Source organism: Orcinus orca, chromosome 17 (assembly GCF_937001465.1).
Source record: "Orcinus orca chromosome 17, mOrcOrc1.1, whole genome shotgun sequence".
Lineage (NCBI taxonomy): Eukaryota > Metazoa > Chordata > Mammalia > Artiodactyla > Delphinidae > Orcinus > Orcinus orca.
Window position 1 is genome coordinate 39,155,782 of NC_064575.1, and position 288,358 is coordinate 39,444,139.

The 288,358-nt window shown below is 40.7% G+C and overlaps 5 protein-coding genes, 3 long non-coding RNA genes and 4 pseudogenes across 13 annotated transcripts; 7 read left to right on the plus strand and 5 right to left on the minus strand.

Annotated features, from left to right (window-relative positions):
- Window positions 1-7,736: 7,736 nt before the first annotated feature.
- Window positions 7,737-9,639, plus strand: LOC125961811 (KH domain-containing, RNA-binding, signal transduction-associated protein 3-like; annotated as a pseudogene).
- A 5,200-nt stretch (window positions 9,640-14,839) lies between these two features.
- On the plus strand, window positions 14,840-17,218 carry LOC125961691 (ferritin light chain-like; annotated as a pseudogene).
- Window positions 17,219-20,126: 2,908 nt separating this feature from the next.
- LOC125961839 (uncharacterized) lies at window positions 20,127-28,263 on the minus strand. Of its 3 annotated transcripts, none has more exons than XR_007472911.1 (2): window positions 27,745-28,263; window positions 20,127-23,802 (listed from the first exon to the last, which is right to left on the minus strand). It is a non-coding gene; the product is annotated as an uncharacterized LOC125961839 (long non-coding RNA). The 3 variants fall into 3 exon arrangements; XR_007472909.1 differs by having other exon boundaries at window positions 20,127-23,855; XR_007472910.1 differs by lacking the exon at window positions 27,745-28,263 and adding an exon at window positions 25,551-26,884 and having other exon boundaries at window positions 20,127-23,855.
- Window positions 28,264-28,366: 103 nt separating this feature from the next.
- LOC125961799 (UDP-N-acetylglucosamine--peptide N-acetylglucosaminyltransferase 110 kDa subunit-like) lies at window positions 28,367-32,845 on the minus strand. 2 transcript variants are annotated; one of them, XR_007472801.1, is made up of 2 exons: window positions 29,394-32,845; window positions 28,367-28,659 (listed from the first exon to the last, which is right to left on the minus strand). XR_007472801.1 is itself a non-coding variant. In XM_049700820.1 (1 exon), the coding sequence occupies exon 1, from the start codon at window positions 32,789-32,791 to the stop codon at window positions 29,651-29,653; it is 3,141 nt and encodes a 1,046-aa protein (XP_049556777.1). In that variant the 5' UTR covers window positions 32,792-32,845; the 3' UTR covers window positions 28,993-29,650. The 2 variants fall into 2 exon arrangements, 1 of the variants encoding a protein (XP_049556777.1); XM_049700820.1 differs by lacking the exon at window positions 28,367-28,659 and having other exon boundaries at window positions 28,993-32,845.
- Window positions 32,846-39,335: 6,490 nt separating this feature from the next.
- LOC125961838 (uncharacterized) lies at window positions 39,336-44,302 on the plus strand. The gene is made up of 2 exons (XR_007472908.1): window positions 39,336-42,512; window positions 42,789-44,302. It is a non-coding gene; the product is annotated as an uncharacterized LOC125961838 (long non-coding RNA).
- A 21,793-nt stretch (window positions 44,303-66,095) lies between these two features.
- Window positions 66,096-188,318, minus strand: LOC125961815 (metabotropic glutamate receptor 7-like). The gene is made up of 6 exons (XM_049700839.1): window positions 187,378-188,318; window positions 177,989-178,070; window positions 175,936-176,026; window positions 173,974-174,022; window positions 173,451-173,512; window positions 66,096-66,344 (listed from the first exon to the last, which is right to left on the minus strand). The coding sequence occupies exons 1-2, from the start codon at window positions 188,314-188,316 to the stop codon at window positions 178,035-178,037; spliced, it is 975 nt and encodes a 324-aa protein (XP_049556796.1). The 5' UTR covers window positions 188,317-188,318; the 3' UTR covers window positions 66,096-66,344; window positions 173,451-173,512; window positions 173,974-174,022; window positions 175,936-176,026; window positions 177,989-178,034.
- LOC125961803 (UDP-N-acetylglucosamine--peptide N-acetylglucosaminyltransferase 110 kDa subunit-like) lies at window positions 102,876-107,439 on the plus strand. Its single transcript, XM_049700825.1, has 2 exons — window positions 102,876-106,327; window positions 107,062-107,439. The coding sequence occupies exon 1, from the start codon at window positions 102,930-102,932 to the stop codon at window positions 106,068-106,070; it is 3,141 nt and encodes a 1,046-aa protein (XP_049556782.1). The 5' UTR covers window positions 102,876-102,929; the 3' UTR covers window positions 106,071-106,327; window positions 107,062-107,439.
- On the minus strand, window positions 118,503-120,881 carry LOC125961692 (ferritin light chain-like; annotated as a pseudogene).
- On the minus strand, window positions 126,082-127,960 carry LOC125961812 (KH domain-containing, RNA-binding, signal transduction-associated protein 3-like; annotated as a pseudogene).
- Window positions 188,319-199,509: 11,191 nt separating the features above from the next.
- Window positions 199,510-202,801, plus strand: LOC125961662 (uncharacterized). 3 transcript variants are annotated; one of them, XR_007472638.1, is made up of 2 exons: window positions 199,510-199,726; window positions 200,066-202,801. It is a non-coding gene; the product is annotated as an uncharacterized LOC125961662 (long non-coding RNA). The 3 variants fall into 3 exon arrangements; XR_007472639.1 differs by having other exon boundaries at window positions 200,069-202,801; XR_007472640.1 differs by lacking the exon at window positions 199,510-199,726 and adding an exon at window positions 199,783-199,819 and having other exon boundaries at window positions 200,069-202,801.
- A 39,287-nt stretch (window positions 202,802-242,088) lies between these two features.
- On the plus strand, window positions 242,089-246,313 carry LOC125961693 (DPEP2 neighbor protein-like). The gene is made up of 3 exons (XM_049700494.1): window positions 242,089-242,155; window positions 243,281-243,568; window positions 246,051-246,313. The coding sequence occupies exons 1-3, from the start codon at window positions 242,089-242,091 to the stop codon at window positions 246,311-246,313; spliced, it is 618 nt and encodes a 205-aa protein (XP_049556451.1).
- Window positions 246,314-248,171: 1,858 nt separating this feature from the next.
- LOC125961694 (dipeptidase 2-like) lies at window positions 248,172-252,447 on the plus strand. The gene is given in 10 exon segments (XM_049700495.1): window positions 248,172-248,298; window positions 248,411-248,546; window positions 248,548-248,628; window positions 248,950-249,076; window positions 249,368-249,497; window positions 249,722-249,863; window positions 250,164-250,233; window positions 250,354-250,530; window positions 250,910-251,106; window positions 252,429-252,447. Coding segments are annotated over 10 exon segments (1,206 nt in total).
- Window positions 252,448-288,358: the final 35,911 nt, after the last annotated feature.

Below are 288,358 nucleotides of genomic sequence, written 5' to 3' on the forward strand. Positions count from 1 at the left end.
GCTAACAAAGCCCCAAACCACTTCACAAGAGCGTAGAGAGGTAAAGGTCAGAAATTATTACTGCCAGACCCAGCAGACAATGGCACCTACCGGAAAGAGCACAGGACAGGAAAACCTGGAAGCCTGTGTTCCAGTTTCGGTTATTCCTTTAAGGACTAGTACGATCTGAGTGAACTCAGCCTGCCCTGCTTTTTCCGTTTATAAAAACCTACATCATCCTCTCAGTAGAATGAAATGCCACATCTGAAAAGTTGCAGATCTCTTTAGGAAAGAAAAAAACTCATGCTTTCCAACCAAAATGGAATAATTCAGTCAATGGAGACTTAATAAAAATCTGCCATAAAGCAATTGTTTACTTGAAATCTATCTTTTGTGGTATATTTATTGGGGTAAGAAGTGTAAGCAAATCATAATTAGAGTTACCGATTATTCCAGAAATCAAGGTCATTGAGTTCAGATTCCAACTTTGACCCTGACCCAGGCTTACAGAGATGTAAGATGTCCCAATACCTCATATCCACCATACATGGGAGAAACAAGGTATGCAGACAGATCCTCTTATAAATATCCCATATGTAGTGGTTTTAATACAGGGTCTCAGATTCATTGCCATTCTTCGCATCCAGATGTGGGCATTTTCCCTTGAATTTGGGCAGGCTTTCCATGGCTTCAAACAATAGAGCAGGGGTCAGTAAATTATGGCTGGTGTGCCAAGTCTAGGCCTCTACCAGCTTTTATAAATGAAGCTTTATTGGAACACAGCCATGTTCCTTAGTATATGTATTGTTTGTGTCTGTTTTCACATCACAGCAGCAGAGCTAAGTAGTTGCAAAAGAGACTGTATGGCTTGTAATGCCTAAAATATTGACTGTCTGACACTTTATGGAAAAAGGTCTCCAACGCCTGCAATAGTATATAATGAAAGTGATGCTATGTAACATCTAAGACTAGGTCATAAAAGGTCATGCAGCTTTTGCATGATTCTCGTGGAATGCTTCAACCCTGGACACTCATTCTCTTGGAATACTCTATCTTGAATCCTAACTACCACGTTATGAGAAGTCCAAGCCACCTGGGCAGCCATCTATAGGCACTCCAGTCAACAGTCCTTGTTGGGCCCAGTCTTCAAGGGCCAGACATGTGAATTAAAATTATCTAGATGATTCCAGCCCCAGCCATCTGAATCCTCATGAGCTGAGGTTCCAGACATCAGTCATGGAGTAGAGACAAGCCATCTCCTCTGTGTACTGTTTGAATTGCTGACCCACAGAATCTGGGCACATATTAAAATTTTTGTTTATTTCACCACTAAGTTTGGACTTCTTTATTATGTAGCAATAGATAACTATAGCACTGTGTCTGTACACAGGATATCTACATTTCACAGAGCACAGATTTTTAGATGTGAATGTTGACTGCTCAATTTCTAAGAAGAACGTATACACACACATAGGTACAAAATGTTTATGTATATGTAAATATTAGACCTATATAAACTAATCTATATTATCCATAAAATGAGGTATTTCGGTATTTATTGTGTTCCAAGAACTGATAAATTCTTGCATTGTATGAATTTTCTCTTTAACCCTCATAGCAACTCCCTGAGAGAAGTAATGTTATCTTTATTTTATAGATGAGAAAACTGAGGCAAAAACAGATAACATGCTCAAGAGTACTCAACAAGTAAATTTTAGAGTCAAGATTTGAACCCAAATTCTCAAGTTTTAGATCCCTTACTCATACTCACCAAGCTATATACTGAGGAAGGGGATGAAAGCTGATGCCATTACCTCATGCTCAAGAAGTCAGACAGAAACTTAGCAGGTATGGTTGAAAGAAGACAGGACTTGGAGTCGTAAGTCCAGAGCCTGAGTTATGAGATGAATTCTCCTCTCATCTAGATATAGGTTTGTTTTTAGAAAATGAAGATGATCACTGCATATTTTGATTGTTAATTTCTGTACTTAATGATTACCAAAGAATGGAATTTTACCAGGGAGCTATTTTGCAATGACATAAATGATTGATTCAAAATCAAACCTTTATTATAAATTATTGATTCAAAATCAAATCTTTATTAATTCTCCCTTGCATCAGAAGTCTTTCCCACTCTTCATTTCTTTGAAGCCCTTTCCTGTCTACTCTTGGCCAAAGCTTGAAGCTTAATTTAAAATTTGGAAATAAAATAATGAAATAGTCATAACACAGCAATTCCAGTGCCTACTGAAATGGAAGCTCTAAATAATTTTTCAGATAATTTAGGAAATTAAAAATATTTACATCATAGATGCAAAGACAGAAGTTACTTGTGTAATAAATGGTGAGAGAAAAAGTTTCTGGTCAAGTAGATTTGTTTAAATATGATCACTAATCTGAGTTCTACCCCTGTGCTAAAACCCAGTGACAGGTTTGCATACAGCTTCTAAAGGGATAGTTCAGTGCATTGGGTCAAATTCATGCCATAAAATGTGGTATTAGTAGTAGTACTAGAAGACAGAGTGACTGTCTTCTTTGGGACATAGATGAAGACCCCAAGATAGACAATATCAAGGACAAATTATGTAGAATAAGATATTATCTCAGTCCTTGGAACATGTCATGCAGGATAGAACAAGAAGTAGATTTATTATCAAGTACATGAAGCCAGAGACAGTAAGCAATGAGTGGTAGTTGGTTAAAATAGACAGGTTTTAGAAGTAGAGGCACGGATGTAGAAAACAAACTTAGGGTTACCAGGGGATTGTAGCAGGGAGGCTAAATTGGGAGATTGGGACTGAAATATACACACTACTATACATAAAATAGATAACTAATAAGAACTTGCTCTTCTTATTAGCACAGGGAACTCCACTCAGTACTCTGTAATGGGCTATTTGGAAAAGACTCTAAAAAAAAAAATAAAAGTGGGGCTTCCCTGGTGGCGCAGTGGTTGAGAGTCTGCCTGCTGATGCAGGGAACACGGGTTCGTGCCCTGGTCCGCGAAGATCCCACATGCCGCGGAGCGGCTGGGCCCGTGAGCCATGGCCGCTGAGTCTGCGCGTCTGGAGCCTGTGCTCCACAACGGGAGAGGCCACAACAGTGAGAGGCCCGCGTACCGAAAAAAGAAAAAAAAAAGTGGATATGTGTGTATGTATAAGTGATTCACTGCTGTACACCTGAAACTAACACAACAGTGTACATCAACTACACTCCAATAAAATTTAAAAAAAAGCAACAGGGTTTAAGAACCATAGTCAGGGAGCAGTGTGGATTGGAAAGACCTGGCAAGAAATATTTCTGCATCCTCAGACGGTGCTCCCCAAGCTGGCTATTGCAAGGGTAAGCATTTAAGAGATCTTTGACCTAAGGAGGACATGAGATTAACAATCTATCCCAATGTGCATGAATTATTCTCCTCAGTGCTATCAGAAATCAGATGGCATCCTAGAGCAGGGGTCAGCAGATCTTTTTTGTAAAGGGTCAGATAGTAAATATTTTGGATTTTCTGTACCATACGTCTCCATTGCAACTGCCCATCTGCTGCTGCAGCACAGAAACAGCCATGCACAATACGTTAATGAATGGATGCGGCTGTGTTCAAGCAAAACGTTATGTACAAAACCAGGAGTCAAGCGAGATCTCATCAGTGGGCCAGAGTGTGCGGACGCCAGTTCTGGGTCAGTGTTCACAGCTGAATGAGTCATGAGGCCTTAAGTTCCAGTTCTCATTGTACTACTTTCTACCTGGGTGAACTTGGGTTCATCCTTTTATTTATATGGGCCACTGTATTAGTCAAGGTTCTCCAGAAAAACAGAACCAACAGCATGTGTATACAATGTGCCCATATATACTGATATAGATCTAGATATCGATATTGATACCTAGATCTATATCCATATCTATATAAAGATAGAGAAAGAGAGAGAGATTTTAAACAACTGGTTCACACAATAATAGAGGCTTGGTAAATTCAAAATCTGCAGGTTAGGCTGTCTAGAGACTCTCGGAAGAGCTGCAGTTCAATTTCTGTAAGTCTTCTGGCAGAATTCCTTTTTGCGACAGGGAGGTCAGTCTTTATTAAGAGCTTCACCTGATTGGATGAGGCCCATGCATATTATGGAGGATACTCTGCTTTACTCAAAGTCCACCACAAATTTAATTATGAATTTCATCCAAAAACACCATCACAGGGACTACCCTGGTGGCACAGTGGTTAAGAATCCGCCTGCCAATGCAGGGGACACGGGTTTGAGCCCTGGTCTGGGAAGATCTCACATGCCGTGGAGCAACTAAGCCCATGCACCACAGCTACTGAGCCCGTGCACCTAGCGCCCATGCTCTGCAACAAGAGAAGCCACCGCAATGAGAAGCCCGCACACCCCAACAAAGAGTAGCCCTCGCTTGCTGCAAATAGAGAGAGCCCACGTGCAGCAACGAAGACCCAATGCAGACAAAAATATAAATAAATAAAACATAAAAATTTTAAAAAACACAAAAACACCATCACAGAAATATCCAGAATAATATTTGACCAAATAACTGGGCATGGTGGCCCAGACAAATTGACATGGAAAATTCACCACCTAAGCCATAGTTTTGTCACCTGTTACTGAGAAATATGACTTATCTGAGCTATTTTGATACCCAGAAGATACCTTCTGGAGGTAACACCCTCAGTATTTTACATGGTAGGCAGTAGAGGGAATGAGCCCATTTGCCCAGTCATATGACACCTAAAGGATAAAATTCTGTCTTCTCTCTCCAACCCACAAGGATGAATGCCAAAAATACATCACTTATATCTGCTTTAGCTAACATAGGATAGGTCTGGAACAGACCTATGCTCCCAGTAAGTCTCATGAAATGCTGTTTCATTAAGGAGAGACTTTACTTGCTAAGATTAGAAGCAAAAGAGGGTGGTGGATGAAAAACTGCCCAAGGATATAAGCTCATGCAAGGAAGCAGGAGAGAGAATGGGTATCCGAAGATGTGCGCTCTGAGCCAACACTAATTCCGCAGCATCAGGTTATAATTCAGGGAGCCCAACCGCTGGGGTTTTTTTTCCCCTTCTTCTTTTCCCCCAAAGAGGGACAAGCATACTGACAAAGGAAGAGCATCAGTCACCACAGATAAATTGCTTTTTAGAGGTGATCTCGCAAATGATTTGGCTCAGTGTAGACTATGATTTGGCTCCCCAAACCATAAGCTAGAGCATTTCATTCCAGGTCCCTCCTCAAATATCCATGATAGGTAAAACTTTGGCATCAAGTAGGTCTTGAAATCTCCCCAGGTGATTATAATATGCAACCAGGGCTGAGAATCTGGAGATGTAGAGCAAATTTAAATTGAACTTTAGTTAAACAGTAAAACAAGCTCTGACTCTACTGGCTGGAGCTAGACAAGGGATATGGATTTAGTGGGATGAGAAGATAAAGGACACCAGGGAGTAAATCAAATGCTTTACACCTGTGCTTAGCTAATTGCTACTCAGATAATTCAGACAATCTTACAGCACCTGAACCCTGAAATGCCTTAGTTCTGTTTAAAAAAAAGTAACTCTTCAAGTAACTGAACTCTGAGAATCATGCCAATCATAAAGAAAAAGAAGAAATCTTATTTTTTGAATTAGTTGATTTCATATATACTGTTTCACTTTCATGATATTAACTAGTTATCTTTCTTTCCATTTTATGTTTGAGGAAAGTAAGGCTTTAAAGTCTCAGTAATTTTCTCAAGGTCACTTGTTAAGGGTGTGGTAGGCAGCATAATGGCTCCTAAAAATGCCCTCACCCTAATCCCTAGAACCCAATAATATGTTACCTTACATGGTAAAGAGGACTTTGCAGATATGACTGAAGTTATAGGCCTTGAGATAGAAAGATTATCCTGGATTACCTCATGGAACAAATCTAATTGCATGAGTCCTTAAAAGCAGAAAACCATTCCCAACTGTAGAAAGAGAAAGAGAGAGATGTCCTAATAGAAGCAGAATCAGAGAGATGCAACATTTTGGGGTTTGTAGGTGGAGAAAGGGGACTCTGAGTCAAGGACTACAAGTGACCGCTGGAAGCGGATAAAGTCCAGGGAACAGAAACACCCCTAAGAGCCTCCAGAAAAGAATGTAGCTCTGCCAACACTTTTTTTTCTTTTTTAACCATCTTTATTGGAGTATAATTGCTTTACAATGGCGTGTTAGTTTCTGCTTCATAACAAAGTGAATCAGCTATACATATACATATATCCCCATATCTCCTCCCTCTTGCATCTCCCTCCCACCCTCCCTTCCCTATCCCACACATCTAGGTGGACACAAAGCACAGAGCTGATCTCCCTGTGCTTTGTGGCTGCTTCCCACTAGCTAGCTCTTTTACATTTGGTAGTGTATATATGTCCATGCCACTCTCTCACTTCATCCCAGATTACCCTTCCCCATCCCTGTGTCCTCAAGTCCACTCTCTATGGCTGCGTCTTTATTCCTGCCCTGCCCCTAGGTTCTTCATAACCATTTTTTCTTTTTTTTTTTTGATTCCATATATATGTGTTAGCATATGGTATTTGTTTTTCTCTTTCTGACTTACTTCACTCTGTATGACAGTCTCTAGGTCGATCCACCTCACTACAAATAACTCAATTTCATTTCTTTTTATGGCTGAGTAATATTCCATTGTATATATGTGCCACATCTTTATCCATTCATCTGTCGATCCTGCCAACACTTTTACTCAATTGAGGCCAATGTCAGACTTGTAAGGTAATAAATTTACGTTGCTTTGAGTCACTAAATTTGGGATAATTTGTATGAAAGCAATAAAAAAAAATACAGAGGTCCTACAAGAGCCAGGCTATATATTTATACTTAAGTATTTCTGAAATGAATTTAACCTTGTGATTGACAGCAGCAGCAGCAGCAGCAGCAGCAGCAGCAGCTTCCAAGGGATCCCACCACACACCTGAGGCAAAAGGAGCCTAATACAAAGCAGTGACAGCAGCAGGTCACTGCCCCACACTTGGGGTAGAGGGGGACTTGATCTACTGTAGCAGCAGCATAGCCTGAATGGGAACCCATCCTCCTGTGGCACTAGTCCCATCAACATTAGTCTAATCTGCTAGCATCTGCTGTGCCAACAGGCCCAACATATACAAACCCTCCAACTCAGTAGCATTAAGTGAGCCAGGCTCAGTGTTTCCTGAAACTCATATCCAGTTGCACTGGAAATCCAAGATATCACCTACTGTTATGAAAACATAAACAATAACAGAAGACTGGGAACTTCAGAAAGAAAAGGGGAACAATGGAATGGGTGAAAACAAATGGGGTAAATATAAGAGACTATCATTAGCCTCATGAGTTTCTTAAATTCTGTATGATGGTCAAAGCAAAAATGATGACACCATCTGATGGGGTTCTCAATGTAGAGAAAGGAAATACTACAGAAAATCATACTTTAAAACTGGGGAATATTAAGAGACCTAAATGGAAGTAAAATTTTGAAACTTCACTTGAAGTAATGAAACACTGATTCCAGTAGGCTATGATAAGTTACATATGTATACTGTAATGCCAAAAGCAACCACTAAGAAAACTATACAAACAGTATACACAAATGATTATAAATGAATTAAATTAAAATGGACTTATTAAAAAATGTTTAAGTAGAGCTCGGAGAACGCGGGGCGGCGCGCGGCGTGCGGGTGGCGGCTGAGCTCGGCGCTGGCGCTGGCGCTGGCGCCCGCTGGCGGGGTTCGCCCGGGACTGCCTCAGGCTCGCAGAGTGTGCCGCCGGCCCGGCAAGAGGGCCCGCCTGACTGCGCCGGCCCGTGGCGGGAGCTCGGGGACCGCGTCCGGGAGGCAGTGGCCGCCAGCGCGGGGCAGTCGGCGGCCACCCCCTGGGGACCGGGGCTGCGCGGCCGCTTCCCGCCTCGCGGCGCCGCCAGGCCGACCGCCCGGCTTGGCTCCGCCGCGCCCTGGCCGCGGCGTCCGGCCCGGGTTCCGCGCCGCTAGGGCGCGGGCGGGGTCGGGGGTTGCGTGGCCGGCGCTGCTCGCCCGCCTCGAGTCCGCGTCCAGGGCCCTGGCGGCCGGCGAGCATGGAGGAGAAGTACCTGCTGGAGCTGATGGCGGAGAAGGACTCCCTGGACCCCTCCTTCACGCACGCCCTGCGGCTGGTGAACCAAGAAATAGAAAAGTTTCACAAAGGAGAAAGCAAGGACGAAGAAAAGTACATTGATGTGGTGATTAATAAGAACATGAAGCTGGGACAGAAAGTGTTGATTCCTGTAAAACAGCTCCCTAAGTTCAACTTTGTGGGAAAACTTTTGGGGCCACGTGGCAATTCTCTGAAGCGCTTGCAAGAAGAAACCTTGACAAAAATGTCCATCCTTGGAAAAGGCTCCATGAGAGACAAGGCAAAGGAAGAAGAGTTGAGGAAAAGTGGAGAAGCAAAGTACTTCCACCTCAATGATGATCTCCATGTTCTGATTGAAGTGTTTGCCCCGCCACAGAAGCCTATGCCCGGATAGGACATGCTCTGGAGGAAATCAGAAAGTTCCTCATTCCAGACTATAATGATGAAATCAGGCAAGCACAGCTCCAGGAATTAACATATTTGAATGGTGGTTCGGAAAATGCAGATGTACCAGTTGTTCGAGGGAAACCTACCTTGCGTACAAGAGGTGTACCAACCCCAGCAATAACCAGGGGAAGGGGAGGAGTCGCGGCCCGGCCAGTGGGAGTCGGGGTACCACGAGGGACGCCAACTTCCAGAGGAATCCTTTCCACCCGAGGGCCAGTGAGTCGAGGAAGAGGACTTCTCACTCCCAGAGCAAGAGATGTCCCCCCAACTGGGTACAGACCTCCACCGCCGCCCCCAACACAAGAGACCTATGGAGATTATGACTATGATGATGGATATGGCGCTGCTTATGATGAACAGAGTTATGATTCCTATGATAACAGCTATAGCGCCCCAGCCCAAAGTGGTGCTGATTACTATGATTATGGACACGGACTCAGTGAAGAGACTTATGATTCCTACGGGCAAGAGGAGTGGACAAACTCAAGACACAAGGCACCCTCGGCAAGGACAGCAAAGGGCGTCTACAGAGACCAGCCATACAGCAGATACTGATTGTACTGTCTGATGTTGTGACATAGCCAGTCTCCACCAGTCCTGTATACTGTTCAAAGTAATTGTTTTCTATGAACAATCCCTTTTTAAATAAATCAAAATGCTTAACATCTGAATGGATGGAATTTAAAATTACTTTGTTGAAACATCAACCTGGGCAGAAAAAAAAAAAAGACATGTAAAATTTTGTTATTTCCAGTCTGTATATGAAAAAATAGGTCATCAAAAGGAAAAAAAAAACTTTGATTAACTAGTGTTAAACAAAAAAGATAGGTTTACTAAATATGTTAATCCATCCTTTTAACATAAGCCTCACCTTTCATTTTAAAGGTTTCCATAGAAATTTAGTTATTTTATCTTTCAGCCATATGCTAGTTTTTTTTTTTCTCTTGCCAACATGCGTAAAAAGGGAAGCCAACTACAAGTGCAAATAATGTGGTATTCTTTTGTAACTCAAGTCTTGAAATGTTCTGTAGTGTTAAGCAAAGTCTCCTCTTGCTTGATACTAAATAAACTTTTGAAAGAAAAAAAAATGTTTAAGTAACCCACAAGAAGGAAAAATAAGGGAAACACAGGATTGAGAAACTAAGGTAAAAGACAAAACAAAAAATAACATGGTAGACCAAATCTTTGACATGGCAATAATTACATTAATGGTAAATGATCTAAATAACCAAGTCAAAGACAGAGATTGGAAGAGTAGATTAAAAAATCGCAAGCATGATCCAACTATATACTGTCTATAAGAAGCTTACTTTAAACATCATGATATAGGTAGTTCAAAGTAAAAGGATGAAAATGATATATCATGTGAACATTAATCAGAAAAAGCAGGAATGGCTATATTAATATCAGATAAAGTAGACTTCAGAGCAAAGGAAATTATTAGGGGCAAAGAGGGTCATTACATAAAGATAACAGGAATAATCCACCTAGATGACCTAGTGATACTAAATGTGTGTGCACCAAACAACAGAACTTCAAAATGCATGAAGCAAACACTGAAAAAGGTAAAAGGAGAAAGTTTTAAATCCACAATTATTATTTGAGACTTCAACACAGCAATTTATACAACTACCAGAGAGAAAAATCAGCAAGGATATGGAAGAACTGAAAATATCATCCATCAACAGGATATAACTGACATTTAAAGAACACACTCAGTAAGAGCAGAATACATATTGAAGTGTCCATGGAACATTCACTCATATACCATATACTGGGCGATAAAAAAACATTAGCAGATTTAAAAGAATTAAAATCATAGAGAGTATGTTCTCTAGCCATAATGGAATCAGACTAGAAATCAATAAGAGAAAGACAACAGGAAAATCTTCAATCACATGAAAACTAAACATCACACTTCCAAATAACTCATGGGTAAAAAAGACAGCATCAAGGAAAAAATTTTTAAATGCATAGAATAAAAGAAAATGGAGATATAACAGATCAAAGTTTGCGGAATGAAGTGAAAGCAATGCTGAAAGGGAAGTTTATAGCACTAAATTGGGAAAGAAAATATTTCAAAGCAATAATCTAATTTTCTATATTAAAATAGTAAAAAAGGAAGAGGAAAAAACACTAAACAAGCAGAAAGAAGGAAATAATAAAGATGAAACAGAAATCCATGAAGCTGAAAACAGGAAAATAGGGGGGAAAATCAATGAAACAAAAGGCTGGTTCTTTGAAATAAACAATCTAACCAATAAAGATCTAGAAAGACTGATAAAGATAAACAGAGAGATGGCACAAATCACAGATATCAGAAATGCAACCAGGGATACCATGACATATCCTGCAGGTTAATGAGGGACAAGTTACTATGAACAAGTCTACACTATAAATTCAAAAATGTAGATGAAATGGGCCAATGTTTCTACACCCAAAACTACCAAAACTCAGCCAAGATGAAATAGATAATCTCAATTTTCCTGTAACCATTAGAAACACTGGTTTTTCATTTAAAAACTCCCAAAAGAAATATTCAGGCTTAGATGTTTCACTTTTACCCAAGACTTAAAGAATTAACACCAATTTTACATGATTTGATAAGAAATAGAAGTAGAGGGAACAGTTTCTAATTAATTTTATGAAGCCAGTATTACCTTGATACCAAAACCAGACAGGGATAGTATAGAAAGAAGAAACCTACAGACCAATATTTTTTATGAAATTGGCTGAAAAACCCTCAGCCAAATATTAGCAAATTAAATCCAGAAATATATGAAAAGAATAATATACCATGACCAAGTGGGATTTATTCCAGTTATGCAAAGTTGGTTAAATATTTGAAAATTAAACAGTGTAATCCACCATATCCAATAGATTAAGGGGGAAAAGTCATGTGATCCTATCCATTAATGCAGAGAAAGCATCTGACAAAATCCAATCCCATTCATGATTTTAAAGAAAGAAGAAAAAAAACTCCAAGCAAACTAGGAATAGAAAAGGAACATACTGAAACTCATAAAGATGATCTACAAACAACCTATACCGACATGATATTTAACTGTGAAAGACTGGATGCTTTCTCTGTAAGATCAGAAACAAGGCACCGATATCTGCTCTCACCACTTTTATTAAATATATCACTGGAGGTTCTAGTAAGAAAATAAAGCAAAAATAAATAAATACATAAATTTAAAAGTTAAATTTTTTAAAAGTTTATTTAAAAGATAAAAGGACTATTCCTACTACGTTGCATAGGAAGGAACATATCCTACTGAATGTTGAATAGCAATATATCCTATTATACTGAATAAGGAAAAGTAAAACTGTCTGTATCTGAAGATGAGATGATAATCTAAATGGAGAAAATACCAAGGAATCCACAGAAAGCTTGAGAAATAATATTAGTTTGTAAATGATTTAGAGTACAAGATCACCACAATTTTATCAAATTACATATTAATAACAAATGTGTAGAAGCTTAAATAAAAATATGTGATGCCATTTACAACTGACCTAAATAAATACTTAAATATAAGCCCAATAAGACATTTATAGGACCTCTAGACTGAAAATTACAAAATGCTGATGAAGAAAAATTTTTAAGTCGCAAACAAATAGGGAGACATACCTTGTTCATGGATTAGAAAACACAACCTGATAAAGATGTCAATTCTCCCCAAGTTAAGAGGCTTAACACAATTACTCTTAAAATGCCCTCAAGGTTTTTGTGGATATAGACAAGCTTATTCTAAGATTTATATGGTAAGAAGAGGCTGAAGAATAGCTAAAACAACTTGTAAAGGAAGATGAAAATGGGAGGAATTAATCTACCCAATTTCAAGAGTTTGCAGTAATGATGGAGGGTAGATACATAGATCAATGGAATGGAATAGAGAACCCAGAAATAGACTGACATAAATCCATATAACTTGTTTTTGACAGCAGTGCAAAAGCTATCAAGGAAGAATAGACTTTTCAAAAAATGGTACTGAAACAGTTGGACATCCCTCGACAAAAACAAACAAAAAATGAACCTTAACCTCCACACCTTACACAAAAATTAAATCAAAGTGGATCATAATCTTAAATGTAAAAGCAGGACATTTTTAGAAAAAAAATAGGAGAAAATGTTTGGCATCTAGAACTAGGGGAATAATTCTTAGACTTGACACCAAAAGTATGATCAATAAAGGCAAAAACTGATAAATTGGATCTCATCAAAATGAGTTAAAAATGCTTCATAGAAGTTCCTTTTAAGTGGATGAAAACTCAAATTACACAGTAGGAAAACATATTTGAAAATCCCATATGAGACAAATGACTTGTATCTATAATATACAAAGAACTCTCCAAACAACTTAAAAAAATCCAACTAGAAAATAGGCAGAAGACAGGAACAGACATTTCATGGAAGAGAATATACACACGGCAAAGGAGCACATGAAAAGATGCTCAGCATCATTAGCCATTAGGGAAATGCCAATTAAGACCATAATGAGATGTCAGAGAGTAACTAAAATTAAAGTATAGTGACAATATCAAATGCTGGCAAGTACATAGAAAAATTATATCACATCACTGGTGGGAAAATAGAATGGTTTAGCCACTCTGATCAACAGCTTGACAGTCTCTTTTAATCCTAAAAGTAGATTCACCCTACAACGCAGTAATTGTACTCTTGAGCATTTATCCAAAAGAAACAAAAACTTAATTAAGTTCCCACAGAAACTTACACATAAATGTTCATAGCAGTTTTATTTATAATAGCCCAAAACTGGCAACTACCCAAATGTCTTTCAGTGGATGAATGTTGAAACAAATTGTGATAAAATCTTATGATAGAATACTACCGAGCAACAGAAAGGAACAAATTATTAATATACGCAAAAATTGAAATGAACTTCAAGGGAATGATGCCGAGGGAAAAATTTTGAAAAGCTGATCTCCGAAGATTAAGTAATTCATGATTATGTTTACATATTATTCTTAAAATAACAAAACTGTGGAGATGGAGAACAGATTAGAAGTTGCCACGGGTTAGAGTGGGGGTAGAAGGTACAGCGGGGGAACTCTGTGAGGTTTTTGTGGTTCCAGTACAAATAATACAGCAATCTTGGTTTTAATCCCTAAAGATTTCTAAAAGCAATTCCTAATAAGAGGTGTCCACACATTTAGCAATGGCAGATTAGAGGTATAGCTCCCCAACATAACAACTTCAAAAGAGAACATACTAATTCAATGCATATGTTAATTTCAAAAAAAGGCCAGTCACAATACTTAAATGGTATATATCTTAACTATATTATTCTAAGTATCCAGCTATACCAGATGGACTAGCAAGATTTTCTGTACATTCAACCTTATTTAAGACAGTAAATCTTATAATAAGACAGTTAGAAAAAGAAAAAAAAAACAAACCTCAACTACAGTTGGATATTCTCATAGGAAGATGAGGTGAAAATATGCAGCAGCGGTTCAAAAGCTTAAGCAGTGGCACCTAAATTTGGTTGTGCATTAGAATCATCTGAAGCACTTTTTAAAAACCCTCACACTGACGGTTGGTCATCGTAGACCAATAAAATCATTTTAAATCTCCTCAGACGATGCCAATGTCTAGCCAGACCTGAGAACCAGCGGACTAAGCAGAAGGGGATGTTTCTACAAAGATCTCTTAACAATAAGTCCTTTCACCCAATCAGATTTACCTCCCCGCAAAGGGCTAAAGAACGCTAGTGTTGTCCATACTTGCTTAGCTTTAATTAGCACTTGTGACTCGCCCAAAACCTAGATCATGTTTCCCCTAAATTTCATGTTATTCCCTACGTTTTTCAAACCCAGGGCTAAGGGGTTTGCCAGGATGAGATTTTAAGTGCTCACACAGGGGAAGTCCCTGGCAAACCAGGACAGCGGTCCCTCTACATTGAAATGTAAAGCATCCTAAATAACCCTGCCACTGCTCCCAGATCCTAGTCTGTGCCAACCAGTGGAGAAAAGGCATTCTCCATTACCACCACGGCAAATGCTGCTGTACTTGCGTTGGCTGGTCCCTATCTTTTCCAGGCACCACTCCCCTTCACCTGCTGGTGGACGCTTTGGCCAGCTGACAATGCAGATATTTTCAAACTTTAAGGTGAATAAAAATCATCTGGAGGGCCTGTTATAACAGAGATCACTGAGCCCCACCAGAGTTGCTGATTCCATAGGGCTGGGACAGGGCCCTAAAACTTGAATATCTGACACATTATCAGGGGACGCTGGTAAAACTGGTCATGTTGTTACCGAATGCAGGTTCGTGTGTCTGAAGCACAGTGAGGCCAAACAAACCTAAAGGTTGGAGTCTGGAGCCGAGAAAGGTTTATTGCAGGATCGAGCAAGGAGAGGGGTGGCCCGAGTTCCAAAACACCCTGAAATCTCCAAAGGATTTCAGCAAAGCATGTTTAAAGGCCAGGTGAGGGAGGGACGTCCCAGGGAATGTGATCAGCTCGTGCACAATCCTCTGATTGGTTGATGTGGAGGCCACAGGGCAGGTAACATTATCCATCCTTAGGTGCCAGAAGGTCTGGGGGCTACGTGCTCATGATCATCAAGGAGTTAATTTCTTCCATTGGGTGGTGGTTTTTAGCATCTGAAAACTCAAGAAATATGCCTGAGATACTATTATCTGAGTACTTCAGAGAGGAACTACAGCAGAGGATATGGGGGATGGGTCTGTCCTAGGAAGGCCCCATAGGGTACTGCTTGGTTACAAGGTGACCATACTTTGAGAACCACTGCTCTAGTGGCTTGGAATGTTCAGAAAGTAATGGAAGAATCCCTTCCCAGGTCTAGATTCTAGTATCGCCAGCTATATTGGTGGGGGGAAGGGTAAGTTTTGTCCTTGCTTGGACTTCTGGTTCATTTATATCAAAGCCTATTTGAGGCAGTGCGCTCGGCAGTCCTGCAGTTCTGTCTTTTGCTTCAACAGTGTTTGGAATGAACAGACCCAGGGACGCTCCTTGCTCCAGCCCCCGACCACCCTCCAACCTTTCTTCCTGTCGCAACCTTTGGAATCAGCCACTCAGCTATCCTCAGCCTCCAGGACAGGCCAACACCGTTTTTTGAGCTTAGCTCCTTATCACTGATCAACCACGAGTTCCCAGGTTCGTCAGAATTATTCCATCGAGGTGGAGGCCGCCGTCCACCGCCTGTTCAACATGCATCTGGGGACACTTACCTCTCTCTGAGCTTCTATTTCGACAGCAACGATGGGACTCTGGACAGTGTGGGCCACATTTTTCGCGAACTGGCTGAGGAGAAGTGTGAGGGCGCGCAGCGTCTCTTGAAAATGCAAAACCAGTGCTGTGGCCGCGCCCTCTTCCAGGATGCGCGGAAGCCTTCTCAAGATGAGTGGGGTAAAACCCAGGACGCTGTGGAAGCCGCCATTCTTAGGGAGAAGAGCCTGCACCAGGCACTATCACATCTGCGCGCCCTGGCTTCCGCCCGCGCAGACTCCCACCTCTGTGACTTCCTGGAGAGCCGCTTCCTGGAGGAGCAGGTGAAACTCATCAAGAAGATGGGCGACCACCTGACCAACCTCCGCAGGCTGGCTGGTCCGCAGGCTGTGCTGGGCGAGTATCTCTTTGAAAGGCTCACCCTCGAGCACAAACAGGAGTCTCTGAAGTCCAGCGGCCTCTGAGGAGCCCCTCTGGCATCAGAGCTTCTGCCTGAAGCCCTGCTCTGCAGCTACTAGGCAGCTTTGTAACCGCCCAGGAGCCCTCTCCCAAGCCTTGGACCAAATGGAAACAATAACGCTTTTTGCAGAAGGAAAAAAAAAAAAGCCTATTTGAAACACAAACAGAATGAAGAGGAAAAAAAGAAATATATATATATATATGTATATATATATATATTCATGTTTTTTTTCCTTTTTTTAAAAATTTATTTTACTGAAGTATAGTTGATATACAATGTTGTGTTAGTTTATGCTGTACAACAAAGTGATTCAGTTATACGTATATATAATTTTTCATATTCTTTTCCATTATGGTTAATTACAGGACATTGACTATAGTTCCCTGTACTATACAGTAGGACCTTGTTGTTTATCCATCATATATATAATAGGTTACCTCTGCTAATCCCAAACTCCCAATCCATCACTCCCCCACCTCCCCCTTCCCCTCGGGAACCACAAGTTTGTGTGCTATGTCTGTGAGTCTGTTTCTGTTTCACGGATAAGTTCATTTGTATCATATTCTAGATTCCACATATAAGTGATATCATATGGTATTTGTCTTTCTCCTTCTCACTTACTTCATTTAGTATAATAGTCTCTAGGTCCAGCCATGTTGCTGCAAATGGCATTATTTCATTCTTTTTTATAGCTGAGTAGTATTCCATTTTATATATATCACATCTTCTTTATCCATTCATCTGTGAGTGGACATTTAGGTTGTTTGCATGTCTTGGCTATTATAAATAGTGCTGCTGTGAACATAGGGGTGCATGTATGTTTTCGAATTATAGTTTTGTCCAGATATATGCCCAGGAGTAAGATTGCTGGATCATATGGTAGCTCTACTTTTAGCTTTTTGAGGAACTGCCATAGTGTTTTCCATAGTGGTTGCACCAATTTACATCCCCACCAACAGTGTAGAAGTCAGTCAGAAAGAGAGAGACAAATACCGTATGCTAACACATATATATGGAATTTAAGAAAAAAAAATGTCATGAAGAACCTAGGGGTAAAACAGGAATAAAGACACAGACTTACTAGAGAACGGACTTGAGGATATGGGGAGGGGGAAGGGTAAACTGTGACAAAGCGTGAGAGAGGCATGGACATATATTCATGTTCTTTTAACATATGAATTGCCCCACTTTATCTGTGTGAAATAAGTTTGTTCCCGTTATTGGGCTGCTTCTCAAGCTTTGCTGCTCATTTGAATGACCTAAAGAGCTTTTAAGAAAAACATTGGTGTCTGGGTCCCAGCCCCAGAGATTTTGATTCAGTAGGTCTAGGGAGGAGCCTGGGCACAGGGAGGGCTCAGAGTTCCCCAGGTGATTCTAATGTGCAGCAACTTTGGGAACCACCTCTTGGCTTCAATCCAGCTAGTGAGCAGATATTAAATCTAAGACACATGGGCTAGTGCGTGAGCTCTAGGAAGATTCGTGCCAGGGAAAATGATCGATAGTTGTGTTACTTCTCTGAAATGGACTGAAATTTCCAATTAGCATGAACAGGGGAGGGTGAATGGGTGAATGCAATAAGGTGTATCATTTACGTATTGCCCTATGTGTATGGCTAGAAGCTTTTGCAACTGAGGTCTGCCCTACTTTTCATGCTAATGGTAATGCTTGTCCTCCTAATGCAGCTGTAAACTTTATAAGCCCATAGGTAGACAGCATCACAAAATATTTACCCCTCCCCACTGGCCCACTCTCAAGCTTCTCTCCCCTTCCCCAATACACAAATGTACATCAATGCTCTTGAGACCACTATCAACATATTGACCTTCAATTCTTCTACTTTGCAGCTTCCCTCTTATCAGGAGATGTCAGCATTTAGTGCAAGGACAAATGCTTGCCTCTTGGTGAGTAATGTAGGCAATGCCTCCAAGAGACAAATAGAGCCCTTAGGGAGGGGGAAAAAGTCTTTCAAAAAGGTTGATGCCCAGAGGAGGCATTTTCAGTCATCTCAGCTTAGAGGTCAAATATCCAAAATTAAAAAGGTTAAAAAAAAGAAAAAGAAGAAAGCCAGGAAGAAAAGAAGGAAACAATTTTCTTATCTCATAGTAATAAGGCAGTTTTCCTTAAAAAAAAAAAAGACTTAAGCCATAAATTCTCTTTCCTAATCAAAATGTGCTTTTCCGTCTTTAGACTATTCCTCTTACATCCTGTATTATTCATGACGTTTAATTCTTGAAATAGCACATGGCTGAAAACAGAAGCTAACCTCTTGTCCACTATGAATTAAATCTTCTTTTCCTAGGACCTGTCTACAGTGTACAATTTGGGGTTTGCCAACATAATTATTTTCTCTGAAATAAGTTACAGCATTTTGCCTTTTCAATATATAGTTATACAATATATTGTTAACACAACATAGTTAATATAGTCAATATAGTAAATACAACTATAACACACGTGATATGATGCCACTTTGGTGATTTTCTTCATCCATGTAATTCTGAAATTTGACAGTATAGTTTTCATATTCTAATGAGCTGAGTATTACCTTTGCAAGGATAGAAAAATAAAATAAATTCATAATATTCTTGTGTGGTTTGCCCCTGGGGTGGATTACCATAATGGGGGGATATTTGAGCCTTTCCCCAAGTCATTAAAAAACCTCCAGCGAGCAGCCCCTTGTCCTCTCCAGGGAGTGGGGGGAAAGGATCTTTAATCATAATAATCCTGGGGGGAGAAATCTCAGAAATAAGACCTCTGCTTCTGTGCCTTGTTGTTTTGCAGAATAGCAATGATTGCTTTAGCAGCTTCTATTGCCATGTGTGTACAATAAGTAAATGAACATAAAATTGAATGAACGCATAAAAGAAGGATAAACCCACCCAGCTTAACAAATCCACTCTCTCACCTGCTGTGCCCTGAAACATGAAAGAAAGAATCACGGGATCATAAGGATTAATAAAATAACAGTCTCTGTTAACAACATTGACAGGAGGTATAAGGATAATTTGTCTGATGTGGGACCAACAGCTTAACTGCTTAATCCTTTTTTTTTTTTTTAAGGGCAACTCATTCATTTATTGTTTAAAGATTGCAAGACAACTTCTGAATTTCTGTAGCACAGTTTAAATGTTTTACTTTTTGATAAATCAGAGTATAATAGAAAAAACAATTAGTTTCCAGTAATATCTATATCTCTATTCAGAATTAAGTCTTCCACAGACATGTAACCTGGAAACAAAAGCCTGTTACAATAAGCAAAGCTTCAACAGAGCTGCTACTTTTCGGGCCAGGGAAAGGTTCATCCCTATAGGAGGAGGATGTGCTATGTAAAATGGCTGCAAGGTCACAGCCTTGAGGGCGCTGGAAGTCTATCATCCTATCCCACATTAAGTAGTTTGGTGAACTTCAAACGTCCGTTCATCTGCAACCAAGCTGGCAAACTTTAACTGATATCTCAAGCAGGTAAAAAATAAATTAAAATAAATCCTTACACTGATGTTCCTTGATTCACACTGTTAAACGGTTCATTAACATGTAATTCTGGCTAAGAATTACATTTGAGACTCCTTGCTCAGATTTTGGTTAACAGTACAAATCTTTCAGAAATTCAAGTTCTTATTAATCAATAATTTGTCAGCTAGGCTACATTCAGGCATCAGCTGCAACTACAGAATAGGTGCACTGCCTCAGTGCTTTGGAAAGACATAATCTAGAACACTACTAGCAGACAAAATATCTGTTACTAGACAGCACAGGTGCAGTACAGGAAGACAAAAACATATATTCATGTGTGCCGCGGACCAGCCGGAGAAAGAGGATTTCACCGCCCAGGGTCAGAAGGGAAGGGGTAAGGAACTGAAGTGGCACCGACGAATGGGGTCAGAAGGACCAAGACAACTGATGGTTGCAAGGCAAATTTTATTGCTCTACAGTTGCAGATTATCTAGACTAGAAAAAGGAAGGTTGCCAGATGGTGGTTTACATTATCTACAGACTGTCTCGGCTCAAGGTTAACTTCCCTGGGAGGAAACCCATAAACCCAGAATCATCAAAAATAACCTGCATGTGCAGGGGGAAGACAGCTTTGCTTGTCTCATTTTACATTCTTTCTGATCTCTGGGCCCTCGTGATTTATCTCCCATGGAATGGAACAAGGAGGGGAACAAGTAGGGACAGTCCCTTCGAGCAGCGGCGGCATGCCTAGCATGTCCTTACCTGCTCTCAAGGCTGACTGCTTCCCACAGGTCCCCCTTTTTTATTTTTTAACTTTTGCTGCAAAGTAATTCCATGAAGTTTAGTGCCGAGAGTAGTGTACTATTGCATGAGGATACGAAACAGACATGAGAAGATTATTATCAATAATAGGCAAATTATGGCCAGGGTAATAAATCCTGACAACCTTCCAGTAATCCAAGACTGAGGGTTTAACCACTTTAAATGATCCAGTAAAGTTTGAATTACATCTTCTGGCGAAACATCATCAAGATGTGTATTTTGTATATCCTGAATTTCAGCATTTAATTTCTTAAGATCAAGACTAATATTATTATCTGACCAAACACTCAGCAGATGCATTTTTACTTTTTCCCATTCCCAAATAGTCACTGTACTTTTAAGGAGTAACACACATCCATGTATACTTTGCATGACAAGCTAGACGCATCCTCAATTTTAATGCTGCCATCTGATCTCCAATCCCCAAAATTGCGTTTTTAAATTCATCTAACTTGTTACTAATCTGTAAATCTATGTGACTTTGTAAAGATAAAGCAAGACTGGTATGTTGAGATAACTGATTAGCAAAGTGAGCATGATGAATACTCTGTGAAAGAGCAAGACCGGCAGTAGCCGCGGCAGCAGACAGAGCAGCCGAGGCAAGTAAACTTACTATTAGCCACCCAAGAAAGCGTCTCCTTCTCTGCAAGGCTTTAGAGAGTTCCACCCATGCCTGTACTCCAGTATCTTCATACCAAGGTTCTCTCAGATGTACAGGCACCATAACATACATGGGTTGCTTTAGTATAAGCACAGATTGCGATCCTGCAGAAGGGAACATACAACTGCTAAAAATACAATTAACACAGCTAATATTATATCCTCCTTTGGAAGAATTACCAATGTTAATAGAACCAAACAAAAGTGTATATGGAGGAGCAACACAAGTTATAACAGGTGTATTGGAATAAGTTAGAGCTAGTTTCCATATATCCCAGTTCTTCTGAAATGTGATAAACCTATCTATGATGGGAAAAGAAGAGATAAGAACTGACACCTTGGTATAATCTATAGTACACCATATTTGGTTATTATTCCAAGATGCATTGCAACGTTCAAAAGTGGATCCAGGAAAGTTAACGGTCATAAGGGGAGGCAATTGATTTTTTGATTTTCTGTTAAGCATAGTAACCTTATGTCCAGCTATAAGTATCCCTTGTCCTCCAAGTAAACGCTTCATACAGAAATAATTTCCTGAATCTTCACCTGTAACCTTGGCTATAGTAATAGCGGAATCCCTAAGTGGTGAGGCGTATGAGATTTGACCTCTAATATTAATAGCTTGCCCATTTTATACCAAATGACGGTATCCTTAAGATCCTCTCGTCGCTGGTAGCCTGGCATGTAAGAGTAATGTTGGTTCCTGTAAAACGAAGGATGCCTGGAGAGCCTGACAAACTAATTGATTGATCCGTTCCCTCATAAACATCTGTATGCTCATAACTAATAGCCTTTACACATCCAGTTTCCAGATTCAATGGGCTAAGACAGACAGGATGGGTACTAAACCAGTTAGTATAATTTACAGACATATTGATTTGTTTTATATTCCCAATAAGAGGCCCATAAACACTTATCATTGTAAAATACAGGAAACTCTGCTTCAGACCAAGATATGGGTTGTAATAGTGGAGGATCAGGTACATAGGCCCAGTAAGTTGCTGCATTAACAGAGGGAACACATGAAATGGTTGCCAACATAGCCAAAAATAAAGTTACAGGTGTAACAGGATTATTCTGTTGTTTCACTGACTCTTGAGCTCGTGAAACCAGTTGTTTAATTTGTCCCCAAGTTGGAACATCACTCCTTTGAGTCGTCCTGGCAAGTGGTCTCCTCTTCTTCTTCTTTTTGTCAATCAACACTGTCAAATTTTCGGGAGAGGTGCAGAGCTTCTTCATCTTCTGAACTAGGTGAGCTGTGGCGAGCCATCTATTTGCTTGACTAAGCACTCAGGAAGCCAGCGAGGTCCAGGCGCTGATCTGGGAAAGATACACACGTGACCACGTCCCCAAATCAACACAGGATCAGGACCACGCCAAGTGCTGGTTAACGGATCTTTCCAGAGGACCTCCGGAGATTGAGAGGCCAATCTTGGCTCAGCCACCAACCTTCCCCCTGCAGAGCAGCCAAATTTGTCAACAGTGAGAACATTTAAAATAAACAGAGCATGATTTATAAGGTTATGTGGCGTTGTTCTATACAATTCCCCCCTGTTTATTTTTTCAATAGTTAGCTTTAAAGATCTATTTGCACGTTCTATAATACCTTGTCCTTGAGGGTTATATGGAATGCCTGTAATATGGGTAATTTTGTAATGAATTACAAAATGTTGCAAAAGCAGCGGGCCCATTATCTGTTTTAATAATTTTGGGAAGGTTCATGAAAGCAAAACAGTGTAATAAATGAGTGATAACATGTTTAGTAGCTTCTCCGGTCTGTGCTGTAGCACAGAGGAAACCAGAATAAGTATCGATAGTGACATGAACAAACTGTAATTTCCCAAAAGACGGGATATGAGTAACATCCATTTGCCATAAATGTCTAGGTAATAATCCACGAGGATTAACAACATAATGTGGAACAGGAAGGTGAGGTAAGCATTGTGCGCATTGCTTAACAATTTGTGGGGCGGCTTCACCAGTAAGGGAAAATTGTGTGTGTAATGTAGCCGCTGACTGACGGTGTAAAGCGTGCAACTGCTGTGCTGCTTGTGAAGCAGTTTGATCATAACTTACCATAATATGAGGGTGTCCAGGACATGGACCATGAGTATCAAGAGTATGAAGATAATGAATGCAGTATATTAGCCATTCTTGACAGCATGACGAACGGAAAGGAGGAGTACGGTAAATTGGGACATGTCCTGCTTTAGGGAAAAGAGATTGAGGAGGAGGAGTAACTTCAACTCTATTCTTGGGAGGAAAATGTACAGGATAAAGATCACGTTTAGATCGAGTTAAAACATCTGCAGTCGCATTAAGTTTAGTCAATGGACCAGGCAAGTTAGAATGAGCACGGATATACAGACCTGCAACAGGACCATCATGGGAACGAATAAGCTGTTGAAGCAAACGAAAAGAGGATGATAATTCAGGGTCATTAGTATGTCCTATGCTCGCAGTCTCTAGAAGAAATCACAAGCTAATAAGATATTTACTATCAGAAAACAAATTAAAAGATATAGAAGGCAAATGTTTAAAAGACATAATGACAGCATACAGTTCAACACGTTGAGCTGAAGTCAAGGAAGTTTCTTTAATGAGGTTTGTTCCGTCGTCAATGATTACAGTAGCCACTCCTGAAGAAGAACCATCCGTAAAAACCAAAGGTACATGAGGAACAGGCTGTTGCCTAATTATAGAAGGAAAGATATGAGTTAAGTTTGCTGAATTGGATCAATTTATCAGCAGGGTAATGGCATTCCAAGGTACCTGAAAATCCTGCAAGAGCAAGACCCCATTCATTACTATGTTGAAAAAGCCAATTTTGTGGACTAACTGAATAAGGGATAATAATTTGAGAAGGTTCTATACTTATAGGTTGTAAGCATCTAGTTCTACCTTGCATTATTAAATTACTAATAAGGTCATAATAAGGGTTAATAACTTTAGAGGGTGTAGTTTTCATATGAATCTATTCAATAATTCCAACAGTTTGCCATAAGACGGCAGTAGGCACATGAGGAGTTGGACAAATTATTAAGAAAATTGGAAGGTGAGTATGAATTCTAGTTAATTGTGTAGAACTGATAGATCTATTGACTATTTGTAAAGCTTGAAATCCTTCTGGAGTCATAGAGCGTGAAGAAGAAGGATCTGAGTCACCTTTAAGAACATCAAACAAAGGCTGTAATTGAGCAGTAGTAAGTTTTAAGGAAGGCCTTAGCCAATTAATATCGCCAAGTAATTTTTGAAAAGCATTTAATGTTTTTAAATTATCAACTCAAATTTGCAGTTTTTGAGGCCTAATAGTAGTGTTATCAATATATTTTCCCAAATATAAAAATGGAGATTGTCTTTGAATTTTTTTTGAGGCAATGACCAAGGCAAATGATGGTAAGGACTGTTGTAAAAATTGAAAAGCAGTCTCTAATAAAGAAATATTATCAGTGGCTAAAAGTATATCATCCATATAATGTATGAGATATAACGATGGAAACCTTTTTCTCACAGGAGTCAAGGCCTGAGCCACATATTTTTGGCATAATGTAGGACTATTTGCCATGCCCTGAGGCAATACTTTCCACTGAAATCTCCTCATGGGTTCCTTAAAATTTAAGGCAGGCAAGCTAAAAGCAAAATGTTTTCTATCTTCAGGAAACAAAGGAATAGTGAAAAAACAATCTTTTAAATCTATAACTAAAAGATGATAATTGTGTGGTATGGCTGTTGGAGAGGGTAGGCCTGGTTGAAGAGCTCCCATTATTAGCATAGTTTTATTAACAGCTCTTAGATCCTGTAATAACCTATATTTTCCAGATTTTTTCTTGATAATAAAAATAGGAGTATTCCAAGGACTACTGGAAATTTCTAAATGCCCTAATTGTTCCAGTACTAATTGTTCTGCAGCTTCTCATTTCTCCTTTGTGAGGGGCCATTGGTCCACCCATACAGGGTCATCAGTCAGCCAAGTAATTGGATCAGCAGTGAGTGGAGGAGAATCCAAGGCCCCTAAGAAAAACCCAAACCTTGTCTATCATATTTTATTTTCACATCAATAGGATAGACAGTTCCTTGTTGATTTGTTCCCAGCGCTTTTGTGGGAAGAAATCCTTGATCCAACATCATATTAGAGACTTGAGAGTTTGGACTATAAAGTAATACTCCCATTTCTTTTAATATATCTCGGCCCCAGAGGTTTAAAGGCAGCCCAGGCAAAACATAAGGCTGGAAGTATCCTGAATGGCCCTCACTATCTTGCCATAAAAAAAACTGACTACTTTGCATAGGAGAAGAACTTTGTCTGTAATAGTAGGACTAATGGGCTAACGTTTAGGCCAGTGTATCTGCGTCATAACAGAGACATCAGCTCCAGTGTCTAACAAACCTGAAAAAACCTTTCCATTAATGGTTCATTTCATTTCTGGACGTTCTTTCCCTATCTTCTGAATCCAGTAGGCAGCATTAGACGATCCAAAAGCCTTTGTTTCTCTCTTTTGATGTTGTAAACTTTGTCCATGAGGTACAAAGGGCAAAAGTAGCAATTGTCCAATTTGATCACCAGGAGAAATAGTTATTATATTTTTAATAGTTTGTGCCATGACTTTTATTTCTCCTTCGTAGTCAGAAACCATGACTCCTGGCATAACAGTTAAACCTTTCATGGTGACACTACTTCTTCCCAATAATAGTCCCATCAAACCCTTGGGTAAAGGTCCACAGATGCCTGCAGAGAGGGCCTGAGGACCCATTTCAGGAGTTAATACATATCGGGCGGAGGTACTGAGCTCCAGTCCTGCGCTTCCTGGTGTTGCTCTGGAGAGCGAGGATATCGTATGTTTTTGTTTTTGGTTAATGTCTGATTGATAATTTGAGGAGGATACACAGACATTACCCTTATTATTTGTTGGGGCCGGGGAAGGCCCCGGGAGGAGTTTCCCGACAGTGGTGGCCCATCCTTGTGGGCCACTGAGCAAGAATCTGTGCCCAATGTTTTCCCCTATTGCATTTAGGGCATAAACCAGGGATTTTCTGACCATCTGGAGGTTTCTGAGTAGGGAAGGAAGGACTAGGGTTAGAATTAAAAGATCTACATTCTCTAGCAAAATGACCTGCCTTTCCGCATTTAAAACAAGTCTTTGTTTTCTTTTGATTGTTTTTAAACCCCACTTTAGTTAATGCTGCAGCCACAGCAGCACCCTGTATATAAGTAGGCCCAATGTCTGCACAAAGGTGAATATAATCCTCCAATGTTCCCCGTTTTCTCCAAGGTCGAATCGCAGCCTGACACGCATTATTAGCATTTTCAAAAGCAAGTTGCTTAACTACAATCATACCAGTGAGTCCGTCCACAATGAGTCTCCCCACCGCCTGTGACAACCTATCTACAAAATCAGCATATGGTTCATCAGGTCCCCGTCTAATTGTTGAAAGATCCTCAGTTTTGTGTGTAGAAGGTCATTTCCTCCAGGCTTGTAATGCCAAATGATTTATTTGAGGACAAGCAACAAAGGGATAAGTTAATTGATCTTGTAAAGAAAGATATTGTCCTTCCCCAATCAGCATATGATAATCAACTGGAATATTATGGGCAGCATTCTTTTCTGCTTGTTCAGCAGCCCGTTCATAAAAATCAAACTTCCATATTAAATAATCTCCACCATTTAAACAAGCTCGTGCAATAGACTTCCAATCAGCGGGGGGAAGAGCTTCTCCTGTCAACCATAGCAGTAGTAAAAGGAGCAGTGGGCCCATATTGAGCACAGGCGGATTTTCAATCTTTCAAAACTTTCAAAGGGAGAGCCTGATGCTCCCTAGTAGCTTGTTGAGGATTATTAGGATCAGGTCTTTCTATGACGGGACAACAGAAAATAGGATCTTCTCCTCGTTTTATTGCTCCTTGTACAGCGCGCTGCAAGGGACTCAGCATTTTTACAGATGTGGATTTTTGAGGAAGACAGTCCTTATTAACCTGCAGCTTTTTCACTGACTTCTCTATCACAGCCATTAGAAAATCATCCTCAGGATATTTCTCTCTTTTATGTTTACAAGCCTCATCTGTTAAGTCAAAATGTTCCTCTTCATCTAAAATATTTAAATTAATTAGCTCTTTCGGTTTAGGAAGTGGCGACACAGTAGCTGATAATACAGTCTCTCCTTCTGTCAGAGGCTTATGTTTTTCTGACTTTACATTCAAATCAACACTATCATGAGAAGAATCTAAACATATTTTTTATCAGATTCCACAAACTATATGTAACAACAGGAGTATGAGTAGGCCCTCGAGACTTGTAATAATTTTTTAATCTTCTCCAACTTTCTGCCAGATTTCTATGTCAACAGAGCCGCCATCAGGAAACCAGGGAGATACACCATGGATATGCTGTAAAAATTCAGTCAACTGTGAGGTAGAAACTTTATTACCCCGAGCTTTAAGCATCGAAAGTAAAACCTGAGCAAATAATTCATACATCTTTGAGCCCTTTTGCCCCATCTTATTTTACTTCTGACTATTGCCTTATGCCTCTATTAGTTCCACTTTTACTGGTGGCCACACATATTTTGCATAAGGGTTCTCTTACCTGCACTTTCTTTTTCTTTTAATTGCCTTCACGCTTCAGGTCCCTGTTCGAGTGCCACTTGCCGCGGACCAGCCGGAGAAAGAGGATCTCACCGCCCAGGGTCGGAAGGGAAGGGGTAAGGAACTGAAGTAGCACCGACGGATGGGGTCAGAAGGACCAAGACAACTGATGGCTGCAAGGCAAATTTTATTATGCTACAGTTGCAGATTATCTAGACTAGAAATCGGAAGGTTGCCAGATGGTGGTTTACATTATCTACAGACTGTCTCGGCTCAAGGTTAACTTCCCTGGGAGGAAACCCATAAACCCAGAAGCATCAAAAATAACATGCATGTGCAGGGGGGAGACAGCTTTGCTTGTCTCATTTTACATTCTTTCTGACCTCTGGGCCCTGGTGATTTATCTCCCATGGAATGGAACAAGGAGGGGAACAAGTAGGGACAGTCCCTTCGAGCAGCGGCCGCATGCCTGGCATGTCCTTACCTGCCCTCAAGGCTGACTGCTTCCCACACGTATGTTGCCTTGTCTAAGCCTCAAGCCCTCGATCCTTTGTTGAAATACAATAATTTCATTCCTATGGTTTTCAATACCAAAAACTCAACCTCCAGGAGGGCTAAAGTCTAATTTGTACTCCAAACCGAGTAGCAGTGCAGTTCGCTACTACTGAGACTGAATCCATAAAGACTTCAAGACCACGTCCAGAAGACAAGTTATTATATATAATACCCTAGAAGGTCTGAAACATAATTATCATATACATAGCTGGTCCTTCAGAGCTTTTTACCTATAACATGTTTTTTGATGAAAGTTATTTAATGTACTGGAGATAACTGTGACTTACTGATCAAATATTTGAATACTTATACTTACCTGGGATTTCATTTCTGCTGAAAGAAAAAGGAAGAACAGGACTCACTAAAACAAACAAACAAACATTAGAAATGAAAGTAAAAATCTTAACACACACTATCACTTTTGGAAGCAGCATAGAGGGGCAGCCAACGGTAAAACACTGGTGAAACAGGTCAAAACTCTAGGCCAAAAATCCATTATTATTATCATCAGTGACAGTACCACAACTGTGCCCTTCAGAATTAATAATCGCTCCTAAGAATCTTCATTTGGCACCAGATGATGCGGTTAAGAGAAACACTCTGGGAGGTTTTGAATCAGACTTGGTTTTTTGTTAGCCAAGTTACAGGAGAATTTTTAAAGTGGGGGGAAGGGAAGAAGGAAACGGACCAGGAAAAGAATTTAAGCCATCATCTATAAACCAACAAAGCACTGATAGTTCCAAACATTATGTCAGACACTAAAATGACTGATATAGGCTCAAGTGGTTTATAAAACCTATAAAAAGACTACACCAGCAAAGTCCCCATTTATCTGTAGAGTTCAGAAACTAAAACAAGGAATATTTTAGCTTAAAAGCTTATCTCAAGAGAATCATACACACTTCACATGAATACAAATACCCAAAACCAAACATTTTTAAAAGCTCCAATACCCAAAATATAAAGAAAAATATTAATTCAGAAGACTCGATCAATCCATGATAATCACAAAACGGCTGGGCAATCTCTATCTCCCCTCCACACTAACCATCCATCCCATGGAAGACCAAGGGAGATCAGACCTTCCAGACTTACCTTCCAGACCTTCCAGACACCTGGCTGCTGCAAAATTCTATGGAGACTCCTTGTGGAACAGCAGTTTCCCATCTCTTGTGTCTCTCCCTATCGTGATCATGATCATGCAGGAAGCAAGTCTGGCTGTGCTATTTCTTATCATTGACTGTCACCCATCTGCAGCATGGTATTGTACAGATAAGGAAAAAGTAGTTCCCTTTCCCCCAGAAGGTTGAGGCTCAGGTACAGGGTAATTCTCCTGTGCACACAGTCATTATTTAGGCCGACTCAGTGACTTCAACAGGCTTAATCATGTGATCAGGTTTGTTGCCAGCTGCGTAATGCTCCCACATCTGTAGATAGAGCCGCTCTAGGTCCATTGTGTATTGTTTGGTGTTGAACAGAGGGCTAGATGTTCTCTGCTTCCAGACTTTGCCACGAATTTTCTTCAGGTATTCTAGATCAGTTCCCAGTTTCACAGCTATGTCTTCATATTCTTGTCTATTTTGAGCAATAAGCTCAAGACAGCCTAAACAAGTGAGCTGGGAAGCTGCAACTCGGGAAGCAAGAGTCTCTCCTGGCATAGTCACCACGGGTGTCCCTGACCAAAGGACATCCATCCCTGTGGTGTGTCCATTACAGAGTGGAGTGTCCAAGCAGACATCAGCCAGCTGGCCTCTCCGAACATGTTCCTCTTTAGGAGCAACAGGTGAAAAAATGATACGCTTCTGGGGAAGGCCCATATTTTGTGCATACTGTTGAATATTAGGTTCTCCTACTGCTGGAAAACGCAACAGCCACAGTACACTATTGGGAACACGCTTCAGAATATTTGCCCACATCTGCAAAGTAGATGGGTCAATTTTATATAACTGATTGAAGTTACAGTACACAATGGCATCTTCCGGTAACCCGTACTGAGAACGTGTGGTTACAATAATGGTACGGGGAACCTCCTCTCCAGTGGCAGCCTTAATGTTGATCTGGGTAGTTGCCAGTCCATTGCTAAGACTGAATCCATTAATTGTTACCTGAATTTGTCCTCTGTTAATCATTTCAATAACTGCCTCTGCAATAGTATTCATAGGAATGACAGGCATATTAAGAGCCGTATTACTGCTGTCTGCGTTGTCTCCTCCATCAGGACATTTCATCTTGACAATCTGCACATCTGGGAGACTATCAAGAAATGCTTTGAGGTCGATGCCATTCAGCACAATCCGATTGTCATAAATGTGCCCATTGGACTTAAAATCGATGACTGCCTTCTTCTTCAGGTGAGGGAACATATTAGCATGATCACCAATAAAGAAAGTATGGGGCATATAAGCCAGTTTCTCAGAATACTGCTCAGCAACTTCAGCAGGTGAAGTTTCCTGATCAGTGATGATATAATCCATGAAAAGCACGCCACTGGTCCCAGGGTAGCCCAGCCACATTGCCTGAATAGGAGCTGGCCTGAGAGCAAAGAGTTCATTTCGAGCACCCCTGGTATAACCATTCATATTTACAAGGATGTGTATACCATCTTGATGGATGCGATCAGCTGCTTTCCCATTGCATGGAATCTGAGAAAGATCAATGAAATGATGGGCTTCTGCCATCACCTTCGCTCGGAAGTTTGTGCCATCATCTGGGCTCAGGGCATAACAGAATACCTCAAATTTATCAGGATTGTGCATGCCTGGAATAGACTGCATAAGATGAGAAGTAGGATGATTCCCAAAGTCAGAACTCACGTATCCTACACGCAGTCGACCATCACTGAGCTTCAAGTCTTTTGGATGTTCGTACGGTGGTTTATGAAGGACACTGACCTCATCCAAGCAGAGGTTCCCATGGCTCTCAGCAATAGCCTTCCTGAAGCCATGAGAAAGAGGATAGAGCATACTATGATGAGGCTGCACAGAAGGCAACCTATTCTTCTCCAGCTGGTCAGCCACAATGCTGACCAACTTCTTCATTCGCTCATCATAGTCTGTCCAATCACAGACAATCTGCAGGCAATGAGCCAAATCACAATAAGCGTCAGGAAAATCAGGTTCAAGCTTCAGAGCAGTGCGATAAGAAGCAATTGCTTCTGGAATATTCCCTGAATACTTGTGGATGGAAGCCAGATTGCTGTGGGCATCCGCAAGTGCAGGGTTAATCTGAATGGCACGAGTATAACACTGCAAGGCTCCCTGAACATCCTGCATCTCCTTTAGAGTGTTTCCCATGTTACAATAGGCATCAGCAAAGGTAGGACTGATTCGAACAGCCTCCTTATAATGCATCAGAGCTTCCTGCAGTTTTCCCTGCTGCTGCAATACACTTGCTAAATTTGAATGGGCAACAGCAAACTCTGGGAAGACTTCTAATGCTTTACAATACAAGCGAACTGCCTCTTCAATGTTTCCCTGGTCTCCTTTGATATTGGCTAGGTTATTCAGAGAGTCTGCATGGGTGGGACACAGCCGCAGAGCTGTATTATAACACTCTTCTGCTTCGGCAACACTGCCCTTCTCTTCCAGAGCGTTGGCTAGGTTGCAGTAAGCATCAGGGAAATGTGGTTGCAATTCAATAGCTCGCCTGCAGGTGTCTATTGCCAGATCTATCAGGCCTTGCTCATAGTATACACAAGCCAGGTTGGCATGTACCACTGCATGATTTGGGCTCAAGCTTAGGGCACAAAGGTAAGCTGCCACAGCTCTGTCAAAAATCCGTGCCTCTTTCAAGACATTTCCTAAATTGATATAAGCATCCAGAAAATTGGGGTCAAGGGTGACAGCCTTTTCAAAGTGATGAATTGCAAGCCAAATCTCCCCTTGTGCATTGAAAACACAGCCAAGATTACTCCAAGCTACTGCAAAGTTCGGTTGCATCTCCATTGCTTTCAAATAACATGCCTTGGCTCCTTCCAAGCGACCCAGGGCTTTGAGCAGGTTCCCCAGGTCACTGCGAACACAGTACAAATCAGGATTGCACTGAAGAGCAGAGACGTAAGCTTGTACTGCCCCTTCCATGTCGCCTGCTGCTACCAAAGCGGCTGCCAGGTTAATATAACCATCGATGAAATCTGGTTTGAGATGCAATGCATGCCGGTAATGCTCAATTGCTTCCTGCAACTGCCCTCTTTCCTTGTACACATTCCCCAAATTCGAATAGGCTTCTGCCAGAAGAGGGTTCTGTTTAATTGCCAGAGTACTAAAGTGGGCAGATCTGTCCAGCCTTCGACACTGGAAGTGTAGAGATGAAAGTAATAAAAGTACTCCAGTATTGTCTGGCTCTTGTCTCCACAGCTGCATGCAGTGTCTCTCAGCTGCCTCAAAATCTCCTGCCTGATACTCTCGATGTGCCAACTCAGCTAACCCTTGGAAGGAAAGCATACGTTTCGTTGGTTCTGTGCTGTCGGCCACGTTGCCCACAGAAGACGCCATCTGGAGCTTCTGGAGAGAGTGAGAAAAGGGGGTAATTGAGTCCCGCTGCCGCCACTACTGGCAAGAATATTTCTAGAGGTAGCAAGTACGAGGGCAGCAGCCGTACCACTGCTTTGACAGGCTTAAGCGGCGGCGACAGTTACAGGCACCGAACCTTAGGAACTCTGGTTGGTCGTCTAACTCTCACGCTCTTGAAATCTTAATTCTTAACCCTGCCCTCTTCCACCATTTTTCTCCTAATCAGGGAATAAAAATTACCTATACACTTGCCTTAGAAGAAATCAAAAGTCAGTAGTCCAAACACTTTTCAAAATTTTGATTTCTGCCCAGTTGGAAAGGAAATACATGATTGACTTTACTTCATCATTCATATAGTCAATGTGGAAAACATTAGGGCCGTGAATTTCAATACAGTAAGATCAGAAAATTTTAAATTGGCCTTCCCAAACCACTAATAAGTAACCGATGTTGTATATAATGCTAAAATCTTAGAGACTGAGTTTGATATTTTAAAAGTTCTGAAAGGATTAGCTAATTTCTCCTCATCATATTTCTCATGCCTCAAACCTGAGTATTACATTTTTAAAAATAAATTTATTTATCTTTATTTATTTATTTTTATTTTGGCTGCGTTGGGTCTTCAATGCTGCGTGCAGACTTTCTCTAGTTGCGGCGAGCGGGGGCTACTCTTTGTTGCGGTGCCTGGGCTTCTCATCACAGCAGCTTCTATTGTTGTTCCACAACTCTATGGGTTCCTTTTTAGGTCCTATGAAGAACCCTAGAAATTAGTTCATGGAATTATAAGTTTTTGCAAAATTGTCAAAAGTGAGATATTTTAACTTCCATCAGGTAAGACCAGCGTCTCTTTCTTTGCCAATTTTCCTTCTATCATATTCCGTTATGTTGGATCATATTGGAATGGCCACAGGCTTTTTTGAAATCTGGCTAAGGAGATTTTCTTTTTTCTGTGGTACGCGGGCCTCTCACTGTTGTGGCCTCTCCCGTTGTGGAGCACAGGCTCTGGACGCACAGGCTCAGCGGCCATGGCTCACGGGCCTAGCCGCTCCGCGGCACGTGGGATCTTCCCGGACCGGGACACGAACCCGTGTCCCCTGCGTCGGCAGGTGGACTCTCAACCACTGCGCCACCAGGGAAGCCCTAAGGAGATGTTTTAAGTGAGGCTATTATGTGATTTTCAGACACCGCCATATGTAATTGACTATATACTATCCCATTACAGGAATAACTTCCAGTACTCATACTGACTACTCTACTGACTTAACCTAGCACAAGACACAGAAGCATAAGGACAAAAACCACCTTACAATATAGCCATGTCTTGCACTTCACAGCTCTCAAAGCATGTGCGTTTGAAGAAGAAAAAAAGAACTGAAAAGTACAAAACCAGAAGCTATTCTGTGGAAAATTATTTCAATCATCAGGCATGTGAAAGATAAGTCAAAGATTCAGTTCTCATCAATGCTTAGTCAAAACGGAAATTTTCTTCTGTCAAGGATATACTCCAGGGGCTTCCCTGATGGCGCAGTGGTTAAGAAGCCACCTGCCAATGCAGGGGACAAGGGTTCGATCCCACGGAGCAACTAAGCCGGTGTGCCACAACTACGGAACCTGCGCTCTAGAGCCCGTGAGCCACGACTATTGAGCCTGCAAGCCACAACTACCGAAGCCTCCGTGCCTAGCGCCCGTGCTCTGCAACAAGAGAAGCCACCGCAATGAGAAGCCTGTGCACCGCAACAAAGAGTAGCCCCCAGTCCCTGCAAGTAGAGAAAGCCTGCACACAGCAACGAAGACCCAACACAGCCAAAAATGAATGAATGAATGAATGAATGAATATACTCCATCAACAATGTGTGTAATGGAATGGTGTGAATGAGTATTTTATCAGAATCCCTGTAATGCACAAACCTATAGCAGTACTGAAATCAGTAATGCATTTATAATAGTAAATACTTATGAGGAAGTAATCCATAGAGGTTTTCTCCAAGTTAACAATGAAAATTAATGTGACATTATCAATAATAAATTGTGAAGCTGAAATAAACTTTTCTAAACTATTAATAACTAGAAGCAAATTCTAATCAACCATGTTACAAGAAATCTATGTCTAAAAACTACAAAGTTTATTTCTTAAAATTTTATTTCGAAAATACATAAACTGTCATATGAGGAGGCAGTTAAAGAATATATAGCTAAAAGAGTGGGGGAAAAGCTTTATAGAGACACATCTGGCAGTAGTTCATTTTTAAATGTCATTTTTCTAGATTTTGTGACACCTATAGTATTGATATTTGAAAGCATTTAAAAAATTGTAATTTGAAGATTTGCTACTTCCAGGTAGAATAAAATATTTTGAAGCAAAACAACGTTTCCACTGAGAAAAACAAAAAAAGCCAAATAAAATAGCCAGCATTCAATCAAAAAGTTCTAGACAAACCAAGAGATAGAATCATATGGCTAAAATTCTAAGAAAAGAGCAGATAATACAAAAATATTTATATAAGATATTGTGTATCTTTATCAGGAAAAGTCTTTATCAAGAAAAGACTTTAAAATCATCAGAATTAATATTATATTTTATTTATTTGTATATTATATTTATATAGAGATATTTATATATTTATATAAAGAACTTAAAGATAAAGCCCTAGTTAAGGCAGTGACAATAGCAGTAGCAGTGGGAGTGAAAAGAAATGGTTATATTCAAGCATACTTTGTCAGGAAAAGTCCAAGATCAAATGTCTGACTGCATACATGGGATGGATAGACGGAGTGGGAAAAATCAAAGTTAACTATAGAGGTTCTAGTGAAGATGGGGTTGCCGTCACCCAACCCAAGGGGCTGCGATCATCCCCAAGGTCTAGGAGACTCAAAGGGAAGGTCATGGTCAGAGGCAAAGTTAATTGGTGGGAAAATAAGACTCCCAGTCTCTCCATCTCCTTATACCAGTTTTTTTTTTTAACATCTTTATTGGAGTATAATTGCTTTACAATGGTGTGTTAGTTTCTGCTTTATAACAAAGTAAATCAGTTATACATATGTCCCCATATCTCCTCCCTCTTGCATCTCCCTCTCTCCCACCCTCCCTATCCCACCCCTCTAGGTGGTCACAAAGCACCGAGCGCATCTCCCTGTGCTATGCGGCTGCTTCCCACTAGCTATCTATTCCTTATACCAGTTTTGTTTTTCTGCTCATATACGTAGCAGCATTTCATTCAAGGGGAAAGTCATTGATCTGACTGGTCAAATTAAACAACATAGTTCACGGCACATTTACAATGCTTAGTTCCTCCACAATTTGGAAAGTCACATTCACAATTTCCCTCTTCCTACGCCGTGGAACACATTGGCCATTCCTCCAAAGTTTCCACTCCACAGAGTGGACCAGAGATGACGTGAGCCCAGAACTGAGAGCTTGGCATGAGACGGTGTCAGCCCCACGTAGAGCTCTGGCATAAGTTATAACCCATCGCAGCTCTACAGAGAGCTCTGCATGGAATCCTGGGAGTAAACTCAGCCATAATAATGTGATTCTGTTTTTCATTTGCTTTTCTTCCTTGCTTAACTTTCCCTGGCCACTCTGACAAACAAACTTTCAGGCATTCCTGGGCCACTCACTAACTTTATTCCATTTAATCTCATCCAGATTCCCAAGAAAATTACTAACTATAAGGAGGGATATTTGGAACATGGTGAGTTTTAGATGCCTGAAATATACAGGTCATTGAATCCAGTTAAGTAGCAAATTATCTGGATCTCAAATATGCCAGTAGAATAGCAGACTAAGCTCAATTTAATGTACTCTTACTGGAGACACATGTAAATTCTGGGTCAATTTTGAAAAAGTTAAAAGCACATAGCTGAGATTAAAAGAAAGAAAGGAACACCTGCATGTTTCAGAAAGTAACAGAGAAATTAAATCCAGAGAAAGAAGAGCGGACTGATGTCTGTGGGTTCCGTTCCTTAGTATAGGCCTTATGTAAATAGGGGCTGGAGCAAGAAATCTAACATTACCTTGTGGCCAGGAATTTATAGACTCAGGATGGAACAATATTGAGAAGTTGGTACAGATATCCTACAGAAATTTCATGAGGAACTGCTTAGTCCATTAAGAGGGCCAAGGGCGGTGGTGAGGAAGATTGATATCTCTTGAAAACCTTCAGGTACAGAAAACAGCAACACCTCTGAAAAGTAGGCCTCTCCTTTCCAGCGTTGTGATGGCCAGGTTGTCACTAACCTGTAAGGCCCTGTATGAATCAGAAACTGCAAGGAGAGTAATTCAAAGAAAAACAGATGCAGGATGGGTGTGGCAATAAATCCTAGGACCCTATCAGAAACAAAATTAAAACCACTCTAAAGGGAAATTTTAACAAACCAGGGCAGATAGTATCCTAACCAGAACAGAATAATAATTCTGAGGAAGTTACTTTAGTTATTTAAGTAATATTCAATGCATTTCCATGGCCAGGCCCTTTTGAAGAATTCTAAAACATATACAAACAATTCGTTTACATCTTCTATATCCCACCATCCAGAGCAAAATTCACTTAAGTACTGTACTGGTGGAAATTGGGCAGCACTATGGAGACAATAAAAAGGTGTTTACCATCAAAAAACGTCAAGGTAAGAAAGATAATGTCTAATTTTTAATTATCCTGTGGTTTACTGAAATCTTTTGGAAACCCAAAATAGAGAAAACCTAGGAGGCAATGAAGACTTAAATCTTTAGAGATTTATCAACTCATCTATAAAAGCTTTATTAATCTCTTCTTTTAATACCATTCCTGAGAGGTATAAATGTGTCCAGTGATAGGGTTGAAGAAGCCTGAGAGAATTTCAATTGTTTACTATTCTTGGTCAGCTATTAAGACCTTTCAGGAGCATCTTGATTTTCATGGCATCATCCAACAAAAAGCAGGATATTTTACAGAAAGTCCTGGTCCACTTTTTGGCTTGCTTTTGTGTTTATGTTTTTGGTTTTCTCACACTGGGCGGTACATTAGGCTACCTATTGCACACTCCCTCATTCATGCATGCATTCATTCAAACAATATTTACTGAGTTGAGATATTTAATTAACACCCAATAAATGATGTTTAGATGAATGAATGCGCTTTTTATCAAAGTAAGTGTAAGTACTGAGAAAAATTACAGAATGTATGATCCCAGCCCCACAAAAGCGTATAATTGTGTTGAGGATATAACATATGCTGGTGAAATAACTAATATATCATATTGGACAGTTTCTAAGTTCAAAAATGAGTTTTTGTAAATAATCAGAGCCTAAGGAGGACAAAGAAGGGACAGTTCATTATGGGTTGAATCTATCAATAAATGTACATTTCAGATGAGATTTGAGATTGACCTTAAAGAAAGAAGAGGACTTAGATATATGAACAGAGAACAAAAAAGGCATGGTGATAGCATGTGCATAGATAGTGTGGCCAATATTTATGTTCTTCATTAAAGACAGTCAGAGATAACCCAAATGTAACTGTTTCCATGGGTCCATTCTCAGTACCCAAACAAAACGGCAAATCCTATCTTAGTAAAACTAATGAAAAACACAGTCTTTAACGAAGACATTGTGAAGGAAAGGGGGAGAGAAAGGCTTGCGTCCCACACCACACAACAAAACTTATTTAATTATTTGTTTCATTTTCTCCCTCTGAAAATTTCCTCTCCCCCTCTCTGTACATCTCTCTTCTCCCACATCTGGCCACACTCTACCAGCCACCTTTCCAGATCTTTCCAGAACTCTCCATCCTAGTTTCATTATGCCACAAGTTGAACATCTCACAGGTCTCCAGGATGCATCCTCATCACTTATTCCACAAAGACAAACAAAGGACACTTCTCAGGATCAAGTTTCTTGGAAGGAAGAGGTCATGAGGAGTGATTATAAATAACGTAAGGTGGAGAGCAGTGACTTAAAATACCATTTTTCCTCTTAGAATGTGAATACAGGGAACTTTGGGAAACTAGAAAATCTAGAAAGGATTCATTGATAATTGTTTATTTTCAATGAATAAAATAAAATGTAATAATACGGCTAAACTGTGACAGATTAACTTTTTCAAAAGTTGCTTTCACACACCTTCACTATTGGGATGTTTGATAAACACATCTTTCTTCTTTATTTGCAGATACTGGCACCAAACTTTCAAACAATAAGAACCTTCCCATAAGTCCCTTGCCAGGCAAGATTAAGGTATAACAATCCAAACAGATTTTTGAAGAAGATAACTGGTTGAAAGCACAGGAAAAGAGCTGGGTTGCTCTTTTTCAACGGTCACATGATGAGTAATGTGGGAATTGGTTTACAAAGTCTCTCTCCATGAGGGGCTAAGGTTAAGATTAGAACTTCTGAGGCCAGAAGAGCAAAATAACTACAACAACACACATATTTTCAAGAGCCGCCCTTTGGATGTGAGGGATTGATTTTTCCCACGCTTTTTTCAGCAACCCAACTGGTGTCTTTATTAAATGACCTAAGGGAATACAGTGTGGCCAAGAAGGTTTAGATTTCCTTAGCCGCAAGTCAGATATTCTCAAGTGACTGTCCACTCAAATTAAAAAGAGAGATTTACAAGAGGAAACTGGATACAACTGAGTGTACTTTTATTTCAACCCTTTATCTGAATGCTTTGTTTTGATTTCAGTTCTCCACTGAAGTTGCCTACATTAATATATTTTTAAGAACATTTCCTTAAGTTGAAGTATTCATTCAGTATATTCATTTACTATAATTGAGAAAAGCCAAATGACTTAGGCAAATTCATTTCTATATTGCCACAGCAGTGTATTGTGAACTAAATGACACCTGGCAGTTCTTTACTCAGATACTAACTCAATTAGAAGGCAGAACAAGGATACCTACCCATTGAGGGAAGGAAAGGTCACTTAGCCTCTGTAGCTGTCTTAGGTCTCTTATTATCACAGTAACAAACTGAAGACTAAAAACCATACGATCATCTCAATAGATGCAGAAAAAGCTTTTGAAAAAATTCAATATCCATTCATGGTAAAAACTCTCCAGAAAGTGGGCATACAGGGAACATACCTCAACATAATAAAGGCCATATATGACAAGCCCATAGCTATCATACTCAATGGTGAAAAGCTGAAAGCATTTCCCCTAAGATCAGGAATAAGACAAGGATGCCCACTCTCACCACTTTTATTGAACAGAGTTTTGGAAGTCCTAGCCACAGCAATCAGACAAGAAAAAATAAATAAATAAAAGGACTCCAAAATGGAAAGGCAAAAGTAAAACTGTCACTGTTTGCAGATGGCATGATACATAGAAAATCTGAAAGACACCATCAAAAAAACTATTCGAGCTCAAACATGAACTTGGTAAATTTGAAGGATACAATAGATTTCTATATATAAATTTTGTATTTCTATACACTCACAGTGAACTATCAGAAAGAGAAATTAAGGAAACAATCCCATTTACAATCGCATAAAAAAGAATAAAATACATAAGAATAAACCTGCCTAAGGAGGTAAAAGACCTGTACCCAGGAAACTATATGACACTCATAAAAGAAAGGAAAGATGACACAAACAGCTGGAAAGATATACCATGGTCACGGAGTGGAAGAATTAATATTGTTAAAATGACCATCATACCCAAGGACATCTACGCATTCAATGCAGTCTGTATCAACATATCAAGGGCATTTTCCACAGACCTAGAACAAATAATTTTAAAGTTTGTATGGAAACACAAAAGATCCTGAATAGCTAAAACAGTCTTGAGAAAGAAGAACACAACTGGAGGAATCATGCTCCCTGGCTTCAGACTGTGCTACAAACCTACAGTAATCAAAACAGTATGGTACCGGCACAAAAACATCCATCACTGGAACAGAATAGAGAGCCCAGAAAGAAACCCATGCACTTATGGTCAATGAATCTATGACAAAGGAGGCAAGAATATGCAATGGAGAAAAGTCTGGGCTTCCTTAGGGATGGTTTCATCAATTAATTTGTTTTCTTAAATGGACCATACTTTTCCATGTCTTTGTATACCTTGTGAGTTTTTTGGTTGAACATTTGGCTTTCAAATATTATAATGTGGTGTCTATGGAAATCAGATTCTCCCACTTTCCCAGGGTTTTCTGGGCTTTGGATTGTTGAAGGCTGTAGTAGTCTGTTTGTTTAGGGGCCTTTCCAAACTAGTTTTGCAATGAGTGTACTCCTTATCGTATGTAGGCACTGAAGTCTCTGTTCCTTTAGTTCATGTTTAGCTAATGTTTTGACAGAGATGTCCTTGAATTCCCACACCTAAGACAAACAAAAACAAATATACACAAGCACATCCACATGCACACTCAAAACCACACACCTCTCCCCATTGTGCAGATTGCTGGATCACTCCTTCAACATTTAGCTGACCTGCACTGAGGTCAGGGCTCAGCCCATGGTAAAAGCTTAGAGACTCCTCTGGTGTTTTCAGAACATGCATCTTATCTTGAGTATGCATGTGGCTTTCTTAATTTCTCTGGACACATACTTTTTGTATGTTCTAAGTTCCCAAAGAATCTCCCCCAACTTTTGCTCCTGCATCTTATGTGGTCTATTGTATTTCAATGCACAGTCTTCTGCCCCAGCCATCTCTGCTTTGTTAGTTCACCTTGCACTTTTTTTGAGCAATGACCGCTGCTTTTCCAGACTGTGTTCCAGGTTAGCTAAGACAGAGATAAGCATCTTGTGTCAGTCCTTCAGGTAGCTCCCAGACAGGTTAGAACAGATACACATAATAATCCGAGAGTATGGTCTCTTCTGCTCTCTCCTGAAGCAGGATTGAGGGCCCCATACTAGGAATGGTCTGCTGCTACTTTAAGACTATCACTGCATTAAGACCCCACCACTTTAAGACCATCACTACACTAAGAGTAGATGGGGCAAGGGCAAGTAAAAATGCCACAAAGCTTTCCTGCCATTTTCAAATTGCCTCTTCCCTGGTTCAGTATGTGTTTGCTTGCTGTAAATCTTTGCCTGATTTCAGGACTAAGAGAAACTCAAGGAACGCCACAACAAGAAACAGTATAATCAAACTCTCAGATGCCAAAAGACAGAGAAAGAATCTTTACTCCCAAAGGAGAAAGAAAAAACAAATTTGTTACAAAGCAGGGATCCTCAAAAAGGTTCATAGCTAATTTCCTATCTGAAACCACGGAAGCAAGAGGCCAGACATATTTAAAGTGCTGAGAGAAAAAAACTGTCCACCAAGAATTCTATATTTGGCCAAACTGGTTTCAAAACTTAGGGAGAAATTAACACATTCCCAGATGAACAAAGGCTGAGGGCGTTTGTTTTACAACTTCCTAACACTGCCCTAGGACAAATGCTAAATTGAACCTTCAGGTTGAAATGAAAGGACACTAGACAGCAACTCGAAGCTGTATAAAGAAATAGAAATCTCCAGTAAAGATAAATACATGGGCAGATACTAAAGCCAGTATTGTGCTACTGGCTTGTAACTCTACTTTTTATTTCTTACATGATTGAAAAAACAAATGCATAAAATAATCATAAATCCATGTTATTGGGCTCACAAAGTATAAAGGTGTAATTTGTGACAACAATAATGTAAGGAGGAGGAATGGAACTGTAGAGGAACAGAGTTTCTGTGTGCTATTGAAGTTGGTTTCAATTCAAATGATATTGGTTGAACTTTAGAAGGGTAAATGTAATCTTCTTGATAACCACAAAGAAAATATCAATAGACTATATGCAAAAAGAAATGAAAAAGGAATCAAGAGTTCACTACAACAAAATCGGCTAAGCACAGAAGAAGTCAGTAATGGAGTAAATGAGGGGCAAAAAATGCATAAGACATACAGAAAACAACCAGGAAACAGAATTAAGTTCTTCCTCATCAGTAAGTTTTGAAAAAGTGGATTAAGCTCTCCAATAAAAAGATAAATATTGGCAGAGTGGACCTTAAAAACATCCATAATCCAAGTATATGCTGTCCGCAAAAAACTCACTTGATTTCAAGAGACACAAGTTGGTTGAAAGTTAAAGCACAGAATAAAATATCCCATGCAAATAGTAACAAAAAGAAAGAAAGAGAGAGAGAGAAAAAGGAAGGAAGGAAGGAAGGAAGGAAGGAAGGAAGATAGATCTGGGATGGCTACGTTAATATCACACAAAATAAACTTTAAATCAAAAACTATCACAAGAGGAAAAGGAGGCCACTATATGTTGATAACAAGTTCAATCTATCAAGGAGATATAACAACTATAAACATATATGTACCAAACATCCCCCAAATATGTGAAGCAGACATTGACAGAATTGAAGGAAGAAATAGATAGTTCTAAAATAATAGTTGGAGATCAATACCTTGCTTTCAATAATGGATAACACATCTAGACAGATCAGTAGAGAGGTAGGGGGACTGAATAACACATTTAACCAACTAAACCTAACAGCCATATATAGATCACTCCACTCAACAACAGCAGAATACACATTTTTCTCAAGTACACATGGAACATTCTCCAGGAAAGACCATATGTTACGCCACAATACAAGTACCAATACATTTTTAAGAAACTGAAATCATACAAAGTATCTTCTTTAGCCACAGTGAAAGGAAGGTAGAAATCAATAACAGAACCATTGGTAGCCATTTCCCATCATGCCTGCCACACATGATATAAAGCAATGAAGGGGAAAACATAATTGACCATTTAGAAAAGTGGGAAAGAGGACATACCATTGACACAGAGTGTGTGCTGTTTCCCGTTCTCAGGGATAGAAATAAATTAGCATCATTTATTCATTAGTGTGTTAATTTCTTGGTCAATCATTGCGCAGCCAGTGTTTCTGCCTGATGGGAAGATTTCCTATACTCAGTGTTGAGTGGAGACAACCTTGAAAGGGACATTTAAAAGGATTATACTGTGATGGGCTTAGCAGTACCCTTCCTCCTATGCCAGTATTTAGGCTGGGGTATTTCCATGCAGTGTGTACAATCGTAGGCCCCAGGTCACCAGAATTTAGTTGGATTCGTTTTGTTAATACATTCCCTCAGTACTTTGTCTTTTATTTCACTGTTGCATTTACTTCATTCTTTATTATCACTGCGAAACAACTTTGTTTCCTGTTCAGATGCCAAAAAGTGGATATCAATACCTCCTGAGTTTTACACATCACAGATCTGTTTTACATATCAGAGACAGAGACAGCAACTATTTCCAATGACTTTGAGACATGCTTTGAACATGTGATTAACATGTGGAGTGTTGAAATGTGTGTCGAGCTCATTACACTTGCTCTAAAAGGTTTCAAACTGCAAAGATTTAAAAATCTTTATCTTTGAATAGTTTTCCTGTGCTGTCCCTTTGTGTCAGACTGTTAATGTGCAGTCTGGCACCTTTAAATAATGTGGCTTTGTAACCAATTATTTACATGTTGTTTTATCCACAGAGAATCTTTTTTTTAAAAAAATAAATTTATTTATTTTTGGCTGTGTTGGGTCTTTGTTGCTGCACATGGGCTTTCTCTAGTTGGGGCGAGTGGGGGCTACTCTACATTGTGGTGTGCGGGCTCCTCATTGCTGTGGCTTCTCTCGTTGCGGAGCACGGGCTCTAGGCACTGGGGTTTCAGTAGTTGTGGCACGCGGGCTTCAGTAGTTGTGGCTCATTGGCCCTAGAGCACAGGCTCAGTAGTTGTGGCGCACGGGCTTAGTTGCTCCGCGGCATGTGGGATATTCCCAGACCAGGGCCCGAACCCATGTCCCCTGCACTGGCAGGAGGATTCCCAACCACTGTGCCACCAGGGAAGTCCCCACACAGAGAATCTTAAGGTCAAAACATACAACTCGATTAACTACACGTCCTCCTGTTCACATTTCCCTCATCTTTTCTTCATCTTCTGTCTATGTTTCCTTGGCCCTGTTTATATTAAGTGCTTTTGCCATTATATTTGATTGTCTGTATTCAGGTGAGTTACCACAATGCTTTATGAGACATGGTAGGATATAAATGCATTTAAGTTATATATATATATATATGTGTGTGTATATATATATATGTGTGTGGGTGTATATATATATATATATATGTAGTTTGCTTGAGTGCAGTGTTTTTTGTTTTCTGTACTGAATTCATTAGCATGGGTCGGTATAAAATTTAGCATAGGTCAATATGTAATTTGTAAACTAATAAGGTCTTAAAAGTGAGGAATTAAGTCTTTTAAATTTAATTATTTATTGTAAAGAGCAGAATAGCATACATAAACAGGTGCCTAAGGAAAATTTGTATTCTAATATGGAACTCTCACGAACACTTTTTTTTTCTTCTAATGGTATGATAGTAGGCCATTTGATTATTTCTATTTTTATGGCTTTAACTTTAGAACAATGAAATATTCGTAAATTTTAAAAAAGTATTTTTCTTTATTTGATGCGGGTGGGATACTGGAGAAATGAAAGGTCAAACACCTATCGAGGAATCCATACTTGTCTATATATTGTGTACTTTTATTTCAAGAACTGATTTAAAATTCCTAAAAGGATGCTATAATAAGTTATTATGCCATTTTACAGACTGAATTAAGTCAATTTCAGGGAGGTATGAAACTTGCCTAAGGCTATCCAGCTACCAAGCAGTAGAAGTGAGAATTAAATACAGGTATACCTATCGCCAAAGTTTCTGTTCATCACTTTACATCATCCACTTTTAATAGCCAATGCTTTCCTGCTTACAAATATGACTGAGGTTGCCAGACAGTCAACATTCCTTTTTAATCAGATAGAAAAATTACTGTTGACTCTCTAAAGACATATTCCTTTTCCATTAAGTGACTTTAGTTGTTCAAATGATACTTCCAGACAGTAGTAATCATACAGTTGGGGACTAAGAACAGAACTCGGGGATGTGTCTAGCAGTCAGTAAAGACCAACTGGGCTCACTGATGATATTTACGGTCATTTCCTCTAGACTAACATAATCTTATTAATAAGACCCTAATAATTCACAGCAGTGCCCTTGCCTGATTGTTTGTTCTTCTCCCTCTATCACTCTCTCTTTCCCCATATTATTATTATTTTTGGCAATTTTTGGTGAATTAAATTCAGGGATTAGTACTCAGGAGTACTCGTCACAAAAGCAGAGAATCTTAGCTCACACCAAAGGAAGAAAAGAGAGAAAAAGTATAAATTATATGAATACACACACATACACACATGTGCCAACTATATGCTGCACTTCTCCAAAATCTATACGGTATCTGCACATTTACTGTATATTAGCAGTAAGACCAGAAATGAGCGTAACGCTCTGTTTACAAGGCAGAGAAAAGAGACCCAAATATGGAAATTACTAGCAATGAGAATGGGGAAGAAAGACTACAACAAGGAATGTAGATGATATTTTTGTTTCCTAGCTATGATGCCAAATATTGAACTTTCAACTTGAGACAAGGAGGCCATAAAAAGTTGTATGAGTTTCCTAGAGCTGCCATGACAAAGTACCAGAGACTGAGGAGGTTAAACAACAGAAATTTACTCACTCACAGGTCTAGAGGCTAGAAATCTGAGATAAGGTGTCAGCAGGATTGATTTCTTCTCAAGTATCCCTTCTTGGTTTGTAGATGCCATGTTTTCCTTTTGTCTTCACATGGTCTTCTCTCTGTGCATGTCTGTGTCCTAATATTTTCTTTTTATAAGGACACCAGTCATAGTGGATTAGAGCCCACCCATTTGACCTCATTTGACCTCAGTTACCTACTTAAGGGCCTTATCTCCAAATACAGTCATATTACCAGGTATTGGGGGTTAAGACTTCCACATATTAACTTGAGCAGGACACAATTCAGCTGATAATAGAAGATAAGAGTAATTTAAGCAAGTAAGTAACTATTGTTTACAGTGAGTTGCTTAAGGATATGAATTTACTCAAGAAAACGAAGAAGAAATTACATAACACTGTACGTTATATAAAGATATTAAATTAATCATCATAACATCCTGTGAGATGGGCATTAAATTAGACTAAGCAAGATGAAGCAACTTATCCAGAATTGTATAGTTGGTACTTTCCAGAATTTAAACCAGGTATTTTCCCAGTTCCACTCTACGTTATATATTCATTTCATTAGTTGAAATGAATTTTGAGTCTTCATTTTGCTTAGTTTCTGAAGTTACATGGGGATAGAATGGAGTTGGATCTTTTCAGTGACATTCACACATGGGGAAGGAAATTGAGTCCAGAAGCTTCAGCAATGTTTCCATGGAGAACACTAACAACAGAACCAGAAACACCGTTATCCTTTTGGTTCAGTGATCTTTCCTGAAGCACTACAAGAATCAATCTTAAGAAGCCCAGTGCTTTCCAAACTTTCACCAATGGGCTCTGTAGGGTCCTCTAACAGTATCTAAGAGACTAACTAGTTTCACATCCCAAGCCACTTAAGACAAGGAGTTCTGATTGTTCTCTGTGAGGAAATCAAGTGACAATCATAGCTGGTGATTTAGGATAGTTTCTTCAGGGCCCAGGCAAAACCTAATACACAGTAATAATCATTGTTAACTGCATCTTTGACAAGGATTAATCAGGTATCAAAGAGGTCTATAAATTGGGAGAAATTATGATCAAAGAGAAACACAGACCACAGATATTTAATTAATGCTCAATTATTTATGAGTTTAACTTTGGTTAACCTAATTTTCCTTCTTCTAGACAATTTCCAATTCGTCTCCACAAAGAGACCAGAATAAGCACCTTCCAATACAAGATTTATTGTGTTGCTTTAATTTAAAGCATACAGTGACTTCTACATTCACTCCACCAAGTTTTGCCAGGAGAGAAAAGGAGACGTTATAGTTTGTCTTGAATTAGATATGCCACCATACTTGACTTAGCTCATCCTACTGGAAGCACTTTGAGGGCAGATTCTACAGTCTTGTCTTACATCCTCTACGGAATCAAGCCAAGGGAATCACACACAGTTACAGCTGGAAAAACATTTGTTCTGGGTTAATACTTTTAGCCTTTACCACCAAGACTTTATCACCAAGACCTACCTTTACAGTCTCTAAACAGGAGACCTTCTTGCCTTCCCTTTTCATATTGACTAGGAAGGTAAAGGGAAGAACTGAGAAGTACCCAAAGTCAGCTAGCAGCCAGCACAGATAAATCGTCTGTGGAGATATTGTTTCTTTCAAAAGATATAAACATAAGAGGAAGTCCTAGTGTTTGAAGCAACTGTGCATAATAAAATTGCATGAAAACCTAGAAATCCAGATGCAGATCAGTAACATATTGGTTAAATAAGCTGTTATGTTCATGCAATGGACACGTGTACATACATTAAGAAGAACGAGATACTCTTTTCTATGAGATTCTCTTTTCACTGAACTCATCAGTGCTGCAAACACAATGTTACATAATACTTTTTCTTTAACATTATATCAGGCATCCTCATCTTGTCCTGCATTTATTGCCAGTGTTACTAAAGTCTATCACTTACCTCTTTCTCTTTTAGACATATAATTTCTTCTTACTTTGGAAGCATTCATCAATCCCTATTTTACTCTTTCTTTTAAATTACAAATGAATATTGAATTTTATAAAATATCTTTTGGGGGATATTTCAAGTGATTGTATACTTTTGCTCTCCTTTGACCTTGTTATATGGTAAATTATATTTTGTTATTTTATATTATGCTATTTATTATATATTGTATTATGTTTACTAATGACATTTATTATATTATAATTACATTATTTTTAAGGTAGCATTTTGTTTTAGATAGACAAAACAACCAGTGAGATAGGAAGCATCTTAAAATTAGATGCGAGAGCATAAGGGAATTGAGATTAAAATAAAATTCACGTTTTGGATCAGCAGCAAAAATTATTCAACAAAAGTGGGAAAATATGGCTATCATAGAATTACTAAATTCTAGATACAGCAACTAGTTAAAAGTGAAAAAATAATGAAAGTGTAAAAGTATCAGAAACCTGGGAGACTTGAAATAAATTATTCATGAAGAATACCTTTCTAAGATACAAAGAAAAAAGGATACATTTAATTATATAAGAATTAAAATTTTCCTCATGGCAAAATGCACTACAAAGGTCAGAAAACAAGCAAAAGAAATTGGGAAATATATTTAGACATGGATATGCCTTCTTTACAACTTTTGAGAGAAGCACATGTTTCTTTTTCCTTTAACCTGTTATGTGGGTATTAATCTATAATGTAAGTGCATGGTTCCTTTCCTTTAACCTGTAATGTGAGATTTAATCTATATGGTAAGTGCATGGTTCCTTTCCTTTCATCTGTAATGTGAGCGTCAACATGGGGCACTGTTTCCAAGCACAGACTTTGGATGTTCCTGTACTGGTCCCGTCACTGACCATCCACAAAAACCTACAAATGTTGCTTTACTTTCCTGGGGATTAGAGTCTTAGCTAAGAAATGGAAGCAAAATAGAACTTTCCCCCAGGGATGATAGAAGGTTTAAAGGAGTAAATATGTAAGTGACTTGGCACAGTGCCTAGTACAAGAGAGATCAATATAAGTACTTACCAATTTTTTAAAGAGACACATGAAAGAAATAAAATGTGGTGATTTCAATCTATTGATATATATTCTTGACATTAAACTACATTGGATGACCTAACTTGCTCGTGCTTTTTCTTACTCTAGTGAACTTGGGTAGCTAATATCATAGTTTAAAATTTTTCCTTTTATATTTACAAGTAAATTTGACCTGTAAATTTCTTTTTCCTTACAGTCCTAATCTATTTTCAGTATTAGGATTATATAGACTTCATAAGATGAATAAAGGAGCATTCTTCCTTTGCTACTCCCTAGAAGTTTTTCTTTGTTAATATTGATGTTATCTGTTTAACAGAAGTTGGATAGAATTCACCTCCCAAATGATCTGGCCGGGTCTGGTATTTTCTCGGTGAAAGCTTGTAAACTATTGACTTAATTCCTTTACTGGTGCAAGAACTCCAGCTACAAATTTCCTCTTGTGTCAGTTTTGGTAAACTTTAGGAGCTAGGAAATTGTCCACTTTACAGAAATGTTCAAATTTACTGGCATTTCATATATTCTCTGTTTGTACTCTCTGCTATAACATTGTCCTGATTCTTTCTGTATATTGTTTACTTACGTTTTTGTTTTGCTTAATCAAAGTCTGTTTTTTTAAATCTTTTCAAAGAATATTCTTTTGACTTACTTACTAAATCACCTCAATTTTATACTTTTTTCTGTTTTATTAAGTTCTGCTCATATCTTTATTGTCTATTTTTCTATGTTCTCAGGGTTTATTGTTTTACTCTTCTGATGTCAATTAAAACACTTGGTTATTAATTTTAATAAATCTTTTTACTTATAAACAGTTGAACTTTTTGAAGGTTCCAGCTTAGTTGTACGTATCTAAGGGTCAGCTCCTCCTCACAGTTGCTGGCCTAAGGCTTAGCTCACCCTATAGCAATGTATATACTGACATTTTTTCCCCTCGACTTTCTGTGTTTTGCTACTTCTCACTTCTCTTTGCAGAGAAGCCCTTTGAAATACCCTTAACTTATTTTACAGCCAATAAGTCTTTAAAATACTGTGTATTTTTTAAGATAAATCAACTTATATAATTAGGCAGGAAATCTGATCTGCCATATTTTTAAAAACAGCATAATTTCACTCTTCTCCACGATTAATCTGCTGTATTACACGACCTTCGAGTTTTTAGCTTTATCAATGACATGTACTTTAAAAATGTTTGAAAGATCCTACCCAGTCTTTTAAAACATCCTCGCTCCTTGTTTCAGTTCTAGTTTTATGTATATTTTCTGCCTGGCACCTGATTATTCCAACATCTGATGGATGGCCTTGGGAATCTAATTCTGGTATTGATTGTTTTTGCTGATTCTCTCCACTTGTAGCTGATTTCTTCATTATTGTGTAAATTTAGATCATGAGCTCACGTTTAGCTAAACTTTATCTGTGGGAACGCTATAGGCCTGTGTTGAAGGTCTACCTCTCCAGAAAGGGTTTAGTTTTGTGTTTGGAATACCACCGATTTGGGAGCATTTTAAGTTAATTTCTTAGCTTCTGTTTGCAAGACCGCAAATAAATTTGCAACCCAAACACTGTGAACACAGATCTGCGGTTCAGAATTCTCAAGATTTCCTACCTGTTTCCTACCCAGAGCAGAGGCCAAGAGAATTTGCTCTTAGTCTCCCTTTGCCAGCAGATATTTTTTTCTCCTGGCACACCCTTTCATTACAGGTGAAGCCAGGGATAGGTAGGTTTAGTTCTAACTTCCCATCTAGTAGGGATGGAGTCTTACCTCCTGCCTCCCATGTGGTCATGGCCATTTAAAAACAAGTCTCTATACCAGGTGTGTCATTCAACTACGGCCTGTATTCCAAATCCAGACAGCTGCCTATTTTTTATGGCCTATGAGCTATGAATAATTTTCACGTTTTAACTGGTAACATTTTAAATGGTTACCTAAGTACCTAAATAATATCCTCAATTTTGCCTCTTTGGTCTACAAAGCCTAAAATATTTGCCATTTGGCTCCATAAAAACAGGATTTCCAGCTTCTGTTCTAAGCTATCAAGATCTTCAATGCACTCTTAATAGAGCTATAACTCTCACACATGTACCACCCTTCCTTCATGGGTCCTGGAAATTTCGACTGCACACTTCCAAAATCAACCACGCACTTAAAAATAAGTTGTGTACATTTAACCTAGCATACCTAACCCTTTTCTTTTAGGAGAGTTTTTCAAGTAATCTTGCCCACCGTATTCTTCAGAACTTCATTAATAATGGCAAAAAACTGGGCTTACCTGGTGGCGCAGTGGTTGAGAGTCCGCCTGCTGATGCAGGGGACACGGGTTCGTGCCCCGGTCTGGGAAGGTCCCACATGCCGTGGAGCGGCTGGGCCCGTGAGCCATGGCCGCTGAGCCTGTGCGTCCGGAGCCTGTGCTCCGCAACGGGAGAGGCCACGACAGTGAGAGGACTACGTACCAAAAAAACAAACAAAAAACAAAAAACGGCAAAAAATTAAAACAACTTAACATTCAACAAAAATGGGAAATGTTCATAACAATTACAGAAGCACATACAGTAGAAAACTATAAACTGTTATTGAAAGAGTGAGACATAACCTTTTATTCTTAGAGAACTATGTTTATTTAGGTCCCTTTTGTTTAAATAAGTGTATTTCTGTGTATGTATGTATACAGTCATGTATTTATATACACATACATTATTTGTATGATATATTTATATAAACATATGAAATACATACCTATACACATACCTTTGATTTATATTTGTATACATACACAGGAATATAATTATATATTATATATTTATATACATTGAACTGAAAACTGGTAGTATACATATATATCGTGTATAAACGTGTGTCTACGTGCATGTGTAGAAAAGCAGGTTGAGAGATATGGAAGCATGAGTTAGACAGGGTTCAAGATTTTAAAAGTAGTTATGTGTAGGTAGTGAGGTTAAGGCCCATTTGATTGAAAATATTGCATATTTTTACATCAATTGTTATGATGACCAGATTCCTTTGTAAATAAAATTATAAATAGCTATACATACTCGTATGTGTAATGTATAGCTAAAAGATATATAGTTTTATATATGTATTATATTTATATTATATAATACAATTATACTAATACATTATATATTGTGTTATACAGAATATATTAACTATAGTGTATTATATCAGATGATAATAATTATATATTATGATATAATTGTTTTATAATCAATATTATAGGATATATCATATTAATATTATGCACATATTAACCATAGAAATACATTTCATTACTCATATATTTTGTATATAATATATGCTAGGCAAAAATATATATTAATATAATACATAATTGTTATACATTAATATAAATATTAGTATATTACATTTATACATCAATATAATATTTAATATTGGTATATTTATATTATTTTTAATATATACATAGCTAATGCTCTTTAAAGCCATCTGCTACAAGTAGAATAAGACCAGGAGTATGGCCAAAGCAAATTGTAAAAATATTAGATTACTTATATTCATTTATATGTCATTTTCCTGGAATCTGCATCTGGCTATTAGAGAGGACACACAGCAAAAACAACAAAAAGTGCCCAGGACATAGGATCCTTTATTCATTGGAACCTCAAAGGAAACACAGTGCTATTCAGTCCCCCTTCAAAGAACCAAGAGCAAACCTTGAAGCACCCAGTAAAAGCCAATTCAAACAAAAAAGCTTTTCCACTTAAACTGGAAAATGTTAAGTTCCCAAGAGACCCCCTACATCAACCACTGAAGCTCATTTGGCAGTAAAAACAATAATGTTCACCGAACAACAAGAAACGCAAAACAATAGGTGTTTTACCAAAAACACAAAAAAGCAGCTAATTAGTGTCTTTCCCGTTTGAGAGAAGGGGGTGGGAAGTGGGCAGAAGACCTGATAGGAAAGATAAAAAGAAAAGGAAAAGGAAAATAACAGTTTCCAGTTTGACACTCAAGCTGTCTTCTGCATCCATTTCGTCAAGACCACCAAGTCAATGTGGAGGCTTTTTCCTCCTTCCCTTTTCTTTTCATGAGACCCACCACAACCAGCACTGCAGATTCCATCGAATTAAGGAATGCTGTTGCCTACATGTGTGAATGAGCTGTGAGTAAAGTACTGAAGTAGAGGACACCTAAAGTGAAACGATTTCATGAATGTCCACGTGGCTGAGCAGCAAGTTAACCTTTCACAGATGTGCTAAAGAAGAAGAGTTGGGTTTTATTTTACTTACTTTTCCCTGGACTGTGTTGAATGACTATCATCGACAAGTTCAGGCTACTTTTTGCTGAGGATCAATGCACTGGGAGAGCTGAGAGAACACTGAACAGTAGAGCTGTCTTTTTCTTGACCAGTTCACCTTAGTTTCCCAAACTCTAAGTCTTTCCCTAATTCTTTCTCCTTTTTATTGTAGTAAAATGAACATAACACAAAATTCACCATTTTGATCATTTTACAATTCACTGTACCATTCAGTGGAATTTACTACTGTCACAATGTTGTGCAACTATCACCACTGTCCAACCACAAAACATTTTCATCACCCCAAGAGGAAACATACACCCATTTTGAGGAGTCATTCCCTATTTCCCTCTCTTCCAAACCCCTGGAAACCACTAATGTATAATATTTTCCGTGTGTATGGATTTGCCACTGCTGGACATTTCATATAAATGGAACCATACAATATAGAGCCTTTCGCGCCTGACTTCTTTCACCTAGTTGCATCCATGATGTAGCATGTGTCAGTAATCCATTCACTTCTATGGCTGAATTCCCTGATCCTGTTTTCTTCATACTGTTTGAATACAAAATTTAAAATAAGTTGAGAGTGAAGCTCTGTTTTAAGGGCACATCTACGAGGCCAATTCTTTTAAAAAAGGTGAAAAGGGAGATATTGTTGTGAAATGATAATCGTTGAGAAGCCTCAGCCAATTTGATAATGAAAAGTTTGGGAAATGTTGCAAAAAATTATCTGCTTTATATTAAAAGCCTCTTAAGCAAGGATTCAGGAGATTGTCTTTTTCTTGCAGGTAACTTAAATGAGTCAGAAGGAAATAACTGCGCTTTAAAACAGATTTTGAAAGGATTCTATTTATTCTTAATAGACGAATGGGAGTACAAGTAGTTCACATCCAATATGGACTCCCTGTCCAAACACTGTTTATCGTTTTAGCCACCACTATCGAATTATATTTCTTGAGAGTAAGGCAGCTCCATTCCTGCATGTTACTTTTTTTTCCTGCATATTACTTTTTAAAATTCATCTATCAAATTCATCAATCCATTGATACAGTATAAACAAGAGATGTTCGTGTTTCAGTGCAGTTCAAATATCAGGTATAAAGAACCACCAGCAAGAAAAAGAATCCTATATCTCTTGCCAGAATGTGGTCAGCTCTGGGGTGCTTTGCTAGCTGAAACACACTTTCATTGTTAAGAGGATAGAGGCTGTTTAAGAGGGATGAGAGCCAAAAAATGTTAACTACGTGTATGTGTTAAGAACAGTGCTAGGTTATCTCATATTCTACATCAGCCAAGGCTCACCATTTTACATATGTGAAAAGCGAAGTTAAAAGTGTTTTAGTAGGGCTTCCCTGGTGGTGCAGTGGTTAAGAATCTGCCTGCCAGTGCAGGGGACGCGGGTTTGAGCCCTGGTCCGGGAAGCTCCCACATGCCACGGAGCAACTAAGAGCATGTGCCACAACTACTGAGCCTGCACTCTAGAGCCCGTGAACCACAGCTACTGAAGCCCACACACCTAGACCCCATGCTCAGCGACAAAGAGAAGCCACCACAATGAGAAGCCCGCGCACCGTAACAAAGAGTAGCCCCCGCTCACCGCAACGAGAGAAAGCCCGCGCATGGCAAGGAAGAGCCAACGCAGCCAAAAATAAATAAATAAATCTTTTTTTTTTAAAAAAAAGTGTTTTAGTAACTTACTAAAAGGCACGCAATCAGTAAATCTGAGCAAGAATTCAATCCCAAATCTGTCACACTGAAGTTTAAGCTAATACATGAGATTAATAAAAACAGCACTAAATTAAAAGTTCAGAGATATTTTTAATTTCATACTCTTTCACTAACGCTCTTTGGAGATAAATCATTTCTTTTATATGGGCCTTAGTTTTCACAACTATAATAGTTGGAAGCTTGACTAGATGATCTGTATGTAGTCTTCCAATTCTAAAATGTTCTACTCATTTGGATTCCTACAATAATTGCCCTTGCAATACATGCATGCTGCCACCAAGTAGCCGTAGAGACTATTAGTTCCTTTTATATCCCTAGTGGGGAGTGCATTTTGACATCAGACTTACCGGTCAATAGTACAACCTGTTACTATAACTATAAAATAACAAAATAATCTGGTATTATTTCCTGTAAAGCAGAAGCTTTACATTGTCTGTGAATCATATCAGAATCACCTGTAGGTTTGTTTGGTTGTGTTTTAACATCTTTAGTGGAGTATAATTGCTTTACAATGGTGTTTAGTTTCTGCTTTATAACACCTGTAGGTTTTTAAACATAGAGGAAATCCATAACCCACTGAATGAGAATCTTCAGAGACAGGACATGGGCATCTGGATTTTTGGGCTCCCATCATCCGTATATTTTATTTTATTTTATTTTTTGCCTATGTACAATATTTGTCACATCCTCTTGAATCTTTAAATGTTTTTTTGTTTTAAAATTTTAGCATATTCTATAATCTTCACCTACTTTTCATAAGCTGTTATCTGTTATGTTTATTCGATCTTGTGCTTCTCCTGGTTGTCTTCTTTATTTTCTTTTTTTTTGGCGGGGGCGGGGGGGGCCCTGCCTCATGGCTTGCAGGATCTTAGTTCCCTGACCGGGAATTAGACCCCAGGGCCCCAGCAGTGAAAGCGCCAAGTTCTAACCACTGGACCACCAGGGAAGTCCCAAGGCTTCTGTTTTAAATGACTTTTTTCCCACTCTAATTCATTCCTGGGATCAGTTTCATGTTTGAACATTAAGCCAACCTTGCATTACTAGAATAAAGCTACTTTGATTGTGATATATGATTGTTTTACATACCATGGATACAGTTTGTGCTTCTGTTTACACATTTTGCATGCATGTTCAAAAGAGAAACTGGCCTGTGATTCTATTCTTGTAATATTCTTTTTAGTTTTGATCTGAAGCTTATGTTGGCCTTATAAATATTTTGAGCAATATATACTTTTCTGTTTCCTGGAAGATTTTTATGTAAGATTACCAATATTTCTTCCCTAAATATTTGGAACAATTTACTTGGAAAGCCATTTATCCCTGGAAATCATTTTCTGTAAAGGTACTTAATTATACAAACAACTTTTGCAGTAGATATAGGTTTTTGAGATATTTTTTCTTTCTTGGGTTAGTCTTGTTAGCTTGCATTTTTTAAGAATTTGTCATTTTCGATGAATTTTCAAATTTATAAATATAAAATTATCATAATTTTAACAGCTTTATTGGGATGTAATTTACATACCATAATTTCAACACTTTAATGTATACAATTCAGTGGTTCTCAGTGTAACCACTAAAAGACTTGTGTAAGCATCACAACAATCCAATTTTAGATTTCTGTCCCCCCACAAAAAACCCATTACACATTAACAAGCTTTTTTCAATCTCCTCAACCCTCTCAGCCCTAGGCAACCACTCATCTACTTCCTGTCTCTACAGATTTGCTATTCTGGGCATTTCATATAAATGGGACCGTACAATATGTGATCTTTTGTGAGTGGCTGCTTTTACTTTACATAATGCTTTCATGGTTCATCCATGTTGTAACATGGATCAGTAGATCATTCCTTTCTATAGCTGAATGCTATTCTACTGTATGGATATTCCACATTTTGTTTATTCATTTATCCGGTTGTCATTTGAATTATTTCCACCTTTTGTTTTTAGAAATAGGCTTCTATGAACATTCACGTACAAGCTTTTGTGCAGACATAAGTTTTTATTTCTCTTAGGTATATATTTAGTAGTGGAACTGCTGGGTCATAGGGTAACTCTATGTTTAACACTTGCAGGAACTCTCAAGCTGTTTTGTAAAATGGCCGCACCATTTTACACTCCCACCAGCAATGTATGTGGGTTTCAATCTCTTCTCTTACAGCCTAGCATGTCATCTATGCTGGAAAACGTTTCACATGTAGTTGAGCAGGATGAGTATTTTACTGTTTGGTTGAGTGTTCTATAAACATTTATTAGGTCTTGTTAATTCATAGTCTCGTCCAAGTCTTCTATATCGTTGTTGATCTTCTGCCTAACTGTTCTATCCATTATTGACTGTGGAGTACTGAAGCCTCTAACTAATGATGTGCAATTATCTATTTCTTCCTTCAATTCTTCATGGATTTTGGTATTTTCTTCTTCATGTATTTTGGTTTTACTTTATTCAGGGCAAATATGTTAAAGATTTTTGTATCTTCCCTTTCTTTATCATAAAATGTTCCTTTTCATATCTAGTAACCTTTTTGTTTGTTTTAAAGTCTATTTTTTCTGGTATTAGTATAGCCACTTCAGCAATGCTTACAGTTGCTATTTGCATGAGGTATATTTTTTCATCCTTTTACTTTGTACACATTAGACTTTTGAATCCAAGCAGTGTCTCCTATAGAAAACCTTTTTTAATACCCAGTTCGACAATATCTGCCTTTTGATTGTACTGTTTAATTCATTTACATTTAGTTTTTATTATTGATATGGTAGGATTTATTTATGTCTATCATTTTACCTTTGGTTTTCTACATGTCTCATGTTTTTGTTTTTTTGTTATTGTTGTTGTTCCTCCATTTTCCTTTTATAGTAAGTAGATATCTTCTGCTGTAACATGTAATTCCTTTAATGATTTTTAACCACATTGTTTGAGTAATGGCTGCACTAGGGCTTATGGAATACATCTCAGAATCTCTTCAGATTTTTACTAGGTTCATTCCAGATAGAAACAGAAACTGTACTTTTATAGAGCTGTATGCCTTCCCCTCTTTTTTGTTTTTATTACATTTATATATGTTACATACTTAACAACATATTATAATAATTACTTCTCACAAGCTTATTTTCTCAAAGAGCTTAGAGAAGAAAGTTGAGCAAATAAATATTTTTGAGTTTGTCGGGTAATCTATTTACCATTGCTGGTTCTCTTCCTTTCTTCCTGCGGATTCAGCTTATGATCTACTGTCATTTTTATTCTAACACAGCTTTGTTCTCACTGCCTTCGTTGTGCCATATCATCAAATATATGATTTTTTTTATGTTATATAGAGAACAATCCAAATATAGTCATATTGGTTAGGCACTTACTTTTTAAATTTGTTAAGAGAAGAAATTTGAAATTACAGTATCTTTTATAATTCCCTACACAACTGCTCTAGTCAGCATTCTTTGTTTTGTTTTTATGGCTTGAGTTACTGTCTGCTATCATTTGAAGAACTTCCACTAGTATTGCTTGTGAAGCCCGTCTGCTAACAGTGAACTCACTCAGTTTCTGTTTCTGCTTCTGAGTTATGGTGAAGTATTGATGACAAGTTGTGGAGTGGTAGGAAAAACTAAAATGCGATGTGCTGTATGATGTATGTTTCACTGAAGTGTCTTGGTCAAATTCTAATGATTTATGATAGAAATCACATAAAGCAAGCATCACAATTCTCCAGGAATGTTCTGTAGAATGCTAATGTTAATGATGAATATGTGATCCCAAATCTTTCACTTGTATTGACCTTATCTCATTAATTCTTCTCCCAACAATGCCATAACTAGAGTTGAGTTCTAAAGTGTACCTTCCTCTTTTCCAATAGAAATGGTCCCACAATTTCAGAAAGTTCTCAAAGGTGAAAAAGTGCACACGGCGCTTATCACGTTTGCAAATGCCAATGAAAATGCTAAGGTAACACTGTCCAAAAGGCAATATTCTTCTGTGAGGGCACCCAACTTTAAACAAATACACATATTCTAAATACAGCTTAGATCTGTGACATGTTTTGGCCAATGAAGTGTGAGCAGACATGATGGCCTTCAATGAGCAGCAGAGGCCTTAAATGGGCTTGTGCAGTTGGGCTCACCTCTTATGTTTCAGTGAACTTTGTGAGAAGACAGGGCCTGGGAGCTGCGGCCTCACAGTTGGGCTCCAGAGGAACATGTGTGTTACAGACCTCAAACTGACCCAAAACACGGAGCAAAACCAGCCATCTAGAGGTCTAAAAGAGAGCCACTGCAGCTAGCCAATAGGTCCAAGAAAAATAAATTCTTGTTTATGGAACTGAGTTTTGGGTCGATTTGTTCCAAAGCATTATCACAGCAAGAGCTGACTAACACAACATCCTCCAAATCACTGTTATGTAAATGGCTGCCACCATGCCTACAAGTAAGGCAATTGTGTACTCAAATTGTGAGAGTCCTTGAACTCTTGGTGCCTCTCCAACACAATGTACATGGCTAAATTTCCACAAATAAGTTCACTAATATACCACAAAGATCTCCCTAAGCTTTTATTAAATGTAATGCAAACTTCTTTCTTTTCATTTTCTGCTTCTACATAGTTAAAATGCTTTTTATCAATGTAAAATGGCTCTTACCTTTTGGCTTCTGTCGTGAGAGTCTTTTGAACTCTGAAACACTGTAGGATATCACCTATATATGGAATCTAAAACAGACAACAATTGAACGAATATAACAAAAAAGAAGGAGAGTCACCGATATAGAGAACAAACTAATGGTTGCCAGTGCGGAGGGGGAGGAGGGGGCAATACAGGGGTGGGGAAGTGAGAGATGTAAACTACTGGGTGTACGACAGGCTCAAGGATGTATTGTACAACACAGGGAATATAGCCAATATTTTGTAATAACTGTAAATGTAAAGTAACCTTTAAAAAGGATATAAAAATTTTTTTAAAAAGAACTCATACTTAAAATTCGAAACAATTTAAATGTCCATCAACAGGAAAATGCACATATAAATTATCGGACTTCCCTACATGGGAATCCTACGTAGCGAGGAAAGTACACGAACTAGACAGATCTTTACGTGTCAGCATGGATGAACCTAGCAAAGATAACACTAAATAAAGCAAGTAACAAGAGAAAACAAAATAGAATACGATGTGCAGTTTAAGAATACTTAAAATTGTAGCCTACATAGAAAGACATCCATGCCACTGATGGAGACCAAGTTCAGAGGAGTGGTTACCCAGGGTCAGCTGGGGAATTGCTGTGCTTGGGAAAGTGGTCACCCCTGAGACTCTTCAACAGGAATGGTAATGTTTCACTTCACATGCTGGCTGGAGGACGGAGGAGTGTCTGCGGATGTTATAATGTGAGCACGCTGCATGTAAAACCCATTGCTGACCACACCTAGGGGAACTGATGCATGGGAGCTGGTAGTGGGTGGAGGCATCCAGAAGGTGGTGGTAGAAGAGGAACATTGTACACGTAACGCCTAAGGCCTGACCAGAGGACGACCACTGCTCTAGAAACTGGACACAAATCCAACTTCTACGGCCAATCTTAGAAGACAAACTGAGGCATATTTAAAATTTTAACACTTTATGTGCGCAAAAATAGATTCAATTCAGGCACCACAAAGCGGAAGAGGTGAGGAGCACTCCAGCCACAGGAGCTGCAGAGATGTTTATTTTAAAAGGGCAGAAGCAAAGCAAGGAAACGAGTGATTTGCTATGGCTTTAACGCCTAGTTGGTGGTTTGTGACTGGGTGTCCTCAGCGCTGTTCGTCACCCTGAGGCGCTGACAGGCTTAGATTTTGGTTGGTTTAAGTAGGCGGCCGCATCGCTAGAGCCACCGCAGGCTAACGGCCTCCTTGCAGGGTTAATTTACTAACACCAATTGTCTGAGTCCTTCCTCTTACTCAGTCACTTCACTTCCTACGCCTCACCTTCTCTTCTCTAAAGTGGATATTCAGTAGTAAATTCTCTGTGGAGGTGTCAGGACAAAACAAAGTGATTATTAGGAACCACGATCATGTCCTGAATGCACGGAACACGTCACCGTTTGCCAACCACCGTGTCAAGTCAGCAGAAACGACAGAAATTAAGAGCTCTCCGCAGAAATTCACACACCTGTGCACCAGGTAAGGGACCACAGGCAGACGTTCACTCAGCCTTTCCTGCGTCCCTCACGGAGTTCACGCTCTCTCCTGGGCGGAGCGAGCACAGACACTTTGCGGGAGTTTAACTACTTTTAAAATGCACTGATACAACCATGTCTCACTTTTGTTTGGAGCAGTCAGCAAACGCTTTTTGGAAACCCCAAATTCTCCACACCTCCTACCTTTTGCGCTGCCGTAGTCTCGAAGCTGCCGACACCGCTCCTCAGGCCGCGTCGTCAGGGGAGGCGGGTCTGCGTGCTGCTCCTCAAGCCGCGTCGTCATGGGAGGCGGGTCTGCGTGCGGACGCACGGCGAGCGCGCAGAAGTCCTCGAGCCCCGCCCCCACGGGCCCGCCCGGAGGCTTAAGCCGCAACCCCGCGGCTCGGGAGGGCCTTGATGCTCGCGCCAACACCAGGCCGCGCGTGGGCTCCGGAGCGCGGCATGGAGGGCTCGGCCTAGCTGGGGCCCGTGGCCCTATGTCTTCTGGCTGCGACGCCGGTCCTGCGCACGATGCGGGGCCGCAGCTGCCGGGTCGCAGCCGCCGGGCGGCGGGCGCCCGAGGGGCTGGGAGGCGAGCCGGGACCCACAGGCGGGTGTGGGCATCCTGTCTGCAGCCAGCGTCCCCGAGGCCGCGCTCAGGCCATGATCACTCGGTGAAGCTGCGCCCGGACAGCACGGCCGACTCCTTCTCGCGCTCTGAGGACCTGTGCGCGCTGCAGGACTCGGTGCCTCTGCCCTCCGTGCGGGCTTCCCTGAGGGAGGGCCTGCTGGACTTAACGCCGACCGCCTCCGCGGGGTAGACTGGGCGCCACTCCTGAGCACCCTGTGCCCCTGATCTGTATCCAGAGCTTCTTCCAGCCACGGCTTGTCGAGACAGGTTTGTACTTCCCGCTTCCAGGGGCCCTCGTGTGGGCGCTGAGAAGCGGGGTTTTAAATGGTTGAAGGTGGAGGGTGGGCACTAGAACCGGTGCCCAGTGACCGGGTGTACGTGCACTAGACGGGGCGTGCGGCCTAGGACTCCTGCCAGCTCGGTGACCCCGGCCGAGTGCCTTAAGGCTTCAAGGTCTCAGTGTTCTCATCTGTAGCGTGGGCTTAACAGGACCCAGCCTCTGTGGCGGTTACAAGGATGCACTGTGTTAATGCTTCTAGACTCTACAAAGTAGAACACTTAGCACAGTTTGGAGTATCGTTAATTGTTGCACAGATGTTACCTGGTCTGTTGAATGACTTTGCCTGGTACACACCAAAGCGATTAGGAAATGGATATATCCCAGCTTCATTTCCTTTCCATTCAAACGGGGCTCAGGAAAAAAAAAATTTTTTTCAATAGGTGTATCATATATAGTGGGAAGAGCACCGGTGTCAAGGCAGCTTAGGGTTTGAATTCCAGAGCTTATGCTCTCTGTGGCCTGGACAGGTTTCTTTTGCACTACAATCCCCACACTTGTAAAATGACATTAAAAACCACTCTTTCTGTGGGTTCTTAGAATTAATTAAGCAGGTTGTGTGTGTAAAGTATCCTGGCACTTGAATGAGTTGTCAGAACCAAGGGCTGCTGGAGACCATGCTTCTGCCCTAGGTAATCTTCCCTTCTACTGGGCAGCAAGTAAACACAAGCACAGGAGTCAGTGCTCTGGAAGAAGTGAGTTCTGCTGCTACAGAGCACAGAATCTCTTTTTTCTTTGATTTAATTTTTATTCTATATTGGAGGATAGTTGATATACAATATTGTGTTAGTTTCAGGTGTACAGTAAAGTGATTCAGTTATACATATATCCATTCCTTTTCAGATTCTTTTCCCGTACACTTTGTTACAGGATATGGAGTAGAGGTCCCTGTGCTATGCAGTAGGTCCTTGTTGATTATTTTATATATAGTCGTGTGTATATGTTAATGCCAAACTCCTAATGTATCCCTCCCCGCCATCTTTCCCCTTTGCAGAGCACAGAAACTTGGAAGGGCAAGTTCAGGGTAGGATTCTTGGAGGAAGTGCCGTCCTTTCTAAGGATATGTAGCAGCTCCTGGGGTGGCAGGAGAAAGCAGTGTGTGTTGAAGTTTGAGAAATGTAAGAAAATATGGCAAAACTAATGTACAGGACTGGAACTCAGGGTTTGGGAAAGAAATGAGAGTCGATACTGAAAACTTAGTGGGGCCCAACAGAAAGGCGCCTTGTTTGTCCTGTCAGAAGTTTGGATGTTTATCCTGAAGGCTGCGGGAAACACCAAAGAACAGTGAAATGGAATTCTGGTTTAGAGGCTCACTTGGACCTCCATGTGGAAGGCAGTTGATTGGGTGCAGGGTGAATTGTAATCTAAGGGTCCCACTTAAGTTATAAAAGGTGGGACCGGGTTTTGCAGATCTGAGAGAGAATGGGTGAGGCCTGGTGACCAGTTAGAAAAGGGAGGGCAGCAAGCGTGGGTGACAGTTTACAGCTGCATCTTTTTGAGAGATACAGAGCACAGTAGAAAGGGATTGGGGGTGGCAAGAGGATCTTACTTCATCTTCAGTGCTTTAGAGGGGCCTGGTAGACAGGTCTGGGCCCAAGGTACAGATGTGGGCTTTTGGGAGGACAGGTGTTTGATGGCATGGTAGAGACTTAGGTTATCCACAAGAATATCCAAAGAATCATAGGTCTGAGAGTTTTTTTAAGTGGGTATATTTGAGGATGTTTATAAGCTGAGAGAAAGTAGCCAACAGAAGAAGGGTGTAAAGATCTAGGAGAGGAAGTGATTGTTCATTTGTTTTTGAAAAGCTGAACACTCATCGTGTGCCTGGCCCGTTTCTAGGATCTGGGGTTCACACCATCTGTTATCTCTTCCGCAAGGACAGTTCAATTCATCCCCTGGTGAACAGAAGTCAGATTATTCTTTGCATCCCATTCAGGTGTAAGAACTGTTTTGTACCTCTGAAGGGAAGCAAGCTCTATCCTTTGGTCACCTGCTGATGATAATAGCATTGGCTGAGACCTGACCATTTACAACGAAGGCACTTCTGTAGGTAATAAGTTCCAGGAGGGCCCGAACTGAGTATGTCTGTTTCAGCATTTAGCATGGTTTAGCATCTGAGAGGCCGGTACATTATTGGCATATAGTAGACTTAAAAATGAATATTTGTGGATTGTCTGAATGAGTGGATGTGTGTGATTCACATCCTATTTGCAGGTCCTATGCCCTGCAATGGATTTTCAGTGTCAGGTTGTGAAAGTATTTATGACGGGGATTGGCATTGTTCCCTATCTAATGGATAAAGATTACACACGAAAGGACTTCACACTGACATCCCAAAAGCCTCATAGGAATTACTTAACAAAAAATAAAATTGGATTCTGTATAATTTCTAATTTGTAAGCTGGCCAGAACACTGGTATTTCAGTCAGTCCTCTGGTAGTTCCGATGACGTCCCCATGATCACCCAGGCATAATCAGAATGGCTTTAGGATTTGGGAGCCAAAATGTTCCTCAGTATTTACGGCTTTGCTCGTCCATTTAAGAAAATGGACTATTGAAAAAAATAGCTTCAGACACAATATGGCATTTTATGATTTAGCATGAAATCTGAGAAATATAGAGGTTATCGGAAGCCTGCAATGGTAAAGTTCCCTCTGCTATGGAAGTTATTGTCTTTAAACAAAGATTCTACATCACTAATGCTATATATATATTTTTTATGATATTCAGGTTAATTTCCAATTCTAAGGAAGTAATTGGTTGGTTGGTATGAGAGATGGTGTGGCTTCCAAAGGTGAAAAGTATTATTTTGTTGTAATTTCCGGCTACCTAAGGATGGGAGAGGCCCGGGACACTGCAGTCAGTATATTATGTGGAGCAGGTTATATTGTGGTTTATTTATGAACTTTTACATGTTTATTTTCTTCTTTGCGGTATGCGGGCCTCCCACTGTTGCGGCCTCTCCCGTTGAGGAGCACAGGCTCCGGATGCGCAGGCTCAGCGGCCATGGCTCACGGGCCTAGCCACTCCGCGGCATGTGGGATCTTCCCGGACTGGGGCACGAACCCATGTCCCCTGCATAGGCAGGCAGACTCTCAACCACTGCGCCACAAGGGAAGCCCACGTGTTTATTTTCTATGCAAGTTTGTGTGCTCCTTTTTGAGTTTTGGTAGATAAGTGTTTTGTAACTTTGGAATACTTGGAGTTATATACATACATATATATATATATATATTCTAATGTAGTAGTTAAAGCCGTGGAGAGTGTACTAATCTACCTAGGTTCAAATTCTGGCTTTACCCTATGACTTCCCTGTGGCTTCCTCTGCTCACCTATTAAAAAGGAGGATAATAAGACTGCTGTGGTGAGTTACATACTAAGTGCTATTTAAGCATTTGCTATAATGATCATGTATACTCAAAGGCAAGGAACTTGCCCCTTGATCGTCTCTGTATTCCTAGTGCTTTCCTAGTGCATTGTCTTAGGATAGAGATAGCTCAGTATAGTTCTTCTCACTATAAAGTACTGTTACGTTGAAAGTCTTTGCTTGTGTACTAGTAATCTATGACATATCTGCTGAGGACAAGGAAAGGAATAGTTTTAAAACTGCAATGGATAACAAAAGATTGTATGATGTAATGCCTTTATTATGTAATTATAAAACTAACAAATGATCATGGTAGAAAATATGAAAAACTCCTAGACAAAAGAGAGATCAACAAAATTTGGAGTAACTTTCAGAGTGTAGAGTTGTCTGTGAATATTAGTGCTTTCATATTTTCCAGGACTTTCAGTAGACTCTGCTTCTTAAGAGTCTATTCATGATATTTTACTTTAATGATGTTTTCATCATGGGGACACACACACAGAGAAATCTGTCAAAAAAAAAAGGCATGTAAATCACTGATGTTTCAGATAGCCACATGAAATAAAGTGAGAAAGGTCAACAAGCTGAAAGAATGTGGAGTAGCATCTCCTTAATTGATTACATAACTCTGATAATTACCTCTTTGTGGATAAAGTAATTAATGGGGAATCTAATTCAAGAAAAATGTATGAACTTCAAGCCTTCTCAAAGCCAAGTATTTCTTTCCACAAAAGGTTACTTTCCTCGGCCATTCTTCCTTATTACCAGACAGGGAAAGAGTATTGTATGGCAAAGGATCTTCCAGAAGGAGGGTGCTTCCCACACTGATTGTCATAAATGACTTCGGAATTACTGTTGCTGTATTACCAAAATCTTAAACTAGGATATTTTTGACAAATGCGGTTCTTAGTTAATTTTTAGAGCTACAAACTGTCAGATGGCTCTGAAATAACAATTGTCTGGCTATTCTTCAGGGTGATCACAATATGGTAATGACCTTGAGGTATGACTAAAAAGCAGGAAGGTGTGAGTCTTCCTTTGGTGACAGAGTGAAATGCGAGTTGGAGTTGGAGTTGGAAAAGAGGCCCACAACCAAGTGATAGAGAAGGAAATGTGAGGTCATTGGTGAAAAACCAGGTTGAAGTTAAGGTGAAGAGGCATGAGGAAATGGGCAACTGTTCCAGTATTACAAAGATCATCAAGAAGCATATCCATGAATGTGGTTTGTATTGCAATCTGCTGAAAAAGGGACAAATATCCTGGCCTGGCCTTCATGGAGATTATATTTTATTGATTCTGATAATAGATTATTGTTGAAAAGGGCCTCCTATAAATTATAACCATGCAAAGGCAGCAAGATAATTTATTTTTCTTTATGTACGTGTTTCTCATTCCTACTCACTTCTATCTTAGGGGAAGAGAAAATCACACACAAAAAATGTCAAGTCTCAGCTATTCCTTTTCAAAATAAGTTTTTTCCAAATTCCAGTGGAGGCAATAGGTTAACTGTTAAGCTTTGTAAGGCCCAAAAAGCTAGATTTTTACAAAGTGTAGCCAAATTCCATTCCATAAATAATAGCTTTGGAAAGAATATGTGGTGATGCAAAGTTGGAAAAAGCTGGTTTTCCTTCCGTGAATGGCTTCACTGTCTTGGGAGAAGAGGCAGAGAAGAAATCAAAGTAATTAAACATGGGGTGAGTTTTCCTGATAGGGGACTCTAGTGCTTTAAAATAGACTAGATAATCCTAGGGATAATCTGAGGGTAGAACAGACCAATGCCTCATTTCCAATCTGGTACCCTGGGAGAAAACAGTGTATTTCCTTTGAGGTCTTGAGAGGTTTTTCTTCTGCTTTGTTTTGGTTTTGCTTCATTTTGTAATCAACCTTATTAAGGTATCATTTACATACAATAAAATGCAGACATTTTTAGTCAACGGTTCAGTGACTTTTAATTAATGTATACATTTGTTTAACTACCACCCCCATAAAGATAGATAACAATTCTAAAACCCTAGAAAGTTTCCTCCTAGGCTTTTGCAAAAGTATCCCCATCTCCAACCCAAGGCAACCACGGATCTGTTTTTTATCTTTAGAGATGACTTTTGCCCAGTTTACAATTTCATGTAAGTTGAATAATACAGTGGGTGCCCTTCTGATCTGGCTTCACTTGCTCAGCATATGGTTTTTGAGATTCATTCATGTTGGGATGTTTTAAACCAGGACTTTAGCCTGGGTGGCTGATGTTGTCTGAAGGCACCTATAGGTACATCTGAGTCTCTGGCATTGTCACTGTCTGTTCTTGGCTCAGTATTTTCAACTTTACTAAGAAGCACAAGGTTGAAGTAAGGAAGATCATTGTCAGTATAATGGAGGTGAAGTGGGTTCTGTTATATAATATTGTCAGCAAATATTGACCTGCTTGGAATCATTGTGTTGATAATCGACAAAGATTCTCTTCCTCCAAAAGGCTTGATACTATAAAACTTCTAAAGGACGCTGTCCTAGGACCCTTCTTTTAGTTTTCATATTTTGGGAAACATTTCTGGAAAATTCAAATGCTCCCAACCTGAAAGAAGCAATTATTCACCTGAAGGCTAACTCTGCTAAAGTTGAGTTGTCCGACCTTTACATGCTGATAGAACCCAAATAGCCTTGCAAAACAATGCTCTCTTATTGGATATAAGCATATAGATTGTTTAAGGTGGACGTGTGTATGCAGTAAAGTGAAAAAACAAAGAATCTTTGAGTTTCCCTTGCTCTTTTTTTTATTTTTCATTAAGTTTCTATAGCGTATGCTAATAGCTCAGGGAAACCTCAGGTTAGTTTTAGGTCCACTCTTTACGTAAATGTTGAAGTACTCCATACCCACCTTTTTTCTACCTTCCTTCTTTTCTTCCATCTTTCCTTTCTAACTCCTTATAATCCATTATACTTAATCCTGCATTTGCTGAGGTGGAAATTAGTGTAGGAAAATACTGTGAAATTTTGCTGTTCAGAATGCATGTTGACCAAATTCTATATTGAGAAAAGGTCTGAATTTACCCAGAGTAACGCTTTCTCAGAGTCTTTGAATAAATGCCGTAGAAAGTGGGCTATATATAATATCCTGACAGGTATGTAGAACTCATAGCAATTGCCCTAAAGAGCTTACCTAGCGTAGATGCATATGAATGCATTGAATGATTGTTTTATTGGCAGCAGTGCCAACATACACAGTCTGTTTTATTTTATATCATTCTCATTACCTGCTGTTTACTACTGTATACATTGCTAATGGTGTGGTTTCTATGGCTTGTGAATTTCACAGCCAAATAATATGTTATTTATTGCACACTTTAGTGTAGAAGATGGAGACTCCATAACTTTTCATGTGTTCTTTGCCCCTTTAGAATGTATTACACTGAGATCAGGCAAAGTAATAAATTTATTTCAAATGTGCGTGATAGCTAAACATCAATTAGGACTGATGGGCAATATTTCTGCTTCCAGCAACATAACAGTTTTTAAAGACTAAGCCATTGAACGTGGAGTCACTGAACATGGGACTCAGTTCACTGGGATCCTTCTTAGAAAAATAAAGGACAACTTGAATTGGATTTGTGTGGCTTATTCAAGTAGTAACTAATCACCTACATCTTGGTGAACTTAATTTGTCACAGTCGTTTGGTATTTTATTAACTCTCTTCCCCTTCTTCCCCCGACTCTCACGAGAACGGATCATGAGTATCTTAAAACATATTAAGTCATCTTCCATCCCTGTTAATCTAACTACAAAAGCACACTTTCCTGATCCAATGTAACTTACTGTCTTTTAGAGTGGCTGGGGTTTTAATTCTCTACAAAATTAAAACCAGCAAAGAGAAACATTTTCAAGGAGCCACCACATTGTAGCCCTTTAGAAAGAAAACTTTAGAATTAAGGGCAACTATATCATTTTATAGCTAAAGCACCTGAGGCCTAAAGTAGGAAGGTAACCATCAAGGTCAGGGAAGGGGTGGAAGATCAGGTTTCAAGCTGATGAAGAGTCTATAGGGACTCAATCTGAGCAGGTCAAAAACTGAAAGGAGACCACAAATGTTCTGGGAAGGCTGGCATCTGGCCTCAAGTGTGGCATTCCGACAGGGAGTACTAGGTAGACTAGTACACTCTCCACGGCTTTAACTACTACATTAAAAAAAATATATATATATATATATGTATATAACTCCAAGTATTCCAAAGTTACAAAACACTTATCTACCAAAACTCAAAAAGGAGCACACAAACTTGCATAGAAAATAAACACGTGGGCTTCCCTTGTGGCGCAGTGGTTGAGAGTCTGCCTGCCTATGCAGGGAACACGGGTTCGTGCCCCAGTCCGGGAAGATCCCACATGCCGCGGAGTGGCTAGGCCCGTGAGCCATGGCCGCTGAGCCTGCGCATCCGGAGCCTGTGCTCCTCAACGGGAGAGGCCGCAACAGTGAGAGGCCCGCATACCGCAAAGAAGAAAATAAACATGTAAAAGTTCATAAATAAACCACAATATAACCTGCTCCACATAATATACTGACTGCAGTGTCCCGGGCCTCTCCCATCCTTAGGTAGCCAGAAATTACAACAAAATAATACTTTTCACCTTTGGAAGCCACACCATCTCTCATACCAACCAACCAATTACTTCCTTAGAATTGGAAATTAACCTGAATATCATAAAAAATATATATATAGCATTAATGATGTAGAATCTTTGTTTAAAGACAATAACTTCCATAGCAGAGGGAACTTTACCATTGCAGGCTTCCGATAACCTCTATATTTCTCAGATTTCATGCTAAATCATAAAATGCCATATTGTGTCTGAAGCTATTTTTTTCAATAGTCCATTTTCTTAAATGGACGAGCAAAGCCGTAAATACTGAGGAACATTTTGGCTCCCAAATCCTAAAGCCATTCTGATTATGCCTGGGTGATCATGGGGACGTCATCGGAACTACCAGAGGACTGACTGAAATACCAGTGTTCTGGCCAGCTTACAAATTAGAAATTATACAGAATCCAATTTTATTTTTTTGTTAAGTAATTCCTATGAGGCTTTTGGGATGTCAGTGTAAAGTCCTTTCGTGTGTAATCTTTATCCGTTAGATAGGGAACAATGCCAATCCCCGTCATAAATACTTTCACAACCTGACACTGAAAATCCATTGCAGGGCATAGGACCTGCAAATAGGATGTGAATCACACACATCCACTCATTCAGACAATCCACAAATATTCATTTTTAAGTCTACTATATGCCAATAATGTACCGGCCTCTCAGATGCTAAACCATGCTAAATGCTGAAACAGACATACTCAGTTCGGGCCCTCCTGGAACTTATTACCTACAGAAGTGCCTTCGTTGTAAATGGTCAGGTCTCAGCCAATGCTATTATCATCAGCAGGTGACCAAAGGATAGAGCTTGCTTCCCTTCAGAGGTACAAAACAGTTCTTACACCTGAATGGGATGCAAAGAATAATCTGACTTCTGTTCACCAGGGGATGAATTGAACTGTCCTTGCGGAAGAGATAACAGATGGTGTGAACCCCAGATCCTAGAAACGGGCCAGGCACACGATGAGTGTTCAGCTTTTCAAAAACAAATGAACAATCACTTCCTCTCCTAGATCTTTACACCCTTCTTCTGTTGGCTACTTTCTCTCAGCTTATAAACATCCTCAAATATACCCACTTAAAAAAACTCTCAGACCTATGATTCTTTGGATATTCTTGTGGATAACCTAAGTCTCTACCATGCCATCAAACACCTGTCCTCCCAAAAGCCCACATCTGTACCTTGGGCCCAGACCTGTCTACCAGGCCCCTCTAAAGCACTGAAGATGAAGTAAGATCCTCTTGCCACCCCCAATCCCTTTCTACTGTGCTCTGTATCTCTCAAAAAGATGCAGCTGTAAACTGTCACCCACGCTTGCTGCCCTCCCTTTTCTAACTGGTCACCAGGCCTCACCCATTCTCTCTCAGATCTGCAAAACCCGGTCCCACCTTTTATAACTTAAGTGGGACCCTTAGATTACAATTCACCCTGCACCCAATCAACTGCCTTCCACATGGAGGTCCAAGTGAGCCTCTAAACCAGAATTCCATTTCACTGTTCTTTGGTGTTTCCCGCAGCCTTCAGGATAAACATCCAAACTTCTGACAGGACAAACAAGGCGCCTTTCTGTTGGGCCCCACTAAGTTTTCAGTATCGACTCTCATTTCTTTCCCAAACCCTGAGTTCCAGTCCTGTACATTAGTTTTGCCATATTTTCTTACATTTCTCAAACTTCAACACACACTGCTTTCTCCTGCCACCCCAGGAGCTGCTACATATCCTTTAGAAAGGACGGCACTTCCTCCAAGAATCCTACCCTGAACTTGCCCTTCCAAGTTTCTGTGCTCTGCAAAGGGGAAAGATGGCGGGGAGGGATACATTAGGAGTTTGGCATTAACATATACACACGACTATATATAAAATAATCAACAAGGACCTACTGCATAGCACAGGGACCTCTACTCCATATCCTGTAACAAAGTGTACGGGAAAAGAATCTGAAAAGGAATGGATATATGTATAACTGAATCACTTTACTGTACACCTGAAACTAACACAATATTGTATATCAACTATCCTCCAATATAGAATAAAAATTAAATCAAAGAAAAAAGAGATTCTGTGCTCTGTAGCAGCAGAACTCACTTCTTCCAGAGCACTGACTCCTGTGCTTGTGTTTACTTGCTGCCCAGTAGAAGGGAAGATTACCTAGGGCAGAAGCATGGTCTCCAGCAGCCCTTGGTTCTGACAACTCATTCAAGTGCCAGGATACTTTACACACACAACCTGCTTAATTAATTCTAAGAACCCACAGAAAGAGTGGTTTTTAATGTCATTTTACAAGTGTGGGGATTGTAGTGCAAAAGAAACCTGTCCAGGCCACAGAGAGCATAAGCTCTGGAATTCAAACCCTAAGCTGCCTTGACACCGGTGCTCTTCCCACTATATATGATACACCTATTGAAAAAAAATTTTTTTTTCCTGAGCCCCGTTTGAATGGAAAGGAAATGAAGCTGGGATATATCCATTTCCTAATCGCTTTGGTGTGTACCAGGCAAAGTCATTCAACAGACCAGGTAACATCTGTGCAACAATTAACGATACTCCAAACTGCGCTAAGTGTTCTACTTTGTAGAGTCTAGAAGCATTAACACAGTGCATCCTTGTAACCGCCACAGAGGCTGGGTCCTGTTAAGCCCACGCTACAGATGAGAACACTGAGACCTTGAAGCCTTAAGGCACTCGGCCGGGGTCACCGAGCTGGCAGGAGTCCTAGGCCGCACGCCCCGTCTAGTGCACGTACACCCGGTCACTGGGCACCGGTTCTAGTGCCCACCCTCCACCTTCAACCATTTAAAACCCCGCTTCTCAGCGCCCACACGAGGGCCCCTGGAAGCGGGAAGTACAAACCTGTCTCGACAAGCCGTGGCTGGAAGAAGCTCTGGATACAGATCAGGGGCAGAGGGTGCTCAGGAGTGGCGCCCAGCCTACCCCGCGGAGGCGGTCGGCGTTAAGTCCAGCAGGCCCTCCCTCAGGGAAGCCCGCACGGAGGGCAGAGGCACCGAGTCCTGCAGCGCGCACAGGTCCTCAGAGCGCGAGAAGGAGAAGGAGTCGGCCGTGCTGTCCGGGCGCAGCTTCACCGAGTGATCATGGCCTGAGCGCGGCCTCGGGGACGCTGGCTGCAGACAGGATGCCCACACCCGCCTGTGGGTCCCGGCTCGCCTCCCAGCCCCTCGGGCGCCCGCCGCCCGGCGGCTGCGACCCGGCAGCTGCGGCCCCGCATCGTGCGCAGGACCGGCGTCGCAGCCAGAAGACATAGGGCCACGGGCCCCAGCTAGGCCGAGCCCTCCATGCCGCGCTCCGGAGCCCACGCGCGGCCTGGTGTTGGCGCGGGCATCAAGGCCCTCCCGAGCCGCGGGGTTGCGGCTTAAGCCTCCGGGCGGGCCCGTGGGGGCGGGGCTCGAGGACTTCTGCGCGCTCGCCGTGCGTCCGCACGCAGACCCGCCTCCCATGACGACGCGGCTTGAGGAGCAGCACGCAGACCCGCCTCCCCTGACGACGCGGCCTGAGGAGCGGTGTCGGCAGCTTCGAGACTACGGCAGCGCAAAAGGTAGGAGGTGTGGAGAATTTGGGGTTTCCAAAAAGCGTTTGCTGACTGCTCCAAACAAAAGTGAGACATGGTTGTATCAGTGCATTTTAAAAGTAGTTAAACTCCCGCAAAGTGTCTGTGCTCGCTCCGCCCAGGAGAGAGCGTGAACTCCGTGAGGGACGCAGGAAAGGCTGAGTGAACGTCTGCCTGTGGTCCCTTACCTGGTGCACAGGTGTGTGGATTTCTGCGGAGAGCTCTTAATTTCTGTCGTTTCTGCTGACTTGACACGGTGGTTGGCAAACGGTGACGTGTTCCGTGCATTCAGGACATGATCGTGGTTCCTAATAATCACTTTGTTTTGTCCTGACACCTCCACAGAGAATTTACTACTGAATATCCACTTTAGAGAAGAGAAAGTGAGGCGTAGGAAGTGAAGTGACTGAGTAAGAGGAAGGACTCAGACAATTGGTGTTAGTAAATTAACCCTGCAAGGAGGCCGTTAGCCTGCGGTGGCTCTAGCGATGCGGCCGCCTACTTAAACCAACCAAAATCTAAGCCTGTCAGCGCCTCAGGGTGACGAACAGCGCTGAGGACACCCAGTCACAAACCACCAACTAGGCGTTAAAGCCATAGCAAATCACTCGTTTCCTTGCTTTGCTTCTGCCCTTTTAAAATAAACATCTCTGCAGCTCCTGTGGCTGGAGTGCTCCTCACCTCTTCCGCTTTGTGGTGCCTGAATTGAATCTATTTTTGCGCACATAAAGTGTTAAAATTTTAAATATGCCTCAGTTTGTCTTCTAAGATTGGCCGTAGAAGTTGGATTTGTGTCCAGTTTCTAGAGCAGTGGTCGTCCTCTGGTCAGGCCTTAGGCGTTACGTGTACAATGTTCCTCTTCTACCACCACCTTCTGGATGCCTCCACCCACTACCAGCTCCCATGCATCAGTTCCCCTAGGTGTGGTCAGCAATGGGTTTTACATGCAGCGTGCTCACATTATAACATCCGCAGACACTCCTCCGTCCTCCAGCCAGCGTGTGAAGTGAAACATTACCATTCCTGTTGAAGAGTCTCAGGGGTGACCACTTTCCCAAGCACAGCAATTCCCCAGCTGACCCTGGGTAACCACTCCTCTGAACTTGGTCTCCATCAGTGGCATGGATGTCTTTCTATGTAGGCTACAATTTTAAGTATTCTTAAACTGCACATCGTATTCTATTTTGTTTTCTCTTGTTACTTGCCTTATTTAGTGTTATCTTTGCTAGGTTCATCCATGCTGACACGTAAAGATCTGTCTAGTTCGTGTACTTTCCTCGCTACGTAGGATTCCCATGTAGGGAAATCCGATAATTTATATGTGCATTTTCCTGTTGATGGACATTTAAATTGTTTCGAATTTTAAGTATGAGTTCTTTTTAAAAAAATTTTTATATCCTTTTTAAAGGTTACTTTACATTTACAGTTATTACAAAATATTGGCTATATTCCCTGTGTTGTACAATACATCCTTGAGCCTGTCGTACACCCAGTAGTTTACATCTCTCACTTCCCCACCCCTGTATTGCCCCCTCCTCCCCCTCCGCACTGGCAACCATTAGTTTGTTCTCTATATCGGTGACTCTCCTTCTTTTTTGTTACATTCGTTCAATTGTTGTCTGTTTTAGATTCCATATATAGGTGATATCCTACAGTGTTTCAGAGTTCAAAAGACTCTCACGACAGAAGCCAAAAGGTAAGAGCCATTTTACATTGATAAAAAGCATTTTAACTATGTAGAAGCAGAAAATGAAAAGAAAGAAGTTTGCATTACATTTAATAAAAGCTTAGGGAGATCTTTGTGGTATATTAGTGAACTTATTTGTGGAAATTTAGCCATGTACATTGTGTTGGAGAGGCACCAAGAGTTCAAGGACTCTCACAATTTGAGTACACAATTGCCTTACTTGTAGGCATGGTGGCAGCCATTTACATAACAGTGATTTGGAGGATGTTGTGTTAGTCAGCTCTTGCTGTGATAATGCTTTGGAACAAATCGACCCAAAACTCAGTTCCATAAACAAGAATTTATTTTTCTTGGACCTATTGGCTAGCTGCAGTGGCTCTCTTTTAGACCTCTAGATGGCTGGTTTTGCTCCGTGTTTTGGGTCAGTTTGAGGTCTGTAACACACATGTTCCTCTGGAGCCCAACTGTGAGGCCGCAGCTCCCAGGCCCCGTCTTCTCACAAAGTTCACTGAAACATAAGAGGTGAGCCCAACTGCACAAGCCCATTTAAGGCCTCTGCTGCTCAATGAAGGCCATCATGTCTGCTCACACTTCATTGGCCAAAACATGTCACAGATCTAAGCTGTATTTAGAATATGTGTATTTGTTTAAAGTTGGGTGCCCTCACAGAAGAATATTGCCTTTTGGACAGTGTTACCTTAGCATTTTCATTGGCATTTGCAAACGTGATAAGCGCCGTGTGCACTTTTTCACCTTTGAGAACTTTCTGAAATTGTGGGACCATTTCTATTGGAAAAGAGGAAGGTACACTTTAGAACTCAACTCTAGTTATGGCATTGTTGGGAGAAGAATTAATGAGATAAGGTCAATACAAGTGAAAGATTTGGGATCACATATTCATCATTAACATTAGCATTCTACAGAACATTCCTGGAGAATTGTGATGCTTGCTTTATGTGATTTCTATCATAAATCATTAGAATTTGACCAAGACACTTCAGTGAAACATACATCATACAGCACATCGCATTTTAGTTTTTCCTACCACTCCACAACTTGTCATCAATACTTCACCATAACTCAGAAGCAGAAACAGAAACTGAGTGAGTTCACTGTTAGCAGACGGGCTTCACAAGCAATACTAGTGGAAGTTCTTCAAATGATAGCAGACAGTAACTCAAGCCATAAAAACAAAACAAAGAATGCTGACTAGAGCAGTTGTGTAGGGAATTATAAAAGATACTGTAATTTCAAATTTCTTCTCTTAACAAATTTAAAAAGTAAGTGCCTAACCAATATGACTATATTTGGATTGTTCTCTATATAACATAAAAAAAATCATATATTTGATGATATGGCACAACGAAGGCAGTGAGAACAAAGCTGTGTTAGAATAAAAATGACAGTAGATCATAAGCTGAATCCGCAGGAAGAAAGGAAGAGAACCAGCAATGGTAAATAGATTACCCGACAAACTCAAAAATATTTATTTGCTCAACTTTCTTCTCTAAGCTCTTTGAGAAAATAAGCTTGTGAGAAGTAATTATTATAATATGTTGTTAAGTATGTAACATATATAAATGTAATAAAAACAAAAAAGAGGGGAAGGCATACAGCTCTATAAAAGTACAGTTTCTGTTTCTATCTGGAATGAACCTAGTAAAAATCTGAAGAGATTCTGAGATGTATTCCATAAGCCCTAGTGCAGCCATTACTCAAACAATGTGGTTAAAAATCATTAAAGGAATTACATGTTACAGCAGAAGATATCTACTTACTATAAAAGGAAAATGGAGGAACAACAACAATAACAAAAAAACAAAAACATGAGACATGTAGAAAACCAAAGGTAAAATGATAGACATAAATAAATCCTACCATATCAATAATAAAAACTAAATGTAAATGAATTAAACAGTACAATCAAAAGGCAGATATTGTCGAACTGGGTATTAAAAAAGGTTTTCTATAGGAGACACTGCTTGGATTCAAAAGTCTAATGTGTACAAAGTAAAAGGATGAAAAAATATACCTCATGCAAATAGCAACCGTAAGCATTGCTGAAGTGGCTATACTAATACCAGAAAAAATAGACTTTAAAACAAACAAAAAGGTTACTAGATATGAAAAGGAACATTTTATGATAAAGAAAGGGAAGATACAAAAATCTTTAACATATTTGCCCTGAATAAAGTAAAACCAAAATACATGAAGAAGAAAATACCAAAATCCATGAAGAATTGAAGGAAGAAATAGATAATTGCACATCATTAGTTAGAGGCTTCAGTACTCCACAGTCAATAATGGATAGAACAGTTAGGCAGAAGATCAACAACGATATAGAAGACTTGGACGAGACTATGAATTAACAAGACCTAATAAATGTTTATAGAACACTCAACCAAACAGTAAAATACTCATCCTGCTCAACTACATGTGAAACGTTTTCCAGCATAGATGACATGCTAGGCTGTAAGAGAAGAGATTGAAACCCACATACATTGCTGGTGGGAGTGTAAAATGGTGCGGCCATTTTACAAAACAGCTTGAGAGTTCCTGCAAGTGTTAAACATAGAGTTACCCTATGACCCAGCAGTTCCACTACTAAATATATACCTAAGAGAAATAAAAACTTATGTCTGCACAAAAGCTTGTACGTGAATGTTCATAGAAGCCTATTTCTAAAAACAAAAGGTGGAAATAATTCAAATGACAACCGGATAAATGAATAAACAAAATGTGGAATATCCATACAGTAGAATAGCATTCAGCTATAGAAAGGAATGATCTACTGATCCATGTTACAACATGGATGAACCATGAAAGCATTATGTAAAGTAAAAGCAGCCACTCACAAAAGATCACATATTGTACGGTCCCATTTATATGAAATGCCCAGAATAGCAAATCTGTAGAGACAGGAAGTAGATGAGTGGTTGCCTAGGGCTGAGAGGGTTGAGGAGATTGAAAAAAGCTTGTTAATGTGTAATGGGTTTTTTGTGGGGGGACAGAAATCTAAAATTGGATTGTTGTGATGCTTACACAAGTCTTTTAGTGGTTACACTGAGAACCACTGAATTGTATACATTAAAGTGTTGAAATTATGGTATGTAAATTACATCCCAATAAAGCTGTTAAAATTATGATAATTTTATATTTATAAATTTGAAAATTCATCGAAAATGACAAATTCTTAAAAAATGCAAGCTAACAAGACTAACCCAAGAAAGAAAAAATATCTCAAAAACCTATATCTACTGCAAAAGTTGTTTGTATAATTAAGTACCTTTACAGAAAATGATTTCCAGGGATAAATGGCTTTCCAAGTAAATTGTTCCAAATATTTAGGGAAGAAATATTGGTAATCTTACATAAAAATCTTCCAGGAAACAGAAAAGTATATATTGCTCAAAATATTTATAAGGCCAACATAAGCTTCAGATCAAAACTAAAAAGAATATTACAAGAATAGAATCACAGGCCAGTTTCTCTTTTGAACATGCATGCAAAATGTGTAAACAGAAGCACAAACTGTATCCATGGTATGTAAAACAATCATATATCACAATCAAAGTAGCTTTATTCTAGTAATGCAAGGTTGGCTTAATGTTCAAACATGAAACTGATCCCAGGAATGAATTAGAGTGGGAAAAAAGTCATTTAAAACAGAAGCCTTGGGACTTCCCTGGTGGTCCAGTGGTTAGAACTTGGCGCTTTCACTGCTGGGGCCCTGGGGTCTAATTCCCGGTCAGGGAACTAAGATCCTGCAAGCCATGAGGCAGGGCCCCCCCCCCCCGCCAAAAAAAAAGAAAATAAAGAAGACAACCAGGAGAAGCACAAGATCGAATAAACATAACAGATAACAGCTTATGAAAAGTAGGTGAAGATTATAGAATATGCTAAAATTTTAAAACAAAAAAACATTTAAAGATTCAAGAGGATGTGACAAATATTGTACATAGGCAAAAAATAAAATAAAATAAAATATACGGATGATGGGAGCCCAAAAATCCAGATGCCCATGTCCTGTCTCTGAAGATTCTCATTCAGTGGGTTATGGATTTCCTCTATGTTTAAAAACCTACAGGTGTTATAAAGCAGAAACTAAACACCATTGTAAAGCAATTATACTCCACTAAAGATGTTAAAACACAACCAAACAAACCTACAGGTGATTCTGATATGATTCACAGACAATGTAAAGCTTCTGCTTTACAGGAAATAATACCAGATTATTTTGTTATTTTATAGTTATAGTAACAGGTTGTACTATTGACCGGTAAGTCTGATGTCAAAATGCACTCCCCACTAGGGATATAAAAGGAACTAATAGTCTCTACGGCTACTTGGTGGCAGCATGCATGTATTGCAAGGGCAATTATTGTAGGAATCCAAATGAGTAGAACATTTTAGAATTGGAAGACTACATACAGATCATCTAGTCAAGCTTCCAACTATTATAGTTGTGAAAACTAAGGCCCATATAAAAGAAATGATTTATCTCCAAAGAGCGTTAGTGAAAGAGTATGAAATTAAAAATATCTCTGAACTTTTAATTTAGTGCTGTTTTTATTAATCTCATGTATTAGCTTAAACTTCAGTGTGACAGATTTGGGATTGAATTCTTGCTCAGATTTACTGATTGCGTGCCTTTTAGTAAGTTACTAAAACACTTTTTTTTAAAAAAAAAAGATTTATTTATTTATTTTTGGCTGCGTTGGCTCTTCCTTGCCATGCGCGGGCTTTCTCTCGTTGCGGTGAGCGGGGGCTACTCTTTGTTACGGTGCGCGGGCTTCTCATTGTGGTGGCTTCTCTTTGTCGCTGAGCATGGGGTCTAGGTGTGTGGGCTTCAGTAGCTGTGGTTCACGGGCTCTAGAGTGCAGGCTCAGTAGTTGTGGCACATGCTCTTAGTTGCTCCGTGGCATGTGGGAGCTTCCCGGACCAGGGCTCAAACCCGCGTCCCCTGCACTGGCAGGCAGATTCTTAACCACTGCACCACCAGGGAAGCCCTACTAAAACACTTTTAACTTCGCTTTTCACATATGTAAAATGGTGAGCCTTGGCTGATGTAGAATATGAGATAACCTAGCACTGTTCTTAACACATACACGTAGTTAACATTTTTTGGCTCTCATCCCTCTTAAACAGCCTCTATCCTCTTAACAATGAAAGTGTGTTTCAGCTAGCAAAGCACCCCAGAGCTGACCACATTCTGGCAAGAGATATAGGATTCTTTTTCTTGCTGGTGGTTCTTTATACCTGATATTTGAACTGCACTGAAACACGAACATCTCTTGTTTATACTGTATCAATGGATTGATGAATTTGATAGATGAATTTTAAAAAGTAATATGCAGGAAAAAAAAGTAACATGCAGGAATGGAGCTGCCTTACTCTCAAGAAATATAATTCGATAGTGGTGGCTAAAACGATAAACAGTGTTTGGACAGGGAGTCCATATTGGATGTGAACTACTTGTACTCCCATTCGTCTATTAAGAATAAATAGAATCCTTTCAAAATCTGTTTTAAAGCGCAGTTATTTCCTTCTGACTCATTTAAGTTACCTGCAAGAAAAAGACAATCTCCTGAATCCTTGCTTAAGAGGCTTTTAATATAAAGCAGATAATTTTTTGCAACATTTCCCAAACTTTTCATTATCAAATTGGCTGAGGCTTCTCAACGATTATCATTTCACAACAATATCTCCCTTTTCACCTTTTTTAAAAGAATTGGCCTCGTAGATGTGCCCTTAAAACAGAGCTTCACTCTCAACTTATTTTAAATTTTGTATTCAAACAGTATGAAGAAAACAGGATCAGGGAATTCAGCCATAGAAGTGAATGGATTACTGACACATGCTACATCATGGATGCAACTAGGTGAAAGAAGTCAGGCGCGAAAGGCTCTATATTGTATGGTTCCATTTATATGAAATGTCCAGCAGTGGCAAATCCATACACACGGAAAATATTATACATTAGTGGTTTCCAGGGGTTTGGAAGAGAGGGAAATAGGGAATGACTCCTCAAAATGGGTGTATGTTTCCTCTTGGGGTGATGAAAATGTTTTGTGGTTGGACAGTGGTGATAGTTGCACAACATTGTGACAGTAGTAAATTCCACTGAATGGTACAGTGAATTGTAAAATGATCAAAATGGTGAATTTTGTGTTATGTTCATTTTACTACAATAAAAAGGAGAAAGAATTAGGGAAAGACTTAGAGTTTGGGAAACTAAGGTGAACTGGTCAAGAAAAAGACAGCTCTACTGTTCAGTGTTCTCTCAGCTCTCCCAGTGCATTGATCCTCAGCAAAAAGTAGCCTGAACTTGTCGATGATAGTCATTCAACACAGTCCAGGGAAAAGTAAGTAAAATAAAACCCAACTCTTCTTCTTTAGCACATCTGTGAAAGGTTAACTTGCTGCTCAGCCACGTGGACATTCATGAAATCGTTTCACTTTAGGTGTCCTCTACTTCAGTACTTTACTCACAGCTCATTCACACATGTAGGCAACAGCATTCCTTAATTCGATGGAATCTGCAGTGCTGGTTGTGGTGGGTCTCATGAAAAGAAAAGGGAAGGAGGAAAAAGCCTCCACATTGACTTGGTGGTCTTGACGAAATGGATGCAGAAGACAGCTTGAGTGTCAAACTGGAAACTGTTATTTTCCTTTTCCTTTTCTTTTTATCTTTCCTATCAGGTCTTCTGCCCACTTCCCACCCCCTTCTCTCAAACGGGAAAGACACTAATTAGCTGCTTTTTTGTGTTTTTGGTAAAACACCTATTGTTTTGCGTTTCTTGTTGTTCGGTGAACATTATTGTTTTTACTGCCAAATGAGCTTCAGTGGTTGATGTAGGGGGTCTCTTGGGAACTTAACATTTTCCAGTTTAAGTGGAAAAGCTTTTTTGTTTGAATTGGCTTTTACTGGGTGCTTCAAGGTTTGCTCTTGGTTCTTTGAAGGGGGACTGAATAGCACTGTGTTTCCTTTGAGGTTCCAATGAATAAAGGATCCTATGTCCTGGGCACTTTTTGTTGTTTTTGCTGTGTGTCCTCTCTAATAGCCAGATGCAGATTCCAGGAAAATGACATATAAATGAATATAAGTAATCTAATATTTTTACAATTTGCTTTGGCCATACTCCTGGTCTTATTCTACTTGTAGCAGATGGCTTTAAAGAGCATTAGCTATGTATATATTAAAAATAATATAAATATACCAATATTAAATATTATATTGATGTATAAATGTAATATACTAATATTTATATTAATGTATAACAATTATGTATTATATTAATATATATTTTTGCCTAGCATATATTATATACAAAATATATGAGTAATGAAATGTATTTCTATGGTTAATATGTGCATAATATTAATATGATATATCCTATAATATTGATTATAAAACAATTATATCATAATATATAATTATTATCATCTGATATAATACACTATAGTTAATATATTCTGTATAACACAATATATAATGTATTAGTATAATTGTATTATATAATATAAATATAATACATATATAAAACTATATATCTTTTAGCTATACATTACACATACGAGTATGTATAGCTATTTATAATTTTATTTACAAAGGAATCTGGTCATCATAACAATTGATGTAAAAATATGCAATATTTTCAATCAAATGGGCCTTAACCTCACTACCTACACATAACTACTTTTAAAATCTTGAACCCTGTCTAACTCATGCTTCCATATCTCTCAACCTGCTTTTCTACACATGCACGTAGACACACGTTTATACACGATATATATGTATACTACCAGTTTTCAGTTCAATGTATATAAATATATAATATATAATTATATTCCTGTGTATGTATACAAATATAAATCAAAGGTATGTGTATAGGTATGTATTTCATATGTTTATATAAATATATCATACAAATAACGTATGTGTATATAAATACATGACTGTATACATACATACACAGAAATACACTTATTTAAACAAAAGGGACCTAAATAAACATAGTTCTCTAAGAATAAAAGGTTATGTCTCACTCTTTCAATAACAGTTTATAGTTTTCTACTGTATGTGCTTCTGTAATTGTTATGAACATTTCCCATTTTTGTTGAATGTTAAGTTGTTTTAATTTTTTGCCGTTTTTTGTTTTTTGTTTGTTTTTTTGGTACGTAGTCCTCTCACTGTCGTGGCCTCTCCCGTTGCGGAGCACAGGCTCCGGACGCACAGGCTCAGCGGCCATGGCTCACGGGCCCAGCCGCTCCACGGCATGTGGGACCTTCCCAGACCGGGGCACGAACCCGTGTCCCCTGCATCAGCAGGCGGACTCTCAACCACTGCGCCACCAGGTAAGCCCAGTTTTTTGCCATTATTAATGAAGTTCTGAAGAATACGGTGGGCAAGATTACTTGAAAAACTCTCCTAAAAGAAAAGGGTTAGGTATGCTAGGTTAAATGTACACAACTTATTTTTAAGTGCGTGGTTGATTTTGGAAGTGTGCAGTCGAAATTTCCAGGACCCATGAAGGAAGGGTGGTACATGTGTGAGAGTTATAGCTCTATTAAGAGTGCATTGAAGATCTTGATAGCTTAGAACAGAAGCTGGAAATCCTGTTTTTATGGAGCCAAATGGCAAATATTTTAGGCTTTGTAGACCAAAGAGGCAAAATTGAGGATATTATTTAGGTACTTAGGTAACCATTTAAAATGTTACCAGTTAAAACGTGAAAATTATTCATAGCTCATAGGCCATAAAAAATAGGCAGCTGTCTGGATTTGGAATACAGGCCTTAGTTGAATGACACACCTGGTATAGAGACTTGTTTTTAAATGGCCATGACCACATGGGAGGCAGGAGGTAAGACTCCATCCCTACTAGATGGGAAGTTAGAACTAAACCTACCTATCCCTGGCTTCACCTGTAATGAAAGGGTGTGCCAGGAGAAAAAAATATCTGCTGGCAAAGGGAGACTAAGAGCAAATTCTCTTGGCCTCTGCTCTGGGTAGGAAACAGGTAGGAAATCTTGAGAATTCTGAACCGCAGATGTGTGTTCACAGTGTTTGGGTTGCAAATTTATTTGCGGTCTTGCAAACAGAAGCTAAGAAATTAACTTAAAATGCTCCCAAATCGGTGGTATTCCAAACACAAAACTAAACCCTTTCTGGAGAGGTAGACCTTCAACACAGGCCTATAGCGTTCCCACAGATAAAGTTTAGCTAAACGTGAGCTCATGATCTAAATTTACACAATAATGAAGAAATCAGCTACAAGTGGAGAGAATCAGCAAAAACAATCAATACCAGAATTAGATTCCCAAGGCCATCCATCAGATGTTGGAATAATCAGGTGCCAGGCAGAAAATATACATAAAACTAGAACTGAAACAAGGAGCGAGGATGTTTTAAAAGACTGGGTAGGATCCTTCAAACATTTTTAAAGTACATGTCATTGATAAAGCTAAAAACTCGAAGGTCGTGTAATACAGCAGATTAATCGTGGAGAAGAGTGAAATTATGCTGTTTTTAAAAATATGGCAGATCAGATTTCCTGCCTAATTATATAAGTTGATTTATCTTAAAAAATACACAGTATTTTAAAGACTTATTGGCTGTAAAATAAGTTAAGGGTATTTCAAAGGGCTTCTCTGCAAAGAGAAGTGAGAAGTAGCAAAACACAGAAAGTCGAGGGGAAAAAATGTCAGTATATACATTGCTATAGGGTGAGCTAAGCCTTAGGCCAGCAACTGTGAGGAGGAGCTGACCCTTAGATACGTACAACTAAGCTGGAACCTTCAAAAAGTTCAACTGTTTATAAGTAAAAAGATTTATTAAAATTAATAACCAAGTGTTTTAATTGACATCAGAAGAGTAAAACAATAAACCCTGAGAACATAGAAAAATAGACAATAAAGATATGAGCAGAACTTAATAAAACAGAAAAAAGTATAAAATTGAGGTGATTTAGTAAGTAAGTCAAAAGAATATTCTTTGAAAAGATTTAAAAAAACAGACTTTGATTAAGCAAAACAAAAACGTAAGTAAACAATATACAGAAAGAATCAGGACAATGTTATAGCAGAGAGTACAAACAGAGAATATATGAAATGCCAGTAAATTTGAACATTTCTGTAAAGTGGACAATTTCCTAGCTCCTAAAGTTTACCAAAACTGACACAAGAGGAAATTTGTAGCTGGAGTTCTTGCACCAGTAAAGGAATTAAGTCAATAGTTTACAAGCTTTCACCGAGAAAATACCAGACCCGGCCAGATCATTTGGGAGGTGAATTCTATCCAACTTCTGTTAAACAGATAACATCAATATTAACAAAGAAAAACTTCTAGGGAGTAGCAAAGGAAGAATGCTCCTTTATTCATCTTATGAAGTCTATATAATCCTAATACTGAAAATAGATTAGGACTGTAAGGAAAAAGAAATTTACAGGTCAAATTTACTTGTAAATATAAAAGGAAAAATTTTAAACTATGATATTAGCTACCCAAGTTCACTAGAGTAAGAAAAAGCACGAGCAAGTTAGGTCATCCAATGTAGTTTAATGTCAAGAATATATATCAATAGATTGAAATCACCACATTTTATTTCTTTCATGTGTCTCTTTAAAAAATTGGTAAGTACTTATATTGATCTCTCTTGTACTAGGCACTGTGCCAAGTCACTTACATATTTACTCCTTTAAACCTTCTATCATCCCTGGGGGAAAGTTCTATTTTGCTTCCATTTCTTAGCTAAGACTCTAATCCCCAGGAAAGTAAAGCAACATTTGTAGGTTTTTGTGGATGGTCAGTGACGGGACCAGTACAGGAACATCCAAAGTCTGTGCTTGGAAACAGTGCCCCATGTTGACGCTCACATTACAGATGAAAGGAAAGGAACCATGCACTTACCATATAGATTAAATCTCACATTACAGGTTAAAGGAAAGGAACCATGCACTTACATTATAGATTAATACCCACATAACAGGTTAAAGGAAAAAGAAACATGTGCTTCTCTCAAAAGTTGTAAAGAAGGCATATCCATGTCTAAATATATTTCCCAATTTCTTTTGCTTGTTTTCTGACCTTTGTAGTGCATTTTGCCATGAGGAAAATTTTAATTCTTATATAATTAAATGTATCCTTTTTTCTTTGTATCTTAGAAAGGTATTCTTCATGAATAATTTATTTCAAGTCTCCCAGGTTTCTGATACTTTTACACTTTCATTATTTTTTCACTTTTAACTAGTTGCTGTATCTAGAATTTAGTAATTCTATGATAGCCATATTTTCCCACTTTTGTTGAATAATTTTTGCTGCTGATCCAAAACGTGAATTTTATTTTAATCTCAATTCCCTTATGCTCTCGCATCTAATTTTAAGATGCTTCCTATCTCACTGGTTGTTTTGTCTATCTAAAACAAAATGCTACCTTAAAAATAATGTAATTATAATATAATAAATGTCATTAGTAAACATAATACAATATATAATAAATAGCATAATATAAAATAACAAAATATAATTTACCATATAACAAGGTCAAAGGAGAGCAAAAGTATACAATCACTTGAAATATCCCCCAAAAGATATTTTATAAAATTCAATATTCATTTGTAATTTAAAAGAAAGAGTAAAATAGGGATTGATGAATGCTTCCAAAGTAAGAAGAAATTATATGTCTAAAAGAGAAAGAGGTAAGTGATAGACTTTAGTAACACTGGCAATAAATGCAGGACAAGATGAGGATGCCTGATATAATGTTAAAGAAAAAGTATTATGTAACATTGTGTTTGCAGCACTGATGAGTTCAGTGAAAAGAGAATCTCATAGAAAAGAGTATCTCGTTCTTCTTAATGTATGTACACGTGTCCATTGCATGAACATAACAGCTTATTTAACCAATATGTTACTGATCTGCATCTGGATTTCTAGGTTTTCATGCAATTTTATTATGCACAGTTGCTTCAAACACTAGGACTTCCTCTTATGTTTATATCTTTTGAAAGAAACAATATCTCCACAGACGATTTATCTGTGCTGGCTGCTAGCTGACTTTGGGTACTTCTCAGTTCTTCCCTTTACCTTCCTAGTCAATATGAAAAGGGAAGGCAAGAAGGTCTCCTGTTTAGAGACTGTAAAGGTAGGTCTTGGTGATAAAGTCTTGGTGGTAAAGGCTAAAAGTATTAACCCAGAACAAATGTTTTTCCAGCTGTAACTGTGTGTGATTCCCTTGGCTTGATTCCGTAGAGGATGTAAGACAAGACTGTAGAATCTGCCCTCAAAGTGCTTCCAGTAGGATGAGCTAAGTCAAGTATGGTGGCATATCTAATTCAAGACAAACTATAACGTCTCCTTTTCTCTCCTGGCAAAACTTGGTGGAGTGAATGTAGAAGTCACTGTATGCTTTAAATTAAAGCAACACAATAAATCTTGTATTGGAAGGTGCTTATTCTGGTCTCTTTGTGGAGACGAATTGGAAATTGTCTAGAAGAAGGAAAATTAGGTTAACCAAAGTTAAACTCATAAATAATTGAGCATTAATTAAATATCTGTGGTCTGTGTTTCTCTTTGATCATAATTTCTCCCAATTTATAGACCTCTTTGATACCTGATTAATCCTTGTCAAAGATGCAGTTAACAATGATTATTACTGTGTATTAGGTTTTGCCTGGGCCCTGAAGAAACTATCCTAAATCACCAGCTATGATTGTCACTTGATTTCCTCACAGAGAACAATCAGAACTCCTTGTCTTAAGTGGCTTGGGATGTGAAACTAGTTAGTCTCTTAGATACTGTTAGAGGACCCTACAGAGCCCATTGGTGAAAGTTTGGAAAGCACTGGGCTTCTTAAGATTGATTCTTGTAGTGCTTCAGGAAAGATCACTGAACCAAAAGGATAACGGTGTTTCTGGTTCTGTTGTTAGTGTTCTCCATGGAAACATTGCTGAAGCTTCTGGACTCAATTTCCTTCCCCATGTGTGAATGTCACTGAAAAGATCCAACTCCATTCTATCCCCATGTAACTTCAGAAACTAAGCAAAATGAAGACTCAAAATTCATTTCAACTAATGAAATGAATATATAACGTAGAGTGGAACTGGGAAAATACCTGGTTTAAATTCTGGAAAGTACCAACTATACAATTCTGGATAAGTTGCTTCATCTTGCTTAGTCTAATTTAATGCCCATCTCACAGGATGTTATGATGATTAATTTAATATCTTTATATAACGTACAGTGTTATGTAATTTCTTCTTCGTTTTCTTGAGTAAATTCATATCCTTAAGCAACTCACTGTAAACAATAGTTACTTACTTGCTTAAATTACTCTTATCTTCTATTATCAGCTGAATTGTGTCCTGCTCAAGTTAATATGTGGAAGTCTTAACCCCCAATACCTGGTAATATGACTGTATTTGGAGATAAGGCCCTTAAGTAGGTAACTGAGGTCAAATGAGGTCAAATGGGTGGGCTCTAATCCACTATGACTGGTGTCCTTATAAAAAGAAAATATTAGGACACAGACATGCACAGAGAGAAGACCATGTGAAGACAAAAGGAAAACATGGCATCTACAAACCAAGAAGGGATACTTGAGAAGAAATCAATCCTGCTGACACCTTATCTCAGATTTCTAGCCTCTAGACCTGTGAGTGAGTAAATTTCTGTTGTTTAACCTCCTCAGTCTCTGGTACTTTGTCATGGCAGCTCTAGGAAACTCATACAACTTTTTATGGCCTCCTTGTCTCAAGTTGAAAGTTCAATATTTGGCATCATAGCTAGGAAACAAAAATATCATCTACATTCCTTGTTGTAGTCTTTCTTCCCCATTCTCATTGCTAGTAATTTCCATATTTGGGTCTCTTTTCTCTGCCTTGTAAACAGAGCGTTACGCTCATTTCTGGTCTTACTGCTAATATACAGTAAATGTGCAGATACCGTATAGATTTTGGAGAAGTGCAGCATATAGTTGGCACATGTGTGTATGTGTGTGTATTCATATAATTTATACTTTTTCTCTCTTTTCTTCCTTTGGTGTGAGCTAAGATTCTCTGCTTTTGTGACGAGTACTCCTGAGTACTAATCCCTGAATTTAATTCACCAAAAATTGCCAAAAATAATAATAATATGGGGAAAGAGAGAGTGATAGAGGGAGAAGAACAAACAATCAGGCAAGGGCACTGCTGTGAATTATTAGGGTCTTATTAATAAGATTATGTTAGTCTAGAGGAAATGACCGTAAATATCATCAGTGAGCCCAGTTGGTCTTTACTGACTGCTAGACACATCCCCGAGTTCTGTTCTTAGTCCCCAACTGTATGATTACTACTGTCTGGAAGTATCATTTGAACAACTAAAGTCACTTAATGGAAAAGGAATATGTCTTTAGAGAGTCAACAGTAATTTTTCTATCTGATTAAAAAGGAATGTTGACTGTCTGGCAACCTCAGTCATATTTGTAAGCAGGAAAGCATTGGCTATTAAAAGTGGATGATGTAAAGTGATGAACAGAAACTTTGGCGATAGGTATACCTGTATTTAATTCTCACTTCTACTGCTTGGTAGCTGGATAGCCTTAGGCAAGTTTCATACCTCCCTGAAATTGACTTAATTCAGTCTGTAAAATGGCATAATAACTTATTATAGCATCCTTTTAGGAATTTTAAATCAGTTCTTGAAATAAAAGTACACAATATATAGACAAGTATGGATTCCTCGATAGGTGTTTGACCTTTCATTTCTCCAGTATCCCACCCGCATCAAATAAAGAAAAATACTTTTTTAAAATTTACGAATATTTCATTGTTCTAAAGTTAAAGCCATAAAAATAGAAATAATCAAATGGCCTACTATCATACCATTAGAAGAAAAAAAAAGTGTTCGTGAGAGTTCCATATTAGAATACAAATTTTCCTTAGGCACCTGTTTATGTATGCTATTCTGCTCTTTACAATAAATAATTAAATTTAAAAGACTTAATTCCTCACTTTTAAGACCTTATTAGTTTACAAATTACATATTGACCTATGCTAAATTTTATACCGACCCATGCTAATGAATTCAGTACAGAAAACAAAAAACACTGCACTCAAGCAAACTACATATATATATATATATATACACCCACACACATATATATATATACACACACATATATATATATATATAACTTAAATGCATTTATATCCTACCATGTCTCATAAAGCATTGTGGTAACTCACCTGAATACAGACAATCAAATATAATGGCAAAAGCACTTAATATAAACAGGGCCAAGGAAACATAGACAGAAGATGAAGAAAAGATGAGGGAAATGTGAACAGGAGGACGTGTAGTTAATCGAGTTGTATGTTTTGACCTTAAGATTCTCTGTGTGGGGACTTCCCTGGTGGCACAGTGGTTGGGAATCCTCCTGCCAGTGCAGGGGACATGGGTTCGGGCCCTGGTCTGGGAATATCCCACATGCCGCGGAGCAACTAAGCCCGTGCGCCACAACTACTGAGCCTGTGCTCTAGGGCCAATGAGCCACAACTACTGAAGCCCGCGTGCCACAACTACTGAAACCCCAGTGCCTAGAGCCCGTGCTCCGCAACGAGAGAAGCCACAGCAATGAGGAGCCCGCACACCACAATGTAGAGTAGCCCCCACTCGCCCCAACTAGAGAAAGCCCATGTGCAGCAACAAAGACCCAACACAGCCAAAAATAAATAAATTTATTTTTTTAAAAAAAAGATTCTCTGTGGATAAAACAACATGTAAATAATTGGTTACAAAGCCACATTATTTAAAGGTGCCAGACTGCACATTAACAGTCTGACACAAAGGGACAGCACAGGAAAACTATTCAAAGATAAAGATTTTTAAATCTTTGCAGTTTGAAACCTTTTAGAGCAAGTGTAATGAGCTCGACACACATTTCAACACTCCACATGTTAATCACATGTTCAAAGCATGTCTCAAAGTCATTGGAAATAGTTGCTGTCTCTGTCTCTGATATGTAAAACAGATCTGTGATGTGTAAAACTCAGGAGGTATTGATATCCACTTTTTGGCATCTGAACAGGAAACAAAGTTGTTTCGCAGTGATAATAAAGAATGAAGTAAATGCAACAGTGAAATAAAAGACAAAGTACTGAGGGAATGTATTAACAAAACGAATCCAACTAAATTCTGGTGACCTGGGGCCTACGATTGTACACACTGCATGGAAATACCCCAGCCTAAATACTGGCATAGGAGGAAGGGTACTGCTAAGCCCATCACAGTATAATCCTTTTAAATGTCCCTTTCAAGGTTGTCTCCACTCAACACTGAGTATAGGAAATCTTCCCATCAGGCAGAAACACTGGCTGCGCAATGATTGACCAAGAAATTAACACACTAATGAATAAATGATGCTAATTTATTTCTATCCCTGAGAACGGGAAACAGCACACACTCTGTGTCAATGGTATGTCCTCTTTCCCACTTTTCTAAATGGTCAATTATGTTTTCCCCTTCATTGCTTTATATCATGTGTGGCAGGCATGATGGGAAATGGCTACCAATGGTTCTGTTATTGATTTCTACCTTCCTTTCACTGTGGCTAAAGAAGATACTTTGTATGATTTCAGTTTCTTAAAAATGTATTGGTACTTGTATTGTGGCGTAACATATGGTCTTTCCTGGAGAATGTTCCATGTGTACTTGAGAAAAATGTGTATTCTGCTGTTGTTGAGTGGAGTGATCTATATATGGCTGTTAGGTTTAGTTGGTTAAATGTGTTATTCAGTCCCCCTACCTCTCTACTGATCTGTCTAGATGTGTTATCCATTATTGAAAGCAAGGTATTGATCTCCAACTATTATTTTAGAACTATCTATTTCTTCCTTCAATTCTGTCAATGTCTGCTTCACATATTTGGGGGATGTTTGGTACATATATGTTTATAGTTGTTATATCTCCTTGATAGATTGAACTTGTTATCAACATATAGTGGCCTCCTTTTCCTCTTGTGATAGTTTTTGATTTAAAGTTTATTTTGTGTGATATTAACGTAGCCATCCCAGATCTATCTTCCTTCCTTCCTTCCTTCCTTCCTTCCTTCCTTTTTCTCTCTCTCTCTTTCTTTCTTTTTGTTACTATTTGCATGGGATATTTTATTCTGTGCTTTAACTTTCAACCAACTTGTGTCTCTTGAAATCAAGTGAGTTTTTTGCGGACAGCATATACTTGGATTATGGATGTTTTTAAGGTCCACTCTGCCAATATTTATCTTTTTATTGGAGAGCTTAATCCACTTTTTCAAAACTTACTGATGAGGAAGAACTTAATTCTGTTTCCTGGTTGTTTTCTGTATGTCTTATGCATTTTTTGCCCCTCATTTACTCCATTACTGACTTCTTCTGTGCTTAGCCGATTTTGTTGTAGTGAACTCTTGATTCCTTTTTCATTTCTTTTTGCATATAGTCTATTGATATTTTCTTTGTGGTTATCAAGAAGATTACATTTACCCTTCTAAAGTTCAACCAATATCATTTGAATTGAAACCAACTTCAATAGCACACAGAAACTCTGTTCCTCTACAGTTCCATTCCTCCTCCTTACATTATTGTTGTCACAAATTACACCTTTATACTTTGTGAGCCCAATAACATGGATTTATGATTATTTTATGCATTTGTTTTTTCAATCATGTAAGAAATAAAAAGTAGAGTTACAAGCCAGTAGCACAATACTGGCTTTAGTATCTGCCCATGTATTTATCTTTACTGGAGATTTCTATTTCTTTATACAGCTTCGAGTTGCTGTCTAGTGTCCTTTCATTTCAACCTGAAGGTTCAATTTAGCATTTGTCCTAGGGCAGTGTTAGGAAGTTGTAAAACAAACGCCCTCAGCCTTTGTTCATCTGGGAATGTGTTAATTTCTCCCTAAGTTTTGAAACCAGTTTGGCCAAATATAGAATTCTTGGTGGACAGTTTTTTTCTCTCAGCACTTTAAATATGTCTGGCCTCTTGCTTCCGTGGTTTCAGATAGGAAATTAGCTATGAACCTTTTTGAGGATCCCTGCTTTGTAACAAATTTGTTTTTTCTTTCTCCTTTGGGAGTAAAGATTCTTTCTCTGTCTTTTGGCATCTGAGAGTTTGATTATACTGTTTCTTGTTGTGGCGTTCCTTGAGTTTCTCTTAGTCCTGAAATCAGGCAAAGATTTACAGCAAGCAAACACATACTGAACCAGGGAAGAGGCAATTTGAAAATGGCAGGAAAGCTTTGTGGCATTTTTACTTGCCCTTGCCCCATCTACTCTTAGTGTAGTGATGGTCTTAAAGTGGTGGGGTCTTAATGCAGTGATAGTCTTAAAGTAGCAGCAGACCATTCCTAGTATGGGGCCCTCAATCCTGCTTCAGGAGAGAGCAGAAGAGACCATACTCTCGGATTATTATGTGTATCTGTTCTAACCTGTCTGGGAGCTACCTGAAGGACTGACACAAGATGCTTATCTCTGTCTTAGCTAACCTGGAACACAGTCTGGAAAAGCAGCGGTCATTGCTCAAAAAAAGTGCAAGGTGAACTAACAAAGCAGAGATGGCTGGGGCAGAAGACTGTGCATTGAAATACAATAGACCACATAAGATGCAGGAGCAAAAGTTGGGGGAGATTCTTTGGGAACTTAGAACATACAAAAAGTATGTGTCCAGAGAAATTAAGAAAGCCACATGCATACTCAAGATAAGATGCATGTTCTGAAAACACCAGAGGAGTCTCTAAGCTTTTACCATGGGCTGAGCCCTGACCTCAGTGCAGGTCAGCTAAATGTTGAAGGAGTGATCCAGCAATCTGCACAATGGGGAGAGGTGTGTGGTTTTGAGTGTGCATGTGGATGTGCTTGTGTATATTTGTTTTTGTTTGTCTTAGGTGTGGGAATTCAAGGACATCTCTGTCAAAACATTAGCTAAACATGAACTAAAGGAACAGAGACTTCAGTGCCTACATACGATAAGGAGTACACTCATTGCAAAACTAGTTTGGAAAGGCCCCTAAACAAACAGACTACTACAGCCTTCAACAATCCAAAGCCCAGAAAACCCTGGGAAAGTGGGAGAATCTGATTTCCATAGACACCACATTATAATATTTGAAAGCCAAATGTTCAACCAAAAAACTCACAAGGTATACAAAGACATGGAAAAGTATGGTCCATTTAAGAAAACAAATTAATTGATGAAACCATCCCTAAGGAAGCCCAGACTTTTCTCCATTGCATATTCTTGCCTCCTTTGTCATAGATTCATTGACCATAAGTGCATGGGTTTCTTTCTGGGCTCTCTATTCTGTTCCAGTGATGGATGTTTTTGTGCCGGTACCATACTGTTTTGATTACTGTAGGTTTGTAGCACAGTCTGAAGCCAGGGAGCATGATTCCTCCAGTTGTGTTCTTCTTTCTCAAGACTGTTTTAGCTATTCAGGATCTTTTGTGTTTCCATACAAACTTTAAAATTATTTGTTCTAGGTCTGTGGAAAATGCCCTTGATATGTTGATACAGACTGCATTGAATGCGTAGATGTCCTTGGGTATGATGGTCATTTTAACAATATTAATTCTTCCACTCCGTGACCATGGTATATCTTTCCAGCTGTTTGTGTCATCTTTCCTTTCTTTTATGAGTGTCATATAGTTTCCTGGGTACAGGTCTTTTACCTCCTTAGGCAGGTTTATTCTTATGTATTTTATTCTTTTTTATGCGATTGTAAATGGGATTGTTTCCTTAATTTCTCTTTCTGATAGTTCACTGTGAGTGTATAGAAATACAAAATTTATATATAGAAATCTATTGTATCCTTCAAATTTACCAAGTTCATGTTTGAGCTCGAATAGTTTTTTTGATGGTGTCTTTCAGATTTTCTATGTATCATGCCATCTGCAAACAGTGACAGTTTTACTTTTGCCTTTCCATTTTGGAGTCCTTTTATTTATTTATTTTTTCTTGTCTGATTGCTGTGGCTAGGACTTCCAAAACTCTGTTCAATAAAAGTGGTGAGAGTGGGCATCCTTGTCTTATTCCTGATCTTAGGGGAAATGCTTTCAGCTTTTCACCATTGAGTATGATAGCTATGGGCTTGTCATATATGGCCTTTATTATGTTGAGGTATGTTCCCTGTATGCCCACTTTCTGGAGAGTTTTTACCATGAATGGATATTGAATTTTTTCAAAAGCTTTTTCTGCATCTATTGAGATGATCGTATGGTTTTTAGTCTTCAGTTTGTTACTGTGATAATAAGAGACCTAAGACAGCTACAGAGGCTAAGTGACCTTTCCTTCCCTCAATGGGTAGGTATCCTTGTTCTGCCTTCTAATTGAGTTAGTATCTGAGTAAAGAACTGCCAGGTGTCATTTAGTTCACAATACACTGCTGTGGCAATATAGAAATGAATTTGCCTAAGTCATTTGGCTTTTCTCAATTATAGTAAATGAATATACTGAATGAATACTTCAACTTAAGGAAATGTTCTTAAAAATATATTAATGTAGGCAACTTCAGTGGAGAACTGAAATCAAAACAAAGCATTCAGATAAAGGGTTGAAATAAAAGTACACTCAGTTGTATCCAGTTTCCTCTTGTAAATCTCTCTTTTTAATTTGAGTGGACAGTCACTTGAGAATATCTGACTTGCGGCTAAGGAAATCTAAACCTTCTTGGCCACACTGTATTCCCTTAGGTCATTTAATAAAGACACCAGTTGGGTTGCTGAAAAAAGCGTGGGAAAAATCAATCCCTCACATCCAAAGGGCGGCTCTTGAAAATATGTGTGTTGTTGTAGTTATTTTGCTCTTCTGGCCTCAGAAGTTCTAATCTTAACCTTAGCCCCTCATGGAGAGAGACTTTGTAAACCAATTCCCACATTACTCATCATGTGACCGTTGAAAAAGAGCAACCCAGCTCTTTTCCTGTGCTTTCAACCAGTTATCTTCTTCAAAAATCTGTTTGGATTGTTATACCTTAATCTTGCCTGGCAAGGGACTTATGGGAAGGTTCTTATTGTTTGAAAGTTTGGTGCCAGTATCTGCAAATAAAGAAGAAAGATGTGTTTATCAAACATCCCAATAGTGAAGGTGTGTGAAAGCAACTTTTGAAAAAGTTAATCTGTCACAGTTTAGCCGTATTATTACATTTTATTTTATTCATTGAAAATAAACAATTATCAATGAATCCTTTCTAGATTTTCTAGTTTCCCAAAGTTCCCTGTATTCACATTCTAAGAGGAAAAATGGTATTTTAAGTCACTGCTCTCCACCTTACGTTATTTATAATCACTCCTCATGACCTCTTCCTTCCAAGAAACTTGATCCTGAGAAGTGTCCTTTGTTTGTCTTTGTGGAATAAGTGATGAGGATGCATCCTGGAGACCTGTGAGATGTTCAACTTGTGGCATAATGAAACTAGGATGGAGAGTTCTGGAAAGATCTGGAAAGGTGGCTGGTAGAGTGTGGCCAGATGTGGGAGAAGAGAGATGTACAGAGAGGGGGAGAGGAAATTTTCAGAGGGAGAAAATGAAACAAATAATTAAATAAGTTTTGTTGTGTGGTGTGGGACGCAAGCCTTTCTCTCCCCCTTTCCTTCACAATGTCTTCGTTAAAGACTGTGTTTTTCATTAGTTTTACTAAGATAGGATTTGCCGTTTTGTTTGGGTACTGAGAATGGACCCATGGAAACAGTTACATTTGGGTTATCTCTGACTGTCTTTAATGAAGAACATAAATATTGGCCACACTATCTATGCACATGCTATCACCATGCCTTTTTTGTTCTCTGTTCATATATCTAAGTCCTCTTCTTTCTTTAAGGTCAATCTCAAATCTCATCTGAAATGTACATTTATTGATAGATTCAACCCATAATGAACTGTCCCTTCTTTGTCCTCCTTAGGCTCTGATTATTTACAAAAACTCATTTTTGAACTTAGAAACTGTCCAATATGATATATTAGTTATTTCACCAGCATATGTTATATCCTCAACACAATTATACGCTTTTGTGGGGCTGGGATCATACATTCTGTAATTTTTCTCAGTACTTACACTTACTTTGATAAAAAGCGCATTCATTCATCTAAACATCATTTATTGGGTGTTAATTAAATATCTCAACTCAGTAAATATTGTTTGAATGAATGCATGCATGAATGAGGGAGTGTGCAATAGGTAGCCTAATGTACCGCCCAGTGTGAGAAAACCAAAAACATAAACACAAAAGCAAGCCAAAAAGTGGACCAGGACTTTCTGTAAAATATCCTGCTTTTTGTTGGATGATGCCATGAAAATCAAGATGCTCCTGAAAGGTCTTAATAGCTGACCAAGAATAGTAAACAATTGAAATTCTCTCAGGCTTCTTCAACCCTATCACTGGACACATTTATACCTCTCAGGAATGGTATTAAAAGAAGAGATTAATAAAGCTTTTATAGATGAGTTGATAAATCTCTAAAGATTTAAGTCTTCATTGCCTCCTAGGTTTTCTCTATTTTGGGTTTCCAAAAGATTTCAGTAAACCACAGGATAATTAAAAATTAGACATTATCTTTCTTACCTTGACGTTTTTTGATGGTAAACACCTTTTTATTGTCTCCATAGTGCTGCCCAATTTCCACCAGTACAGTACTTAAGTGAATTTTGCTCTGGATGGTGGGATATAGAAGATGTAAACGAATTGTTTGTATATGTTTTAGAATTCTTCAAAAGGGCCTGGCCATGGAAATGCATTGAATATTACTTAAATAACTAAAGTAACTTCCTCAGAATTATTATTCTGTTCTGGTTAGGATACTATCTGCCCTGGTTTGTTAAAATTTCCCTTTAGAGTGGTTTTAATTTTGTTTCTGATAGGGTCCTAGGATTTATTGCCACACCCATCCTGCATCTGTTTTTCTTTGAATTACTCTCCTTGCAGTTTCTGATTCATACAGGGCCTTACAGGTTAGTGACAACCTGGCCATCACAACGCTGGAAAGGAGAGGCCTACTTTTCAGAGGTGTTGCTGTTTTCTGTACCTGAAGGTTTTCAAGAGATATCAATCTTCCTCACCACCGCCCTTGGCCCTCTTAATGGACTAAGCAGTTCCTCATGAAATTTCTGTAGGATATCTGTACCAACTTCTCAATATTGTTCCATCCTGAGTCTATAAATTCCTGGCCACAAGGTAATGTTAGATTTCTTGCTCCAGCCCCTATTTACATAAGGCCTATACTAAGGAACGGAACCCACAGACATCAGTCCGCTCTTCTTTCTCTGGATTTAATTTCTCTGTTACTTTCTGAAACATGCAGGTGTTCCTTTCTTTCTTTTAATCTCAGCTATGTGCTTTTAACTTTTTCAAAATTGACCCAGAATTTACATGTGTCTCCAGTAAGAGTACATTAAATTGAGCTTAGTCTGCTATTCTACTGGCATATTTGAGATCCAGATAATTTGCTACTTAACTGGATTCAATGACCTGTATATTTCAGGCATCTAAAACTCACCATGTTCCAAATATCCCTCCTTATAGTTAGTAATTTTCTTGGGAATCTGGATGAGATTAAATGGAATAAAGTTAGTGAGTGGCCCAGGAATGCCTGAAAGTTTGTTTGTCAGAGTGGCCAGGGAAAGTTAAGCAAGGAAGAAAAGCAAATGAAAAACAGAATCACATTATTATGGCTGAGTTTACTCCCAGGATTCCATGCAGAGCTCTCTGTAGAGCTGCGATGGGTTATAACTTATGCCAGAGCTCTACGTGGGGCTGACACCGTCTCATGCCAAGCTCTCAGTTCTGGGCTCACGTCATCTCTGGTCCACTCTGTGGAGTGGAAACTTTGGAGGAATGGCCAATGTGTTCCACGGCGTAGGAAGAGGGAAATTGTGAATGTGACTTTCTAAATTGTGGAGGAACTAAGCATTGTAAATGTGCCGTGAACTATGTTGTTTAATTTGACCAGTCAGATCAATGACTTTCCCCTTGAATGAAATGCTGCTACGTATATGAGCAGAAAAACAAAACTGGTATAAGGAATAGATAGCTAGTGGGAAGCAGCCGCATAGCACAGGGAGATGCGCTCGGTGCTTTGTGACCACCTAGAGGGGTGGGATAGGGAGGGTGGGAGAGAGGGAGATGCAAGAGGGAGGAGATATGGGGACATATGTATAACTGATTTACTTTGTTATAAAGCAGAAACTAACACACCATTGTAAAGCAATTATACTCCAATAAAGATGTTAAAAAAAAAAACTGGTATAAGGAGATGGAGAGACTGGGAGTCTTATTTTCCCACCAATTAACTTTGCCTCTGACCATGACCTTCCCTTTGAGTCTCCTAGACCTTGGGGATGATCGCAGCCCCTTGGGTTGGGTGACGGCAACCCCATCTTCACTAGAACCTCTATAGTTAACTTTGATTTTTCCCACTCCGTCTATCCATCCCATGTATGCAGTCAGACATTTGATCTTGGACTTTTCCTGACAAAGTATGCTTGAATATAACCATTTCTTTTCACTCCCACTGCTACTGCTATTGTCACTGCCTTAACTAGGGCTTTATCTTTAAGTTCTTTATATAAATATATAAATATCTCTATATAAATATAATATACAAATAAATAAAATATAATATTAATTCTGATGATTTTAAAGTCTTTTCTTGATAAAGACTTTTCCTGATAAAGATACACAATATCTTATATAAATATTTTTGTATTATCTGCTCTTTTCTTAGAATTTTAGCCATATGATTCTATCTCTTGGTTTGTCTAGAACTTTTTGATTGAATGCTGGCTATTTTATTTGGCTTTTTTTGTTTTTCTCAGTGGAAACGTTGTTTTGCTTCAAAATATTTTATTCTACCTGGAAGTAGCAAATCTTCAAATTACAATTTTTTAAATGCTTTCAAATATCAATACTATAGGTGTCACAAAATCTAGAAAAATGACATTTAAAAATGAACTACTGCCAGATGTGTCTCTATAAAGCTTTTCCCCCACTCTTTTAGCTATATATTCTTTAACTGCCTCCTCATATGACAGTTTATGTATTTTCGAAATAAAATTTTAAGAAATAAACTTTGTAGTTTTTAGACATAGATTTCTTGTAACATGGTTGATTAGAATTTGCTTCTAGTTATTAATAGTTTAGAAAAGTTTATTTCAGCTTCACAATTTATTATTGATAATGTCACATTAATTTTCATTGTTAACTTGGAGAAAACCTCTATGGATTACTTCCTCATAAGTATTTACTATTATAAATGCATTACTGATTTCAGTACTGCTATAGGTTTGTGCATTACAGGGATTCTGATAAAATACTCATTCACACCATTCCATTACACACATTGTTGATGGAGTATATTCATTCATTCATTCATTCATTCATTTTTGGCTGTGTTGGGTCTTCGTTGCTGTGTGCAGGCTTTCTCTACTTGCAGGGACTGGGGGCTACTCTTTGTTGCGGTGCACAGGCTTCTCATTGCGGTGGCTTCTCTTGTTGCAGAGCACGGGCGCTAGGCACGGAGGCTTCGGTAGTTGTGGCTTGCAGGCTCAATAGTCGTGGCTCACGGGCTCTAGAGCGCAGGTTCCGTAGTTGTGGCACACCGGCTTAGTTGCTCCGTGGGATCGAACCCTTGTCCCCTGCATTGGCAGGTGGCTTCTTAACCACTGCGCCATCAGGGAAGCCCCTGGAGTATATCCTTGACAGAAGAAAATTTCCGTTTTGACTAAGCATTGATGAGAACTGAATCTTTGACTTATCTTTCACATGCCTGATGATTGAAATAATTTTCCACAGAATAGCTTCTGGTTTTGTACTTTTCAGTTCTTTTTTTCTTCTTCAAACGCACATGCTTTGAGAGCTGTGAAGTGCAAGACATGGCTATATTGTAAGGTGGTTTTTGTCCTTATGCTTCTGTGTCTTGTGCTAGGTTAAGTCAGTAGAGTAGTCAGTATGAGTACTGGAAGTTATTCCTGTAATGGGATAGTATATAGTCAATTACATATGGCGGTGTCTGAAAATCACATAATAGCCTCACTTAAAACATCTCCTTAGGGCTTCCCTGGTGGCGCAGTGGTTGAGAGTCCACCTGCCGACGCAGGGGACACGGGTTCGTGTCCCGGTCCGGGAAGATCCCACGTGCCGCGGAGCGGCTAGGCCCGTGAGCCATGGCCGCTGAGCCTGTGCGTCCAGAGCCTGTGCTCCACAACGGGAGAGGCCACAACAGTGAGAGGCCCACGTACCACAGAAAAAAGAAAATCTCCTTAGCCAGATTTCAAAAAAGCCTGTGGCCATTCCAATATGATCCAACATAACGGAATATGATAGAAGGAAAATTGGCAAAGAAAGAGACGCTGGTCTTACCTGATGGAAGTTAAAATATCTCACTTTTGACAATTTTGCAAAAACTTATAATTCCATGAACTAATTTCTAGGGTTCTTCATAGGACCTAAAAAGGAACCCATAGAGTTGTGGAACAACAATAGAAGCTGCTGTGATGAGAAGCCCAGGCACCGCAACAAAGAGTAGCCCCCGCTCGCCGCAACTAGAGAAAGTCTGCACGCAGCATTGAAGACCCAACGCAGCCAAAATAAAAATAAATAAATAAAGATAAATAAATTTATTTTTAAAAATGTAATACTCAGGTTTGAGGCATGAGAAATATGATGAGGAGAAATTAGCTAATCCTTTCAGAACTTTTAAAATATCAAACTCAGTCTCTAAGATTTTAGCATTATATACAACATCGGTTACTTATTAGTGGTTTGGGAAGGCCAATTTAAAATTTTCTGATCTTACTGTATTGAAATTCACGGCCCTAATGTTTTCCACATTGACTATATGAATGATGAAGTAAAGTCAATCATGTATTTCCTTTCCAACTGGGCAGAAATCAAAATTTTGAAAAGTGTTTGGACTACTGACTTTTGATTTCTTCTAAGGCAAGTGTATAGGTAATTTTTATTCCCTGATTAGGAGAAAAATGGTGGAAGAGGGCAGGGTTAAGAATTAAGATTTCAAGAGCGTGAGAGTTAGACGACCAACCAGAGTTCCTAAGGTTCGGTGCCTGTAACTGTCGCCGCCGCTTAAGCCTGTCAAAGCAGTGGTACGGCTGCTGCCCTCGTACTTGCTACCTCTAGAAATATTCTTGCCAGTAGTGGCGGCAGCGGGACTCAATTACCCCCTTTTCTCACTCTCTCCAGAAGCTCCAGATGGCGTCTTCTGTGGGCAACGTGGCCGACAGCACAGAACCAACGAAACGTATGCTTTCCTTCCAAGGGTTAGCTGAGTTGGCACATCGAGAGTATCAGGCAGGAGATTTTGAGGCAGCTGAGAGACACTGCATGCAGCTGTGGAGACAAGAGCCAGACAATACTGGAGTACTTTTATTACTTTCATCTCTACACTTCCAGTGTCGAAGGCTGGACAGATCTGCCCACTTTAGTACTCTGGCAATTAAACAGAACCCTCTTCTGGCAGAAGCCTATTCGAATTTGGGGAATGTGTACAAGGAAAGAGGGCAGTTGCAGGAAGCAATTGAGCATTACCGGCATGCATTGCATCTCAAACCAGATTTCATCGATGGTTATATTAACCTGGCAGCCGCTTTGGTAGCAGCAGGCGACATGGAAGGGGCAGTACAAGCTTACGTCTCTGCTCTTCAGTGCAATCCTGATTTGTACTGTGTTCGCAGTGACCTGGGGAACCTGCTCAAAGCCCTGGGTCGCTTGGAAGGAGCCAAGGCATGTTATTTGAAAGCAATGGAGATGCAACCGAACTTTGCAGTAGCTTGGAGTAATCTTGGCTGTGTTTTCAATGCACAAGGGGAGATTTGGCTTGCAATTCATCACTTTGAAAAGGCTGTCACCCTTGACCCCAATTTTCTGGATGCTTATATCAATTTAGGAAATGTCTTGAAAGAGGCACGGATTTTTGACAGAGCTGTGGCAGCTTACCTTTGTGCCCTAAGCTTGAGCCCAAATCATGCAGTGGTACATGCCAACCTGGCTTGTGTATACTATGAGCAAGGCCTGATAGATCTGGCAATAGACACCTGCAGGCGAGCTATTGAATTGCAACCACATTTCCCTGATGCTTACTGCAACCTAGCCAACGCTCTGGAAGAGAAGGGCAGTGTTGCCGAAGCAGAAGAGTGTTATAATACAGCTCTGCGGCTGTGTCCCACCCATGCAGACTCTCTGAATAACCTAGCCAATATCAAAGGAGACCAGGGAAACATTGAAGAGGCAGTTCGCTTGTATTGTAAAGCATTAGAAGTCTTCCCAGAGTTTGCTGTTGCCCATTCAAATTTAGCAAGTGTATTGCAGCAGCAGGGAAAACTGCAGGAAGCTCTGATGCATTATAAGGAGGCTGTTCGAATCAGTCCTACCTTTGCTGATGCCTATTGTAACATGGGAAACACTCTAAAGGAGATGCAGGATGTTCAGGGAGCCTTGCAGTGTTATACTCGTGCCATTCAGATTAACCCTGCACTTGCGGATGCCCACAGCAATCTGGCTTCCATCCACAAGTATTCAGGGAATATTCCAGAAGCAATTGCTTCTTATCGCACTGCTCTGAAGCTTGAACCTGATTTTCCTGACGCTTATTGTGATTTGGCTCATTGCCTGCAGATTGTCTGTGATTGGACAGACTATGATGAGCGAATGAAGAAGTTGGTCAGCATTGTGGCTGACCAGCTGGAGAAGAATAGGTTGCCTTCTGTGCAGCCTCATCATAGTATGCTCTATCCTCTTTCTCATGGCTTCAGGAAGGCTATTGCTGAGAGCCATGGGAACCTCTGCTTGGATGAGGTCAGTGTCCTTCATAAACCACCGTACGAACATCCAAAAGACTTGAAGCTCAGTGATGGTCGACTGCGTGTAGGATACGTGAGTTCTGACTTTGGGAATCATCCTACTTCTCATCTTATGCAGTCTATTCCAGGCATGCACAATCCTGATAAATTTGAGGTATTCTGTTATGCCCTGAGCCCAGATGATGGCACAAACTTCCGAGCGAAGGTGATGGCAGAAGCCCATCATTTCATTGATCTTTCTCAGATTCCATGCAATGGGAAAGCAGCTGATCGCATCCATCAAGATGGTATACACATCCTTGTAAATATGAATGGTTATACCAGGGGTGCTCGAAATGAACTCTTTGCTCTCAGGCCAGCTCCTATTCAGGCAATGTGGCTGGGCTACCCTGGGACCAGTGGCGTGCTTTTCATGGATTATATCATCACTGATCAGGAAACTTCACCTGCTGAAGTTGCTGAGCAGTATTCTGAGAAACTGGCTTATATGCCCCATACTTTCTTTATTGGTGATCATGCTAATATGTTCCCTCACCTGAAGAAGAAGGCAGTCATCGATTTTAAGTCCAATGGGCACATTTATGACAATCGGATTGTGCTGAATGGCATCGACCTCAAAGCATTTCTTGATAGTCTCCCAGATGTGCAGATTGTCAAGATGAAATGTCCTGATGGAGGAGACAACGCAGACAGCAGTAATACGGCTCTTAATATGCCTGTCATTCCTATGAATACTATTGCAGAGGCAGTTATTGAAATGATTAACAGAGGACAAATTCAGGTAACAATTAATGGATTCAGTCTTAGCAATGGACTGGCAACTACCCAGATCAACATTAAGGCTGCCACTGGAGAGGAGGTTCCCCGTACCATTATTGTAACCACACGTTCTCAGTACGGGTTACCGGAAGATGCCATTGTGTACTGTAACTTCAATCAGTTATATAAAATTGACCCATCTACTTTGCAGATGTGGGCAAATATTCTGAAGCGTGTTCCCAATAGTGTACTGTGGCTGTTGCGTTTTCCAGCAGTAGGAGAACCTAATATTCAACAGTATGCACAAAATATGGGCCTTCCCCAGAAGCGTATCATTTTTTCACCTGTTGCTCCTAAAGAGGAACATGTTCGGAGAGGCCAGCTGGCTGATGTCTGCTTGGACACTCCACTCTGTAATGGACACACCACAGGGATGGATGTCCTTTGGTCAGGGACACCCGTGGTGACTATGCCAGGAGAGACTCTTGCTTCCCGAGTTGCAGCTTCCCAGCTCACTTGTTTAGGCTGTCTTGAGCTTATTGCTCAAAATAGACAAGAATATGAAGACATAGCTGTGAAACTGGGAACTGATCTAGAATACCTGAAGAAAATTCGTGGCAAAGTCTGGAAGCAGAGAACATCTAGCCCTCTGTTCAACACCAAACAATACACAATGGACCTAGAGCGGCTCTATCTACAGATGTGGGAGCATTACGCAGCTGGCAACAAACCTGATCACATGATTAAGCCTGTTGAAGTCACTGAGTCGGCCTAAATAATGACTGTGTGCACAGGAGAATTACCCTGTACCTGAGCCTCAACCTTCTGGGGGAAAGGGAACTACTTTTTCCTTATCTGTACAATACCATGCTGCAGATGGGTGACAGTCAATGATAAGAAATAGCACAGCCAGACTTGCTTCCTGCATGATCATGATCACGATAGGGAGAGACACAAGAGATGGGAAACTGCTGTTCCACAAGGAGTCTCCATAGAATTTTGCAGCAGCCAGGTGTCTGGAAGGTCTGGAAGGTAAGTCTGGAAGGTCTGATCTCCCTTGGTCTTCCATGGGATGGATGGTTAGTGTGGAGGGGAGATAGAGATTGCCCAGCCGTTTTGTGATTATCATGGATTGATCGAGTCTTCTGAATTAATATTTTTCTTTATATTTTGGGTATTGGAGCTTTTAAAAATGTTTGGTTTTGGGTATTTGTATTCATGTGAAGTGTGTATGATTCTCTTGAGATAAGCTTTTAAGCTAAAATATTCCTTGTTTTAGTTTCTGAACTCTACAGATAAATGGGGACTTTGCTGGTGTAGTCTTTTTATAGGTTTTATAAACCACTTGAGCCTATATCAGTCATTTTAGTGTCTGACATAATGTTTGGAACTATCAGTGCTTTGTTGGTTTATAGATGATGGCTTAAATTCTTTTCCTGGTCCGTTTCCTTCTTCCCTTCCCCCCACTTTAAAAATTCTCCTGTAACTTGGCTAACAAAAAACCAAGTCTGATTCAAAACCTCCCAGAGTGTTTCTCTTAACCGCATCATCTGGTGCCAAATGAAGATTCTTAGGAGCGATTATTAATTCTGAAGGGCACAGTTGTGGTACTGTCACTGATGATAATAATAATGGATTTTTGGCCTAGAGTTTTGACCTGTTTCACCAGTGTTTTACCGTTGGCTGCCCCTCTATGCTGCTTCCAAAAGTGATAGTGTGTGTTAAGATTTTTACTTTCATTTCTAATGTTTGTTTGTTTGTTTTAGTGAGTCCTGTTCTTCCTTTTTCTTTCAGCAGAAATGAAATCCCAGGTAAGTATAAGTATTCAAATATTTGATCAGTAAGTCACAGTTATCTCCAGTACATTAAATAACTTTCATCAAAAAACATGTTATAGGTAAAAAGCTCTGAAGGACCAGCTATGTATATGATAATTATGTTTCAGACCTTCTAGGGTATTATATATAATAACTTGTCTTCTGGACGTGGTCTTGAAGTCTTTATGGATTCAGTCTCAGTAGTAGCGAACTGCACTGCTACTTGGTTTGGAGTACAAATTAGACTTTAGCCCTCCTGGAGGTTGAGTTTTTGGTATTGAAAACCATAGGAATGAAATTATTGTATTTCAACAAAGGATCGAGGGCTTGAGGCTTAGACAAGGCAACATACGTGTGGGAAGCAGTCAGCCTTGAGGGCAGGTAAGGACATGCCAGGCATGCGGCCGCTGCTCGAAGGGACTGTCCCTACTTGTTCCCCTCCTTGTTCCATTCCATGGGAGATAAATCACCAGGGCCCAGAGGTCAGAAAGAATGTAAAATGAGACAAGCAAAGCTGTCTCCCCCCTGCACATGCATGTTATTTTTGATGCTTCTGGGTTTATGGGTTTCCTCCCAGGGAAGTTAACCTTGAGCCGAGACAGTCTGTAGATAATGTAAACCACCATCTGGCAACCTTCCGATTTCTAGTCTAGATAATCTGCAACTGTAGCATAATAAAATTTGCCTTGCAGCCATCAGTTGTCTTGGTCCTTCTGACCCCATCCGTCGGTGCTACTTCAGTTCCTTACCCCTTCCCTTCCGACCCTGGGCGGTGAGATCCTCTTTCTCCGGCTGGTCCGCGGCAAGTGGCACTCGAACAGGGACCTGAAGCGTGAAGGCAATTAAAAGAAAAAGAAAGTGCAGGTAAGAGAACCCTTATGCAAAATATGTGTGGCCACCAGTAAAAGTGGAACTAATAGAGGCATAAGGCAATAGTCAGAAGTAAAATAAGATGGGGCAAAAGGGCTCAAAGATGTATGAATTATTTGCTCAGGTTTTACTTTCGATGCTTAAAGCTCGGGGTAATAAAGTTTCTACCTCACAGTTGACTGAATTTTTACAGCATATCCATGGTGTATCTCCCTGGTTTCCTGATGGCGGCTCTGTTGACATAGAAATCTGGCAGAAAGTTGGAGAAGATTAAAAAATTATTACAAGTCTCGAGGGCCTACTCATACTCCTGTTGTTACATATAGTTTGTGGAATCTGATAAAAAATATGTTTAGATTCTTCTCATGATAGTGTTGATTTGAATGTAAAGTCAGAAAAACATAAGCCTCTGACAGAAGGAGAGACTGTATTATCAGCTACTGTGTCGCCACTTCCTAAACCGAAAGAGCTAATTAATTTAAATATTTTAGATGAAGAGGAACATTTTGACTTAACAGATGAGGCTTGTAAACATAAAAGAGAGAAATATCCTGAGGATGATTTTCTAATGGCTGTGATAGAGAAGTCAGTGAAAAAGCTGCAGGTTAATAAGGACTGTCTTCCTCAAAAATCCACATCTGTAAAAATGCTGAGTCCCTTGCAGCGCGCTGTACAAGGAGCAATAAAACGAGGAGAAGATCCTATTTTCTGTTGTCCCGTCATAGAAAGACCTGATCCTAATAATCCTCAACAAGCTACTAGGGAGCATCAGGCTCTCCCTTTGAAAGTTTTGAAAGATTGAAAATCTGCCTGTGCTCAATATGGGCCCACTGCTCCTTTTACTACTGCTATGGTTGACAGGAGAAGCTCTTCCCCCCGCTGATTGGAAGTCTATTGCACGAGCTTGTTTAAATGGTGGAGATTATTTAATATGGAAGTTTGATTTTTATGAACGGGCTGCTGAACAAGCAGAAAAGAATGCTGCCCATAATATTCCAGTTGATTATCATATGCTGATTGGGGAAGGACAATATCTTTCTTTACAAGATCAATTAACTTATCCCTTTGTTGCTTGTCCTCAAATAAATCATTTGGCATTACAAGCCTGGAGGAAATGACCTTCTACACACAAAACTGAGGATCTTTCAACAATTAGACGGGGACCTGATGAACCATATGCTGATTTTGTAGATAGGTTGTCACAGGCGGTGGGGAGACTCATTGTGGACGGACTCACTGGTATGATTGTAGTTAAGCAACTTGCTTTTGAAAATGCTAATAATGCGTGTCAGGCTGCGATTCGACCTTGGAGAAAACGGGGAACATTGGAGGATTATATTCACCTTTGTGCAGACATTGGGCCTACTTATATACAGGGTGCTGCTGTGGCTGCAGCATTAACTAAAGTGGGGTTTAAAAACAATCAAAAGAAAACAAAGACTTGTTTTAAATGCGGAAAGGCAGGTCATTTTGCTAGAGAATGTAGATCTTTTAATTCTAACCCTAGTCCTTCCTTCCCTACTCAGAAACCTCCAGATGGTCAGAAAATCCCTGGTTTATGCCCTAAATGCAATAGGGGAAAACATTGGGCACAGATTCTTGCTCAGTGGCCCACAAGGATGGGCCACCACTGTCGGGAAACTCCTCCCGGGGCCTTCCCCGGCCCCAACAAATAATAAGGGTAATGTCTGTGTATCCTCCTCAAATTATCAATCAGACATTAACCAAAAACAAAAACATACGATATCCTCGCTCTCCAGAGCAACACCAGGAAGCGCAGGACTGGAGCTCAGTACCTCCGCCCGATATGTATTAACTCCTGAAATGGGTCCTCAGGCCCTCTCTGCAGGCATCTGTGGACCTTTACCCAAGGGTTTGATGGGACTATTATTGGGAAGAAGTAGTGTCACCATGAAAGGTTTAACTGTTATGCCAGGAGTCATGGTTTCTGACTACGAAGGAGAAATAAAAGTCATGGCACAAACTATTAAAAATATAATAACTATTTCTCCTGGTGATCAAATTGGACAATTGCTACTTTTGCCCTTTGTACCTCATGGACAAAGTTTACAACATCAAAAGAGAGAAACAAAGGCTTTTGGATCGTCTAATGCTGCCTACTGGATTCAGAAGATAGGGAAAGAACGTCCAGAAATGAAATGAACCATTAATGGAAAGGTTTTTTCAGGTTTGTTAGACACTGGAGCTGATGTCTCTGTTATGACGCAGATACACTGGCCTAAACGTTAGCCCATTAGTCCTACTATTACAGACAAAGTTCTTCTCCTATGCAAAGTAGTCAGTTTTTTTTATGGCAAGATAGTGAGGGCCATTCAGGATACTTCCAGCCTTATGTTTTGCCTGGGCTGCCTTTAAACCTCTGGGGCCGAGATATATTAAAAGAAATGGGAGTATTACTTTATAGTCCAAACTCTCAAGTCTCTAATATGATGTTGGATCAAGGATTTCTTCCCACAAAAGCGCTGGGAACAAATCAACAAGGAACTGTCTATCCTATTGATGTGAAAATAAAATATGATAGACAAGGTTTGGGTTTTTCTTAGGGGCCTTGGATTCTCCTCCACTCACTGCTGATCCAATTACTTGGCTGACTGATGACCCTGTATGGGTGGACCAATGGCCCCTCACAAAGGAGAAATGAGAAGCTGCAGAACAATTAGTACTGGAACAATTAGGGCATTTAGAAATTTCCAGTAGTCCTTGGAATACTCCTATTTTTATTATCAAGAAAAAATCTGGAAAATATAGGTTATTACAGGATCTAAGAGCTGTTAATAAAACTATGCTAATAATGGGAGCTCTTCAACCAGGCCTACCCTCTCCAACAGCCATACCACACAATTATCATCTTTTAGTTATAGATTTAAAAGATTGTTTTTTCACTATTCCTTTGTTTCCTGAAGATAGAAAACATTTTGCTTTTAGCTTGCCTGCCTTAAATTTTAAGGAACCCATGAGGAGATTTCAGTGGAAAGTATTGCCTCAGGGCATGGCAAATAGTCCTACATTATGCCAAAAATATGTGGCTCAGGCCTTGACTCCTGTGAGAAAAAGGTTTCCATCGTTATATCTCATACATTATATGGATGATATACTTTTAGCCACTGATAATATTTCTTTATTAGAGACTGCTTTTCAATTTTTACAACAGTCCTTACCATCATTTGCCTTGGTCATTGCCTCAAAAAAAATTCAAAGACAATCTCCATTTTTATATTTGGGAAAATATATTGATAACACTACTATTAGGCCTCAAAAACTGCAAATTTGAGTTGATAATTTAAAAACATTAAATGCTTTTCAAAAATTACTTGGCGATATTAATTGGCTAAGGCCTTCCTTAAAACTTACTACTGCTCAATTACAGCCTTTGTTTGATGTTCTTAAAGGTGACTCAGATCCTTCTTCTTCACGCTCTATGACTCCAGAAGGATTTCAAGCTTTACAAATAGTCAATAGATCTATCAGTTCTACACAATTAACTAGAATTCATACTCACCTTCCAATTTTCTTAATAATTTGTCCAACTCCTCATGTGCCTACTGCCGTCTTATGGCAAACTGTTGGAATTATTGAATAGATTCATATGAAAACTACACCCTCTAAAGTTATTAACCCTTATTATGACCTTATTAGTAATTTAATAATGCAAGGTAGAACTAGATGCTTACAACCTATAAGTATAGAACCTTCTCAAATTATTATCCCTTATTCAGTTAGTCCACAAAATTGGCTTTTTCAACATAGTAATGAATGGGGTCTTGCTCTTGCAGGATTTTCAGGTACCTTGGAATGCCATTACCCTGCTGATAAATTGATCCAATTCAGCAAACTTAACTCATATCTTTCCTTCTATAATTAGGCAACAGCCTGTTCCTCATGTACCTTTGGTTTTTACGGATGGTTCTTCTTCAGGAGTGGCTACTGTAATCATTGACGACGGAACAAACCTCATTAAAGAAACTTCCTTGACTTCAGCTCAACGTGTTGAACTGTATGCTGTCATTATGTCTTTTAAACATTTGCCTTCTATATCTTTTAATTTGTTTTCTGATAGTAAATATCTTATTAGCTTGTGATTTCTTCTAGAGACTGCGAGCATAGGACATACTAATGACCCTGAATTATCATCCTCTTTTCGTTTGCTTCAACAGCTTATTCGTTCCCATGATGGTCCTGTTGCAGGTCTGTATATCCGTGCTCATTCTAACTTGCCTGGTCCATTGACTAAACTTAATGCGACTGCAGATGTTTTAACTCGATCTAAACGTGATCTTTATCCTGTACATTTTCCTCCCAAGAATAGAGTTGAAGTTACTCCTCCTCCTCAATCTCTTTTCCCTAAAGCAGGACATGTCCCAATTTACCGTACTCCTCCTTTCCGTTCGTCATGCTGTCAAGAATGGCTAATATACTGCATTCATTATCTTCATACTCTTGATACTCATGGTCCATGTCCTGGACACCCTCATATTATGGTAAGTTATGATCAAACTGCTTCACAAGCAGCACAGCAGTTGCACGCTTTACACCGTCAGTCAGCGGCTACATTACACACACAATTTTCCCTTACTGGTGAAGCCGCCCCACAAATTGTTAAGCAATGCGCACAATGCTTACCTCACCTTCCTGTTCCACATTATGTTGTTAATCCTCGTGGATTATTACCTAGACATTTATGGCAAATGGATGTTACTCATATCCCGTCTTTTGGGAAATTACAGTTTGTTCATGTCACTATCGATACTTATTCTGGTTTCCTCTGTGCTACAGCACAGACCGGAGAAGCTACTAAACATGTTATCACTCATTTATTACACTGTTTTGCTTTCATGAACCTTCCCAAAATTATTAAAACAGATAATGGGCCCGCTGCTTTTGCAACATTTTGTAATTCATTACAAAATTACCCATATTACAGGCATTCCATATAACCCTCAAGGACAAGGTATTATAGAACGTGCAAATAGATCTTTAAAGCTAACTATTGAAAAAATAAACAGGGGGGAATTGTATAGAACAACGCCACATAACCTTATAAATCATGCTCTGTTTATTTTAAATGTTCTCACTGTTGACAAATTTGGCTGCTCTGCAGGGGGAAGGTTGGTGGCTGAGCCAAGATTGGCCTCTCAATCTCCGGAGGTCCTCTGGAAAGATCCGTTAACCAGCACTTGGCGTGGTCCTGATCCTGTGTTGATTTGGGGACGTGGTCACGTGTGTATCTTTCCCAGATCAGCGCCTGGACCTCGCTGGCTTCCTGAGTGCTTAGTCAAGCAAATAGATGGCTCGCCACAGCTCACCTAGTTCAGAAGATGAAGAAGCTCTGCACCTCTCCCGAAAATTTGACAGTGTTGATTGACAAAAAGAAGAAGAAGAGGAGACCACTTGCCAGGACGACTCAAAGGAGTGATGTTCCAACTTGGGGACAAATTAAACAACTGGTTTCACGAGCTCAAGAGTCAGTGAAACAACAGAATAATCCTGTTACACCTGTAACTTTATTTTTGGCTATGTTGGCAACCATTTCATGTGTTCCCTCTGTTAATGCAGCAACTTACTGGGCCTATGTACCTGATCCTCCACTATTACAACCCATATCTTGGTCTGAAGCAGAGTTTCCTGTATTTTACAATGATAAGTGTTTATGGGCCTCTTATTGGGAATATAAAACAAATCAATATGTCTGTAAATTATACTAACTGGTTTAGTACCCATCCTGTCTGTCTTAGCCCATTGAATCTGGAAACTGGATGTGTAAAGGCTATTAGTTATGAGCATACAGATGTTTATGAGGGAACGGATCAATCAATTAGTTTGTCAGGCTCTCCAGGCATCCTTCGTTTTACAGGAACCAACATTACTCTTACATGCCAGGCTACCAGCGACGAGAGGATCTTAAGGATACCGTCATTTGGTATAAAATGGGCAAGCTATTAATATTAGAGGTCAAATCTCATACGCCTCACCACTTAGGGATTCCGCTATTACTATAGCCAAGGTTACAGGTGAAGATTCAGGAAATTATTTCTGTATGAAGCGTTTACTTGGAGGACAAGGGATACTTATAGCTGGACATAAGGTTACTATGCTTAACAGAAAATCAAAAAATCAATTGCCTCCCCTTATGACCGTTAACTTTCCTGGATCCACTTTTGAACGTTGCAATGCATCTTGGAATAATAACCAAATATGGTGTACTATAGATTATACCAAGGTGTCAGTTCTTATCTCTTCTTTTCCCATCATAGATAGGTTTATCACATTTCAGAAGAACTGGGATATATGGAAACTAGCTCTAACTTATTCCAATACACCTGTTATAACTTGTGTTGCTCCTCCATATACACTTTTGTTTGGTTCTATTAACATTGGTAATTCTTCCAAAGGAGGATATAATATTAGCTGTGTTAATTGTATTTTTAGCAGTTGTATGTTCCCTTCTGCAGGATCGCAATCTGTGCTTATACTAAAGCAACCCATGTATGTTATGGTGCCTGTACATCTGAGAGAACCTTGGTATGAAGATACTGGAGTACAGGCATGGGTGGAACTCTCTAAAGCCTTGCAGAGAAGGAGACGCTTTCTTGGGTGGCTAATAGTAAGTTTACTTGCCTCGGCTGCTCTGTCTGCTGCCGCGGCTACTGCCGGTCTTGCTCTTTCACAGAGTATTCATCATGCTCACTTTGCTAATCAGTTATCTCAACATACCAGTCTTGCTTTATCTTTACAAAGTCACATAGATTTACAGATTAGTAACAAGTTAGATGAATTTAAAAACGCAATTTTGGGGATTGGAGATCAGATGGCAGCATTAAAATTGAGGATGCGTCTAGCTTGTCATGCAAAGTATACATGGATGTGTGTTACTCCTTAAAAGTACAGTGACTATTTGGGAATGGGAAAAAGTAAAAATGCATCTGCTGAGTGTTTGGTCAGATAATAATATTAGTCTTGATCTTAAGAAATTAAATGCTGAAATTCAGGATATACAAAATACACATCTTGATGATGTTTCGCCAGAAGATGTAATTCAAACTTTACTGGATCATTTAAAGTGGTTAAACCCTCAGTCTTGGATTACTGGAAGGTTGTCAGGATTTATTACCCTGGCCATAATTTGCCTATTATTGATAATAATCTTCTCATGTCTGTTTCGTATCCTCATGCAATAGTACACTACTCTCGGCACTAAACTTCATGGAATTACTTTGCAGCAAAAGTTAAAAAATAAAAAAGGGGGACCTGTGGGAAGCAGTCAGCCTTGAGAGCAGGTAAGGACATGCTAGGCATGCCGCCGCTGCTCGAAGGGACTGTCCCTACTTGTTCCCCTCCTTGTTCCATTCCATGGGAGATAAATCACGAGGGCCCAGAGATCAGAAAGAATGTAAAATGAGACAAGCAAAGCTGTCTTCCCCCTGCACATGCAGGTTATTTTTGATGATTCTGGGTTTATGGGTTTCCTCCCAGGGAAGTTAACCTTGAGCCGAGACAGTCTGTAGATAATGTAAACCACCATCTGGCAACCTTCCTTTTTCTAGTCTAGATAATCTGCAACTGTAGAGCAATAAAATTTGCCTTGCAACCATCAGTTGTCTTGGTCCTTCTGACCCCATTCGTCGGTGCCACTTCAGTTCCTTACCCCTTCCCTTCTGACCCTGGGCGGTGAAATCCTCTTTCTCCGGCTGGTCCGCGGCACACATGAATATATGTTTTTGTCTTCCTGTACTGCACCTGTGCTGTCTAGTAACAGATATTTTGTCTGCTAGTAGTGTTCTAGATTATGTCTTTCCAAAGCACTGAGGCAGTGCACCTATTCTGTAGTTGCAGCTGATGCCTGAATGTAGCCTAGCTGACAAATTATTGATTAATAAGAACTTGAATTTCTGAAAGATTTGTACTGTTAACCAAAATCTGAGCAAGGAGTCTCAAATGTAATTCTTAGCCAGAATTACATGTTAATGAACCGTTTAACAGTGTGAATCAAGGAACATCAGTGTAAGGATTTATTTTAATTTATTTTTTACCTGCTTGAGATATCAGTTAAAGTTTGCCAGCTTGGTTGCAGATGAACGGACGTTTGAAGTTCACCAAACTACTTAATGTGGGATAGGATGATAGACTTCCAGCGCCCTCAAGGCTGTGACCTTGCAGCCATTTTACATAGCACATCCTCCTCCTATAGGGATGAACCTTTCCCTGGCCCGAAAAGTAGCAGCTCTGTTGAAGCTTTGCTTATTGTAACAGGCTTTTGTTTCCAGGTTACATGTCTGTGGAAGACTTAATTCTGAATAGAGATATAGATATTACTGGAAACTAATTGTTTTTTCTATTATACTCTGATTTATCAAAAAGTAAAACATTTAAACTGTGCTACAGAAATTCAGAAGTTGTCTTGCAATCTTTAAACAATAAATGAATGAGTTGCCCTTAAAAAAAAAAAAAAGGATTAAGCAGTTAAGCTGTTGGTCCCACATCAGACAAATTATCCTTATACCTCCTGTCAATGTTGTTAACAGAGACTGTTATTTTATTAATCCTTATGATCCCGTGATTCTTTCTTTCATGTTTCAGGGCACAGCAGGTGAGAGAGTGGATTTGTTAAGCTGGGTGGGTTTATCCTTCTTTTATGCGTTCATTCAATTTTATGTTCATTTACTTATTGTACACACATGGCAATAGAAGCTGCTAAAGCAATCATTGCTATTCTGCAAAACAACAAGGCACAGAAGCAGAGGTCTTATTTCTGAGATTTCTCCCCCCAGGATTATTATGATTAAAGATCCTTTCCCCCCACTCCCTGGAGAGGACAAGGGGCTGCTCGCTGGAGGTTTTTTAATGACTTGGGGAAAGGCTCAAATATCCCCCCATTATGGTAATCCACCCCAGGGGCAAACCACACAAGAATATTATGAATTTATTTTATTTTTCTATCCTTGCAAAGGTAATACTCAGCTCATTAGAATATGAAAACTATACTGTCAAATTTCAGAATTACATGGATGAAGAAAATCACCAAAGTGGCATCATATCACGTGTGTTATAGTTGTATTTACTATATTGACTATATTAACTATGTTGTGTTAACAATATATTGTATAACTATATATTGAAAAGGCAAAATGCTGTAACTTATTTCAGAGAAAATAATTATGTTGGCAAACCCCAAATTGTACACTGTAGACAGGTCCTAGGAAAAGAAGATTTAATTCATAGTGGACAAGAGGTTAGCTTCTGTTTTCAGCCATGTGCTATTTCAAGAATTAAACGTCATGAATAATACAGGATGTAAGAGGAATAGTCTAAAGACGGAAAAGCACATTTTGATTAGGAAAGAGAATTTATGGCTTAAGTCTTTTTTTTTTTTAAGGAAAACTGCCTTATTACTATGAGATAAGAAAATTGTTTCCTTCTTTTCTTCCTGGCTTTCTTCTTTTTCTTTTTTTTAACCTTTTTAATTTTGGATATTTGACCTCTAAGCTGAGATGACTGAAAATGCCTCCTCTGGGCATCAACCTTTTTGAAAGACTTTTTCCCCCTCCCTAAGGGCTCTATTTGTCTCTTGGAGGCATTGCCTACATTACTCACCAAGAGGCAAGCATTTGTCCTTGCACTAAATGCTGACATCTCCTGATAAGAGGGAAGCTGCAAAGTAGAAGAATTGAAGGTCAATATGTTGATAGTGGTCTCAAGAGCATTGATGTACATTTGTGTATTGGGGAAGGGGAGAGAAGCTTGAGAGTGGGCCAGTGGGGAGGGGTAAATATTTTGTGATGCTGTCTACCTATGGGCTTATAAAGTTTACAGCTGCATTAGGAGGACAAGCATTACCATTAGCATGAAAAGTAGGGCAGACCTCAGTTGCAAAAGCTTCTAGCCATACACATAGGGCAATACGTAAATGATACACCTTATTGCATTCACCCATTCACCCTCCCCTGTTCATGCTAATTGGAAATTTCAGTCCATTTCAGAGAAGTAACACAACTATCGATCATTTTCCCTGGCACGAATCTTCCTAGAGCTCACGCACTAGCCCATGTGTCTTAGATTTAATATCTGCTCACTAGCTGGATTGAAGCCAAGAGGTGGTTCCCAAAGTTGCTGCACATTAGAATCACCTGGGGAACTCTGAGCCCTCCCTGTGCCCAGGCTCCTCCCTAGACCTACTGAATCAAAATCTCTGGGGCTGGGACCCAGACACCAATGTTTTTCTTAAAAGCTCTTTAGGTCATTCAAATGAGCAGCAAAGCTTGAGAAGCAGCCCAATAACGGGAACAAACTTATTTCACACAGATAAAGTGGGGCAATTCATATGTTAAAAGAACATGAATATATGTCCATGCCTCTCTCACGCTTTGTCACAGTTTACCCTTCCCCCTCCCCATATCCTCAAGTCCGTTCTCTAGTAAGTCTGTGTCTTTATTCCTGTTTTACCCCTAGGTTCTTCATGACATTTTTTTTTCTTAAATTCCATATATATGTGTTAGCATACGGTATTTGTCTCTCTCTTTCTGACTGACTTCTACACTGTTGGTGGGGATGTAAATTGGTGCAACCACTATGGAAAACACTATGGCAGTTCCTCAAAAAGCTAAAAGTAGAGCTACCATATGATCCAGCAATCTTACTCCTGGGCATATATCTGGACAAAACTATAATTCGAAAACATACATGCACCCCTATGTTCACAGCAGCACTATTTATAATAGCCAAGACATGCAAACAACCTAAATGTCCACTCACAGATGAATGGATAAAGAAGATGTGATATATATAAAATGGAATACTACTCAGCTATAAAAAAGAATGAAATAATGCCATTTGCAGCAACATGGCTGGACCTAGAGACTATTATACTAAATGAAGTAAGTGAGAAGGAGAAAGACAAATACCATATGATATCACTTATATGTGGAATCTAGAATATGATACAAATGAACTTATCCGTGAAACAGAAACAGACTCACAGACATAGCACACAAACTTGTGGTTCCCGAGGGGAAGGGGGAGGTGGGGGAGTGATGGATTGGGAGTTTGGGATTAGCAGAGGTAACCTATTATATATATGATGGATAAACAACAAGGTCCTACTGTATAGTACAGGGAACTATAGTCAATGTCCTGTAATTAACCATAATGGAAAAGAATATGAAAAATTATATATACGTATAACTGAATCACTTTGTTGTACAGCATAAACTAACACAACATTGTATATCAACTATACTTCAGTAAAATAAATTTTTAAAAAAAGGAAAAAAAACATGAATATATATATATATACATATATATATATATATTTCTTTTTTTCCTCTTCATTCTGTTTGTGTTTCAAATAGGCTTTTTTTTTTTTCCTTCTGCAAAAAGCGTTATTGTTTCCATTTGGTCCAAGGCTTGGGAGAGGGCTCCTGGGCGGTTACAAAGCTGCCTAGTAGCTGCAGAGCAGGGCTTCAGGCAGAAGCTCTGATGCCAGAGGGGCTCCTCAGAGGCCGCTGGACTTCAGAGACTCCTGTTTGTGCTCGAGGGTGAGCCTTTCAAAGAGATACTCGCCCAGCACAGCCTGCGGACCAGCCAGCCTGCGGAGGTTGGTCAGGTGGTCGCCCATCTTCTTGATGAGTTTCACCTGCTCCTCCAGGAAGCGGCTCTCCAGGAAGTCACAGAGGTGGGAGTCTGCGCGGGCGGAAGCCAGGGCGCGCAGATGTGATAGTGCCTGGTGCAGGCTCTTCTCCCTAAGAATGGCGGCTTCCACAGCGTCCTGGGTTTTACCCCACTCATCTTGAGAAGGCTTCCGCGCATCCTGGAAGAGGGCGCGGCCACAGCACTGGTTTTGCATTTTCAAGAGACGCTGCGCGCCCTCACACTTCTCCTCAGCCAGTTCGCGAAAAATGTGGCCCACACTGTCCAGAGTCCCATCGTTGCTGTCGAAATAGAAGCTCAGAGAGAGGTAAGTGTCCCCAGATGCATGTTGAACAGGCGGTGGACGGCGGCCTCCACCTCGATGGAATAATTCTGACGAACCTGGGAACTCGTGGTTGATCAGTGATAAGGAGCTAAGCTCAAAAAACGGTGTTGGCCTGTCCTGGAGGCTGAGGATAGCTGAGTGGCTGATTCCAAAGGTTGCGACAGGAAGAAAGGTTGGAGGGTGGTCGGGGGCTGGAGCAAGGAGCGTCCCTGGGTCTGTTCATTCCAAACACTGTTGAAGCAAAAGACAGAACTGCAGGACTGCCGAGCGCACTGCCTCAAATAGGCTTTGATATAAATGAACCAGAAGTCCAAGCAAGGACAAAACTTACCCTTCCCCCCACCAATATAGCTGGCGATACTAGAATCTAGACCTGGGAAGGGATTCTTCCATTACTTTCTGAACATTCCAAGCCACTAGAGCAGTGGTTCTCAAAGTATGGTCACCTTGTAACCAAGCAGTACCCTATGGGGCCTTCCTAGGACAGACCCATCCCCCATATCCTCTGCTGTAGTTCCTCTCTGAAGTACTCAGATAATAGTATCTCAGGCATATTTCTTGAGTTTTCAGATGCTAAAAACCACCACCCAATGGAAGAAATTAACTCCTTGATGATCATGAGCACGTAGCCCCCAGACCTTCTGGCACCTAAGGATGGATAATGTTACCTGCCCTGTGGCCTCCACATCAACCAATCAGAGGATTGTGCACGAGCTGATCACATTCCCTGGGACGTCCCTCCCTCACCTGGCCTTTAAACATGCTTTGCTGAAATCCTTTGGAGATTTCAGGGTGTTTTGGAACTCGGGCCACCCCTCTCCTTGCTCGATCCTGCAATAAACCTTTCTCGGCTCCAGACTCCAACCTTTAGGTTTGTTTGGCCTCACTGTGCTTCAGACACACGAACCTGCATTCGGTAACAACATGACCAGTTTTACCAGCGTCCCCTGATAATGTGTCAGATATTCAAGTTTTAGGGCCCTGTCCCAGCCCTATGGAATCAGCAACTCTGGTGGGGCTCAGTGATCTCTGTTATAACAGGCCCTCCAGATGATTTTTATTCACCTTAAAGTTTGAAAATATCTGCATTGTCAGCTGGCCAAAGCGTCCACCAGCAGGTGAAGGGGAGTGGTGCCTGGAAAAGATAGGGACCAGCCAACGCAAGTACAGCAGCATTTGCCGTGGTGGTAATGGAGAATGCCTTTTCTCCACTGGTTGGCACAGACTAGGATCTGGGAGCAGTGGCAGGGTTATTTAGGATGCTTTACATTTCAATGTAGAGGGACCGCTGTCCTGGTTTGCCAGGGACTTCCCCTGTGTGAGCACTTAAAATCTCATCCTGGCAAACCCCTTAGCCCTGGGTTTGAAAAACGTAGGGAATAACATGAAATTTAGGGGAAACATGATCTAGGTTTTGGGCGAGTCACAAGTGCTAATTAAAGCTAAGCAAGTATGGACAACACTAGCGTTCTTTAGCCCTTTGCGGGGAGGTAAATCTGATTGGGTGAAAGGACTTATTGTTAAGAGATCTTTGTAGAAACATCCCCTTCTGCTTAGTCCGCTGGTTCTCAGGTCTGGCTAGACATTGGCATCGTCTGAGGAGATTTAAAATGATTTTATTGGTCTACGATGACCAACCGTCAGTGTGAGGGTTTTTAAAAAGTGCTTCAGATGATTCTAATGCACAACCAAATTTAGGTGCCACTGCTTAAGCTTTTGAACCGCTGCTGCATATTTTCACCTCATCTTCCTATGAGAATATCCAACTGTAGTTGAGGTTTGTTTTTTTTTTCTTTTTCTAACTGTCTTATTATAAGATTTACTGTCTTAAATAAGGTTGAATGTACAGAAAATCTTGCTAGTCCATCTGGTATAGCTGGATACTTAGAATAATATAGTTAAGATATATACCATTTAAGTATTGTGACTGGCCTTTTTTTGAAATTAACATATGCATTGAATTAGTATGTTCTCTTTTGAAGTTGTTATGTTGGGGAGCTATACCTCTAATCTGCCATTGCTAAATGTGTGGACACCTCTTATTAGGAATTGCTTTTAGAAATCTTTAGGGATTAAAACCAAGATTGCTGTATTATTTGTACTGGAACCACAAAAACCTCACAGAGTTCCCCCGCTGTACCTTCTACCCCCACTCTAACCCGTGGCAACTTCTAATCTGTTCTCCATCTCCACAGTTTTGTTATTTTAAGAATAATATGTAAACATAATCATGAATTACTTAATCTTCGGAGATCAGCTTTTCAAAATTTTTCCCTCGGCATCATTCCCTTGAAGTTCATTTCAATTTTTGCGTATATTAATAATTTGTTCCTTTCTGTTGCTCGGTAGTATTCTATCATAAGATTTTATCACAATTTGTTTCAACATTCATCCACTGAAAGACATTTGGGTAGTTGCCAGTTTTGGGCTATTATAAATAAAACTGCTATGAACATTTATGTGTAAGTTTCTGTGGGAACTTAATTAAGTTTTTGTTTCTTTTGGATAAATGCTCAAGAGTACAATTACTGCGTTGTAGGGTGAATCTACTTTTAGGATTAAAAGAGACTGTCAAGCTGTTGATCAGAGTGGCTAAACCATTCTATTTTCCCACCAGTGATGTGATATAATTTTTCTATGTACTTGCCAGCATTTGATATTGTCACTATACTTTAATTTTAGTTACTCTCTGACATCTCATTATGGTCTTAATTGGCATTTCCCTAATGGCTAATGATGCTGAGCATCTTTTCATGTGCTCCTTTGCCGTGTGTATATTCTCTTCCATGAAATGTCTGTTCCTGTCTTCTGCCTATTTTCTAGTTGGATTTTTTTAAGTTGTTTGGAGAGTTCTTTGTATATTATAGATACAAGTCATTTGTCTCATATGGGATTTTCAAATATGTTTTCCTACTGTGTAATTTGAGTTTTCATCCACTTAAAAGGAACTTCTATGAAGCATTTTTAACTCATTTTGATGAGATCCAATTTATCAGTTTTTGCCTTTATTGATCATACTTTTGGTGTCAAGTCTAAGAATTATTCCCCTAGTTCTAGATGCCAAACATTTTCTCCTATTTTTTTTCTAAAAATGTCCTGCTTTTACATTTAAGATTATGATCCACTTTGATTTAATTTTTGTGTAAGGTGTGGAGGTTAAGGTTCATTTTTTGTTTGTTTTTGTCGAGGGATGTCCAACTGTTTCAGTACCATTTTTTGAAAAGTCTATTCTTCCTTGATAGCTTTTGCACTGCTGTCAAAAACAAGTTATATGGATTTATGTCAGTCTATTTCTGGGTTCTCTATTCCATTCCATTGATCTATGTATCTACCCTCCATCATTACTGCAAACTCTTGAAATTGGGTAGATTAATTCCTCCCATTTTCATCTTCCTTTACAAGTTGTTTTAGCTATTCTTCAGCCTCTTCTTACCATATAAATCTTAGAATAAGCTTGTCTATATCCACAAAAACCTTGAGGGCATTTTAAGAGTAATTGTGTTAAGCCTCTTAACTTGGGGAGAATTGACATCTTTATCAGGTTGTGTTTTCTAATCCATGAACAAGGTATGTCTCCCTATTTGTTTGCGACTTAAAAATTTTTCTTCATCAGCATTTTGTAATTTTCAGTCTAGAGGTCCTATAAATGTCTTATTGGGCTTATATTTAAGTATTTATTTAGGTCAGTTGTAAATGGCATCACATATTTTTATTTAAGCTTCTACACATTTGTTATTAATATGTAATTTGATAAAATTGTGGTGATCTTGTACTCTAAATCATTTACAAACTAATATTATTTCTCAAGCTTTCTGTGGATTCCTTGGTATTTTCTCCATTTAGATTATCATCTCATCTTCAGATACAGACAGTTTTACTTTTCCTTATTCAGTATAATAGGATATATTGCTATTCAACATTCAGTAGGATATGTTCCTTCCTATGCAACGTAGTAGGAATAGTCCTTTTATCTTTTAAATAAACTTTTAAAAAATTTAACTTTTAAATTTATGTATTTATTTATTTTTGCTTTATTTTCTTACTAGAACCTCCAGTGATATATTTAATAAAAGTGGTGAGAGCAGATATCGGTGCCTTGTTTCTGATCTTACAGAGAAAGCATCCAGTCTTTCACAGTTAAATATCATGTCGGTATAGGTTGTTTGTAGATCATCTTTATGAGTTTCAGTATGTTCCTTTTCTATTCCTAGTTTGCTTGGAGTTTTTTTTCTTCTTTCTTTAAAATCATGAATGGGATTGGATTTTGTCAGATGCTTTCTCTGCATTAATGGATAGGATCACATGACTTTTCCCCCTTAATCTATTGGATATGGTGGATTACACTGTTTAATTTTCAAATATTTAACCAACTTTGCATAACTGGAATAAATCCCACTTGGTCATGGTATATTATTCTTTTCATATATTTCTGGATTTAATTTGCTAATATTTGGCTGAGGGTTTTTCAGCCAATTTCATAAAAAATATTGGTCTGTAGGTTTCTTCTTTCTATACTATCCCTGTCTGGTTTTGGTATCAAGGTAATACTGGCTTCATAAAATTAATTAGAAACTGTTCCCTCTACTTCTATTTCTTATCAAATCATGTAAAATTGGTGTTAATTCTTTAAGTCTTGGGTAAAAGTGAAACATCTAAGCCTGAATATTTCTTTTGGGAGTTTTTAAATGAAAAACCAGTGTTTCTAATGGTTACAGGAAAATTGAGATTATCTATTTCATCTTGGCTGAGTTTTGGTAGTTTTGGGTGTAGAAACATTGGCCCATTTCATCTACATTTTTGAATTTATAGTGTAGACTTGTTCATAGTAACTTGTCCCTCATTAACCTGCAGGATATGTCATGGTATCCCTGGTTGCATTTCTGATATCTGTGATTTGTGCCATCTCTCTGTTTATCTTTATCAGTCTTTCTAGATCTTTATTGGTTAGATTGTTTATTTCAAAGAACCAGCCTTTTGTTTCATTGATTTTCCCCCCTATTTTCCTGTTTTCAGCTTCATGGATTTCTGTTTCATCTTTATTATTTCCTTCTTTCTGCTTGTTTAGTGTTTTTTCCTCTTCCTTTTTTACTATTTTAATATAGAAAATTAGATTATTGCTTTGAAATATTTTCTTTCCCAATTTAGTGCTATAAACTTCCCTTTCAGCATTGCTTTCACTTCATTCCGCAAACTTTGATCTGTTATATCTCCATTTTCTTTTATTCTATGCATTTAAAAATTTTTTCCTTGATGCTGTCTTTTTTACCCATGAGTTATTTGGAAGTGTGATGTTTAGTTTTCATGTGATTGAAGATTTTCCTGTTGTCTTTCTCTTATTGATTTCTAGTCTGATTCCATTATGGCTAGAGAACATACTCTCTATGATTTTAATTCTTTTAAATCTGCTAATGTTTTTTTATCGCCCAGTATATGGTATATGAGTGAATGTTCCATGGACACTTCAATATGTATTCTGCTCTTACTGAGTGTGTTCTTTAAATGTCAGTTATATCCTGTTGATGGATGATATTTTCAGTTCTTCCATATCCTTGCTGATTTTTCTCTCTGGTAGTTGTATAAATTGCTGTGTTGAAGTCTCAAATAATAATTGTGGATTTAAAACTTTCTCCTTTTACCTTTTTCAGTGTTTGCTTCATGCATTTTGAAGTTCTGTTGTTTGGTGCACACACATTTAGTATCACTAGGTCATCTAGGTGGATTATTCCTGTTATCTTTATGTAATGACCCTCTTTGCCCCTAATAATTTCCTTTGCTCTGAAGTCTACTTTATCTGATATTAATATAGCCATTCCTGCTTTTTCTGATTAATGTTCACATGATATATCATTTTCATCCTTTTACTTTGAACTACCTATATCATGATGTTTAAAGTAAGCTTCTTATAGACAGTATATAGTTGGATCATGCTTGCGATTTTTTAATCTACTCTTCCAATCTCTGTCTTTGACTTGGTTATTTAGATCATTTACCATTAATGTAATTATTGCCATGTCAAAGATTTGGTCTACCATGTTATTTTTTGTTTTGTCTTTTACCTTAGTTTCTCAATCCTGTGTTTCCCTTATTTTTCCTTCTTGTGGGTTACTTAAACATTTTTTTTTCTTTCAAAAGTTTATTTAGTATCAAGCAAGAGGAGACTTTGCTTAACACTACAGAACATTTCAAGACTTGAGTTACAAAAGAATACCACATTATTTGCACTTGTAGTTGGCTTCCCTTTTTACGCATGTTGGCAAGAGAAAAAAAAAAACTAGCATATGGCTGAAAGATAAAATAACTAAATTTCTATGGAAACCTTTAAAATGAAAGGTGAGGCTTATGTTAAAAGGATGGATTAACATATTTAGTAAACCTATCTTTTTTGTTTAACACTAGTTAATCAAAGTTTTTTTTTTCCTTTTGATGACCTATTTTTTCATATACAGACTGGAAATAACAAAATTTTACATGTCTTTTTTTTTTTTCTGCCCAGGTTGATGTTTCAACAAAGTAATTTTAAATTCCATCCATTCAGATGTTAAGCATTTTGATTTATTTAAAAAGGGATTGTTCATAGAAAACAATTACTTTGAACAGTATACAGGACTGGTGGAGACTGGCTATGTCACAACATCAGACAGTACAATCAGTATCTGCTGTATGGCTGGTCTCTGTAGACGCCCTTTGCTGTCCTTGCCGAGGGTGCCTTGTGTCTTGAGTTTGTCCACTCCTCTTGCCCGTAGGAATCATAAGTCTCTTCACTGAGTCCGTGTCCATAATCATAGTAATCAGCACCACTTTGGGCTGGGGCGCTATAGCTGTTATCATAGGAATCATAACTCTGTTCATCATAAGCAGCGCCATATCCATCATCATAGTCATAATCTCCATAGGTCTCTTGTGTTGGGGGCGGCGGTGGAGGTCTGTACCCAGTTGGGGGGACATCTCTTGCTCTGGGAGTGAGAAGTCCTCTTCCTCGACTCACTGGCCCTCGGGTGGAAAGGATTCCTCTGGAAGTTGGCGTCCCTCGTGGTACCCCGACTCCCACTGGCCGGGCCGCGACTCCTCCCCTTCCCCTGGTTATTGCTGGGGTTGGTACACCTCTTGTACGCAAGGTAGGTTTCCCTCGAACAACTGGTACATCTGCATTTTCCGAACCACCATTCAAATATGTTAATTCCTGGAGCTGTGCTTGCCTGATTTCATCATTATAGTCTGGAATGAGGAACTTTCTGATTTCCTCCAGAGCATGTCCTATCCGGGCATAGGCTTCTGTGGCGGGGCAAACACTTCAATCAGAACATGGAGATCATCATTGAGGTGGAAGTACTTTGCTTCTCCACTTTTCCTCAACTCTTCTTCCTTTGCCTTGTCTCTCATGGAGCCTTTTCCAAGGATGGACATTTTTGTCAAGGTTTCTTCTTGCAAGCGCTTCAGAGAATTGCCACGTGGCCCCAAAAGTTTTCCCACAAAGTTGAACTTAGGGAGCTGTTTTACAGGAATCAACACTTTCTGTCCCAGCTTCATGTTCTTATTAATCACCACATCAATGTACTTTTCTTCGTCCTTGCTTTCTCCTTTGTGAAACTTTTCTATTTCTTGGTTCACCAGCCGCAGGGCGTGCGTGAAGGAGGGGTCCAGGGAGTCCTTCTCCGCCATCAGCTCCAGCAGGTACTTCTCCTCCATGCTCGCCGGCCGCCAGGGCCCTGGACGCGGACTCGAGGCGGGCGAGCAGCGCCGGCCACGCAACCCCCGACCCCGCCCGCGCCCTAGCGGCGCGGAACCCGGGCCGGACGCCGCGGCCAGGGCGCGGCGGAGCCAAGCCGGGCGGTCGGCCTGGCGGCGCCGCGAGGCGGGAAGCGGCCGCGCAGCCCCGGTCCCCAGGGGGTGGCCGCCGACTGCCCCGCGCTGGCGGCCACTGCCTCCCGGACGCGGTCCCCGAGCTCCCGCCACGGGCCGGCGCAGTCAGGCGGGCCCTCTTGCCGGGCCGGCGGCACACTTTGCGAGCCTGAGGCAGTCCCGGGCGAACCCCGCCAGCGGGCGCCAGCGCCAGCGCCAGCGCCGAGCTCAGCCGCCACCCGCACGCCGCGCGCCGCCCCGCGTTCTCCGAGCTCTACTTAAACATTTTTTAATAAGTCCATTTTAATTTAATTCATTTATAATCATTTGTGTATACTGTTTGTATAGTTTTCTTAGTGGTTGCTTTTGGCATTACAGTATACATATGTAACTTATCATAGCCTACTGGAATCAGTGTTTCATTACTTCAAGTGAAGTTTCAAAATTTTACTTCCATTTAGGTCTCTTAATATTCCCCAGTTTTAAAGTATGATTTTCTGTAGTATTTCCTTTCTCTACATTGAGAACCCCATCAGATGGTGTCATCATTTTTGCTTTGACCATCATATAGAATTTAAGAAACTCATGAGGCTAATGATAGTCTCTTATATTTACCCCATTTGTTTTCACCCATTCCATTGTTCCCCTTTTCTTTCTGAAGTTCCCAGTCTTCTGTTATTGTTTATGTTTTCATAACAGTAGGTGATATCTTGGATTTCCAGTGCAACTGGATATGAGTTTCAGGAAACACTGAGCCTGGCTCACTTAATGCTACTGAGTTGGAGGGTTTGTATATGTTGGGCCTGTTGGCACAGCAGATGCTAGCAGATTAGACTAATGTTGATGGGACTAGTGCCACAGGAGGATGGGTTCCCATTCAGGCTATGCTGCTGCTACAGTAGATCAAGTCCCCCTCTACCCCAAGTGTGGGGCAGTGACCTGCTGCTGTCACTGCTTTGTATTAGGCTCCTTTTGCCTCAGGTGTGTGGTGGGATCCCTTGGAAGCTGCTGCTGCTGCTGCTGTCAATCACAAGGTTAAATTCATTTCAGAAATACTTAAGTATAAATATATAGCCTGGCTCTTGTAGGACCTCTGTATTTTTTTTTATTGCTTTCATACAAATTATCCCAAATTTAGTGACTCAAAGCAACGTAAATTTATTACCTTACAAGTCTGACATTGGCCTCAATTGAGTAAAAGTGTTGGCAGGATCGACAGATGAATGGATAAAGATGTGGCACATATATACAATGGAATATTACTCAGCCATAAAAAGAAATGAAATTGAGTTATTTGTAGTGAGGTGGATCGACCTAGAGACTGTCATACAGAGTGAAGTAAGTCAGAAAGAGAAAAACAAATACCATATGCTAACACATATATATGGAATCAAAAAAAAAAAAGAAAAAATGGTTATGAAGAACCTAGGGGCAGGGCAGGAATAAAGACGCAGCCATAGAGAGTGGACTTGAGGACACAGGGATGGGGAAGGGTAATCTGGGATGAAGTGAGAGAGTGGCATGGACATATATACACTACCAAATGTAAAAGAGCTAGCTAGTGGGAAGCAGCCACAAAGCACAGGGAGATCAGCTCTGTGCTTTGTGTCCACCTAGATGTGTGGGATAGGGAAGGGAGGGTGGGAGGGAGATGCAAGAGGGAGGAGATATGGGGATATATGTATATGTATAGCTGATTCACTTTGTTATGAAGCAGAAACTAACACGCCATTGTAAAGCAATTATACTCCAATAAAGATGGTTAAAAAAGAAAAAAAAGTGTTGGCAGAGCTACATTCTTTTCTGGAGGCTCTTAGGGGTGTTTCTGTTCCCTGGACTTTATCCGCTTCCAGCGGTCACTTGTAGTCCTTGACTCAGAGTCCCCTTTCTCCACCTACAAACCCCAAAATGTTGCATCTCTCTGATTCTGCTTCTATTAGGACATCTCTCTCTTTCTCTTTCTACAGTTGGGAATGGTTTTCTGCTTTTAAGGACTCATGCAATTAGATTTGTTCCATGAGGTAATCCAGGATAATCTTTCTATCTCAAGGCCTATAACTTCAGTCATATCTGCAAAGTCCTCTTTACCATGTAAGGTAACATATTATTGGGTTCTAGGGATTAGGGTGAGGGCATTTTTAGGAGCCATTATGCTGCCTACCACACCCTTAACAAGTGACCTTGAGAAAATTACTGAGACTTTAAAGCCTTACTTTCCTCAAACATAAAATGGAAAGAAAGATAACTAGTTAATATCATGAAAGTGAAACAGTATATATGAAATCAACTAATTCAAAAAATAAGATTTCTTCTTTTTCTTTATGATTGGCATGATTCTCAGAGTTCAGTTACTTGAAGAGTTACTTTTTTTTAAACAGAACTAAGGCATTTCAGGGTTCAGGTGCTGTAAGATTGTCTGAATTATCTGAGTAGCAATTAGCTAAGCACAGGTGTAAAGCATTTGATTTACTCCCTGGTGTCCTTTATCTTCTCATCCCACTAAATCCATATCCCTTGTCTAGCTCCAGCCAGTAGAGTCAGAGCTTGTTTTACTGTTTAACTAAAGTTCAATTTAAATTTGCTCTACATCTCCAGATTCTCAGCCCTGGTTGCATATTATAATCACCTGGGGAGATTTCAAGACCTACTTGATGCCAAAGTTTTACCTATCATGGATATTTGAGGAGGGACCTGGAATGAAATGCTCTAGCTTATGGTTTGGGGAGCCAAATCATAGTCTACACTGAGCCAAATCATTTGCGAGATCACCTCTAAAAAGCAATTTATCTGTGGTGACTGATGCTCTTCCTTTGTCAGTATGCTTGTCCCTCTTTGGGGGAAAAGAAGAAGGGGAAAAAAAACCCCAGCGGTTGGGCTCCCTGAATTATAACCTGATGCTGCGGAATTAGTGTTGGCTCAGAGCGCACATCTTCGGATACCCATTCTCTCTCCTGCTTCCTTGCATGAGCTTATATCCTTGGGCAGTTTTTCATCCACCACCCTCTTTTGCTTCTAATCTTAGCAAGTAAAGTCTCTCCTTAATGAAACAGCATTTCATGAGACTTACTGGGAGCATAGGTCTGTTCCAGACCTATCCTATGTTAGCTAAAGCAGATATAAGTGATGTATTTTTGGCATTCATCCTTGTGGGTTGGAGAGAGAAGACAGAATTTTATCCTTTAGGTGTCATATGACTGGGCAAATGGGCTCATTCCCTCTACTGCCTACCATGTAAAATACTGAGGGTGTTACCTCCAGAAGGTATCTTCTGGGTATCAAAATAGCTCAGATAAGTCATATTTCTCAGTAACAGGTGACAAAACTATGGCTTAGGTGGTGAATTTTCCATGTCAATTTGTCTGGGCCACCATGCCCAGTTATTTGGTCAAATATTATTCTGGATATTTCTGTGATGGTGTTTTTGTGTTTTTTAAAATTTTTATGTTTTATTTATTTATATTTTTGTCTGCATTGGGTCTTCGTTGCTGCACGTGGGCTCTCTCTATTTGCAGCAAGCGAGGGCTACTCTTTGTTGGGGTGTGCGGGCTTCTCATTGCGGTGGCTTCTCTTGTTGCAGAGCATGGGCGCTAGGTACACGGGCTCAGTAGCTGTGGTGCATGGGCTTAGTTGCTCCACGGCATGTGAGATCTTCCCAGACCAGGGCTCAAACCCGTGTCCCCTGCATTGGCAGGCGGATTCTTAACCACTGTGCCACCAGGGTAGTCCCTGTGATGGTGTTTTTGGATGAAATTCATAATTAAATTTGTGGTGGACTTTGAGTAAAGCAGAGTATCCTCCATAATATGCATGGGCCTCATCCAATCAGGTGAAGCTCTTAATAAAGACTGACCTCCCTGTCGCAAAAAGGAATTCTGCCAGAAGACTTACAGAAATTGAACTGCAGCTCTTCCGAGAGTCTCTAGACAGCCTAACCTGCAGATTTTGAATTTACCAAGCCTCTATTATTGTGTGAACCAGTTGTTTAAAATCTCTCTCTCTTTCTCTATCTTTATATAGATATGGATATAGATCTAGGTATCAATATCGATATCTAGATCTATATCAGTATATATGGGCACATTGTATACACATGCTGTTGGTTCTGTTTTTCTGGAGAACCTTGACTAATACAGTGGCCCATATAAATAAAAGGATGAACCCAAGTTCACCCAGGTAGAAAGTAGTACAATGAGAACTGGAACTTAAGGCCTCATGACTCATTCAGCTGTGAACACTGACCCAGAACTGGCGTCCGCACACTCTGGCCCACTGATGAGATCTCGCTTGACTCCTGGTTTTGTACATAACGTTTTGCTTGAACACAGCCGCATCCATTCATTAACGTATTGTGCATGGCTGTTTCTGTGCTGCAGCAGCAGATGGGCAGTTGCAATGGAGACGTATGGTACAGAAAATCCAAAATATTTACTATCTGACCCTTTACAAAAAAGATCTGCTGACCCCTGCTCTAGGATGCCATCTGATTTCTGATAGCACTGAGGAGAATAATTCATGCACATTGGGATAGATTGTTAATCTCATGTCCTCCTTAGGTCAAAGATCTCTTAAATGCTTACCCTTGCAATAGCCAGCTTGGGGAGCACCGTCTGAGGATGCAGAAATATTTCTTGCCAGGTCTTTCCAATCCACACTGCTCCCTGACTATGGTTCTTAAACCCTGTTGTTTTTTTTTAAATTTTATTGGAGTGTAGTTGATGTACACTGTTGTGTTAGTTTCAGGTGTACAGCAGTGAATCACTTATACATACACACATATCCACTTTTTTTTTTCTTTTTTCGGTACGCGGGCCTCTCACTGTTGTGGCCTCTCCCGTTGTGGAGCACAGGCTCCAGACGCGCAGACTCAGCGGCCATGGCTCACGGGCCCAGCCGCTCCGCGGCATGTGGGATCTTCGCGGACCAGGGCACGAACCCGTGTTCCCTGCATCAGCAGGCAGACTCTCAACCACTGCGCCACCAGGGAAGCCCCACTTTTATTTTTTTTTTTAGAGTCTTTTCCAAATAGCCCATTACAGAGTACTGAGTGGAGTTCCCTGTGCTAATAAGAAGAGCAAGTTCTTATTAGTTATCTATTTTATGTATAGTAGTGTGTATATTTCAGTCCCAATCTCCCAATTTAGCCTCCCTGCTACAATCCCCTGGTAACCCTAAGTTTGTTTTCTACATCCGTGCCTCTACTTCTAAAACCTGTCTATTTTAACCAACTACCACTCATTGCTTACTGTCTCTGGCTTCATGTACTTGATAATAAATCTACTTCTTGTTCTATCCTGCATGACATGTTCCAAGGACTGAGATAATATCTTATTCTACATAATTTGTCCTTGATATTGTCTATCTTGGGGTCTTCATCTATGTCCCAAAGAAGACAGTCACTCTGTCTTCTAGTACTACTACTAATACCACATTTTATGGCATGAATTTGACCCAATGCACTGAACTATCCCTTTAGAAGCTGTATGCAAACCTGTCACTGGGTTTTAGCACAGGGGTAGAACTCAGATTAGTGATCATATTTAAACAAATCTACTTGACCAGAAACTTTTTCTCTCACCATTTATTACACAAGTAACTTCTGTCTTTGCATCTATGATGTAAATATTTTTAATTTCCTAAATTATCTGAAAAATTATTTAGAGCTTCCATTTCAGTAGGCACTGGAATTGCTGTGTTATGACTATTTCATTATTTTATTTCCAAATTTTAAATTAAGCTTCAAGCTTTGGCCAAGAGTAGACAGGAAAGGGCTTCAAAGAAATGAAGAGTGGGAAAGACTTCTGATGCAAGGGAGAATTAATAAAGATTTGATTTTGAATCAATAATTTATAATAAAGGTTTGATTTTGAATCAATCATTTATGTCATTGCAAAATAGCTCCCTGGTAAAATTCCATTCTTTGGTAATCATTAAGTACAGAAATTAACAATCAAAATATGCAGTGATCATCTTCATTTTCTAAAAACAAACCTATATCTAGATGAGAGGAGAATTCATCTCATAACTCAGGCTCTGGACTTACGACTCCAAGTCCTGTCTTCTTTCAACCATACCTGCTAAGTTTCTGTCTGACTTCTTGAGCATGAGGTAATGGCATCAGCTTTCATCCCCTTCCTCAGTATATAGCTTGGTGAGTATGAGTAAGGGATCTAAAACTTGAGAATTTGGGTTCAAATCTTGACTCTAAAATTTACTTGTTGAGTACTCTTGAGCATGTTATCTGTTTTTGCCTCAGTTTTCTCATCTATAAAATAAAGATAACATTACTTCTCTCAGGGAGTTGCTATGAGGGTTAAAGAGAAAATTCATACAATGCAAGAATTTATCAGTTCTTGGAACACAATAAATACCGAAATACCTCATTTTATGGATAATATAGATTAGTTTATATAGGTCTAATATTTACATATACATAAACATTTTGTACCTATGTGTGTGTATACGTTCTTCTTAGAAATTGAGCAGTCAACATTCACATCTAAAAATCTGTGCTCTGTGAAATGTAGATATCCTGTGTACAGACACAGTGCTATAGTTATCTATTGCTACATAATAAAGAAGTCCAAACTTAGTGGTGAAATAAACAAAAATTTTAATATGTGCCCAGATTCTGTGGGTCAGCAATTCAAACAGTACACAGAGGAGATGGCTTGTCTCTACTCCATGACTGATGTCTGGAACCTCAGCTCATGAGGATTCAGATGGCTGGGGCTGGAATCATCTAGATAATTTTAATTCACATGTCTGGCCCTTGAAGACTGGGCCCAACAAGGACTGTTGACTGGAGTGCCTATAGATGGCTGCCCAGGTGGCTTGGACTTCTCATAACGTGGTAGTTAGGATTCAAGATAGAGTATTCCAAGAGAATGAGTGTCCAGGGTTGAAGCATTCCACGAGAATCATGCAAAAGCTGCATGACCTTTTATGACCTAGTCTTAGATGTTACATAGCATCACTTTCATTATATACTATTGCAGGCGTTGGAGACCTTTTTCCATAAAGTGTCAGACAGTCAATATTTTAGGCATTACAAGCCATACAGTCTCTTTTGCAACTACTTAGCTCTGCTGCTGTGATGTGAAAACAGACACAAACAATACATATACTAAGGAACATGGCTGTGTTCCAATAAAGCTTCATTTATAAAAGCTGGTAGAGGCCTAGACTTGGCACACCAGCCATAATTTACTGACCCCTGCTCTATTGTTTGAAGCCATGGAAAGCCTGCCCAAATTCAAGGGAAAATGCCCACATCTGGATGCGAAGAATGGCAATGAATCTGAGACCCTGTATTAAAACCACTACATATGGGATATTTATAAGAGGATCTGTCTGCATACCTTGTTTCTCCCATGTATGGTGGATATGAGGTATTGGGACATCTTACATCTCTGTAAGCCTGGGTCAGGGTCAAAGTTGGAATCTGAACTCAATGACCTTGATTTCTGGAATAATCGGTAACTCTAATTATGATTTGCTTACACTTCTTACCCCAATAAATATACCACAAAAGATAGATTTCAAGTAAACAATTGCTTTATGGCAGATTTTTATTAAGTCTCCATTGACTGAATTATTCCATTTTGGTTGGAAAGCATGAGTTTTTTTCTTTCCTAAAGAGATCTGCAACTTTTCAGATGTGGCATTTCATTCTACTGAGAGGATGATGTAGGTTTTTATAAACGGAAAAAGCAGGGCAGGCTGAGTTCACTCAGATCGTACTAGTCCTTAAAGGAATAACCGAAACTGGAACACAGGCTTCCAGGTTTTCCTGTCCTGTGCTCTTTCCGGTAGGTGCCATTGTCTGCTGGGTCTGGCAGTAATAATTTCTGACCTTTACCTCTCTACGCTCTTGTGAAGTGGTTTGGGGCTTTGTTAGCTTTCTTATGAGTTTGTACTAAATTGTGTCCATAAAGTAGGCTGAATTCCTCAGGGAAGGATGAGAGCTGTTACTGTGTTATTACTGCAAATGTTGTGTTGGTTACCTTTTTTTCTTTTCTTTTGTCCAGTTGTATCCTGAACTTAAAAGTTATATTATCCAAAATGAAAGATGTGCATCTGGTAGAAAAGACTAATTTAAGGGCTGAAAATTCCTGATGATTGCTTCAGTCAAGCCTTAATACACACTGAGCTTCATTAGTAAATAGACAACTCTCAGACCATTCCCTTGGAAGAGGTCGCATAATCAGCCTTTGTGTTGATTTCACATTCTGTTCGGTAGAGACAGAACAAATTAGAATAATTAGCTGGTACAGGACAGCACAAAGAACTTTCTTCTGTTTTTGTGATGCATCCCTTAATAAGGGTTGAAAATGAGACTGGAGGTAAGAACGTGAAACTCAGAAGAGCAAAGGAGAGAGGATAGTGTTTCTTTGAAAATATTCTTTCAGTGTTGGCCCAGAAGAAATATGAAGCTGAGCAAATTTTTTTTTTAATGATGATTTTTGTGTTGATGATGTGAGTGTGGAATTAGTAAGAATCAGGAAGCAAGCATCCTTTTCCACCAAGGACTTGGGAGCAAATGAAACCATAAATACTCCCCGCTCTTGGAAACCCTTTTGGAGCAGTAATCAGAGAAGGGTAAAGGCAAAGCCTCAGGGCAGAGGTGTTCAGAGCAAAGGGATAGGAGGAGAACAAAAGGAGAGTGGATATGTTTAGAGCTGTCATTTTGAAATTTACCTGCTTCTGATTCAGTGCTGCTTTGCTGCTGTGTTGGTCCAGTGGAAATCCTCAAAGCAGGAGCAGCCGTATTTTAAAATAATAAGCTTAGAACAACTGACTTTAATCCAGGTCTCTTTAGCTCAAGAGCACAGAGGAGAGTGTGAGGAAAGAGTGAGGCCACAAGGAATTGTTCACTGGGTACATTTTCCCCAAACCTCACTAACTGGGAGAAACTGACCACTGGATTATGTGCCTTGAAGGAAAGAAAAAATGTTGAAAGCAAAGAGTGTGGAGCTTGTTTAGAAAGCAAGCTCTATCCTTTGGTCACCTGCTGATGATAATAGCATTGGCTGAGACCTGACCATTTACAATGAAGGCACTTCTGTAGGTAATAAGTTCCAGGAGGGCCCGAACTGAGTATGTCTGTTTCAGCATTTAGCATGGTCTAGCATCTGAGAGGCCGGTACATTATTGGCATATAGTAGACTTAAAAATGGATATTTGTGATTGTCTGAATGAGTGGATGTGTGTTATTCATATCCTATTTGCAGGTCCTATACCCTACAGTGGATTTTCAGTGTCAGGTTGTGAAAGTATTTATGACGGGGATTGGCATTGTTCCCTATCTAATGGATAAAGATTACACATGAAAGGACTTTACACTGACATCCCAAAAGCCTCATAGGAATTACTTAACAAAGAAATAAAATTGGATTCTATATAATTTCTGATTTGTAGGCTGGCCAGAACACTGGTATTTCAGCCAGTCCTCTGGTAGTTCCGATGACGTCCCCATGATCACCCAGGCATAATCAGAATGGCTTTAGGATTTGGGAGCCAAAATGTTCCTCCGTATTTACGGCTTTGCTAGTCCACTTAAGAAAATGGACTATTGAAAAAATAGCCTCAGACACAATATGGCATTTTATGATTTAGCATGAAATCTGAGAAATATAGAGGTTATCTGAAGCCTGCAATGGTAAAGTTCCCTCTGCTATTTAAGTTATTGTCTTTAAACAAAGATTCTACATCACTAATGCTATATATATAAATATATATATATATATATATATATAATGATATTCAGGTTAATTTCCTATTCTAAGGAAGTAATTGGTTAGTTGGTATGAGAGATGTTGTGGCTTCCAAAGGTGAAAAGTATTATTTTGTTGTAATTTCCAGCTACCTAAGGATGGGAGAGGCCAGGACACTGCAGTCAGTATATTATGTGGAGCAGATTATATTGTGGTTTATTTATGAACTTTTACATGTTTATTTTCTTCTTTGCGGTATGCGGGCCTCTCACTGTTGCGGCCTCTCCCGTTGAGGAGCACAGGCTCCGGACGCGCAGGCTCAGCGGCCATGGCTCACGGGCCTAGCCACTCCGCGGCATGTGGGATCTTCCCGGACTGGGGCTCGAACCCATGTCCCCTGCATCGGCAGGCAGACCTTCAACCACTGCGCCACAAGGAAGCCCACATGTTTATTTTCTATGCAAGTTTGTGTGCTCCTTTTTAAGTTTTGGTAGATAAGTGTTTTGTAACTTTGGAATACTTGGAGTTATATATATATATATATATATAACTTTGATATATATATTTTTTAACGTAGTAGTTAAAGCCGTGTGGAGTGTACTAGTCTACCTAGGTTCAAATTCTGGCTTTACCCTATGACTCCCCTGTGGCTTCCTCTGCTCACCTATTAAAAAGGAGTATAATAAGACTGCTGTGGTGAGTTACATACTAAGTGCTATTTAAGCATTTGCTATAATGATCATGTATACTCGAAGGCAAGGAACTTGCCCCTTGATCGTCTCTGTATTCCTGGTGCTTAAGAATTCCTAGTGCTTTCCTAGTGCATTGTCTTAGGATAGAGATAGCTCAGTATAGTTCTTCTCACTATAAAGTACTGTTACGTTGAAAGTCTTTGCTTGTGTACTAATAATGTATGACATATCTGCTGAGGACAAGGAAAGGAATAGTTTTAAAACTGCAATGGATAACAAAAGATTGTATGACGTAATACCTTTATTATGTAATTATAAAACTAACAAATGATCATGGTAGAAAATTTGAAAAACTCCTAGACAAAAGAGAGATCAACAAAATTTCGAGTAACTTTCAGAGTGTACAGTTGTTCATGAATATTAGTGCTTTCATATTTTCCAGGACTTTCAGTAGACTCTGCTTCTTAAGAGTGTATTCATGATATTTTACTTTAATGATGTTTTCATCATGGGGACACACACACACAGAAATCTGTTAAAAAAAAAGATAGACATGTAAATCACTGATGTTTCAGATAGCCACATGAAATAAAGTGAGAAAGGTCAACAAGCTGAAAGAATGTGGAGTAGCATCTCCTTAATTGCTTACATAATTCTGATAATTACCTCTTTGTGGATAAAGTAATTAATGGGGAATCTAATTCAAGAAAAAGATATGAACTTCAAGCCTTCTCGAAGCCGAGTATTTATTTCCACAAAAGGTTACTTTCCACGGCCGTGCTTCCTTATTACCAGACAGGGAAAGAGTATTGTATGGCAAAGGATCTTCTTGAAGGAGGGTGCTTCCCACACTGATTGTCACAAATGACTTCGGAATTACTGTTGCTGTATTACCAAAATCTTAAACTAGGATATTTTTGACAAATTTGGTCCTTAGTTAATTTTTAGAGCTACAAACTGTCAGATGGCTCTGAAATAACAATTGTCTGGCTATTTTTCAGGGTGATCACAATATGGTAATGACCTTGAGGTATCACTAAAAAGCAGGAAGGTGTGAGTCTTCCTTTGGTGCCAGAGTGAAATGCGAGTTGGAGTTGGAGTTGGAAAAGAGGCCCACAACCAAGTGATAGAGAAGGAAATGTGAGGTCATTGGTGAAAAACCAGGTTGAAGTTAAGGTGAAGAGGCATGAGGAAATGGGCAACTGTTCCAGTATTACAAAGATCATCAAGAAGCATATCCATGAATGTAGTTTGTATTGCAATCTGCTGAAAAAGAGACAAATATCCTGGCCTGGCCTTCATGGAGATTATATTTTATTGATTCTGATAATAGATTATTGTTGAAAAGGGCCTCCTATAAATAATAACCATGCAAAGGCAGCAAGATAATTTATTTTTCTTTATGTATGTGTTTCTCATTCCTTCTCACTTCTCTCTTAGGAGAAGAGAAAAATCACAAAAAACAAAAATGTCAAGTCTCAGCTATTCAGTTTCAAAATAATTTTTTTCCAAATTCCAGTGAAGGCAATAGGTTAACTGTTAAGATTTGTAAGGCTCAAAAAGCTAGATTTTTACGAAGGGTAGCCAAATTTTATTCCATAAATAATAGCTTTGGAAAGAATATGTGGTGATGCAAAGTTGGAAAAAGCTGGTTTTCCTTCCGTGAATGGCTTCACTGTCTTAGGAGAAGAGGCAGAGAAGAAATCAAAGTAATTAAACATGGGGTGAGTTTTCCTGATAGGGGACTCTAGTGCTTTAAAATAGACTAGATAATCCTAGGGATAATCTGAGGGTAGAACAGACCAATGCCTCATTTCCAGTCTGGTACCCTGGAAGAAAACAGTGTATTTCCTTTGAGGTCTTGAGAGGTTTTTCTTCCGCTTTGTTTTGGTTTTGCTTCATTTTGTAATCAGCCTTATTAAGGAATCACTTATATACAATAAAATGCAGACATTTTTAGTTAACGGTTCAGTGACTTTTAATTAATATATACATTTGTATAACTACCACCCCCATAAAGATAGATAACAATTCTAAAACCCTAGAAAGTTTCCTCCCAGGCTTTTGCAAAAGTATCCCCATCTCCCACCCCAAGGCAACCACGGATTTGTTTTTTATCTTTAGAGATGACTTTTGCCGAGTTTACAATTTCATGTAAGTTGAATAATACAGTAGGTGCCCTTCTGATGTGGCTTCACTTGCTCAGCATATGGTTTTTGAGATTCATGCATGGTGGGATGTTTTAAACCAGGACTTTAGCCTGGGTGGCTGATGTTGTCTGAAGGCACTTATAGGTACATCTGAGTCTCTGGCATTGTCACTGTCTGTTCTTGGCTCAGTATTTTCAACTTTCTAAGAAGCACAAGGTTGAAGTAAGGAAGATCATTGTCAGTATAATGGAGGTGAAGTGGGTTCTGTTATATAATATTCTCAGCATAAATTGATCTGCTTGGAATCATTGTGTTGATAATGGACAAGGATACTCCTCCTCCAAAAACCTTGATACTATAAAACTTCTAAAGGACGCTGTCCTAGGACTCTTTTAATTTTCATGTTTTGGGAAACATTTCTGGAGAATTCAAATGCTCGCAACCTGAAAGAAACAATTATTCACCTGAAAGCTGACTCTGCTAAAGTTGAGTTGTCTGACCTTTACATGCTGATAGAACCCAAATAGCCTTGCAAAACAATGCTCTCGTGTTGGATATAAGCACATAGATTGTTTAAGATGGACGTGTATATGCAGTAAAGTGAAAAAGCAAAGAATCTTTGAGTTTCCCTTGCTGGGTTTTTTAATTTTTTCATTTAAGTTTCTATAGCATATGCTAATAATTCAGGGAAACCTCAGGTTAGTTTTAGGTCCACTCTACATAAATGTTGAAGTACTCCATATCCACCTTTTTTCTACCTTCCTTCTTTTCTTCCATCTTTCCTTTCTAACTCCTTATAATCCATTATACTTAATCCTGCATTTGCTGAGGTGGCAATTAGTGTAGGAAAATACTGTGAAATTTTGCTGTTCAGAATGCATGTTGACCAAATTCTATATTGAGAAAAGGTCTGAATTTACCCAGAGTAACCCTTTCTCAGCATCTTTGAATAAAGGGCATAGAAACTGGGCTATATATAATATCCTGACAGGTATGTAGAACTCATAGCAATTGCCCTAAAGAGCTTACCTAGCGTAGATGCATATGAATGCATTTAATAATTGCTTTATTGGCAGCAGTGCCAACCTACACAGTCTGTTTGGTTTTATATCATTCTCATTACCTGCTGTTTACCACTGTATACATTGCTAATGGCGTGGTTTCTATGGCTTGTGAATTTCACGGCCAAATAATATGTAATTTATTGCACACTTTAGTGTAGAAGATGGAGATTCCATAACTTTTCGTGTGCTCTTTGCCCCTTTGGAATGTATTACACTGAGATCAGGCAAAGTAATAAATTTATTTCAAATGTGCGTGATAGCTAAACATCAATTAGGACTGATGGGCAATATTCTTCCAGCAACATAACAGTTTTTAAAGACTAAGCCATTGAACATGGAGTTACTGAACATGGGACTCAGTTCACTGGGATCCTTCTTAGAAAGCTAAAGGAAAACTTGGATTGGATTTGTGTGGCTTTTTCAAGTAGTAACTAATCACCTACATCTTGGTGAACTTAATTTGTCACAATTGTTTGGTATTTTATTAACTCTCTTCCCCTTCTTCCCCGACTCTCACGAGAACGGATCATGAGTATCTTAAAACATACTAAGTCGTCTTCCATCCCTGTTAATCTAACTACAAAAGCACACTTTCCTGATCCAATGTAACTTACTGTCTTTTAGAGTGGCTGGGGTTTTAATTCTCTACAAAATTAAAACCAGCAAAGAGAAACATTTTCAAGGAGCCACCACATTGTAGCGCTTTAGAAAGAAGACTTTAGAATTAAGGGCAACTATATCATTTTATAGCTAAAGCACCTGAGGCCTAAAGTAGGCAGGTAACCATCGAGGTCAGGGAAAGGGGTTGAAGATCAGGTTTCCAGAAAGAGTCTAGAGGGACTCAATCTGAGCAGGTCAAAAACTGAAAGGAGGCCACGAATGTTCTGGGAAGGCTGGCATCTGGCCTCAAGTGTGGGATTCAGACAGGGAGTGGACCTGGGGGGAACTGAGCTTCTGCAGTAGGCAGAGAAGTCCACCTCATCTCCGGAAAGTGCCACTGACATCGGAGTTGAGGGGAAAGAGCAATGAATTCCAGTCCACCTGAGAAAGCAGGCCAGTCTGATTAACTCTGAATTTAGGCTTATTTCAGATACTTCTTGAGAAAGAACTTGGACAAGAGCAAGTCCCACGCAGCCTCTTTTAAATCCATGCCCAGTATTTTCTGGTGGAGCTGCTAAACCCTCCAAGTGACTCCAGTATTTTAATTTCACTCTATATTTAATTCTGACAGTTCTATGACTGATTATTTAATGGGAAAATAAGTAGGGTCACAAAAGAGTGTGAATGTATTTTACCAGATGATGATGGGCGGAGTGGAGCAGTCTGGAATGGGACACAAATAAAAAGGGATCTTGGTAAAGAAAAACGTCTATTAGAAATGGAGAGGAATTCGCAAGGACATTAGTGCCTGACACCACGCCCTTCTCTCTGCATTTTTAGAAGCTAGTTTCTAATTTTATTTTCGCAGGAGCTGTCCCTGTGATGAATTCTCTTTTACTTCCACACCATTTATCACCTGGACATATTGTGAAGTTTGTGTGAGAGAAAGCAAGTATTAGAATTTGTCTTGCAAGGAGCTATAAACACTTCCTGGAACAATCTAGGGTAGAAGGAAAAGGAAAGGAAGGTGGAAACAAAGGAGAAAGACAGCTAATGATGCTGGAGTCTCTCGCTGGGATTTGTGGTATCTCTTTTTGAAACTAAGTACAGAAAGTCAGAACTTGACTGATTGTTTCCTGATCACGGTTTGTTTTCAGTTTTGCTTTTTTCTTGCTCTCTCATCAGTTATTCCAGCCATTGCTATGTCATTTTCAGTTTCAGTAAGCATGCCTGTCTTGTTTCCATTTGCATTATTCATGTAAACGTTGATTGAACTGATGACCCCGAGTTATCAAGGAAACATTAGATACACCAGTAGATACATTTCTTATTTTAGAAAAAAATTACCGAGTGAAGGTTAAAATAACTCCTCTTCAATTTGTCATTTAAAAAAAGCTTCTCCTAACATACAATACCTCATTGCCTAACAATGCCATATAAATGAAGAATTCCTATGTATTCATGAATGCAGGCTAGTCTGTATATTTTTTGGCAGGTATGACCGTTACCGAGGGTAACGGCCTGGTTTGCTGGCCATGCCCTGTCTCCTAGATAGTTGTAGTTTCTGTTGTCTTTCAGTTGGTCCATTGGATATCAGAGGTGAATTTATAAAACTATACTTCCCTTTACACTTAGTTTTTTGTTTTGTTTTGTTTTACTTGAAGTATAGTTGATTGACAACGTTGTGTTTCAGGTGTACAGCCAAGTGATTCTGATATATGTATCTCTTCTTCAGATCCTTTTCCATTATAGGTTATTACAAGGTATTGAATATAGTTGCCTGTGCTATACAGTAGGACCTCGTAGTCTATCTACTTTATATATAGTATACACTTACTTTGTGTGATCCACGCTGGTCAGACCACATGATTATTTTCACTTCTGATATAATTTTTTCAGGTCCAACCTCAAATCTTTGATAAGAAGATATTTTTTAGCATGTGTGTGCTCTAAATGCAACAGTAGTTATTAGAGATATGGTTTTGCACTAGGTATTCTTCGCTTTTTTGTTCTCGGCCAACCAACTGAAAATTAGCATTTATTTTCTGGTTGGTTTGCTAGATGTTTATGACTATAATAAAAGTCTTACATTTTGTCTCATATCTTAAAACACAATCTGAATTAGCAATGGGTATTGTGCTATACATAGGCGCTGTGATATAAATATTGTGTAAGTGAGATGTAATGCTTGGTGTACATAAGGGTTCAATAGTCCACTGTGAGAGTGCAGCCTTTTGAACAACCTCAGTGATAAGTGGGAACCACTTGTCCAAGACTTTTATTTAAGATGCAATACTCATTTCTATCCCCTTCAATACATTTTAAGTACCCCAAGCTAGAATAATGGGGCTAGAGGTGCAAGAAGAATATTATACCAAACAGGGGCAATATAAAAAAACATTACAATCAACTTTTTCTTATTAAAAATATAAGTCAAAAACCTAAATACAATATTATTCCACAGAGTTTTAAGGTATGTTAAAAACATTGTGATAGGATGTTTCAAAAATTATGGTACAATCCCCTTCTGACACCCTCATTCCTGAGTCACCACTTCAGCAGGACTGGGCTTTGGCATACTCAACCCACATGATGAGACAATAGCAAAAGAGCTTGATGGCTCAGTTGCCGAGGACTAGCCCACTAGGTTCTGAAGACAAGTGGACCAGGTGCTCCCACTGTCCAAGCCAACCACCGAACCTGTGAGTGAGGCTGTCTCAGACCAGCTCTCACTCAGCTGATCCATCAGTTGACTAAAACTGCATGAAGGAGCCCAGATAAAACCAAAAGTAAAACACTACCCAGATGAATCCAGTCCCAAATGGCCAAGTGATTGCTATTTTAAGCCACTAAGTTTTTTGTTGTTTTTTTGTTTTTTATATCTTTATTGGAGTATAATTTCTTTACAATGGTTTGTTAGTTTCTGCTTTATAACAAAGTGAATCAGTTATACACATACATATGTTCCCACATCTCTTCCCTCTTGTGTCTCCCTCCCTCCCACCCTCCCTATCCCACCCCTCTAGGTGGTCACAAAGCACCAAGCTGATCTCCCTAAGCCACTCAGTTTTGAGGTGGTTTGTAATACAGCAAAAGCTAATCTATACTATAATACGATTTGGTCAAGTGGGTTTATCCTTGAGAATGCAAGGTTGGTTCAGTATCAGCCAATCAATTCATGTGATTCACTGTATTAGTTAAATAAAAGGAGAAAATCATATCATCATTCTTTTTAGATAGAAGAGATAAAAAGCATCCCATGAGGTTCAAAATCTATTGGGTAGGGTAAATTTTATAAAACTAGATCCAAATAATAACTATCTTTCCTTGATAAAGGCTATATACCAAAAATACATGGCACATGTATACACTAACAAAAATTATTATACTACTAATTTTTTTAAAAAATTAGCATTTCCTTTAAGGAGAGAATTGAGATGAAGATTTATAACATTACTGGTCTATTGGAACCGACCTTTTTGGAGCTGTGTGTTGAGAGAAATAGAAAGAGAGAAGGTTTAGAAGAATATAGATAAAAATGTCATATTTATAGATTGTTTTGATTATGTATTTCATTGGAAACACAGGAAAATCAATAAACTATTAAATCTAAGAAAAGAGCTCAACATAGGGGCTGGAAAAAAATTAATACACCAAAATCAATTGTGTTCCTCCATAGCATCAATATCTAGATACAATACAAGATGAATTTACCATAGTAACAAAACCTATAGAGCATATGGGGTTTCACCTAATAAATTATGCAGAAAATCTTCATAATGAAAACTTTATTAGAGGACACATGAGTAATAGGAATATATATCACAGCTATGGATGAGATGACTTACTATAATAATATAAATATCCTTATATTAATATATAAAATTAAATGCAACTGTAATAAAAGGCCAAGCTCTTTTTTTTTTTTTTTTTGAGGGACAGCATAAAAAAGTGATTCTAAAATGTATCTGGGGGACTTCCCTGGTGGTGCAGTGGTTGAGAATCCGCCTGCCAATGGAGGGAACATGGGTTCAATCCCTGGTCCAGGAAGATCCCACATGCCATGGAGCAACTAAGCTGGTGCACCACAACTGCTGAGCCTGCACTCTAGAGCCCACGAGCCACAACTGCTGAAGCCCACGAGCCTGGAGCCTGTGCTCTGCAACAAGGGAAGCCACTGCAATGAGAAGCCTGTGCAGCACAACAAAGAGTAGCCTCCTGCCGCACCGCTCGCTGCAACTAGACAAAGCTCACACGCAGCAATGAAGACCCAATGCAGCCAAAAAAAAAAAAGAAAGAAAAAAAAAAAGAGCAGATTGCTCTATCTCCTATAAAAAAATTAAAATTAAATAAAGTAAAATAAAATGTATCTGGAAGAATAAAGTTCTCCATACAGCTAAGGTAGTTTTGAAAAATAAGCTCAAAATGGAGAATGTGCCCTACACATTGAGATATATTGGGAAGTCATGATAGATAAGAACTGTGTGATGCCCTTGGAAGAAACAGCAAATAAGAAAACAAATCAAACAGGTGGCCTAGAAATAGAGCTATATACAGATAGAAAGTTGGCACATGAAAGAGATGGAATCATAGTCCAATGGAGGAAGCTGAATTACAGCTTTTGGGGAAACAGTCTCATTTTAAAAAGAGAGATGAGACTGGATCTTAACCTAGTGATATCACTTATGTTGTACCCAGTCCTATATAGCTCACCTAATCTTCACAAAAAAATCCACAAGGCATAAACTATTATCCTCATTTTACAGGTGGAAAAACTGAAGTATGAGAGATAAAATGACTAGCCTAAGAAGTACATGGTGGAGCTGGAACTTAAACCCCACAGAAATCATTCTATTAACCATTATGTTATATAATTCCACCTAATGTACAAAACTAAAATACAATAGTTTTAATATTTAAATGTGAAAAATAAAATCTAGAGAGAATAAAAGAAATTGCAAGGTAATATATTTGTGATTTCAGGGTAAGAGATGAAATAGATCTTTGAAAAATAAAGAAGCATACATTGTATGAAGCAAAAGTGATGAATTTAACTATATTAAAATTATAAATTAATATAAAAAATCTGATTTAAAAAAATAGGCAGAAGAGCTGAATAGACATTTTTCCAAAGAAAACATACAGATGGCCAACAGGCACATGAAAAGGTGCTCAACATCACTAGCCATCAGGGAAATGCAAATCAAAACAACAATGAGAGATCACCTCACACATGTCAGAATGGCTATCATAAAAAAGAACAAAACTAACAAGCCTTGGCGAGGATGTGGAGAAAAGGGAACCCTGGTACACTGTTGGTGGGAATGTTAACTGATGTAGCCACTAGAGGGGTGGGATAGGGAGGGTGCAAGGGAGACGCACGAGGAAGAAGATATGGGGACATATGTATATGTATAGCTGACTCACTTTGTTATAAAGCAGAAACTAACACACCATTGTAAAGCAACTATACTCCAATAAAGATGTTAATAAAAACAAAAACAAAACAGAACAACCATATAATCCAGTAATTCCACTCCTGGGTATATATCTGAAGAAAACAGAAACACTGATTTGAAAAGATGCATGCACCCACATCCAGTGTTTATAACAGCATTGTTTACAATAGCCGAGATATGGAAGCAACCTAAGTGTCCATCAACAGATGAATGAACAAAGAATACGTGCCATATGTACACAATGGAACACTGCTCAGCCATAAAAAATGATTAAATTGTGCCATTTACAACAACATAGATGGACCTGGAGGGTATTATGCTTAGTGAAATAAGTCAGACAAAGACAAATACTGTAATGATATCACTTATAAGTAGAATCAAAAAAATAAGACGAATGAATACAACAAAACAGAGAGATTCACAGATATAGAAAACAATTTAGTGGTTACCAGTGGGGAGAGGGAAGCGAGAGGGGCAAGATACAGATTGGGAATTAGGAAGTGCAGACAACTATGTATAAAATAAATGAGATACAAGGATATATTGTAGGGCATGGGGAATATAGCCAATATTTTATAATAACTTTCAATGGAGCATAATCTATAAAAATATTGAATCACCATGTTGTACACCTGAAATTAACATAATATTGTAAATCAATTATACTTTAATAAAAAATTAGAATTTTATGTACAATAAAGGATACCAAAGTCAGACTGAAAAACAGTTGATGGGTAGAAGACATATTCATTATCTAAAACCCAACAAAGGACTCAACATCTGAATACAAAAACTTCTACATCTCTAAAGACACACAATACTCAATAGAAAAATGAGCGAAGGTCATGATAGGCAATTCATAGAATGGAAAACATGAATAGCAAGAAAGTATATGAAGACCTAACTTTTCTAGAATCAGAGCAATGCAGAATTAAAACACCTTACTTCATATGAATCCACACATGCCAAATTTCCAGAAGTTAAAATGCAAATTATGCTGTGGAGCAACTACGCCTGCGCACCACAACTACTGAGCCTGCGCTCTAGAGCCTGGGAGCCACAGCTACTGAGCCCGCGCGCCTAGAGCCTATGCTCCGCAACAAGAGAAGCCACTGCAATGAGAAGCCTGCGCACCGCAACGAAGAGTAGACCCCGCTCGCTGCAACTAGAGAGAGCCTGAGTGTAGCAACGAAGACCCAATGCAGCCAAAAATAAATTAATTTTTAAAAATGCAGATTAACAGCGTGTGGTGACAAAGGATATGGCAAGAGAGAAATTCCAAGTATTGCTGGTGAGGGGAAAATGGTACAGCTATTCTGGGGAGGAATCTGTGAAATAAGGCATATATATGACTTCTACCTCAGCCATTCCACAGCTGCAGTGTTACTCTGCACTGTTACTCAAGGGGACATGTGGAAAGAGTGTATTAATGCCTATGGTGGACATAAAGTGTTGAAAATAGCGTAAGTATGTATCACCAGGGTAACGGATAAGCAAAATATGGTATTAACATATGGTGGAATATTAGACAGTCGCCAGAAGCAATAATTTCTACGGAGCAACACAGACAAATTTTAAAACAATAATTTTGTGTAGAAAAATAAAAGAATAGGATGTGATTTTTAGTCGATACTACTTTTGCAAAAATTAGAAAATACAAAACAATTCGGTATTTCAAATAGATACACATGTTTAAAATAACTATGAAAGGTGAGTTGGGAAATTACATATTAAATGGCCCAAATGGTGCTATATAGGGGAAAATAAAGGAAATAAATCTGGCAGAGGAACGTCGGGGCCAAAACCGATCTTAAAAGTATTAGAAAATAGAGTGACCATACACACTGATGATAGAGTGACATGAACTGAGGCATATGGTCCCTTTTGAGTAAATGCCTTAAATACAAACTAAAAAAATAATGTCATAAGATTTACAAGCACTATAAAAATATTTAGCATTATTGCAGTAGATAGTAGAAATATATAACCTTTCAACTTAAATAAAAACAAGACTGATGAAATTTGTTCCCATGTCATCCATGCTAAGGAAGAAATAATAAATCAGCTTTTAAGATAGAATTTTTTACATGAGAGATAAAAAAACAAACAAAAAGAAACCCTAACTGTTTATCCCATGAAGGGAGAAAAAAACAATTTGAAAAGTCAGAGTAGAACTCTCTGAGGATAATATTTAACATCAATTTTTGTAAAACAGAATTTTAAGAAGCTGGTTTTGAATTGTTTATAGAGTTTCTAATTAGCATGCTGAGGAAATACAGGGTCCATCTTAATCCAGAAGCAAATAAAAAGTTCTGACTCTTAAAATTCTAGGCTCTAGAGTAGGTGCGTGCTGGTGTGCTGGTGTGTATGTGTGCACATTTGCTGTGTGTTTTCAATAAACTCAAGAGTACATAAGGGTGTATGTTATTACATTGTAACAATTCTTGAGCAAGTCTATCTGAAGGTCAGTAGCAAACAAGTAGATGCCGCTTGGGTGGCCCCCCAAACTCTCAGGTAATGCGCAGATCTGGCTTGGCAATCATGTTCTGCTTTTAGACATAATGCATTTTTATGTTCTTGTTAGCATTGAAAGACTAACTTGAATATTCTGCAACTGATGAAATGGACAACAGAGCAGTAACCTAGAGTTTACAAGTATTGGGGGCAGTAAAACTTTAGTTCTAGATTTAACTTGGATTTTAGTCCTAATTTAACTTGGATTTTCTACAACGCACTTTTTTTCTATAAACTGGAGGTATATACCACCATAATCCTAAAAAACCTGTGACTTTGGGCTTCAGGGGTCTAAGCCTTCTCTCTAAGTGACTGAAAGGTACAACTGGATATTAGACCTGTCTAAAAATTGTCCTTTTCTGTCCTCATATACAAGGGTTCAGCTTGATTTTTGGATAGCTGTCGTTAAAAAAAAAAAAAAAAATGTGCAAAGAGCTAATGCCTTTTGCTACAAGACAAAAAACCATTTCTCCTGGACATGCAGTAATAGGAGGCAATGCCATGTGTTGGAAGCATGCACATATTTTATGATAGATATTAATCTGGAGGTTAACAGCTAGGTGCTCTGGTTGAAGTAGTTTATTTCAAACATACATATAATGTTAACCCACTTTGTAACAAAGCCTTCAACATTTCATATGCAAATTCGTTTTTCTTTCTAGTTTAAGCCCAAGGAAATCCCTATAAGTCTTGTCTCCAAAGAGTAAATATAAAGAATTCATAAGATTAAAGAGTTCTTATCAATTGTATAAAAAACTAGAAATGTACTAGCTAGACAAAAATGTAGACGTCTAAGAGAACGTCCAACAAATAGAAAAGTAGAGGACTGCACTGAGATTGCAATCCTGAGAAAAATACATTATTTCTAAATGAAAAAGTAAAAGGAGATAGTATAAATTAAAGCCAGAAGAAAAATTTAAAATCTACAAAAATACGAGTCAATACAAAGTTAAAAACCCATGAATTTTACTATATACCCAAAGGCTTCACAAAAGATCTCATGAATATCACAAATTAAAATAAAACGAACAAAAGCCAGAAATATTGTTTTCCCCAAATTGTACTACTACCTGCCTATTGCTTCAGTGGTAAGAAGAAAAATTATCTTCAAATAGTTAAATTGTATACCTACTTATATTTTAACTCTTAGGTGGATCTTGTTATATAATATATATGATCTCTAAAGAAAACTTGTTGATTATTTTGGCATCTGTTAGGAAATTCCTATTTAATTAGATAAATCTCCTTAGATAACTCTTAAATAAAAATAGATGCAAATACAGTATGTTTCATATCCTTCATTTTAGACCTCTAAGAGTTGGAAAAGCTCAACCTGGAGAAGAAACTAGTTTTATTGAGGGAAGAAACTACTTTCCAGTTTAGAAGAGGAGGGATTATCCCATTTCTGTAGAGGAAGCAATCAGGAAGATACAAAAAGAATGATCCTTGCCTAGTGCTAAGGCCAGAACTACTGTGAATATTGTACCAGATCTTGTAAAAACAGCCACTGTGCTGGCACTCACAGGCCTGGGTCATGGTGTGTTCAACAATAAAACTTTGTTCCAAAGGATGGAACTCCTTTGGGCCAAAAAGCTTTCACCTGCATTATTCCATTAACCTCACTGTTTTGTTATGGGAAATGCGTTTATTTTTTGAAATGACATTGAAATATATCCTTAAAAGAACACTTTAGGTCTCAACAAGATTCTCTTCTCTTTCAGCCAACACATTACCTTTTAGAAATCAACAGTCTACTTCTTTCTTTAAATCATCACATTTCAAAGCTGTAGCAGCTAATAAATGTTAATATGATTTTTCCAAAACTGCAATCTCCCTAAATTTCTATGCTGTCTTCTTTATCCTGTCTTTTCAAGGTAAAGGTATCTTTCCAGTTTTCTTAGCATTATCAGGATTATGGATTTTGTTCATTGTTACAGTTCGTTATTTATGGACATAAGTTAATGTAAATGCAAAAATATCTCGTATTATTCACAAGCTGGCTGACTTAAATCACTCGCTCTTAAAACAACTTTACTGCTCTCCAATCTGTTCAAATGCACGGAAATATAAATTCAGGACGATGTGGCTTTTCTGCAATGCTTTCTTTTCAGGCTGCAGTCTACATGACAGTGTTATATTTTATCCTTGCTGCTGTTGTTGTTCAATCTATAAAATCTCTCTTGAAGACCCCCAAAACAGCTTGTAATTTACTTTTACTTTTGGTGACTCACTGTTTTCAAATTGCCATCTCTGACCATATCCCCCTTCCAGGGGAATTTATGCAGACTTTTTTTTTTTTTCTTCTACATACTGATTTATGCTAACCTGAACAATTTACCACTTCTACATCCATGTAGTAGCTCAAATAAAATGAGTTCCTGTGTTAATCCCACAGTAAACCTCGGTAATTCTCACATCACAGGAGTTGTAAACGTTTGTTAACAGAAAAAGAATGTTTTTCCCAAAATAGCTACATAACTCTTAAGACTACTCAAATTCCTAAATAATCCTTTTTACAAGACTCCCGCCAACTTTATTTTGATACGTTAAACATGTGGAGCCTATTTTAAAAGGTATTTAACAGTGACTTCATCAAAACAGCTTCCTAGTTGTTCTCATAATGTCTTTTTTCTAAAGTTTTCAAACTGTTTTTAGGCCAACTTGAATAGTGATGAATGTGAGCCGCTATCAAAACGCTTAAGAAGCATTCTGCCAAACAGGATGGGCAAAAATGTTCTAGATCTGCTCAATCTGACATTAGAGGTCATGCAACTTGAAAAATGAAATAACTATTTCCAACACTCATTGAGCCCTTCATTTTAAAAATAACTTCAGGGCTATTTCCACACTCTACATTTAATAATACAATTTTTTAAAAAGGATGCTAGGCTCGGTGAAATCAGAAACTGATCTGCCACTTAAAGCTGGTGAGTCTATTCTTAATGGGCCTCTGGTAGATTTGGGATACTGACGATAGCAGTTTCATTTAAGAACTTCACTAGTAAAAAGAATGACATCCGAAAAGGACTGCTGGGGAAGACAGGGAAGAGAAGACCGGAGTCTCCTGAGAAGAAAAAGAGAAACGATTTAAATAAAGTCGCTAAGGAGGAAGGAGGTGGTGAGAGGCGTAGACAGAAGAGCGAGAAAGAAGATTTAACGAGGAAGTGAAATGGAGCGCAGAGGAAGGCAGAAGCTAATGAGGAAACAAATGGGAAAGGTAGTGTTTTCAAACAGGCATGCACCAGGAAGGGACGAGTTACGGCCTGGAGTAGCCCCAGTGCTTTCAGGTGAAAGAGATGCTCGCAGAGAACAGGGACAAGCAGTTTACTTCCAGGCTTTGGAGCAAGCTAAAAGTTCCTGCCCCGAGCCTCTCCCAGCCTCGGCCGAGCGCGGAGGCGGCGGCTGGGGAAGGGGCCTAGCCAGGAGCCAGGCCCGGCGTCCCGCTCCTCTGGGCTCCGCGGCCGAGGGAAAGAGGCGAGGATTAAGCGGGGAGAGGTTCCGGCCGCAGCTCGGTGGCACCCCGAAAACGGTCCGGGGCTTCGCGAGCCGTTCCCCCTGCGGCGGGGCGCCCAGCGGCCTTGCCTGGGAAGAGGGAGGGAGGCGAGGTCTAGGGCGTCCGCTCGCGCCCGCCGCAGAACCCCTCTGCTGCACTCAGCCCAGGCTTCCAACGGAGGCGCGACCCTGGCTCAGCCGCCGCTTCCCCCTCGGGGTCTTGGCCACCGCCTCCGCCGCCTCCGGGGCTGTTTACACCGTTGGGCCCCGCACGCCGCCGCCTTCTCTCCACCCTAGCGCCGCTGCCGATTCGGCCGCCGCCACCTCCTCCGCCGCAGCCTCGTCTCTCTGGAGCACCTTCCAGCCACCGAACCCTGAGAAACAGACTCCAGCCGCGCCGGCAGGAAACTCCCCCGCAACTGCCAGGGGGACGAATTGGTCAGAACACCGGCGGCTTTTCCGCCATTGAGCAGCAGCCGCTCCGCTCCTTCTGCCTATGCAGACTCTTAACCCATAATTGCTTTACTCTTTACGTCTATTTCTGGGTTCTTAAATTAACTCTTACATCAGTGTTCTTCATTACTCAAATTATTTTTTCTTAGGAACTTTTCCTGGAAGTAAGTTCATGCTATTTTTGACAAGCAAACATTTGACTTCTGAAAGAATTCTTACGGAAATGGGTTTATATCCCAAATGCACCACCAAAAATCTTTGTGACCTTGCATAAACGTCCCTTACCATTTCAGGTGCTATCTTTGCTTGACTCCAAAGGGAACTGATTAAAACTATGAGCATCTAGCTGTTATGCACTTTTGTCTCAGTTTGGTCAATGAAACTCTCAAAAATCCATCAGATTTTCATTATTTTTATCATTAGCCTGTTTGTGTAAAATAAGTTACCATTTGTGGAGCCAGTGTTCTCCTTTATTCCGGCATCCAATCATTGTAAATATTTCTCATGGACACATTCTTAGAAGGCCTATGAATAACCTGGCCTCTTACTGATTCTCCCTTTTGGAGTCTTACTAGCCAGACTTCCCCAATAACTTTCAGAGAGAGCTTTCCCCCTTTCCGGGTCTTCTTTTTGACTTCTATACGCCATAGAACTTTCAAAAGTCATCACACCAATACTAATATTACCACATACCCTCCAAAAAGCTCCAAGCTGTCTATGCCTATTCATTAATACTTTATCAAAACTTGTCCAATTGAGTAGTATTAGCACAGATATTTTACACATTTTAGCACAGACATGCTCTGTTTAAGGCTGACAGATCCATTAGGAATTAACTTTCTGGTACATTTTCCTCACAACTGCGTTTCCTCATAACTGAGCCATCAGTTATCTCTTGCCTATAGAAAGGCAGATAAGAGAAAAGAAAGCTAAGTGAGAAAAGATATGTAAATAGACTAGCACAATATTGGACACATAAATATTCAATAAATGATAGCAAGTATTCTTACCCTTATCCTCACATTAGTTTATATGTATTAAAAACTGATTACTGGACTCAACTCTTACTTCCATTGCTCATTAGATCCTCACAGAAACCTTGGAGGAAGCGAGGTTTTATCCCCATTTTACAGGTTGGGAGACTGCAGCCTAGAGGGCTTAAGTACCTTAACTGAAGTCATATAGTCAAGAAATAAGCCTATATTTGTCACAATCACTTGCCCATGCTTTGACGTGACACCACCACCCATCATTTACCCAGCTTCACCAAGGTACTACTAATTTTTTTACTCTTATTCTCCTCTCTTTGCTTCATACTGCCATTGTCACCAACCCAGTCAAATTCACTTTTAATTTTCCAATGTTAGTGAGGGGAGTAGAAGGTGGAAATTGAGGTTAAAGGAGGAAACTTTAATGTTATTCAAGGATGACTTCATCTTAACTTCCAGCCTTCGTCTACCCATTCTCTGCTCCAGTCACACGCAGAGTATTTGCTATCTCTTCCATAAGTCTTGACTTTTCTTGTCTTTATGCCACTTTTCTTTTCTCCATTTGCAATGAATCTCCCTTTCCCTTGGTTCTTCACCATTTCTTTCTCCATACTCTCCATTAAAATTCAAATCTACCTTTAAAGCCCAACTCATATACCAGTTCTGTCCTGCAGTCTCCCGGATCTGCCAAGTCAGAACTAACCACTTGCTCCTCCGTGCTCCTGCAATGGCAATGATGTTAGAAGGGTGAGTGATTTTACAGCTCGCTCACCACCTGTGGGAAATATGTCCTATTTGCCCTTCCACATCCTTTCTCCACCCAACTCTATATGGATGGCTTGCATGGCCTATCTTAGTAAGTGTCCTTGCTCTGGCTTCCGTTTGGCTCACCAATGAAGAGTACCAATAGAAGATTGTAGAGAACGAAGGAGGGGAGTGAAGTTAGGGTATTAATTCTTGCCAAATTGCTGGGAGTTGGCTGCATCCCCCAACTAACATATAGTGCTTCTCTGTGGGGCGTCACAGCATCTTTGGGGAGGACTCTCTCTCCAGCAAGGCTTCCTTTCTCTTTCATCTCCTATAAAGTAGCCACACTTTTACTGAACCCAGGGCACTACACTATCTCTTGATTCTCTACATTGGGCCCAATTTATCCTTATTGATGTACCCCTGATTTCCTGCTGAGACCCTGTCTGATGAACTTTGTAATATGCTCTTCTAAGCTGTTAATTTTACAAACCATATTATTACACTTATTAGAAGAACGTCTTCAGGATGTGTCAGTAAGCTCTGATTGATAATAATCGTAAACAGCTAGAATTTATGGAACATAAAGCATGCTTTGGTTACTCTCTTGAGTACACCGTGTGCATTATTCTAAGTAATTAAAATCACTATTAGCTAAGCAAGGCACACAGATGCTAAGAGGTTCCCAGAAGTAACTTGCTCATGGTCACTCCAGTGTCTCAGTAGTGTTTAGGACTCAGATCTGTCCAAAGCCTAAACCTTAAGTTCTAGGTCTAAGCAGTGGCTCTCAAACTTGAGTATGCATCAGCATCACCAAGAGAGCTTGCTGAAACAGGTAGTGGGCCCCACCCCCAGACTGTCTGAGTCTGTAGGTCTGGAGCAGGGCCCAAGACTTTCATTTCTAAAAATTCCTACGTGCAGCTGATGTGCTGGTCTGGATACCAGACTTTGAGAACCACTAGTCCAGGCATTTAGGTCTAGAATTTCAGGTGTTAGAATAATTTTCTGGTGATAAATGTCCAAAAAAAAAAAAAAACAGCACTGCATTTTTCTGTTTGTAAGGAGGTAATAAATTCAATCTTAAAGAGTCAGTAATGGGACTAAGTATTTAAGAAAGAAGCGTTATTCTCCAGGAAGATGGGAGGAGATGGACATTCGAAGGACAGGAATGCCCTTTCAGGAAACTTGCAAAGGGAACAGAAAAATAACATAGTAAGATTCTGCTATCCAGTGTTCACAGAACATGAGTGGGATACTCTTGACTGTAAAATGGGAAGCCAACTTTTGCTCACCATATACATACCTTATTCAGTACAAATGTTTATTAAGAATCTCCAAAAGCTCTAGACACTAGGCATCAGGGCTACACTGATAGAGCAGATAAAGTGCCTGGCCTCACGGAGCTTGTGCTTCAGAGGATGTACATCAGCTTAGATAGACTGAATGATGGATACCATATTGGGTTCACACTTCATCTCAAGAAAAAAATATATCCATACACGTGATCCAGGAGTCAAATGGCAAAAGACCTAGCCTCAAAGTGAGTGTTAATTTCATTAAATGGTAGGTAAAAATTATTTTATATGCTGAGATAGGCTCTGCTTAAAAGACACAATATTCCTCCAAACGTAGCTTATAAACCTGTGACTTTTTCTAGGAGAAATGTTGCCTTCTTTCCCAAGAAGGGAGCAGTAGGGGTCGGGGTGGAAATAGTTTCATCATCAGAGGCACAGTCTCACTACTACTGCTCAGCTCCAATTCGCAACCTTCTGAATGGTTTCCAGACGAAATAATTTACCAAAGTGATGAAGAAAAAATGGCCCATTAATCTTACGATGCGTGTTATAACTTAACTCTGGGTTTAGCATAGGAAAAATATTATTTGCATTGATTATAAATATGCTTTATGGCTGCATATATTATTCACTCTGAACATTCTAAAATTATTAGCTGGGTTGACATGATGAACTGCACAAGAGTACTTCTAGATGGCATCTCAATGTCATCTGTTACTCACATCATATAGGTCTAGGAATCAATATGTATTTTACTCAATATGAGATCTTATTCCAAAGACCAAAATATGCCTGTTTTTATTCGATGGTTATCATCATGAAACTACCAGCTAAACATCATTTAGAAAATTCAAAGCAAGTAAATTACTGTATTAACTGTCCAACTGTGATTATGACTTTCCTCCACTTACAGCTGAACCTAATATAATGATCTGGTCAGTCTGACTAGGAGGATTTATTCATTAATTTACTCAAATGTTCTGAGGTATATTTTGAAGGACTTAAATTATGGTCTGGTTTGTAGGATCCAACAGTAAGGGTGCAGGTTTATCTCCTACAAGTTCTGTGACCTTGCCCAAGTGACTTAGCATCTCTGAGCCTCACTTTCCTAATCTGTAAAATGGAAACAATAATAGAACCCAAGTTGTAAAGCTGAAGGAAAAAAAGTAATATGGTAATGTATTTTGGCACAAAAGAGCAGTTACGCTGATGGTCATTATTTGTGAATACTGTTGCTAAGATTATTGAAAACCTGTTGTGTGTTAGGTGCTGTTCAAGGACTAGAATTTTAAGACTGTTCTTCACCTTTATCCCAGTTTTACCTGCAAAGTTCTGCCATGCACTGGAAAAACATACTGGTATTTCTAGGGAAGGGGGCCACTCAGGTGACATTTTTGTTTCACCAGGTATATAAAGTATACAAAGGTTATAGTGTATCTTTTAAGTCCTTTGGACGTCTAGTTACCTTTCACTAGAATGATTCTAGTAGATCCTGATAGATACCTGAGACAAGGTCAGGTCAGTGATGCTGGTACCTTTTCTGGCTTAAGAGCATAGGGCAGAAACACAGGAAGAGAGGTCTTCCTTTTCCACTCCTGTTACTAAGAACCCTCTCGAATAATGACAATCTGAAACAGATCACTACATTGTTGCATGTTGTAGAATCAAAGCAGTGTACAAAGCAAAGAGCACTGGCCTCCATTATACTTGCATTTCACTTGAGATTCACTTTTCTAGACCGTGGAGAAAGCAGATGTTCCAACACTTTCCAGGTACTGCAATATTACAATCTGGCAATCTCCACCACTGCATGTTTGATCACACCATTCCCTGCAAATGGAATGCTGTTCCATCAAGGTCAGATTGACCAGTGCAAATACCTGATTTTATCGTACGGTCAGAACCAAATTAACTTACTGAAATTCTGCCCAGCTCAGGGTCTACCTTCTCTGTGAAACCTCCTGTGAGATCCCAAGTTACAAACAACTCTATCTTCTTCAGAAGACATTGTATACTATATAAATAGTAATTTACATATAAATATATGTATATGTGTGTGTATTTCTTTGTTACATTAAGTTACAGCTCCTGTGGTTTCTCTTCTTAACTAAACTGGACCCCCTTATCATCACAGTGGCCATGTACATCATTGTATCCTCCAAAAAATCCAGATAATAATATCATGGATTCAGTATATAGTTGTTTAATAGAAAACAATTAACTAACCACTGCAGAATACTAGTGTCTCTCAAGGTGTGTTCAGTGGATCATAAATCCTGTGAGACAGTCCATGAAGGAAAAGATTTCAAATAAATTTGGGATCTGTTGTCCACTACATCTCCTTATCAGAGACTCATAATTCTCAAGACTCGTAAAAAGCTCTGTAGCAAAGAAACTTGACTTAGTTTGACCCAGTATTTCTCTTACAAGCGTATCAGTTCTGGAGGTCAAGGACATTTTCCACCTCTAATACAACATCTCTACTGCCTAGTAGAGTGCCTGGCACTTAGTAGACACCTAATAAATATTTGAATAAGTTTCAACATACATTCCCCTTTTAAGCTATAGAAGAAAAACATAGTATATAGTATATTTTGATCTACTTGGGGAGAATAATAATATGAATAGATAAATTTACACAAATCATTTTAAAGTATATATATTTGATAATACTTTTTTCCACAAATCTACACAACTGCACATTTAGTGGTGATAGTAAACGAACTACATTTGCTTCTGAAAACTTGCTAAGAAGGATGGCTACTAAAAGCTACAACTTGAACCCAAAACAATTGATTTAGTTCATTGGTCCCCACTCCTTAGCAGTTTTAATATAGAAGAAAATAGACGCATATATTTCTTTTCTGCCATAATATGACATCACATAAGGAATGCTATGTTATTAGCTAGAAATAAGATTTGCTTTTGTTATTTTAGAACATTTGATCACATAAGAATAATTCTAGATTTTTTCCCCTCCTGTGACTCTCACAGCATCCCCATCTAAAATAGACTTTGGAGATTTAGATCAAATGTCATATCAATTGTCCTAGACTGCTTACTATGTGCTTTCACTATAGATTTTAACGTCAATAGAGAAAGGAGAAGGAAAAGTCAGAGGGAAATGAAACAGGTGTACGCAACACCCCTCTCCACTACCGACATTTCTCAGAATTCTGGGGGAAGTTGCATCTATAAGTGGAAAGTTTTTCACCATGGAACTCACGGTGGTTGAACTTCTCATGAAGAATTTTTTTTTTCACTACTGAAGAAAAGTATGTTTGATTTTACCATAACTGAAAAGTTCTCCCGTTTCTACTTCTGAGGTTTGCCCTCAAGACTACTGTTTACCTAATGGAAGGGACTCCTATGCATGGAGGAAAAAGTGCACCATTTGAAGGAAAAGCTAAAGGAGTGATATATTCAGGTAGCTCCTCATTCCACCAATGAAAACGTACACATAGATTTTCCACTTTACACCTCATTTTCCACCTTATTTTCATGATTTTGAAATGAATATGTAGGGTCTGATGAGTTTGTCAATAGTCTATAATTATTAGTGTTATTAAAATAGAATACAAATGATAAGCCATATGTAAAAATGCTGTGTGAATAAACTGCTATACCCCAAATAATACAAATGAGTGAATGGCAGTAAATGCTAAGAGGGATTAACAACGTAAAGGTTATTAAAAACATGATGACCGTATTTCATATTTTTGTGTCTTTTTCTCTCTCGCTCTTTTTTTTTGTTTTGTTTTTGTTTTTGGTACGCGGGCCTCTCACTGTTGTGGCCTCTTCCGTTGCAGAGCACAGGCTCCGGACGCGCAGGCACAGCGGCCATTGCTCACGGGCCCAGCCGCTCCGCGGCATGTGGGATCTTCGCGGACCGGGTCACGAACCCGCGTCCCCTGCATCGGCAGGCAGAACACTCAACCACTGCGCCACCAGGGAAGCCCTTCTCTCTCACTCTTACTCAACTCCTCAATAACTAAGAGAATATGCTCACAAATGGTAAGCATGTTTTGGATGTTCGATGTGTGTTTGTGGGGAAGAACAAAAAAAAACCTGCCTCAGTTAGGTCAAATATCATACAAGAGATGAATGAGATTAGAGATGGGATTGGGATTTGTGTTAGTTACTCAATAGCTAACCAATCACAGATATGACAGTGCAGTGCAATATGCAAATATACTTTTAAACAACTTCTCTTAAGTTATCTACTGTCTGTAAAGACAATCACACTCAACTGCTCTGCACTTAACCCCAGAGCTTCTGAGTTAGAATCTCTTAGAAATAGGTACACGTTTCATTGCTTTGGCAACATTTACATGGCTCTGCATCAGGCAATACAACAGCTAAGATCACACTCTGGGAATTCAGGAAAGGCTAGTGTCCAGTTCTGGTTGTTCTACCACCCAACTGTGATCTAGGGTAAATTCCTGATTATAAAAAAAAAACAAAAAAAAAAACCCTGAAGATGCTGAAACAGTATTTCCTACATCACAGGGTCGTCATGGGGATAAAAGGTCATTAGGATAAAGTGCCTCTCACCCAGGAAACACTGATAAATGCTACTGATGCTACCATCATCATCATCATGACCGATCACGAACATATTGCCACATGGAAATTCAACATTCCCTGGGCCATTCACAACTCTCCTTTAAAGGACTCATATTCTATGTGGGGTCTTAACACCTTCAAATAACAGAAAATACAAGTCTTTACGCCTTTTTTTCTGTAGCTAATTTTGGCATCTTTCACCTCTGTCCACTTAACCGTTGGTTTAGCACATTCTTGTCACACAAAGAAGCTACCTCCCAAAGAGAGGAGCAATGTGTCAAGTGACAGACATTGAGTGAAGTCTTTCACATCCTAGATTACCCATGGTACAGCTCAGCTGGTCTCTGGGTTGGAAGGCCTGGGTCTACTTTGCTCGTCTGTTACAGGGGAAGGGACATGGTCCTTAGCATGTGCTCTGTGAAACAGAGGCAGCTGCGGGTAGAATTATAACACAAGCAGAACTGCCTTCAATTCTTCCTTCTTAGGTCTTTTTCTTCTTGTTCAGCTGTTCAAGGAACTTGCCTGCCCTCTGTCCCTGCCAGGACGATGTTACATCTGCCTGGATAAGTAGGTCATCATTGTATATCAGGAAAGGTCTTATTTGTAATCATCAGGAACCAGATATGGCTAATTTGAGCAGAAAAGGAAACTTTTGGAAGTTTATGGTTAGGCCTCAGTAACTAGAAGCAGACGAAACAACCGAAAGCCAAGGCTATGCTATTGCAATTATAGGATCAGGCCAAAGTGATGTTATAAGTCCTAGCTGGCCTTGCTACCAAGCAGCAACACGAAACAGGAGGTTGACCCAGCACTGCTGGCCTTGCTTCTTTACATCATTTATTTGTAATTCAAAATCCAAGAGAGGGGTGCAGTTGGCCAACCCGAGGTCGCCCGACTGTTTTCCATCTGTAAGGGAGACTGAGCATGTGAGTAAACAGTGTACCTGACATGTTCAGCTTGTATAATGAGAGGAAGGCTCTGTTTCTCACCAAGACCCACAAAGTGGAAAATTCCCCAAAGAGAAAGGAATTTCAGATCAGATGCTTGAAAAGTTGAAAACAACAGCAACAACAAACAAATGCAGATGTGGAATTAAAGACATGGAGTCATTCAGAACCTATATGTGGAGTGATTCAGACCTGAGTTCACATCTGGAACAGCTACTCAATCTTGCTGAGCTTCAATTTTCTCTAAAGGAAACAACGTGGAAGATGATATCCACATGTAACTTGTGGTACACATGAAGGAGGGTAGTACAGTATATGATGCCTGGCACATCCTATGCATTTTCTAAAACTACTAGTAGTACTATTATTATTGTTACTTATTATACAATTTACTGTAGAAATTAACAGGGAGAGTATTAATAAATGTTAATACAGTGCTAAGTGTCACATTTATGATCTCAGCTAAATATTTGTTGATTCAACAAACATTCCACATATCAGAAAATAACCTGTTAGTATATTTTTTTTTACAGAGGAAAAGAAACCGTGAGGCTTAGAAAGTGTAAACAATGTACCAAAAGTCACTCATTTAAGAGGTAATGGAATATATTCAGCCTTAAAAAAATGAAGGAGATCCTTTCATTTGTGACAATATAGATGAAACAGGAGTGCATTATGCTGATGAAATAAGCCAGACAGGATAAATACGAATGATATCATTTATATATGGAATCTAAAAAGAAAAAAAGCCACACTCATAGAAACAGAGTAGAAAACTGGTTGCCAGGGGCTGGGGTGTGAGTGGGGAAAAGAGGGTGAGATTGGTAAAAGGCTACAAACTTTCAGCTGCAGGATGAATAAGGTCTGAGGATCTACTGTATAACATAGTTACTACAGTCAATAATACTGTATTGTATAACTAACATTTTCTGAGAGAATAGAACTTAAGTGTTCTCACCAAAAAAAGAAAAAAAGGAAAAAGGTGTCATGAGCCGTTAGATGTATTAATTAACGTGATGGGAAGGATCCTTTTGCAACGCATATGTATATCAAATCATCATGATATACTCTTTCACTATCTTACAATTTTGTCAATTATACCTCAATAAAACAGGAAAAAAAGAGGTAATAAAGATGAGATTCCAATCCAGGATTATCTAGCTCAAAAAACTACACTCTTAACCATTACAATATAGTATCCATCCATATGTTGTAACTGTAAAATGCTTAACACAAAGGAAACGTTAACTAAATGGTAGCTATTCTAACTCTAATGCTTACTAGATATTAGTTATGTGGTATGCTTTACTTCTAACTACAAGTGTATAAGGTGCAAAGTCTTGCTACAGAACATAAAAGCCCCTGTGGTACCCTGTAGGATCTCTCATCTCTCAACCCAGAGTCTCCTCAAGTTGGAGGTCTTTACCCCATTTATAATGTGGGAATAATGCCTTTCCCACATTTGCACTGGGCATGAAAATCCATACTTCCAGGTGTATACGGAACCTCCACTTAGCTCCTCGTCACCTTGGAATCACCAGACCAAAGATCATTTATTCCATTAATATAAATGATGTAGGGATAGAAGTACAGAATATACAGAGAGTGTTGGAGGAATCCAAACAACAAGTCCTCCACTCTCAAAACAAATTTTAGAGTTCCAAAAGTAAAGAGCAATGTTTGGAAATAAAACTAAAAATGAAACTAACATCTACAATTAGCCAAGTATTTATTATGGGCCAGGCTACTTACTAGGCACTTGATAAACATTACAGCTCATCTTCCTGCAGTCCTTCAAAGCATATAATATTGTTTCTATTTCATAGAGAAGAAAATTGTATCTAAGCAGGTTAGTGATTAGCCCAAGACCACAGGGCTAGGCTGTAAGAAAAGAAGGCCAAGTTTCAGTGGTCAAAATGGTGATGGATGGTATAACTAGAAGATTATGGCTAATCAAATAAAAATATTCAAAACGGTCCTAATGTATTATGAGGATTTCTTTAGAATAACTTGGGTGCCTTAGTGAATACAGTAGTGGTAGGCACTACAGTCTCTTTAATTTGCTAATCATACAAATCTACTTTAATATTCTTGGTGACAAGGAGCTAACTACTGATAAGACAGCTTCTTCAGTTTTGGGGCTACTCCAGGGTGAAATGCCGGAACGTCTTACTGCCTGCCTGCAATGTTACCTAGTTCTACCAGGGGGAATAAAGCAGAACAAGTAGCCACTGTTCTTGACAAATGGATACAGTTTCAGTTTTTCAAACTATGAGTGTCAGATTCATTCATTGTATCACATAGATCTGTCAAATGGCTTTGCCCATTTACTAATGGATGGCACACTGCAAACACACGTTGGGTCAAAGGACTCAATGTCACCTCATTGATACTGTCATCAATATAATTTGTATAGGCATTTTGTCTCACCCTGACTTTAAGGACTATGTGAGGAGATCCAAGTCTCCAGACCATGGACTGATCACCTCTGCTTGACACAGTATTCTCTGCTCATTTCCAGAGGGGACCAAGGATAAGCTCTTGTACTTCTGAGTCTATTCACCCTACCTGGCAACACATACTAGCTGGGCTGATTGGATCAAGCAGGAGCCCCAGAGTTTAAATTTCCAGCTGCATTGGAGGAAACAGAGGCTATGCCCCAATCCCATAACCCCTCACTTCTTACTTCTAACCCCTCACTTCTTACTGCTAGCCTATCCTAGGCTGTTCTTGCTGATAGAAGTACTTCATGCTAAAAATTAATTTTGCTTACCTGATGGCAGTCACACAACCTCAAATGCCATTTTTATAAATAAGGCAACCACCAATGGAGTGTGATTTAGGGTTTTTTCTTCTGTAGACCCTGCCTATCCTATAAAATCTCCCATTACTGCATCATGGAGACTATAATCCCTTTCCGAGGGAATAGATTCTTTCCAACCATAAGATGAAATAAGAACTTACATTTCCATACTGCCCAAAAGGAAATACATTGATTACAAAATGCAGGAGAATGACTGATTTTCCACATTTGTTGTGTTCATTAAAGGGTTTTTGAATAGACTTGACAGTATTAAAGAAGTTCAACACACACAAAATAAAAATTAATAAATGAAGAGAAAAAAATTGCATTTACAACAAACAACAAAATAAACACATTGATATATAAAAGGTTGTTATACATCGATGAAAAATGGATGTCATAAAGTCACAAACTAAAAAGTATTAACAGCCAATAAAGATATGAAAATATGTTCAACCTTGCTATTATTAATCAAAGAAATACAAATAATTCAGGTGTCATATTTTACTGACTAGAATGACAAAGTTTTAAAAAACTTGATAATACTGGTATTGATATTGATAATACTGGTACTGATGAGTGTGTGTAAGAAACCACATTGGATGTTAAATTCTTGATAGAAATAAAAAGCACGGTAACCTTTCTGGAAGACAATATGTCAGTATGTACCAGAACTGACAACCAGCCATTCAAGTTCTAGAAGTCCATTCTAAGGAAATAAACAAATGCTCAAAGACATATGAACAAGGATGCTTGTCTCATTGTTTAGCAAAGCAAAACAGGAATAATCTAAATGTTGAACAGTAGGGACTGGTTAAATAAATAATAGAATGCTGTTCAACCATTAAAAATGATGCTGCAGATTTTTATTAGGTGATGAGTAATCATACTTATATTACTAAATAAAAATGTTATAGAACTGTTTTGTACTTTGATATAATAATTAAAGGTATTTTATACTTGCATTGTATTTATATGCACCCCGTCACAAAAAAGTTTCAAAAGATACCCTCAAAAATGTTACAGAGATGATTTATCAGAAATGGGATTTTGAGTTATTTTTCCTTTTTTCTTTAAATCCTTTCAATTTTGGAGTTTCTGCAATGAGCCTGTATTATTTTTACAATTAAAAATATTTAAATTTACAACAAAAGGATCTAAATTCCTCCAGTTTTCCATTTATTTTCCACCCTGGCTCAGGGTATTTGTGTAAAAAAGAAAAAAAATCAGCTTATTTTCTCTTTTGTATCAATCTAAATTTACTTTTCATAAGTTAACTATTTTAGTCTGGCAAAAGGTTCACACAGGAAAATTGTTAAGGTCTGAGTATTCTATTACCTTTAAAAGCACTGGAAACTTTGAAATTATTTCTTTCAGAATTTTCATATAATACTGAAAGTCGGGGGGGAGGTAGCAAAATGAAGGCAAATAGATAGTAGTAGTCAACTTCAATTAAGAAAAAGCAACAAGAGGCAGTTTGTACTCTTTTGATACGGCAGAAGCCCCATGTGTCAACTCATGCTAAAAAATGTATATACACGCACACACATATATATGTTTGTGTGTATTATATGTATATGTGACACACACACATAATTAATCCACAGCCTTAGGCTAATCACTCATTGTGGCAGAAACAACGAGCTGTTGACTACACTTTAATTAGCTCCTCCAGCCTGTAGAGGCATCACTAGGACCAAGATAGGAACAACATTCTCCATCTCCGCTTGCATCTGGGTATGGTTCTATCCCAAAGAATGTGACCAGAGGTGACCTGAAGAGTTTATGTCTGAAGGATAACGAGTTGATAATTGTAGCTTGCAGCTTCCTCTCTCCTTTCCTTTTTAGGACAAACGTAGAGCCACTTGATGAAGGTGGTGGGTCCCTGAATAACTGAGCAGAAAACTGACCCTCAGACCACCAAAGTCCATACTACACTCCTGAGTGAGTGAGAAATGAACTGTCCATGTGTTGCTCCACTGAGGTTTAAGGTATATTATTTAGTGTTTAACTAACGCATTTTTTCTTTAAACCTCAGTTGCCTTCTCTGTAAAATAAAGTCTTTGAAAAGGATCCACTGTAAGTTTTTTCCCTTGCTTATGTTTTTATCTTAGTTTTTAATTCTCAGAAACATTGCGCGCATTTTACCTTTTAAGTTAGTAAGTCTACTTTTTTTCCCACAAAGACGGGTTCTTCAAGTTATGGAGAAGTCATAGCAGACTGTTGCTTCAGTTTAAGATACGCATTCACATATGAGATGAGAAGGGTGAGGACCCAGAGAAACGCCTTTGATAGAGGGGAGTGAGAGCATACTGAAGAATGTTTAGTAATAAAGAATTCAGATGGGAGAAACGGATGGGTTACATCTAACAGATTTGCTCAAAGGAATTCTGGAAAGGCAAATATGTGAAAATGTATAGCAAAGACATGAAATGCCTTTTGGTCCCTAAATGGATTTCATTTCAAAGACGTGCATATTGCAAATACATGTACCGTAACACTTCTCTGTCCACTTCTAGAATTTTCTAAAGGCTGACAGAACATCTGCAGAGAGAGGATGTCATTCCAAGATAATCGACTGCAAGTTACTAAATTAAGTTAAAAATGTCCTTAACCTTGAACAGTTTTTAAAGAGATTTTAGAAGAAAGGAGCCCTCCAGGGGGTTGTATAACTATATAATTGTACCCTTTCTAAAAGGCTATTTACAGATACATAATGTTTCCCCTCCATTCTTTAAAGTAAAATATAGGATAAAAAAAATAGTTTGGGGATAATATTTGTTTGGGACAGCAGGCACTGCTAATCAGTACCACTCTCTCCTTATTCCTTACTATCAGAGCCCTGGTTTAGGAGACCCCATTATCCTTAAGGCTAAGGTGGCCAGTTTAAAATCCGAGCTGATGAGATCTAAGTGCAAGTCTGCTGACCATCTGTGGTAAAAAATTTGCTCTCTGAGTTAGACACTGCCTTTTTTTTCTTACTTAATTTCTTTTTTTTTTTCCTTTTCTTTCTTCCTGCCCAAATTGTTGGAACACTATTGGAGATTCTGGGGTCACTTTGAAGCTATGTGGACGTGCTAGAGATGTGGAAGCTGGAAGAGCGAAGCAACCCAGTCCCCTGGTGATGCCCTTCAGCAGCTGGACTAACGCTAGAGGGACTATCTCCAAACTTCCTGCTACCCGTGGAAAGTAAGGTAAATCACTCATTCACTTTCTGTTACCTACTAACTGATCCAGAACTCTAACCTCAGGGTTCTAGAACCCTTCTCAGTATCCCATAGTCATACTCATGTTCCAGACTCCTGATCATCAGACTTGCTTATAGCAGATGTATGGGGAGGGCGGGCTCTTCTGGAAGCCCTCATACTTCCTCCCCTACCCCCACCACACACAAATAATGATCTTTATGTCCACTCATCCTTCTATCTACACTCAGAGGCCAGGGCCCCCAGGAAGGCTTCACTGACAACCCTTTACTCCTCTCTACATGCAGAAGGGGTAGAGGTGTGGGCTCTGGAATCAGACTTCCTAGACTTGAATTCTTAATCTGTTACTTACCAGTTTAGGACGTGGGCAAAGTAGTTACCTTCTCTGGACACCCCTGTAAAAGAGGAACACTAAGTAGCACCTATGTACCTTACTGAAAGGATTAAATGAGCAAATGCAGGTAAAGTTCTTATAATTTTTTCTTGGGTCAATCAATTCTAGCTGCTATTGTTACCTTTGGCTAATTTAGGGCAGAGTCCCTTTGCCCTCCTTTGGTTCTCTAGGCCCGTCTCATTCACAACACACACAGTCGCATACTGCAGAGTTTTGAAAGGTGGTTCTCAAAATGTGGTCCCTGGGCCAGCAATATCAGCCACACCTGGGAACTGGTTAGAACTCTGGCACTGGAGCCCAGCAATCTGTGTTTTAACAATATTCTCAGGCAAATCTGATGCACACTAAAGGTTGACGACAACTGAGAACATCTGTCTCAGACTCTCCTGGAGGCATTCACCAAAAATAGAGTTACAGGACCTTACACCTGACCAGCTGGAGAAGGGGTCTAGTAATTGCCCTGGGTATCATGCTTGTCATGATTTTTCAGCACATAAATGTTTGAGAATCACTGCCATTTTCAATGTGTGTTTCACTTGTCTGTTTTTTCCAGTGGACTTTACTTCCTTGCAAGGAAGGTTTGTGAAGATTTGTTGCTGTTGTTTGCATTATTAGTTTCATTATGCTAATTCTAGAATCTCTGGTGCATAGTGCAATCTCAGGCAGGAAGTAGTGGCTCATTAAAACAGGTATCCCAAAAGTCTTAGTAGAACTTCAAGATTAATTCCTTCAGGAAGAGGTAAAATTGTCATTAGATGCAGATGATATGATACTATATAGAGAAAACCCTAAAGACTCTACATGAAAACTACTACAACTGATAAACGAATTCAGCAAGGTAGCAGAATACAAGATTAACATACAGAAATTGGTTGCATTTCTTTATACCAACAATGAAATATCGGAAAGGGAATGTAAAAAAACAATGCCTTTTAAAATCACAACCCCAAAAATAAAATACTTAGGAATAAACCTCACCAAGAAGGCAAAAGACTTATACGCGGAGAACTGTAAGACATTAATAAAGGAAAGTGAAGATGATTCAAAGAAATGGAAAGACATCTCATGTTCTTGGGTTGGAGGAATTAATATTGTTAAAATGCTCATACTACCCAAAGCAATCTACAGATTTAATGCGATCCCTATCAAATTATCCATGACATTTTTCACGCAATTAGAATAAATAATCCTAAAATTCATACAGAACCATAAAAGACCCAGAATCGCCAAAGCAATCCTGAAGAAAAAGAACAACGTTGGAGGCATAGCCACCCCAGACTCAGACAGTACTCCAAAGTGACAGTAATCAAAACAGCGTGGTATTGGCACAAAAACAGACATATGGATCAATGGAACAGAATACAGAGCCCAGAAATAAACCCACACACCTCAGTTAATCTTTGACAATTAATCTTTGACAAAGGAGGCAAGAATATATAATGGGAAAGAGACAGTCTCTTCCACAAGTGGTGTTGGTAAAGTTGGACAGCCTTATATAAACCAGTGAAGTTAGAACACATCCTTTCACCATACACGAAAATAAACTCAAAATGTCTTAAAGACTTAAACATAAGACATGACACCATAAAACTTCTAGAAGAGAACACAGGCAAAATATTCTCTGACATAAATCATACCAATGTTTTCTTAGGTCAGTCTCCCAAGACAATAGAAATAAAAATGAAAATAAACAAAGGGGACCGAATCAAACTTACAAGCTTTTGCACAGCAAAGGAAACCATAAACAAAATGAAAAGACAACCTACAGAATGGGAGAAAATATTTGCAAATGATGTGACCAGCAAGGGCTTAATTTCCAAAATATACAAACAGCTCATACAACTTGATGACAATAAAAGCAAACAACCCAATCAAAAACATAGGCAGAAGACTTAAAGAGACATTTCTCCAAAGAAGAAATACAGATGGCCAATAGGCACATGAAAAGATGCTCAACACTGCCAATTATTAAAGAAATGCAAATCAAAACTACCATGAGGTACCACCTCACACCAGTCAGAATGGCCATCATTAAAAAGTCTACAAATAACATATCCTGGAGAGGGTGTGGAGAAAAGGGAACCCTCCTACAACACTGTTGGTGGGAATGTAAGTTGGTGCAGCCACTGTGGAAAACAGTATGGAGGTTCCTCAGAAAACTAAAAATAGACCTACCATATGATCCAGCAATCCCACTCCTGGGCGTATATCCAGACCAAACTATAATTCAAAAAGACACATTCACCCTGATCTTCACAGCAGCAATATTCACAATAGCCAAGACATGGAAACAACCTAAATGTCCATCAACAGATGAATGGATAAAGACGATGTGGTACATATATACAATGAAATACTACTCAGCCATAAAAAAAAGAATGAAATAATGCCATTTGCAGCAGCAACATGGATGCAACTAGAGATTATCATACGAAACAAAGTATGTCAGAAAGAGAAAGACAAATACCATGATACCACTTATATGTGGAATCTAAAATATGACACAAATGAACCTATCTATGAAACAGAAACAGAATCAGAGACATAGAGAATAGACTGGTGGCTGCCAAGGGGGAAGCAGGTGGGAGAGGGATGAACTGGGAGTTTGGGATTAGCAGATGCAAACTGGTATATATAGATTGGCTAAACAACAAGGTCCTACTATATAGCACAGGGAACTATATTCAATATCCTGTGATAAACCATAACGGAAAAGAATATGAAAAAGAATGTATATACATATGTATAACAGAGTCACTTTGCTGTACAGCAGTAATTAAAACAACGCTGTAAACCAAGTATACTTCAATAAAAAATAAGTTAATTAAATTTTTAAAAAGATTAATTCCTTCAGAAGAACAAGTACTACACATTCACAAAAAAAGCACCCTTTGAAAGTTTAAAGTTTTGAATTTCTTTGCCACTTCCTTAGTTTTGATCATCTTGGACAATATATTTTTAATCCTGACGTTTAAAAAGAATTGTGTTTCAGTGTTTGCTATCCTTAGAGAGACAAAAACAGATAAGTACAACTAAATACTTGTTTTTCAAAAGTCTCAAAAGTATAAGGGAAATGAAAGTAATTATATCTTCAAATGATTTTGGGGTATGTTTCTAATCTCATACTTCTGATGCGATTCAAGATGAAAACTGTATTAAGACATTTGAGACATGCCGCATTGGTATTAAATGAATTTAATTTTGTGTAAAGTGGCAGAAATATTTTCTTCAGCAAACATACCTGCAGATATAAAATCACAACCATAAATCTACAAAAAAGCAAGCTATTGAATGAAATCTGATTATTTCCCTGCAGTATGGATCTGCTAATAATTTAATTTACTATTTGCTAACAGAAGCCAAAATTTAAATATACATATATATATATGTGTGTGTGTATATATCTATCTATTCAATTTTAAATCATTCATATATATGAACAAGTATACATACACATATATAACAATTGTTCATATATGTAAACAATTTAAATTAAAGAAAGTACATCTGGTGGCCTATTTTTTCCCCCCGATTTCTAAAGAACACCATATTCTATTCTAGGCAGTGGAATGTCAATCCACCTTAAGGGTTGTTCAATGAGCATATCTGAGAAACCACTGGTTTAGCCAATGATGTACTTATTGAGGGAGGCCCTAGTGCCACTGTCAAGAGCTTATCCACAGGAGAGATAAGAAGGTACTTGTTTGGTTTGTGAAAAGAAGGAGTAGTGAGGAATGGCAGGTAGCTGCAGGCTGATGACACGTGATGTCCGTATATATGTAGAACCAACACACCCATAATTGCACCCATTTTCCATACCCAAATCCAAAGCCTTTATATCATTAATCCCAGGCAAAAATGGTAAGATTCATGTGTGTTACTATCCCACGGCTTCAAGATGCCTATAAACTCATATGAGTATGTCTTAGTTTTATCAGTGGAGGACAAACCAGGCTTCTATCACCAAGCCCCATTCCATAACAGGCAAACCAGTCCAAGACTTCTCTGAGTGCTGCAGGAGAGTCTATGGAAGGGGCGCTCACTCCACTGTGATGCCTAAAATGCCTTTGCACAGAGCAAACATTCAATACATGCTGAGTGAATGAATGAGTGAACTGGCTCATTTCAGGGAAATTCCATTCAACAGGCTGGCATTCCTTCCTACCCATCTTAACTGTTAAGCTTGCCATCAGACAAAAATTTAATTATAAAACGTTAGAGCTGAGGAAATTTTAGAAACTATCTACTCTCCAGAGGTATACAACTTTAATTTCGTGGTAAAAATCACTAGGAGTGATTTAGGAGTCTATCAGACCTGAGTCCAAATTCCACATCTACCATATTTTGGTGAGCAAATAACTACTTCTGAGGCTCTGTTCCATGTATGCATTATGGGATATCATAATAATACATACATTAATTGTATGACTATCAGGGGATGAAATGACACAATCCATTTGCCATGGCCGGCTAAGTAATTTGCCCCAAGTAAGCACTCAAGACATTAACCAATATTAATAGCGGAGAGATGAAAACAAAACTCTGGGACTGATGCCTACCCTAGTGGCCTCAGTGGTCATAATGACTTTCTTCCATTCAGCCTGCTCTCTTCTCACTAAGACTAAGGAAGAGAAGATGAACAAATTAGGAATAACAATTTGAAAATGGTTTTATACTCCCTGGATGAATGGAATTATAATAAAATGATTCATGAGTTCTGCAGAAATATGATGAGACTTTAGATCTTTATGTTAGTTCTCTACAAAACCAATTTATGGCCCTAAGATGTACCTTCCCAGCCAGCCCCATCCTTATCAGGATCAAATATCATTGTAAATGGAAAAGTCAACAACACCTAATCAACAAGCTAAGTTACAAGCCAGTGAAGTCTCGGAGCTTTGATAGACAAAATTCAGATTTATCATTATATGTAAAAATAAGATGATATGAAGAACTCAATCTAAAAAATATTACCTGGAGATCTATAATCTCTACAATAGTGCTATAAAAAGTAAAGAGCTAGAAATCTATTTCGATGGTTTTCCTTATAAGAAAGCACTTTCTGTATAAATTTTAATGTACTATTGATGAGAACAATTCAACAAAATTCAAATAAATATCTGCAGATGTCCTACAAGAAGAAAAGAACAGAGTTAGATGTGACAGGGGATAACTGGACTTCAGGATGAGTAAGACCCTATACTTGACGTCAATAAATTAACATGAAATACAGTGGATGAGTCATGTACAGAATGTCAGAATTCTAAAAGGCCAAGCTAAGTACCAAAAGGAACACGTGGGGACTCTTAAGAAGGAAATAAAATATTGGTTAGTTGATTACGAAAAGGCAGAAGGGAGTAGGTTCCCTTTGGCTGCTCTTTGAAGAGATCACTTCCTTTCCCCCCTAGTCCTGAGGCTAGGGTGGCATGGGCAATAGAGGAATGTGGGGACTGAGAATCATTTCTACTCTCACCAGAGTGGCTGGAAGCAGATTTTCTTACCAGGATGTAGTAGTATGCTAATATTTAAGGGTTCTTGAGGTCAGAGAGAAGGGTTTGAATACTCCGGCTCCATCTCTTGCTGTGGGTCAAGTTTCTTACCTTTCCAACACCTCGGCATCTTTATCTGAAAATTGGGGACGATGATAATGTCTCCCACCTGAGTGTGAGAACTATATGATACAGTGCATACGCAGGGCTAAATTTGGTGCCTGGCAAACAGAAAGTGCTCAGTACGGCAGGCGAGTGTAGTGACAATAAAGGCAAAGATGACGGGGGTAGTGCCGGTGTTGCTTCTGCCCCCAGAACAGGCTCTGACTGGGAGAGAGTTAAAGCACCTTTGGGTTCATGGGGGTTTATATATAAGCAACGGTTGATCAATGTGAGCTGGTTGTCCAAATGATTATGTGCAATCTAAGAAAAAAATGGGCCTCGGATCTGCTCAGCTACTTAATAATATTAGCAGCGGGAGTAGTCAAAGAAGCTAAATTTTATTACGTGTTTATATGCCAAAAAACGTGCTGAACGTTTTAAAAGGATTTACTCACTTATTATAACTAGGCTATACGCTAGGTCCTGATAATGTTATTCGTCTCTTTCAGATGTTGACTGAGCCTCAGATGGGTTACAAAAGCACCTAAGATCCCGTTGTCAGTACATTACGGAAATGAGTTCAAATCCAGCCCGTCTGCCTTGTTCTTAATCACTAAGGTATGAAATTAAGCATGTTGCCCTTTGCCTGATTCTCCTTCTGAGGCCTGAATATTTCACTTAGCTCTCTGAGTGCAGAAGAGAGAAAATTCTCTCTCCTTGACCCAACTTGGCATCAATACCCAACTCCCCTTCTCAAAATGCGTTGCTTCAACGAGCAGCAATGAATGCCGGGTCGTGGACCAGTCACCTTGATGACTAAGAGTCAGACACTAGGGAAAGAAAATGCTCTGTGACAAACCTACCCTTGTACAGAAACAAGACAGAAATGGGGGGACAGGGCAGAAGATAATGGAATAAGGCATAGGAAAAATAGCACCTGGCATCGTGACAGTAATAATAATAATAGTAGTAGTAGTAGTAATAGTAATAATAATAGACTTTACTATGCTCTAGGCATTGTATTAAGTGCTTGGTGTAAGTGACTTCATTTTAATATTGAAAACAAGTCTATGGGGATGAAATATTATTAACATCATTTTATAGGCAGGAGTATTGAGGTTCAGGTAATCAGGTAAATTGCCCAAGCTCATATGGTTAGCAAGTGGAAAGCAGAGATTTGAACCAGCACCTACACTCCTAACCATTATGCTATAACCATTATGCTGAAGACATAACAATTCCAATGGTCTTTCCCCATAACCCACTCCTGCACTCCAGACTTAAATAGTCCAAGATCAAGAGAGAGCAAGCTTGGAGTTGCCACTCTTCAGTGAGTGTCAATCATTTCAAAACAGTGTATTTGCTAACAAGATGCACTTCCTGTGATAATCTTCTCAACCAGCTATCAAGAAACAGGAAGCAAAGATTCAAGTAACAGTATGTTCCTACTTACGAGGAAGGTGGGACAGCACAGTTGATACTGGGCTTAACTGTTCTGGAAAACGTGGTCCCAGTAGGCATACACGCTGGTACATTTTCCCCACCTACCAAATACAAAAGAAGTATTTCATTTCCATGTTGCTCTTCAAAGTTCCACCTCATTCGTGCCTGTCATTCATCCTCTGGCCTCTTCCTGTCTCCATTTCTGTACAGAAAGGTGCTGAGTCTCTGCTCTCGGATACGAAAAGGGTGTGTTAGGAGAGGGAGCCATGGTACCTCGATGTCTTTTTTTTTTCATCTTAATTCTATTATGCCAACTCCACTGAACTTAATTAGAGTGAATACAGAATTACACAATTACCCTCTGTTCTATTCTTCAGATGTTATATTTTGATAAAATTTACGACATGCTGCTCTCCCCTTGAACACCAGATGAACACTAGAAATGGATGTGTGTTGACATAAAATCTGTTATAATTACAATTCAAGTATAGCTTACATAATGATAGTGTTAACATAAAATTATAGATGTGTAGAGACAACGTGGTCATGCATTTTTTAGTATAAGTACATGCTTAGACCAATATCTGTTAGCGGAATGAAGGTGGAAGAGAATTTTGGTTAAGCCCCAAAGGCTGTTTAAGGACTTGCAGATAGCTAAGGGGAACTCAAAGACCAGTAAGATAATATTTCCCCTGCCATGTTTGCAATTGCAAAGTGAAGGGAAGATGTGAAAGTAAGTACCCCTATGGAAATTACAAGACAAGTACATTTTTTTCCTTGAGTACCTGGGTAAATGCTTAAATTCTAATGTATATCAGTGATGCAAATTTTCAACTGAGTTTGATAAATCATAAAATAATAATTATACATATATGTATATAAAACTGCATGGAACTAGGCAGTTCAGAATTACTTCTAATTAAAGAGGTACCCTATGACAACTAACTTAAACCTTACAAAATATGGTTCCAAGTACCCTATCAGAGTGAAAAGCAGGAGACTGAAAGGTTTATTGTAAATGTTTGTAGTCATGGTGTCTTAACTAAAACTACTGTGTCACAAATACTATTAAAATAATTGTGACATTTTATTCACTTTTACTGCAAACAACAAAACAAACTATAGGTATTTTTTCATTTCAGGTAATTATTTTAGCTAACAGTTATTAAATGTTTTGAGAAGACACAGTGCTAATTGCATTACTTCATTTTATCTTTAAAATAGCGCTTCCATGTAATTATTCTTAATATCTCCATTGTATTACAGTGTATCTCTAGTTTAGACCTTTCTTCAGAACTGCAGACTTGTGTATCCAACTGTGTACTCAGCATCTCTACTTGGACGTCACGAAAACATCTCAAATCTTATACCTCCAAAACTGGTCTTTAATCCCCCAAACATGCTCTACCCCAAACTTTTTCCATCTTAGGTGACAGTAACCACACCTTTCCAGTTCCCCAGGCCCTACATCTCGAATTCACCCTTGACCCCCTCTTCCTTTCCATTCTTGCATTCAATCTACCACGAAATGCTGTCACAACCTTCCCAATGTGCCACTTCTGAGAATTACCAGCCGCTAGCAGCCTGGTGCAGGCCACCAACGTAGACCTCGAGGATCCTGTAGTCGCCTCCCGAGATTCTCCCTGACTCCACTCTCTCCCCACATCCTCAAGACCACAGATAGAGTTATGCTTTTCAAACAAGAGACAGTTCATGCCACACCTTGGCTAAAATCGTGCCCCTGGCTGCCTACATTTAGAGTAAAAGACACAATGCATGTGATGGCCTCCCAGGACTTACCCAATCCATCCCATCACATATCCGACCTCCAGCCCTCCTGCTGTCTCTTCCTCCCCACTGACTAAGTCAGCCAGGGTGGCCTCCTTGATATTCCTCCAAGCTGCCCGGCATATTTCTGCCTTAGAGTTTTGGGACTGGTTATTCTTGCTCCCAGGGAGTGGTCTCCCCATCATACATTCTGACAACTCCCTCACTTCAAGTCTTTGCTCAAATGTCAACTTATAAAATCCACCCTGACTACCCTATTTAAAATCAGAACCTACCTGTACACTCCTCCAGCACTCCCAACCCAAGCCTCTTCAGTGAGCTTCACATCCTTTTCCTTATCCCGTAGCGCCCATCAACCTGTGACAAAGCATAGAATTTATTTATAACATCCGTTTCCACACGAGAGTGTAAGGAGGGAGAAAGCATGCAAGAAGGAGCACGCAGGCAAAGGCTCTTGTCTAATTTATTCATTGATACGTCCAAGCATAGAGAACAGGAAGATGCTTGATAAATAGTCCTGAAAAAGATACAGATGAGGAAACTAGTAGTAAAGCTCAGAAAGTTTAAGTAACTTCCTCAAGGTTCTAGAGCTAGAAGAGAGTCACAGTAGAATTCACACTTGGGGATGTCTAACTTCAAATCTCTTAGCCTCTCTGCTATCTTTTTTTTTTTTTTTTCCTCCTTCTTTGCGGTATGCGGGCTTCTCACTGTTGCAGCCTCTCCCGTTGCGGAGCACAGGCTCCGGACGCACAGGCTCAGCGGCCATGGCTCACAGGCCCAGCCGCTCCGCAGCATGTGGGATCTTCCCGGATCGGGTCACGAACTCTCAACCACTGCGCCACCAGGGAAGCCCCTCTCTGCTATCTTAAGTCCATGCAATTCAGGATTTGTTTTAATCAGTGCCATGGAAATTCTCACTCCACTGAATAGGATCACTAAAGTGTTCTCTGTCTAGATTTATATATATATTTTCCATTTAAACAAAGGAAACAGAAGAGGGGAATTCATCATGGGTTATTGCGGTAGTTTTACAGCAATGTTAGCAATAATGACATTTAAGTAATAGTGATATTTAATGATAGCATAATAATAACAAAATAATAGCTCTTAAATGTATTGAAGACGAATCGCATGCTAAACTCGGTGCTAAAATATTTCCATGTATATTTTGTGCAAAATCCTTATGAATATTCTATCAGATGAGCTTTATGTGTAACTCCACCAGGCATACTTCTCTTATTCCGCTTTCAAAGATAAGGAAATTGATGAGAAGTGTGGTAACCGTTTGATCAAGATGAGACTGGTAATAAGTTGTGAGTATGAATTTAAATTCAGGTCTAACTCCAGAATTTGATTCTCAATCCATACATGAAAATTCTGATAATTCCTTTGATAAGGGTATGTTCTCTCCTGGAAAACATCCCCCATTATGTCTGCCTGTGCTCATACCTTCAGGACACAGTCAAGTTTGAAACATGATAAAAATGTTTAAATAGTGTGCTTTAATAAATGGAAATATTTTCATCTAAACAATAACACAAAAAGGCAGGCTGAGCCCTTTGAAGTGGCTTCGTTGCTATCTGCCATCCAGAACAAGAGAAGGAATCAACAGCTGCAGAGTAAAGAAAGCATGAAACCCAGAGATGGAGGATTCTGTAAATGACCAATTACAAGACTATTAAGCCACACTTTCATAGCAAGAGGCAAAATATTCCATTAAACTGAAAATTCTTCTACCCCTCACTCCAAGGCCCACACAAACATTAATGTTGCATTTATTAGGATGTATTTCCTGTGCTCTATCAACTTGACTTTCAGCAACTGTATTAATACAGTCCTTTCGCTTTGCACATATATCTGAATGATGAATTCCATTACTGGAGTTTTGTAGAAAGAGTGGAGTGAATGAAGTAAAGTTTGGGAAGAGCCATCATAATCCATAATGATGGGCACTGAATCAGGACAAGAAGAAACCTCTCTTCTCATTTATTTGAATGAAAATTCTACTATATATTTATTGCCTCTGTACAGGGCCATCTGTTGAATAATGGAAAACAAGCATCTTTCATTTGGAGGTAGGATTTGTGTGCTCAAGTTTCGATGGGCCTGCAGAATTAATCTTGTTTTAGAAATGAAATAAAATGTAATTTCTTACTGTAAGTAAATGTGGTTAAGCAACTGGCAACTTTGATGTCTTTGAATCACTGCAGTTTCAGGGTAGGCAAATCTATAATTATTTCAAGCACTTCTTTATTGGTGCAACAATTGAGCAGTGTACATAGTGGTCAACAACCTGGGCATTGTCAGACGACTCTAAGTTTGAATCTAGACTTTGCCACTCACCAGCTATGTGACTTTCAGCTATGAGAATCACTTTCTTCAGCTTTACACTGTGGATTATTATATGCCCTTTGCAGAACTACTGTAAGAACTAAATGTATATGGGCACAGTGGCTCATAGTAAGGGCTCAAATTAGTACTGTGGTCACTACTAGTAGTACTGAAAAGAAATTAGAACTTCTATTCTCATAAAGTGGGATATGTGTCCCTTTATCATTGTAATTTCATATCATTTTACTTTTGACCTTATAATTTAATAGCTTGATCCAAGAAACATTTAGCAGTAAATATAATTGAAAGAAGATTACCTGTCAAGCATGAAATACTGTAGTATCAAGTGTGCTGGCACAATACTCTTCTCAGATAATTAACCTGTAAAAATATGTTATTGTCTTCTTTTTAATTGAGCACATTGAACATATATATTTACTGTGCCAATTGGCGAAAGGTCCATTAATTAATCAGTCTAACTATATGTTGCATAAACGTCTTCTAAACATAATCGTATATGTATATTTGTTGGGAAATCGTATATTTGTTGGGAAAATGTGTTTGAGATTGTTCTTTTCTGCCTATTTAAAGTAAAAGAGGATGAGAAGTAGAGTTAGGCTTAATGTACTTCGTACTCCATTTGCCATGAAAATGCTTCTGTGCCCTGGAGACAACAACAAAAGATTTGCTTTAATGACAAGAATCAAGTATGTTCTAAAGCTTCCAGGTAGGAGGCGTATAGGTTGCAGTTTATATCAGAAGTCTTTGCTCTCTCTCTCAACTGCATCTAGATGGGAAAGATGTGGTCACAAGTTCTTCAAGGTGATATAGTAAATGTTGGAAAAGAGGGGGGTAGGAGGCAGAGTTTTGAATATCTCAAACCTGAGCTAGAAGGATTTTATTTAAAGAAAATAGCGGATATTATTTTGCACTTAAGGAATGCCAGTCAGCAAACCTGATATTAATGTAGGAAATTAGCTCTTTTAGCTATGATGCTTTCAAATGCACATGGCTGAAAACAAATTCAAAATAGTCAAAGGAAATTTAAAAACAAAAACCAAACAACAACAACCTCAACAAACAAGTACTAGAAATTCAGGGATGCAGCCATATTCAGATACAGTTGGATCTGGACGTTCCAGAGTATCAGCAGGGTTCCAGCTCTCTCTCCATCGCTCAGCCCTGCTTACCTCTGCAAGACTTTACTTTACAGAAAGTCTCTCCTTGTGCTGGATGGTCACTGAGAGTCCCAGAGTCATCTCCCCAGCTTAGAAATTCCAGAGAGAAAAGACAATTCTTCCATTTTGCTCTGAGACAAAAGTCCTGGGGAGCAGTCTGATAGACTTAGCCGAGGTCAGATGCCTACCCATGAGCCAATCACCTGCTTTACTGGAGTTCAGTCCCTGGGCGACTCATCCCCGGGGCCCGTGAGGAGGCAGGATGGCATTATCTGGCAGTTCTCCAAGAAAAGCCTGCTGTTTTTGTAAGATGAAAGGGGAGAGGACATGGTTAATGAAACCTGTATCTGCTTCTGTAAAATCCACAGAATCATACTCCCTGTCCTGTGTCGATGACCAGGCAGTAAGCTGACCCAGGAGGTCATTTTTCCCACAACAGTCTTTACATATATGACTAAGGAACACACTGGTAAAAGAATATGGGAGAAAGTCTGAGTATGACAAGTCAGCTAGACTGATAGTAACTAAAAAAGCTGTGTGAAAATATCCTTAAAAAGTTGCCCCAACTCACTCAAAGTCCAAAGTTGGATCTGGAAATACAATGTCATGGAGTTTGGATAAGAACAGGTTTTCTCCAAGCTGAACGATGACACAGAGATTAGAGACTTCTAGAAACTATACTTTTTCAAAGAAAAAACATCACATGAGAAAATGAGGCCTAGAAAAATTAAATGACTTAAGCTAATTAATGGCAGGACTGAGACTAGAGTATACTTTGTGTAATTGGCTATGGTCTTTTTTTTTGTTTTGTTTTGCTTTTGTTATCACTTCAGAACGAGACAAACTTAAAGAAAGGAAACACAACCAAAACTCAGTGGTTGGAAAAGAGATGGATGTGAACGCCCACTTGTTTCTTACGTATAAAGTTACCCCTCGCAGTGTTTTGGAGGAGAAAACGCTGGCTCTTCCCAACGTTGGTTACATACACAAAGATTCCAAAGACAAGACAAGTGCTTTGCAAACAAAGTAACTAGAACCAGCTCAGGCGTCCCCGCGCCGGGTCCTACGTTCCACGGTCAGAACCACCAACTGTATCCCCCCGGGGAACAAGGTGATTCAGAAAAGCTGGCGTCTTCAGAGAAGGGAGAAAACTTAGCCGGGAAGAGAGGAGAAAACTTGCTCAGCTTCTTGCTGGGGTCTGAAACGATCCCAACAGAGTCCTTAAACCCCTCAGGTTTCCCCAATCAAGCACCCTCGCCCCCAACCTGGGCCACCCCAGATCTGACTATCAGACGACAGAAGTCTGCGGACGCACGGAGAGCTGACCACCCCACGAGAGGAACCTACGCGCGGCCGCACCCACTCACCCGCCGCTCCCCGGGAGACGGGAGACGAGCCCGGGGTCCAAGTCCTGGGCGTGGCTGACTGACCCCTTTCCGGGCCCAGCTCCAGCTCACCTCGGCGCGGCCCGCCTGGGCGCCGCCATCTTGACCACGAAGGGGGCCTCGCGCCGGAGGCCCCTGAGCGGGCGCCCTGAGCGGAGCCGGAGCGCCGGGGAGGCCCAGGTCGGCGCCCTACGTCCCCCGCGTGCTCGCGCCCCTTCCACGAGCGACGAGAGTCCCGCACGCAGCGCCCGACCCAGGCTTCCGCGGAACCGGCGCCCCGCGCATCCCGCACCGCGGCTCAGGCGGCGCCGAGGGCGGCCCGGGCGGAAGAGCGGGCGCAGGGCACGCGCTCGGTAACCTGGCAACGCGGAGCAACCCGGCGTCCCCGGCGAACCCCAGCCCTCTAGCGCGAGGAAGCACGGACCCCCGCACCCGCCGCCCAGCCCGCGCCGCCCCTCGGTCGCTCCGCCCGCCGCTGCCCGCTGGCTATGGTCTTTTAAATCCATGATACAACGTCTATATGTAACAAATCTGTTAAACGCTGAATGTTTATGATATTCAAGTAATCCAGTATCTGAATTATTCTTGAAGATAAAACATCCAAAGACTTCTTAATTGTATGGGTATGCATACATAAAATACACGTGGAGGTAACTTCAAATATAGTATGTGCCTGTCTCTATTCCTTCCCTCTCCGCTCTTTTAAAAAATGCCCCTTTAAAAATTGCCCACTCACCATCTGTTAGGTAAATTTGCTGAAACACACAGTAAATGTGGAGACAGAAATTGTTATAGAGACTATTCCAAATGGCACTGACACCTGTATTTATGAAATTTTTAAAAGGGTAACTTAGAGTTGTTTTTTTTTTTAAATCCCACTATAGTAACACCACATCATCCTAGGTGCCCAGTTCTATCCAATTACATAAGATGGAGAAAGAGAGAGAGAGAGAAACAGAGAGAGAGAGAGAGAGAGAGAGGAGAAAGAGAAAGAAGAAAGAAAGAAAACCAAGTACTTATGTATAAAATGTTGCTGCCAAAGTTTGAGATTATACTCAAGCATCAATGAACAGAAGGAAAACACTTACAAAATTACAAATGTATTTCATTTATGGTATGAGGGACACAGGTTTAGATTTGCAACACGCTCCCACAAGGGTCAAATTGACCACTTTTTTCTATCTAGTTGCTCTTGAAACAGATGCCATTCAATTCCAAGTCTATAGCTTAGACCATGTCACTGCACATGAAATATTGTTCATTCAGAGTCAGCACATAGCAAGAGTAATTTATACTCTCAGAGTGTTTGCTCTCAAGTCAATAGCAGAGAAGCCTTGAATAAAAACGTTCCCATTACTTTCCATTGTAATAGATCTTACTTATAGCCCATGAAACAGTGGTCAGGGGAGATTTATTCTTTGGACACCATATTATATAATCTCTCCACTTTAAGCCATCCCCCACTCGGCGATTATTTTTTAAATATGTTACTCGTAGTCAATATTAATTTACATTTAATCTTTCTTAGCATTAGGAGAGTATTATTTTGTACAGGCTCAGAAACAAATCTCCCGAAATTCCTCCCTGATGCTCCCTTCAGGCTGAAAATGCATTGCAGGGTGGCTGCAGTGACTTAATTCTAGTTGGCAGAGCCCTGGCCACACACTAATTTCATTAGCCTCAAACTCCTGGATTTGAAAGATCCACTGAATATGATTCCTGTCCTCTGACATGTCACTTACTAACCAATTCAGTGTGCATACAGAGGAGAGAAAGGACTTGCTCAGCTCTGGCCCACCGGCAGGCAGATGAGAATTCCCAGTCAGAGACACTGTTTACATCTGAGTGGTCATTCTTGCCCGGGTCCTCATTTTCAGGAAGGAACTTCAATCCAGGCTTTGCTGGCAGCTGCAGCATTTGTTACATCCATTACTAGCTCCTTGTTCCTTCCTGCCCCCCAGTGCTTAGCATCCCCCATTTCAGTCACTAAGTCTTCCTTCCCCCAGCCTAGAAGCTTACCTCACCATAAATTTTTATCTCAAATGATAGGTTTGGCACAGTCCCCACAGCAACCCACAGGGACTGGGGAAAAGAAAACTCAAATCTCTGGAGAGCTAAGAATTCAACCATTTAGAGGAGTTTCTTTTATACAGGACAGTCTTCATTGAGCTGAACCCTGCAATCCCAGAGAAGATTCACCTACCCGTTCTTTTCCTCTTTCCCTAAAGTGACTGTGTCTTTGAACAAGGGGTCTGTGTTCCACTATTCTCTCTATTCATTTTGCAGGTTTACAGAGGCTGGGAAACTGGGGGCTGGACTTACATGCCAGGAGCTTCTAAGATCACACGCAAAAATAAGGCTACTGGAAGAGATTGTTGGAATCTATCTCTGTATATTTGAACATGGGCAGTGGTTAACCAGGATGCTCACACCAAGCTTATATCCAGCTTGCAGCACAAGCTACAAGTTGGTGCATCCCTCCTACTACCAGCCTCTTCTCAATAAATGCAGGTGAAAACTGGGGGCTCTTTTCCCTCAGCTGTTCAATCCAACATGAATAGCTGCAATTTGCAAATTAGAGGAAAATGACAGTGTTTTCTCTGAATGGTTTTGGTCCCAACGCACACTGCTAATGCTGGCATTCAGTTCCTTTCCTTCCCAGCCCAGGGAACGGGGGAACTAAGCATAAGGCAAGCGTTCTCTTTTCTTGCAAGTGCCTCAGATCCACACACCGGAGAAGGAATCAGCTCCCCCTGGAATCTTTTTCAGCAAACACAATCCTTCACCTAGTCTGCAAGCTCTCTCTTGACTTTAAGATTTCACTCTTTTTTCGACAGGCAGGCCCATCTGCAAGCTCCCAAGCTCCAAGTGAAGGCGCCAAAATAATTTTTTAAATGTCAAACAGCAAACGTGCCTTCAACCCCCAGAGCTCCAGTAAAAATACTGTGAGTTGCCCCTGTGGTTCTCAGGTCACCTCTGGCCTCATCCTCCCTGCAGCGCTGCCTCCTCAGGTTCTCTAGTTTAAGCTCAGAGGTAAAGGAAGTGCTTCCGGGTTTTGCTTCCGACAACCCAGGCTCTTCCTGAAAGCATTACCTCAAAGTGAAGGCTGCCCAGAAGCACTTTTGGCCTTGCAAACATCTAGAGGTGGCATACTCAACAGGTGCTAGGGATGCTCAGAGGCTCAGAGGGGCCATACCAGGCTGCAGCTTTAGACAGGCACCCCTCCTTCTAGCACAAACACAAACTTCATACCCCTGGGTGCTGATGTAGTGACAGCTTGAATCTCACAAGGAGTCCCCTCCAGAAACCCAACATGCTTCAGGAAAGGCACTTGAGAGGGAGCCGACTTTTTAGCTACGGGGAGCATAAGGGTCAGCCAGAACATCTGGAGAAGGGACTAACTGAGCTTGGGTCCTACCAGGCAGGGAGAGAGCTGTGCATTAGGAAAGGATCACTTCAAGACAGAGATGAACAAAAAACCTGGAGATAGGGGTAGAGAAGGAAAAGAGAGGCAGAAATTGAAAGGGAGAACATAAAAACAGAGAGACAAAAAAAAAAAAGCAGGGAGAAAGAGACACAAGGAGAGAGACACACAGGAAGAAAGACAGCGAAACAAGAGAACCCATAGTCACGCAGACCCTGAAACTCAATTTCTTCATCCAGAAGCCATCCATCTATACCCAGGGCGGCACAGGAGCCGTGGGGCCGAGGCTGCGGGAGCAGGCGGTGAGAGAGCACTGCAGCACCGCCCACCGTTCAGCGGGCCCGATCCGCCGTCCTCGCATCTTCCGCCGTTGCCCGCCTGCACCCGGAGCTAGAGGACCGCCCGGCCTTGCGCAGCGCACCCTACTGCCTCCCTCCAGGTGCCTTCTTGTCTGGCTCTGAGAATCGTCCTCAAAACCCAGGACTGGGGTTGGGGGCTGCGTTAGGGAGGTCGTGGGAAAGGATGGGCACAGGGTGGGTGCAGAAAAAGCGACTGTGTCTCGCAGTTAGCATGAGCTCACCTCCGGGCTCTGAGCTGGCAGGAGTAGAAAGCTGATCGCCCGGCTCCTGCCAGTGGCCGGATCGCAAAGGCAGTTTAGACGGTGCAAACAACTGCCCAGAGCAAATCACCTGGGGGCACGTCTGTGGGTGGCTTCTCCCCGCTTGAGGACAGTCCCCACGCCTTCCGCCCCATGCCCTCGCAGAGATAGGTGACAGGTCGGGAAATCCAACCCGAGCGAAATGGGCAATTCACGTCCAAATGTAGGTGAAGACCTAGCCTTCGGTTTAAGAACTGCCTCCCTAAGCTCTTCTCGAAATTTTCCAAGGCAGCTGCAGCTTGTCGGGCGGCTTGGGGCAGGGAAGCTGGGGAGTTGAGAAATGCCTAGTTTCTAGGCGTCTTCTCATCTTTCATATTCCTTGCGCCTAAGTGGCTCTCACAGGAGCCCGGCACTTTTACAAGCCTGTTTTGGAACCATATTTCACTCGAATGCAAACCCATTTAAATCATCGCCTTGTTTTTCGGAGACTGTTTCTTGTCAATGGGGCCATAAATCCAGAATGTCAAGCCGGATGGAGTGGAGCGCGGACAGGGGAGAGATGGAAGGGAAAGGAATCAAGCAGGGCAAGTACCTCCTCGGGTGAGGTGGGAGGGATTCGGCAGGATCTCCAGGGTGGAAATGAGCGAAGGCTGACCAGACCCCGCACCCCTGGAGTCCAAGCCAGCCTTCAGGATAAAGAGCGCGGGGAGCTACGGCGCGCTCTGCCCCGGAGGGAGCGCCCCCCTACCTGGAAAAGCCTCAGGATGTTGGCTACCATGATGGAGACCGAACTCCCCGAAGCCCCAATCACTCCAACTACTTTCTCGGGCTTGACGAAAACCGGAGGCTCGCCGTTGGTGCAGCGCACTTCGGAGGTGTCCTTCTGGATGAGCGCCTGGACGAAAGTGAGCGACTGTTCGAGCGCATAAGTGTCCCTGGAACAAGTGTCCAGGATCCGCGCTCCCAGCGTCACGTTGGGCAGCAGGTTGGGATCGCTGTTGATCTGGTCCAGGGCGTAGAGCATCGCTTCCAGCCTGTGGATCCCGTTCTCCCTCTTGATGTCGCCGCAGGGCACTCCGCTGGGACCCTTCGCGTGCACCGGGAACAGCCCCCCGAGGGTGACGTCCCCCTCGATCCGAATGGAGTGCGGGGCGTACATCTCCTGGCCGCGCGCCGCCGCCGCCAGCGCGCACAGAAGCACCTCCAGCACGCAGCAGGGAAACTTCATCAAAGTCAGGGCGCGGAGCAGCTTCCCCAACTGGACCATACTGCTCCCGCGGCTGCGGTGGTGGCGGCGGCACTCGAGGGGACGGTGGCGGGCTCGCCGGAGTCCTGGCCCCTTGGGGTGAGCTCCTCCGGGGAAGCCCAGGGTCTCCTGCGGGCGAGGAGGGTAGGGGCGCCCGGGGAAGGGCAGCCGGCGAGGGTGGGGGGTCCCGCGACGCCTGCCAGCTTGGGGCGCCGTGCGCTCTTGGGTTCCCCGGCCAGCGCGCCGCGCTCGAGCTCGCGCTCGGTGGCTTGCAGCTCGAGCTCTCCAACAGCCCAGCACTGGGGAGAGAGCGAGGATGGCTATCGCTTTAAATGCGCGTTCGGCTCCCTCTCCTCCTCCGCCCACTCCCTCCCACCCTCGCTCGCTCTCAGGCTCTCCCCACCCTTCCCAGCGCCCACCCTCCCCACGGTTTTGCATCATCACGCAGGGAGGGGCTGCGTGCTGAGGTAAGGGGGGAGGGAATGGGTGGGCGGCTGTGGGGGGGAGTACCTCCGATTCGGAGTTTCGAGGTCCCCAGGGAATCTGGGGATTGCAGGTCGCAGGCGAAGGCTGAGCTCCTGCTTCGGTCTCACTGTAGAAGCCGCTCGCTCGCCCGCCTGCACCCACACGCACATTCTAGGCACAGGGTGGCATCAGCCCCGGACAGGGCGGTTCTAGCTGGGGCTGACTGCTTCCAACCCTGAGGTCCGGAGCCGGGACTGTCAGCGCCGGGAGAATGCGAGGTAGTCGAAGGTGATGCCGCCAAGCATGAAGGGTAGTAGGGAGACCCCAGTCTGTACTGCTAATTCGTCTGTGCCAGTTTTTCCTAAGAAAAACACACATACACACAGGAGGCTGATTGATGACCTAAAGAACCTTTAGGCAGAGACTTCTCCGGGGCCAGGCACTGGGCTAGCCTGTAGGGAAAGACGCCAACAAGAAATGCTGGGAATGGAAATGCATCTTTGGTCTTCAGGGGTTACTGTGGCCGGAGCCGGATGAAGTAACCCTGGTCTCCAGTAAATCTGTGGCGGATTCGCTCCTTTTCTTCCTTTCATCGCAAGAGATGGAACAACTGAGAACTCTGCAGAGCGCACTTTCTTCTCTGGCGCTGACAGGTGTAAGGCTCCCTCCTACCCATTTCCAGAGATGCTTTTGGGCTGATGTCAGGTTTCCTCGGGCAGGAAATAGCAAGAAAGAGGTGGCAGTAGAGGAGCAGACAGAAATCTCCCCATCGATCCAGTGATCCAGTGATCCATTCTTCTTTTTTTTTTTCTGGCTGAAGATTTGGGGGGTTTGGGGAGTGGAATCAGGATGCCAGAGCAGGTTGTAGTGCAGTTAGGAAACTGTGTTTCAAAGGTGTCCCCTCCTGCAGGTCCAGCCCAAACTTGGCCCATTAAAGCAACAAGTGGCCCTAGTTCCTACACAAGGAAGGGCAATGTATCTGCCCTTGGTGCCCACGTGTACTGCTTATGGTGGTCTCTACTCTTGCTGAGCCTTTCTGTTGGAGTGCAGCGAAACTGTCTTATACAGAATTGAGGGCGCAGAGAAAACCAAAACAAGACTATACTTTCTGTTGTAATGTTAGTGTACTAAAGAAAAATGTCCTTGCACATAAACAAAACAGCACACACACACACACCTAAAAAGTCAGAAGTTGGGAAGTTGGTTGTCTCTTCCACCAACCACCTGTCTGACCTTGGCACTTCTGTTCCTGTGCCTGAGTTTTACTTTGCCCATCTGTAAAATGATGAAACTGAATTGAATGTTTTACACGTTAACTTTTAGCTTTCAAATCCTCTGTTGAAATAGGTCATGCACCTTTGGCCATGGTGTTCTTTTTAGACCAATATCCTTTGTTGCTTTATGTGTAGGGCACCCGTTTTTTGATACCTAAACAACACTTCAAACATTTCCTGGTACAGAGGATTTTTTTTTTTCTTGTTGACCACCCATTTATCTTCCTTCTAGGGAGAGTCCAGTCCATCACTTTCTTTTCAGACATGCCCCTCCTCCAGGTTTCAATACTTAAGGTTTGAGGAGGAAAAAAACCTTCTGGCTACAGTGTTCAAGGAAGGGAATAGAGGCTAACAAGAGTTATGCAGGGCTAATCCCTGGACTTCTGCTGGAGTAAAGAGGTTGATGACATAGGGTTACCACTGTCCAATAGACAATCCGTGCCGGAGTTAAAAGAAAAAGGAACCTCCTTCCTCTAAATGCTTTATGTATATCTTTTGGACAATGTTACACTATTTGATTTTGTAAAAACATACCATTTTACTGCCATCTTCAAGAAAAGTGATGTAAAAACTATGAGAAGCTACCCCTGTATACAATGTGATCATCCATCACTCATAGATGTGATGCCCTGCTATATAAGTGCACACCTTGTGCAACCTTATGCTGTGATGCGCCTGCCCCTTCCAGCCAGCCCTGGAGCTGCGAGCGTATAAGCCCGCAGCTGTGCCAGAAGCTCCCACATAAACAGGGAGATATTTGAATCCCATAATGAGAAATACCAGAGAGGAGAAAAGGCAGAGAGAAGAAGGGGTGGGGAAGAGAGAAAGGGACCTGGTTAGAACATGTGAACTCCTGGATCCACATGTGCCTGAAAGATTGCCTCTTTCTTTTCAATTATATAGTATTTTATTTCTGTTGTTTGAAATCAAAATATCCTCTTGTAACTCACCTATTCTGCTATTCAATACATTGGATCAAAAAGGCTGGAACAAGTGCAATAGATATCCTGGTAAGGCAGCATTAGCTAATTTGGAAAGGGGGAAAGAAGCAAAGCAATAGAAAGGCATCCTTGGGACACAAATACTGTGATCCTAGTATTTAGGCATCAGTACCTGAGGCTGTATTTGATAGAGACTGTATCCTTATTTAGTTTTTAATTTAAGGCTATTTAGTAGGCACTTGGTGCCAAAAAATATATTTGAAGAGCTGTGTTACAAGTGAGAACACTTGATTTTTCACCTGCCCATGTGAAGATCTATGTTCTCCTCTTCCATTTCCAGGTCACAGCTTGCAATTGCTCAACAAATAGTTCTTGGCTGACTGTTGAATGTTGCCTTATTCTGTGTTCTCTCTTTGCTCTCCTCATTCTCCCCAAACATCTGGCAGCAATCATTATCTTCTTTTTGTTGCAGTCATCTGTGTGCATGTTTTATTTCCCTTGCTAAGCTGGAAGATCCTTGAGGGTAAGGGGCTAGGTATTATAAGGGGCTAGGTATTATTTATCTTTCTACCTCGGACAATGTTCAGAATGGTGTTTTGTACCTAAGAAGCACTCATGTGTTGAATGAATCAGAATTGGTTTGCCATTCCCCACTGCCTTTATCTCACAATAACAGAAACATAAAGTGGGCAGAGCAGAAATGACGGCAAATAAATTGTCCTCTTAGTTGCAGAATGCAGTTTCTAGAACTTAAAGAATAATTAGTAGATTTTGAAATAATTTTGTTTTACAAAAATTTCGTAAGATTGAAATACTCTAACCTTAAAGCTCTCGATCAACTCTAAAGGAGGGCTTTAATTGGCTCTTCCTGAGTCAAGTGTTTATTCCTGGGCCGATAACTGGGGCCATTGTCATAATAGAAAGTGTGATTTGTTACCAGAGAAAGAGGAAAGTGACGCTGGGCTTGCAAGATATTTATATCTTCAGCCAGAGTGCATAGGATCTGGAACTTAATTGGTGACACAGTATTTGTTTGAGATTATATGAATGAAAAATCTTTGTGTAAGAGTGATTAATCTAAAACTTGGCCAGTCATTGTCCTAGTGTCATATTAAATTGCAGGAGAATCTAGTTTTAGGCACAAAGATCATAAATATAAAATGTGTTTCCAGGCTTGGTTCTGTGTAGTCAGTAATCTATACTCACCCACTCATTAATAAAAATGAAAGTTAAGGACTCAGTCCTAACATATATTTAGCATTGTATTTCGCTAACAATCTCAGTATTATTTTCTTTATTCTCCCCTGTCCATCATCTTCTGCAGAAAATAATGTCTCCACTTTCAATTCCCTGTCTATTTAAATCCAATTTGTAATTTATAAAGTTGTCCTCCTTAAGGGCTGCTGCTTCTGCCACAGTAATGTACTCTGGCCATTATTATACACTTCCATCTTTCATGGAGGTCTCCATCCATAGGTTTTGTTTTCATAGCATTTTTTGTTTTGGCGGTACGCGGGCCTCTCACTGTTGTGGCCCCTCCCAATGCGGAGCACAGGCTCCGGACGCGCAGGCTCAGCGGCCATGGCTCACGGGCCCAGCCGCTCCGCCGCATGTGGCATCTTCCCGGACTGGGGCACGAACCCGTGTCCCCTGCATCGGCAGGGGCACTTTCAACCACTGCACCACCAGGGAAGTCCTATACTTACGATTTTATATTTGCTTATTTACTTTTGTCTCCCCCCTCAGCTCAAGAGAGACTATATTCATCTGTGTTAATCACTGCTGTGTTTCCTGAACATGCCTATAAATCATACTGAAGAATGGTGCCTGAACTTTGGTAAGGGATCAATCAATTTTCTTGGCTGGATGAAGAAATGTGTTCATAAATTAATGAACAGATCTTCGGGGCTTCTGACTTGAGGACTAATGGGAAGAGGATGGCAAACGGTTGGGACAGGGTACTGCAAGAAGTAGTATTTGGAGTACTCTGATAGCTATCCTAACAGATAAGATTGTGTTCATTTAAGTAGTTCTAATGAGAGAGCTGGGAACTAGGGACACACAGCATTAAGGTTTTTATAATGCATTCTGTAGAGTTCTTTTTAAGGCTGTACAAATATCATTGAAAATATATGCATACATATACACCTCTGTTACTTTACTTAGCGCTTTACGAGAGCCCCTCAAGGAAGGGGTAGTAGCAACTCTCAGTATCCTTCCTTTATGATGAGCTTAATTTATTCAAAGTTACATCATAATTTATTTGTAACTGTGAAACTAGACTTAGTTATTGAATAGACCCTCCCTAGAAACGTATGACATTAATAAAACCAACAAAACTTTGTTCAGTTTCCAATGATAGACACATTACAGACTCAATTATGGGCCATCCAGTTTAATGAAGGGAAGAAGTGATTGAACAAATATAGAGCAAACAGAATATGAAGTTTTATCCTCCATTAACATTAGTAACGGATAGTGTGGGCTCCAATGCCTTCAAGATAGCTTGAGACCATCATCTCTGTGTCATGGGCAGGGGGATGTTCAGCCAGGATGTCTTTCACTGTCACTGAGAAAAATCTCCATAAGATATAATGATACCTACTGAAACTGATATGGGGCATTCGGGTAATAAGGAATCCATTAGCATATTTTTCTGGAAGCCTTGACTACAAAATGAAGACAGTAGATTTGGACACTTTCAGCCATGAAGAAGTTGTTTGGATATTCATCTTTATGCCTAATGAAATAAGCTTATCTCATCTCTGCAGCTTCCCATATACCATTTTCCCACCTCTGTTTTATGTTTGGAAAGACTTTTAGAAATTGAAAGTCAAGTTAAAAAGTGAGTGACAACTTAAATGATATATGGAATATTTTGCTGACTTACAAGAGCATGCAGAATTAAATATGACCCAGTTCAAATGTTTATTTTCACGTGTATGTTGAGGTGGCGTTTTCAAGGTGCCAGAAAATGAGAATTCACCTTCCAGTGTGTGTTACCAGGTCTGTTCATTGCACAGAATCATCTTCATAAAACATAGTGTTTTCTATGTACCTGGTATATATCTCAGTTAGTTTGAAGAATTTCTCAGATACCTCTTAATATGTAGTGCTCCAATTCCAATCTTGCCGTGTCCTGTACCAGTGACACAGCACACAGGAGTTTTATTTGTCTGGGTTGTTCAGAACCCAATGAAAGAACAATGGAATGGGATCAAAGAGATCAGGGTTCTTGTCCCAGATTTACCATAAAATAATTGTGTCCTCTTGGGAAAATTATAGTCATTCTAGGTCCCTTTTCTTTACTTTGACAGAGCTGCACTAGATGACCCCAAATAATATAGCACTCTTTCAGTAGTCGCTTAGATGTTATTGGTATTCTGAAACAAATGAAGACAATGACACATGGAGCTGTGCGACATCTCTGTAACTCTGTTGTCTTAGAGTTGCCTCCATTTTACAGATGATAAGATGACTGTGCATAGAAGTAGATGTTTGGAACCAGCGGTTCCAAAGTAAGTGGAGGTAAACCGCAAATTTCCTTCCTTCCTGAAGCTCACTTAGCCAAAACATAGGCTTCTGAATATTAAGCTGTAAAGCATATTATCAGTACATTTTAAAAGAAGCTATTCTTCTAGGATTTCCAATTAATAGCAGGAGGTTTTGAAATTCTTAAAAGATCATCTAATTTTGTGAGATTTACAGTTCTATTTTCCTGTCAAGCAAGTTGTATTAGTGCCAGAGAGTCATCTGAGCTTCTGGATGCTTCTCTGAACCTCTTGAAGTTTTCTTCTTGCTATCTGAAATTCATGCCAGATAAGCCTTTTTCTAGAGCGTATGTACAGACTTGTGTATTTTTATATAGGAAAGCGATGCAGTGAGTCAAGTCGGGGGTTAAGCCCTCATTCTCAGAGTGGTATTGAGCTCCTGGTGAAATATAATCATCATTTCCTCAGAATCGAAAAGCAGTTATCTCAGGTGTATAATCCCATTAACTATTTATACATTTACGTATGATACATGGATTTATTGTACCTACGAGGTGTGTTCTCTTTGGGAAGTACAAAGCTCTTAGAGACATAGGTTGTTCATTTTTTGCTTTCCCACAAATACTGTGACCCTTTGAGCAGGAAGGTCTATATTTTACTAACATCTAGAACCAGCAGTTAACACGGTGTCTAAGATGTAGTCAATAAATATGAAATAGATAAATGAACACATTTTTATGTAAGGGCCAGGACATGGACAAATAGAAATTTTTCATTTTCAGTCACAAAGCAACAACAGACATAAAAATGATACAGACAACAAGTGCTATGGTCATTCAAAGAAGGCATAGAATAGATAGAAGGATCTCCTCTATGGCACAGGGAACTATACTCAATATTTTGTAATAACATCTGTATGGGGCACCTGCTCCACACCAGGTCCTATGACAGGTGCTTACATACTTTCCCTCTCCCCCATCCTATGGGGAAAGTACCTCTGCTATAGATTTAACATTTGCCTCCCCCAAAATTCCTATGTTGAAATCCTAACCCCCAAAGTGATGGTATCAGGAGGTGTGGCATTTGGGAGGTGATAAGGTCATGAGGGTAGAGCCCTCATGAACAAAATTAGTGCCCTCATAAAAGAGACCCCGCAGAGGTCCCTCGACCTTTCTGCCATGGGAGGTTACAGAGAAAACACGCCAACTGTGACCCAGGAAGAGGATACTCACCGGACTGTGAATCTGCTCGCACCCTGATCTTAGACTTCCAACCTCCAGAACTATGAGAAATAAATTTCTGTTGTTCATAAGCTACCCAGGCTCTGGTATTTTGTTATAGCAGCCCAAATGGATTACGATCACCTCTGTCCTTAGGTTTCAGACCCAGAAACTCAACTTTGTAGAGGTTACGAGGACCCTAAAGCCACTCAACCAGGCAGAGGCAGATTTGAAATTGAAGTCTCCAATTCCACATGTAAGTCTATCAGACCCTGTCTCCAGACATGATGTCATGAACAAGAGCTAATGCAACAAAGAGTTTACATGCAGCAAAACAATTAGCAAACAAAGTAAGAATATAGTAGACCGACTGTTTTGGTCACCCAATAGCCATTCACCACTCTTCCAGTTGAACAGAAGCCATGCCCCGTGGGCACATTCAGCCCTGCTGTTTTCACTTCCCAGATTTGAGGGGTAGGAAATTATTATCCCTCCTGGCCATCAGCACCCTGACCTCTACCACCCACCGGGCCAGCTTCAAGAACAGCTGGATCCACCTGTTCAAATGAAACAGGTCTGCTCTCTGTGGTGTTGGCTTCTGGTTCAAGCAGCTCTCCCCACATGATAGCAAAGCTGGCTCCCAGCAGTTGCAAGCATGAATCCTACCAGCCTAGCAGTCCCAACAGATACCTTTTAAGTATTTGTTCCCCAAAGCTCCAGTTAAAAGTCCTAGGCTGATTCCAATTTGACCTGCTCTGGACAAACATTTTCTTTAGAACCAAGAAGGCTGCCAGACACAATACAGGATCCCCGCCTCGTTAAAGCTGAACTTCACATAAACAGTAATTTTTTTAGTAGAAGTATGTTGCATGCAATGTTGAAGACACCCTAAAAAGTCGTGGTTTTCATCTGCGGTTCAGCTTTAACTGGGCGCCCCGTGTGGGCTTTGCCGGCTGTGGTGGGCGCCGCGCTGGGTCGGCGGGGACGGTGGGGGACTGTGGCCCGAGCCGGGTTGCACACCCAGCCCACAGCGTGCAGGGAGAGAGGGGCAGCCTCGTCTCCGCTGCAGGAGCTGAGACGGGGAGAAGGGGAGCGCCCCAAAAGGAAACCAGCTGCCCCTCCCAGGAGAGAGGAGATGGCTGTTCAGCAGCCAGAAACAGCAGAGGAGCCAGAGCACAGAAGCGGCGGCCTCTGAGGACGCGGCGCACATATTTCTGGTGGGCGAGGGGCACGCGTGCCGGTCCGTGGGAAAGAGGGGAGCCCGCGCCGGCCCCTCCGCCTCCCGAGCCTGTGCGTTTCCCTAAAAGAGCAGCAGCTGTGCAGACTGACTGTTCACAGTTGTGATAAATCGCCTTAGGAAAGCACTTCGATTAAGGTCACATCTAACTAGAACGCAAGAAGTCATCCCTGAACAAATCAATTGCGAGAGGGGCAGCTCTGGGCGCGCACCCACCCCGCTGCTGTTTTGCTTTCCCCGCAGGACGAGGGCCGCTCACTGGGTCGCGGGGACAGCGCGCTGTCTCAGCTGGGGAAGAGGCGCTTGCTCAGGACACATGCAAAACCCAAAATGTGAAAGGAGGCCTTTATTCCATTCCTTTGGGGGATTTCTTAATGACGTAAAGCCCAACTTGGTTTCAGATCTGCCTGTCGTTTCCGTGACAGAACCTTCCTGGGGGGGGGGGGGGGTCCACCAGCAGCGGGGTGGCCAGGCGCCACAGGGCTGTGCTCTCCTTCCCAAGCCAGTTCATCTCCATCTGTAGCATTTTCAGAGAAACTCTCGGATAGGTTTTCTCCAACAGGTTCTTTTTCCTTCACTTTATAAAGTCATTCTCCTGCACAAAATGAACGGCCTGAAGACATCACTGAGCCTCTTTTTCTCCCAGGGTCAGGGCCAGCACGGCCCCCAGACCACAGGGGCGCAGGACCTCACAATGGGCTTCAGGCCTTCCCCTCCCCTCCCGCCCCTCCCACCCCGCCCTACCCCTCCCCTCCTCCCCTGCAGAAATCACATCCCTTTCTCCAGACTCCCCACTTCAGCTTGACTTTCAGCAGATCTTTACCCTGCCAGTTAGTAATTCAGGACTAATTAGGTGATTGCTTTCATTTATGGTAGCAGTTGTGGGGGGGGTGGATGAAATGGCTTTGCCCCTATTCTTGTTGGAAAAATAAATTACACCCACTGTCACTTGAGATCTTATTTTCCCCCCAATCAAGCAAATTAGCAGCGTGGTTCATTTTCCCAGCATTCACTCCTGAACAGACGGCAGTGCCCTGGAACGTGGCTTAGAGCTGTGTGGTCAGTGCAATTGTTTGGGGCTGTTTGTGCCCACAATGAGAAGAGACGCCTGTCTCCGGAAAGAAAAGTGGCCCTTGTCTTGCTTAGGCCAGCGAGCTGCCCGGAGCGCTGCCCGCCTGGCTTCTGAGGAAGATGTACACCGCCATCTAGTGGATATGGGGGCTCACTGCAGTGTGCTCGTTCTCCCGCCTTTCCTTCTGGCAGGTAACAAGAAATAATGCTTCTTGTAAGTTCCTAAAAATAGGGGAGGTCTTATATCACCAGGAGTGAAATGTTTGCCTCAATGTCTGTAATGAAAGTGCAACCCCATGCTTGCACAACGTCTGTCTTGTCAGTAGCCCTCTTTCATCCCGATGTTTAGGTCCAAGACAGGATCGTCATTGTCTGAGCAATGGGTATCTCTCCGAAGCTGGGTAGTTCTCCCCTGTCCCAAGTAGTGTGGGAGGAGACAGTCAGCACCTTCACAGACGCCTTCATCTCTGCAGCCTCGCCATCACTCCTCATCTCGCCCACAGCAAGCCCGATTCCAAAGTGCACAGGGTAGAGGCGTTCGAAAGTTGGCTTGTTCAACCAGGGGCATTGCCACTTCCCAGAGGGAACCAGAAACACACCCACATCCTAAGACTCTTTTCAGTCTTGGCGTTGAGGGGGTTCCCACTCTGTCCCCTGACTACACACAAGTCAGTGTCTTTTTCCTTTCCGCTCATTCTACCTACATGAAGAGCACGTTGATCTCCCCAGTTTTAACACAGGAACCATGATTTTCTTGGGTTTTGTGTATGGGGGGGGGAGAGAATGGGAGAGAGAGCAAGTACATCCCAATATGGAAGGGCTTGGGGCCGTGGTTCTCAACCAGGGGCAATTTTGCACCCAGGAGACATTTGAAAGTGTCTTGGGACACTTTGGATGGTCACAGCTTACGCGAGGCTAAAAGTCCTTCCATCACAGGACAGGCCCACAGCAAAGAAGCATCCAACCCCACCCAGCAGTCGTGCTGAGGCTGAGAAAGCCTGGTTTAGGCTCGCAGATATCGCCCTCCAGCAAGCCGGTTGGAACACTGATTGTCCTCAAATGTGCCACACTGCAGAGGCTGTGGATAGATAATTCATCCTCTCCCAAGTCAGTACTGACCACCGTTTTTCTTCTTTTAGACTCTTTCATTTTAAACGTAATTTAGCTGTCTCTTTTTTGTCCCTCTGCTCTGCTGGGAAGAGAAAGGATTGGAAAGGGGGAGGGGAAGGTGACAGAAAAGGAGGATTAGAGGACTGACCTGTTTCTCCTGCAGAAGCTGGGCACATTCCTCTCTCACACGTGCTTTGTGACCCAGCAGGGTACAATTAAAAGCACAATAATTTGCTTGTTATTCAAGTCAGACATTAGTCCGGGTAATGGCGTGCTTGGTGTAGACATGGATTTCCTTGTTCGGAGCTAAGCACAGGACTAGCTGAATTCTCCATGGGGAAATCTTGATTTGTTCAGGTCTTTCATGTTTTCTACAGAGAAGGGATTATGTCTTCCTAAAGAGGGGCGTTGCTTAAAAAGCTACAAAGTGTAAGAAAAGGATTTAGGGCAGAGGGGCCTGTGGTTACGTAGCTCAGGGGTACAGGGAATTTCAGAGCCAAGGATTATTTAAAGCCATAGAGTTAAAAAAATAATTGCTTTAGGGACTTCCCTGGTGGTGCAGTGGTTAAGAATCTTCCTGCCAGTGCAGGGAACACGGGATCGAGCCCTGGTCCGGGAAGATCCCACATGCCGTGGAGCAACTAAGCCCGTGAGGATAGGTGCCAACTGGCACTCACCAGCCCGAGAGGTTTGCCTGCTCAGCCGCGGGGGCGGGCGGGGCTGCAAGCTGAGGATCGGGCTTTAGTCGGAGCGCAGGGAGAGGACTAGGGATGGTGGAGTGAACATAGCATGAAGGGGTTAGTGCACCACAGCTAGCGGGGAGGGGGGGGGAGTCCGGGAAAAGATCTGGAGCTCCCGAAGAGGCAAGAGACTTTTACTTCCCTCTTTGTTTCCTGCTGCGCGAGGAGAGGGGATTAAGAGCGCTGCTTAAAGGAGCTCCAGAGACGGGCGCGAGTCGTGGCTAAAAGCGCGGACCCCAGAGACGGGCATGAGACGCTAAGGCTGCTGCTGCCGCCACCAAGAAGCCTGTGTGCGAGCACAGGTCACTATCCACACCCCGCCTCCGGGGAGCCTGTGCAGCCCGCCAGTGCCAGGTTCCCGGGATCCAGGGACAACTTCCCTGGGAGAACGCACGGTGAGCCTCAGGCTGGTGCAAAGTCACGCCAGCCTCTGGCGCCGCAGGCTCGCCCCGCACTCCGTGTCCCTCCCACCCCCGGCCTGAGAGAGCCAGAGCCCCCGAATCAGCGGCTTCTTTAACCCCGTCTTGTCTGAGTGAAAAACAGACGCCCTCCAGCGACCTACACGCAGAGGCGGGGCCAAATCCAAAGCTGAGCCCCTGGGAGCTGTGAGAACAAAGAAGAGAAAGGGAAATCTCTCCCAGCAGCCTCAGAAGCAGCGGATTAAAGCTCCACAATCAACTTGATGTACCCTGCATCTGTGGAATACATGAATAGACAACGAATCATCCCAAATTGAGGAGGTGGACTTTGAGAGCAAGATTTATCATTTTTTCCCCTTTACCTCTTTTTCTGAGCGTGTATGTGTATGCTTCTCTGTGAGATTTTCCCTGTATAGCTTGCTTCCACCATTTGTCCTAGGGTTCTATCCGTCTTTTTAAAAAATTTTTTTCTTAATAATTATTTTTATTTTAATAACTTTATTTTATATTACTTTACCTTCTTTCTTTCTTTCTTTCTTTCTTTCCTTCCTTCCTTCTTTCCTTCCCTCATTTAGACATAGAATCATCCCAAATTGAGGAAGTGGACTTTGAGAGCAAGATTTATCATTTTTTCCCCTATTCCTCTTTTTGTGAGTTTCTAAGTGTATGCTTCTGTATGAGATTTTGTCTGTATAGCTTTGCTTCCACCATTTATCCAAAGGTTCTATCCGTTCGTTTTTTTCTTAATTTTTTTTATAATAAGTATTTTTTAATTTAATAACTTTATTTTACTTTATCTTCTTTCTTTCTTTCCTTTTTCTTCCTTCCCTCCTCCCTTCCTTCCTTCCTTCCTTCCTCCCACCGTCCGTCCCTCCCTCCGTCCTTTCTTTCTTTCTTTCCTTCTTTTCTTCTTTCTTTCTTCCTTCCTTAAATTAAATTCAATATAGATATTTAAATTTAAGGTAAAATTAAATTATAATTTGAAATTATATGTGGAGTTTTATTTCCTAAAGAATATTTTGGAAATTTCAACTCCTATTTTAACTTATATTTTCAGAGAAGGTATTTGGTCCAAATGAAGAATATCTTCAATTATAGTTCTTCTATTGCAAGCAAAAAAGGATTTATACTTCTTTTCATGAAATACGGTTGTTTGACAACAGAAGGATAAATATTTTATATTTTTAGAAACAACAGTCAGGCTACTGATATTCTTAATGAGTTTTAATAAATCTGAATGCTTCTTATCATCTACTCTTTAGCTGGTACCTGAGGAATTGTATACCTCCGGGAGGATATGTGCTCCAGACCCGTAAATATGCAGTTCACAGAGCCCACCACCAGAGGACAATAATGAAGTAAAATCTTGAAACCATGTAGTGAAAATAGTGGGAGTTTAAATAAAAGCAACGTTTCACAGTATGCTTTTCTGACCAATGTTATATCTAATACCCTAATGGATTATATGTACACGGATTCTGAAAAGTCAGCAGCACACTTCACTGGTCAATTTCTATGATAAGGGGAACGGAATTTGAGTGTAGAAAAACAGTATACTTACATCTTAAAATTCCACCCCTACAGAATCTACTCACTATTGAAAACTGGTAAGAATAATAGCTTTCTGTGTCGCAGTGACCAGTTAACATTTTCAAGAGTAGAATTTATCTGCCTATGATGCTCAAATACACAGGAAAAATGCATATCTAGGACAATGGATAAACTCTATATGACATGAGAAAATAGTTATTCAAATGGAAAAAGTATAAGATCTACAAGGCACAGTTTTATATGCATTAGTGTGGATATATATACATAAAGAAGCTCTAAGAAACATAAAAATCACTTCCAGGAAGCAATTTTAGGTAGAAGAGAATTAACATGGATGAGGAAGAAAAGAGAGCTGGTTTTAAAATAGTTTCATTGACTTGTTTTTTTTTTGTTTGTTTATTTATTTGTTTTATTTATTTGGTCTTTGGAATATAAGAAAACAGTGGCTTTCAGATCAGTATCCCAGTGGAACAAAGGGACCGAGGTCTATCCTGGAGCCCAGCCATTGTTTGACTATCTTGTAATAATACTGGTGAAATACAACCAAATCATTTGAACTATAAGCATCCTCTCTGACAATAAACTTAAGACACCAACATTATATATTAAAGAAAGTAAAGAGAGAATACTGTTTTCTTTAGAGAGAAAATACAGATCCTGGACCAAATCAATAATGTCAGCAAACCTCATGGGTATAAAATATTCTGCTGTCTATCATTTAGAACATGCCTCTAGAGGAGGGAAACTGGGCGATAATTTCCCCAGATTTTATATTTAATTCAAATATTTTAGATAAGAGGCATCTCTAGTAAAACATTGTATTATTGATTCTTTCCAATATGATAGCTCACAGGAGTTCCTCTTTCCTTCTCAAATACATATGGGGAAATGGAGGTGGGTGTGGGTTATAGGAAGCATCTAAATAGAGCATAATAATCAACAGTTTGTTTTTTAAAAATAGAAATTTCTATTCAAATTGTTTCCAGAGACAGAAACACACAGAGACAATTCCATGTGACAATAGTGAAAGAGACCAGAGTGATGCAGCTGCAAATCAAAAAACTGCCAACACCAGTGATTGATGGCCACCACCAGAATCTGGTTAAGACAAAGAAGGATCCTCCCCTTGAGGCGTCAGAAAGAACATGGCCCTCTCAACACTTTGAGTTTGAACTTCTGGCCTCTAGAGCTGTGATAAAATAAATTTCTGTTCTTTTAAGCTAACAAGTTTGTGGTATCTTGTTATGGTAGCCCTAGAGATGACAGTATTTGATTCCTGAGCTGGCAACTGTATTTTGACTATGTAATGACTATTCCAAGATAATCAACAGACACAAAGATAAAGGCAAAACTGAGACTAAGCCCAGTTCTTTTTATTCCCAGAATAATAAATGATTTTTTAATTAATTTAGATCTCTTTGTCTAACCCCTCTGCTTTTCAGAAGAGTATGTGGGACCAATCAAGTATTCATATGTTATACTTTCATTTTAATTCATCTCAAATTATTTCTAATTCCCCTTATGAGTTCTTACTTGACCCATGAATTATTTAGGAATACATTCTTTAATTTCCATTTGTGATTTTCAACAAATTTCTTTCTGTTAACGATTTCTTATTGCATTCTGTTGTCATCTGAGAGCACTCTCTGTATTGTTTATGCCCTTTAAAATGTACTGAAATTTGTTTTATGGCCTAGCATATAGTATATCCATGTGCATTTGAAAAGAATGTATATTCTGATGCTGTTGGGTGGAATGTTTTATAGATGGCTGTTACGTCTACTTGATTGATAATGCTGTTCAAGGTTTTTATTTTCTTGTTGATTTTCTGTCTGTTCTGCTATTGAAAGAAGGGTATTAAAGCGTCCAACTATTATTGTAGAACTGTCTGTTTCTCTTTTCTGTTGTGCCGATTTTGCCTCATTGTATTTTGAAGTCCTGTTGTTAGGTGCATATAAGTTTATAATTATTATGCATTCTAGATGGAATAATCATTTTATCATTTTAAAATGTCTTTGTCGCTAGTAAAAATTTTCATCTTAAAATGTAATTTTTTTCTGATATTTTCTTAGCCACTTGTTGTTTTGTTTTGTTTTTACTGTTATGGTATATCTATTCCAACCCTTTTACATTTCACCTATATATTTTCTTTTTTTTTTTTTTTTGGTAACATCTTTATTGGGGTATAATTGCTTTACAAAGGTGTGTTAGTATCTGTTTTATAACAAAGTGAATCAGTTACACACATACATATGTTCCCATATCTCTTCCCGCTTGCGTCTCCCTCCCTCCCACCCTCCCTATCCCACCCCTCCAGGCGGTCACAAAGCACCGAGCTGATATCCCTGTGCTATGCGGCTGCTTCCCACTAGCTATCTACCTTACGTTTGGTAGTGTATATATGTCTATGCCTCTCTCCCGCTTTGTCACAAATCACCCTTCCCCCTCCCCATATCCTCAAGTCCGTTCTCCAGTAGGTCTGTGTCTTTATTCCTGTCTTACCCCTAGGTTCTTCATGACATTTCTTTTTCTTAAATTCCATATATATGTGTTAGCATACGGTATTTGTCTTTCTCTTCTGACTTACTTCACTCTGTATGACAGGCTCTAGGTCTATCCACCTCATTACAAATAGCTCAATTTCGTTTCTTTTTATGGCTGAGTAATATTCCATTGTATATATGTGCCACATCTTCTTTATCCATTCATCCAATGATGGGCACTTAGGTTGTTTCCATCTTCGGCCTATTGAAAATAGGCCTGCAATGAACATTTTGGTACATGACTCTTTTTGAATTTTGGTTTTCTCAGGGTATATGCCCAGTAGTGGGATTGCTGGGTCATATGGTAGTTCGATTTGTAGTTTTTTAAGGAACCTCCATACTGTTCTCCATAGTGGCTGAACCAATTCACATTCCCACCAGCAGTGCAAGAGTGTTCCCTTTTCTCCACACCCTCTCCAGCATTTATTGTTTCTAGATTTTTGGTGATGGCCATTCTGACTGGTGTGAGATGATATCTCATTGTAGTTTTGATTTGCATTTCTCTAATGATTAATGATGTTGAGCATTCTTTCATGTGTTTGTTGGCAGTCTGTATATTTTCTTTGGAGAAATGTCTATTTAGGTCTTCTGCCCATTTTTGATTGGCTTGTTTTCTTTTTTTGTTATTGAGCTGCATGAGCTGCTTGTAAATTTTGGAAATTAATCCCTTGTCAGTTGCTTCATTTGCAAGTATTTTCTCCCATTCTGAGGGTTGTCTTTTGGTCTTGTTTATGGTTTCCTTTGCTGTGCAAAAGCTTTGAAGTTTCATTAGGTCCCATTTGTTTATTTTTGTTTTTATTTCCATTTCTCTAGGAGGTGGGTCAAAAAGGATCTTGCTGTGATTTATGTCATAGAGTGTTCTGCCTATGTTTTCCTCTAAGAGTTTCATAGTTTCTGGGCTTACACGTAGGTCTTTAATCCATTTTGAGCTTAGTTTTGTATATGGCGTTAGGGAGTGATCTAATCTCATACTTCTACATGCACCTGTCCCGTTTTCCCAGCACCACTTACTGAAGAGGCTGTCCTTTCTCCACTGTACATTCCTGCCTCCTTTATCAAAGATAAGGTGACCATATGTGCGTGGGTTTATCTCTGGGCTTTCTATCCTGTTCCATTCATCTATCTTTCTGTTTTTGTGCCAGTACCATACTGTCTTGATTACTGTAGCTGTGTTGTATAGTCTGAAGTCAGGGAGCCTGATTCCTCCAGCTCCGTGTTTCGTTCTCAAGATTGCTTTGGGTATTCGGGGTCTTTTGTGTTTCCATACAAATTGTGAAATTTTTGGTTCTAGTTCTGTGAAAAATGCCAGTGGTAGTTTGATAGGGATTGCATTGAATCAGTAGATTGCTTTGGGTAGTAGAATCATTTTCACAATGTTGATTCTTCCAATCCAAGAACATGGTATATCTCTCCATCTATTTGTATCATCTCTAATTTCTTTCATCAGTGTCTTATAATTTTCTGCATACAGGTCTTTTGTCTCCTTAGGTAGGTTTATTCCTAGATATTTTATTCTTTTTGTTGCAATGGTAAATGGGAGTGTTTTCTTGATTTCACTTTCAGATTTTTCATCATTAGTATATAGGAATGCCAGAGATTTCTGTGTATTAATTTTGTATCCTGCCACTTTACCAGATTCATTGATTAGTTCTAGTAGTTTTCTGGTAGCATCTTTAGGATTCTCTATGTATAGGATCATGTCCTCTGCAAACAGTGACAGCTTTACTTCTTCTTTTCCGATTTGGATTCCTTTTATTTCCTTTTCTTCTCTGATTGCTGTGGTTAAAACTTCCAAAACTATATTGAGGAAGAGTGGTGACAGTGCGCAACCTTGTCTTGTTCCTAATCTTAGTGGAAACGGTTTCAATTTTTCACCATTGAGGATGATGTTGGCTGTGGGTTTGTCATATATGGCCTTTATTATGTTGAGGAAAGTTCCCTGTATGCCTACTTTCTGCAGGGTTTTTATCATAAATGGGTGTTGAATTTTGTCAAAAGCTTTCTCTGCATGTATTGAAATGATCATATGGTTTATCTCCTTCAATTTGTTATTATGGTTTATCACATTGATAGATTTGTGTATATTGAAGAATCCTTGCATTCCTGGAATAAACCCCACTTGATCATGGTGTATGATCCTTTGAATGTGCTGTCGGATTGTGTTTGCTAGTATTTTGTTGAGGATTTGTGCATCTATGATCATCAGTGATATTGGCCTGTAGTTTTCTTTCTTTGTGACATCCTTGTCTGGTATTGGAATCAAGGTGATGGTGGCCTCGTAGAATGAATTTGGGAGTGTTCCTCCCTCTGCTATATTTTGGAAGAGTTTGAGAAGGATAGGTGTTAGCTCTTCTCTAAATGTTTGATAGAATTCGCCTGTGAAGCCGTGTGGTCCTGGGCTTTTGTTTGTTGGAGGATTTTTTTTTTTTTTTTTTTTTTTTTGTGGTACGCGGGCCTCTCACTGTTGTGGCCTCTCCCGTTGTAGAGAACAGGCTCCGGACACGCAGGCTCAGTGGCCATGGCTCATGGGCCCAGCCGCTCTGCACCATGTGGGATCCTCCCGGACCGGGACACGAATCCGTGTCCCGTGCATCGGCAGGTGGACTCTCAACCACTGCGCCACCTGGGAAGCCCTGTTGGAAGATTTTTAATCACAGTTTCAATATCAGTGGTTGTGATTTGTCTGTTCATATTTTCTATTTCTTCCTGATTCAGTCTTGGCAGGTTGTGCATTCCTAAGAATTTGTCTATTTCTTCCATATTGTCCATTTTATTGGCATACAGTTGCTTGTAGTAATCTCTCATGATCTTTTTTATTCCTGCAGTGTCAGTTGTTACTTCTCCTTTTTCATTTCTAATTGTATTGATTTGAGTCTTCTCCCTTTTTTTCTTGATGAGTCTGGCTAATGGTTTATCAATTTTGTTTCTGCCAGCGTTCAGTAGGTGTTCTGTAGAAGTTGTTCCACGTGTAGATGTATTTCTGGTGTATCTGTGGGGAGGAAGGTGATCTCCCCGTCTTACCATTCCATCATATTCCCGGAAGCCCTTTGGCAACTTTTAAAAGTGAAAAAGACAACCGCGGTTGAACAGAAAAGGAAAAAATGGGACTTCCCTGTTGGTGCAGTGGTTGAGAGTCCGCCTGCCGATGCAAGGGACACGGTTCGTGCCCCTGTCCGGGAGGATCCCACATTCCGCGGAGCGGCTGGGCCCGTGAGCCATGGCCGCTGAGCCTGCGTGTCCGGAACTTGTGCCCCGCAACGGGAGAGGCCACAACAGTGAGAGGCCCACGTTCCGAAAAAAAAAAGGAAAAAATGGCTACATAGCTTAAAAAACAAAATACACAGCAAAGCAAAACACACTCTGACATCAAAAAACATTTGTTCGATTTAAAAATCTCAGTGTGGGAAGATGGCGGAAGAGTAAGACGCTGAGATCACCTTCCTCCACACAGGTATATCAGAAATACATGTACATGTGGAACTGCTCCTATACAACACCTACGGAACGCTGGCAGAAGACCTCAGACCTCCCAAAAGGCAAGAAACTCCCCATGTACCTGGGTAGGGCACAAGAAAAAAGAATAAACAGAGACAAAAGAATAGGGACGGGACCTGCAGCAGTAGGATGGAGCCATGGAGGAAAGGTTTCCACACACTAGGAAGACCCTTCGTGGGCAGAGACTGCGGGTGGCAGAGGGGGGGGAGCTTCGGAGCCATGGAGGAGAGCACAGCAACAGGGGTACAGAGGGAAAAGCGGACAGATTTCCGCACAGAGGATCGGTCCTGACCAGCACGCACCAGCCCGAGGCTTGTCTGCTCACCCGCCAGGGCAGGCGGTGCTGGCAGCTGAGGATCGGCCTTCGGTCTGAGCACAGGGAGAGGACTTGGTTTGGCAGTGTGAACACAGCCTGCAGGGGGTTAGTGCACCACGGCTAGCCGGGAGGGAGTCCGGGAAAATGTCTGGACCAGCCGAAGATGCAAGACACTTTTTCTTCCCTCTTTGTTTCCTGGTGCGCGAGGAGAAGGGATTAAGAGTGCTGCTTAAAGGAGCTCCAGAGATGGGCGCGAGCTGCGGCTAACAGTGCGGACCCCAGAGACGAGCATAAGACGCTAAGACTGCTGCTGCCACCACCAATCAACCTGTGTGCGAGCACAGGTCACTCTCCACACCTCCCTTCCAGGGAGCCTGTGCAGCCCGCAACGGCCAGGGTCCCGGGATCCAGGGACAACTTCCCGGGAGAACGCACGGCGCGCCTTAGGCTGGTGCAACTTCACACTGGCCTCTGCTGCCGCAGGCTCGCTCCGCAATCCGTACCCCTCCTTCCCCCCAGGCTGAGTGAGCCAGAGCCCCCGAATCCGCGGCTCCTCTAACCCTTTCCTGTCTGAGCGAAGAACAGACGCCCTCCGGCAACCTACAAGCAGAGGCAGGGCCAAATCTAAAGCTGAATCCCGGGAGCTGTGCAAACAAAGAAGAGAAAGGGAAATGTCTCCCAGCAGCCTCAGGAGCAGCAGATTAAATCTCCACAATCGAATTGATGTACCCAACATCTGTGGAATACCTGAATAGACAAAGAATCATCCCAAATGGAGGAGGTGGACTTTGAGAGCAAGATTTATTATTTTTTCCCTTTTCCTCTTTTTGTGAGTGTGTATGTGTATGCTACTGTGTGAGATTTTGCCTGTATAGCTTTGCTTTCACCATTTGTCCTAAGCTTCTATCCATCCTTTTTTGGTTTTTTTTGTTTTACTTTAAAAAAATATGTTTTTAATAATTATTTTTTTATTTTAATAACTTTATATTATTTTACCTTACTTTATTTTATTTTATTTATCCTCTTTCTTTTTTTCTTTCTTTCTACTTTTTCTCCCTTTTATTCTGAGCCGTGTGGATGAAAGGCTATTGGTGCTACAGCCAGGAATCAATGCTGTGCCTCTGAGGTGGGAGAGCCAACTTCAGGACACTCGTCCTCAAGGGACCTCCTAGCTCCACGTAATATCAAATGGCAAAAATCTCCCAGAGATCTCCATCTCAACACCAACACCCAACTTCACTGAACGACCAGCAAGCTACAGTGTTGGACACGCTATGGCAAACAACTAGCAAGACAGGAGCACAACCTCACCAATTAGCAGAGAAGCTGCCTAAAATCATAGTAAGTCCACAGACACCCCAAAACACACCACCAGACGTGGACGTGCCCACCAGAAAGACAAGATCCAGCCTCATCCACCAGAACACAGGCACTATTCCCCTCCACCAGGAAGCCTACACAACCCACTGAACCAACTTTAGCCACTGAGGACAGACACCAAATGCAACGGGAATTATGAACCTGCAGCCTGCAAAAAGGAGACCCCCAAACACAGTAAGATAAGCAAAATGAGAAGATGGAAAAACACACAGCAGATGAAGGAGCAAGACAAAAACCCACCAGAGCTAAAAAATGAAGAGGAATTAGGCAGTCTACCTGAAAAAGAATTCAGAATAATGATAGTAAAGATGATCTAAAATCTTGGAAATAGAATACAGACAATGCAAGAAACCTTTAACAAGCACCTACAAGAATTAAAGATGAAAGAAGCAATGATGAACAACTCAATAAATGAAATTAAAAATACTCTAGAAGGGGCTTCCCTGGTGGCGCAGTGGTTGAGAGTCCGCCTGCCGATGCAGGGGACACGGGTTCGTGCCCCGGTCTGGGAAGATCCCACATGCCGTGGAGCGGCTGCTCCCATGAGGCATGGCCACTGAGCCTGCGCATTCGGTGCCTGTGCTCCACAATGGGAGAGGTCACAACAGTGAGAGGCCCACATACTGCAAAAAAAAAAAAAAAAAAAAAAAAAGTACTCTAGAATGGATCAATAGCAGAATAACTGAGGCAGAAGAATGGATAAGTGACCTGGAAGATAAAGTAGTGGAAATAACTAATACAGAGCAGAATAAAGAAAAAACAATAAAAATAACTTAGGACAGTCTCAGAGACCTCTGGGACAACATTAAATTCACTAACATTCGAATTATAGGGGTTCCAGAAGAAGAAGAGAAATAGAAAGGGACTGAGAAAGTATTTGAAGAGATTATAGTTGAAAACTTCCCTAATATGGGAAAGGAAATAGTTAATCAACTCCAGGAAGCACAGAGAGTCACATACAGGATAAATCCAAGGAGAAATATGCCAAGACACGTATTAATCAAACTGCCAAAAATTAAATATAAAGAAAAATTATTGAAAGCAGCAAGGGAAAAGCAAAAAATAACATACAAGGTTATCCCAATAAGGTTAACAGCTGATCTTTCAGCAGAAACTTTGCAAGCCAGAAGGGACTGGCAGGACATATTTAAAGTGATGAAGGAGAAAAACCTGCAACCAAGATTACTCTACCCTGCAAGGATCTCATTCAGGTTTGATGGAGAAATGAAAACATTTACAGACAAGCAAAAGCTGAGAGAGTTCAGCACTACCAAACCAGCTTTATCAAATGCTAAAGGAACTTCTCTAGGCAAGAAACACAAGAGAAGGAAAACACCTATAATACCCAACGCAAAACAATTAAGTAAATGGGAATAGGAACATACATATCGATAATTATCTTAAATGTAAATGGATTAAATCCTCCAACCAAAAGACACAGACTGGATGAATGGATACAAAAATAAGACCCATATATACGCTGTCTACAAGAGACCCGCTTCAGACCTAGAGACACACACAGACTGAAAGTGAACGGATGAAAAAAGATATTCCATGCAAATGGAAATCCAAAAAAAGCTGGAGTAGCAATTGTCATACCAGACAAAATAGACTTTAAAATAAAGACTATTAGAAGAGACAAAGAAGGACACTACATAATGATCAAGGGATCGATCCAAGAAGAAGATATAACAATTGTAAATATATTTATGCACCCAACATAGGAGCACCTCAATACATAAGGCAAATACTAACAGCCATAAAAGGGGAAATCGACAGTAACACATTCATAGTAGGGGACTTTAACACCTCACTTTCACTAATGGACAGATCATCCAAAATGAAAATAAATAAGGAAACACAAGCTTTAAATGATACATTAAACAAGATGGACTTAATTGATATTTATGGGACATTCCATCCAAAACAACAGAATACACATTTTTCTCAAGTGCTCATGGAACATTCTCCAGGATAGATCATATCTTGGGTCACAAATCAAGCCTAGGTAAATTTAAGGAAATTGAAACTGTATCAAGTATCTTTTCTGACCACAATGCTATGAGAATAGATATCAATTATGGGAAAATATCTGTAAAAAATACAAGCACATGGAGGCTAAACAATACACTACTTAATAACAAAGTGATCACTGAAGAAATCAAAGAGGAAATCAAAAAAAACTGGAAACAAATGACAATGGAGACACTGTGATATAAACCCTATGGGATGCAGCAAAAGCAGGTTTAAGAGGGAAGTTTATTGCAATACAATACTACCTTAAGAAACAGGAAACATCTCGAATAAACAACCTAACCTTACACCTAATTCAATTAGAGAAAGAAGGACAAAAAATACCCCAAAGTTAGCAGAAGGACAGAAATCATAAAGATCAGATCAGAAATAAATGATAAAGAAAGGAAGGAAATGATAGCAAAGATCAATAAAACTAAAAGCTTGTCCTTTGAGACGATAAACAAAATTGATAAACCATTAGCCAGACTCATCAAGAAAAAAAGGGAGAAGACTCAAATCAATAGAATTAGAAATGAAAAAGGAGAAGTAACAACTGACACTGCAGAAATACAAAAGATCATGAGAGATTACTACAAGCAACTCTATGCCAATAAAATGGACAACTTGGAAGACATGGACAAATTCTTAGAAATGCACAACCTGCCAAGACTGAATCAGGAAGAAATAGAAAATATAAACAGACCAATCACAAGCACTGAAATTGAAACTGTGATTAACAATCTTCCAACAAACCAAAGCCCAGGACCAGATGGCTTCACAGGCAAATTCTATCAAACATTTAGAGAAGAGCTAACACCTATCCTTCTCAAACTCTTCCAAAATATAGCAGAGGGAGGAACACTCCCAAATTCATTCTACGAGGCCACCATCACCTTGATTCCAATACCAGACAAGGATGTCACAAAGAAAGAAAACTACAGGCCAATATCACTGATGATCATAGATGCAAAAATCCTCAACAAAATACTAGCAAACACAATCCAACAGCACATTCAAAGGATCATACACCATGATCAAGTGGGGTTTATTCCAGGAATGCAAGTATTCTTCAATATACACAAATCTATCAATGTGATAAACCATAATAACAAATTGAAGGAGAAAAACCACATGATCATCTCAATAGATGCAGAGAAAGCTTTTGACAAAATTCAACACCCATTTATGATAAAAACCCTGCAGAAAGTAGGCATAGAGGGAACTTTCCTCAACATAATAAAGGCCATATATAACAAACCCACAGCCAACATCATCCTCAATGGTGAAAAACTGAAACCATTTCCACTAAGATCAGAAACAAGACAAGGTTGCCCACTCTCACCACTCTTCCTCAATATAGTTTTGGAAGTTTTAGCCACAACAATCAGAGAAGAAAAGGAACTAAAAGGAATCCAAATCGGAAGAGAAGAAATAAAGCTGTCACTGTTTGCAGAGGACATGATACTATACACAGAGAATCCTAAAGATGCTACCAGAAAACTACTAGAACTAATCAATGAATTTGGTAAAGTTGCAGGATACAAAATTAATGCACAGAAATCTCTGGCATTCCTATACACTAATGATGAAAAATCTGAAAGTGAAATCAAGAAAACACTCCCATTGACCATTGCAACAAAAAGAATAAAATATCTAGGAATAATCCTACCTAAGGAGACAAAAGACCTGTATGCAGAAAATTATAAGACACTGATGAAAGAAAATAAAGATGATACAAATAGATGGAGAGATATACCATGTTCTTGGATTGGAAGAATCAACATTGTGAAAATGACTCTACTACCCAAAGCAATCTACAGATTCAATGCAATATCTATCCAACTACGACTGGCATTTTTCACAGAACTAGAACCAAAAATTTCACAATTTGTATGGAAACACAAGAGACCCCGAATACCCAAAGCAATCTTGAGAACGAAAAACGAAGCTAGAGGAATCAGGTTCCCTGACTTCAGACTATACTACAAAGCTACAGTAATCAAGACAGTATAGTGCTGGCACAAAAACAGAAAGAGAGATCAATGGAACAGGATAGAAAGCCCAGAGATAAACCCACGCACATATGGTCACCTTATCTTTGATAAAGGAGGCAGGAATGTACAGTGGAGAAAGGACAGCCTCTTCAGTAAGTGGTGCTGGGAAAACTGGACAGGTACATGTCAAAGTATGAGATTAGATCACTCCCTAACAGCATACACAAAATTAAGCTCAAAATGGATTAAAGACGTAAATATAAGGCCAGAAACTATCAAACTCTTAGAGGAAAACATAGGCAGAACACTCTATGACATAAATCACAGCAAGATCCTTTCTGACCCACCTCCTAGAGAAATGGAAATAAAAACAAAAATAAACAAACGGGACCTAATGAAACTTCACAGCTTTGGCACAGCAAAGAAAACCATAAACAAGACCAAAAGACAACCCTCAGAATGGGTGAAAATATTTACAAATGAAACAACTGACAAAGGATTAATCTCCAAAATTTACAAGCAGCTTATGCAGCTCAATAACAAAAAAAACAAACAACCCAATCCAAAAATGGGCAGAAGACCTAAATAGACATTTCTCCAAAGCAGATATACAGACTGCCGACAAACACATGAAAGAATGCTCAACGTCATTAATCATTGGAGAAATCCAGATCAAAACTACAATGAGATATCATCTCACACCAGTCAGAATGGCCATCATCAAAAATTCTAGAAACAATAAATGCTGGAGAGGGTGTGGAGAAAAGGGAACACTCTTGCACTGCTGGTGGGAATGTGAATTGGTACAGCCACTGTGGAGAACAGTATGGAGGTTCCTTAAAAAACTACAAATCGAACTACCATATGACCCAGCAATCCCACTACTGGGCATATACCCTGAGAAAACCATAATTCAAAAAGAGTCATGTACCAAAATGTTCATTGCAGCTCTATATACAATAGCCTGGAGATGGAAACAACCTAAGTGTCCATCATCGGATGAATGGATAAAGAAGATGTGGCACATATATACAATGGAATGTTACTCAGCCATAAAAGGAAACAAAATTGAGCTATTTGTAATGAGGTGGATAGACCTAGATTTTGTCATACAGAGTGAAGTAAGTCCGAAAGAGAAAGACAAATACCGTATGCTAACACACACACACACACACACATATGTATATATATACATATATATATATGTATATATATGGAATTTAAGGGAAAAAAATGTCATGAGGAACCTAGGGGTGAGACAGGAATAAAGACACAGACCTACTAGAGAATGGACTTGAGGATATGGGGATCGGGAAGGGTAAGCTGTGACAAAGCGAGAGAGAGGCATGGACATATATGCACTACCAAATGTAAAGTAGATAGCTAGTGGCAAGCAGCCGCATAGCACAGGGAGATCAGCTAGGTGCTTTTTACCACCTGGAGGGGTGGGATAGGGAGGGTGGGAGGGAGGGAGACGCAAGAGGGAAGAGATATGGGAATATTTGTATATGTATAACTGATTCACTTTGTTATAAAGCAGAAACTAACGCAGCATTGTAAAACAATTATACTCTAATAAAGATGGAAAAAAAAAAAAGAAAAGAAATTCTGTGGAGAACGAAGAATGAAGCCGACCACGGGCTGTCCCGTTCCTTCCCCAGAATCTCATAAAGCCTGGCTGTACAACCTAACCCCAGGTTCCATGCAATATCCCTCCACGCTCTCAATACATTTCCTTTTCATCAGCAATAGCTATTAAGACTGTGGTTTAAATTGGTTTCCTACCCACCCCTTTCTCCCAGGCTGGCTTCCGCCCTACTAAAGCACCGTCACCAGCCCCCCAGTAGATGTATCCCTATCTCACCCGAGGTCCTGGCTGTTTTCTCGGTCTGCTATTCTTCATGCTCCACAAGTACGAATAAAATCTGACCGCCAAGTCTTCTTCACACTCTGTCCTCTGTTGGTTTCCATGACATTGTGCTTCCTAATTTCAGCCTCTTCCCACGTCTTCTCCCAGCCCCTTCTCTCTCCTCGGTGTCCAGTCCTTGATTGATCTTTGGCTCAGTCAACGGGCTTCTACTCTTCTTTGTATATACTATTTCTAGTAATTCTTTCTCTTAGTGGCCTTACCCAATACCAGGCCTATAGTTTCTAACTGTACTGTTTAGCTCTTACTTGTCCATGAGCTCGCTCAAATTCAACACGTACAAAGCAAAACTATCTCTGCATCCAAATTTTCCTCAGTTACCTGCCCTTTTTTATCTTCAATTTTCTATACACAAGAGACCTCGGAACTTATTTCTGACTCTACTCTATCCCCTAAGTGGAATCTGTACTATAATCTTGCAGGTTTTCTCTTCCAGATAGCTCTCAGATTTGTTCTATCCTCCCCGTCCCCAATGCCATTACCTTTGCCCTAGCACATATTACTTCAACAGAATCTTAACTGGTCTCTTGTTTTCCACATTCTCTTAATCATGTCCATTCTGTACATCACTGCAAAATCTCTCCCGCCTCCCTTGCATTGGGCATGTGATTCCCCTATTCAGAACCAACAGTGGATTCCTCATCACTAGTATCCACAAATATTTACTGAATTCTTACTATGGATGCTTGCGTGTACAGATGCAAAACATCTTCTAGGAGCCTATGATACAATTATGGAAATTACAGAGGACGTAAGTTTTAAAAGATGTAAAACCACGGTAATATAATGTATCAAATTAATGGTGCAAATAACAGTGCCAAATAACCTCCATTCTATGGAGGATGTAATTACAAGGTTGGGGAAGTTAGAAGAACGGGAGATATGACAGAGAGGCAGTAAGAAAAACATTCTATAGAGAAACTAGCATCAGCAAAGATCAGAAACTCTCAGTGCATTTTCAGGAAGCAGGAGGAGGAAGCCAGGCTGGTGAAGATAGAGGGGAGGATATGCCATGTAGAAAAATTAGAATAGTCAACGAGGCAGGAAGTTACCTAATTGGTTGGAGAAGAGTGACCAATAGCCCCATTAGTCAAGAACGTGGGGCTAAGACATTTTGTCTAGTGCAAAGACGTTCTGTAGTGTGAAGAGTGCCAGACGATAGCATTGGAAATTTTGATGGAGAATCCAGAGTTCACTGGGAGCCACTGAAGGCTTTAAAACAACCAAAGAAGGCCATCAAAGAGGTGTTTCAGGGCCCCGAGGACAAGGACCAGATCCAGCCTGCTAACATAGTGCTGAGCACGTCAGAGGTACTTAATATTCAGTGGTGCCTGTCAACGAGAAATGTGATCCTTAGGGGTAGGGGGAGAGCTAACTTGGGGGTAAGGAGGGTCATGATAGAAACAGAAGACTAAATAGGAAATGCCACTGGCAAAATTAAAAAAAGAGCTGTGTCGGACTACATTGCTTATTTATACTAATCACCATTCTTCAAGCAGGGTAACAATGAGAGCACAAGCTTGTGGGCAGGAATAAGCATAGTTATCAGCATCATGTTCATCATTTTAAAATAACAACAGGAACCATAACTTACATGTACTGAATGCTTACTGTATGCCAGACACTGTGCTACGTGCTTTTCTCCAGGCTGAAATGCTAGCTATTACAATACTGAAATGTTGTCACGTGCATTACCAAGCAGCTATTACGCTGAGCATCCTTAGGGAGCCCCCACTGCCCTGATCATCTGAGCTCTCCCCACTACTAGAACCTCGTGTGTCCCCTCCCTCCAGGAACTAAAAACATAAAAGGAGGCTGCTAGGACCCCTCTTCAGCGTTGTGACCTGTGCCTCTTCTGATTGGTCAATGCCCCCATTGAATATTTTGAAAATCAGTGCTGTATTCCACTCATTAGCCAACTTTATTCTTACACTAGTCTTATATTCTGCAAGAGCAGACTAAGGCTCAAAGAGGTCGGAGACTCGAAAGGTCACAGCTCATTAGGGACTGAGCACAGATTCTATCTGACCCCAGTTTGCACTCTTGGTCCCCCTCGTAGGGCAGGTTTTATGCTGGAGGTTGTAAGACCTCAGGCTGAATAGACCGGCCACACTAAGTACAACAACAGAGGAAATATGATTTCCAGAAACATCCTGTTCTAACAGGTCATAGAAATCCCCAAATTCTGTTAAGAACATCAGGCTCCTTAGTCCACAATCTATACTGAATATTGTTAAGCCTGCTGGGTGAGCCCGCACTGCTACGTTTATGCAGAGGGTAACATTGCCTTCGGTGGTGACATTTAGAGCGGACTGTTTCATCTTCATCTTGCAGAAAAACCCAAATTCCTTTCTTCCATTCTTAAATTTAACTGATCTCATCCCAGATGCTATGGTTATTTGCCTCTAGCTTCCAAAACACAAGTAAATGGCAATACCATCTGTTAACAGCCAGCTATGTGAAAAGGTCACCAGCCTCTCCCATTGTCTCTTTACTCCAACTTAAGAGTTATCAAAACAGAGAGATGTTTATTTAGTATGAACTCTTGAGTTTCTTCTGGTGGTAAAAGGAGGGTCAGAAAACAGGGCTCAACTTAGGTTGCCATAATATATGACTATGAAGTCAGAAAAAGGACAGCAAAAGCCTAAGGAAAACAAGAAATACTTACAATAGGAAAAAAGCAGAAATTAAGGAATTCGAAAACCAGACTAAGTAAGTCTTTCTGTAAGAAGTCCATCAGCTTCTATAGGAAAAAATATACAGATCAATAAATATGTAGACAAATACTGTTTTTCATTGTTTCAATAGGTCAATATAGAAAATGCTCAATAGGCTGTATGAGCATTTCAAAGGGCTCCAAAAGGCACTTGAGGAAATGCAACATTCATTCTTGAATTTTTTTAGACGGGTAATAATATATATGCATAGCAAAATACCCAGAAGGGTATACAGAAAGATAGTCATCAAAATGTTAAGAGCATTTATCTCTGGGTGACAGAATTTGGGGCCATTTTTCTGTCTTCTTTACACTTCTCCATACTTCTTGAATTGTTTACAATGAGCATTTATCATTTTTATAGTCAGAATAAAACTTCTAAAGCCATGTTCATTTTTCTAACTGTCCCAAACATGATTCAGTGTGAAACAAAATACACACAAAAAACTACATCAAATTCAAAACCAATCATAGTCGTATTTGCTTTGTGACAAAGTAAGAATCACACATTTTGTATCACAATGGAGAATGAAAAGAGAGATCTCATGAAATTACCTACTACTCTCCTGTCAGATTACTCCCCAACACGTGGAGGGCAGTGGGATCCCAATGAACGAGTGAGCCCAGTGGCCTGAGAAAGCCAACCAGAGGCTGACCTCACCTCAGAGACTGGGCTGATAGAGCTCACAGGGAGCTTCACCTAAATGTCACTGTGCTAGCACCTAAAACAAGACCTAATGACCACAATTAATTTTGTATAAACAAGTCCAATAGAACTGAAGACTAGTGGATGAAGTTAAGTTAGTCTAAACTACCCTTAAATTAATAAGCAGACTTGGGAAAAACACTCCCTCTCAAATTTTTAAAGGCCTCTTTCTAGTCATTAGTGGAAAGTGCATGAGGGCGACATCTATACATTTGTAGGCATAAACCCCTTCTTTATGTGGGGTCACAGGGATGGGCATGCAACCCAGACCTGGCAAGTTGGCTCACCCAGTACAGGGATTGGTCCAAGAGATGGGCACATAACCAACAGGACCAGTCAGTATCCCACCATTAAACCGGAGACTGGGAGACTCTGGGACCATGTAAGCCAGCAGCCAGTGGGGCTCATCTTACCACTACTTGGAGATGTACCTGAGAATGAATCCAAGGGAAAGCAAGCAGTCTAGAAACACAGAAAGACAATGCTGAGGAGTTCTTACGACATGCCAAGCACTATTCCAATCACTTTATGTGCATTAACTCATGAAAAATTTTAACAATCCTATCCCCATATTACCTATGGAAAAGGAGGCACAGAGGGCTTCCCTTGTGGTGCAGTGGTTGATAATCTGCCTGCCAATGCAGGGGACACGGGTTCGAGCCCTGGTCTGGGAAGATCCCACATGCCGCGGAGCAACTGGGCCCGTGAGCCACAACAACTGAGCCTGCGCATCTGGAGCTTGTGTTCCTCAACGAGAGGCCGCAATAGTGAGAGGCCCGCGCACCGCGATGAAGTGTGGCCCCCGCTCGCCGCAACTAGAGAAAGCCCTCGCACAGAAACAAAGACCCAACATGGCCAAAAATAAATAAATTAATTAATTTTTTAAAAAACTGAGACATAATTGGCTATAACATTATTAAAAAAAAAAAAAAAGGAGGCACAGAGAATTGAGTAATTTGCCTGAGGTCACTCAGCTAGTAAATAGCCCAGCCGGGATTTAGACGCAGGTGCTAGCCACAATGCTGCAGTTGCCTCTCCAGCCCAGGCTTACACTCAGCCAAACCCATCCTCATATTTCCTACTTGTCAGTTTTATGGTATATGACCCCTGGTCTGCAGAGTGGTGCCGCTGGGTTATTGATCTGAGAAGGGCCTGTTTGTCCTCTGCCAGGTTTTAAGCAGCCTTCTACAGGGGCACGTAAGAGGTGCTCCCAGGGTGAGGCAGAACCCAGAGTATCCATGGCTGACAATTGCAGTTGTGGAGACAGTCACCACTATCCTTGCACATCTGACCTCACAGTTACAACACAGTCACCAGCCTACCTGACGCTCAAACACAGTAAGCCTCACACAGACAACAAACGAAAAAATAAACTGGAATTCGTCAAAATTAGAAACTCTTGTACATCAAAAGACACTATGAAGAGGGGAAAAAAAACCCCACAGAATGAGAGAAAATATTTGCAAATAATTACATCTGATAAGGTATTACTATCAAGAATGCCTATGGGCTTCCCTGGTGGCACAGTGGTTGAGAGTCCGCCTGCTGATGCAGGGGACACGGGTTCGTGCCCCAGTCTGGGAAGAACCCACATACCGCAGAGCTGCTGGGTCCGTGAGCCATGGCCGCTGAACCTGCGTGTCCGGAGCCTGTGCTCCACAACGGGAGAGGCCACAACAGTGAGAGGCCTGCGTAACGCAAAAAAAAAAAAAAAAAAAGAATGCCTAAAAAACCCCTATAACTCAACAACAAAAATATAAGTAACCTGTTCCAAAACAATGGGCAAAGGATTAGAGTGGACATTCCTCCAAATAAGACATGAAATGGCCAAACACATGAAAAGATGCTCAAAATCACTAAGCTTAGGGAAATGACAATTAAAACCACAATGAGATACCACTCCGTGCCCATTAGGATGGCTATTACCAAAAAAATGGAAAATGAAAAGTATAGGTGAGGATGTGGAGAAGTTGGAACCCCTGTATATTGCTGTTGGGAATGTAAAATGGTGCAGTCGTGGAAAACAGTCTGGCAATTCCTCACAAAGTTAAGATAGCATTATCGTATGATCCAGCAATTTCACTTCTAGGTATATACACAAAAGAATCAAAAGCTGGGACACAAAGACACTTGTAGTCAATGTTCCTAGCAGGTGGAAATAAGGCAAATGTCCATCAACAAATGAATGGATAAACAAAATGTGGTGGGTATACACACACACACACATACACACACACACACACAACTGAATACTAATCAACCTTAGAAAAAGAATAAAATTCTGAAACAGGCTACAACATGCATGCACCTTAAAAACGTGCTAAACAGAAACAGAATCACAGACATAGAAAACAAACTTACGGTTACCAGAGGGGAAATGGGGGCAGGCGGGAGGGATAAAGTAGAAGCATGGGATTAACAGATACAAACTACTATATATAAAATAGGCAAACAACAAGGATTCACTGTATAGCACAGGGAACTAAATTGGATATTTTGTAATAACCTATAATGGAAAAGAATCTGAATCTGTTCACCTGAAACTAACACAATATTGTAAATCAACAATAAATAAAAATAAACAAATACTAATTAATAAATACCTTGTGCTAAGTTAAATAAGCCAGCCACAAAAGGACAAATATTGTATGACTCCACCGAGATGAGGTACCTAGACTAGTCAAATTCACAAAGACAGAAAGCAGAATAGAGGTCACCAAGGACTGAGGGGAGGGGAGAATGGGAAATTGTTATTTAATGGGTTTCTGTTTGGAATGATGGAAAAGTTCTGAAAAGGATTAGTGGTTATGGCTACACAACACTGTACAAATTGTGAGTTACTTAATGCCACTGAATCGTACACCTAGAAATGATTTAAATGGCAAATTTTATGTTGTCTGTATTTTACCACAATTAAAAGAAGCATTAAGCTATACAGAAAATCTCTGCCCATTCAAAATCAAATAGCAAAGTCTGAAAAGGGTCAGGCGACTAGATAGAAGAGAATGTATTCATTTAGCCAGAAGGATAGAAGAAAAAAAAATATTTAGGCAACAAACGGTCAGCAAAAATTGGTAAATCTTCAGGACACACGAACAAAGCTTTAAAACGAAAAAAAGCAAAGAGTCTAGAAAAGAAACTTTCAGAAAGAATTAAATACAATAATGTTTACCTATTAGATATATGCTCACAAAGACATGTGCCAGGATAATAAAATAAATGTTCAAATTTTCAGCTACCAAAGCAGTGGAGAAATGAAGTTAAAATGCCCTGGTTTCACATGGATCTGAATGCAGAATAGAGCCTGAACATTTTAATTACAGCCAAAGTCTATCCAGGGAAACTGCAATGTCCTTGGGAGCTTTCAATCCTTTCCAAAGGGCTAACACAAAAATTTTTAAATATAAGTCTGCCATAAAACTATCCATTAGAGACCAGCATATTTTAATAAAATGAGCTGCGAACTCCATAACTGCAAAGCAAGGTCATGGGATTGTAAATTACTCTGCAATCCTCTGTCTTCGACTGGAGCATTTTGGGTTCTCCCAAACCTTTAACTTGGCCCACATTGGGTAAATGGGGGCTGGGGAGTCATAACACTACAGGAATATTGGTTTATTTAAGAGGAGACTAGATTCAACCCCAGGATGTGCCATTAAGTTACTGGGTGACATTGGGCAAGTCACTCAATGTCCCTAAGCACCAACTTCATTTGTGTGAAATAAAGAGACTGGACAAAATAACCTCTGAATTCTCTTTAACACGCTATGAGTCACATTTTTTAGGATAATTTTTTATTCAATTTATTTAAACTAAAAAAAGAAAGGACAAAAAACAATATGAGTCATCTTCTATTCCATCTTTTCTCTTGGTGACATCTTTTTGCTTCTCTTTTCTAAATACGTCAGTATCCAAATTGAAAGCCGCAGTGTTTCATAAACTTCTCATAAAAATGTTATTCATTCAATCCCTCTAAACTTACTCTCCTTATCTCCCAGTTGTCTGCATCCAAAGATGATTAGAGAAACCTCTCTTCATTGTATTTATTTGTACACATCACTTCAATCTGCAAGAATTTGCACCTAATTTCATTTGCTTCTAAAAATTTCAAAATTCTCTTGTATGAATACTGTGCATAATCTTATTTTAAGACTAAATCCTTTTCGCCAAAAAAAATTCACGCTTTAAAGTGTTTACTTGTTTTATTTTTTCCATTAAAACAGGAAAGTGACATATGGATAAAGAAGGATGCTAAATGAATGCAGATTTGATATGGATGATTTCCAGCCAACTGCTGCCCTTTCTCTCCTGGCTTGATGGCTAATCACCAAAATACATTTCAGAGCTCTTCTCTTTACTCATATATTTCATTTGAGAATGAGTTCATTTCTGTTTCAAATGGTCCCATTTGGGAAAACCTAGATCCCATCAACAACAGCTTGAGAACAGAATCAAGGAGTAGAAAGGCAAGAAACAAGAGAGGCATGGACATATATACACTAACAAACGTAAGGTAGATAGCTAGTGGGAAGCAGCCGCATGGCACAGGGATATCGGCTCGGTGCTTTGTGACCACGTGGAGGGGTGGGATAGGGAGGGTGGGAAGGAGGGAGACGCAAGAGGGAAGAGATATGGGAACATATGTATATGTATAACTGATTCACTTTGTTATAAAGCAGAAACTAACCCACCATTGTAAAGCAATTATACCCCAATAAAGATGTTAAAAGAAAAAAGAAGTTTTAAAAATTAAAATAATCTTTCTTCAGTCTGTGTAGAGAAAGGAAACTCTGGCTCTCAGTGTGCAGTCAGTCTATACAGGGAAGATTCTATTCTTCTTTTGTATTAAGTAATCAAACAGTTTAATAACATTTATTAGTCTTTAGTCAGGACTAAACTCCACAGCTGACCTCCTTCCCCTGGTGCAACCACAAGCGGTGGCTGAGTTGTTAATACAGTCCTGCTCTGACATGCACATAATAGACCTGCCATGCCTGGAATTTTCTCAATATAGCTAGAAATTGTGTTTAGCAGAATTTTAAAAACAGAAAGACCCCAGCTTTTAATTATATAGGCAACTATATTTATACCAGCATCTGTATTTTATATGAAATTTCTTAAATTATTATTACAATAACATTTTAAATAATGAAGACTATAAAGCTAGATCTATGGAAATACTATATGAACCAATCCAGGCTCGAACCAAAGTGGAACTCAAGTGTCAAAATAAATCCCACTAATTTGATTCATTCATTTATTCATCAAACACAGATTGAGCAACATCTTTTTGCAACTATTCTAGGCATTGTGGGGGACCTATAAAGCTTACATCATCACATCCCATGGCAAAATGTAAAAAGTGCTTCTGGGAGGCATAAAGACAGTTCCTTCCCTGCTGCCCCTGAGAAGCCCCTTACAAAGATTCTGATGACCTGGGAAACAGAGGTGAGGTCGTAGCTTCCTCCAGACTCTAACAAGCCTGTGCCAAGAAGGCATTATGACACCTTTGACCCAAAGATGGACGTCAACATGGATATACGGCTGGAGGGGAAAGCTGAGCTCACCTCAGGACAGACAGGACCTCTGCATGTAGAGCCAGTCCCTCAGCTGTTCGGCCCTGACCTCCCCTGGAATCCCAGAAGTTGAGAGAAATGAGACACCTCAGAGAAGCCATTACGAGAATAGAGAAGAATAGAAAGGCAAGAAAGAAGCCCTACCAATAAAATTAATCTTTCCTCAGCCTAAATCAAGACAGGATGATCTGCCTCTCAAGAGCTCATTCCATCCAAGAAGCAGAGAGAAGATGAAACACAAACTAACTCTGAGCTAAAAGAAAGAGGAGTAATGCTCTCTGAGGGGTGGCAGAAGAGGAAGGAGTAACAAAACGAGCCCACATTCCAGAAAATCCTGGTTTGAACTGTGGGAAGAAATAACACATCGGAGGGAAAAACAGAACAGCCCAAGCTGCCAATGAGTGACCAAGAGATTAAACAGCCTGAGGAACTGATGACAAGTAGATTTCCAATTACAGCAGTGATATAATTGAGCACACAGGATCACTCATCCCCAAAGACTAGAAAAGACTCAACTCAGTCTGAAGGCAAGTTTTTACTTTAGAACTCACAAGTTGCTCTTGCAAAAAATTCTGCCCCACCGTTTCTTCTCCAGCCAGATCAGATATGTGCCCCACAGACAGCCAGGAGGTGAAACGAGTGTCAGCAAGTACTGATGAGTGGCTTGAAAATCCAGCTTTTAGAACCTCTAAGTACAGAAGTCTCACACTCAAGAGAGGAAGATTAAAAGAAGTTGGGAGTGAAAGGACTCACCAGTTGTCTGTTTGGGCTGGGAATAGAAAGACACTGAAGAGCTGGAAGAGCAGAGAGAAGCCAGGAGTAGAAGTCCCAATGTTGGGCAGAATTATCATTGGCAATGGAAGGCAAGACTGTGAAACACCGTGAGTCATAGCCTTAAAGTTAGAAGAGCCAAATCCACCCCACACCCCAAAATCTGCATTGCTCAGCTAGACCCAGAAAACAGACCCATGATCATCTTGTCTAGAAAAGCATATGATAGCACTCCCTGTGGGACATAATCCCTTTACTGATACTAGCTTTGACCCAATTCCATCCTCCCTTGGGTTTCCAGTAAAATCTTCTGAAACTGTAATTTTCAAAAAGTGAAAAACATGACTCTCATCCAAATATCAAATGAACATGTGTCAAAGATGTTATCCAACTTGTTAATTAATGAGGGAAACATTAAGATGGTAAAGCTCCTTCAAAGAGCATTTTCAGGATCTAGATTTTCATAAGCATGTGGAACAACATTTGAACAAGATCACGATGTTAAATACAAAACTGGCTAATGACCTAGAGAGCAATAAGCCATAACCTTTGGGGTTATCTATTATATTGGACAGAAATTATTTGCCAAATCTACATGTTAACATGTGACTTCACTGAGTCTGGAAATTTTAATGAAAAATAATGGTTGGGATGAACAAAGCATATTCTCCTGCCTAAATACCCCTTGGGTGGAGCTGCTAAACTATGTCCCTAGGTGATGTTAAAAGGACATATTACCTATCTTTCTGTCTTACTTCCAAGTTTTAAATAAGTTTTCTTAACTCCTTGGTGCTTTACTTTATAATAGAGCGTAGGCAAATCTCATTAACCACAGAAGCTAGAGAACCTCCCCTCCTCAAATTTTTTAAAACTGGACTGTCCATAGAAAATGTTGACCGTGGCCTTGACTGACTGGCAAGAGGAATGGTGTATGAGGAAAGAGAAGAAACTCCTGATTTGAAAAGTCACTCAGATGGCAATGGGAAACAACTAACCCCTGCTAATCTTAGCCATCTGCCGGCCTACCAGACCTTACTGACTATGTCACTCTTAAGTCTGGAATTCAGAAGGGGAAGTTGTTCACCTTCCTCTGTGCTGATCAGCCACCTGCGTATAGTTCCCTCAAGATGGAACCACTGCAGTTAGAAATCCAAAGGTATCCTCTGCAGAAGCAGCACTTCTCAGGTGGATGAGGTACAGACTACCCTTTGAGTGTGGTACAAAAAGCAACTTCAAGGATCCCTCAAAGAGATCAAGTGTTTAAATCAGTTGGTGTGGATCTCCAGACGTCTGTCCAAGAAGATGCTCTTGATGCACCCAACTCCACATAGGACCAGGAGTAATTAACTATCTCACCTAGAACTTATACCAGAGAAAAGAACCCAGTATCTTTCAGTGAATATTGACCAAAACCAAAACACTTCCCTCCTTGAATCTTGGCTTTCATACCCTGTTTTGCATATGATTTTTTTTAAGTATTTTCTGTTAGGACAAACAAAGGGTCAGTGAAAGACATTTCACACAAAGACACAGAGTTGTAACCTAGGAACAAGATTGAGACAGGTGTGAAAGTAAGTGCCAGGTATACAGAAGAGATTGGTGGTTCAAATGAATTTTGCCAAAGGATTTGCCTGGCATCTATTAGCTCTTGTACTGGCTTGAAGTGGTGGTAATATGAAAGGTACCTTGTTACTTCCTAAAAGTAAGAATCAAAACCACAATGAGGGACTTCCCTGGTGGTCCAGTGGTTAAGACTCCACACACGGGTTCAATCCCTTTTTGGAGAACTAAGATCCCGCATGCCGCATGGCAAGGCCAAAAAAAAAGAAAAGAAAAGGAACCAAAACCACAATGAGATACCACTTCATATCCACTAGTATGGCTGTAATCAAAAAAACAGAAAGTAACAAGCATGATGAGGATGTGGAGAAAATGGAACCCTCATACATTGCTGGCGGGCATATAAAATGGTGCAGTGGCTGAGGAAAAAAAGGCAGTTTCTCAAAAAGTTAAATGTAGAATTACCATAGCAGTTCTACTCCTAGGTATATACCCCAAAAAGTTGAAAACAGGTACTCAAACAAATACTTGTACACGTATGTTCACAGCAGCACCATTCACAATAGCTAAACAACAGAAACAAACCAAATATCTATCAACCAATAAATGGATAGACAAATTGTGATATATACATACAACGGAATGCAATGGTATTCAGCCATAACAAGGAATGAAGTATTGATACATGCTACAATGTCGATGAACTTCAAAAATATTATGCCAAGTGAAAGCAGTCAGTCACAAAAGATCACATGTATGGTTCCATTTATATGAAATATCCAGAAAAGGTAGATCCATAGGGAAGGAGAGCAGAACCATAGTTGCCTTAGTAGGGGAGAAAGGAATGGGGAGTAACTACTTCCTGGATATGGGATATTTCATTTGGGGCAAGGAAAATGTTTTGGAACTAGATAAAAGTGTTGTTTGTACAACACTGTGAATGTGCTTAATGACACATAATTGTACACTTGAAAATGATTGATTTTATGTTATTTGAATTTCACCGCAGTTTAAAAAAAGAGAGGAAATATCAACAATTATAAAAATAGTGTAGATTTCAAACAGAAAAGAGCAAGTTTACACAATGGCCTTCAAAACGTAAAAATACCCAGAGTAGGGTTTCCCTGGTGGTGCAGTGGTTAAGAATCTGTCTGCCAATGCAGGGGACACAGGTTTGATCCCCGGTCCGGAAGATCCCACATGCCGCGAAGCAACTAAGCCTGTGCGCCACAGCTACTGAGCTTGTGCTCTAGATCCTGTGAGCCACAACTACTGAGCCCACGTGCCACAACTACTGAAGCCCGTGTGCCTAGAGACTGTGCTCCGCAACAAGAGAATCCACCACAATGAGAAGCCTGTGCACAGCAACAAAGACCCAACAAAGCCAAAAATAAATAAATTAAAATAAATTTTTTTAAAAAAAGAAAATACCCAGAGTAAACAAGAGTTTGGACAGAAGAGGGAGCAAGAAACACACAGACATACAGAATTTACATGAAAGAAAAGTTCTGAAAATACAATGATTTTTTTTTTCCCCAGGATCATTTCACTACTCTCCTCCTTGGATGAATTGTTATATCTTCTAAAAATAGAATTTAAAAATAAATAAACTCTTCAATACCGAGAAAGAAATAGTGAACACTCATAGAATTTACAGCTTGAAGGGTTGGCCTGAGAGGTCATTCAGTCCAGTTGTCCTTATTATACAAACGGGAAAGCAAGAGAGACTCAGAGAAACTGCCTAAATGCCTTTCCCAAGGTCGCACAGCAGAGCTGGCGCTAGCAGCAGCCCACGGTTGGTTGGAGACCATGCTTTCCAAGATAGAAGCTCCAATTATGTTCTCTGTGGTTTTATTTTTTTCTCTTGAATCACATATCTAAAATGTTTCTAGGCCTATAGCAAGTCAGTGTCAGCCACTCCCTCCTCAGCTTGCCAGTATTCACATCCAAGGACAATCAGGTTAAAATTAACATCGCTAGAGCAGCCTTACATGGAAAAGGCCCAAACACGCAGCCTAGCGTGTGTAAGATGTCAGCAGAGTACGCCAGCGCACTCTGGCCTTATTCCTAGGGAGGGGATGGGGGATTAAGAGACTGTATGTATGTGCAGCCTACCTGTCAACTAGGGTCAACACATCCTTTGAGAGTCAGTCCAAAGGGCTTGACCTCCTCTCTCAGATCCTGTCATCCAGATCATTCCTTCCAACCCTTGCCTCCTGCACTAGAGGGCTGATGAAGCAATTTTCCCAAACAATGACCATTCTCTCCCAAGCCCAGCTGTCTAAATAACGTTGCTGGGTTTTTTTCCCAACTGCATATATGTCCCGGGACTTCTTTTGAACTTGCTGGTGCATTCCCTTCCTCCCCTCCCTACACCAGTTACCAGAATGGGTCACTTCTTTATGGGGCCTCCACAGAAAGCAGAGTCTGCAGTAAACAGATATTTTGACTCAAGGTTATAATGCAGATAAGGAACGGTCACAGCCAAAGCATAACTTGAAAGTTTCCTACCCCAAGAGGGCTACCACAAACTGGATACCAGTGCCTCAAACACTGCTATTTAACTTTGCTAAAAGGGGCCATTTGTCTTCATTAAATTTTCAAACTTTTAGCTCCTGAAATACAGGTTTCTTATTAAATATGGATTTATGTCAGTGCCACGAGGAGCACCTAATCCAGCATAATGTCGTGCCAGAAAGGCCTCTCTCCCCTAATTATTTAATTTCGAATAAAAGTGGGATTTTATTTTGGGATTAAGAGTGGGCTCTGGAATTAGAATATTCATGTTCAGATTTTGGCATCACTTATATCTATGTGGTCTTAGGCACCATACATAACCTCCTATGACCTCAGTTTGCTCATGTATAAGATGACATAACAATGAGCACCTACCTCTTCAAGCCACTTTGAGAAAATAAAAAGTTTGCAGTACATATATGAGTGCCTGGCACATTCTAAGAGCTCAGTAACTGTTATCTATTGTTATCCTTCCCTAGGCGGGGCATGGTAATTACCCTTCAGTCAGGGAGAAGAACCCGCCTGCAGTCAGGAGTACTCTACTGCTAATATTTTTTGGGCAACTGATCTTCGGGAACAGTTCATACACTAACCTGTCTGTTCTGAATTTCCACAGGCTCCAAAAAGATTCATGAGTTGGAGAGCCAGATCTACAGCTCTATGCAGATCTTATTCCCTTTCTAACATCCCAGAAAACCTCTGCTTGAATATCTCCAGCAAGAGGAAACTGCCCCTTGGCTGTCCATGTGACTTGTGGATGGCCTACTGTTTCTAATTTTGTCCTGTGGGTCCACCCAGCAGAAGGTACTTAGCCCTTCAAACATGTAAATACATTATCAAGTTTCTAGGCTGAATAACCCCATGTTCCTAAAGTGTTATCCCAGGGCCTGATTGATACAGTCCCTTCTACAGGAACTCCTGCTTGTTAATACGTTTCAGAGCCACCCAATTCCTGGAAGGGAGGCTGCCCAGCTCTAAGGTGAGGCCAAGCTGGGGAGAGGATTGTAAAGAAAGCCAGGGGACCAGATCTTCTTCATCATTCTACCCACTAACGTGCACCCCCATCACTCTACGCTTCTGAGAATCTTCAGAGATATGGCATCAGCTTTTTTCAAACATTTCCTGAGTTGGATGAGATGTCAGTGATCTTGCAGTGGGGTACCCTAACTAAGCAACTTATCCTTTCCACATAACTTTAGGAAGGGAGGAGAAAGGAAATACAGAGTGTTCAGTGAATATTATGTGTCAAGCTCCATGCTGAATTTTTTTAAATTGTATTTATTTTCTCTATTTATTTATTTTTGGCTGTGTTGGGTCTTCGTTGCTGCGCATGGACTTTCTCTAGTTGCGGCAAGCAGGAGCTACTCTTTGTTGTGGTGCACAGGCTTCTCATTGCGGTGGCTTCTCGTTGCAGAGCACGGGCTCTACGTGCGTGGGCTTCAGTAGTTGTAGCACGCGGGCTCAGTAGTTGTGGCGCACGGGCTTCACTGCTCCGTGGCATGTGGGATTTTCTCAGACCAGGGCTCGAACCCGTGTCCCCTGCATTGGCAGGCGGATTCTTAACCACTGCACCACCAGGGAAGCCCCATGCTGAATATTTTTCATATGTTACTTCATTTAAATAAACAACAAACATAAGGGGCATTCTAATTACATTCCCCATTTTAAAGATGAGGAAACCGAGACTCAGGAAAGTCTAAAGCTTGCCCTCAATCACAGAGTGCTTAAGCAAGGGTATGAACTCAGGCCACCCAATATAAAGTCCCTTGTGCTTTCCTCTCTACCAGACCTGTCTTCCAGGGCTCATCTCAACTTGCTCAAGGACTCAGCTACTACACAAACTACTCACTTACACTGAGCCTGCAATTGCTGGGCTTGACTGGGCTCCACCAAGCTACCATAGTACTGAAGTATCCCTCTAGACCAGGGCTCAGCAAAGCACAGCCTGTGGGCGAAACCTCACCATTGCCTCTTTTTGTAAATAAAGATTTAGTGGAACATAGCCACGCCCGTTTATTTTCATACTGTCTATGGCTGTTTTCACACTGCAATGGCAGAGACTGTATGGTCTGCAAAATCTAAAATATTAATGAGGTAGCCCTTTCTTTGCAGACAAAGTTTGTCAACCCTGCCCCAGACCCACATTATATTGGCAAATATCTCATTATCCCATGGACAATCGTAAAACCACAAGCAAGAGGAACAATGGAATCATAACCCTTTGTTATTTCTCTCATGGATCTTTCTTACATATATGTCTATAAGCTGGTACTTTTTCCACATTAACCATAATCTACTTTTCTAGGATAGGCTACACCACCTCAGAACTATTGTAACACCTGTTTCAATCTCTATTTTCATGTGGTAATTTCTCATTTGCCATAAGAGGTGGTGTGTGGACAGTGGTTTCTATTTTTCCAGCATCCAGGCAGTTACCTTTCCCACCGTGTGCAGCTTTGGTAGGACTTTCAGTCAAGGTGCCCTGCCCTCCTCTAACCAAAGATAGGCTTGAGACCCAGTGGCCCATTAGGACTCCTTTCCCACAATTTCACATCTGGAATATCATGACTCATGGACAGAAATTTAGTGAGTTGTTTTGTACCTGCATCAGTGCCCTTCCAAGACTCTTCATTCCTGCTGCTCTGCAAATTGTCCTTTCCAAGCCTGGTTCTTCAGATGTAAATTCCTTTTTAAATTAAGTTGGCCAGATCAGTGTGTCACTTGTAACCAGACCCAGCTGATACAATAGGTCCATAAAAACCTGCAGGGTAGGAGAATTTGTCTCTAAGGAATCTGATTCCTTCTGAAGAAAATAGTACTAGGGGAGAAAGGTCTTGATTTGAATTTATAAAACCTTAGAAGAGGGCTTCCCTGGTGGTGCAGTGGTTGAGAGTCCGCCTGCCAATGCAGGGGATACGGGTTCGTGCCCCAGTCCGGGAAGATCCCACATGCCATGGAGCAGCTGGGCCCGTGAGCCATGGCCGCTGAGCCTGCACATCCGGAGCCTGTGCTCCGCAACGGGAGAGGCCACAGCAGTGAGAGGCCAGCGTACCGCAAAAAAAAAAAAAAAAGATATTTTTAATTCAATTATCAAATACAGAAACATATAAAGGAATATGAACACCATTTCACAGATATTAAATTAGTCCCAATAGTTAATGACAGTGATTTCCTATTGCTGATGTAATTTTAATTCTTTAGGACTAGCAGCTGATTTCTTTGTGACAACATAGTACACCATTAGTATTAAGCATCAGAGACTACCTCTCCATGGCTTCCCATTGGGGACATCTGCTCATCTGTGATGGCAAAGGCACAGGTGAGGGTTTTTAATGCCTTTAACATGTAACTGACAAGATAACAAAGCAGAGCTCACTACATCTGATTCTTGACATTCACACCAGAGGGTGTTTGGGGATGCTAGGAAGGTCCCCAAAGGAGAGAAGAAATGAAAATTTCCTCTGCGAAGGCAATTCCTGCATCACTTGAACTGTAGGAAAGAACTCTCCAGATCACTTAGCCCACCGACTATCTAAGGAAGGAATCCCCTTCAGAAAATCCCCTGAAAAATCACGTGTCACTAGAGCTGTCCAGGTGAATACCATCAATGATGGTGAGCTCATTACCTTTAAGGCAGCTTGATTGATTTTTAGATAGCACAAATTGTTAGAAACTTCTAACAACTCTGAATTGAATAAAACCACACACACAGAAAACGCTACTCCCTCTTCCTTGTGGCCATCCTTCACACCTACCTTGATCATACTTTTCATAGCCCACTAAATCTTCTCAACTCCTAACCTCACACCACAGAAGCTCCAAATCATTTTTAATGTGGATGCATTGAGTTTTTACTTTCCTACCTGTAGAGGTCAATCAGGTCCTGTCAGGAAAGGTATGGCTCACTGAAATTTAGTAACTTGAGGACAGTTTAACAAAGGGACCATTTACAAAAGTGTGAGCATAGGGTAGGGAAACTAAAAGGGATTGTACAATACCCCAGGGTATTACTACCCCAGGGTATTACCACTCCAGGCTTGAACGAACAAGGAAAGCAGTTAGCAGAACTGGATACAGGGCCAGCCAAGTAAAGAGGATTGCCTGGCAGGAGCTGTAACCTTCAGCTTCAGAGGGCAGCCTCACAGGGCAGGGCTTGGTGGAATAAATACCCCTCCCTCACTCTTCTCCTTGACTCTAATCTCCTGCCGGAGGTTTTCACTGGCTAAACGTAATTGGAAACTTGAGGGAAAGGGAGCGCATCAAAGCACTTTATACAAGTTAGATTCCTGGGGCACAGAGCAGAGCGGTGAGCAGACCTGAGGGGCAAATGGAAAATATCTAGCACAGAAGACATCTCATGTCTTGTCTGCCCAACATGCATTCACTTTTATTCTGGTAACAATACCTCAATTTTCTTCTAGGGAACCACTTCCCACCCACTCTCCTGTCACATGATTTAAGCCCAGTTGATCACACCTCGAACAGCAGGAGAGGTCATGTGACTCAGGACTCAGGCCTGTCCAATCAGCATCACAACCCTCTTAATAATAGTGATTGACTCAGAGATAAACATTAACTCAATTAAGGACAATGCGAAGCAAACACTGTTCTTCTGCAGGAGAGGAATGTTCTCCTTTCCCCCAGATTGGTGGATATTAGCCTGGAGCTACTGGAAGCCACAGTGCCCCCCAAAAGAAGAGCCTGGATAAAGAGAAAGTTAACTCAGAGGAAGGCAGAGCCAAGAGAGAGCAAGACTCAGCCCTGATAACATTGTTTGAGTTCCTGAATCCAATTGTGCCTGAAATCTACCCTGACTATCCCAGCCTGAAATTTAAATGATATTGAAAAGAAAAGTTCCTATAGTATAAAGAGCACTGTTGGGACATAAGTTCAAAGTCTGGCTCCATCACCTTCTAGCTAGGCGACATTGGGAAAACACTTCACTTTATGATCTTCAAGTTCCTTGACTTTAAAACAGGAAATTATAACGCCCTGCCACCCTCCTAGGCTTATTGTGAGTACTAAACAAGACCACAGATTTAAAGGTCCCTTGTAAACTGCACGGCACTGTACAAATGTCACAGATTCTTCTTCAGGTCACCCCCACCTTCAGATGTGCCACACTCGGGACCTTGGTAATGCCGTGTTCCAGTCAGGGGCACACAACATTCTAAAATTACTTCCAAGGCTGAGTAATGACATATTGGAAAGCAGCTGTCAAGAGCAGTGGCAATCTCCACATTGCCAAATAGAAAAAAAGAAAGAAAGAAAGAAAGAAATTAACAGAATCGGCTTTATTTTAAAGAGACAGACTGGAATCAGCAACTAAGAAATAAAATAATGAGAAAAATTCCACCGAATTAAAAACTATGTCTGAAACAATGTCAGGGCAGAGAAGATGAGAAACAGGCAAACTGAAGAAAAGTGGTCCATGCTCTGGGGTGCTGTGATTCAAGCTGCAATAGTCACAGCTGGGTAGCAACAGAGTCAAAATCAAAAACCATGGAACAGACAAGACGGAGTGCTTCCCTGAGGACAGAGAACTGTTGAAAGGAAAAGCCCATACGTTACAACTATAAAATACTGGGAAAGAAATAAAGCCAGAGGCCAGCAAGTGTGGCAGTAAACCCAAGCTCAGAAAAACAGAAAGATATCAAAGGTCTCACTGCTGAAGCCAACCTGATGGTGAGCAGGGAAGCTGAGAGCACTTCACCAAGTGGCTAAACCCCATGTGGAAATTTCAAAACTGAAATGGGAAAAATCCAAAGCACAGCTAGGAAAATGTGTTACCACAGAGGCAAAAGAGAAAAACATATGTGCAAAATGCTTCAATGTGCTTCTCAGGAGCTCACCTCACAAATACAAATACCAGGCTTGGATAAAGCACTTGGATTTTTGCTGGTCCAGCAGCTCGATTCTACTGTAGACTAAAAGCAAAGAGCAGAGGAAAAATTAACTTGAATTTATAATCCATATGCCACGTGCACCATAGTTTACCAATGGACTAGAAACTGAAAGAAGGGTTAAGTCCAAAGGAAAGTAAAATCTTTCTTGTCCAACTGAAGAAACATAAAGTGCTCAAAAAAAAATGATTTTCAGCATCTGAGCAAAGGACTGTGCTAAGTGCTACATAGGACAGGAGATGAAAGCAACATAGTCCTTCCCCCTGCCCCGCCTCACCCCCAAACAGCTAGTAATCCAGTTGAGAAGGAAAATCCCACTAGACAAGACAGAATGTAGAATGGAACACAGTGAGTAAGACAAACCAGACTTAGGTGGCTATAGAGCAGGTTTCTGCTCAGTGAAAATCATGAAAAAAGAGACTCACATGACAATTTTCTTCCCTTGTTTGAGTGGGCAGAGGAAGTGAATAAATCAGCTTGAAAGCATTGGTTGATACTTTCCTCTGCCTCCCAACTACCCCTCCCCCAAACACAGCATCATCAAGTCCTGCCCCTTCCACATCCAGACTGTACCTCGAGTCCTTCTTCCCTCAATCCCTGTTGCTCCTACCCTTGTTCAGGCCACTGTACTCTCTTGCCCGGACCACCCAGATTATCAGCTTATTCCCATTCTCTTTCCCTTATTATCAGTCTTCTACCCAGCATCCAGAGTAATGTTTTTAAATGTAAACTAGAGCAAAACCCTTCCATGGCTGCCAAGACTACAATGAAATATCAACTCCTTCAAGACCCTGTATCTTCCAGCCTCTGACCACTCCTTCAGGTTCATTTCCTCACTCACTCCAGCTTCACTGACTGCTCAGTTCTCTGAATGCCCCACACTCTTTACCACCAAAATACTTTACATATGCTGTTCGCTGTCTGTGATGCTGTTCCCTTCCACTCTTCCCATAAGTCTTATTTGCCTGGAAGTCTCAATATAAAAGTCACTCCCTCAGACAAGTCTTTCTGAGCCCCCACCATAAACTAGGTCTCAGAGCACCATGTACTTTTCTTTATCATAGTTGGTAATTATGTATTTATTCTGTGTCTGACTCCTCACAATACTAAAAAGCGAGGAAATTTTCTTCTTGCTCCCCACTATACACCCAGGTCCTAGAATAGTTTGTGGCACCCAGCAGGGGACCAGAAAATATTTGCTGAATGAACATACATGCTCAGCACTAACATGGTGTACAAGAGTAGAAAATATGTCCTCTTTATTCAAAGTGATTCCAATCTAATATATGCAAAACAAATGGAGGCAGAAAAAAATAGAAGAAAATCACATGGAGATCAGATTATATGGAAAGTGCCACAGAGGTGCATAGGCAGTCCATGTATCTTTTTTTTTTTTTTTACGGTACGCGGGCCTCTCACTGTTGTGGCCTCTCCCATTGCGGAGCACAGGCTCTGGACACGCAGGCTCAGCAGCCATGGCTCATGGGCCCAGCCGCTCCGCAGCATGTGGGATCTTCCCGGACCGGGGCACCAACCCGTGTCCCCTGCATCGGCAGGCGGACTCTCAACCACTGCACCACCAGGGAAGCCCCCATGTATCTTAGAAAACAGAAAACACTAAATAAAGAAAAGGTATTCTTTTAGGTCATTTCTATCTTCAGGGAAATCCCCATGGAGTCATTGGTAACCACAATTTTCTACAAAGGTAGAACCAAAAATAAAGAAAAACAAAAAGCAAAATAAAACCCACCTACCTGTCCATAAGCAGAGACCAAAGGATCTCGGCTTACTAACCCAGGATTGCAACACACGGATAGCCAACTGTGCCAGCAGCACTGAAGCTGTGCTGGCCGCCAGTGCAGGTCCCAAATTTGCACCACCTGAGCAGTACAGAAATTAGAAGAAGAAAGTAACGCCAAAATTGGTTCCACTTGGAGACATAGCATTGGAAAGCATCACACCCACACTTACAACAAGGAACAAGCTAGACAAACGGCAAATTAACAATTTTTCATGAACTCATCAGAAAGCGGAGGTCACGGAGCCAATAACCAACCCAGAATCTGAGGAAAAACAGGCATCCACAGGAAGAAACAGGACCCAGGCCTTTGCCTGGCTGGGACAAACACCTCTGGATACCATATAAGCCATTAGGAAGAATTTAGCTAGAAATGTTTAACAAATTGCTGAAGGCCAATCGTAGGCTTGCTAAGGGCTGCAGTAATAGGAAAAGCTGGGTGAACAGTATGTGGGAGCTTCCTGTACTATCTTTGCAACTCTTCTGTTAAGTCTAAAATTATTTAAAACAAAAACTGATGGGAGACTCATGAACACTACTGAGCGTGGACAGAGGCAAACAGAAAAAAACATCTCATGGGAGGTCTCGCATCCCAGGCATGCATGGTACTCTCAAAAGAATATCCATGTAGATGACCTCACTCACCAAAACTATGAAAAAAAAAAACAGGAATTCTAATGACTCAGCCCACAGAACCAACAACTAGAAGTTCTTCACCCCTGAAAAACTACAGATGTATTTATTTTGCATTCCTAGAAATTATAATAAAGGTTCACATCACATTAATGGAAATAAATTCAGAAGGGAGGTATGGGGTGCATGCAGCAACGGGACGCAAAAAATCAGAACACCCGTTGGTAAATTTGAGTAAGAACTGACTATAAAAATAATGAGGATGGGGGCAAGGGGTATATGAGAACTCTCAATACTTTCCACTCAATTTTGCCATGAACCTAAAACGGCTCTAAAACATAGTCTACTTTTTAAAAAAATACATAAATGATAACTTTTTTGTACTGAAAAACAAAATGGAATTAAAATACTAGATAAAAATGGCACAGAAGATGGAAAAGCCTCTCACAGCAGACCATGGGAAGACTATTTAAACGAAGTTAAAGCATTCTAAAAATACTAATCTTCTTCAGGAGGAAGACAGAAATATTGATTTACTATAGACTTTGTTAAAAAATATATGATTAAGTACTTCTGTTTAAAACTCAGGTTCAAGATGGCAACACACACACTGAATCTACAAATACAAATAGAACAACTTCCTCTGAAAAAACCTAAAAACTGAGCAACTTCTATAAATGGGGCCAAGGAGAAGGCCCACAGGCAGCACGTGGGAAGGGCTGGGACTCAGTCTCGGCATAAACGCCACCCCTACTCCTCCCCCCGCCCCCCCCCCCCCCCGCCCCAGTCAGGAGGGAACTCAACAGCCAGAGTGTCTCCGAGGAGCAAAGGATCTGAACCCCACACCAGGCACCCCAACTTCCAAGACCTGCACCTGAGAGGCGAGCCCCCAAAACATCTAGCTTTGAAAACCAAGGGGCTCTTATGCCCAAGACCCACAAGGCTGTAGCGACGTGAGAAACAGCTTTTCCGGGCCTGGCGCTGGGACTCACCTGCTCCAGGGCCCCGTGCGGAGCAGCCGCTGGGCGCCCAGACTTTGTGGTCGGGAGGCTCGTCTGCTTGTCCTGCAGCTTCGGCCTGAGGTCAGGCCTCTGATTTGACACACATCTGGGGCCTTATGGGAGTGCTCTCTGCCTGGGAGACTGGCGGGCGCTGTATCCGGACCCGTCCTCCGCCTAGCCCAGCCGGACACCAGCTTAGCGCCACCGAACATCCACCGCCTCCCAGAAGGGAGCTCCTACGCGCCTCTGCTGCCCAGGGCGGTCTTTGCAGCGGCGGCCAAAAGATGCCCCGTGATCACCTGGCTCTGGGAGCAATTCCCCATTGGTCAGAAAAGAAGCCAGAGCTTAGAAAGGTACGAAGCCTGCCAGGTCTCAGAGTTCGTAATGGTGGACAGTGGTGGAAACTCAGGACGCCAGAGCTCAGGCTTCCCTAGGTAGACACTAGCTTTCTGCATTTGTCAGCTTGAGTGAAAGGCCCTGCATGCTTTTTGCTTTGCAAACTTTCCCTCATCTCTCAAGTTGCACCCCTTCAAGAAGTGTTCCCTGGCCCCTCAGTCTGGGCTTCCACAGGACACAAGGCACACCTGAATCTTAGTCCTTTACCACACTGGATGTGTTACTTTACCTGATTCCCAATTAGACTGAAAGATCCCTGAGGGCAGAGGCTAATTCTTTTTTTTTTTTTCTGTTTTTAACTTATAGTTGATTTATAAGTTTCAGGTGTACAACATAGTAATTCACAATTTTTAAAGGTTGTAATCCATTTATAGTTACTGCAAAATATTGGCTATATTCCCTGTGCTGTATAATATATTCTGTAGCTTATTTATTTTATAAAGAGTAGTTTGTACCTCTTAATCCTCTACCCTAGCTTATGCCTCCCCCCAACCCTCTCCCAACTGGTAACCACTAGTTTGTTCTCTGTGAGTCTGTTTTATTTTTTAGACTCCACACATAAGTGATATCTTACAGTATTTATCTTTCTCTGTCCAACTTATTCCACTAAGTGAGATACCCTCCAAGTCCATCTATGTTGTTGCAAATGGCAGAATTTCATTTTCTTTATGGCTGAGTAATATTCCATTGTGTATATATACCACCTCTTCTTTATCCATTCATCAGTTGATGGACACTTAGGTTGTTACCACCATATCTTGGCTATTGTAAACAATGCCACTATGAATGTTGGGATGCATATGTCACTTTGAATTAATGTTTTTGTTTTCTTCAGATATACAACCAGGAGTGGAATTGCTAGGTCATATGGCAGTTCTATTTTTAGATTTTTGAGAAACTACCATACTGTTTTGCACAGTGGCTGCACCAATTTACATTCCCACCAACAGTGTAGAAGAATTCCCGTTTCTCCACATCCTCACTCATATTTGTTATCTGTGGTCATTTTGATGATAGCTATTCTGACAAGTGGGAGGTGATACCTCATTGTGATTTTGATTTGCATTTCTCTGATGATTAGTGATTTTGAGCATCTTTTCATGTGCCTGTTAGCCATCTGTATGTCTTCTTTAGAAAAATGTCTATTCAGTTCTTCTGCCCATTTTTTAATCAGGTTGTTTTTGTTTTTGTTTTTTGATGTTGAGTTGTATGAACTCTTAGTATATTTTGGATATTAACCCCTTAAGGGTCATATTATTTGCAAATATTTACCTCCAAGCAGTAGGTCGTCTTTTTGTTATGTTGATGGTTTCCTTTGCTGTGCAAAAGCTTTTAAGTTTAAGTAGGCCCCATTTGTTTATTTTTGCTTTTGTTTCCTTTGCCTTAGTCAACAGATCCACAAAAATATTGCTACAATTTATGCAGAGGCTAATCCTTAATAGACTTTTTATTCCCAGGTCCTGGCACAGCTTGTTTGTGAATGAAAAAGAATTAGACACTCCTTATGAATCAACAGATGATAACTCTATTTCTCAATAAGGCTCTGCACCCAATTTGTGTGGGATTGTTCCCCACGCCAAGCAGTCCTCCAACACCAGCTGGGTGTCCTACAACTTAGCTGTTTTCCCTGGCAACGGTGAAGAGACTTCCTCATCTGCTACAGCCCTAGGCTCTAGGGATTGCTTTTGCAGCCAGTGTCCCTTCTCTAGGGACTCATACAGGTGATGAGCCAAGGCTGTGTTTTGCACGTCAAGTAGATTAAACGTCTTCAGCTAGAAACAGAGAAAAGTGGCAGAGGTCCATTCTGGCAGGAGACTGTGCACAGCAGAAGTGACTGATCAGTTCTGATTTTCTTTGCAGCAGCAGTTGCTCCCGTTTCTCCTCCTACACCTGGTCACTACCATGTCCTCTACCAAGGGTGTGGAAAAACGCAGTTGGGCCGGCATGAGGAGACATACTGCCTAGTTGGTGGCTACGGGGCCTACGGGGATGTTCCTTTGGCCAAGCCAGCAAAGGTGGAAGCAGAGATGCCAGTCTCCAGACGTTGTCCCAAGAGAAAGCACAATCCGGAAAAGTCGGACAAAGACCTGGGTTGCTCCAGAACCAAAACCCAGCGATTGCAGCATTCAAGCAGCTCAGGAATACAAGGTGCTTTGATTCTAAAGCAGGGTGGCCCAACCTCTGGTCACATCCCCTCTGCAACAACCCCAGTGAACGAGTGTCCCATCTTTGCTTTTTCAAGGTCGGCAACAGGGAGTCCCCTCCTAAAGAAGGTTCTCTCTCATTGCCACCCTATGAAAGGCTGCCTCAAATGTGGTTCCTTCCTGTGGGTCTGATCAGGCTAAGGGCAGAGTTGTCTCTTTCCTTCTCTGAGTCGGACCAAATCGTCTCAGTAACACCTCTTCGCACTGTTGACCATGTTTTTCAAAGGGGCCTGAGCTGAGCGTTCATCTCATCCTTTCATGGTGCAGGGAGAGAGGATTCTAATGATTTTTACGTCTAGGGGAGAGGGAACTGTAATGATGATGTTGTCATTTTGTATTATGTCGCTTTTTTCATGAATTTGTTTTTAATTTCATGTGAAAATGGGCCCACCTTTCCCTCTCTGTGTGGTCATTCAGCAAAAACGTTTTCCACCTGCAACAGCTCTGTCATTATCACTTGGACATGTTTGATATGGCATGAGCTTGTCATCACATTCCTATCAACTGTATATCGGGAACGCCGACATGAACATAACCATTGAGCAGAACACCTGTCCAATACCCGTGTAACACTGGGTAGGCCCCTTAACCTCTTGGTTTTTTTAAGTCCTCAGTTGTAAAATGTGAGGGTGCTATGAATTAATATTTGGGGCAGGACAAGGTCGAGAAGTGTGTCTTTGCTTTTATTCTTCCAAACTGGAATATCTTCCGTCTCTTCCCCGTGGGTCCAAATCTCACATGTCCTTCGGGCCCACTGCCATGGAGCCTTCCCTGATTCGCCAGTCCACACAAAGCTCTGCCTCTTAGGGTCAGTGCCATACAAGCAAGCTGTCTCTTACGTTAATCTTGTGTCTCAAGCAAATCTCAGAATGTGGGTCTCTCTTGCCCTCCTGGGGCCCTTGGGGCTGGGCCAGCCCACCGGCATTCCCGACGTGGGCTGTCTACTAGACTAGGGCATGGGTGGGAGGGCCCAGGTGTGAGGGGCCCGGCAGAGTACCTCTGCCTCCACCCTTCTCTCCTCTACAAGACTGCCCCTCCTCCTGAAGCCTGCCCCTCAAGACACAGTTTCCTCATATGACCTCACTGGGTAGTGATGCCCTCACAGGCCTTCTCACAGTTACCTTGGCAGGGTAACTATGCAAACTTGCTGCCCTCAGAGAAACTTCCCTACCCTGGAGGGAACTTCTTTCCTTGGAGAAAGTTCTCCACCAGATACAAATCTCTTTGGTTGTCTGAGAGAGAATGTCTGACCATATCTTCTATATTTACTCAAACCTGTCCTCTGTTCCCTGGGAGGGCAGTGCAACAGGTACACCGAGTCTGGCCATCTGTACAAGAGGCATGGTGTACACACAACCTGCCCTGGCTGCCACATTTTCCTGTGGGGTTTGCCCACCACATACACCTAAGCACTTTCCCAGCTCTAAGTAGTACCAGTGACCAGGGACACCTTCAGAGACCCACAGTGCTCACTGCTGAGGAGAAGTGAAAGGTCATCCCAGGACAAGTGTGCAGGAAATCTCTGATTTTTATAATTGTAGCCTTCCCATGTGGGCTAGAGGATGCTTCCATTCAGACCCTTTACTTATTGGCCTCTTAGCAAAAGACAAGTGCATTTTTGTTGGCAAATGGTAAAAGGAGCAGTTTGAGGAAGAGGGCCACTCTTGAACTGCACCTGCCAACGCAGGCACATCTGTGCTGTCATGTAGGCGTCTCTATCGGTCCCCTCAGACACATCCCATCCTGAGTTGCTGAGTACTAGGGGAGAGGGTGGTGCCATATTGATGGGAAGACCAAAAGAACGAAGAGGGGTTGATGCAGTACTAATGAGACTGGAGGGCTGAGGAGATGGTGTCCCAGGAGGCTGGGTTGATGTGAGCCTAGAGCTGGGACCCAGAACCCGGTTCTGAGTCTCCTGCTCACTCTGCCTCAGGATTTGGCCTTGTTCTAATCTACATAAAAGTATCAGAGGGCTAGAGTTCAGTGTGGTTGAAACAGGCAGTATAAATTGGACCCAAGAGGGGTTGCCAAGGTGGGCTGGGTTCTTAACCAATATATATTGGATTATTTTTTTCAAAACTTGAAAGACATTTCCATGAAAGCCTCAGAAGTGACAGACTGCAAGAAAGGTTTTCTCTGTTGTGGAAGGGAGAGATGGAGAGGATCATGATTGCAATTACTTTCAGGTTCTACTATTTTCCCTGGAAACGGTGAAGAGACTTCCTCATCTGCTACAGCCCTAGGCTCTAGGGATTGCTTTTGCAGCCAGTGTCCCTTCTCTAGGGACTCATACAGGTGATGAGCCAAGGCTGTGTTTTGCACGTTAAGTAGATTAAACGTCTTCAGCTAGAAACAGAGAAAAATGGCAGAGGTCCATTCTGGCAGGAGACTGTGCACAGCAGATGTGACTGATCAGTTCTGATTTTCTTTGCAGCAGCAGTTGCTCCCGTTTCTCCTCCTACACCTGGTCACTACCATGTCCTCTACCAAGGGTGTGGAAAAACGCAGTTGGGCCGGCATGAGGAGACATACTGCCTAGTTGGTGGCTACGGGGCCTATGGGGATGTTCCTTTGGCCAAGCCAGCAAAGGTGGAAGCAGAGACGCCAGTCTCCAGACATTGTCCCAAGAGAAAGCACAATCCGGAAAAGTCGGACAAAGACCTGGGTTGCTCCAGAACCAAAACCCAGCGATTGCAGCATTCAAGCAGCTCAGGAATACAAGGTGCTTTGATTCTAAAGCAGGGTGGCCCAACCTCTGGTCACATCCCCTCTGCAACAACCCCAGTGAACGAGTGTCCCATCTTTGCTTTTTCAAGGTCGGCAACAGGGAGTCCCCTCCTAAAGAAGGTTCTCTCTCATTGCCACCCTATGAAAGGCTGCCCCAAAGGTGATTCCTTCCTGTGGGTCTGATCAGGCTAAGGGCAGAGTTGTCTCTTTCCTTCTCTGAGTCGGACCAAATCGTCTCAGTAACACCTCTTCGCACTGTTGACCATGTTTTTCAAAGGGGCCTGAGCTGAGCGTTCATCTCATCCTTTCATGGTGCAGGGAGAGAGGATTCTAATGATTTTTACGTCTAGGGGAGAGGGCAGTGGAATGATGACGTTGTCATCCTGTACTATGTCGCTTTTTTCATGAATTTGTTTTCAATTTCATGTTAAAATGGGCCCACCGTTCCCTCTCTGTGTGGTCATTCAGCAACCAAGTTTTGCACCTTTAACAGCTCTGTCATTGTCACTTGGAAATGTTTGAAATGGCATGAGCTTGTCATCACATTCCTATCAACTGTATATCGGGAGCCCCGACATGAACATAACCACTGAGCAGAACACCTCTCCAATACCCGTGTAACACTGGGTAGGCCCCTTAACCTCTTGGTTTTTTTAAGTCCTCAGTTGTAAAAATGTGAGGGTGCTATGAATTAATATTTGGGGCAGGACAAGGTCGAGAAGTGTGTCTTTGCTTTTATTCTTCCAAACTGGAATATCTTCCGTCTCTTCCCCGTGGGTCCAAATCTCACATGTCCTTCGGGCCCACTGCCATGGAGCCTTCCCTGATTCGCCAGTCCACACAAAGCTCTGCCTCTTAGGGTCAGTGCCATACAAGCAAGCTGTCTCTTACGTTAATCTTGCGTCTCAAGCAAATCTCAGAATGTGGGTCTCTCTTGCCCTCCTGGGGCCCTTGGGGCTGGGCCAGCCCACCGGCATTCCCGACGTGGGCTGTCTACTAGACTAGGGCATGGGTGGGAGGGCCCAGGTGTGAGGGGCCCGGCAGAGTACCTCTGCCTCCACCCTTCTCTCCTCTACAAGACTGCCCCTCCTCCTGAAGCCTGCCCCTCAAGACACAGTTTCCTCATATGACCTCACTGGGTAGTGATGCCCTCACAGGCCTTCTCACAGTTACCTTGGCAGGGTAACTATGCAAACTTGCTGCCCTCAGAGAAACTTCCCTACCCTGGAGGGAACTTCTTTCCTTGGAGAAAGTTCTCCACCAGATACAAATCTCTTTGGTTGTCTGAGAGAGAATGTCTGACCATATCTTCTATATTTACTCAAACCTGTCCTCTGTTCCCTGGGAGGGCAGTGCAACAGGTACACCGAGTCCGGCCACCTGTACAAGAGGCATGGTGTACACACAACCTGCCCTGGCTGCCACATTTTCCTGTGGGGTTTGCCCACCACATACACCTAAGCACTTTCCCAGCTCTAAGTAGTACCAGTGACCAGGGACACCTTCAGAGACCCACAGTGCTCACTGCTGAGGAGAAGTGAAAGGTCATCCCAGGACAAGTGTGCAGGAAGTCTCTGATTTTTATAATTGTAGCCTTCCCATGTGGGCTAGAGGATGCTTCCATTCAGACCCTTTACTTATTGGCCTCTTAGCAAAAGACAAGTGCATTTTTGTTGGCAAATGGTAAAAGGAGAAGTTTGAGGAAGAGGGCCACTCTTGAACCGCACCTGCCAACGCAGGCACATCTGTGCTGTCATGTAGGCGTCTCTATCGGTCCCCTCAGACACATCCCATCCTGAGTTGCTGAGTACTAGGGGAGAGGGTGGTGCCATATTGATGGGAAGACCAAAAGAACGAAGAGGGGTTGATGCAGTACTAATGAGACTGGAGGGCTGAGGAGATGGTGTCCCAGGAGGCTGGGTTGATGTGAGCCTAGAGCTGGGACCCAGAACCCGGTTCTGAGTCTCCTGCTCACTCTGCCTCAGGATTTGGCCTTGTTCTAATCTACATAAAAGTATCAGAGGGCTAGAGTTCAGTGTGGTTGAAACAGGCAGTATAAATTGGACCCAAGAGGGGTTGCCAAGGTGGGCTGGGTTCTTAACCAATATATATTGGATTATTTTTTTCAAAACTTGAAAGACATTTCCATGAAAGCCTCAGAAGTGACAGACTGCAAGAAAGGTTTTCTCTGTTGTGGAAGGGAGAGATGGAGAGGATCATGATTGCAATTACTTTCGGGTTCTACTGTTTTCCCTGGAAACGATGAAGAGACTTCCTCATCTGCTGAAGCCGTAGGCTCTTTTGCAGCCTGTGTCCCTCCTTAAGGACTCATAGAGGTGATGGGCCATGGCTGTGTTTTGGACATCAAGTAGATTAAACGTCTTCAGCTAGAAACTGGGAGAGACCTTAGAGAGGGAAGTTCTGGCAGGAGACTGTGCACAGCAGAAGTGACTGATCAGTTCTGATTTTCTTTGCAGCAGCAGTTGCTCCCGGTTCTCCTCCTACACCTGGTCTCTACCATGTCCTCTATCGAGGGTGTGGAGAAAAGCAGTTGGGCCGGCATGTGGAGACATACTGCCTGGTTGGTGGTTACCGGGTCTACGGAGATGTACCTCTGGCCACGCCAGCAAATGTGGAAGCAGAGAAGCCAGTTGCCAGACGTGCTCCCAAGGGAAAGCACGCTCCAAAAAGGTTGGATTGCGACCTGCGTTTCTCCAGACCCACAGTCCGGCGATTGTAGCTTGGTGCCAGGAGGCGGACCCCTCAGAATCTTGCAGGTGAGCCATCCTGAAGAGAGTGCGACGGTTTAACTGCCTAAGCCAGCGAATGCCTCTTCCTGCAGTGACCCTGCCCCCCCCCAACTGCCCACTGCCACAGATTAGAACCTGTGTCATTTTGTCTGTGCCTTCCCCAGCCAGGAGCCTCCTTCTACACTAAATGTCCATAAGCCAGGAGCCTCAGAAACTGAGGTTTGTTTTGAGAGTCTGCCCTGAACATCCAAGGGCTAAAGCTGGCCTGGAAGAAAACCTGCCGTTCCTCTGCTCAGTCCTCAGGGGCCCCTTTGTGAGCTGAAGAAAGAAAAGTCTACACTCTTCGAGCCAAGGAGGATGCAGGAGCAGAGACAGGGTGCAGAGAAGCCTTAGCAGTCTACCACATGTGCTCCTGCCCTGAGCCTTTGTCAGCGGCCACCACCACAAACCAGGGGGGAGCTGGGATTTTTGAAACGGAAAGCAGCAATCTGTGGCTTCCCAAAGAGCCTCCTGCCTGGGGTGTCAGGAGGCAGGATAGAGAGACCCAGGAAGACCTGCTCCCTGAAACAAGAACAGGATGGAGAATCAAGCAGCACGCACCCTGCCCCGAGGTTCACATGCTCCCTTATTGCCAGCCCTTTCTGTCTCCAGTGGGGTCCCTTAATGCTCAATAAAATGTTTTTGTGTAACAGATTTTTAGGGTCGCCAGTGCTCAGACTTAGGTCACTACCCCTGCGCTAGGCACTCCTGCCATGCGGGAAAGGTTCCAAAGGTGGAACAACTCCAGGGGGTGCCAGGGATCAGAGGAAAAACTTGAGAGGCTGGGGATGAAGGAGTTTGGGCACAGCCCCTAAAGCATCTCAGTGGTTGAGCTTCTGTGAGAAGGCACATCCCCAGTGTGTGTGTGTGTGTGTGTGTGTGTGTGTGTGTGTGTGTGCGCGCGCGCGCGCGCGCGCTGGTGGGAGGGGGTCCCTAGAGGAGGCAGCTGGGGGAGGGCCTGAGGCTGGAAATGGGGAATGGCGTGCGGCCTCTGAGCAAGCGCAGGCACTTAGCCCTTGAGGTTTCTGGGAAAGCTAGAGCCAAAAGGGCCACGAGATAAGGCAAGTGTAGCAGCAGAACCCAGGTGCCAGGTCTTCCTCAGAACCTATACTTCTCCACGAGGCCGGGCCTTCCACGCTGAGGTAGAAGGGATCCTGGCCAGAAGGTCAGCCAGCAGCTCTGGGAGGAAGGTTGCTGCGGTGGGGGCTCTGCTGCCATGGAAACGACTTCATTTCCTTCCACTCAAATAGCCTGCTGACTTCCTGCTCTGTTGAGTAAAAGGGTCGCTGACTCTCCCCAGAAGGTTGTTCAGTTCACATCCCAGAAGTCCCTCTATTCAGGCCCTGGGGAGGTGTAGTGACTCCTGAGGCTGGGTGACAGAAGTGGGGGGGGTTCCTGATAGTTCCCAGGTGCTGGTTGAAGTGCCCAGAGAATGGTCATGCAGGTTGGGGAGTCAAGTAGGTGGAGAGAGAAGGTCGGGGGCAGAGGGCCCCTTCCTGAATCCAGAGCTCACAACGTTACCCACCCCCCCATTTCCAGAAACTATCTCTTCCCCCACACCAGCCCCCATGGCCCAGTACCGGGAAACCGGGAGCCCAGAGCACTTGTGGCCACAGAGACACTCGCACGCAGCCCTCGGGGTGGGCGGGGCCGGCTGCAGGCAGATGGGGACGAGGTGTGCTCCCGGGAGGCCTCAGGCTGAAGGTGGCCCCAGCTTGGACAGGAAGGTTAGAGGTGGGGAGAGCAACCTAGGGCGCCCCCTCGGAGCAGTGGGAGTGGGAAGAGGGGCGGGGGCGGAGGGAACCCGCGATGGGAGGCGAGTGGGCTCTCAGCAGAGGCCAGGTTAGCCCGCGGGAGCTGCCTCTGAGCAGGCGGCGGGAGGGCAGTGCCTCCCTGTGGCTGCCGGGCTTCGCGGATCGCGGCTCTCCGCACACGGGTCGCAGGGTCCTGTGACTCTGTATCCCCTCCTTCACCCCGCCCCCCTCGCGAGGCCGCGCCGCTGGGTGGCCTGAGTCCACGGGCAGAACCCCATCGCCCGCCCCTCTCAGACCCGCCTCTGCCCGCCTGCCTGGCCCTGCGCAGCTTGCGGCCCGGGGACCTCGAAGGTCCCCGCGCACTCAGTCAGCGGCCTCTGCTGTGTCTGCTGCTCCTGCTGGGTCTGCTGCTGCGGCTGGTAACCCGTGCAGACCACACCGGGCACCTCCAGCACCCCAAGTCCGCGGGAGCGCACGAGGGCCCTGATGCGGGACTTCCCGCTTGTGGAGGGGTGGCTGCAGTGTGTGCGGGCTGCTGGGGGCCGGTGGGGGCCTAGCCTGGCCCTGGGCAGAGGAGGAGGCCCGGAGCATGCAGAGCTAGTGGGGAGGCTCCCTCACACCACCGCTGGATGTCCTGTCCATCATCTACAGATGCCCTTCCCCTTCTCTGTCATCCCCTCCCTGGTGGGAACCCCTCAGCCCAGGCCGCAGCTGCTCCATAGTCTGTGTGACAGTGTGAGGTGGGGACACCCAGGCTGGCCCAGGCCTGGCAATGTGTTCTGCCTGATCTCAAGACCTAAGGAGCCCACCCATTTGCCTTGACCTCCCTCCAGCCACAACGAGATGCCCCTGGTCCTGAGGCAGTTTTACCACAGTGGGCTACAGGATGTTAATCTGCGCAATTTCAGCCATGGTCAGACCAGCTTGGACAGGCTGAACGATGGTCTCAGAGGTGCCCAGGTACCAAAGGGACACACAAGGTGCCACCATGGCTGCTGGGGAATGTGGGGCCCTTTGGGGGCCTCAGAGACCACAGGTTAGTCACATTGGAACTAAGTTACCACAGTGACCTAGAAAGTGCCATGCCATGGATGCTGGGGGCTACAGGGGTCACAGTGAGCCAGCCTGACGGGCATCCAAGTACCACAGAGAAAGCAACGCATTACATGTGATTTCTGGGCACAGTGAGTGCTGTGCCAGCTGAGCCCCAAGGAGTTCCAAAGCCCAAACTAAGCCCTGGCCTTCCCTCAGTTCTGGTCAGCCTACGTCCCATGCCAGACCCACGAACGGGATGCTGTGCGCCTCACCCTGGAGCAAATTCACCTCATCCGCCTCATGTGTTCTTCCTATTCTGAGCTGGAGCTTGTGACCTCAGTTAAAGGTAGAAGGGGGACTTCCCTGGTAATCCAGAGGTTAAGACTCCACGCTTCCACTGCAGGGGGCTCGGGTTTGATCCCTTGTGGGGGAACTTAGAGCCCTCATGCTGCGCGGCACGGCCAAAAAAACAAACAAAAAAAGGTAAACAGACTGGTGGTGGTAGGTGTTAGGGACTTCAGTAAGCTTCCCCTGCCTCTGAAAATGATCATCTGACCTACCTGCCCTCAGCTCTCAACAATAGCCGGAAGTGGGCTTGCCTCATTGGTGTGGAGGACGGCCACTCACTGGACAGTAGCCTCTCCATCTTGCGTACCTTCTATGCGCTGGGTGTGCACTACGTGACACTCACCCACACCTGCAACGTGCCCTGGTAAACACAGTGCAGATGGTGAGGGCCCAGTGAGGCAGGGATCTGCCCAAGATCACGCTGGGGCCCAAAGCAAGTTTACCCCTGGGATCCGGCCCTGAACCTGGGTGGGGAGGGGAATGGAGGTTTGCAGAAGAAGACTGAATCCCCAGAAGGGCCCTGCTACTGCCAGGCACAGCCCAGTTTGGGTCCCTCCTCTTGCACCAGGTAGTTGCAGGTGTAGACAGTTCGACAGAACCTCTTTCTAGGCTCTTGTAGCCAAGTCACAGCCACCAGTCAGACTGCCTCCTGGGCATCCTGCAGGACGCAGAACTCAGCAAAGGGTATCCACCCCTTCTCCAGCAATGTCAGTCGGCTGACATGCTTTGGCGAGGTAAGGACCCGGGTTTCATACCCTGCCCCACATGAATGTACAGCCCCGCCTGTTCCCTACAGATAAATGCACACAAGGTAAATGCAGCCCTGATGCCCTCTCCCCATCCTGTCCCTGCAGAAGGTGGTGGCAGAAATGAACCGCCTGGGCATGATGGTGGACTTGTCCCATGTCTCGGATGCTGTGGCACGGCGAGCCCTAGAAGTGTCACAGGCACCTGTCATCTTCTCCAACTCAGCTGCCCAGGGTATGTGCAAGAACACTCGGAATGTTCCTGATGATATCCGGCAGCTTCTGGTGAGAGACTGCCCTGGCCCTCAAACCTAGAGCGAGAAATTCAAACCAGGAGCCCTTGAACCTGAGTCTCTTCTCCCTCAATTTCCTCAAACGCCAGGTTAAATATCTTCTGCCCCCAAAACCCACGGTACACAGCCCCTGAACCCTTGAGCCCTAGGTGGGGGTCTAGGTGGTAAGATACGCCTCCAAACCCGGAAACCCAGGGCCAAGACACCACCCAGACCAGGGCTGCGGCTCCTCCATTCACACGAACCCAGAGAGGAGACGACTCTGACCTCAAAGCCGGGGCTGAACACCTTCCTCACAGGGGCCAAGAGAGTGAACAGGCAGGTGACTGTGCTGGGGGCCAAGCTGACGGTCCACCGGTTCGCCCCTGCAGAAGAAGAACGGTGGCATCGTGATGCTGTCTTTGTCCGTGCGGGTGCTGCAGTGCAACCCGTTAGCCAACGTGTCTACTGTGGCAAGTGAGCCTCACCCTGGGCTCTCTGAAAACTCTGATTTGGAGCTGAAGCTGGGTCTAAATTTAGGGAGGACTTCAGAAGAGCCCCAGTGGTTTGACCCACTTGTTGGCAATAGGTACATCTCCCAAAAACCCAATAATGGACAGTACACAGCACCTTGGTGCCATGTAGAACTGGAGCCACAGAATCAAAACTGCGATACCGATGGGTATCAGGGAGGCTGTCAGACACTGCTTTATGTCAGAAACAGAAAGAAAATATCCACTATCAGAACTGTTTGACTTTTTTTCACATCTTTCTGACAAAATTCGTGAAGTTGTGAGTACCACAAGCGTCATTACACTTCTGTTCAAGATGTAATCTCTGGCTCACAATCACTGTTTAGCTTCTGTATACTGCAGTGTACATGAAGGTCTGTATTAGTCTGGTTGGGCTGTTATAGCGAAACACTATCGACTGAATGACTTAAACAGAAGAAATTTATTTTCTCACAGTTCTAGAGGGTGGAAGTCCAAGGTTAAGGTATTGAATACCATAAGAATTGGTTTGTGGTGAGAACAATCTTCCTGGCTTGCTGATGGCTGTCTTCTTGCGGTGTCCTCACACAGCCTTTCCTCTATGAGCAGAGGGAGAGAGATCTCTGGAATCTATTCCTCTTCTTATAAGGACACCATCAGTCCCTGTCAGATTATTACCCCACCCTTATGACTTCATTTAACTTCAGTTACCTCCCTAAAGGACCTATCTCCTATCTTCTACAGTAAAATTGAGAGGGGCTTCAACATATATTTTTTGTGGGGACACAATTCAGTCCATAACAACATCTTAAGATAGCTTTCTCTGATTTTCATCTCTCACTAATACCTTCCTCTTTGTCTAGGAATTATTCAAGTTTCCTTAATTAATTTTTAAAACAATTTTCTTACATTATCCCTTCCCTTTAAATGCTCTCTTCACTTCTTAACTGGCATTTCTTGGAAATGAAGGCACCTTTCCTCACAATGTATTGATTACTCTCCCCACTGTAACACAGCGTCTTCTCCCATGACTTTCCTGAAATGGTTCCATTTTTTTCATAAAAGTTTAGTCATCAAATCACATGGTTTATTTTCAGTTCCTATAGGATTTTCCCTTTGCGAAACAACTGACTCCTTTAAATGGTGCTTCTTTTAAAACTACCTTCCTTTATGTTTTTTAGCAATCTTATGATTTCTGTTGACATACCACCTAGCTTCTTTCTGATCATTCTTTTTATTTTTTTTTCAGTTGTTTCTCTCCTCACTCCTTAGTGCTAGATACTACATACAGTTGGTTTTCTTCTCATCTCTTATATACTCTCTCTGTTACTCCAGCAGCTTTGTTTACCATTAAATATATTATCTGCCAGGCACCTTCCATATGTTGCCAACATCTCTCCCTCTGTCTTTGTCATTTCAGTCTTCGCTATGCTCTCTGAGCTCTCACAGGGAGATCTATTTAACACAGGAATCTCAGTGGAAAATACTAGTAAGTTATTTCTCTACTAAGTAAAGCCCTTACAGATCACATGGTCCTGATCCATCTTGCAGCCACATCATCTGGACTATGTGACCTCCGATGTCACAATAGCAGAGGACCAGACCAGAGGGACATTGGCTCCTAATGACCTCAGCTCAGAAGTGATACACTTTATTCTGCTTCTATGCCACTGGCCACAACTAATCAAAGGAAAAGAGTCTAACTACAAAGGAGGATGAAAAATATAGATAAGCACATAGGATATTTGATGAGCACTATCTCGAGGTGACATCACCTCCCATCAAACTTTTACTTCACAGAGAAAACACAGACTATAAAGCAAAAACACCCCTAAATAACTTTTTCTCTTTACATACAAGGATAGCTTTTCTACATAGTTCACCTATTCTCACTTCCTCAGTAACTTCCATTCATTTTCCCATCTCATTGGTATTGTTAAGGTTTTCCTCTTTAGCAATTTTATTTTGGCCCCCTCCCATTAGAAAGCTGCCCCCTTCCCATTAAAAATTACTCTTGCTTGATGTCAAGTAATTCTCTAGCTACCTTTCCTCTCCTCCTAATTTCACAGTACAGTTTATCAAAAATTTGTATTTATTCTCACTGTCTGTATTTTCTTATCTTTATGTACCTCGTGACTCACACAATTTTGCTATTTTCTTCTTACTTATCTGCACTGGAATTGCATTCACCGACATTTAATTTGTGATTAAATTGAATGAATATTGTTTGGTCATTATATCACCTTTCAGCAATATTTGATTTTGTTGATCAAGTTTGTCATCTCAGAAAAATCTTTCACCTTAACAACAGTAGCATCTTAATTTGCTACTTCTTCCTCCTGCCTCTGGACATCCTTATCTCTTTCACTGGGCACTCTCACTTTGCCCTCTCCCAAGAGATGTGTATTTCTCAGAAGCTCTCTTCTGCCCTTGATAGATGGTCTCATCTACTCTTGTGATTCCAGCCACCATATATATCACAGATCTTGACCTAAAACGTACATATCTCTCTCCTGAGTCTCTTACAAACCTAACTAATTGCAAAGTGAAAAACTCTGCCCAAATATAACATGGACACTTAAAATTAATTATGTGATATTACTGAACGATTAATTTTACCTTCAATACTTACTTCCACTATTCATCTCTCTACATCATTTATACCACCACTATTTGTACAGTTGCCCAAGTTGGATACTGAGGAAACACTGAAGACTCTGGACTCTGACAACCCTCAGAATGGGAGAAAATATTTGCAAACGAAGCAACTGACAAGGGATTCATTTCCAAAATATATAAACATAAATAAATTTGTAAAATATATAAGCGACTCATGCAGATCAATATCAAAAAAACACAACCCAGTGAAAAAATGGATGGAAGACCTAAATAGACATTTCTCCAAAGATGGCCAACAAGCACATGAAAAGATGCTCAACATCACTAATTATGAGAGAAATGCAAATCAAAACTACAAGGAGGTATCACCTCACACTGGTCAGAATGGTCATCATCAAAAAATCTACAAACAATAAATGCTGGAGAGGATGTGGAGAAAACGGAACCCTCCTACACTGTTGGTGGGAATGTAAATTGGTGCAGCCACTATGGAGTACAGTATGGAGGCTCCTTAGAAAACTAAACATAGAACTACCATGTGACTCAGCAATCCCACTTCTGGGCATATACCTGGAGAAAAGCATAATTCAAAAAGATGCTTGCACCCTAATATTCATTGCAGCACTATTTACACTAGCCAGGATATTGAAGCAACCTAAATGTCCATCAACAGAGAAATGAATAAAGAGAATGTGGTACATATATACAATGGAATATTACTCAGCCATAATAAGGAATGAAATAGTGCCATTTGCAGAGACATGGATGGACTTAGAGACTGTCATACAGAGTGAAGTAAGTCAGAAAGAGAAAAACAAATATCGTATAATATCACTTATATGTGGAATCTAGAAAAATGGTACAGATGAACTTATTCGCAAAGCAGAAATAGAGACACAGATGTAGAGAACAAACACATGGATACCAAGGGGGGGAAGGGGGGGATGAATTAGGAGATTTGGATTGACATATACACCACTATGTATAAAATAGATAACTAATGAGAAACTATGGTATAGCACAGGGAACTCTACTCAATGCTCTCTGGTGACCTAAATGGGTAGAAATATAAAAAAGAGGGAATATATGTATAGGTATAACTGGTTCACTTTGCTGTACAGCAGAAACTAACACAACATTGTAAAGCAACTATACTTTAATAAAAATTAATTTAAAAAAATAATAAAACTCTGGACTCTGTATAATCATCCCTCACCTTCACAATTAATTCAGTAACCAAGTACTGTCTAACCTAAATTCCTACTGTCTCTCAATATTGTATACTATTATGCAAGTCTCTTGCCACTACTTGGTTCTGAGCTACATTTTCTCTTATTTATGGAACATAAACAGTCTCTTAACTTTTAACAGAATAAATCTTTTAACAGAATAAATATTCACTGAGTACCTACAACACTGGTAAATAAGGACATTGTTCACATGCAGTTTACAATGTAATAGGGGAAATGAACTCTAAAATATAACTATACCTCTCACAGGTAACTGGACAGCCAAGTTTTATAAGAACACATAGAAAGGGAATTTAATCTCTAACGGAAGTCATGAAAAGCCAGAGAGTCAATGTTTATTCTGAAACTTATATGATGAGAGTGCATTAACCAAGGATTGAATGAGTAAAGAATGATACAAATTGATGACATAACCTGGAGAAAGTTCAGCATTAAGAGAAGTCTAACCCTGAAATCTATTGAGTATTGCTGAAAATTTATGGAAGAAGGAGATGCTAAGTAAGGATAGAGAAACCAGATAAGGGTGGACTAGTAGGCAAGAGCACAGTGCTTGAAGCCTTTTCCCCAAAATTAAAGAGAAGCTATCAAAGAGCTCTAAGCCGTTGAATGAAATTTAGGTTGCAATGCAGAGAATAAACAAGACAGAAATAATACTGGAGTCAGGGAAAAAGTGAACTGGGATGTTACATCCGAGTAAGAAATGTAAAAGATATGACAATGGACATAGAGAACAATGGACGTGTGTGTGTGTGTATTTATATTTATACATATATATTTTTATATATATATAGTATAATTATGACAACTCTTAGGGATTGTTCCAATCAGAGTTTAAGGGAGGGGAGAAGAGTAAAGAATGACTCTCAGTTTCTTGCTTGGTTAATTGGGGTTAAAACAGTTTGCAATAAAAAAAAATTAGCTTAAGTCATTTAATCATTTTAAATGCATTCTGAATCCTATACAAATAAGTTTGAGAAATTTCAGAAAATTGTGTTTCCTTAAGTTTTGCATAGCTTTTGTTAAGCCATGTGAATTCCCTTCTTTTTCATATGATTAAAGAAAAGTTATGAAAAAAATAAGAGAGAAATGAGAGAAAATAAGATCTTATGAAAAAGTATGAATAATATTTATCTGTTTTTGTGCTTACTGTAATTTCTTATTGTTTATCTCTCCATATACACATTCTGAGATATCTTTTCAGACCTGCTGAATCAATCTGTGAGGATTAAGTTTAACTAATCACTCAGATGAACCTAAAATTGGTTCACCTACAGGAATAACCAACATAAGAGAGCAGTCATGGTAGTCTCAAAATTAGAGAAGACTTCCTAATTATTCCCATTATGTCAAAGAGAGAATATGAGCAGGTACTTCAAGTATCCAAACTTCCTATGATTAGATTCTGCAAAAGCATTTTAAATAGAAAAAATGCATAGAAGAAAGGTTAAGACAAAACTTCCCCAGGATAAAATGGATCCCATATTTTCACCAGATGCCTTTACTTAGGAAAAACAAATGTTAAAGAATTGTAACACTATCCAACCTGGCAAACAAAATACAGAAATTTTCACCACTAAGCCTGAGCTCAGTACAACTCTGATTTACTGTTTTTTCAAGCTTTACACAGAAGTCTCTAATTTTAAAATATTTATAAGTAACCCATTTTGTAGGAAAACACCTATCTTTCATCATAAGAATTATGACACTTTATACTTTTATTCCAGCCTAACTTTTATACTTTATTTTCTACCATTTGGCAACTTATACCTTATGCTTTAGTCAAAAAAAACTCATTTACAATCACTTGAATATACTGTATTGGTTCTCAAGTCCAGGATGTTCCTTCGCCTGGTATGCCCCTGACCTTCTCTCCATGTGGAAAATTCCTACTGACATTCAAAACCTAATTCCAAGACCCCCTCATTGTTGGCATCCTCTTCAATATCCCCTAGCAGGATTATTGACTCCAAGTTCTGTTTTACAAAGTTACATTTTTATGATCTATTTATTTAATAGCCTATCCCTATTCGATTGTAATGAGTTGTTCATGCATCTCTCACACTCTCTTTTGAGTTCCTCTGGTCTTTATTTTTTCTTTTATCTCTTACCCATAAGCACAGTGCTTGCCCCATAGTACGTGCTCAACGTGTTGGCTGAGTGAAAAAAGACACCTTTTAGCTCTAATCATTTGTGAAATTTCATTTAAAATGACATCAGATTACCCTTTCTTTCCTAACTTAATTTCCAGTACTATAGAATGTACACTGAGAATACCGTCAGTGGCCTAGAGAAACAGTGTTCTCAGTGGACTTCATGCCTATAGTCAGCCCCCCTTATAACTTTCTCTGGCATACAACTGCCAGACATGTTCTTAAAAAAAAAAAACAGATGTACCAACCCCTCACCTATTGGAAAACTTCCAGAAGCTCTCCATTCCTTATTGTATCTTTTCTAGTTGATTTTTTAAATACCTCTGTCTTACTTAATCTATTCAGAACTGCCTTTTCTACCTTTGGCTTTCATTTTCAATTTCATTCATATCATTATCTGCACTTACCCATAGAACCTAAGCATATTTCAGTTTCTTATGCAAGTTTCCTCACTAGAGGTCAAAGGGGCAAGGACTATTGTGATAAAATATTAAATAAATAGATGATAGGACTTTGTTCTATTGGTCTGGGAAAATTACTACCTGAAACAAAATAATTCTGGGAACTGAAGGGATCAGACCAGTCAGCTTTGTTTACTTCAGACTCAAATCAATGTCTTGTCTTAACCTGAGCTCTGGTTACATTTAGAAAAAAGTACTGTAAAGACAGTGAATGAGCAAGGCCACTATCTGAGACGTGTCTGGGTCCTTAGTATAGTAACTGGGGGAATGGTAAGCATTGGTCAATGTTTGCTGATTGATGACTCAATAGATCTGGTTAAGCCTCACCGTCAGAATTCCAGATTTTTTAACAAGCTTCTCAGTCTTTTCATCCCAAAGAAGAAACTAAAGAAAACCAGATGACAAGAATTCCAAATTGTAAAATATCCTGGTTGTCAAATTTAAATAGGGATATCCTGTGCAATGGAGAGGCTGGCTGGTGCCAATTTCACATTTTGTTCTCTAGTGTCTGGGCGAAGCCTGCTCTGCCAGTGAGCTGACAGGTCGAGAGCACTCCAGCTTCCACAGACACCTGAGAACCTTCTGTTTTTCATGGTGTTCCTGCCTTACCTAAGGGAAGGACTATATTCACAATGAAAAGTTATGATTAATCACCAGCAGAGAGATTCTTCCACTTTCTGGGCGCCCACGTTAAGAGTCTGGTATAGTCAACACTCCCTCTAACATAGATCATGTATAGAAATGAGAAAACTATCACCTAATATGGCCAGAGAGATTAAGGGAGTTGACCCAGCTGACCCCAGGAGACACCTCTAATTCAAAACCTAAACCATTAACATAGTGATTGTGATCAAGGAGACTTACAGCACATAAGAGATTCAAAAAGCATATTAATCCACCTCCGGCAACACTGCCAGTTTAAAAGAATGATTAACCTTCTCTCCCACTTGATTCAACCTGGCTGTGTATTATACCACTCAAATGCCAGCAGACTCTATGCTTATGGCTTCCATTAGGTAGCACTTAGTATACACGAAAACTTTCTTCAAGAAGTAATTACTTTTGAAACCATAAACATTTCAGTTGGGAAAAGAGATAAAGAAAGGAGGTGCAAGTAAAGGGAACAAGGAAAAAATAAGAAAATACCCTCAAATATAAACATGTTGATTCAAAAAATAATTGAAAGGGGACTTAAACGATACTAGGTGAGCATTTATTCTGTTTCTGCTTTAAATAAGGCATTCTGTTCTATTTGTTAGGTGTTGTACTTGTTTATTATCTAATGTCTGTTAAAAACCTCTTGAAAGAGATGTATTCATTCTGGTATCCTAAGCACGTATCTGGATGAACAGCACAAGCAATGGGAAGCCATGGGGCATAATGGACCTTGCAAAGGCTCTGGAATCCATCTCTTACTTACGGCCTTTGAGACTCAGGCTCCTCCTCTATGTAATGTTCGTAAAACTTAGTGGAGATAGAACACTAGGGACACAGAAGGTCAAAGTAGGTATTTACTACTACTTTTCAAATATCTTCCTTTAGGAAAACAAATATATTTTATTTGCAATGACGCTTTCTTGTGAATTTTATTCTTCTAAAGAAGAATATTTTTAGTGAACAATTTATTCGTTTGCCTCCCTGTGCTACGTTATTGACAATACTCAAATAAGGGTGGTTTTCTCTCAAGCAGTTACCTCCATGTGATTTGTACTTCAGACCTTCCTAAAAGCATGTTTTCCTGCTCTTTCTTTCCACCCCATTCCAACTCTACTTAAAATATTGTGATCCTCTATTAAAATGCAAGGAACCCTGGGAAAATAAGGAGAAGCAAAATGTTTGTCACTGCCAGCTCTGGTATGCATATATCAGGCTAAATTATAACTGATGAAGACAGAAATGGGACCCATATCTGTCTGACTTCAGAAATCAGAAGTGTAGCTACTACAAGCTGATGAATTGGAACTCAGATCAAGGCCTAGAGTGGAGAGGAATCCTCTGATCAGAAGGAGAAAGTAAACAAAGGGCAGCGTTTAATTATTTAATAATAAGTAAGAGAATGACTATGGTGTTTTTACAGAACAGGATATAATATTGAAATAAAATCCCCCAAAGTGACACAGAAACATAATGCAATCCTCTTAAGCTACAACCCTTCCTAAACCAAACCATACCATTCTCTTCACACAGCCTGGAAAGTCAAAAGAAAGGGGATACTGATCTGCATCACACTGGCATTAGAAGCAGATCTAGTTTTAATGAAGTTTTATTTCATGGGCTAAAGTTTCCCCAAAGAAAGGGTAAGCTTTTTTTCTCAAGAAACATCACTGTGTAATAATCAAGGAGACAGGGATGGTGGTATTAATTGTTCTAAGTACAGGGATTTGTTTTGCAGAAAGAAGTACCAATCAGAAAGAGAACTGACCAATAATTACTTAACAAAACTGCTTCAGAAGTAGATTTCTAAATCTACTTTTAGACTAATTGATAGTTAGAAAAATATTAGTAAGTTTATTCATTTAGAGGAAATCTGTGCAAGCCTCTGAAACCAAGAGGTGTTGTATCGAGAGATAAGGAAACTAGACACTTATGTAAGAGCTACTTCTTCCTCAAATGGCCACCATATAGTCATGTCTGACTATTACATTATCAAGAAGTAACAATGCATCTTTAGGAAACTAGTATGAAAGAAAAACAAATAAAATTTTTTGCAGGTGACTCTTTGATCTCATAGGTGTTTGTTAATTTTCCAAAGTTGGGACTGGATCCTGCCTTTAGAAAATGCTCCTTGAAATATCGCACTGAAAATCTTCTCTTTTACTCCTTATTGTAAACACTGTATATGTTTTTAAGAAGACCAATAAAAAATAAATAAAAATAAAATAAATAAAAATAAATAAAATTTATTTTATTTATAAAAATAAATAAAATAAATAAAAATATTATTTTTCTAATAGTGAAATTGTGGAGAATACAACTTGCATTTCTACTGTATTCCCACAAAAAGAGGAAGTTCTTTTCCACAAAGACTCTCATCAGTGTGAACTCTGGGAGAGAAGTATTTGTAGTTGTCTCATGCTTTGTGGTGAGAGACTCGCACTTTTTCCCCTGTCTCTATTGTGGGAAACAGGGCACACTTTGGGCTGAGAATTCATGCTGTGGTAGGAAAAAAAAGAAATGAAAAGTACCCTCGTTAACACTGCTCTTTAACAAGTTCAGCGAATGGGCTTCAGCCATTCTAAACAGCAGCAATTAAAAAATACTTTAAATTTCATACATTTCTTCCAGTAGGATGATAAGCTGAGGTATGTTAATTTTAATTTTATGGTTTGGGTGAATATAGAGTTCGATTACTCCCTGTCAAAGCAGAAATCAACCTCTTACAGGGAATAAATGCTAATTTAGAAAAACAGAGTAAGTATGTTATATTAAGTATATTTGTTTCTTTCCTCTGCACTTTGGCTGCACAAGCTCTAACCAGTTTCCGGAGCGACCATCAGTGCTCCCTAAGAATGCCAATGCAGTGTTCTGTCCAGTCAGTGGGGTGCAGAGACCAGTCAGAATGCTGATGCTTTCCACAAAGGAGTTGGGACTAGGGAGGCAAATGCAATCAGGGAATTATATCTGTCTTGTGTGCCTGCTACAAAACAGTGTCCTCTCAAGACTACTCTATCCCTTCTTTGCTTTATACATGTATGTGTAAGTTTGTATATGTAAGCTTTACAAGTCTGTAATAAGAGAAAACTGAAAAGGCCCAGGAAAAAGACAAAACTGCTTCAACAGAGAAAGGTCTATCTGTTCCAGTTGAAGAAGTTATAGAGTTAATAACAGGAAATATCCATCCCCTGAAACTGTATGAAACATGGATGCTTCCAAAATTTACTCAAGGTCTCACTGACCAGGCTATAAGTAATTTTAATTATTATTTCTTATGATTATGGTAGAATGGTAACAACTATTAAATCATATTCCCATAAAAAAGAATGGTGGATATAGTCAAGTGATTGGAACCATACTATAGTCACAGTAAAGCATGCAGTATTCATATATTTCCTATTTCAAAACTTGTATTGTGCTATTCCTCCTTCTCCTCTTTTAGCTTCCTCTTACAGAAGAGAGAGTGTAAACGTTTCCCCCAGATTAAATTAATAGCTCCCTCATTATGCACTGGGAGAAGAACTAAGCTTTAAGGAAAGTGCTACTGACTGCCATCATGGATTTCACTGTAAATGGCATCAATTTATTTCAGAGTGACAGTGTGCATGTCCATGATAGTGTATGGGTTCTACCATTTTAGCTTCTTCCACATTTTGTATATTTTGAAAAGACTCCTTTCTCTTGATTATTGGCATGGGTTTTTAATCTTAAACTATAGTAAAATGTAATTGGAATGTTTAGGAATAGGAGGGAAATTGTGTTACTTTAAAGTCCTGTTTAAACAAAATTAATCCAACAGAAATTCATTATTCATATCTTAGTATTCATCCCTTTTATGACCTTCAGGAAAGAATATGAGTTTTTAACATAGAAAAAGATATGAAAGATTTACATTTTTCTCCCTTAGAATGGGAGAACATATTTGCAAATGAAGCAACTGACAAAGGATTAATCTCCAAAATTGACAAGCAGCTCATGCAGCTCAATAACAAAAAAACAAACAACCCAATCCAAAAATGGGCAGAAGACCTAAATAGACATTTCTCCAAAGCAGATATAGAGTGCCAACAAACACATGAAAGAATGCTCAACATCATTAATCATTAAGGAAATGCAAATCAAAACTACAATGAGATATCATCTCTCACCAGTCAGAATGGCCATCATGAAAAAATCTAGAAACAATAAATGCTGGAGAGGGTGTGGAGAAAAGGGAACACTCTTTCACTGCTGTTGGGAATGTGAATTGGTACAGCCACTATGGAGAACAGTATGGAGGTTCCTTAAAAAACTACAAATAGAACTACCATATGACCCAGCAATCCCACTATGGGCATATACCCTGAGAAAACCATAATTCAGAAAGCGTCATGTACCAAAATGTTCATTGCAGCTCTATTTACAATAGCCCAGAGATGGAAACAACCTAAGTGTCCATCATCGGATGAATGGATAAAGAAGATGTGGCACATATATACAATGGAATATTACTCAGCCATAAAAAGAAACAAAATTGAGTTATTTGTAGTGAGGTGGATGGACCTAGAGTCTGTCATACAGAGTGAAGTAAGTCAGAAAGAGAAAGACAAGTACCATATGCTAACACATATATATGGAATCTAAGAAAAAAAAATGTCATGAAGAACCTAGGGATAAGACAGGAATAGACACAGACCTACTAGAGAATGGACTTGAGGATATGGGGAGGGGGAAGGGTAAGCTGTGACAAAGTGAGAGAGTGGCATGGACATATATACGTAAAATAGATAGCTAGTGGGAAGCAGCTGAATAGCACAGGGAGATCAGCTTGGTGCTTTGTGACCACCTAGAGGGGTGGGATAGGGAGGGTGGGAGGGCGGGAGACGCGAGAGGGAAGAGATATGGGAACATATGTATATGTATAACTGATTCACTTTGGTATAAAGCAGAAACTAACACACCATTGTAAAGCAATTATACTCCAATAAAGATGTAAAAAAAAAAGAAATGAAAGATTTACATTTGATGATCTTTTGTTATTACATGTATCTCCTATTCTACCTTGCAAATATTTTCTTCATTAAGTCTTTAATTAAGTATTTTTGTTACCAGGCCTGTTTGGGGAAACTCACTTTCATTGAGTCCTTTGTAATTTTGAAGATTTTATTTCAAAGTTTCAGTCAAGAAAATTTATTATTCTTCCCAAGGAATGACTTACCAAGGAGGCAACAAGGGAGCTGTGCTCCTGGACTGGGAGCGGTGTTTGGTCACTGGCATTGTTTAGAATTGCTGGTGCGTGAGGATAATAACAAGCAAACTGGATTTTGGTCAATTTCATTATTGTTCTTAGGTTCTCTGCAAACAATGCCCTTGCTTACTGCTTATCTCTACGGTGGAGCACTTCTACTCCACCTCCCACCACTTTGGTATGCTACTGAGCTCAAGTTCTTCTTTCTGGAGTTGAAGACTGACTAAAATGGTATTAGAGAAGGAGAATTTTATGATCTAAACTGGGTGTCCACAAACTATGGCATGCAGGCCAAATCTGGCCTTATGCCTATTTTTATAAGTTTAGTTTATTACTTTTATTTAATGTATTCTCTTTGAGTACTTTTGTCCTACAACCATAGAGTTGGATAAAGACTATATACCCTCAAAGCCTAAACTATTTACTATCAGGCCCTTTACAAACAATGTTCCCTGACCCTTGATCAAGAATCAAAGCATTACTTGCTTTGTGGACATGTAAGCAAGACAGTTATTTCACATCCATATTATAGGTCAGTAATTTAACAAGCATCTTTGTTAAATGTTTACCATTGACCAACATTATATTTACCTTTTAATTTTTCTCTGTTTTGTAGCTCCTGCTATGTGAATATTTGTTAGCAATGACTGATGTGGAAACTACATATGCAGATTTTATTGCTTCAGAAAGAACGGGTAGAAGAAATGCAATACATGATATCCTGGTTTCCTCTGCAAGTGGTAACAGCAATGAATTAGCCTTGAAATTAGCAGGTCTTGATATCAACAAGACAGGTGAGTCGTTTGACATCCATCTCTATGAACATGAAATGGTTTGCAGCACTTTGCTAAGTAGGATTAAACCATGAAAAAACACCTTTGAAAGTAACTGAATAGAAAGTTATAAACAGTCTAAGGCAAGATAAAAGGCAGGTACTAATCTCTTAATCACTCCCACTCTGTTTTCAATGACTGCACCTTACAGGGTTTCCCACTCAAATGCAGAATCCTTAATCTGATTTTACTAATGCAATCAATAAAACACGAGTTTTTTGTTTTTTTTTTTTTGCGGTTCGCGGGCCTTTCACTGTTGTGGCCTCTCCGTTGCGGAGCACAGGCTCTGGACGCGCAGGCTCAGCGGCTATGGCTCACAGGCCCAGCCACTCCACGGCATGTGGGATCTTCCCGGACCGGGGCACGAACCCGTGTCCCCTGCATGGGCAGGCGGACTCTCAACCACTGCGCCACCAGGGAAGCCCTGTTTTTTTTTTTTAATCCTAATCTCTATAAAAGCTCTGAAATATCTTACGTAGAACATTTAACAAAGTTGGAGCTCCTGCCTTTGACAGTTTGGCCACCTGTAACATGTAATAGCATTAGATATTTAACGAGATTCACAGATGAGTCTGACGGATCTCGATTCCAAGAACCATTTCAAAATAAAAGGGTCTCCAGGACCATTGTTATTGAGAATGGAAGTAAAATAGTCTATTACATAAATAAGTCTTAGGTAAGAAGTTCTTTTAGTTTTCCTTTCATGATAGACTGAGTTTGAAAATTTTGTCTTACTATTGGGCCTCGAACTCCTACCTACCAAATTTAACTTTACCAATGAAAAAGTAAAATAAGTTTGACATGTCAAAGTACTTCTGAAACCCCTGATGGCTCTTCCATCCATAGCTTTTGCAAATATCAAAGCTGAATGTATTTCCCTGAAAAACACTTGTGCAAAAAATAATCTTTAAAAGTAAAAAGGAGTTCACAATTAAGGAACCACAGTGTTATATATGTGAAAAACACTGGTCAGTTTCTGACTCATGGTAACAGCTTGATAATTCTTTGCTATTAGAATTTTCATGGCAAAGCCTTCCAGTTATTGGAAAACTGAGTCAGAGTGTGTGTGTGTGTGTGTATATATATATATATATATATATATATATATATATATATATATATAAATGAAATAGCTCAGCAACATTACCTTAAAATACCTACTGACAGAACTTTATTCAATGACTACAGGTCAGCAGGTCATAGATTGGTCTTTTAAAACTCAGGTTGAAAATAAAACTTTAATAATCACTCCCATGGAGTATATAGACTGATGTATATGTTAGGTTTCATTGTTTCTCTGTTACTACCAGGAGTTAATTTTCAAAATAGCTCTGAGAAAGGCTATAGGGAATTATTCCAATTTGGCGGCATGAAGTAAGTAAATATAATTTTTCTGCAATCTTTGAGAATTTACTAATCTTTTTCATAAAATTTGTGTTTTATATGAATACTCTATTTTAAATAATGTGTATTAATTTTAGCCACTCTTACTATGAGGACATTTTTATTCATAGTGTAGTTTAATTTCTTCTTTTGTTTTCACTGAAATTAAGACCCATTAACCTCAAGACCTTTCTTATACAAGAGACTATAGTCTCTTAACATAGTCTATTAGACTACGTTAAAATTTAAATAGGTTGACATGTTATATTAATAAATAATTTTATATTTGATATTAATATGTTATAATTAAATAATTTAAAATAACTCAAATATCTTTATGCTTTCAGATGTATTCTTTTTCAAATATTTCTACATGTTAATTGCAATTCTGTAGGTCCTGAAAGAATTTTCTGTTTCTCTTCAAATCACAGAATCCAGAATAAGGCATAGTATAAACAGCACTGACTTTATTTATGACCATTAATTAGTCTATATAACTGAATAGTTATTTCTCAAATAACCTTGAGATAGCACTAGTTTTATCTGTGATAATTTTTGGCCAAAATAGTCATGGCCCTGCTGACAGTTTGCTGGCCCATTCTCTCTCTGAAAGAACCAGTCCAAATGCAAGGTTCTATCTTTGTCTTCTCTCACTCCGACCTTGGGCCTAGTATGATTGGCACTTAATAAATAAAATCTATAATTAAAATTAATACAGGGAGATCACCTCATGTAAACAATGTAAATGTATTAAACAAAAACAGAAGAAATCTTTTTCAACCAGTGTGAGTGCACTGGGTATATTCAATAAAAACAGTCAAGCAATCAAAAATAATAATACACAATTTCCATGTCTCTTGTACCTCAGTGTAGAAAATTTGTATAGGGACTTATTTCTGATGGTCAACCATTTTTCGAAATAGTTCCAGTCTGTGCACTGGAATTCTCACACAACCCATAGGTTCTCCAGATCCTCTGATGCGTCTGGTAATCTAAAGAGATTAATGGTATTCTCTGTAGAAAGCCCTCAACTTGCTCTGGAACTTGAGGTCAGGCTATAGTAAGGTTGTGTAAGCAAATGCTGTCTTTTTAATCTGAGTATTCCATATTCACTCTGGAGTAAACCATTAGGTAATTCCTAAAGAGTTAGGAATTTTGGTAACATTTACCAAAGAACATTTACCTTGATTCTTTTATGTCCTTTTTTTTTTTCGCTAAATGACCTTATTTATTTATTTATTTATTAAATAACACATCCATTCTGCCTTGTTGTCTTTGCAAAATAGGTCATATCCTCTTGTGAGTCCTTTCAGATTTGAATTGCTTATCTATGTGTGCTCTTAGTTTTATGATCTTGGGTCAATTCTAGTGCTGTTTAGTTCACAAAATATTTATGTGTCACATCCTAATGCTTGGCTTCTAAGAAAAATCAGTGAAAAAGATGAATGGAGTACTTGACTTTATAGTACTTAGGGTCTAGGGAGAAACAGACAAGGAAACAAAAAATAAAACACACTGTGATAAAAGCTGTTGGGGATAACAGGATTTCATGGGAGCACGTCACCCAGTAGAAATCTGGAGGCTCAGCAATATCTTGTTAGAGAAAGTAGAAGTCTAATTTGAAGTCTGAAGGATCAAATGAACCCTGAGGTGGGGTGAAAGGGGAGTGACTCATTGGAGGGTAGAGCAGCCTGGTTATAAAGTGAAGGGTACAGTAGATGATAGGGTAGTGCTGTAGGCAAAAGATTCAGCAAAATGCACTAACACAACAGGAACTAAGTGCAAGAGATGAGACATCTGGAATCAAATAATTCAGGGTCTGAAAAGCTAAGTTGAAATATTTAGACTTCAGTTAAGAGCAATGGAGAGCTACTGAAGAGGATTTTAGGAGAGTGGTGATGCGATAGGATTTGTGTTTTAGGAAAATCACTTTGACAGGTGTGTGTGTGTGTAACAGACAGGAGGAAGGCAAGACAGAGAGAAGGAAAGCAAAATAACCCTGGTCTTGCTGAAGATGGAATGATAGGGAAGGAAGAAATCTCAAGTTTACACAGGAAGCGGGACATCCTATTGTCTGGCAGTGGATGGCAGAGACAAGAATGTACAGAGATACTCAAGTCAATACCTGAGGGCCTCTATCTTCTCAACAAAGAGTTATTATAATACACCAAGAGAGTTAAGTGTTAAATAAAGTTAAAAGACGAGGTAGATTAGAAAATGTGGGTTTGAAGCAAGAGCAGTCTTCAAAGCTGTTGTATTTTTTCCAACAGTTCACTTAGTTGCACAGGTATCTAAGATGAAAAGGGTGACTCTGTACTTGATTTAGAATTGTGTTCTACAAGTGGAGGACAGAAGAGGTCGAAGACGTAGGGGATTGATAGGTGTATGGTTCTCATGACAACCTGTGCCAGGAACAAACTCAAATACATGGCGGGGCTGGAGATAAAAGCAAGTTAGCAGCGTGAAGCTACGTTAAGATTTCATAGTGATTAAGGACGGCTCTGCCTAGTTGTACTGCCATCTGGCACCCTTCACATAGATGGAGAAATGGGTAGTTTATGGTCCCTGAACTCCTGAGCACTACAATATAAACTCAGTAGAGATGTGAGAGCAAAAGCGATTGCTGATGAGTGGGGTGAGGTATGTGGAGAAAGTTGTAGCAGGGGTAAGTAGAAAATGGAAATAATTACAGGTACCACTAAGTGAGAGCATGTGAGAATCAGAATGATTATATAGTTTTGAATAAAGATGAAGGAATTAGAGTCTGATTTTTTTGATCTGATGGCATTTCTAGATGACAAATCCATGATATTTTCATGGGAATGGAGGGCTGAACTGAGTGTATAATCTGTGCATCTGTAAGTGCATGAGTGGATGGGTGGGTGGGGTTCTCAGGGAAGATCAAAACCTAAGCATTTGAGATTTTCTGTGTGGGTGTGGATGTGTCTAGATAGTGTTTTATAAAATTTGTACTTTTGCAAATGTAGAGGAATAGGAATCAGATTTTCTAAACACCACCCAGGGAAGGCAGGTGTATTTCTCTCTGTGTGTGATATTCCTCCAATGAACTAATAAGATTCTGTGGCCTCCGACTGCAAATCAAATTTTCTGTAGGTCCCCTCTCTGGAATAGCTGTTTGGGCCATTTGCATAAAGAGGTAGTTATCCGTCAAAGAAGAGGACAATTTTGTGTTAATAAAGGATTGTTTCTATCAAGTTAAAATAAAAATGTTAAGAACCATAAATGTGGACGGTTGTATGGACAGCCTGTATGAGGAGTGATGTCACAGAACATGGTGTCTGGGTATCGCAAAAGGCAACACAAATCCTTAACCAGAGAGCAGTTACCAGGAAAACAGTAGGCGGCAGCTATGAGGGAAAGTAGTGTGTTGTGCGGGATAGCACGTGTGGTCTGAAACCCGTGATTAGGAAGTGAGAGAAAGCCTTTCCTAACTTTGGATCCTGTGATAAATAATTAGTTAACGATGAGTATAAGAGTGTTTACTGTTGCATAAAGTTTCAAAATATTCCTTGTGAAGGACTGAGAGGGAGGAAAGCAGAAGCAGGGAGAGATGAAGCAAAGAAACACGGGAGAATAAAAAGGACAGGCAATAACTCCAGAGCCTAGAAGTTTCAGTAGTGACCAGGGATTAAAGGAACAGGAGATGTGATGTAATTAGATTAAACGCAATCAGAAAATAGTGTTTGAAGTTAGTCAAACAAAGGAATTAAGGGAGTTCCGTCAAAGAGAATGTTTTACTTGGTAACTCGCTATTCTAGCAACATACCAGCACACCAGAGAAACTTGAAAGACTGTTCTCAAAACACAGAGGAGAGTCTGACATTGCTTTCACATTACTTAGAAAACATAAATTAAATTTAACTGGACCCATTATGAAACCACACTGAATTCCATCATCAATAAGGAAAGACCTATTACTAGTGTAACCAAACAATAATTTTCCTGACTTCCTCATTTTTTCCTGCTTTTTTATGGCCATGGAGAAACTAGAGGAATATTTAAGAATGTTGGAATTTGGGCAAAGTGAGGGAAAACTGCAGTCCTGGTCTCAGACTCCGTTTCAGCTTCCCACCATTTGCTCTGTTCTCTCTCTCTCTGTAAATAAAGAGTGAAAAAGAAAGCAGAATGAAGTGTTTTATTAGGGAAGTTATGTCTTCTTTTCCATCCCTATTCTCCTTATTCAGTAACTCTGAAGAATCAATAGAAGGAACGAAAATCAGCCTGTGATCTGTTCTTAAAGACCCCTAGAATGTGAAAAACAACCTATTTGAGTGAATTTTAATAATTTTTTGCTAATAAATATTTAACCATAAGCTGGGGATGCTTAAAGGAAAGATAATATGAAAAAAGATTCTTACTGTTATTATTTTTATTGCCTAGTATGCGTCCCTGGCTCCCAGTTGTCTTAAGGGTGGTAAGGCTGGGAAGCAGACTGCAGCCAGGACCAACTCCAAGAAAGAAGTGTGCTAAGTAGAATTTAGTCCTGAGCACACAGCACCACTAGCTGGAAGGATGCTGTAGGGCAATGACACATTCAGTTTATCTTGATTACCTGTCTTGAGAAGCATAATTTTCACTAAAATTTGCTTTATTCTGAAATTAAGTTTTGTAGTAAGCGTACATGTATATGGGTATCCTTGTGAGTATGGGAACATTGAAGGTAGTTCTACCGTATATCTTGCAAGTCAAATTTTTAATGACATTATCACAAAGCAAGAATACCTTCCCCCCTTCTAATGGTGGCTACGTTTTGCCATTAAATTAAAACATTGCATTTGATTATGTAGAACAACAATGTCTGTCAGTGGCTCTTTTTTTTTTCATTAAACATCTTTTGTAAATTGACCTTTCTTTTTTTTTTGGCCGCGCTGGGTCTCGGTTGCTGCGCCCGGGCTTTCTCTAGTTGTGGTGAGCGGGGGCTACTCTTCCTTGTGGAGAGTGGGCTTCTCATTGCGGTGGCTCCTCTTGTTGCGGAGCATGGGCTCTAGGCACGCAGGCTTCAGTAGTTGCAGCACGTGGGATCAGTAGTTGTGGCGCAAGTGCTTAATTGCCCCGCAGCATATGAGATCTTCCCCGGACCAGGGATCGAACCTGTGTCCCCTGCATTGGCAGGTGGATTCTTAACCACTGGACCACCAGGGAAGTCCTAAATTGATCTTTATACAATGAGAATAGCAATGGCACACAATTCTGCCTTTCAATGCTAGAAGCTTTTGTCCATTGAAGCAATTATAATGAGAGCATTTTAAGAGTTAAAAATCACTTTAAGCTGTAATAGAGTAATATTTAAGGAACTTCTAATGTGTAAGTAGGTGCTGAACTATATATTTGGGTTACAACTTTTAATCTAATGATTATATATATATATATATATATAGTTTAATAAACATTACTTAAACTCTTCAGTCTAGAAGAGGTCTCCTTTATCTAATTTCCTCTTCTGGGATTCATAAGAGACTAAACAAGTAATTCTCACAATTACTAACATTCTCAGACTAGGAAATCCAACAAGCTCTCAGGGTAGCCGATTTCAGTGTTTAACAGCATGTGTATTGAGTATTTCTGTATTTTCTTTAGTCAGCGTGTTTAACTAAATCTGTATCTTGTTGCTTATTTCACTATGGATGTTGTGAATAACAAGACAGACAAATAAAGGCAACTCCATCTTTCCTTCACACTGAACTTCACACTTGCTGTGTCTCATTAAATTCTTTGTAATGATTCTTTGTCATTTGAGATTTCCTTCTCTAAAGAGGCTCCATTATACCTAAGAAAGATTTAAGTAAAACAAATGGAATGGAATGGTACACATAGATAAGAAGCTTGCGTATAACTAATTTTTCTCTCTTCATCAAATAGTGGATCCTAGTACTTCAAAATAAGATAGAATTGCAAGAGGATGAGACTCATCATAATATTTATATCCCATTTTGTTTTCTTATATAGACCCAATAAATATCATCTTATGCCTTATCCTGTCATCATGATTTACATATCATGTATGAAATATTTTTCCTAGTGTCTCATGTAAAATAATAAACACTCTGGAATTTTGATTGAAAACAACTGAACAAAAAGTTAACAGTGTTATATTTTTGTTTTTATATGTTTTCAGGAGAAAATTTTAAAGTACTGTATTACAGATTATGAAGTATTTCCCTAAACCATCAGTCTATTACTTGGTACCAGTTGCAGTTTAAAAACACTAAGCCAAGAAACAGCCATTCATAAACTTTACTTATTGTAAGATCAAGTGTATACATAATGTTCTAGGCAAATTTGCCATAAGAGTGAGCTTAAACCAGTTCAGATCTACTGGCAGAATAACTAGGTAGTCACTTCAGTCAGTCATAGTTATGCCATTTTCCCCACAAACTGGAATAGTACTAGGACCAGAGAACTCCACGTACCTGGGGTGGGGAGTGGGAATAGGAGAAAACCAGAAGGAGAAAAAAACTGAAGGACAGTTAACTTTTGTACTCCATCACATTTTCACTACCCTTTACCTCTCCAGCTTCCACCACCCCACTTTACGAGTCAGCAGACAATAAAATACAGCCAGAAAAATGTTATTTTAATTATCTGATCTATTAAGACCAAAAATTATTTTATTTTTATATAAATAAATATATATAGCTTGTAATTTCAGAACTAGAGAAATTAATATAGTGAAATTGTCATAGGGTATTTATTTTTAAATATTTTTCTCAGTGGAAGAGGATACATGATTAAGAACAATATATATGGTCAAATATTCAGTTAAATGGATTATAACCTATCTAACCAATTGGGAATGATTTCTCCCAGTGACTGACTGTGTGTCCTCAGGCATGTTACATAAATTTCTGTACCTAAATTTCCTCATCTATAAAATGAAGATATTAATATTTCATAGTTTTTGAGAAATGTTATATAGTTTTTGTAAAGTCAATTCACAAATTTAGAATAATATTTGTTCTGCAATAAGAACTCAGTAGGATTAACTGTTACTATTATAATCTATTCCTTTGAGATTCACAATTCTACAAGTATCCTTAAATTGTCTAATGATACTGTGATGCCATTATTTCAATGGGTTCAGACTTTCTCGGTCAATAAAATATTTCCTCATTTGGAAACCTATCTCACTATTTTAATATCCATTTTAAATTATTTTTGTATATAAAAATTTGTTTTGTGTTCCCAATCTGTGGCATGCTTATCCACACAGCTGCCGTCTTGGAGTCATAGTGGTTATGTTGATAGCTAGTGCTATTTTTATGCTCTTTGGACTGTCTATATTTTTGTCCAACCTAAAGATTTTTTGTTGATAGCAATACAACAACCTATGTCAGGGTCCATATTTTGAATACAACCCACAAATAAACTTATTTGAACTAGAGACCAGCTCACTGGTTTAATGAACTAGATTTTCACTGAAGAAATTGTTACTGACCTCAGATTTGGCTGCTCACCACTCAAAAGCCAATACTCAAGAGACAGCTGTTGGTTGGAAAAGGAAAGTTTGCTCATTCAGGAGACCAGCAACCTGGGGAGAAGGTGGACTCATGTCCAAGAACCAACTCCAGTGATTCTGCTTGGCCACGAACGTTTTTTAAGGGAAAAGTGGGGAATAATCTTAGTTAATTATTGAGGTAGGGGACCAGATTCTTTGCCATCTTCACTTGTGCGCAGGTTTGTTGACTTCTTGTGATCTTTCTTTAGATGCTATCTTGTTCACACAGTCTGCCCATGGGATTACTGAAGGGGAAACTGGGGAAGAGATCTAGCCACCCATTAACTGTTTATTCTTCATTCCTACTTCTTCAACCTAAGAAAAGAATCAACAGGTTAGACAAGGCATTGTGTGATCAAAAGATTTGAGAGGTATGCTTAGGTTGGAGATTAGTGAAGCATGGGGGTACTTGGTGTAAATGTTAAGTTAAAATATAGCTTTGCTAAAGTGACAGAACAAAGGGCCTCCTGCAAAGAGTTGCTTCCTGCAAAGAGCTGCTGACAAAATCTGAGTTCCCAAATATGAGTCTTGTTTCTTCCAATCAACCTCATTCTAACTGTCACCTACCCCCACTTTAGTCTTTCACTTCTACCTCCTTCAAACACATATCAACACCCTCCACACATAGAGTGCGGTGTGATCAATGGTTCCCATTCACAATACCGGTCAGGGCATGTTTCAGATTGGTTTATGTGAGAGGAGAAGTTGGCTAGTCATCTGCCTATATATTGTCAACCATGTCTGATAAATTCCAGGGACTTCTACCACCGAAGGTAATAAAGAAATAATACATTATATAAATGTCTTATATTTTCTGTCTCCTGGCAGAAAATCGAATCACAGTAATTTCTTAAGAATCATGAATGGAATGGAGCAGGGACAACCTTCATTGTCTTTTATAGTCATTTAACCACCTCGAAACTTCACTGGAATCTTCCCATGTGGGTGGGTGTCCTGCCCAACAGTCTTCCTCTGTATTTATGAGTTAATTAATTTGTTATATTTTATTTTGGCGCTCCCTTTGAAAATGAAAATGTATAACAACATGATGCATTTGGCCTGCTCTGGTTAAAGTTAAATACTGCCTTTTTAATTTTCACTTCCAGTAGAATAGGTGTGACAGATGACATAGTAATTTTTCTATTTCTTCATGTTCATAAAACATTGATAATATGATTTTTACCTTCCCTTTGTTCTCAATTAAATGAAATGCTCCAATACAATTAATGTGCTCTTGCAATTTCGGTTTTCTTTAGAGGTTTCTCTTGTCTCTGATTAACAGCATTTTCCATCCATTCTGAGAACCCCCGACTGCTATTCAGAATATTCCATTATGCCTGCCAGCTGTAAATACAATTGTGAACTAATATCATTTTAATTGTTTCACTAATAACTTGTTTTAAATGATTCAAAAGTCATCAGGAAAGATAAGTGCTCTTGTACCCTGCAGGCTTATGGGCCTGATGGTATGAGGCAATGCACAGCGCTGTATCAGAATAATGAAACCATGTGCAGAAGATAATGACAAAGCACTCACACTGCTGTAAAGATAAATGTAATATAACATCCACTCAGTAATATAACATCCACTTCTATCTCCCATTTCAATCATTAGACCTTCTAAACGGATTAATGCACAAATACACATATGCAACATGTTCCATTGCAATAGCCATATGCTCCCCTTTTTCCAGGAGACTGTGAATGATGTACTTAACGAGCTTTACAAATGCTCTTGTTAATTAACAAAGATTGTTACTTTCTCATTTGAGGGGGGCTTTATAAATTAGACTTAATTACACCAGATAATTGTGACTGCCAGGCACGGGGAAGCTCCTTCTCATTCTGTTCTTTCAGTGGAAAATCAACAATTGCAACCCTTGCCTATTTGTATAGATGAATTTAATAAGCAAACAGCCCTTTTATGTTAATGGTTTATGGGCATTCATGGGCCTGGCAGGAGAAATGTGCTGGGGGAGGGTTTGCTAATGACAACACATAATCACATTAATTAAAATATAATTGCCATTTAAATGTTTGTAGTGTGGAATTAGAACATGTTGGGAACTGAGAAAATCAAGCTAGAGTGCATATTAGAACCATTACTCTGTGCTCCCTGCACAGCAGTCAGCAACCTCATGTGTCATAAATGTAATTTATGAGTGCTATTTGCTTTGAAATATATGTTTTTAGTTCATTCATTAGAATGTAAAAATTTGCAGTGTCTGCTTCAGGAGGTTCAAAATAAATTCACTAAAAGCTGAGACCTATGATCTGCATTTAATGTATCCCTCAACCATGATTTTTTTTAAAGCTTTTTTTTTGCGGTACGCGGGCCTCTCACTGTTGTGGCCTCTCCCGTTGCGGAGCACAGGCTCCGGACGCGCAGGCCCAGCGGCCATGGCTCACGGGCCCAGCCGCTCCGCGGCATGTGGGATCTTCCCGGACCGGGGCACGAACCCGTGTCCCCTGCATCGGCAGGCGGACTCTCAACCACTGCGCCACCAGGGAAGCCCAACCATGATTTTTTAAAATTATGACTTTTATAATGTCTTCAAGTAAAACTGTCTCCTTTTCTGAAGACAAATTTCAGTAGTCTCCATGCTACTATAAACTGGGTACTTTTAGTCCATTTCTCTAATTCAGTGCAATTTTTATTGGGTCTTTAATAAATATGGTCCTTAATTTTGCTGCTTTGTTCTAGAGAAGGTCGGTGGAAACTGCTAAATGCTTTAAAATTGGGCACATGCAGAGAAGATAGTTGAGAAATTTTCTTGTAAAGCTTTTCATTAGTCTATCCCTGAGATCCACTCTTTAGTTTTAAGACTATGCTTGATCTAAATCAGACCCATTTATACTGCACCTACAAAGAAGCTATGAATGTTCAAACCCTGTATAAATCGCCAAGGGGCCATGGCAATACCTAGGAGAACAATGCTTAATTGATTCTTAATAACCTCAAAAGGATTCTAGTTTTAGGAACCAGCCAACTGTGACCAAATACCACTTTACCAAAGCCTTAAACCTTCAACAATGTACAAATTGACAATAAATTTTTATGTCCTTTTGTTCAACCAACCCATAAAGTCCCCAACTTCTAGAATTAAAATTTGAGCCTTCTAAGTAGAGGGAATTGACTGAAATACAGTGTGTATGACTCTGGCAGGCTCTGTATTGATATTTTCATAAACTGCTTGGACAGCTTTCCAACACCAGTAACTTGAGTATGTTACAGCTACAGAAATGAATGCTGTGCCTGCCCCAGAAAACCGACAGCCCAGCCACACTAATGAGGGATTTTTCATGTGGAGTCCCGTGCCATAGCTGATATTGTTTCTCAAGCTAAACCTTTGTTTCACTGAGGAAGCAGGGCTTCTTGGAGCCAAGGATGACTGCCCCTGAATCTTCAGCCCTGTAAGCTTTCAATATGTTCCTCAGGTGTAAAGGTAGAAAGCAGGCCAATTCTGGCAGATTTTCAGGTAGAATAAGATAAGACATTAAAAATGCATTAAGGCTGTGATACTGTCCCAATGATTAGGGCTTGATTTCTACTTGAGGTGCTTTGTTGCAATTTTCTCTCCACATTTTCTTACTTAGTTCCTTTAAACTACTGGCATGTCATTTCAGGGTGGATAGTTGGGTTGGGGAAGCAGTTTCTGCCTACAAAACAAAATTTTTTTTAATGTTTCTCTTGTTCTTTATGTGTAGATCTTGGTTTGATTCATATCTGTGACCTCTAGAAGAATTATATCTACTGAAATGTCATTTCTAGTTTGCAGGGAAGTTAGAATGGTAGCCATAGAATTTACATCTGGAATGATGCCCAAGGGTGAGCCAGTGCAACCATTTAACTAATTAAGAAATTGAGATTCACCTCAAATCATGAAGTGGTTGGTCTGAAATTACATAACGAATGAATGTAAAGCTGTGGGAAACCTGAGAGAAATACCTGGATCTTTTGATTTTTCACCAAATTTATTTGCCAAAGCAGTTCCTGTGTTCCACTAGAAAAACGAGGAATATCTCTTGATCTTTTGTTGCTTGCTTGCTTTTGTTGTCAGTTTGACTTACTTCATTTAATAAACATCTATTGTTAGACCCTTGACTAAGCACTGAAAGTTCAAATATGAAAAAGACATGGCCTGAGCACTGAAGTAGCCCAGGTTGATGGGAGAGAAAGAACACAAAAATAGTTATATTTAATCTCATATGGGAAGTGCTAAGATAGAAATGTGTGCTGGGTTATTAGAAATGTAGAGAGGTCCTTAAGCATCCAAGGAGAAAGGAAGCACATATTTGATTAAAAAAAAAAAAAGGATGTATGGAACAGAATGATGTGTGCAGAAAAATATACATACTCTTGTACCACCAAGGACTCTACTGGGAAGCAAGGGTATGGCAGGAGATGAAGCATAAGGGGCTACATCCCATGCTTTATGTGGGGCATCGGATCAGATGATGGAAGGCCTTTACCAAGTTCTCCATATAAGGGTGACATGTCAGATTTGGATATTAGGTTGATCATCATGTGATAATTCAGGGGATAGATTATTGGGACAAAATCTGAGACAGAGAAACATGTCAGGAAGCAGGTGTAAGAGCACAAACACTTGCAAAAGATCTACATGTGAGGAATGAGGAGAGAATAATGTACGATGTTTCCTGGGCTTCTGATGTAGAAGCTGGCTTTATGGTGTTTCTAACTGATCCTTTCCCTTACTTACTTTGACTTCTGCTTTACTTTGAAGATGCAAGAACTTCAATTTCGATATAGTACTTTGAAGGCAGTATAGAATAGAAATTAAGATAAGTGACAGTGGAGTGAAATGAATCTGAATTGAGGTCCTGGATCTATTATTTTACTTGCTAACTGTGATATTGCTTTACGATATTACTTCACTTGTTGGCTATGTTACTTTGAGCAAGATATTAACCACTCTCAGAGTTTCTGAATTTGTAAAATGGTGTTTTTATGCAAAAATAATAATGCAATCAATGAGCTGATTTAGGAAGTGCTTAACACAGTGCCTGGACCATAGTAAGTAATCAAAAATGGTGTCTGGTATTACTGTTGCTTAATAAGAAATGAAGCTAAGGGAAACTTCAGATAAAATTGAACCTTTCAATACAAGCATCTCTACTCTTGGGATCATGAGTGATACTGTCCTTGTCTCCCTTAGCAAAGGGTGTCATGTTGGCATAGAACAGGTACTTAGGAAAATTTGTCCAATATATGCAAAAATGAATGAATGTCCCTATCCATCCTCCTCCAGATAAAGAGGACTCCAGCTTGCTGTTAGTCATTATTTAAACAGAAAGAAAATTCTACCTGCAACATTGCACGCTCCACTAAATGTTGACTGAAAAGGCAGAGTTTCCAGTAATGAGATTGGGGAATGCCATCACTCCATAGGCACCGAAGCCAGGTTCATTGCAATTCAGCACTATAGCAAGGGGACTTGAGATGCTTAATTTAGTACTATCATTATTGTTTTATATGAAAAGAGACTTAGAATTGGAAATAGCCACTCACCAGCTTTCCTGGAGTGCCCTTATTCCCGGAATGGGTAAGTGGTTTCTTTGGGCCCTCATTGACATGTAGGTCTTCACATACCAACTTTCTATGGTACAGATACCTGGCAACTGATTACAGCTGTCAGACTGGAAAGGTGAGGATTATTTTCCTAATTCTAAGCATAAAGATGAGGCTGAGTCACTAAAAGCTTGCTTTCCATTTAAAAAAGAAATTTTGGACCAAAAATAGCTTCTGGAGAACCAATTTCTGCCTTAGTTCTAACCTTCACACTATTTCCAAGAAATGTTTTCAAATGGTTGGGCAAGTAGGCAATATTTTTTAATGGAATCACTATGCTTTAATTGGGCAGCCCCTTTGTGCATAACGTAATAATACAATAGGAAGCACTGCAGCCTATTAGATATTACATCACCTGTGATATAATATTGAAACAACACCAGCAGAACAAAGCAGAACAAAGCATCAACTGAAAAAGGAAAATGATGGAGAAATTTTACAGAATGCTCAGGGACAATTAAAGTATACGTGACATGGTTGTAAGATATCTGGTTCTTTAGAAAATAGACAAAATATCAAGGTCTTCACTTGTCTGCAGCTCTATCTCTGTTCATCTATCATCTATCTATCTATATCCATGATATTTTGCCATTTCCTTGACCATTAGAACATTGGAAGAATGCCTGGAGCATCACAGAAACTGTATAAAGAATATTGTACGTTTAACAAAGGGGTTTTATCTATACAGTTGAATGTTTTGAGATATGGCTGGTCTGGTTAGAAGATGTAGCTGGATGGCAGCTAAAGTAACACGTTCTATGAGCAATAAAACTACTCAAAAACTTCCATTTTCAAATTGTGGACTGAATCCATGCTTTTAGTTTTTCATTTGTGTTCTAGATCTTTAGAAATGTTTGATATGGTACTTAGTTTATGAATCATAACTGGGCAGAAAAATAAGAAAATTACCTCTTAATTTAATAGAAAATAGTATGAAGATTCCTACTAGGTATGTAGAAGACAAGATCAGATTGAAACTTTAGACAAATGTAATAAAAGTTGAAAACCAGTCTCTTTCAAATAGAGACAAACAGAAAATAATTGTCAAAAATATTTACAATCTAAAATGTGATGTCAGATCTTGCATGAAGAGCGTGCTAAGAAATTATAAAATGTGTTCTGCCATCTGTTGCTTGTCACCGTCCTACAGTGAGAGTTGATGTGAAAGAGGCCTCTAGAGGAGAATCCCTTGGAAATACTGATCAAGGTCTCTATGAGAGAAGGAGGGGTTTTGGAAGGAAGAGCACAGTACACACCAAAAGCAATCTCTAAAGCACTCAGAAAGATTGGATTGATGTTCTCTGGAACTTGAGATGTGCAGACAGGTGTTTAACTTCTACAATAGAATTTTCATGATGATTGACAGAGTTGGCAGAGAAAAGAGAAAGAAGGTTAAGAGAAAGCTACTGTCTACAGATGACCTGTTTCCCTGGGAACCAGATGTGGGCTGATGAGGGAGTTTCTAGAGTTGCCCTCAAAGGGAAATTGCCCAAGAAGAACCACTTGAAAAGTATAAACGATCCCAAACAAAAGGATAGGTTGTCAAAAGCCCAGGGGAGGGGAGAAGTTTCAAGAGGCCAGCTAAAGGAGATTTCTGTCCCATAGTCCTAGGAATTGCAGCTCAAGGTCTCTAAAGAATGTGCAAATGCTAGTTAGAAAAGGAAAGGTCATTTTGGGAACTGTATAACACCCAGAAGGTGGGACTCCCCACACGCTGCAACTAAGCGCCCGCATGCCACAGCAAAGATCCCACAAGCCACAACCAGAGCAGCCAAAATAAATATTTATTTTTTATAAATAATAAATATTATAAATAAATATTATAAATAAAAAATAAATATTAAAACAAAAATTTGCTCCTTTAAAAAAATAATCAGAAGATTTCATTGCTAGAACGTGTATCTGTAGCATCCAAGACAATCTAGGTTAGAGCATAACAGAAAATTTAATTGGTTTACAGTTTGATAGTGGTCATGTCATTATTAGTTCAGTTTAGGTTTTTAGTTACCTGGAATCAAAGAATTATTTTATTAGGCAAAAATAACAAAAAAATGCTGTTGAACCTCATTGAGATTTCATATGAGAGGCAGGACTGAGTTAGTCCACTGAGCGGATCTGAAGGGGAAGTTACTGGGAGAATTCACAAATTCACACACTTGGATTCTGATTGTGCCCTTTACCATCCAGTTTATGCCACTGATTGTTCGTAGATTCATGGGAAAACAATGTTGTAAAAAGAGGATGCTTGCCTAAAGGTGATGGAGTCTGAGCACAAAAAAGGAATTCAGGGGCAATCAACATGAATATGAGATACAGTCCAACAGCAGAGAAAACTCTGTGGGTAGTCTTTTGTGTGTATGCGTGCACAGGCACATATGTAGGCACACGTGCGCGCACACGCACACACGCACACACACCAATGACCAGGAAGATCAGACAAGGCAGTCTCCTATGAGACTGTGTGGAACAAGAGACCGTGGCCTGGGATGCTAATGATGTCTAGGAAGAACCCACACCCAGAGGAATAGCCACCCAGGCATTCCCCCGAGAACATGCCTCTCTCCTCCATTCTTCGCTCTCACTGTAAATGAGCCAGAATATCATCGGTGACACATTATATCTCAACCTCCAAGCAGTCATTCACAGCAGACTCAGGGGAGAGTCTAAGATGGACCCACTACTGATGAACACGAAATATTTGAGGAAACACAACAACATTAAAAAGATGTACCATTAGACAGTATATTTATTATCAGATAGAAAAGAGTCAATAGAATTGTTACTCTAGTAATTCTAGTAATAATTCTTGAAAATTATTACAGAAAATTATTGAGGAAAATATAAATTTCCAATCCACTTAAGGAAAAGTATAAAATCTAAATATACGAAAATCAAAACGGAAAGTTAAATACAGCCAGAACGCAGAGATCTACATGACTTTTCTCAATGATTTATCAAACGAAACAACTTTCCCTATTTTTCTGTATTCTTGTGACTTTAAGTACGAGATCCTCGAAGTATTCAAAGCACACTCTTTTCTCATGGCAGCTCACACAGGGCCATGACAAAGTCGGACTCACCAGAAATGTTGTCCTTAGGCTGTTCCAGGACTCTGGAAATGTAGCTCTCCTCAAGGAACGTACAGTGTGTTGCCCATCACTCGGAACGCACAGGGCCTCCGACGGATCAACCAACGGGTCTCGAAGTGGCTCAGCCGGCCCACGGGGTCTGGAGGTACTCAGTGAACTTGGAGGGAAAGTGATGCATACCCGAGAGGCCTAGGAGTCCTCAAAAGTGTACTTGCTTTCTCATCAAGCATATAAGCGACTAAGAACTCATGGAAACAGCTGCCCGCTTCCCTTTCTGCACGGCTACAAGGGGCCTAACATGGAGGCAAGTTTTCACTTTGAGATTCCCTATAGCTCTACTGGTTGTCAGGCGGACCACAACCGGGGCCGCAGAAGCACCTGGTTTAGACAGAACAGACTCATAATTTTCCCCGAAGCATTCTTATAGGGTTGACAGACCTGTCAAGAGCAGGGAATGTCAGGTAGCTTCAAGGCAGCATGAATGCATCCTTCAAATGGCAAAGCAAGGCTAGTTCCAGCAGGCCCACGTTTCCATGGGCACACGCAGCATACACCCCTGTGGTTTCTACCAAGTCTAAAGACACACAGGTTACCCTGTGTTTCCTCCCCTGAATCAACTTCTCGAAGTAGGGTGTTCTGCATCAAGCGAACTGCCTCAACCAAGGAACGCCGCAGCTGCTCCTCTGGGCCTGTGGCTATCCAAAAGCCTGCAGTGTCACAGGAAGAGCAAGACTTACTTAAATGGCAGTAAGAACGCATGCCGACTATCTCTGGGAGGCACGGTGACTTCAGGCAGGAGCTCCTAGATGGAATGCGAAGCCGAGGGTTACTCTAAGTTCAGCTCAGACCAGGACAATGCGTCAGACTTCGACGCCATGAGGGACTTGCCACAACGGTGTTCGTGAACGTGTGCGAGTGCTGAGGAAACTAAGCTGCTCCCAAAGAGAGTGCAGTGCGTTACCCTACGCTCGGCATACACAGAGGGGCTCTAAAGGGCTACGGGCCCGGATGTTGCTTAGCAGACCAGGTGGGCCTGGGGGTACTCAGTGTTCCTGCCAGGAGCAGGGTGCCCACGCTAGCCTCCTAGGTGTCCAGGAAACTGTGCTGCCGTGGAAGTTACCCAGAGCAGAGGCCACCGCCTCATGGAAAATGCTGCACGCCTCCGCTTCTGCACGGCAGGTCAGGGCCTTACTTCCAGGCATCTGTTCATGCTGGTGTGCCGTTAGCGATACCGCACGGGAAGATGCTGACTTTCTCCTCGAGCAGAGGGACTTCGGGTACGAGGTCCTCGAAGTATTCAAAGCACACTGTTTTCTCATGGCAGCTCACACAAGGGCCATGACAAAGTCGGACTCACCGGAAATGTTGTCCTGAGGCTGTTCCAGGACTCTGGACATGTAGCTCTCCTCAAGGAACGTACAGTGTGTTGCCCATCACTCGGCCGGCACAGAGGGCCCCCGAGGGATCAGCCAACGGGTCTCGAAGTGGCTCAGCCGGCCCACGGGGGTCTGGAGGTACTCAGTGAACTTGGAGGGAAAGTGATGCATACCCAAGAAGCCTAGGAGTCCTCCAAAGTGTACTTGCTTTCACATAAAGCATATAAGCGACTAAGAACTCACTGAAACAGCTGCCCGATTCCCTTTCTGCATGGCAACTAGGGGCCTAACCTGCAGGCAAGTTTTCACGTTGAGATTCCCTTTAGCTCTAGAGCTTGTCAGGCGGACCACAACCGCGACCAGGGAAGCACCTGGTTTAGACAGAACAGACTCATAATTTTCCCCGTAGCATTCTTACAGGGTTGACAGACATGTCAAGAGCAGGGAATGTCAGGTAGCTTCAAGGCAGCATGAAAGAAAGCATCCTTCAAATGGGAAAGCAAGGCTAGTTCCAGCAGGACCCCGTTTCCATGGGCACACTCAGCATACACCCCTGTGGTTTCTCACAAGTCTAAAGACACACAGGTTAACCTGTGTTTCATCCCCTGAATCAACTTCTCGAAGTAGGGTGTTCTGCATCAAGCGAACTGCCTCAACGAAGGAACGCCGCAGCTGCTCCTCTGGGCTTGTGGCTATTCCAAAGCCTGCAGTGTCACAGGAAGAGCAGGACTTACTTAAATGGCAGTAAGAACGCATGCCGACTATCTCTGGGAGGCACGGTGACTTCAGGCAGGAGCTCCTAGATGGAATGCGAAGCCGAGGGTTACTCTGAGTTCAGCTCAGACCAGGGCAATGCGTCAGACTTCGACGCCATGAGGGACGTGCCACAACGGTGTTCGTGAACGTGTGTGAGTGCTGAGGAAATTAAGCTGCTCCCAAAGAGAGTGCAGTGCGTTTCCCTACGCTCGGCATACACAGAGGGGCTCTAAAGGGCTACGGGCCCGGATGTTGCTTAGCAGACCCAGGTGGGCCTGGGGGTACTCAGGGTTCCTACCGGGAACAGGGTGCCCATGCTAGCCTCCTAGGTGTCCAGGAAACTGTGCTGCCGTGGAAGTTACCCAGAGCAGAGGCCACCGCCTCATGGAAACTGCTGCACGCCTCCGCTTCTGCACGGCAGGTCAGGGCCTTACTTCCAGGCATCTGTTCATGCAGGGTGTGCCGTTAGCTATACCACTCGGTAAGATGCTGACTTTCTCCTCGAGCAGAGGGACTTCGGGTAGGAGGTCCTCGAAGTATTCAAAGCACACTGTTTTCTCATGGCAGCTCACACAAGGGCCATGACAAAGTCGGACTCACCAGAAATGTTGTCCTGAGGCTGTTCGAGGACTCTGGAAATGTAGCTCTCCTCAAGGAACGTACAGCGTGTTGCCCAGTACTCGGCACGCACAGAGGGCCTCCGAGGGATCAACCAACGTGTCTCGAAGTGGCTCAGCCGGCCCACGGATGTCTGGTGGTACTCAGTGAACTTGGAGGGAAAGTGATGCATACCCGAGAGGCCTAGGAGTCCTCCAAAATGTACTTGCTTTCACATAAAGCATATAAGCGACTAAGAACTCATGGAAACAGCTGCCCGCTTCCCTTTCTGCACGGCTACTAGGGGCCTAACCTGGAGGCCAGTTTTCACGTTGAGATTCCCTATAGCGCTAGAGCTTGTCAGGCGGACTGCAACCGCGGCCGCAGAAGCACCTGGTTTATTCAGAACAGACTCATAATTTTCCCCGAAGCATTCTTACAGGGTTTTCAGGCCTGTCAAGAACAGGGAATGTCAGGTAGCTTCAAGGCAGTATGAATGCAGCCTTCAAAATGGGAAAGCAAGGCTAGTTCTAGCAGGCCCCCGTTTCCATGGGCACACTCAGCATACACCCCTGTGGTTTCTAACAAGTCTAAAGACACACAGGTTACCCTGTGTTTCCTCCCCTGAATCAACTTCTCGAAGTAGGGTGTTCTGCATCAAGCGAACTGCCTCAACCAAGGAACGCCGCAGCTTCTCCTCTGGGCCTCTGGCTATCCAAAGCCTGCAGTGTCACAGGAAGAGCAGGACTTACTTAAATGGCAGTAAGAACACACGCACACTATCTCTGGGAGGCACGGTGATTTCAGGCAGGAGCTCCTAGATGGAACACGAAGCCGAGAGTTACTCTGAGTTCAGCTCAGACACGGCAATGCGTCAGACTTCGACGCCATGAGGGACGTGCCACAATGGTGTTCGTGAACGTGTGCGAGGTCTGAGGAAATTAAGCTGCTCCCAAATGGAGTGCAGTGCGTTTCCCTACGCTCGGCATGCACAGAGGGGCTCTTAAGGGCTACGGTCCCGGATGTTGCTTAGCAGACCCAGGTGGGCCTGGGGGTACTCAGGGTTCCTGCCGGGAGCAGGGTGCCCACGCTAGCCTCCTAGGTGTCCAGGAAACTGTGCTGCCGTGGAAGTTACCCAGAGCAGAGGCCACCGCCTCACGGAAACTGCTGCACGCCTCCGCTTCTGCACGGCAGGTCAGGGCCTTACTTCCAGGCATCTGTTCATGCTGGGTGTGCCGTTAGCGACACCGCATGGTGAGATGCTGACTTTCTCCTCAGGCAGAGTGACTTCGGGTACGGGGTCCTCGAAGTATTCAAAGCACACTGTTTTCTCATGGCAGCTCACACAAGGGCCATGACAAAGTCGGACTCACCAGAAATGTTGTCTTGAGTCTGTTCCAGGACTCTGGATATGTAGCTCTCCTCAAGGAACGTACAGTGTGTTGCCCATCTCTCGACCGGCACAGAGGGCCTCCGAGGCATCAGCCAACGGGTCTCGAAGTGGCTCAGCCGGCCCACGGGGGTCTGGAGGTACTCAGTGAACTTGGAGGGAAAGTGATGCATACCCGAGAGGCCTAGGAGTCCTCAAAAGTGTACTTGCTTTCACATCAAGCATATAAGCGACTGAGAAATCACTGAAACAGCTGCCCGATTCCCTTTCTGCATGGTTACTAGGGGCCTAACCTGCAGGCAAGTTTTCACGTTGAGATTCCCTTTAGCTCTAGAGCTTGTCAGGCAGACCACAACCGCGGCCAGGGAAGCACCTGGTTTAGACAGAACAGACTCATAATTTTCCCCGTAGCATTCTTACAGGGTTGACAGACCTGTCAAGAGCAGGGAATGTCAGGTAGCTTCAAGGCAGCATGAAAGAAAGCATCCTTCAAATGGGAAAGCAAAGCTAGTTCCAGCAGGACCCCGTTTCCATGGGCACACTCAGCATACACCCCTGTGGTTTCTACCAAGTCTAAAGACACACAGGTTACCCTGTGTTTCCTCCCCTGAATCAACTTCTCGAAGTAGGGTGTTCTGCATCAAGCGAACTGCCTCAACCAAGGAATGCCGCAGCTGCTCCTCTGGGCCTGTGGCTATTCCAAAGCCTGCAGTGTCACAGGAAGAGCAGGACTTACTTAAATGGCAGTAAGAACGCATGCCGACTATCTCTGGGAGGCACGGTGACTTCAGGCAGGAGCTCCTAGATGGAATGCGAAGCCGAGGGTTACTCTGAGTTCAGCTCAGACCAGGGCAATGCGTCAGACTTCGACGCCATGAGGGACGTGCCACAACGGTGTTCGTGAACGTGTGCGAGTGCTGAGGAAATTAAGCTGCTCCCAAAGAGAGTGCAGTGCGTTACCCTACGCTCGGCATACACAGAGGGGCTCTAAAGGGCTACGGGCCCGGATGTTGCTTAGCAGACCCAGGTGGGCCTGGGGGTACTCAGGGTTCCTGCCGGGAGCAGGGTGCCCTCGCTAGCCTCCTAGGTGTCCAGAAAACTGTGCTGCCGTGGAAGTTACCCAGAGCAGAGGCCACCGCCTCATGGAAACTGCTGCACGCCTCCGCTTCTGCACGGCAGGTCAGGGCCTTACTTCCAGGCATCTGTTCATGCTGGGTGTGCCGTTAGCGACACCGCATGGTGAGATGCTGACTTTCTCCTCAGGCAGAGTCACTTCGGGTACGAGGTCCTCGAAGTATTCAAAGCACACTGTTTTCTCACGGAAGCTCACACAAGGGCCATGACAAAGTCGGACTCACCAGAAATGTTGTCCTGAGGCTGTTCGAGGACTCTGGAAATGTAGCTCTCCTCAAGGAACGTACAGGGTGTTGCCCAGCCCTCGCACGCACAGAGGGCCTCCGAGGGATCAACCAACGTGTCTCGAAGTGGCTCAGCCGGCCCACGGATGTCTGGTGGTACTCAGTGAACTTGGAGGGAAAGTGATGCATACCCGAGAGGCCTAGGAGTCCTCCAAAGTGTACTTGCTTTCACATAAAGCATATAAGCGACTAAGAACTCATGGAAACAGCTGCCTGCCTCCGTTTCTGCACGGCTACTAGGGTCCTAACCTGGAGGCAAGTTTTCACGTTGAGATTCCCTTTAGCTCTAGAGCTTGTCAGGCGGACCACAACTGCAGCCACGGAAGCATCTGGTTCAGACAGAACAGACATACTTTTCCATGAAGCATTCTTACAAGGTTGACATGCCTGTCAAGAGCAGGGAATGTCAGGTAGCTTCAAGGCAGCATGAAAGAAAGCATCCTTCAAATGGGAAAGCAAGGCTAGTTCCAGCAGGACCCCGTTTCCATGGGCACACTCAGCATACACCCCTGTGGTTTCTAACAAGTCTAAAGACACACAGGTTAACCTGTGTTTCTTCCCCTGAATCAACTTCTCGAAGTAGGGTGTTCTGCATCAAGCGAACTGCCTCAACCAAGGAACGCCGCAGCTGCTCCTCTGGGCTTGTGGCTATTCCGAAGCCGGCAGTGTCACAGGAAGAGCAGGACTTACTTAAATGGCAGTAAGAACGCATGCCGACTATCTGTGGGAGGCACGGTGACTTCAGGCAGGAGCTCCTAGATGGAATGCGAAGCCGAGGGTTACTCTGAGTTCAGCTCAGACCAGGGCAATGCGTCAGTCTTCGACGCCATGAGGAACGTGCCACAACGGTGTTCGTGAACGTGTGTGAGTGCTGAGGAAATTAAGCTGCTCCCAAAGAGAGTGCAGTGCGTTTCCCTACGCTCGGCATACACAGAGGGTCTCTAAAGGGCTACGGGCCCGGATGTTGCTTAGCAGACCCAGGTGGGCTGGGGGTACTGTGTTCCTGCCGGGAGCAGGGTGCCCACGCTAGCCTCCTAG

Coding starts and splice junctions, on each gene's coding strand:
- LOC125961815 (XM_049700839.1), bottom strand. CDS start 188,316: ATGATGCAAAACCGTGGGGAGGGTGGGCGCTGGGAAGGGTGGGGAGAG. Junction 178,071..187,377: donor ACATCCTGAGGCTTTTCCAG/GTAGGGGGGCGC, acceptor GCTTTGTCACAG/GTTGATGGGCGCTACGGGAT.
- LOC125961693 (XM_049700494.1), top strand. CDS start 242,089: ATGTCTGACCATATCTTCTATATTTACTCAAACCTGTCCTCTGTTCCC. Junction 242,156..243,280: donor CTGGGAGGGCAGTGCAACAG/GTACACCGAGTC, acceptor TTTTCTTTGCAG/CAGCAGTTGCTCCCGTTTCT. Junction 243,569..246,050: donor AAGCAGCTCAGGAATACAAG/GTGCTTTGATTC, acceptor TTTTCTTTGCAG/CAGCAGTTGCTCCCGGTTCT.
- LOC125961799 (XM_049700820.1), bottom strand. CDS start 32,791: ATGGCGTCTTCTGTGGGCAACGTGGCCGACAGCACAGAACCAACGAAA.
- LOC125961803 (XM_049700825.1), top strand. CDS start 102,930: ATGGCGTCTTCTGTGGGCAACGTGGCCGACAGCACAGAACCAACGAAA.